Here is a 274,713-nt window from a genome sequence, read left to right as displayed (position 1 = left end):
GTGAGGGCAGCTGCTTCCCGTCGCACCCCTCTGGGCATCAGAACCTTGATAGCGAAGCTTAGCTTCAGCACTCTTCCCTAGCACAAGTTCCTTCTAAGGCCAGGGGAGAGGCCTTAGCAAAATGTTCATATGGACACATATTTAGGCAAAACCTACAAAAGTAAGATATTTTTGGTATTATTTTTCCAAAAGAGGGTCCCACAAACTTTTTAAGCTTTCAACCACACGAAGTCTATACATATCTGACCCTAATGGTTGCATAGGGGCCACTTGGTATAGAGCTCTCTGAATAGTTCTTCCACTCAAATGTCCAGTCCCCAATCCCACTTCACCCCCTGGAGGCCGCAAAGGACTTTGACAGAGCAGTCTGTGCAGGGGTCGAGAACATGGGTTTACAGGTCAGACAGATGTAGGTCTACCTCCCACTTCTGTCCCCAGGCATGCTACTTGATTGTGCCTCTCTTTCTTCATCTGAAAAACAGGGATAATAATTGTACAACCTCTTTGGGCCGCCGTGAGTACAGAATCAGAGAATGCACAGAAAGACTTCTGTTTGATGCCTGACCAGTAGGAGGCTCCAGGAATAGTGGTTACGGGAAGGTCCATAAATAGAGACCTACGCTGGGAATAAATATATATACCCCTAACTTCAATTCAACTCTCTATGTTAAATTGGACCAAGTAAAACTGCCAGTATTTCACTGTGTTTTGACCTACAAAAATGGCAGTTTCACGTGATTTCCCCTAATAGAACATATGATGACAATAATTACATAGGGTGGCCGGGGTGTGGCTATTGGTAGGGACCCCCAGTCCCTCATGGTGTATCTGTGCTTTGCCTGGAGAGGCTGAAAGAGGCATTTTGATTCCTTGCTCTCTTCTCCCTCCAGGAGCCCCGCTCTGTAGCCATAAAGACCTCTGATATAAAATAAGTCCTGAGGTGTAATGTACAGCATGGTGACTATAGTTAATAACACTGTCTTGTATATTTAAAAGTTGCTAAGAGAGTAGATCTTCAAAGTTCTCATCACAAGAAAACAGTTTTTGTAACTGTGTGGTGATGGATGTTAACTAAACTTATTCTGGTGATCATTTTGCAATACATACAGATATTGAATCATTATGTTGTACACCTGAAACTGATATAATTTTACATATCAATTATACTGCAATAAAAACACTTATTTAGAAAGTTCTCATCAGCCAGACCACAGAGGGTCCCCCTGCCCCCAGCACTCTATGAAACGCTGTCTCCTGCTGTCGGTCCCTCCGTGGCACCAGCTGCTCTCTGGACCACAGCTCCTGTTTGGGAGGTGCTGGGACTCTCCCGGCCTCTTCCTATCCCAGTCCTTGGCACCTAATCCAGAATCTCTCTTTCCTCACCCGACCCTCAGGAGAGCAGGGGAAAGTCTGGTGGGGAGGGAACCAGGCCCAGATGGAGTCCGCACTGCAGAGGCCCCACCTGGTGGCCAACCTCCTCTAGCCTAAAGCTGTCCCTGAGAATCACAATCTCACAAAAGTACCCTCTGGCTGTTCTTATTTAACTAGTTCCACCTCAAGTGGCCACTGTGCCATTGGAGTTCTCTGAGAAGCAGAGGCTGACCGAGCTGGGAGGAACCAAGGTCCACCAGGGTGAACGCAATGAAAGAAGGGGGAGGAAGAAGGATGGGGTGGACAGCCATGGCGACGCAGGCATGTCAGTTTCCACCAGCCCCACGGGAGCTCTGGAACAAAGATGTCCAAGGTTTCCTGTCCAGAGTCCCTCACTGGGCAGGAATAGCCAGGCCCTATGCCATGGTCACACTCACATTGGCTGGGCTCAGCTCAAAAACTGAAACTGACCTTGAATGTGGACCCAGGTGCCGAGGCTGTAAGCTCACCTCAATCCTCGAAGCTTCTCGAAGGAGAGAAGCGGGCAGTGCCGTTCTGTGCCTGCCACAGTGCATGCCTTGCGCTGCGTGGACCTGCTTTTCCACACACATGGGGCAGACTCTGGGGGCCTGTCTTCTTTCAGGAAACTCTACAAGAGGGAAGTTAGGGGGATGAAATAGAGACCCCATTCACTGCAGGTGGTCTTGGGGCCACAGCTTGTACCCATCGCCTCCCTCCTCTACCATGCATTCTAAATTCCTCTTGCCCTCAGCTACCACCTCTGCTGTCTCAGTGGTTTACCTGCGGTATGACCCAAGCCCTGGTTCTTGAGGAGTCTGAGCTTCTGGAAACAAGGAAATGCACCATTCAGATCCTCCTTCAAGAAAGATGTGCTGACCAGCTGGGAGGAGTGTGATTGCTGACCATCTCCAGCTGCTCATTTCATCGCGTGGGCCCCAGCCCATAACTGAGCAGGGGGGCGGCACAGGGCCTAGCTTTGGACCAGTCTTTGCTCTGGAGCTGCCCCACTGGGCGGCAGTTTATCATATTGCATTTCATCTGACGGCCCCCCCCCTGCTCAATACTGCCCTCTTTCCTGTCACAGCTGTTACCCTCCAATGAAACCCCTGCACCTAACTCTGCATGCCTAACTCTGTCTCAACAACTGCTTCCTGGAGAGCCCAACCTGTAACACTTGGTACCAGGACTGGTCCAAGAAAGCATCCACCATGGAAGGGGCACCATGCAAACAAAATGACTCAGGCAGCTTTTATCGGTGGCAACCCCATTGCCAGCACGATGGACACATGAACAACAGTAACATGATGGCAGAGACAGAGGCTATGCAAGGGCCCAACAGCACAGATTCACGCTTAACAAGGACAATCTAGCTGCTGCTTGCTTCTGAATGTCCAGTTGGCCAGCACACAGACCAGTGCTAAGCCCCGTGTGTGCTCTTCCATGAAGAGGACCAACCAGCCACATGGTAGCACGTTGACTACCTCGGGTCCCTTCTATCCTCAAAGGTCACAGTTCATTTTCACAGGGATAGGACATCTAGTCTAGGTGTAGGTTTGCCTTTCATGCCCATAAGGTCTCAGCCAGCACTAGTGGTTATGGAATGCCTGATTCACAGATGCTGAATCCTGTACAACACGCATCTGTTCTAAAACTGGTACCCAAGATTTATTTTCGTCGTGTATGGTGAGACATGCAGACGTGAAAATGATTGTCCATGAAGGAAGAAATTATACTGACAGATTTCTAGAAACAGGGGCCTTCCATGCCGTGCCACACAGGACCACCTAGGGAAGGACCAGTGTTGTTCAGGATGCAGAAGAGGGGCAGAGCGTAGCTTGAGCCTTTATCAGGGTTCTTGTGAGAAGGAATGGGCAAGGCAGGGCGGTACTCTGAGTCAGTTTAGGATTGGATAGTTTGAATGGCTTCCTTGGGCTCTGGGCTATAGAGTTGGACCCTAGTTAATAATTGGTACCTCACCCTGGGGTGATTTGGAACAAGGTATGTGAAAGTTTGATAAAAGAGCTAGTTGGAGATGAGCTCTGGGTTGGTCGGTTTGTATATCAAAAGCGCACTTGCTAGGAAGTTGTTTGCTATCTCTAGGAATTTGTGAGCCCTGGGAGGGGCAGTCTCTCCAACATCAAGGCCCCAAATGCCAGAGGATCAAGAATACAGGAAACGAGAAAATATAGTCAATACAACATCCAACCAGGGAATTCCCTTACAGCAATGGAAGCAAGGCATGATCACAGGATTCACTGGTGATATCACCTGCCACACCACTCAGAGGCAGAAGTTCAGGGATTCGGTGTCTTCCAGGGTATCCAACCAATGTGTCATGGTCCCACAGACCTGCCTTGAGTCAGGATTCAACCATCTTTGGAGCTATATTATACCACTCAGCCTCTCTGTCTATTAAATCCTGACCTTCAACTCCAGCTCTTTTTTCTTCACCCACTGTGTGAGATGAAGGATTCTTTGTAAGATACCAAAGAAACCCTCAGGCTCTCGCACTTGTTTTCAGTTGTTTGTTAATTGCCCTCAGCTTTTCATCATGTGTCTGTGGGTTATCGACCCAACTATTCATTCCCATCTATCCACGCATGTGTGTGCAGGCATGTGTGTACAATTACATACACACACATACCTTTTAAATGCCTGATCATCACACAGGCTAGTTCGTTATTCTCTACCTGCACATTTTCCCAAGTCACCACCAGTGAAATGTTTAACAGTGGGAATACCAGCCCGAGCTGGGGGCTGTCCTGGGATGTGGTCCTCATTGCCAGCTGGGTGATGGTGTGATCAGTCCCCAAACTCCATCTTACTGACTAATCTTTTGGACCACTCCTGAAAACAGATGCTGAGATGGAGTTAGGAGTCCAAAAGTTTTATTGGCGAGTAGGACTTGGGAAAAGAAAAAGGCAAAAGCTGGAGTGAGCAGGGAGAATTCTCCAGCTATGATGCAGACCTGCTGAGGTCTCTGCCTGCCCACCAGGGAGCTCCGGAGCACATGTCACCCGTTAGAGAATCCAGCGCTGGCGGAAAATGGCCGGGCCCTTATGACACCACCTTGTCGGGTTGCTAGTTGGAGGCCACCCTGAAAGGATGTGCCCTCAGCTGGAAAACTGAGGTTGACCCTGAAGGAGACTACAACTGAAGTTGTTAGCTCACCAAATGCTTGGCGGCTGGGCAGCGAGTCCTTTCTGGAAGAGGTATCTGAGAGGAGCATCTCCCAGCGCAGCAGAGATGATGACAAGACAGCCTGAGAACTGTTTTCGTGTGAGCCTGTGCAGAGTACAGTCAAGACATAGAGTTGCTTCTCTGGTTAATAAAGTGGTGTTGGGTAGAGGTGTACCACGAAGATAAGGTGGGAGGGGATATTGCAGAGAGAGGGAACCAAATGGTTAAAGACCAAGGCAATGCAGAGCGTGGGCATGTTCTAGAAAAATACAGAGAATCCAGAGAAGCTGAAGCATAATGTCGGCAGGTGGGGGAATGCAGGCACGAGCGATCGAAGGGGACAGGTCACACAGGACCTCGTTTGCCTGGCCACAGAACTCCAGCCTACAGCCGGCACAAGACACCTGAAGAATGTTCATCAGGAAAGTGACACGATCAGGTGTGAATACTCGTATTCTGGCAGCCGTGTGGAAAAGAGAAACCAGGAGGTAGAGAGGACATGGGCCAGCAGAGAGCCGAGGCAGGGTGGTCAGAGGAAAAGGAAAGTCTACCTCTGCAGGAGGAGGAACTGGCTGGACGTGGTAAGGGACTGACTGTGGGGCTGGATGAAGGGAGGAGACCAGGACGATGCCTTGGTTTCTGGCTTGGGCATCCAGTTGGCTGTTCCCCTACCCCCAAAAGAGACCGATCCACGTGCTTTTTCTTTCTCCCGCAATCTCCTCTTTCCCTTGACCTCTGGTCTCTTCTCCCCAGCCCAGGCCCCTCACAGCACTGGACATCACTTATCCTCTTGTCTACCTGATGCACATGTACAGGAGACAATACCAGCAGAGGCTACCAGGCATTTCCCAGTGGGCAGCTCACAGCCCCTGCCCAGGTCACCTCTCAGTCCCAAGCTCTGGGACTCTTTGTCCCATAGAAATGGGTGGTCCAATAGTTAAGCCCCCCCAACCCCCCACCCACCCCTGGCTGCCCAGACCTGCCGGTCTATTCTCCCCTTCTGCCCTGCCCCCCATCTCCCTGCTTCAGCCCCTGAGCCTACCCTTTCCTCTTGTATTTCCAACTCCAGGGCCCTCCACTTGCAATGTCTAAACCATCAAGACACGATTCAAATGCCACCTCCTCCTTGATTCCCCCATTTGCCCCAATCTCTACTGGCCTCGGTGTTGTCCTCTCCACCCCTATTGTGAGGTTCTACACACTTGTAGTTCTCCTTTGCTACATGTCAAGAACCCAAAGAAGTGTCTGTTCCAGGCAGGGCCTTACTCAGAGCAGGGGTAGGGGAGTGTCCAGGGAAGAAGCAACAAGGCAGAGCCAATACCCAGTGGCCAGGACAGAGGGCAGGGGATGGTGCAGAAAGACAGGCCGTGGCGTCTCAGGGCAGGAGGAACTGAGTGTCAGCGGCTCTGTCACCACCACTGTGCCTTGGCAGGGCAGCCCAGCCAGAGCTGTCAGGGCCCGCAGCTGCAGAATCAAGGCTCAGAAGCAGCGCCAGTGCAGGTGGTGCAGCAGAAAGCAACACGCAGAACCTCAGCCACAGCTCTTCCCTTATAGCCACTGAAAGACCTGGGGAAGGGCAAGCGCACAGGGGCTCCGGTAAGAGTGGAGAACTCGGCCATTGATGGTAGTGAGCCTGGGTTTGTATTCACTGGCTGGTGAAACCTGGGGTGTTCCACTTGGACTAATAATAACTGACAATAAGTATCATCTACTGTACTTCCAGGGCACCAAGTACTTCATTTGTATTCTTCTAACGGTGGGACAAAGGCTCAGAGCTTAGGAAGGGAGCAGAGTGCTGTGTTGTAGTGGTACCGCCCTGTCCTGGAGCCCTGCCATCAGGGAGGAGCCCGGCCACCTCTCAGCTACCTGAAAATGACGTGGGCCCACGTGGGGTCTGTGCCCTCCCCCTGTGTGGGTAACAGAGGAGGGGCCAGCAGGGCCTGTTCTGACAGTCGAGAGGTTGGGAGAGTCCCTCACGTGCCCCAGGCCCCCCCTCCTGAGCGGGCTGCTGGCCGAGGCCTGGGCACGTCCTCGGGACACCTGGCTCTGGCGCTGCTCTTCTATCGCAGTGGGCTCTACTGTACGGTGATGGTGTCCCGGGCCCTCTCGCGGAGCCAGGAGCTCCTCTTCCCCCCGCTCGCCGCCACGGACAAGCAAGGCCAGAGGTGGTGGCCGCGGGTATGTGCAGAGGGAACGGTGAAGATGGGCACCGGCGAGACGCTGATCTTGGGACAGTTCTTCTTCCCACCTGGAACCAGCTGTTTTCCCCTGATAGACTGGGAGGATCCTCGGCGGCCTTTCCAGCATCACAGTGCGTGGCAGCGTGCCACCATCTTCGGGTTCTTCCTGTCAGTGACCTGGTGGAGCTCACAAGCCAGGCGTGGCTGGCTCAGCAGAGCAGGAAGCTGGAGCGGGCGGCCACAGCCTTGGCCCTGGTTGTGAAGCTGCTGGAAACGGTGGCCCACATCGAGCACAGGAACGCCCTGGAGACCCGAGTGCACACCATGCTGACGCTGCCTGCCTTCCTGCTGGCCCTGGTGCTCATCGTCGAGGTCTGGGTCCCACTCTGGGTGCTCAAGGCCTGACTATGCTGGTGTCTGGCTCCTGGCTGCTGCAGGTGACCTCGATACTGTATGCCCCACTTTCTGGGTAGCCCTAGTGGGCAGACAGCCCCGCGGACCTCGCCTTTCTCACTACTTTGTTCTTCTGGCAGCTGGGCTTAGGGGCTGCTGTGCTGGCTGCTGTCTATGGCCTCTGCAGCCTCTGGCACTGTTGCTACTCCTCCTGGGTGGGACTTCCAGGGGCCAGATACCAGCCGTGCCCCACAGGTGACAGAAACAGAGAGCTTGAGACGCTCAGGGCAGGGGCTGTGCTACAGGATGGAGACATCTAATCTAAAGACCGTCCTCTCTCCCCAGCTGTGCTTTGTCTTGTTCCCATAAATAGCTCTGTGAGGATGCCCGCTAGGGGAGTGACACTGCAGTGTCCTGGGATCCACAGTGTAATTCCTATCTCAGGAGCCATGTTCCTTGTCCCCAGATAAACCTGCCAGCTATTACTGGGATGGTTTTTCTATGCTGTCAATCTATCAGCCTTCCTGTCTGTCTAGCTTACGCTGTGAGTATGGTTTCTAGGCCTCTCTGAGGGGATTAGAGGGCTTCTCCTCTGGCTGCTTCTGGAATGCAGGAGGAGGTATGGGAAGGGGAAACGGGAGGAGAAGAACATGAGTTGAATGGATAACCCAGTCTTCCCAGCCCCATTGCATTACTGATATCTGGCAGGAAAATCTCCCTTTTTTAAAAAACAATTTATTTATTTGGTTGTGCCGAGTCTTAGTTGAGGCTCACCGGCTCCTTAGTTGCGGCACCTGGGCTCCTTAGTTGTGGCATGTGAACGCTTATTTGCAGCATGCATGTGGGATCTAGTTCCCTGACCAGGGATCAAACCCAGGCCCCCTGCATTGGGAGCGCAGAGTCTTAACCACTGAGCCACCAGGGAAGTCTTGAGTCTCCCTTTCTTATTGTTCTTCTGAAAAATTAGATTGTCTATCCTTGACCTTTCCCAAAGTTGGGACACAGCTACTTTAAAAGTATGATAATAATAGGGACTTCCCTGGTGGTCCAGTGGTTAAAACTTCACCTTCCAATGCAGGGCATCCCACATGCCTCACAGCCAAAAAAAAAAAGACCAAAACATAAAGAGAAGCAAAAAAAAAATGGTCCACATCAAAAAAAAAATCTTAAAATAAATAAATAAAAATATGGTAATAATAAACACACAATTCAAGAAGATGAACCCCACAGGGGTGGGGGAGTGAAGGGGGCAACAGAATAAAATATGGTGGGAACACAGGGGTAGATGTAGGTTACTGAAAATGTTTTAGTTCTGAAAACTAGTAGCAGGTTCATGGGCATATCAATAAGTAAATAAAATGAAAGACCAATCATGGACCAACAATGAGAGTTTGTCATGATCCAAGGTCATAATTAATCCAGCCTGCACACCCAAGATCCATTTAAAGCTGTGGATGGGAGTAGGAACAGAGTTGGGTCTCTTGCGGGAGGTGGGGGGGAAGGCTGTGTGCATTTGTGCCTGAGGCTGGAGAGTTGAATGTAAGAGAAAGAGAGAAAGAAAGAGTCCATCATAGTGGCTCTCCTCCACATTTGTATATTGTGAGGATTTCAGATGCCTTCATTTTCGGTTCTTTTTGTTTCTGTTTTTCTATGTTAATTATAGGAGGATGGAGAACTTGTTTAAAAACAAAAGTGACTCTATTCCCTTCGGCCCTGAGGGGAAAGGGGGCAGGGCTGGCATAACCGGCAGCAGATTCTGGAGAGAGGAAGGGGGACCAAGGCATTTAGTGGAGGCCTGAGCTTAGAGAGAAAGGGATCTGTGAGGAGTTCAGCAGTAAGGCCGCTAAAGAAAAGTGGAAGATGGTGGGAACACCGAGGGAGAGGTAGGTTACTGAGACTGTTTCAGTTCTTAAAACTGGTGGTAGGCAGGGAAGAAGAACAAGAAGGGGCTTCCCTGGTGGTGCATGTGGTTAAGAATCCGCCTGCCAATGCAGGGGACACGGGTTCGAGCCCTGATCCGGAAGATCCACATGCCGCAGAGCAACTAAGGCCAAAAGGCTGCGCACCACAACTACTGAGCCTGCACGCCTAGGGCCCATGCTCCGCAACAAGGGAAGCCACCACAATGAGAAGCCCACGCACCACAACGAAGAGTAGCCCCTGCTACTCGCCACAACTAGAGAAAGCCTGCGCACAGCAACGAAGACCCAAGGCAGCCAAAAATAAGTAAATAGATTTAAAAAGAAGAAGAAACCATGTTCCTGAGCATAGAAAACAGGTTCTGGGAGCTGCGTGGCAAATGGTTAAGATAGAGAGAGAAGGGGAGCAAGGGAAGGAACGGGGAGAAGAAAGGGGCTGGCAGACCCATCCTGAAGGGGCAGCCTCCAGATGTTGGAGGACAAAAGATGCCTCATTCTTCCCCAGAAGCTTCAAGAGCTGGAACCAGACGAGCCCCATCTTATCTTCCCAGGGGAGCAGGGACCCCACTGAGGAGAGGGCAAGTGCCTAATTCAGGAGATCTAATTCAGGTGGACTAGATCTAATTTCAGGAACCCTGTTGGCAAATGTGCCTCTGCACCTGCTGACCAAAGATCCAAAGGTGAGCAGGTGGGGAAAGAGGGAAAGACACACAGAGCACAGGCTTCCAGCTAGCCTTGTGGGGAGCAAATTCGCACAGTTAGCCCTGTGTACCTTTGGTGGCCTTGCAGACAAGGAGCAGCTTTATCTACACATCTGTGCTCTCATCCAGCTCAGCAGGGATCTGCCCAGGCAGACATATGACTCACACCAGCGGATTTCAAATGTGTTTTTGAGGCTTAAAAGAATGCCAGCTTCGTTATAAAAGAAGCTCACTCCCAAATATCATAATTGAGATGTCACTCCATTGTGCTATTTCCATGGAGGAAAAAATAATATTGATTCCTTTTTCTTCTGCTCACAAAAGTAATAAAAGTTCATTGGAAAACAGCCGAAATCTCAGAAATGTATGAAGAAGAAAATTAAAATCGCTCACAGGCTGATCATTTGTTCAGTCAACAAACACGTACGGGGCTCAGACCTTTTTAATGCCAGGTCTGCTCTGGGCTGCGGAGATGAACAGAACTGACAGAGCCCTTGTTCTTGTGTCGCTTCCATGCTAGCGGGGAAGGCAGAAAAGAGACAATTCAATAGGCATAAGATATATCAGGTCGTAATAAACAGCATGAAGAAGAATAAACAGGGCAAGGGGAACAGGGAGACTGGGGGCGGGGGCGGGTGCAGACTTCATATTTGGAGAGTCAGGTGACATTCTACCCACAATGAAGCAAAGTGAACTTGGAGGGGTTTTTTCCTTCCCGTCTTTTAAATATATGTTAACATTTTTATTATTGTTTGCAAGTTTTCAGATGAACATTTTCTAAAATCAAACATTTTTTTCCTTAAAAAGTAATATTTGTTCACTGTAGAAAACCTGGAACATATGGAAAAGTAGAGAGAAGACAAATCTCCCACAATAGTACTACCCAGGATAATCCTTCTGGGTGTGTCGGTGCATTTCTCTCCTTCTGTGTCGATTGCTAAACTCACAATAGTATTCACATTATTGAATCCTGCTTTTCTTCTCTTAATTCTCTCTCTCGTAAACATTACCCCATGGTGGTCAGAGTTTTGAGAGAGAAAGCACCTCTGTGCAGGAAAAGGCCTTCATAGAAACCCAGGTTCCCGGCACCCCTAGCTGGCTGCCAGGTGCCGCCCTGTCTCGGTCACCCTGGGCCCTCCATCCAACATATCACTGAGAGAGCTGGACCCAAGTAATACATCCCAGACACCCAGAAGTCAAGTCTCAGGAAGTTGGGCCACCTTGTGTAAGACTCAAGGGGAGCTGAGTTGCCAGCAGGGCTGAGGAAGTATTTGTTTCAGAGCTAGAGGTGAGGGAGGGTACAAATCCCCAGGGGGGTCAGGCAGGAGCCAGAGAGAGACAGCAATGTCTGTCCCCAGAGCCAGAGTTGATAGTCCCTCTACCCCAGAGACTGGGCAGCCCCAGACTTCTCTCTAAGGCTCCTATGGGAGAGACGCCTTTGTCTTAGGAAGAAATGGGGATGTTATCGGCTGTTGTGGTTCCCTCCCTCTCCGGCCGTCTCCACCCCTACCGCTTCCCTCTGGGTCTGAGCTTCCTCCCTCCTGCTTCTTTGCCTTAGGAGACCATCATTCTGGACCTATGACCCTTCACCCTACCCAATTGGGTCATTAGAAGGTTTTATAAGCAACGTTGCTCTTCAAAAACCTTCGAGCATGTCTACTAAACCCTAAGAAGGGTTTGCTTACCTGTGAAGGGTGGAAGTGGCTGGTCAAAGGTGCTAGGACGGGCTTCCCTGGTGGCGCAGTGGTTGGGAGTCCGCCTGCCGATGCGGGGGACACGGGTTCGTGCCCCGGTCCCGGAGGATCCCACATGCCGTGGAGCGGCTGGGCCCATGAGCCATGGCCGCTGAGCCTGAGCATCCGGAGCCTGTGCTCCGCAACGGGAGAGGCCACAGCGGTGAGAGGCCTGTGTACTGCAAAAAAACCAAAAAAACAAAGGTGCTGGGACCTTCTCAGGATCTATGCTCATGTCCTGCCTATTTCACCACCATCCAAATGGTCCAGTACTTTGAGCAGTCTTTGCTCATTCTCCTACAAAGCTACTTTCTAGCTGTGTGTCAATAAAAAAATCACTTGCCCTTTCTGAGCCACTGGGGACTGGTAGGAATTGGTCCTAGCATTCCACAGTTTCACAGTTGCTTAAGGTCAGAGCCCAGGGTCATCAACAAAGAGCTTGGGAGCCCCAAAGAGGTGACACGGAAATCCTGCTTTGTGGAGAAGAGGCTGGGTGCAGGCGACAGGGATGGTTCCGTGTAGAAGGTGTTATGGGAGCTGGGCCTCAGAGTCCCTCTAGCATAGTTTTTAAGATCATGAAGTTGAATCTGGGCTCTGCCACTTACTGTCTGGGTGCAACCTAACCACTTCTCGGCTTCAGTTTCATCTTACAGCTTCAGTAATTATGCCTATCTCACAGGCTTGTCATGAGCATTTACAGGTTAAGGACAGAGAGGTCAGCATCAGATCTAGACTCAAGGTAAGGGCTCAAAAAAGTGGTTCTGAGGGACTTCCCTGGTGGTCCAGTGGTAAAGAATCCGCCTTCCAATGCAGGGGATGCGGGTTCGATCCCTGGTCGGGGAACTAAGGTCCCACATGCTGCCGGGCAACTAAGCCCGTGTGCCACAACTACTGAGCTCGCGAGCCTAGAGCCCGCCTGCTGCAAACTACAGAGCCCATGCACTCTGGAGCCTGTGTGACACAACTAGAGAGAGAAAACCCTCACACTGCAACTAGAGAGAAGACTGTGCCACAATGACCCGATGCAGCCCCCCCCAAAAAAAAAGTGGTTCTAATTACTTTTATATTATGAACCATGATTATTATTGACCAGGTGAAGAAGGGTGAGCAGTGAGGGCGTGTCAGGCAGAAAGAACACCATTAGCAAAGGCTTGACAAGGCAAGGTGTGTTTAGAGACAGAAGACCCGTCTGCAGGGCTGGGAAGGTACGTTGGGTGGGATCGGGGACCTGGGAGTAGGACGGAGGATGAGGCTCCAGCAAGCTGCCCCACTCTGCTCCCTAGCTCACATTTCTGACCCCATCACCTGACCAGGAATTCTGTACAGAAACGCCAGCCACACCCCCTTGTCCCCCACCAGCCTTCACCTGCCAGAGTGGGAAACGTCTCTCTAGCTCCCCCACTGCTGACAGAGCCTATGCCCTTGTCACCACTTGTGTGGAAAGCACAAGTCTCCTAAATGGTCCCCCTGGGCCGCCACAGTGTTCCCTCCCGCACGAGTCCCACACAGGCCCCGGAGCCAGCTCTGCAGAATGTCGGTGTGGTCAGCTTACAGCCATTCCACCTGCCCGCTGCTTGAGCAGAGAGTGCCTGTACAAAGCACTTCACAGGCTGCCTTTCCCCTCCATGTCACCCGCTCCTTCTCCAGAGTCTAGGTGACAAAACCACCTGCCTTTACCCAAACATACCACAAACTTGTTTCTGGGCCTTTGCACGTGCTAGTCCCCCTGTCCAGAATGCCCTCCCCCAATTCTTCTCCTGAAGACATTTTTTGGATCATTTTGTACCCAGTCCACTCTCCCTTCTTAGGGCCGTGTGGCTCCTGAACAACTCTTGATGCTGGAACTATTGTACCATGTGCTTCAAGGATGCCCCAGTGCCCCACTGCCAGGCTGCGAGCTATCTGCTCATCTTTACACCTCCAACACAGTGCCTAGCTCTTAACAGAGGCTCCAAAGAAATGTGTGATTTCTTTGGAGGAGTGATTGAGATTGGAAAAATAGGGCCAGAGCATGGAGAGAGGGTTAGGTTATGGGGAAACACCAAAGATTTGGAGGCCAAGAAATGGCATCCTGATGTGTTTTAGGGAGATGATCATGGGCAAGGAGAGGGCGGACTGCATGTGCCCAGGGCACTGGGACTTCCCCACCTCCAGAGAGAAGCAGGAGGAGAGCAGTGGACATCGGCTAGGAGAGTCAAACAGCCATGACTAGAGAGCAGGGTTGGTCCTCCACCACCCCTTTAGCAACGACCCACTTAGAGGGTTCGCTCCTGTACTGCAAAATGAGAGCCACACTTGCAGAGTCATCCTGTCAAACCGGAAAAGAAGCTGGAGTATCTCCATGCGCTGGGACATGGCTGCCTGGGAGGAGCAGCCGTGAGCCCTCTCCAGCTGCTCTCATTCCTCGGAAGGTCCTGCAGCTGCCTGTTCCAACAGAGAGCCTGCATCCTCAGGATGGAGGGGCTTCACTGCGGGGTGAGAGGGTAGGACAGGGCTCTCTGGGGGAGGGGCAGGAGGGTGGCGTCCAACCTTCTCCTGACCTCCAGGCCCCACACCCACAGTGTCCTTCACTCCTGCATGCACTGCTGGGACCTGAGGCCCTTCCCCATCAATGCCCTCCTTATCTTCCAAAAATCTCCCCAGCCCTTCCTGTGGCTCTCTCAGGGGAAGGAAGCCCACTCTGCTCTGTGACACCCCTCGTACCCTTTAGGGTGATTTCAGCTGCTGGTTACAAAGCTCAAATCACACTGCTTCAAACGACAGGATTTACTGGCTCCCCTAACAAAAAGTGTAGGGCAGGGAGCACTTCCAAAGGGCTTTGATCCGCAGGCCTCTACTCTGTTTTCTAGCATCTCCAGGCAGCATGTGGCAGCCCCTGCCACTCACATTTCGAGTAGAACAACTGAACGGAAAAAAATCCCTCTCTGTATTCCTGCATTGCACACCTCTGTCCCATAGCATTTGCCAGAGTTGGACCTGTGCATCCCTCTTTTGTATGTATACCTATCCTTCCCCCCTCCTGATATATTTGTCTGATTCTCAGAAGAATCCGTGACCCAAAAGAGATTACAAACCATTACCTAGCAGAAAAAAAATTAGTCCATGATAATTAATTCTAAATGTTGAGCAAACGTTCAAGTTCTGTTTGTAATTTTAAGCACCTGGTTGTGGCATAGGGTTCATTCTGACCCCCAGGGGGGCTGGAGAAATTCTCAGAGCATGGAAGAGGCAAGACAGAGGGCACTATGGCAGGAAAAAGACAGAAAAGCTAGAGCTGAACACATGACCAAGTAGATTTATTTCTCTTTGGCCTCATCTAGCTTCACATGTGACTAAAAGAGGAAAGATTGAAAGTAAATATCAAAGTTCATTTATTATTTGTGCTATATAATATACATAAGTCCATATATAAAACAGTATACCTAGTTATTTTTACCTGTTTGTTCTCAGGGCAGCTGTATGGACAGAACCATTCTCAATTCATCTTTCTTGTTGTTTTTACGAAACCCTAAATTAAAAGAACTCCACCCTGGACTTCCCTGGTGGTGCAGTGGTTGAGAATCCACCTGCCAATGCAGGAGACACAGGTTCCATCCCTGGTCTGGGAAGATCCCACATGCTGCAGAGCAACTAAGCCCGTGCGCCACAACTACTGAGTCTGTGCTCTAGAGCCCGCGAGCTACAACTACTGAGCCCGCGTGCCACAACTACTGAAGCCCACGCTCCTAAAGCCCGTGCTCCACAACAAGAAAAGCCACCTCAATAAGAAGCCCATGCACCACAACAAAGAGTAGCCCCAGCTCGATGCAATTAGAGAAAGCCTACATGCAGCAACAAAGACCCAACGCAGCCAAAAATAAATAAATTCAATTCAATTCAATTCAATTAAAAAAAGAACTCCACCTGAGAAAAAGGAACCCTCCTACACCGTTGGTGGGAATGTAAATTGGTGCAGCCACTATGGAGAACGGTATGGAGGTTCCTCAAAAAACTAAAAATAGAGTTGTGATATGATCCAGCAATCCCACTCCTAGGCATATATTCAGACAAAACTATAATTTGAAAAGATACATACACCCTTATGTTCATAGCAGCAATATTTACAATAGTTAAGACATGGAAACACCTAAACGTCCATCAACAGATGAATGGTTAAAGATGTGGCACACATATACAATAGAATACTACTCAGCCATAGAAAAGAATGAAATAATGCCATTTGCAGCTACCTGGATGGACCTAGAGATTATTATGCTAAGCAAAGTAAGTCAGAAAGAGACAGACAAATACCATATGATATTGCTTATATGTGGAATCTACAGTATGACACAAATGAACTTATCTACAAAACAGAAACAGACTCACAGACATAGAGAACAGACTTCTGATTGCCAAGGGGGAAGGTTGGATTGGGAGTTTGGGACTAGCAGATGCAAGCTATTACATAGAGAATGGATAAACAACAAGGTCCTATTGTATAGCCCAGGAACTATATTCAATATGCTATAATAAACCATAACAGAAAAGAAAATGAAAAAGAATAAAAATAAATAAGTAAAGAAAACAACTCCACCTAAAATTAAAATCAGGAGGACCTAGGTATAAAATAAATAAGATACAAAGATATGTTGTATAGCAGAGAGAATATAGCCAATATTTTAAAATAATTATAAATTGTAAATAATTACTATAAATGGAGTATAATCTAAAAATTGTGAATCACTATGTTATATACCTGAAAATTATATAATATTGTAAATCAACTATACCTCAGTAAAAAAGAAAACACAAGGAGACACCCCTATACAGCTATTAGAATATCTAAAAGTAAAGAGATCGACTATACCAAGTGTTATTGAGGATGTGGAGCAATTGGAATGCTCTACAATGCTGGTGGGGAAGCAAAATGAAACAACCACTTTGGAAAACAGCTTGGTAGTTCTTCTAAGAGTTAAACATATACCTACTATATGATCCAGCCATTCCACTCCGAGGTAGCTACCCAACAGAAATGAAAGCACATGCCATACAAAGACTTATACACAAATATTCATAGCAGCTTTATTTGTGATAGCTAAAAACTGGAAGTAAGTCAAATGCCTATCAACAGATGAAAGGATAAACAAATTGTGGTATGTCAATACGATAGAATACTATTCTACAATGAAAAGAAAAGAACTATTGGTGCATACAACACCATGAATGAATCTCAAACCAATAATGTTGAGTGAAATGTCAGAAAAAGAGTATATACGTATGATTTCATGTATATAAAATTTTAGAAAATTCAAGCTTCTCTATAGTGACAGAAAGCACATCCATTATTGTCTAGACAGGGGAGAGGAGGCAGAATTACAAGGAGACACAAGGACACTTTGGGGGGTAATGGATACATTCATTATCTTGATAGTAGTAACAGTATCACAAGTGTATACATATGTCAAAGTTTATTGAATATCAACTACACATCAATAAAGCCACTTAGAAAAAAGAACCCCAAATGTTCACTACACCTTTCTCCTTTTCTTCCTGGAAACTTGTGCTTAGGGCGTTATTTTAAATTCCCCCCTTTCTTCCCTGTCTCTCCTTCAATTTCATAATCTGCCTAAATTACGCAGGATTCTCCACTCCGGACTGGGGAGTAATGTCATTCTTTCATGACAGTGAGATTGATACTGGGAAAGCTTTATCCAAAGTCCAGGCTCTTATTCAACTCATCCAAAAGAATCTGGGCACGGAACACAAAACACAAAGGAATTTAAAACACACACACACACACACCACACACAGAGGCTGAGGAACAAAGAACAAAGAAGCAGTTTATTGAGGCAAAAGCAAAGGACACAGTCAGAGAAGAGTGCGGTGTCCTCGAGAGTGAGGGGTGCACCACAGGGTTTTTTCCTCCCCCATCTTATTTTCAGCCCTTTGAATGGGGGGTGGTCTTTTTGATTAGGGATGGAATGCTCTTTGAGGGTGGCCTGGATTGCACCAGGTTGCATCAGCTTCTGGTCCTGTGCATTTGTCTCCTGAAGCCACCATTCGTGGGCTCCAAGAGCTATTTTCCCTTAAATTTTCCCTTTCTAGTCGAGCACCACACGTGGGAGGTCATACTGGGTCATCAGCAACCTGTGCATTTTTATTTGCACACGCTCCACTGTTTTCATGGTGAGAGTTTCTTGCTCAGATGCTACAAAGTTTCTGTTTTAGATGCCATTTCTCCAGGTGTCATGACCTCATTAAGTGCAAAACAAGGAGGTGGTTTGCCTTCTGCCTAATGCCTATACATGAGGAGGCTGTCCTTGGACCTGGCCCTGTCTTTCCTGCCTCAAGATGAAAGTATCAGGGCTCAACTAATCAGAGTCCATTCACAGCATTAACCTACCCCATATTTCCTCTCACGGTGCCAATCAATTCCCAGAAGTTAACCCCACTGATCTGGCCCTATGCCAGAGGTCCGAGTTCTTTGCTAGTCTAGGCAGCTGTGGATCTCAGAGCTGGGATGGCTCTCCTGGAAGCAGAGTAAACAGAGAGGAGTCTTTTCTGAATGGCATGGCCAAGCTCAGAGCAACAGCCACTTACCTGTTCCAAGGGCAGAAACTGTTACTACACCTTTTATTACTTTCCCCAGGGTAAAAAGTTTGACACCTAATGCTACATATCTTGCATCAATGACAAAATGGAAAAATGTTCATGAAAAGAAAGCTGAAAAGCAAACAAAGATGGCTTCTAAACAGAGATGGATTTATAACAGTATATTACAAGTCTTTCTAAAATACCTCTTGCTGTGTACATTACACACAGAAATAATAATCAAAGCTGTTAATTCCATCTGCTTTCTATACCAAGGAAAACTTCCTTACGTGTGGGAGTCAGGAGGCCTCAGATCAGTGGAGGGGGTTTCCCGAGGGTCTCCCAGAACACCCTCCTGGCTGGCTTTTTGCCTTCAAGGTCCCCTCCACTTTCCCACTGCTATCATAGAATGACACCCTCTGCCTCAGCTTTCTTCTCATCACCTGGCCCTTAACTCATTGCTGTTTGGCTTTGGCCCCAGCCCTCCAGTGAGGCAGCTCTCGAAGGCCCCCAGCATCCTCAGTGTTGCTCTCACGACCTTTTCTTGGGGCTGATGCTGTCATCTCTCTGTAGTGCATACCCCTCCTCTCTCTCCTGCCCTTCCACAAGTCTCCTGCTACCTCTCCCACCACTCCTGCCCACTGTTCCTCGTTTTATCCCAACCTCTTAAGCATGGGTAATTTCCTAAATTCTATCCTAGGTTGGCTTTTTTCCTCTCTCTCTGCACAGGCTCTCTCTCGGTATCTTTTACCCTTCCATGCTTCAAGTTTTATTTTATTCAAATGACTCCCAAATCTACATGGCTAGCCCTATGCTCTCTCTCCAAGCTTGAGATTAACAGATGGTGGCCTATAAATAAGACATATTCCTAACAAATGAAAGAAAAGATATTTTTTAAATCTGCAACTCAAAATTATGGAAGGGTCCCTTGGTGGATTAGAAACTGTGGAGATTTTCTAAAGATAAAATGCTGATGAAATGATGATGGGATTGGATTGAAGAAAGAAAACACAGTCCAAAATGTGGATGGGAGAGCACCATGCCCTGAGGAAGGAGTGCCTGGGAGCTGGACAGGACCAGGGCAGCTCAAACAGAGAACCACCAAGAGGAGCAGTGTTTAGTCTCTAGAAACCAAGCCCTGCCCACATTCACACAAACACCCGCCAGTCAGAGGTGACTGGGACATCTCCCTCCTGGCAACACAGTGGATGTGGGCTGGAGTCAGAGAGAGAAGGCAGGGTCCCATGCACACCAGAGACTGGAGCACCCATGCCACAAGACCAACCTAGGCCATCCCCTGTTCCCAGCTACCCAACCCTCCCCTTCCCCACTCACTCACATCCCACTCCTTCCCCAAGGAAGTAGCACTAACAGATACTAGAGAGCCCAACTCAGCTCCAACGAAGACAAGCCCAGTCAACAGTCAGCAAACTCTTGGGTAAGGCCAACACCATGAAAGAAGAGGAGCAGGCAACAAAAAGGAACTTACAGAGGCAAACTGTATTCACAGCAAGACCTAAACGTAATCCAAATCCTCGGAGGAATAAGCGAGGGTCTGGCATCCAAGAAACAAGAACAGGCAGGCTGTGCTGAAAGAGAACCAATACAAACGCTTGAAAATAAAAAATACCATAAAAGAAATAAAAAAATAAGCAGATGAGCTGATAACAAAATAATGGCAGTTTATAAGAATTATTGAGCTGGAAAACTGACCTGAGGGCTTCTTCTGGAATGCAGCACAAGAGGAAGAAAATATGAATTGATTTATTTAAGAGATGTGGAAAGTAAATTCTGAAGTTCCAGTATCCCTCTAATAGGTGTTCCAGAAAAAGAAAGTAGAATAGAGAGGGAATTTTTTTAAAGAAATATTAAAACTAAAAAATAGAATAGAAAATAATATAATGTTGTGTTCCCACCAATCAGAACTGACAATTTATAATGTTTTACCGGGTGTGCATCGAGTAATATTTTTAGAGAACAAAACTACGGATAAAGCTGATGGTCCTTCTGACCCCCAATCCTCCTTCCCCACCTTTTTCCTTCAGGCAGTAACCACCATCATGAATTGGTGGATCTCTTTCCAGTCCATTATTTATATATATATGCGTATATATATATATATATATATATATATATATGTATACACACATATATATATATGATGTGTAAAGTTTACTTAAATAATAGTATACTGTACATAGGGTGCTACAACCCAGGATTTTCACTCAGTAGTGTAAGTGTTAGCTTTCTCCACATTTATGGAGAGAAGACCAGTTAATTTCTCTGGACTGCTGTAGAATGTTTCATTGTATTCCAGACTATACCACATTTTTTATATAGTACTTTATTTAATAGATGGATTTATGCAATAGTTCCAAATTTTTACCACCATGAAACAATGTAATAATATGTACCTTATGCACTTGGGTGAAGGTGTTTCCAAGTGTATATCTAGAAGTAGAATTGCAGGGTGATAGGCTATGCACTAGATTCTGGCAAACTGCTCTTCAGTTTGTACTCCAACAAGTAGTGTATGGCTGTCCCCATTTTTCCTCAACCTCACCAATACTTAATATGTTCATACTTTTTAATTTTGCCAGTCTGATGGATGAGAAGTGATACCTCATTATAACTTTTATTTGTATGACCTTGATTTCTAGTCAGCTTGACCATCCTTTCATAGTCTACTGGCCATTTGGGATTCCTTTCCTATGAATTGTCTCTTTGCCTTTTTTCTCAATTGAGATATAGTTGACATATGACATTATACTAGCTTCAGGTTGTATAATATAATGATTCAATATACTGCAAAATGATCACCACAATAAGTCTAGTTAATGTTCATCACCACACATAGTTATATATATTTCTCTTTTGTTGGGTACTTTCAAGATCTACTCTCTCGGCAACCTTCAAATATACAATACAGTATTACTAACCATAGTTATCATGCTGTACATTACATCCCCAGGAATTATTTTTCTTACAACTGGAAGTTTATACTTTTTCACACTTCACCCATTTCACCCACCCACCCCCTCCCTAAATCCTTTTTCAGTTGCATTTATAGTGTTTTTTCATACAAAAGTTTTAAAATTTTACATAGTCAAATGTATTCGTCTGATGGGAGATACTTTTTTTTAAAGAACGGGTGTTTCTTGAACCTAAAAAAACCGAGTCCTCAGAATGGAGAGAACACACAGGGTACTAAGTAGACTGAATCTAATAAATGCCCATTTAGACCCACAGTAGTGAAAGTTCAGCTGTTTGGGGTCGGGGGGGAATTGTTGTCTGTGCTACTGTTTGCAACGGGAGAAGAGAGAGGGGGAACTCTGGGTACTGGGAGAAACTGGCAAAGAACTGAGGTCTCACACATTCACTGGTTTCAGGCTGTCCTTCGTAGCCGCTTCGCAAGTCTCCAGTTCCTTGAGACATTAAACAGAATTCTGGAGACTCATTAGGGAGCATGGATGGAAGAATTTTGTTGCTACTGTTATTTTATTTTGTTTTGTTTTGTTTAAACACAAAAACTAACAATTCAGAGTTCACAAAGCATTGTTTACACATTAGGCTGAACCATCTGAGATTGCCATTTCTGTAGAGTGAAAGAGCATTGAATGTTGGCAGTGTCCTAGAGTTCAACCTAACACATGACTTCATTTCATACTGAACTCTGTGAGATTTGCACTATTATTATCAACATTTTTTTTTAGAGATGAGCAGCCAGTAGGGCAGGGAGCTTAAGTCGGCCGACGGGGGCTTTATGGCAGAGGTGAGCCTGCCTGGCTCCAAAGCTCTTTGGGCAGGGCTTCCTCTGTCTGAGAAATGAGAAACACACTTCATGTTCCTCTCTCCCGCAGGAAGATTGTGCCTGTCACGGATGTCACCTGCCTTCTGGGGAGATTAAGCTCAAGATAATCAGTGGCAAGAAATGGCCTTTGCCCACAGCACTTGACCTCGACCTTCAGACAGACAACATGCTTCAGGCACGACATATGAGCTGGAGGAAAGTGTGTCAGGGGGAGAGTGGACTGCAAACCAGAGACAATCCGGTGAGCAGGGGAGACAGAATGATTGTTGTGAGCGTCCCAGCTGCTAAATGCTACGTTCAGAACCCTAAGTGACTGGCGTGCAGTTTCCTTGCACCAACAGTATTCCAGGAGAAAAACCTCCAGGGCCTGGGTGACATCTTCAGCAGGCCCGAGATTTTCTGCTCATTTTTAGAACAGGGTCTGCCATCACTTTGGGTCGCAAACACAGTCTCAATTCAGTAATTGGAATGCTAATGCAAGGTATTCATCAAAACCCTCAACTTATTTTTACCTTAAATCCTCTCTCTTCCCCCAGCCTGGGCCTGCCCAGCTGGACCCCGCAGTGGGGACGGTAGAGAGGAGTTGGCTTCTGCCATCGTTTTCCACTGGGCCTCCCCAGCCAGTTGCCATGGCTACAGCTCTGCTGCTCCATGGGCGCAGGCGGGGAAGGGGCAGAAACAGCTGGCGGTTGACTTCAGGCTTCCTCGCCAGGCAGATGTTAAATTCTGCCTCTCTCTCATGGAGTGCTTTAATGCCCTCTCCACGAGGCTACCCACTCAGCCTCTTTCTCCCGAAGTTCCCTCCAACCTGTGAACGTATCTCAAGTCCAATCTCATTTCTGGTGGTCACCTGGGGCCCCTTCCTCGGCACCAACCTTTAGCTAGTGGGGTCCCTCCACACAGGACCCAAGACATGGAGCCCTCACAGGCTCGCTGCTGTGAGGCCCACCTCTGTCTAGCAGCAATTCCTATTCTTCCTGTACCCCCCAAAAAACTCTGGGAGTGCAGTGGGTCCTAGGGTGGTGGCAGTGCAGCTAGTGAGCCCTCCTCTCACTTTCCAGATTCCCCAGGGGGGACCAGAGCCCAGGCCACCACGCCCCAGCTCTAGGGGTCACATGTTAAGCTCTTGGAATAGCGTCCCCACAGGCCATCATCCTCAGTAGGTTTGAGTTGAGGAAGCAGGCACTCACCCTGCCCCCAAGATGGGACTCACAGCCCAGCTTTCTTCAAGGAAATCCTCCTCAGAAAATCCTTCTGCCTCCTCTGTTTCTACTTTTTCAGAGTCTCAGTGGAGCCAAGGGGTTTCAAAAGTCTTGGAACAGATGTTGGCATTTCCTTAGAAAATCTCATAAGGTGACTTGGCATCACGCTTTGGATTTTCACATCTATGATACGTATTAGTACCTCGTGGAAAATTTAGTCTTAAGGCCCTGTTACATTTATATGCATTGACTCTTTACGTTCATAGGTACAAATAACATTTTTTTCATTTTAAAGATGAGGAAAACTTGCAACTTGCCTGGCGGTCCAATGGTTGAGACTCCATGCTTCCACGGCAGGGGGCGCAGGTTCTATCCTTAGTCAGGGAAATAAGATTCCCACATGCTGCGTGGCACAACTGGAAAAAAAAACAAAAGGTAGGAAAAAAAATGGTGAGGAAAACTCATCTCCGCGGACTTAAAGAGGTAAGGCCAAGGTCACCCAACCAGTCAGTGATGGAGCTGGGATTCCAATCAGGTCTGTCTGGGGTCATCTGGGAGGTACATGCCCACTGGCCTTGAGCCCAAGGAAAGAATCTGAAGACCCAGAGGGAAGTGCTTCCTTCATTTAACACCCAGGCTCCAAGAGGCTCTGGGCTACTATAGAGCTGATATAGGTCAGCTCCTGTGGCTTGGTCCAGCCTACACCCTCACAGGACACATTCTGGGACCTAGTTGCAGAGAGAGGGGTGGGAGGACCGGGGTGTGGGAAGGACCGATAATTCTACTGATCTGGCAACAACCCCATCTAAATGTGACTTTCGACTCAGAGGAGGGTGACAGGAGGGCGCCAGGAGGGCTGACTCACCTAGTCCATCATCCAAGCCAAACACTGTGAGGAAAGGGCTCAGCTCAGCCAAGACTGTAACTGCAGGAGGATGGGGATTCTGTGCTGGGATCCCAGCCATGCCTTTGCCTCAGCGTTTTCTCGGTGTGTTTGGGCCTCCTTTTCTCCATGACTTCCGTGAGCTTGGGAACAAGGCATGCTGGGAGTTCAACAGGTGGTCCAGAACCATCACAGGAAGGTGCTGAGAGGTGAGAGATGGAGGAACTGACTAAGCTGGTCCTTATAGGAGGGGGAAGATACGGCACTGGCCAGATCCCAAGATGGGCTTAGTTTGGTCTCCAGTGAGGTCCAGTCTGGTGGGCGTTTCCAGCACAGCAGCTAAGAAACCATGTTCTATCCACGATGGAATGACTATTGAACACCATGGCACAGAACGCTTAATTGTACGGAGAGATATTTACAATATGTTATTAAGTGAAGACTATGTAGAACAGGATCCTATCTTTATAAAAGCAGCGTTGTTGCTTGAACAAGTGTTTCTGGAGGACAAGCCTAAAAGGTGCAGTCTGAGTTCTTGGCTCTGTTGATCACTGTGGGTCCCGAGATTACACCCCTTCAAACAAGTTTCTTATTTATCCTCAGGCCGACACAAAGGCTTGAGGTCAGTACAGGGTCCAGCCCCTTCCACTTCCTATGGTCAGAGCCACTCACCTCCCTCTCTCCTACAGCCCCTTTCAAGGATCTGCTGGCCAGTCCTCTGTACCCTCCAAATACGAAGGGAGCTGTCATACCCCCATGTCATTTCCGCAGACAACTGGGCCACTCATTGGGCACCCATCTGTTGAATGATCCCTTCAGGGATTCCAGGAAGCCCCTCCCAATCCTACCCCCAATTTCTGATGGGGGCTGCTTCCCTGAGGCCAGAATGTGTTTGGGGCACTTTCTCAATGAAGAATACATATGTGTGTGTGCGCACACACACGTTTAATCTAGGACAATCTACCTTGAAACAAAAACACAAACACACATATAAATGTTTTGTTTTTTCTATGCAACAGGCTCATAATAGGTATATTGTCCTGCCTCTAGGATTGAGCTAAATTCATACATAGGTCTGAAACATTTCTCCAAGGAAACAGTCTGCAGAGATGCAAATCTGCTGCCCCACTACAAAGATGATCTTTCAATACGTTGTGCAAGACAGCCTGGCTGCTCCAGGTCACAGTGTCTCAAACCTCTGCGTGACAGAAGAGGGTCTTTGAATGACTTGCACAACTAAAGACCCATAGGGAGATTGCTCAGGACAAGGGGGTGAGGTCACACAGCTATCTCCCTACACTGAGAACTGTTTTTCTTGCAGCTCCAAAATTGCAAGGTGTAGATTCTATTGGGTTGGTTTGTTCGTATTCTTTCAATCAGAAGGAAGGACTGGCTTCCTCTGTTATGTATTTATGCCTATATATGTATGCTTAGAGAAAACTCTAGAAGGAAATACAACAAAATATTAAAAGTGGTTATGGCAAGGGCTTGGAATTGTTCTCATTTTCTTTTATTGTTTCCTGTGTTTTCCATAATAAATGTTCTTTCTCTACTTTGCCAAAGAAGTCAAAGCCATTTTCTTGAACTGCCTCAAAGTTCTGTTGCCTTCTCTCTACCCCTCCCTTATGTCTATACCCATCTCTGTGTTCACATTCGTCCTTCTCTCCTTCTCTTGAAAACCAGAGACCAAGGCAGACTTTCCTTCTGTGTCCTTACTGCCTCTCATTATGTTCTTACTATGCCTAATATGTAAGACTGATCTATTAATACATTACAGACGTGTTGTCAGTAGTCATACCCCTAATAAATAAGAGCTCAATAAAAAATAATGATGATCATTGTCTTGACTCTTGGTATCTCAGTTTACCTTATCTGTAAAATGGGGTACAGTACCTACCTCATAGGTTTGTTGTAAGGATTAAATGAATTAAATATATGTTAAGCACTTAGAAGAGCACCTGTACATAGTAGGTGCTCTGTAAGTGTTTGCTAGTCTTAGTGTTACTAGTACTAATTAGCATTGTTTATTAGTATTAGTGCATTCATCCATTTCTGCCAAAACCTTGACTCATTAGTTATCTCCCTCTCTCTCCCATATTTAAGCCTCTTTCTGTCTTAAAATTCCTTCCCTTAGTTTCTTCAGAGTCAACTATGTCCCACCCCCCAAATTCATCCCGTGATATTACTGACCTATCTCTGTCCACCCTTCAAGTCCAGGTATCTGGGAAAAGAGCGTTTGGAGATTCACTCTTCCACTTGTGCTCACATTCAGCTCACCATCGCTCATGACGCAATGCAATCTGCTTCCCCCTCACCTCTCCAGTGAAACTCCTCCAGCGAAGACCACAAGTACTCTTCCTTTGCCAAACTCAAAGGACACTATTCAGTTTTTATCTTTCTGGACCTTTCTTCCTTGTCTGACCTCACCGAACTACACTCTTTCCTGAAACTGTTTTTCTTGGCGCCCCTGGTCTCCTCCTTCTCTGGACTCGGCCTCCTTGCCTGGGTTCTTTCTCTTCCCTCAGTCCTTAAATGCTCATCCTCTCCAGGGTCCATCTGCAGCCACCCGCCTCCCCAGGGAAGCTTATCACTGCCTCACTACTCATCTCCTTCTCCTGGAATAACCAACTCTGCACTTCTAGCTCTGGTGTCTCCCCTAAGCTGTAGACCCATATATCCTAGTACACGCTGGATACTTACACCTGGAGGTCTCACATCACTGTCTGAAATTATACTCATCATCTCCTTAAACCTATGTGCCCTTCAGGGTTCCTATCTAAACAGATAAAATGTCAGGTGGTGACTCCACCACCACTATCCCCCAGTGAGAGGCTCAGGAAACCTGCTAGCCTTCCCTCTAACCATGCGTCCACCAGCACAGCTCATTTCTCTAGCTTTTCTCAAGCCTGTCTACATCTCTCCATAGTCCACGTCAGAGAGCGGCAGTGAAAGCCTCAGTCTCTCTCCATCCTCCTCCTAACCTTCCTCTTTCCGCATTCCCCTCTTTCTCTATTTACTCATTCAGTCAGTCGTCAGTCAGTCAGTCAGTCAACAAGCACGGGTTGAACATCTACACTATGCCAGGCTCTAGGAATATGGAAAGGAAAAAGACCACACCCCTGAGGGGGCTCAGGATTTAGTGGGAGAGGCCACCATCAACCCCAGTGTCACGAAATATGGACACACAGGGAGCTTAGGAGTCCTTCTGTCTGAACTGACAGTTATACAGATCTGGATTATGATGATTTTTACTACAATCTTTCAAAGAAGTAAAGACACTTACGTCTAAGTATCCAACACCCAGCTCTATGGGATTCTGATATTTATCTTTCCTCTGTGTGTTTATACTGTATACTATATATATGTAACTATATATAATATCCATGTTTTCAAATTTCATGCAAAATGTATCACACTCTATATGTCATTTCACAAAGTGATTTTTTTCTCAACATTATGTTTTTGAGATTTATCCATATTTATATATGTATATTTTCACTGCTTTGTAGTATTCCATTTATTTATTCATTCTCTCATTGGTGGATATGTAGATGATTTCCAGTTTTTACCTATTATGAGCAATGTTATAGTGGATTCTTATACATGTACTGTTTCCTAGTGCATGTGTGAGGATTTCTCTAGAAGTCAATTGCAGAGTTGAAGGACATGCACATCTGAAGTTTATCAGACGTTGCCAAATCGCTCTTCAAAGTGGTTGTACCAATTTATTTTCCCACTAGTTGCCTATGAGAGTTTCTGTTTATCTACTCTACATCTTTGTAAATACTTGGTAGTATCCCTTTTTAATTACTTTACCAGTCTGATGGGTGTGAAATGTTATCTCATGTAGTTTAAATTTTTATTTCCTTGATTATTAATGAAGTAGCCCATTCAGATTTCTTTTTCTCTTAATTGCCCTTTCATACTTTATGCATATTTTTCTATTCTATTTTTTATCTCTTTCCTATTTCATTTGTAGAATTTTTTTACAAATTGTAGATACTAATCTTTTGTCAGTTCTCTGAGTAGCAAATACCCTCCCCTAGTCTGAGTCTTATCTTCAAGTTTCTTTAAGAAGTCTTTTTTGAACAGAAGTAGTTCATTTAAAACAGATAAGACATCATTCATTCCTTTTGTGATCTATTTTTGTGTCCTGTTTAAGAAATCATTACCTGCCCAAAAGTCATCCCTCCATATTTATTCTAAAAGCTTTAAAGATTAGTTTTTTAGTTCTTTATTTTGGAGTATGGAACTAGGAGCCTAATTTGATATTCTTCCATGTGGATAACCAATTTTCCAAGCATCATTTATTTTTAAAAGTAATTTCTTTCCCCTACTGATTTGAAATATCAGCTGTTGTGTATCTTTTCCATATGTGTGTGGGTCTCTTCCTGGGCTCTCTGTTCTGCCTCACCACCCCACTCTCTAATTACTATTCCTTTACGATACCACTAAGTCTTCTTATCTTGTAGGTTAATTCTTGCTTCCATCCCACCTCCTCGTGTTCTTTTCCAAAATTATCTAGCTCTTGCTCTTCCATGTGAATTTTAAGATCACTTAGTCAAATTCCATCAAAAAAACACTTCATTGAAATTTTGATTGAAATTTAATTAAATTTATAGATTGTTTGAGAGAAATTGGCATGAACATTGAGTCTTCTGATCCATGAACATATGTCTCTTCATTTATTTTCAGATCATTTTTGGCTTCTTCCCACAATATTTTGTCATTCTTTTCCATAAAAACTTTCCTATCTTCTGTTAGATTAATCACTGAGCACTTCACAACTTCATCTTGTCATTATGAATGAGATCTTTGTTTTTTCTATTACATTTTCTAACTGGTCATGATTGATGAGTAGGAAGACTAGTAATTTGGGGGGAATTCCCTAGCGGTCCAGTGGTTAGGACTTGGCACTTTCAATTCCTGGTTGGGGAACTAAGATTCCACAAGCCATGCGGCATGGCTGAGGGGTGGAAAAAGAAAGTCAAGACTAGTAATTTTTCTATGTTGACCTTGTGTCAAGCAATATAGCTGAATTAATTTAATACTTTAATAGTTTATCTGTAAATTCTTTTGAATTATCTATGTAGACAATTGTATTCTGCAAAAGAGAATACTTGCATTTCTTCCTTTCCAATTCTTCTACCTCTTCTTTTTTCCCTTCAGTTGTTGCATGGGCAAGGTTCTCCAATGTGAAAAAGAAATGACGATAGTAGGCATCCTTGTCTTACTCCCGAGTTTAAAAGAAATGCTTCTGAAATTGTGCTATGTGAGTATGCTTGCTGTTGATTATTGATGGATAACTTTGCTATGTCCAAAAAGCTTCCTTCTAAGCCCAGTCTGGTAAGTTTTATCCTGAATGGATTTAAAATTTCATCAAATGCTTTCTCTGCATCTGTTAAGATGAACATATATTTTCTCCTTTAATTTTTTGATATAGTGAATCACATTAATAAATTTTCCTAAGTTAAACATTCTTGAATTCTGGGATAAACTCTAATTATACACCACTTAATTCATTTTGCTAGTATTTAATTTCTAACTTTTGCATCTAGGTGCTCAAGTGAGTGTATCAGTTCTCCATTGCAATAATAACAATTGTCCCAAACTCACTGATTAAAACAACAATAAACATTTATTCCATCTCGGTTCCGTGTGTCAGGAATACGGGAACAATGTAGCTGGGTGGTTCTGTCTTGTGGTCTCTCATGAGTTGCAGTTAAGACATTGGCCAATGCTACAGCCATCTGTAGCCTTGACTATGGCTGAAAGAAACACTTCTAAGATGACCCACTCACATGACTGGCAAACTGGTATTGGCTACTGGCAGAAGTCTCAGTTCCTCATCACGTGGCTCTCCTCAGGGATGCTTGAGTGTGTCTATGATATGGCAGCTGGCTTCCTCTAGAGCAACCCATCCAAAGAGTAAGGCAGAGAAGCTCTAGTGACTTTTATGGATTAGCCTCCAAAGTCATATGCTGTCACTCCTGCAGCACTCTAGTGGACACACAGACAAGCCACGGTTCAATGTGGAAATCTACACAAGGATTCAGTGTGGGAATCTACACAAGGATGTGAATATCAGGAGATGAGGGTCCTTGGGGGCCATCTTAGAGGATGGCTACCAGTGAGATTGGTTTATAATTTTCTTTTCTTGAATTGACCTTGTTTAGTTTGTATCAAAAATATACCAGCCTCAAAAATTAATTTCCCTGGTTCAATTCTCTGAAGCAGTTCTTTGAAGGTTCAATAAAACTCATGTCTTTTGAAGAGAGAGATGTTTGATAAGTTGTACGATTATTATTGGTTAATTCAAACTTTCTATATATTCTTGGGTCAAGTCTGATTATTCATATTTTTTAGAAAAGTAGCCATTTTCTCTGTTTTCAATTTCATTGACTTGAGTTGTTCTATCATCCTCTTACTATTTTTTAAAATTTCTGGGACTTCCCTGGTGACACAGTGGTTAAGAATCCGCCTGCCAATGCAGGGGACACAGGTTCGAGCCCTGGTCTGGGAAGATCCCACATGCCGTAGAGCAACTAAGCCCGTGAGCCACAACTACAGAGCCTGCATGCCACAACTACTGAAGCCCACACGCTTAGAGCCCGTGCTCCGCAACAAAAGAAGCCACCACAACGAAGAGTAGTCCCGCTTGCCGCAACTAGAGAAAGCTCATGTGCAGCAGTGAAGACACAACTCAGCCTAAATAAATAAATAATTAATTAAAAATAAATAAAATGTCTACTTCATTTCTAGGTATGCCTATTTTTTGTTTCTAATATTGTTCATTTATCACTTTTTCCTTTTTTTTCTTGATGAGTCTTGCTAAAAGTTTGTGTGTTTTGTTTTTTCATGGAACTGCTTTTGTGTTTTGTTTCTTTGTGTTCTACTTTGTTAACTTCCATTATTTTTACTATTCTCCTCCCCTACTTTCCTTGGGTACTCTGTTATACTTTTTCTAGCTCCTTGTACTGAGTGCTTAATTTTAAATCTGTCTTGTTTGTAATAAATGCCTGAAAAATTAGAATTGTTTTGGCTTCATCCTACAAGTTTTAATCTGTAGTATTTTTGTTATTATTCAGTTCTAAATACTTGGTAATTTCCATTGTGATTTCTTCTTTAACTTGCTTTAGAAGTGACTCCTTACAGTTCTAAACAAGTGGGAGATTTAATGTTATTTTTATTGTTAATTTACAATTTATGTTTTGTAGTTGGAGAACACAATTTTCATGATGTTGACTGACATCCTTTTTCACCTGGTATGCAGTTAATATTTCACAATTGTTCCATGTGTTTACATTCTTTTGTTCATTCTAAGTCTCAGAAATCCAATTCGTGGGCCCATGAGAAAATGGTCCAGCCAGACAGTCCTACAGTGAAACCCACCTTGGACAGACCTCACCCGTGTACACAGAGCTCACAGTCAGCTTTTTATGCTCTATCGTAAATATTAACAAGCAAATATCATCAAACATTTGAATTTCCTGTGTGAAGAAACAAAAATAAACAAGTAAATAAAAAGGAATTTTGAGGAAATAAAGACAATTTGAGAACAGGAACAAAGCTGCTTTAGAAATCTATAATTAATATCCTCAGAGAGATAAGCAGAAACATGTGGATAATAAAAATATGAGAAAAGAAATGAAAATTTTAGAAGGAGGTTTAGAAATAAAGCTAAGGAATCTGAAGGTGAGAAAGTGAGAGAGCAAGAGAGATTAAATATAGAAGAGAAAAAGTAAGACCTTTAAATGATCAATCCAGAAGGTCCAACACCCAAATAATAAAAAATCTACAAAGAGAAAATAGAGAAAAGATCAAAAAAATAATTTAAGAGGATCATTTGTAGAGATGTGGATGGACCTGAAGACTGTCACTCAGAGTGAAGTAAGTCAGAAAGAGAAAAGCAAATATTGTATATTAACGCATATATGTGGAATCTAGAAAAATGGTATAGATGATCTTATTTGCAAAGCAGAAATAGAGACACAGACGTAGAGAGCAAAGGTATGGATACCACAGGGGAAAGGGGGGCGGGAACTCGGAGATTGGGATTGACATAAATACACTATTGATACTATGTATAAAATAGACAACTAATGAGAAGCTACTGTATAGCACAGGGAAGTCCACTCAGTGCTCTGTGGTGACCTAAATGGGAAGGAAATCCAAAAAAGCTATATGTACACATATAGCTGATTCACTTTGCTGTACGGCAGAAACTAACACAACGTTGTAAAGCAGCTATACTCCAATGAAAATTAATTTTTAAAAAATAATAATTTAAGAAAAACTTCTAAGAAGAAAGGACATGAGTTTCTAGAGTAAGAGAGTCTCCACATTCTCAGGACAATTAATTTTGAAAAGATCCCACCAAACATATAATCATTAAATAGCAGAACAATAAGGATAAAAGAAAGGGTCCAAAATTTTTCCAGGAGAAGAAAGAGTCCTTATATAGGATCTGGAATCAAAATATCAATGAACTTCTAAACAGTAACACCGGAAGCTAAAAGGTAATAGAGCAGTGTCTTCAAATTCTGAGAGAAAATTATTTCTGACCCAGAATTACATGTTCAGCCTAACCATCACTCAAATGTGATGGTGGAAGAGACATTTTCAGAGATGAAAGTGCTCAAAAAAATGTGCCTAAGTCTTACACACTCTTGTATAGGAAGCCACTGAAGAATATACTCCATAAAAATGAGGGAATACATCAAGAAAGAGGAAGACACAAGACACAAGGCGTAGGCAAAGGGAATCCCCATGGTGACAGAGAAGGGATGTCCCAGGAAGACAGCTGGACAACAGGCCTAGGCACAGCCACCTGCAACAGAAGCAGGAGGACAGACGGTTCTAGGAGGAAATGTCCCCAAGGAAAACATGAAATTAATAGACTACCTAAAATGTTAAAAAAAAAAAAATAGATTACCTAACATGTTCAGACATATTGAGAGATGAGTCACTCATAGGAATCGAAATCTAATCAAATAAAACAGATCGTTATTATCACCAGGGAAAAGAAAAAGTGATAAAAGAAAGGAAATGTAATCATATCACAATACAAAGTTTAGCTGTGAATAGTACTGATATAGTAATACTAATATGAGCATTGAATAACTAGAAAATATGATGTAATTACTTTGAAAGGGAAGGGGTGGAAAATTGGGGAAGGAGAAAAATAATATCTTTCATAATAGAAAATCAATATATAATACCTAATGAAAACTAAGAAAAATATAAACAAGGTATATAGAAACATAGATGCAAAAAACAACAAAATACTAGCTAAAGGGAGTTGAAAGTGTTTGCCTTTAGGGGTTGGGAACTGGGGTGGGGTAAGAGGGACAAGGGGCTGCAATTTTTCGTTAGAAGTTATCCACGTGTACCTTGGAGATATTGTGGGTTTGACTCCAGGCTACCATAGTAATCCGAATATTGCAATAAAGCAATAAATATTGCTTTAAATTTTGCAATAAAATATTGTAATAAATTTTGCAATAAATAAGTAAACATTGCAATATTGCAATGAATTTTTTGGTTTCCCAGTACATATAAAAGTTATGCACGGGGGCTTCCCTGGTGGCGCAGTGGTTGAGAGTCTGCCTGCTGATGCAGGGGACGCGGGTTCGTGCCCCGGCCTGGGAAGATCCCACATGCCGCAGAGCGGCTAGGCCCATGAGCCGTGGCCACTGAGCCTGCGCGTGCAGAGCCTGTGATCCGCAACGGGAGAGGCCACAACAGTGAAAGGCCTGCGTACCGCCAAAAAAAAAAAAAAAAAAGTTATGCTTACAGGGACTCGCCTGGCAGTCCAGTGGTAGAGACTTCGCCTTCCAATGCAGGACGTGCGGGTTCGATCCATGGTCAGGGAGCTAAGATCCCACATGCCTCGTGGCCAAAAAACCAGAACATAAAACAAGCAATATTGTAACAAATTCAGTAACGACTTTAAAAATGGTCCACATCAAAAAATCTTTTAAAAAAATTCTTCTGGGCTTCCCTGGTGGCACAGTGGTTGAGAGTCTGCCTGCCGATGCAGGGGACACGGGTTCGTGCCCCGGTTCAGGAAGATCCCACATGCCGCGGAGCGGCTGGGCCCGTGAGCCATGGCCGCTGAGCCTGCGCGTCCGGAGCCTGTGCTCCGCAATGGGAGAGGCCACAACAGGCAGAGGCCCGCATAACGCAAAAAAAAAAAGAAAAAAAAAAAAAAATTCTTCTTACACTATACTGTAGTCTATTAAATACACAGTAGCATTATGGCTAAAAAACAATGTACATAACATAATTTAAAAATACTTTATTGCTAAAAAATTCTAATTATCATCTGAGCCTTCAATGAGTTGTAAATTTTTGAAACAGTAACATCAAAGATCACTGATCACAGATCACCATAATAAACATAATAATAATGAAAAAAAATACTGCTAGAATAAACAAAATGTGACACAGAGACATGAAATGAGCAAATACTGTTGGGAAAATGGTGCTGATAGACTTGCTCAATGCGGGATTGCCATAAATCTGCGATTTGTAAAAAACACATCTGCGAGGCACGATAAGGCAAAATGCAATAAAATGAGGAACGCCTGTATTAATTATCTATTGTTGTATAACAAATCACCCAAAACTAATCAGCTTAAAATAACAATAAACATTTGTTATCTCATTTAGTATCTGTGGGTCAGAAATTCAGGAGTGTAGCTGGGTAGTTCTGGCTGAGAACCTCTCATAAGATCACGGTCAAGGTCCCAGCCAGGGCCATAATCATCTGAAAGCTTGACTGAGGCTGGATGACCCCTTTCCAAAGTGGTCCACTGACATTCCTGGCATTTAGTGCTGGTTGTCAGCATGAGGCCTCAGTTCCTTGCCACACAGACCTTTCCTTGGGGCTGCTTGAGTGTCCTTCCCACATGGCAGTTTCCTTCCCCCAGAGCAAGTGAGCTTAGAGAAAACCCAGTGGAAGGTGCAATGTCTTTCATCACTTAAACTGAGATATCACACACCATTATGTTCTGCAATATCCTTCTGGTTACACAAGTCAGCTCTAGTCAGTGTGGGAGGGTAGAACACAAGGGCATGGCTAGGAGGCATGGATCATTGGGGACCATCCTTAGAATCTTTGAGAATTTTTAAATTTTTAAATATGTACATTTAAAAATAAGTATATGTATATCTTTAACAAAAATAAGAATTTTTAAAATTTTGTTTATAGTCAATGCTCATTTAGATTTATCAGCATATCTTTATCACTTTCTGTGGTTAACATTGTTTCTTGTACCCTTCCCTTTCTTTCTAGGGAGCCATGGCCACTGAGCCTGCACGGTTCATCTTTTCTTCTTGAAGTACATCCTATAATAATTCTTTCAATGTGGGTATGTATGGTAATGTCCCTTTTTCCTTTCATTTTAACTATAAGTTAGCTGGGCATAAAAGTCCAGTTGGCACTTTGAAGCTACTACTGCAACATCTCTGGCCTTGGTTTTTGCTGAGGCCAGAAGTTCCTTTATAAGTAATCTTTTTTTCGGGTCTACTGTAAGGTCTTTTTCTCTTTGCATTTGTTTGTCTGCAATTTCCCCCCAAACATTCTCTGCTACTACTTCCTCATGTGTTACTTCACTGTGGTTCCATTCACTTTCTTCTTCCAAAACTCCTATTGGACATACACTGTCCTTCATACAATCTATCCATCATGTCTCATAACTGCTCTTACATTTTTTAATCTTTGTCTGCGTGTACTGTATTGGTGTTAATTCCTAAGTAATGTCTTCTAACTCACTAACTCTCTCTTCATATCTAGTCTACATTTATTCTGTCTACTATGTTTTTTAATGATCAATGTTTTCATTTCCAAGATCTCTAATTCATTCTTTTTGTATCTCCTTGTTCTCATTTCATTTCTATGTGCCTCCATTCATTTCTTGTTAATGTTAAGCTTTCATTTGTCTTTTTAGGCATCCTAAACGCTAGTTTTAATTCTTTATAAGATTTTCACAAAATTAAATTAATCTGGAATGAATTCAAATTCCAAATGTTGATTCTGTTGACTGTTTTTCTTACCATTAAGTTTTTTTCCTTGTATTTTGGTTTGAATCTCAGTGAGTTGGAGAATTTTTGAATTTTGTTTTTACATCTATTTTTCACTCTGTCTCTGTCCTGAGCTGGGACTCCAGGCCCAGCTGAAAACCAGGTCCTAGAATAGCACTTTAGGGCTCCCACTCTGCTGTGGTATGAGGACATCACACACCCAGGCATGTAGCCAGAGGGTGGCTTGGCTCAGCTCCTAGTCAAGAGTCTGTCTTCATCTTCCCACATTTCAAGCCCCAGGCTGTACATGGACAGCTGGCTTTTTTTTTTCCCTTGCCTCTTTTCACAAGCAGAGAGAGTCTAACCTCACCCCTGGCTTCAAGGAGCCTGGCTGTTGTCCCCTGTCTCACACAGAACTTGTAACCAGGAGCTAAACCTCTGGCAGCCACTGCTTCTTCTAGACCCCGAGGCTACCAGGCCCTCAGCCCCACTCATCACACTGCATTTCTGATCTGCTTCTCGTACACAAAGATATCTATCTTGGTTTAGGGCCCAACTATGTCCTTTTGTTTATCATTTTTTCTATCTTATTTATTATTGCTCTCTATTTGGAACAGAGGGCGTAGGCCACAGAATGAACTCACTACGCCATCTTGGCTGGAAGTTGGGAACAGAATTGTGTGGTTGCCATACCTATAGAGAAGTCCTGTGTTTCCTTTTATTAAATGTAAAAGAGGAAAGATCATTTTATAAAAATTCAGTAGGCTTTTATACATGGGCTTTGCTATGAGTGTTATCTGTGGTTCTGACAGAACATACTTCTTCCTCAGGATAAAGGAGGTAGAGTTCGCATGTCCCCAAGTTACTTACAAGCCCACTTACTCCACACACACTCTGTGAGTTGTTCCTTGACAGTGGAGGCCACAGGACACAGACAAGGCCTCAGCAGCATCTATTCCTCTCTCCTCAGAGCAGAACAGGGACTGCTTGAGCATAAAAGCAGGGAGTGGCCCTGGGACCCCAGTGGCCACAAGAAGAAGCTGCGGCGCCCACAGCCAAGGAAATGCCCACCGGATTAAGGTTTTCCATGCACGTCCAATCCCAGCTGACCTGGGGCCTGTGGAGATGGCACAGGCAGCCTGAAGGTCTCACTTACACAGGCCCCAAGGTGGAATTCTCTCTACTGTCTCTCCTGCTCTACCAGAACCTAGCCCACCCAACTTGGGCCAGTTCTGTGAAGGCAGCTACTTTCTGCCTGGTGCTTCTGAGCATCAGAACCTTGATTCTAGGGACCACTTGGTCCAGAAAGCTATTCAAATGGGTTCCTTAACACACAAATGTCCAGAGGATCCCCACCCCCATCGAGGCCACCCAGAGGATTGTGGAAAGGCAGTCTGTGCACGGGTCCAACATGGGTTTGGGGATTAGATAGACCTGAGTCTGAATCCCACCTCTGTCACTCACTAGCTGTGTGTCTCTGGGCAAGTTACTTAACCTCTCTGTGCCTCTGCTTCTTCATCTATGAATAAGGGTAATACTTTCTTATTTTAATGGGTTGCTGTGAGGATAGAACCAGATAATCAGATAACTCCAGCTCCCATATACGTGACCCCTATTTCGGATGTGCCTAGGCTCTTATAGCCCCTTCCTATCCTATTCCTGGGACCTATAGGCTTCAATCAGCCTCTTCTTGGCCTTGGGTAGCTGTGATGGGGGGAGTTTTTTGAGGAGGAACCAGGCCCAGATGGAGTCCGTACAGCAGAGGCCCTACATGAGGGCCAAAGTCCTCCAGACTAAGCTGTCCCTGAGAATCGCAAATTCACAAACACCCTCTGACTGCTGGTGCCTGGGCGGCTCCTGGTTAACTATTTCCCACCCAGAGGCCTGCAGACCGTACTCTCAGGACACACGCCTGCCAGAGGTATGATTCAAGTGCAGCCAAGCTGGGCTTTCAGCTGGTCGGTCAGTGAATTATTAGGCTCTGTGCTCACACCGGGGTTCTAAGGGAAAGGTGATCTCTGCCCTCAAGGCGTTCACAGCAGGGTGGGGAGGCTGACTGCAGACCCTCTCTGCAGGACTCTTTCACGACTACTGTAAAGAGAGGTGCACCGCACAGGAGAAGCACAGATCAGGGTCAGCCTGGGATTATCAAGAACGCTTCCCAGAGGAGAGGTTGATGGCTGGGCACTTGAACGCGGAGTTAGAATGTGTCGAGGACAAACTTCATCAATTCGTTGAACACTTTTTTTTTCAACATCTGCCGCCCTCTCCTCCAGCATCTATCCTGTGCACTGGGGATTCCATAATGCTAAAGAGAACAGCAGTCGCGGCTGTCCAGGTCTTGGCCTGGCACTCACAGCTAGGCTGTGGTGCTCTCCTGTGGAATATAAACAATTCCACAGAACATCAACCTCAGACAAGGCCACTCTGTGACCGTGATGGATCTAGATAGAAACAAGCCCAAACCCCATAAGTCCTTTCTGACACCCCACACTGAGACCTCGCAGCTCCCCATGGTATGCGTTCTCCTCCACTGCAACGAGCAATAAACCCAACTGGTTCCACTGCAGGTGAGTTCCTGGTGGTCTCTGGGTGGAGAGTGTTACAGTGATGACCAAGAGGTAGGACTTGAGTGGAGCCATTTAAATGATGGGCAAGCCACGTTGGAGACATGGGGGAGGAACGTTCCAGGCAGATAGAACAGCCAGTGCAAAGCCTCTGAGGCGAGATGCCAGGCATGTCTGAAAACTAGCAAGTAGGCCAACCTAGCTGGAGTAGAAAAGTCAGAGTAGGTATTCCAGGCAGAGGGAATAAACTGTACAAAATTTCACGTAAAAGAAAGTAGGCCCTTGCCTGGCAAGCGTGGGTAGTTCTCTGTGATTGAACAGGAAAATCAATGTGTCTTTGGTGGGCTGCACCCTCAGGCCTACAAGCCCAGTGCTTACCCAGCTTCGAGACCGAAGAAAGAGCCCAGAATCAGAGACAGAGACATCAATGGTCTAATGGATGGGGGAGCTTACACGTCTGAAGCAAGGTCCTGGAGAGATACCCCACCGTGTGCAGCAGACAGCAGGCAGGACATTTTCAGGTATTTTTTTTCAGTTTCTAAATAGCCAATTCAGTTTAAACAAATAACAGGAATAGACAATAATCATTCACTCACATGCACATGCCTCACTTTCAGAGGAACATGAGTCAGCATTCAAGTTAACCTTCGCCTCCGCTGTTAGCTCAGCCTCTGTGGCCTTTCTTAATATAAAAAACAATGGCCAGGGACTACCCTGGTGGCGCAGTGGTTGAGAATCCACCTGCCAATGCAGGGGACACGGGTTTGATCCCTGGTCTGGGAAGATCCCACATGCCGCGGAGCAAAAAAGTCCATGCACCACAACTGCTGAGCCTGCGCTCTAGAGCCCGTGAACCACAGCTACTTAGCCTGCATGGCTAGAGCCTGTGCTCCACAGCAAGAGAAGCCATCTCAATGAGAAGCCCGCACACTGCACCAAAGACCCGTGCAGCCAAAAAATAAGTTAAAAAAAAAAAAACAACAGATAAAACAATGGCCAGGCACAACTGGGGCCACCACAATATTGTCTAACTTCTTTTTCCCACGGTAATGACAGCCAATATCTCTGCAACAGCCTTAGGGATGTCTATGAGTTCTGCATACTCTCTAGGCGGCCTCCATTCATCAAGGACAGCCACCACAGGGATTACCACATACCAGTGGACAGCCACCCAAGGATTACCCCTGCAACTTTCAGGATCACCCCAGGAACTTTTGAAACCGAGACCCCCTAAACCCAAGTTCCTCTGACGAGTTTATGATTAACCTCTGTATCCAAAACGATATTCTCTGTCTTGTCCAACACCAGTTCTCATCAGGATTAAGGAGTATCAAAGTAAAGGGGGGATTGAAACCAAGCAGGACCCTGTGGGGCCCTCCTGGGCACGAAAGCCTTTCCAAGTCCTCTGTTTCTTATTTGCAGGGAAGGGGGATGGGAGACTTCAGCCTCCTAGACCTTCCTGAATACCAAAGAGCAGATTCAAACAGTTGCTAATCAGGGAAGTAAGGAATGCAGAAACAAAGGTGGAGCAATCAAGAAACTCTAGGGCAGGACTTCCCTGGTGGCGCAGTGGTTAAGAATCCACCTGCCAATGCAGGGGACATAGGTTCAAGCCCTGGTCCGGGAAGATCCCACATGCCGTGGAGAAACTAAGCCCGTGCACCACAACTACTGAGCCTGCGCTCTAGAGCCTGTGAGCCACAACTACTGAGCCCATGTGCCACAACTACTGAAGCCCACGTGCCTAGAGCCCATGCTCTGCAACAAGAGAAGCCACCATAATGAGAAGCCCACGCACCGCAATGAGGAGTAGCCCCCACTCATGACAACTAGAGAAAGCCCGCACGCAGCAACAAAGATCCAGCGCAGCCAAAAAAAATAAAATAAGTTAAAAAAAAAAAAAAGAAACTCTAGGGCAGTGATTAATTCAGGGTCCTTGTTATTCCTCAAGGAATATACAGAACAATATCTTTGAATGCTTCTGCTGAAACTAAGGCCCCCACTCAAGTGGAGGATGGTAACTTCAGGCTGAACACAAGATTCCTGGAACATGGCCCTGTTACCTCACCACCAGCCAATCAGAAGAAAGTCACACACCCTGCAGCCCTCACCCGAAATTTTGCCTATAAAAACTTCTCCCTGAGAACCATCGGAGAGTTTGGGGTTTATGAGTATGAGCCACCCATTCTCCTTGCTCGGCCCTGCAGTAAACCTTTCTCTGCTGCAAACTCCAACGTTTCGATCTGTTTGGCCTCAGTGTGCATGGGGCACGTGAACTTGTGTTCTCTAACACTTTGGGGCTCCACACGTTAGTGGATGGCCACCTGAGGATTACCCCTGAAACATCCGGGCCCCACATTAGTGGCCAGGCCTCCCCACAACTTTCCATTCCCCGTCCCTATGTCCCAACATCTCGGCGCTCACAGAAGTGTTCTACGTCTCCTGGCTGCTCTGCCAATTGTTGGGCTGCACTCGGCAGGCCTAATAAACCACATGCTTGCCCAGCTTCAACACCAAAGAAAGAGACTGGAGTCAGTGACAGAGACACCAATGATTTAATGGATGCGGGAGCTTACACATCTGAAGCAGCGTCTTGGAGCGACAGACACCTCACTGGGTGCGGCAGACGGAAGGCAGGACATGGCAGCAGGCTACGCTCCTGGGGGCAGGGAGAGATTACCAGTCTTGGGGGAATTGACGTCAGGTTGGCTCATCGGTTACCAGGAAAACTAGCAGAAGGGCACGCCCCTCACTGCCCCTTTGATAAGCTATCAAGTGGAGATGTTCTGATCTAAAGTTAGAACAACCATTAGCTGAGGTGAGGGTAAGAATGTAGGAAGGTCAGTCATGGACAGCGTGTGGATGAAACAGGCACTGGTCGAGCAGGGATGTATAGAGAGCAAGAGAACAACCATCTCGCGTGGCCGGATCATACAGTCTTGTTTTGAGGAAGAGGGACAAGAGCCTTTATTGCCTTCTTAAAGAGAATTTTAGCAAAGTCACCACGGGTCCTAGCGCTCTGCCGGAGCCTCTCATGGTGGCATCCTTCTTTGATATGGTAACAGAGTAAATAAATCAGTACTTTCTATCTTTGAGCACCATCTACCAAAGGGAGACCCCCACCTTTTGGATGGTCCTGCCAGCTCACCCTGTGGATGTATGTCTCTCTAGCCATCTGGGGAAAAGCCTGTCCCTTTGGTATAGGTCTAATGGGATAACATAGGCCAAGCATTTGTGTGGTCCAATGTGATATGAGAGTGAGGTGGACTGAGCAAATTTTATCACCAGCTGCAATTTATGCCCCGGAAAAAATACAAAAAAAGAGTCTGCCTTCTCGTTGCTGGCAACATAAACCGGAAATTCCCTGCACCAACTCAGGGCTGCAGGCCGCAGGTGTGAATACACACACACACACACACACACACACACACACACACACACTATACCATCATTGAGCCCCAAGCACAGCCAGCTCAGGACTCAGTACCACTCAGCAGTTAAATTTTCCCAGAGAAAAAGTTATGCAGGTGACAGCCAAGTACTCTTTTAGCATTGGCATTTAACAGAGAACAAAAGTGAACTTTTAACTCTTCCTTTCTCTAGGTGTCCTAAAATTTCTGTTTCATTAAAATTAATGGAATCAAGTACAGTCTGGTCCATGAAAGGAGTAAACTCTGACTTGAGGCAGAGCCTTAAAAACACCATGCACTAGGGACTTCCCTGGCGGTCCAGTGGTTAAGAGTTCACCTTCCAATGCAGGGGGTGTGGGTTCAATCCCTGGTCGTGGGCCTGGGATCCCACATGCCTCACGGCCAAAAAACCAGAACATAAAACAGAAGCAACATTGTAACAAATTCAATGAAGAGTTTGAAAATGGTCCACATCAAAAACAAAAAGTCTTTAAAAAAACAAAAAACACCATGCACCAGATTTCTATTTCTTATCCTGCTGTCAGTCAGGAGCCATGGAAGTGTTTTTGAACAGAAGGGAGATATCGTCACATTTAAACTTTTGAAAGATCACTCTGGTAGCTTAATGATGGTGCACTGGGCCGATGCCTTCATCTCCACTGCTTTCTGAAATCCTTTTTTTTTTTTTTAATGTTTTTAATATTAAAATCCATAAGGAAAGAGAGAAGGGGAGATATGTCAAAAGCAACATTTTGGAAGCTGGAAAACAACTAGACAGACAGTAACCAATGTACCAGAACCAAGAAAGTTCAATCCTGAGCTGTGGAGCAGTAAAGAAAAAGATCCTATTTATACCCAGAAATGCCAAATGGTTCAGGAATCGGTGGCACCAGGTACCTCTGAAAGTGGGGAGGGAGGACAAATGCTGGTGAAGCTGGAGCCAAAAACAGGAGAACTGAGGACCGATCCCTGCCCCCACCCCACCCCATCGTTTCCCCCATTCCAACAGACACTGGAGTTGTTTTTTTCTGAAAGGGTAAAATTGAGGGTCTCTGGACTGGCACACCAGGCAGAGTGAGGGCAGGGGCCCACACTGAAAGCGGGATCATATGCGGGGTTACATGCTGAATACTGAGATGCGCCCCATCCATAGCGTCCTCACCCATCTGTTCCCCAAAACTGGCAGCCCCGTTCCTAAGCCCCAGCCGCGACACTGGATGAGCCATCTGCAGGAATCTGAGCAGCCCAAGAAGAAAACCCCAAAGATCCTGATGGCCACACTCCCTGGGAAGCAGCCCCACCAGCCCAGCCCATCCTGCAGCACAGCTTATAGCAAACTGGCTGGACCTGGTGACCCCCGCTAGGGGGTGAGGGATGGAGGAGTCCACATGATGCCTGGCTTCTGTTCACCTGGTTCCAAAAGAGACTGACCCATGTGCCTTCCCTCACCAATCTCCTCCTCCTGGCCTGTGACCTTTTCCTCCCCCACTCCAGGTCTCTTATGCCATCACACATCTCTTGTCCCCTGTGTCCACCCAGTACATTGGGCCAGGCAGGCACTCAGGCCCAGGATGCAGGCCTTTGGTCCCAAGGGACCATTCCCTCAAGACCAGGATAGATGCAGCTGCCCACAGGGGTGAGGGGTCAGGGCCTGCAGTCTCTCAAGTACTGCCCACGGCAGGCCCTCCCCTAGGGAATGCAGGTCCCGGGCAAAAAATTCTTTGTGGCGCTGTCAACATAAACAATTTGATTTGATAATGTATTACCAAAATTCATGGGCTCACATGAGCCACGCTGGTGGATTGAAGAGGTACTTAATTATTTGTTTACTGTCCAGTCAGAGCACTAAAGACTCTCTGTAATATACAGGCCCCATCTCTTCCTGTCTAGTCCAGGAACCATCTCTTCATGTTGTTTATGGCCAAGGTTGTCATTCTCAGCAAACTTCATAAATCTCACCTCAAGGAAAAGGTAGCAAGGCTGTTATTACTCACGGTGCTGTGGCTCTTCGGAACCTGTTTATATTGAAACAACATAGACCTCCCTGCCTCTGTGGTTCTCTAATACTATTTATTTAATGTCCATCCCATCGCTACATCATCCTTTTCTTTTTTAATTAATTAATTAATTTTGGCTGCGTTGGGTCTTCGTCGCTGCGTGTGGGCTTTCTCTAGTTGCAGCGAGCGGAGGCTACTCTTCGTTGCGATGCGTGGGCCTCTCACTGTGCTGGCTTCTCTTGTTGCAGAGCACGGGCTCTAGGCATGCGGGCTTCAGTAGTTGTGGCTCACAGGCTCTAGAGCACAGGCTCAGTAGCTATGTCGCACGGGCTAGGTTGCTCCGCAGCATGTGGGATCTTCCCGGACCAGGGCTCGAACCCATGTCCCCTGCATTAGCAGGTGGATTCTTAACCCCTGGGCCACCAGGGAAGTCCCACTGCATCATCCTTGGTGCGGCTTCGGTGATTCTCTCAAAGGTTGTAGCAGTGCTTCCTTGATAATGATCACAAGTGCAAGTCTTACCCAAAGTATGAAAAAAAAAAGAAAAAGTACTTATTTATTTTCAGATTATGTTCAATTTACCATTGGGGATTTTACAGTGTGAACATAGAAGAGCACATCTTCCAACCGTGACCCCTCAGGAACGCTTTAGGTCACAGTCATGGAATTTTTAGAATGTGACCTCTTTCCCTGTTGACCACACCTCCGTCCTCCACACACCATGGAAGGAGAGGCGAGGGAGATCATGGCCAGAGTGAAAGGAACAGTGTCGTTCACGCTCCCCATCACCTCCCAGCAAGTGCAGACACCCGTGGGAAAGGCCCCTTGCTGCCGAGCTGGTCTGAAAGTCCTTGGAAGAGATGGGAGTCCCCAGAGCACAGCCGGACAGGGTGTGGAGGCCCCCGGCAGGGTGGGGAGGGCACACAGGAACCACTCGCTGCCACCCCTGCCCTTCTAGGGTGCTGTGGCCCCAGGGCAGCGCTGTGGTTAGAGCACCGCCGGGCCAGAGCTGAAATGTGGACACACACATGCAGGCTCCAGAGCTGACAGCAGCCCAGAGCCTTGAATTTGTCCTGAGTCCTGCGTGACTCAAACTCATGTGATCCCACACAAAAATACTGTGCCGGCCAGCAGGAGCAAATCCACTCACCAGGCTGCCCTCCGGGAAGCGGGGCCCAGCCCCGAACCCCAGGACGACACCACTGGTATGAGTTCCAGAACTCCTCAGGGCATGAGGCTCACCCCAGCAGAGAGTTGGAGATAACACAGAGGCGACTGACAGGACCCCGGGCCCACGTGGGTCCTGATCCTGGCTTGGGGGCTCTGCCAGGAGGGGAGCTCTGGCTGCTCTAGGTCATCCGAGTGGGACTTGGAAAATTTTGAGGAACAGGCTTCTGGAGACCATCACCCTCACAGGCCCAGTTCAGGCTCTGGGCACCCGGCCCAGCTGGTGCTGCCAGCCCAGCCCAGCCCAGATATCCAAGTGGGTTTAGAATATTCTAAGGAGGTCACTCAAAAGCACTGGGCCCTCTGAGGCCCGGCCCAGGGCAGAGACCTGCTTGCCCACATCTGAGGACTATACTGGCCCAGGGAGTCAGTTTACCTCCAAGCTATCGTCTCAGCCCTGAGCTTTGGGGGCCCTTGGTTCTTCTGGCAAAGATAGGACATCCAAGGCCCTCCCCAGGCTGTCCCAGCCTGTCTGTCCAACCTCATGCCCCCACCTCATATTCCTTCTCTCCCCCCACCGAACCCACACTCTCCCCTTGAAATCTCCCACCCCAGGGCCCAGGGTCTTCCCTCCACTGGCAATGCCTACAGCTTAGGGATCCTCCATGCCTTGGCTCAAATGCCACCTCCTCTGTGAGGTCTGCTCTGTTGCCCCAGCTGGGAGTGTGTCTGTCCCCAGATCTCTGCTGGCCTCAGGCGTCATCCTCATCACTCCCTGCTCAGTGTCACAGGACTTTATGCATGTCAGGTCTCTCATACCAGACGGTAAGAACCCGGAAAGCAAGGTCTCTACTGAGAGATTGATTAGTTGATTAATTAGAGCAGAGAGTGGGGAGGAGGACCCAGGAAAGGAACACAAGGGCCCAGAGGAGGAGACGGGAGGGAGGGGCCCATAGTGAAAGGCAGATCCTGGCATCTGCAGAGCAAGAGAAACCAAGTTATTGGTAGCACCAGTACCACTGCAGCCCACGCAAAAATGTACCTATCGCGGGCTCCCCTGGTGGCGCAGTAGTTGAGAGTCCGCCTGCCGATGCAGGGGACACGGGTTCATGCCCTGGTTCGGGAAGATCCCACATGCCGCGGAGCAGCTGGGCCCGTGAGCCATGGCCGCTGAGCCTGCGTGTCTGGAGCCTGTGCTCCACAACGGGAGAGGCCACAACAGTGAGAGGCCCGCGTACCGCAAAAAAAAAAAAAAAAAAAAAAAAAAGAAGAAAAAAAATGGACCCATCGCATAAGGATACTTTGGCCCCTAGGAAATGCCTCAGGGTACCTGCCTAGCTCACAATGGTTCTCTGTGTCTGTGAATTCTTCTGCCCTCCTACTTACCCACACCTCCACACAGGTGGGACCAGGCGGCCACTGTTCTGTGTGACTCCATTCTCTGGCCAAATTCCCTCTCCAGGGATTTGGGGGTTGATCACAGCCAGGGAATCTCTGAACACAGCTGGGACTGAGTATCTATAACCCACCCCTCACCCCGCCACTCTGGGTAGACCACCCTATACTTGGAAAGGCAGCGAAGACCTGTGTCCAAAAGAGGGAACTACAGCGGATGAGCCACGATCAGGGGTATTGGCCAGGTCTCGTTCAGAAACAAGGGACAGAAGCCCAGATCAAACTAATCTGAGCAGAAGGGACAGCTGTGATCAGCAGCGGCCAAGCACAAGGGTGCCGTGTCCATGTGCCAGAGCTTTGCCCTTCTGTCCACCTCTTGACTCTACTTGGATCTAGTTCTTTCCCATCGTAGGTCTAAAAGCCTGTAGAAATGCCAGGAAAGAAATTAATACAACACTGTAAATCAACTCTACTTCGATCAAATAAATTTTAAAAAAAAAAAAGGAAATGCCAGGGAAATGAGAATTTCTCCCCTCATGTTCACAGCTCTGCCCACTGGAGACTCTAACTGACCTTGGACCACATGCTAGCTCTGAGAGAAGAGGAGGGCCAAAGAAGGTGATGGACGCCCTCCCCTGCATGTCTGCGCGAACCAGGGGTGGAGGGGTGGGAGAGGAGACCCCAAAGGCACTAGAAGATGGACAAGCACGGTGAGACGTCCAGAAGTCCATTGACCTCAGTGCCGTTCAGAGCAGAGAGAAGTGCCCGGCTCCAGCCTCAGAAGGCCGAGCACCCGTGTTTGGGTGAAATCCCCTCCATCTTCCAAACACATTTTTCTCTTTTTGGTTAATCTTACTGAGGATGATTTCTGTTATTTGTGACCAGAAGAGCAAGACAGCCCCAATCACGTGTATCTATAATAGCACAGGAAAAAGTCTAGGTGGTGTACCAGAACCTTAACAGTAGTTATTTCTAGGTATTGAGGTGGTAGATTATTTTAGTTTTCTTCTTTACATGCTTTTAAATTTTTTTCGCAGATTACATTAATTTTACTTTTATTTTACAAGTACTAAATACCTGATGTAGCAAAAATTGTAAAGAAAAGTAACAGTCTTCTTTTTCAGCAAGAATCCTGACACTCAAGGATTGAGATTATTGACATTTTGACTTCTTACCTTAGACACACACACACACACACACACTGTGGCCTATGGAGTTGAGTGACATCACCCTGTAGGTACCCGTGTGCCAATGAAGTTGTCACACAATGTTTGGCAACATTAAAGTAGTGTTTGGTACCCCATGGAAAAATAACTTGAACTCTAATCACATTTGACCTTCACAGATATATAGGCAGAGGTAATGCACAGTTGGGTGGATGGTGAAGAGATCAAATGGAAGCCCATAACACGAGCAGCACCTGGAACCCCAGGAAAGTAATCAGCGTGAGGGAGGAAGTGGGCCAGACTCACCACCACGGTGTGAAGGTCGGGGGCAGTAGCGAGATCAAGGTGTCTGGGAAACAGCTCCTGAATATTCCAAACTCACCTCCTCCTGGAATGCAAAGATCTAAGGTTAAAGGGATAAGGAGAGGCATATCATGAGGAACTCGCCCAGCTACGTTACTTTGGAAAACTACTTCTATGTACCTTGTTTTCCTTATCTGCACAATGGAGATGGGATGATAATGCCAAGGCCCTCACTTGGTTGTTTGGAGGCCCACATGTACGTTTAGCTCTTATCATAGTGCCCCTAGCTTCACGGTAAATATTCAGTAAATGGTCATGATGGTGATGATGAAGGAGGCGTGCCTCATCCCAGAGGGCTACAGAGTCAAACCAGTGCCAGGGCGGTGTGGGGAGGAACCACCATTAGGAACTCAAGCATGGGACACAGACATACATGCCCCCCCCCAACTAAAAAGCTAAACTGAGGGCTTCCCCGGTGGCGCAGTGGTTGAGAGTCCGCCTGCCGATGCAGGGGACAAGGGTTCGTGCCCCGGTCCGGGAGGATCCCACATGCCATGGAGCTGTTGGCTCGTGCGCCACGGCCTCTGGGCCTGCGCGTCCGGATCCTGTGCTCTGCAACGGGAGAGGCCACAGCAGTGAGAGGCCCTCGTACCACAAAAAAAAAAAAAAAAATGCTAAACTGAAATAGGAGGACTGTGAGATCTGGGGACAGGTGGCAAGGCACACCTAGGTGTAGGAGGAAGAGTGAGCAGTGCCCCATGACTCAAGGACAGAGGATGAGGGTGGCCATCATCTCCGCGTGGGCAGCCGGCACGAAGGGGCAGGTGCGCAAGGAGGCAGAGATCAGTAGTCCCAGCCAACAGCAGGGACAGAGGCCCATGGCAGGGAGATGGGAGGCAAGGGACAATGGAGCAGAGAGATGGTGAGAACAGCAGCTGAGAAGAGGGAGCCCAAGCTTCAGGAAGCTGACCTCATTTAAGTGAGACTCCCCATCCCCCATCTCTGTCTCCATTCCCATCCTTGGTCCCAGGATACCTAGAGAAACACGATACCAGGAAAGGCATTGGCCCGACATTTTGGTAGGTGACAGCAACTGACCCAGCACACTGAGGGGGAATCCAGTGACTTTACCCAGAACCCACAAGTGTGGGGGCTTAGGAGCCTCCAATGGGAGATCTCTGAGCCCTCTGGCACCAGCTTAGAACAGTCTTCTCAGGGGCACATATAACATTACGACCACGGCTCTTGGCCACGGACGCATCCCAAAGTTGCTGCACCCTTCCATGGCTGGCTGCTCTGCAGGAGAGCTCTGTGCTGAGGAAGGGCCAGTCACACCTCCGGCCCGTGCCTCTGAGGCCTGTCTTTGTCCTCATCCCTCTCCTGCATCAAAATCTCCTGGGGCTTTAAAAATCTGTTGCTACCAGGACCCCAACCCCCGAAACTCTGGTTTAGGGGCTGGGCATGGGTGTTTGTAAAAGCCCCCAGGTCAGAAATACTGCTCTACATAATCTGTACCTTGCAGACCTGTTGTTTTCTTTTTTTCACTTTTTTTTGGAATTTTATTTTATTTATTCTTTTATACAGAATGTTCTTATTAGTTATCCATTTTATACATATTAGTGTATATGTGTCAATCCCAATCTCTCAATTCATCCCACCACCACCCCCCCGGCCACTTTCCCCGCTTGGTGTCCATACGTTTGTTCTCTACATCTGTGTCTCTATTTCTGCCCTTGCAGACCTCTTAAAGACCTATGGTGAAACAGGCACGACTTGCTAGAGAATGCTGTAAATCAGATGAGGCCCCGTGAAGCCTTCCTCAAGGGCACCTGGATTCTGGGCACCGAGTCTGTGGACACTTGGACAGCCTGTCCCCTCACTTAAAACTGAAATGACCCATTGAATCCATGGTCCATGAGTCAAACCTGCATTTGAATCCTCGCTCAGCCACTTATGTGTGTCTTTGTATGCCTTGCCCAATCTCTCTAAGCCTCAGTTTACTCTTCTATAAAGTGGGGATAATTGTACCTACCCCAGGACATTGTGGATGAAATTAAGAGTGCATGGCACATGGCAGGCACCTAATAAATGACAGCCGTTATTACTCACCGTATCATTGCCCCAGACCAGGAAGGACAGAATGAGCACGTTAACACACCTGCCATGACAAACCCCCAAGCACACCACCAACTCCACAAAACACAGTGGCGGAGGGGCCAGGTAACACTGCCTGCAATGGAGCAGCATCAGGACCAAATTAGACACCCTCCCTTTGTACCGGTGACCGGCCTCCCTAATGCAGGCTTGTCCTGGATTCATTCCTCAGCTTTGAACACCTGCCTCTACTTACCTTTCTTTTCTCATTCCTCCTTCCCATCTTTACTTCTGTTTTCTCCAGTCTCCTCATTTCCATCTGTTCTTACCTTATTTGTATCATCGAGTTTCGTGAGGGGCAAACAACAGAAACTAACTCTTGCCATTGTAAGCAAAATAGGAATGGGTAGGTTAAGGAGGAGGAAGCAGGGAAGTTCTCCAGAGCAGTAAGAGGAATGCCAAGGTCTCAGCACAGGACCACCTGTCCACACACCACTGATATTGACACAACAGAATTCACCCGCCACCATCCTCAAACCTTTGGTCATGAATTCTCGAGATTCACAATCCCAGGAGAGGGTATCTGATTGGTTGACCACTCAGCCACCCACTCACTGCTGTCCCAGAGAGAGAGACAAGCTGTCCCTTTGGTTTACACAATGGGCCATGAGCCAGCCTCTTTTCAAGACCCCTCAGAGTGGAGGATTCAGACATAGTGGGTGGTCTCTGAACTGGATGGTCACCAGCTAATTTAGGAGCTAACAGGACTGGAAGATTTGATTGGCAGCCACAAAATGGCAAGTGATCACGACACTGCCGTCTTTCCCCCAATTTGTATTAAGGTACAATTTACATACAATGAAATTCACCCTTTTTAGTATTTAGTTCTGAGAGTTTTTGCCAAATGCATATAGTCATGTAAACACCACAACAACCAAAATATAGAATTGTTCCATCACCCATAAAAACTTCCCTGTGCTCCTGTGTAGTCAACCTCTCCCCCAGCCCCAGTCTCTGAGAACCACTGATCTCTTTTCTGTCCATGCAGTTTTGTCATGAGTGGAATCATACAGTATGTAGCCTTTGGGGACTGCCTTCTTTCGCTGAGCATAATGAATCTGAGATTCATCCATGTTGTGGCGCGTATTCATAGCTCATTACTTTTTATTGCCGTGTAGTGTTGTTTCGTCGATGATGTAGCTCAGTTTGTTCACCTTGTTCACCTGTTGAAAACATTTGGGTTGTTCTCAGTTGCTGACAAGTTTTAATAAAGTTTCCATAAACATTCACCTACAAAGGTTTTGTGTGAACGTGGTTTTCATCTCACTAGGTAAATACCTAAGGGTGGAACTGCTCGATTGTATGATAAACATGTGTTTAACTTTACAAGAAACTACCAGACTGTTTTCCAAAGTGGCGGTACTGTTTTGCATTCCCACCAGCAATGTATGAGAGTTCTAGTTGCTCCACATCCTCACCAGCATGTGTCTGAAATATCTTTTTCCCTCTTTCCTCACTTCATCCATAGACCATCATCACTATAGACAAATATTCCCTGGGCATCAGCTGACTACAAAGCCCAAAGATAGGCATGGGGCCCTCTCTTCTCAGCCCTTACTTTCCCCTTCTGTCCATGGTGCAGATATCCCCCCTCCAGTGCAACCAGCTAAGCTACAAAAGCTTCATTTCAGAGTCCTGGGCCAGGCCAGGTCCTGAAGGACGCTTGGGTGGGAGAGGGGACACTCTTTCCAGGGAAGCTGAAGAAGGAGCACTGCAGCTGCTGACGGTTACATCCTAACCCCACTCCTTTCCCATGAAATGCAGCTCCAAGAGCTCTAATCCTCATAAGCCATGTACCTGGGTTGTTCCTTCTCAGAGTAGATTTATATTGAAGAAGTAGAATTTGTGCCTCCTGATATGATCCAGTGGGAAACGTAAAGAACCCCTATGAAACGTTCCTGTGGAAAATGAACCAGAACCAGAATCTAATCAAGACTCTATATTTAACTTTCAGTTTGCAGGAAATATAGGGGATGGAGGAGCAAATTAAATGGCACCACGAGGAGACGATACATAAATCTAGAAGGTGGATCATTCTCTAGAGACAAATAATCCAGTTTCTCCAACAAATCAGTGTTACGAAAGAAAGAGGGGGAGGGACTATAACCGAAAGAGAGGATTTGAGAAACATAGTAAGAACGAAAGATGCACAGCCAAAGGCACTTACAGAGGTATTCCAAAGTTAAACATTAGATTCATCATATAACTACTAAATCCAGCAATTCCACTTCTAGACAGATGCCCAAAGAATTGAAAGCAGGGACTCAGCCAGATGCTTGTACACCAATGTTGATAGCAGCATTATCCACGATAGCCAGAAAGTGGAAACAATCCAAATACCCATCATCAGGTAAACGAATAAACAAAATGTAGAATATACATACAATGGAATATTATTCAGTCTTAAAAAGGAATGAAGTTCTGATTCATGCTACTACATGGATGAACCTTGAAAACATTATGCTAAGTGAAATAAGACTGAAACAGAAGGCAAATATTGTATGATTCCACTTCTATAAGGTACCTAGAATAGAAAAATTCATAGAGACAGAAAGCAAAGTGAAGGTTTACCAGGGGCTGGGGGGAACGGAGAGTTATTGTTCAATGGGTACAAAGGTTTTGCTTGGGGTGATGAGAAGTTCTGGAGATGGATGGTGGTGATGGTTGTACAACATTGTGAATATACTTAATGCCACTGAATTGTACACCTAAAAATGGTTAAAATGGTAAAATTTATGTTATATATATTTTACCACAGAAAAAGAAATTCCATCTCTATTCATATCTTGACAAACATTAAGGGAAACCCATAGTGTTTCCCAGAGCCCACAGCAACATTTTAGAATCTCTTTGCTCTGGTGCCCTCTTCCCTCTCACCCCGCGTACACGGCTGCACTCTCTCCTCCACATTCACCTTACCACCTGCCCCCGACTCTCTCACCACTTGATTAGGTAGATTGGCTTAGCCTCACTCCCAGCAAGAAAGAATGCTTCCTTTGGGCTGGGAAAGGAGAGGGAGAATGAGGCTGGCTATGAATGACTCTTCGACAGTGGAAGGGCTGTGGTCACATCCACAGTAGTCATTTTCTTTCCTTCCATCACACAGTGGAGACCTGAGCACTCAGTTTCCTCTACCCCGGAATAACCTCACCCTTTCATGGTCACGCCTAGCACTTTCCACCCCCCTAATGATTCTCACACCCGTCAGATCCAAGTACAGTGAAGTCACTGAGCACCAGCTATATGCCATGCACGTTACAGACCTTTTCTATAGTCCTTATAACAATCATGCAGCTAAGCAGTATTATCACCATTTTTCAGGAGACTGAGGCTCAGATATGTCAAATGACTTGCCCAAGGTCACATAATCAAAAAGCGTCAGCCCTTGGATTCAAACCACTATACTAAGTTGCTGCTAGTTCAAGACTGGCCATATTTCTGGGAAGTTTTCCAAAGCAAGGAAACTGAGGTGATGGAGGTCAAGCGACCAGAAGGGTTACTAGCAAAGCAGGCTTTTCTGGTTCCCCAGGTCCCTCCTCTTCCACTCAAACCCATCAACTGCCTCCCTTCTCCTCACAAAATGTCATCTACTGAGCCCCAAACGCTCAGCTGAGTCTTCTTGGCAACTAAAATGAATACACACGTTGCAGACTATTAAGGTGACCACAGCTATGCGGGGAGAGCTCAGTCCAGCTTTGGAGCCGCTTTTGACTGACCCCGGGGAAGCGGCCCCTCCCCACCAGTGGCGCATCCCTGCCTCCCTCTGACTGCCACTTCCCAGCACCTTCATGGCTCCCGCTGGCCCCGACTGTGCGCCACCATAGGTGTCCAAACTCACTCCTTCTTCATCCGAGGCGCCAAGTAGCTGCCCTGCAGTTCTCTCTCTGGACCCGGACCGAGGGCCGAGTTTATCGCATGGACGAGGCTCTCAGGCTGCGAGATTTTCAGCTCGTCCCTTGGCCTCCGTGTCTGGCTGCACCCAGATGTGGCAAAAACAGGCACTGTCTCTCTTCAAACTCCGACAATCCATGGCCAAAGCTCATGAGATGTGTGACAATAGGGCCAAGTGAAGAAAAGAGGCATCTAAAACTATAAACACAGGGTAAACTCAACAAAACCCACAGAGGGAAGAAAATACTTCAAAAAACTTTGTATTCTCTGCAAAGAATTTTTCCTGGGTTTTTTCTTTAACCAAATTTTCTACTTCAAGCAAACATTATTTTTATAATTAAAAAAAATGGTTCACTAGAAATACCATTAGAAATGTTCAGGGAAGTCATGGTCTATTCATGTGCAGAAGAAAAGATAAGGGGAAAAATCAGAGATAAACGAGGATTACTTCTGAGTTGGCATTTTAATTTTATTAAGTAATTAACATTGAATTTCCTTCATTTTATACTGTTCTGTTTGCCAAAACAGAACATTACATTTATAAAGAATGTGTACTCATTCTTGAAGAGTCATCACATTTATGATCAGACAAAAATAAAACCCTACTTCTCTTATTCCTGTCAGGAAGTCCTCTCATTCATCTCTCTCTGGAGGAGGGGAGGGAGAATTTAAAAGCGACTTCTGAAGGTCTTCCCTGGTGCCATTTCCAGTGGTACCTCGGTCGGAGCCTATGAGAAAAAGTTCCTTCATAATGACGTCAACCTTGCTTTTTAAAAAAAGCCTCTAAAACTTATGAAAAACACAGTTGATGTGAATCATATGTCTGAGTGGCCGAGTTCCCGCTAAGCTGGGAGAGCACACAGATGTGCAGGACAGAAATTCCGCACAGCAACTATTCCTCCCCGAAGCTGTTGAAGGTAAATAACCCGGCCCTTGTCAATGTCTCTGCCTGAAGTGTGGGCTGCAAAATCCCCGTCTCCCTCCAACCTCCCGCTTCAGTCTACCTTTTTTCTAACCCACCCCCTTGTCAAAAAGGAACAGGATATGACGCTAATTATTTACATTTGTTGACTAGTAGTTCTACTTTAGCATGTGACCTAATATCTTAACCACTTGTTTGCATTTTAAAACTCCCATCTTCCAGTTGTGTTAGGAATTTCAGGCATCAGCCAGCAGGTGCAGTAATATTTGTGTTGGGGGATAGGGGGATGAGTCCTGGAAGTAAATGTGATTTAGACCTCCTGGGACCTGGTGGGTTGGTCGGAAGGAGAGGTGCTGGGCCTCTCACCGGGTAGGCTCCCCACTCCTCTGGAAGACAAGCTGAAGCTGGTGTGGTTCCAGCTGCTTGGGGAGAATGAGGCATCTTTTGTCCAACATCTGGAGCCCACCCTTCCAGGATGAGTCCACCAGGTACCACTCCCACCACCTTCCCTCTGCTCCCTTTCTCCCACATTAACCCCTTTCCTCAGAGTCTCCCAGCATGGTGCTTCTTTAGGTGGCATTCAGTGAGATGTCAAACTACAGCCTGACTTGTCTGCCAACCTGAAAACCTCTTCATGTTTCATGTGGCATTTTGGCCTCTAACGTTTCCAACCACAAGATACGTACTTAAATTGCAGCCTCTTCCTTGGTAGAGATTTTGCCATAGGGTTCCTTCCCCGTTGTGAATAGAACCTCTTCCCTTATTCCTTTTCCAGACTCAAAAGTGCCTGAATGGGTTGTATCTTGTAAGCAAACACTTGCAGGCAGAACTGACACGTTAAGGTATGTAACCTAATTGTACCAGCTGGTAGATAGTTCTTTTACACTTACTCTAGTCATACTTCATCTTTATATAGTACATAATTCAAGTGTTAGAGGAAGAGATTTCATACGATTGAATCAAGACCTCATCCTCTGTTCTTGTGGAGGTCCACTTCTCTCCCTAATATTCCAAGGAGCTCCTTTTCTCAGAATCTGCTCTCGGAGTTTAGATATCTACTGACATATTGATTTCACATGTATCTCACAATTATGGCAGGTTTCTTCCCTTCTCTCCTAATAAGGAACTTAGGCCCACTCACAACTTTTTAAAAAAATCATTGCATATCCCTATGGTTCATTCTCTCCCCTCATTCCTAGTCCTTAATCAAATGTCTCCTCACCAGAGCATTCTGTGGTCATCCTTGTTAAAACTACACTCAGATCCTCCTCCCCCAGAACTCCCAGTTCCCCTGTTCCTGCTTTATTTTTTCCATAGCTCCATCTGTTTCTGGCACACTATATACTTATTATATGTATTGTCTGTCTTCCCTCACTAGATTATAAACTCGACACGGGCAGGACTTTTAGCCAGCTTAACTGACTACTGAGTCCCCATCACCAAGAACAGGGCCTGGCACCAGAAAAATGCTCAATAAATATTAGTTGAGTGACTAAACTTACAGTAGCATGGCACATTGGCTGAAAATGTGGAGTGATTACTACTCACAATGTGTTTCTGGACCAACAGTATATCACCTGGGAACTTGTCAGCAATGCAGAATCTCAGGCCCACCCTAGACCTTCTGAATCAGAGTCTGCATTGAAACAAGACTCCCAGGTAACGCATATGCACATCAAAGTCTGAAAAGCACTGATCTGTATCACAACAATGCAAACAACTTAAACTTGGATCTTGGACAACCCTGTTCTTAAGAGACATTCTTATACACAAGAAATAAGTAACAGGGAGTCTCTGGGGAGGGGACCTGGTTGGCCAATGGGATAGGGATGGAAGGAAGAAACTATTCCCTAATTGCCTTTTGCATGCAATTAGTAGCTATTGATAAGTGATTAAATTGATTGCTTGTGAGATAAATAGTACATAATAAAAGGCCCTCTGCTGTTTCTCCACGGGATGTTTCTCCCCGGCCTTCCTTCTCTGTAGCCTCGTGTCTTGCTGCTTACTATCATCTGCCACCCCAACTCTCCCTCCAGACCAGTATAAAGAATATGTCTCCGGCTTCCCTGGTGGCGCAGTGGTTTAGAGTCCGCCGGCCGATGCAGGGGACACGGGTTCGTGCTTCAGTCTGGGAAGATCCCACATGCCGCGGAGCGGCTAGGCCCGTAAGCCATAGCTGCTGAGCCTGCGCATCCGGAGCCTGTGCTCCGCAACGGGAGAGGCCACAACAGTGAGAGGCCCAAGTACTGCAAAAAACGAATATGTCTCTGCTGCTACCCACTTAGAAGGCAGAAAGGACTACAGAAGGTTGAGTTTTAAAGAAGAAGTTCATTGCTTTTTTTTAAGATTCACATAAGGGAGAATAAAACAGAAATGAAGGAAGCTGAAAACTTCACATTCTAACAAACATGGATAAAAATAACAGATGCGGTGTGGATGCTCTGCTCTCTCTCACATAACACACTTCAGACGTGTGTGCGCGCACGCATGTATACAAACACCAATGCTCCCAAAAAGCACCCAAAAAAGACACGAACTTTCCTCTGCTTTCCTGTCATCTTCCCTCATCTCCCCTCAGAGTGGGGGCTGGTCAGGACCCCAGGACTCCATGGTAAGCACCAGGGCCACCAGGGCCACCAGGAAGAGTGGCAGCAACAACAGGCAGGTTTATGAGGTCCACCAGCTACTTGGCAGTTGTCACCCCAGTACCCGAACAGCAGCCTCACTGCCCCCTGCATGGAGAAGGACTCAGTGAGATCCCTGTTGCAACTCTCCTCCCACTGGCACCTGCTACCACTGCCTGTCCCCCATCTTGTCTCACTGCACAAATGGAGAGTGAGGACCCTCTGTCCCCACAGTAGGGCCAGGGACTCAGCCAGGCATGGGGGACTCCAAAAGGGGAGGAAAAGGTGTGGCGTCTCACAAGAAGGCTGTGTCTCAGCCCAGGATCCAGCCCAGCCAAGGTGGACAAGAAGAGACGTGAATGACTCCTCCCAAGGGACAGCTGGGGCCCTGGCCCACCAGGAGACAGCCCCACCAGACGACGTCTACTGCCCCCAGACGATGGGACAACTCGCAGCCCTGCCCAACACCCACCAGCTGAGGAGCTCAGCCCCCACTGGTGGGCTCCGGTCAATTCGCTGAAAATCAAATCACTGAATATCAACTTGCCAAGTTCCCTGATTTGGTGAGGATTTTTTCAGATTTTCTGGGGGTTTGCCTCCCCTGCCACTTTATTTTATTTATTTATTTATTTATTTTGCTGTACATGGGCCTCTCACTGCTGTGGCCTCTCCCGTTGCGGAGCACAGGTTCCGGACGCGCAGGCTCAGCGGCCATGGCTCACGGGCCCAGCCACTCTGCGGCACATGGGATCTTCCCAGACCAGGGCATGAACCTGTGTCCCCTGCATCAGCAGGCGGACTCTCAACCACTGCGCCACCAGGGAAGCCCTCCCCTGCCACTTTAAATGCAAAGGATCAGATTTCCCTTAAATGCAATCTCCTGCTTTCCTTATTTGTGCAGATTTACATGTGTTCCTGCTCCTGAGTTGATCATACAAATACCCTCAACTGGGTCAAGGAAGGCATCACAGCCCCTTCACAAGCGGGAACAGAGGCGCTACAGGGGCAGGACCCAGAGTGGGCTCCAGCCGGGCAAAGGAAAACTCAGAAAAATACTCAATGATTTCTTAATAGTGGTTATCTAGGGGTTAGAATTTCTTCTTTCTAACAGGTGAGTTTTTCTTTCTTTCTCACACATTTGTGTATTACCATAATTATTCACAGTGATTTACTTTTATGATGAGCAGAAATAATTCTGGCAGCTCCCTTTGTTCATGAGATCATATATCAAGGCCAAAACAATGTTATAAGGGCGACTCTATTCTCAGACCACCATGATCATTTCACGATCCCTAAGAATTTTTCCACTTTTATCATCTGCAACCATGTCTCTCCAGTATTCCAGAATTTGCTCTATGTTTTTTCCTTCACTCATCCTCTTTGACTACCTAAAATCTGATGAGCTAAAATGTGTCCCTTCCAGCATGCCTGGTGAACACCCTCCTTGTCCCAATTGTGTTACTTTATGAAATTACCCCCTCCTGTCCCTTTTGTTGTGTCAGAGGTGTCACACTTTTGTTTCTCTATCTCCCAATATTTTCATAAAAGACTAAGGGTGAAATGCAATGAAACAGTTGTTCGGAAACTTTTTTGAAAGCAACAAACTCTTGTTTAGAATGCAAACTCTTATTTAGGCTTTCCCACAAGTTGAGAAGCTGACGTGCGTTTTAGAGTGGCGGACTCTGGACTCCCCACTCCCAGTAAGCACCTGGGCTGCCTCTCTCCAGCCCCAGTTTCTCCCTCAGCCCCGAGGAGGCATCTTCTGCAGTCTGTAGTCATAAATTACTCAAATACCCGCATGGACACTGACTTGGCCCAAAGTGAACTGGCAGCTGCCAGCAGCGCCACCATGCGATGGCTCCGAGTGGCTGTTCATCGTGTGACATACCCAAAATCCGATGTGGCACATAAGAGATGGCCAAGGGAAGTCACTGGAGAATGCTGAAAGGTGACTCTCAAGTAAAAAGTGGCAAAGCGGAGGCCTGTACGTGAGGGAGTTTTCTCTTCAAAACCCAGGTGTATCAGAACCACCCCCATTTCTCCTCTGACCAGAGCCCCTGTTTTACCTTCCGTCTCTTTCTGCCGGAGAAGCTCGGAAGCCCAGTCAAACTCTCTGCAGAGCAGAAGGCCTGACTGACCCCAGGGTAACAGATCAAATTTTAAATCCTACCAGCAACAGTTCTGAGACACTATAATGCTTGGCAGAAATGCCAGCCCGGGCAGGTCACTGGAAACGAGTGTCCAAATCCTGCTTCAGTTTGCCTATTCCATCTCAAAGATGGCCCAAGCCCCTCTGCGGAATCCGGGCATGCCAGCCCACTGCTGTGCCATCCTGTCCCCTTCCCCAGGTCTCTTCCCGCTCCCCGAAGGTCAGAGGGAAGCCCCAGGAGCCGGTGGCCCTCTCTCTCCCTGCCTAACCTCAGACCCTTCTCCACTGGGGCTCACTCAGGCCCCTGGTCACAAAGAAACAACCACTAGCCCAAAGACTGGAAAAAAACGTTTTAATAAATACAAAAATCTCCAATAATGACTCTGCTCAGCTCAGGGGCAGCAGGAGTGAAGTGGGGGGGACCCTTGGTGCTGAGTGAGGATAAATTAAAAATCCCAACAAGCCAGTGACATTATGTACAGAAGGAAAGGGGGTGGGCTTCCAAGGCAGAGGCGAGAGGGCGACAAGGCCGAAGTTGGAGTGGACATGGCATTGGTCGGCCCTGGCTACCCCTCCCCCTTGTGAAGTTGTGGTTCCCAGAGGTAGTGGGGGAGGGAGAAGAGGCAGAAAAGAGGGGCCGAAGGCACTGGGTTTCCCGCAGGAGAATGCGGGGTCCCCGGCGCCCCTCCTCCCCCAGCCCAGGCCCCATCCTCTTGGTCACGCGGCCTTCCGGCTGCTCCCTAGGAGCCTTCAGCTTCTTTCTCCAGCTCTGGAACTGTCCTGGTGTCTGCAACTGCTGGAGACAGAGCGAGTGAGCTTTAGAAGAGGAGTGAGGGAGTGGGGTGGCAGGGAGGGCACAGCAGAGCTCCTCTGTTCTGGTCCCAGAAAGATCAGAATTTTTTCAGCACGTCAGCACACACCAGTTGCATGACTTTAGCCTAGCTGCCTGATTCCTCTGGGCGTCAGAAATCTCATTCCTAAAGAAAAGGCAATCACGAACAAGTCCACAAGTCTGCTGTGACGGGGCGGGGGACGGGGTGGCACTTGTGCAGCAGTGGGCGCTATTCCCGCCACACGGCAGGGGCTCCCTTCCCTCCCCAGGCGTCCCACAGGCAGCCCGGAGCTGCTGCCCCAGGCCCCTCACTTACACCGCCGCCGGGCTGTGCAGTGGGAACAGCAACGGCTCTCCTTCCCTGGGCCGCAGGACAGTGGCAGTGAACAGTCATCCCGCTCACAGTGGGGCACCCCTGCCTGGTGCAGGACAGACCAGATCCTGAGGGTCCCTGAGGTGCTGGGGCACAGCGGCCTTCAGCCTCTTGGGGGAAGCCCACCCCCAGGAGCCTGCCCTCCCTGGGAAGTTCCCCTCCCCCAGGCCAGGCCCCCAATGCCCGCCTCACACAAGCCCTCACTTACCCCACATCTGCAGGTGATACAGCTCATCTCCCCAAAGGGGGGCACCGAAGGGTGCCAGCTCTGGCTCTCCGGGAACCACTGCCCTGCAAAACGGCAGCCCCGGGGCCCATCAGCCTGCATGGGGTCCCCCAGTTGGGGGTGGGCCCCTGACCCCACTGTTGGCAGGGAGAGAAGGAGGGAAGGAGGGAGAGGTCAGTAGATGTGAGCTCTGTGAGGGCCACCCAGGTTTTATTTGTCACCAGCAGTTTCTGGCACTTAGTAGGTGATAAGTTTGGATGGATGGATGGATGGATGGATGGATGGATGGATGGATGGATGGATGGAAGGATGGATGGATGGATGGATGGATGGATGGATGGATGGAAGGATGGATGGATGGATGGGTGGATGGGTGGGTGGATGGGTGGGTGGATGGGTGGGTGGATAGATGGATGGAAGGGTGGATGGAAGGGTGGATGGATGGATGGAAGGGTGGGTGGGTGGGTGGATGGATGGGTGGATGGGTGGATGGGTGGGTGGGTGGATGGATGGATGGATGGATGGATGGATGGATGGATGGAAGGATGGATGGGTGAATGGATCGATGGATGGATGGGTGGATGGGTGGATGGGTGGATGGATGAGTGGATGGGTGGATGGATGGGTGGATGGATGGATGACTGGATGGGTGGATGGATGGGTGGATGGGTAGATGGATGGGACAGGAACTGGATCCCATCACAGCCCACTAACACATGCACATTCTTTCCAGTGCGTGTAGATCCCTGGCTCCAGGCTAGGCACAGAGCAATGCTGGGTAAATACTGATTTAGCTGAGACATCCCTTCCATCCACCCTCACTAGGCATCCCCTCACCATGCATCCCCCCACCCCGACCCAGGACAAGGACAAAAAGCCTTATCTGCCCCAAGAAGCCTCAGTGCCCACCCCCCTCACCTGGACACTGTTTGCAGCAGTCAGTGGGGTTGGCACGGACAGGCTGGGCACAGGCCAGCCGGGGACACTGCACCTTCTCACAGTGCACCTCTCCAGTGCCCCCCTGTAGGGATCCATTGAGTGAGGGGTATCAGGAAAAAGGAGGAGCACATAAGCCTCCTGCTTCCTCCCTCTCCTTTCCCATACCTCCAAAGTAATACATCCCTGGCCTTTTACTCAGAGGCCCTGGGCTGGGGCTTTTTATGTACCTGAACTCAAATCCTCATTGTGGCCCTGCAAGGTAGGTGCTACCACATCTGCTTATGGGAGAGGAAAGTGAGACTCAGGGACGCACAGAAAGTGCCCAGGGTTACATGGAGCTAGTCAGCTGGCAGAGCCAGAGTTCACACCCAAATCAGTCCGTGCCCTTTTCCTTTATAGGAAGCCAGCTCTCAGAGCTCAGGGAACTCTTCTCATGTTATTTTGATCCTTGAGCCCTCCTCACCAAGACTGGGCTTTCCTCTCCTACCAGCCCCCTCCCCAGCTCTGCAGACCCGCTGGGTTCCAGCACCACAGAAGACTGGGTGGCCATACCTTGCAGGTGCAGACAGCACACTTAATTAAGCCAAATGGGGGCACGACAGGGTGCCACCGGGTGCCCGCTGCCCGCCAGCTCCGGTCGCCATCAAAATAGCAGCCTGGTGGGGGACAGTGCCCAGCTGCCATTAGCACTGAGTTCATTGGCTGGGCCCACAACCCAGGACTGAGCCTCAGGCCAACCCCACAGTAGTCTAACCGCAGGGCCCACTTGTGGGCCAGTGAATCTGATGAAGTCTATCAGGTGTCACTTGTAACCTGTGCCCCTCAGCCTCCCTCCACCCCCATAAACACTCTCCCCCTCCCATCCCCCACCCCGTCCCACCCAACAGCTCCTCTGGATTCCCTACCCCTCCACGCCCACTCCTGCTCACCCTCTCCAGGGTCCCTGTTCTTCGGCAGCCCCGGCAGGTCTCCGACATCTTGCTTCTCTGTGGATCCAAAGTAGTGAAAGCAGACGGTGGCCCCCTCCTTCCCTCCGCAGAGGCCTCACGCCCACACGGTGGACCCTCCATTACCCTCTCCACTCCTGCAGGGCACTCACCCGGGCACACAGGGCAGCACTGATCCGGCGCCTGCACCGGGCTTGGGCAGCTGGTTGGTGGGCACACCATGGGGTCACAGATCACCGTGCGTCTCTACGGGGAGAGGTTGGTGGTTGACTGCGATCCTGACCCAGAACCCAGGCCCCAGTGTGCCCTTCCAGGGCCTCCTACCTGGCAGGTGCAGAGCGAGCAGAGCGGGTCATAGTTAGGAGCCCAGCGAGCCCCATGGGGGCGCTGCTGCCCCTCGAAGAAGCAGGTGTTGGGGTCTCGGAGCCGCCCAGGGCCACCAGGTTTGGCTGGCGCTGGGGCATCTGGGCCTAGCACAGCGGGCAGCGCGGCCACCTCGGCCACCACTGCATCCAGAGCCCCGGGCACCCGTATTTCTTCGGCCCCTGCTGCCGCCAGGCGCAGGCCGCCCGCCTCGCACTGGTTGGCGATGTGCACCTGAGAGGAGAGGCAGGTTGAGGCAGCGCCCGGGCTCCCCCTTGCGTCTCCACCAGCAGCAGCCAGTCAGCCCAAGACACCCTGAGCGCCCCTGAGCCCCAGGAGGATGCTATTATCCACGGCAATCATCCCAGCTGCCAAGGACAGATGGTCAGCTACCAGCCTCATTAAGTACCTCGTCTGGCTTCAGCCTCCCGACCAGTGAGGAGGGAGTGTGTGTGATTCTACCAGCCCCGGGGTTCAGAGAAAGCAAGGGACTGACTAAGGCACACAGTGATAGCCCAACACTGGACCATCCCCACCGGCCCGCACTGCCTGCCTACCTGCCCTCGCAGCTCCCCTTGGGGGCTACCCTTGGTGGTGATCAGCAAGGAGGCGGAGCCCTGTGCCAGGTGCCGCAGCAGCTCAGGCTCCAGATCCTTGACCACGCCCTGCGCCTGTGAGTAGACAGAATCAGGGACGGGAACAAGGCACCCTAGGGCTGAGCCTACCACGCCCAGTTCGCGGGTAAGGACACTGAGGCCCAGGGAGATTAAGTAAGGCCTCCAGGATAGCAAAGCCCAGCGGCGATGGTGTAGAGCTCAGAAGCCAGGTCTCTCTAGCCCCGATTCCATGGCAACCCACCCCACGTCGGGGGCCTGGTCCATCCCACATACCCCTCTGGAGGTTCAGGATATTACATACTATCCAAGAGATCCCACCAGAGTAGGACGCAGGAGAGAGGATGGATAATAAAAGGCTGAGTCAGATGCATACCCGGGTCTGTCTGACTCCTGAGGCTGCCTGCTCTCTGCTTCTCCTGCCAAAGGCCCACACAGCCTTTCATGCGAGAAAGTAGATCTTTTCCAAACTGCCTCCCACCATCACGTCCTCACCTCTGGGCCATAGAATCCCTTCAGCAGCCGCCGGGGCCCTGGCATCCCAGGAGGCCCAAGGAGGTGGGCAGTGATGGTGCCCTGTTCTGAGCCACCAAGCCCAGCCAGCAGCACTTCATAGTGCAGGTGACAGTGGGTATCCAGGGAGAGCCAGGCATGCCCTGCTGCCTGGCTCTGCACGGGGGGCAACACCAGGGCTCCTGCCAGGGGCACAGGTAGTGCTGGATCCAGACAGAGGAGAGGTGACAGATGAGAAGGTGGCCTAGAGCAGCGACTCAATCCCGGCATTCCCCGTCTCCCCCAACACGGACTCCACGAGCTGCCAGGCACTGTCCACAGGCCCAGGGCTGGGGCAGCAGCAAGTGAGAGCCCTGCACCGTGTGTGGTAACAGGGAGGGTCTCCCGGCAGGGCCACCCTACACATCCCCACCTTCTCCAGATGCCAACTGGAGCTCAGGCACAGAGAAAGACACCACGCCAGACTCTGGCCCTCTGGCACCTTCCCTCACATGCTTGAGTCACAGGTTAGAGGACACCAAAGGGCAGGCAGACCCCTGGAGCACTCACTATCATGGCGGGCGCTGTGCCCACTGTAGGGCAGGGCAGCCACGTGCCCCCGCAGCTCTCCATCTGGGAAGTCCTTGGTGCCCACGTTCAGGAACAGCTCATTCTGCAGCAGCATATGAGCCCCCCGGGCACCCAGCCCAGGGCAGACACCCACAGCCTGGGGGGCAGGGAAGGGTGAGCCCCAGCTGTAGCCTGCCGGGTCCCAGATGAACCCCTCCTCAGCTTTCACACAAGCCCAAGACTCTGAACCCTTTCCATGTTTTGTGCTCCCACTAAACCCATACACACTTCCTCACACCAGTAACACTGGATAAGAACCTGGCGGGCCCAGGTTCAAGTCCCTTGCCTGCCACTTCCTACCTATGCAACCATCTCGAGGAGTTATTTAATCTCTCTGATCCTTCACTTCGCCATCTATAAATGAGTACTGTGAGGGCCAAAAATAACAGAAGCAAGACAACCAGTACAGTTTGTGACACATAGAAAGGCTCGATAAATGGCAGCCACTGCGATCACGTTTGCTATTACGTGATCTGCTGCACTGATCTCCCTGTATAACCCCTTCCACTTGACATGAGCTTCCTGAAGACGGGCCACATCTGATTTTCTCTGTACTGCAGGCTTTAGCCTGAGACTCACTAAAAAATGTGTCCAGTGAATCAATGCATCAGTGAGAGAGCCTGTGAGTGAGTGAATGATGCGGAACATCCCTGCTCATCCAACATGGCTTCCCACAGCCCCCGGCACTGTCAGCTCTGGTGCCTGGGACCTGCAGCTCTGCCCTGCCTGAAGCACTCACCATGTATCCTCCCGGCTGGAGTCCAGCCATGTGGCACAGGACAGTGTGCTGGTTCCTCCGCTGAGGCTTGGTCTCCAGCGTCATGGCCACCACCTCGCTGCCTGTACCTACCACCTGTACCTGGAGGGCAGGGTCAGGGAGGGCAAACTGGAGTAGCAGAGAAGGCCTGGGCCCTGAACCGTTGCAGGCCAAAGCCCCGCCCTGCTCTGCTGCCCTCCCACCTCCTCCATCCCCCAGCTCTTACTTGGTAGATCAGGGAGCCATTTCCTAGCAGTGTAAGGCTGGCCGAGCCGGCTGCACCTGTCTGAACGGGGATCAGGGCATCGGCCCCACAAAGGACACTTTGCAGAACTGCAGAGGGTCAAGACAGGTGGAGGCAAGCTTGCTGCATGGCCATTCACATCCCCAGCCCCCAGGATCCCTCCTATACCCCCCCAGCCCCTCCTCTGGCACTTCTCCGTGCCTCTCAGTTGTGTGTGCCCCGGGGTGCCAGGCTTCGCCCTGCCTCACCATCACAGCTCTGCCTGGCAGCAATGTGTCCACTGATGCGCAGCCCTGACCCACTTGCCCTCTCCAGGGCCATCTGCAGCTCCCCCAGCACCAGCCAGTCCATCTCCTGGGCTGTCAGGTTGGGCAGCACTTCAGCAAAGCCCGGCTCCTGGGGGCAGAGCAGGGTATGGTGGGCACAGCAAGAGGCCAGAACCGGTGGCAGTAAGAGCCAGATCCTTGCTCACCTGGGCCGAGGCATTGGCCTGGAGCTCTCGCAGTAGCTTCCCCTGGTGTAGAATCTGGAGCCGCAAGGGAACCTGGGCTGGTCCTGCAACAGCCACACATGTGGATACCTCTGAAACATAGGTGATCTCCCTACCCTCCTCCTATGTGCTGCCCCCATTCCACTTACCCCCACTCCTGGCTTCCAGCAGCCCACGGAAGAGCAGCAAAAAATGCAAGGAGTCCTCTGTGTCACTGAGCGTGAGGAGGGCAATGCCCCCTATGCCCTGCTGTGGGGGGCCTTCCAGGGTCAGGATGGCACTGAAGGTCTCTGGGGGAGAAAGGACCATGAGAGCCCACCAGAAAGTCCCCACCTCAGCCCACTCCATTCCTGGGGGTAGAGAAGACTCCAAACTTCACGTCCAGGGGCTGTTTGCTCCCCTCACCTGCGGCCAGGGCCCGATGCCGGATGAGAGGCCCCCAGACCTCCCCTGAAGGGTGACTGGGTGTCACGAGTGCCACATGCAGCTGTTCTGCCCTAAGGAGCCGCAGAGACAACCGAGGCACTGCTCGCCACACCCCACAGACCTGGAACAGAGAGATAAGAAGACTCTACTCAGAATGCAGGACAGGCCTGCTGAGAGGCCCATGTCTGGTGAGGAAGGAATATGGGAAGCTGCCCCCAGGCCCTCCTAGGAAGTTTGAGAAGGGGCCCTGGAGCCAGATGCCAGGGTCCAAATCCTGGCTCCACCACTTACTAGCTGTGTGACCTTGAGCAAGTCACATTCTGCTACTGAGCCTCAGTTCCCTCATCTGTAAAATGGGCATCATAATGTCAGTGCCTTTCTCCCACTGGGCTGTTGTGAGGACCCAAGCAGGTAATGCAGAACATGCTCTCAGCACAGCGCCCAGACTGGATAAGCACTCATAAACGGCATCATCTCACCAGGCCATCTTGGGTAGGGGCTGCAGGGTGTTCAAACAGGATGCTGCCAGTGGAGTCTGAGAAGCGGATTCGGGTAAGGCGGTCCAGCCTGGTAATGAGAGTACCCTGAGCACGGACTCCGAGCCTGAGCCAGAAGCAGCCCCTCCAGCCTCCCCAATTCTCCCTCCCTGGCCTCCAGCTGACCCCTCCTCCCTCCTTCCCCTTTCTCACCGCCGGTAGGAGATGGAGAACCGCAGACTAGAGCGCAGCAGTGACACTCGGGCCCGTGCCACCGCTTGAGACCTTGGCCCTGTCAGCAGCGCCACGAAGTCTGTGAGGGAAGGAAGATATCCCTAGTACCGTCACCCGCTGCTGCAGCCCGGCCCCAACCATGACCCCGGTCCTCACTTGCGCAGCCCCTGCCTACCCGTGTGGCCATCTCCACGCCCCCGATCCTCAGCTCCGGGCTCCCCGCGGTCGCTGTAGCTTCGGTGCTCTGGGTCCCGCGGATACTCGAAGGCCAGGCCCATTGGCTGCTTTTCCGGACCGCTGCGCTCTGAACCGGGGGTGGGGGATGCAGGTTTCAGCTGGGCACGAGGAGGGCCAGTTGGCCGCTCCATTCGCTCCATCCGCGTGGCCCAGGACCAAGCATCGCGGCCCTGCTGCCCTCCTCTCACCGCGGAGCGGGCCTTACCCTGGGGGCAGGTCTGGCAGCAGTGTCCGGGCAGCTGGCGCGGCTGCCCGCAGGCCAGGGTTGGGCACTCAGGTTTGATGTTCTTGCAGCTGACCCTGCCCGCGCCCCTTGCGCGGCGACCCCACTGAGGCTGCTCGCAGAGAAGACGGGAAAACCGAATGAGGGCAATACGCTGTTGGTGGGACTCAAAGGTGAGCCGAGAGGAGGCACGGGACCAGGGCAAGGTCCTCCCACGGGGTGAGACTGCTCTGCTACATACAAGCTGCATAACTCTAGACAAGTTACTTAACCTCGATGGGCCGTAGGGTCCCTATCTGAAAAATGAGAGTCATGATAGTATCTATCTAGCATGGTTGTACTAGGAGTTAAGAGAGAGACAGACGAAATGGAGTTGGCAAAGAGCCTGACACACAGTGGGTGATCAATAATAGGCAACACCTGAGACTTGAAGGGGGCTCTTCCTCCCCGCTTCCTCCGTCAGAAAAATATCCCAAGTATCTGCAGACTGACTTCTCTTTCTTCAGCAACTCCGAGTCCCTCCGGCGTCCCAAGACCCCATAGGTCCCCGACCCGCGAGGGCCCCGGCCACGGCCATTGGGTCCACTCACCGCCTCGCAGGCACACAACACGCAGCGCATCACCCCGAAGGGCTCCCCCAGGTCCGGGTGCCACGTCTCGTCCAAGGCATAGACCTTCCCGCCGAAGGAGCAGCCTACGGGGACGGACTTGGCTGGCGGCAGCTGTCCCGCTCCTACCGTGTACCCGCCCCGGGCGCTGCCGGCCGGGCCCCCGGTCCCCGGGCGCGACGCGCCTCGTGGCCCCCGCCCACCCCTCCGGGCCGTCCGCCGCACCGAGCCACCTGCACCCGGCGCCCCCTCCGGGCGGGCGCAGACTTGCCCCGAGCAGGACTCCCCGCCCGCGCCTCCCCCGGGACGTCCACCTACCTGCTGCTCCCCGAATGGGCAGCGGCTCCTTCTCGGGCCGGATGGGAAGCGCTGGGTGCTCGGGGCCGGCGCCGCGGGCCGGCCGGGAGCAGAGCAGCAGCAGCCCGAGGAGCAGCAGCGGGGCCGGCGGGGCCGGGAGGCTCGGCATGACGCGAACGGGACAGCTGGGGAGGCGGGAGGGAGGAGGGAGCTGGAGAGGGAGGAGGGAGGTGGGAGGAGGGCCGGGCCGGGGGCGGTACGGCGGGAGGGGGCCGGGGCCAGGGCCCGAGCTGTGCGGCTAGGGGCTCGTCGGGCGGCCGCGGAGTCGGCGCCGGGGCGGGCGGGGCGGGAGGAGCGGCCGGGAGGAGCGCGGGCGGGCTGGCGGCCGCTGACCCGGGCCGTACGCGGCTCTAGTGCCCCGGGCGACGGCTCTGGCCCGTTTTATGCCCCGCGCCCGGCGCCCCGGCCGGGGGCCTCCTCCTCAGCAAACGGGGCGGCGGCGGCGGCTCGGCGAGGGGCCGGGCTGAGCCCGGGGGGTCCGGCCCAGCAGCAGCGGCCCGGATCGCGAAAGGGGGAGGGGAGGGAGGGGCTGGAACCGGGCAGGGGAGGAGGGAGGGGCTGTAGGAGAAGGGGGAGGGGAGGGAGGGGAGGGGAGGGACCAGGGGGCGCAAAGACGGGAGGAGAGGCGGGTCTGGAGCCCCCCCACTCCAAGCTGGACCAGGAGGTGCGTGTCCGGCCCAGGATGGGAGCCCCAGACCAGGGAGGGGCAGAGACTGCCCGAGGCCTGGGCCAGCCACTGGGCTAGGACTGGGTTCCTGCAGGAAGGATGAAGAATTGTCTTTAAGGATGACTATGTGCAGAAAAGGCCCGTCAACTCATCTTCGCCTGACGCTGGGCCCACAGCACCTCTCAAACCCCACACCACTCTCACTGCCTAGCCTGTGTCCTACCTCTTCTCTGAGCTCTCTCCTCATTCTACTGTTCCCCAGGATAGGAACTTGGCCAGAAACAGACAGTATCCCCTTTCTGTCTGGTGACAGTGTTTCTCTCCCTACTGTTACCTGCGCTCAGGCCCATCCAACCATCATCATCCCCAGCCTGACGCACTTTCCCACCCTCTTCCTTCACCCTGGGGACCCTGTGCCTCTCCACCCTACCCACAACCTCTTTTGTCTTGGTTTCCTGGTCATGACGGGCTCCCTGCCCCCTCCCACCCCCACTCTCCCACCATCCTCCCAACCATCCCGGCACCCTCCTTCCTAATCTTGGGAGGCATCTCGTCTGGCTGAACTGGAGAATTCTGGGATCTAGGCCATACTCTTTAGCAGACAGCCCCATCCTGGGGAGGAGGAGCAGGACACAGCCTGAGGAAGAACTGGGGGGGAGGGGGTGATGGGAACAAGGTCAGGCCAGGAGGCCCCTGAGGACGGACTGTGGGGAGAGTGGGACTGAGGGGAAAGCAAAGGAACTAGAGCCAGGGCCAAAGGAAGAGGGGGGCCAGCGGGAGGTATTTGCGGGGGAGGTTCAGCAGCTGTCTTTCCTAAGACAGGGACACATGGGGCTGGTTATTCCTCTTGTCACATGTGGAGTGGTAGGAGATGGAAGAGGGAGAAAGACCAGGCAGGCAAAGAGGGCACTGGCACAGAGATAAGTGGGCTTAGCCATCGGAGCCACTGGGCCCCAACAGAGTGGTACCCGAGCACAGCTTAATCCAGTACAGGCACCCTCTCAGCTTGAAGGCCTCTCAAACTGTCCAAACTGCTTCCTGGTAACACTGACCCCTGACAGGGTCTTCTGTAATACAGGCGACACCCACATTCCCATTTGCAAAGGGGGCATAAGACATGACCCCCAGAGGGTTATTGGCGAGAAAAGCAGGAAAGCAAGAGTCCTAGTAGATTTTAGCAGCAGGTGTGGTGTCCAGGGAAAAGAAATTTGGACAGCCAGGAATTGAGAGACCCACCATTCTAAAGCCAGACCTCCGTGCCTCTTCCTCAGGGACAAAAGTGTCCTGCCAGAATCCTCCTGGAAAAAACCTGTTTCCCTCCCATCTTCTCCCCCAACCAGGTCCCAGATTTCCCATCTCCTAGGGAAAGACAGATCCCCCTGTTCAAATCCTCTGTGTGGTGTGCGTGGGTGGAGGATCTGGGGCTCCGCTAGTGAACCATGGTCCAGGCAGGGGCTCCAGGTCCTGCGCGGGTGGGAGGAGAAGGCGTCACTTCCGGGGGCCATTGCCAGTGTCTAGTGGCTCCCTGCTCTCTGATTGGGCAGAAGTGGCCTGGGCAGGCGTGTGACCCCACTGCCCTGGAGGGGCTATGCCCCAACGCCACCTGTTTTCCTACCCATCTGCTCCCCAGAGTGCCGCCTGCTCCGCACCTGGGTCCTGGAGCCCTTCTCCACCCGGTGAGTGGCAAGCAAGGTTTGGAGTTAAGTGAGGGTCGGAAGGACAGGAAAGAGGAATTGGGCTCTCTGCTGGGGGAGGGGCAGGCAAACTGGAACCTGCAGGCACTGACCTTTGTCGAGAAGAGTGTAGCCTTCCCAGAATGGGAGGAGCAGGACAGAGCAGGGGTAGGGGGTGGGGTGCTGGGTTCTGAGGGACTGATCACAGACTTGGTGGAATACAGCACAGTCGCGGCTGGCCCTAAGGAAAGGGGACATGGTCCCAGGGAGAAAATAAGAAAGGACGTGTTTTATTGGACTTAGGGAACATAGCACCAAGCTGGACGCAGCCCCAGTCCCCATTCTTACCCAGTCATTCCTAGTTAGCTCACGAGGTTCTGAATCCTGGGGCTGGGGAAGCCGGGCCAGGCAAGCCAAGGCACAAGGAGAGGGTAATGGGAGGAGGGCTCATGCATGTTGACAGACCTACAGGAAATCCCAATATTGAATCAGGTGCAGGCCTCTTTGCACAACTTGTGAAAGAAGGAGGAAGCCATGTGTGGGGTCCTGCAAAGGAACCGGAAGGGGTCTGCAGAGGGGGCAGGGAGGAAGGTGCAAGCTAGGAGACATATATGGTGGGTGTCTAAGGCAAGGTAAGCCCTGCAAGGTGTGCATCATCTCACCCAGCCTGTGCTCATTCCTGGGCAACTTGCTTCAGGAAGGAAGTTCCAGGACTGTTAGCCCATCTCTTCACCTTGGATAACCCAGTATTTCAGAACTTAGAATGCAAAGAAAAACTCCAAGAGGCTTTGTATGTTGGGGTAAATAGAAAAAGAATGAGAGGTTAATTTCTCCTACACCACCTTCTCAAGCTTTTAATCACCGACCTTTAGTAGTTAAGTTTCATTTTTGCCCAATTTCCCTCCTCAACCCCACTCCCCAAGCTACCCCTGAGCACATTGTACATGTTTGCTAGCTCCTTGTCCTGGCCCTGTATCCCATTTCCAATCTCTTCTCAAGACTTGTGCCACAATACTTCCTTTCTCTATCCCCATCCCAGACTTTCTCCAACCGAACAGGGTTGCTCAGACTTTGAGGCCAATTAGATGTGTGTGTATATATCCTGTCCTGCAGCTCTCGGCAGGGGGCAGGGGCACCAGAGCCACCTCAGACGTCCTGAGGAGCCCTGACAAAGGGGAGATGCCATACGCTACCTTCACAAGATGATGTGGGAGCAGTCCGAGCTTTAGCAGTTCTAGGCTGGTCAGCATCTCACACCCTCCCAGCATCTGTTCCACCAGCCAGGCAGAGTGTTTTCCTTGAAACTCAATAATGTTCATTATTCCTGTCACTTGCAGGATAGATTCTAGACCCTCCTCCTTGGCCCACCTGTGCCCCACCCCACTCTGCCCAGAAGTGCAAGAGCCCAAGCCGCCTCCATGGCCCCAGGACGGATTCAGGGGAGAGGCCCCATACAGGGAGCCACTCCAACCAGACAGCCTGGCCAGAATGGAGCTGACTGGTAAGAAAACCCTTGAGAGACCTAGGGCCAAATCAGATCTTGGTAGAGGGGAAAGAGAAAGGAGATGTGCTGTGGTGCGGGGGCAGGGGGGACCTCAATCTCCCAGGAATAAGGCCTCTGAGAGGCAGATTCCGTGGATTTCAGGTCTGGGTCCTAAGTGGGAATTCCTGGACCACCACCCAACAACGATTTCTTCCTTATCCGCCCCTTTCCACCTCACCTCTCCTCATCTAAGAATTGCTCCTCGTGGTCATGCCTCTCCTAACTGCAAGACTAACTCTGTCCAGCCCGGCTCCTCCTGCCTGTGACCCCCGACTCCTAAATAAACTGCTTCGTGACTCCCATGTCCTTCACAGCAGACTGGTGAGAATCCCCAAGCACTCTCCCCACTATCCAGCTAACTGGTGAGATACCCTGACTCCTATCACTTCCTCTCATTCCCTCCGATCACTACTCTTCTAATATTGTCTTCGGTAAGACCACCCCCCGCCTAATTACCACCCCTTTACAAGGATTATGGTTTACAATCAAACCCTCTCTTAAAAGCTCTAGTCTGGTTATATTTCATGGAAGCCTGTCCTGGTAATTGGGCCACCATAACCCCCTCTATTTCAGTGCCCTCTCCACCATCCCCCCACCAATCTTTTTCAACAGAGCCAGTGCCCAGACGTTAACCCTTTGTCCACACCCGTCCTGCTGCCTGCTGTGGACTTCAGCTTGGGAGAATGGAAAACCCAGACAGTAAGAAAGCCATCCTTTCCCTTGGTTTCCCGAATCCTGTCTTCATGTGTTTCCTACTGATTCCCATGGATTTTTCAAAATTCCTGAGCTCCCTAAAAAGATCTCACCTTCAGCTTGGCCACCCTAACCCAACATACATTCTACTATGGGGATATCCTCTGGACAAGATGATGGTTTGTGGTCCACTACGTAAAATAGAGTCAAAGTTGACCACCATGAAGAGCTGGATAGAAGTCTCTCATGGCCATGCTTTTGACCTATTTCTGTTCAGCCTTCTTAAGTTGGTGTGAAGAAGCAAGACTGATCTGTCATCCTCAGATGACACAAAACTGGGATGCACAGCTAAAATAACAAAAAACAGAATTAAGGTTCAAACTGCTAAAAGGCTAGGTCAAAAACAAGGTGAAATTTAACAGAGATGTATATAAAATTGTAGATGTGAAAAGTAATTGAATAAAATCCTATTCCAGCTTTCAGGCCACAGTGTCCCTACATACCTCATATAAACTTCTAGCCCTAGTACTCACTATGAAAAGGACCTGGGAGGGTTGGATTGACCCCAAACTTAGCATTGTAACAACATTATTGAAATAGCTACTTAAAAAGGTAGGGATCATAGGTGGCTTTAGATGTTTAACGTCCACATTGTAGAAATATTCCTAAAAAACTCTATTCTGAGTGGACTGCACTTAAACTACTGCACCGAGTACTAGCCATCCTCTTTTAGAAACATGCTAATTTACTCAGAGGGACCATATTAAACTAGCATGTTTCCAAAAGGAGGAAAGCAACCTGAACAGTGAGAGGTTAGAAAATATGTTATGCAAGGAATGGTTTAAAAAAATAATAAAGCTTGTGTGATTAGCTTGGAGAAGAGTGTCAGTCTTGTGGTAGAGCATGAAGTGCTTCAGTCTGAGACTCACTCAGGAAACCTACCAGGAGGGAGCGCTGCTTAGAAGGTCAGCTCCTCTACCCTCAAGATCCCTAGAATTCCCTTGCTTCCCTCAGGTCTTCTGGGGGATTGGAACAGGGAGGAAGTGTAATTGCTAGTGATCCCTTGTAGCTCTAGCTCTGCCATTTATCAGCAAGCCCCTTTCCTTCATCTTTATAATCTTTATGATGGTCTTATATCTACATTAATTTTTTTTTAAATCATATGATCCTGGTTTTATAGCAGAAAGAGTAGATTTGCAGCACTAGAACCAAGAGGTAAAAGCTATAATAGGGCAGATTTCAGCATAATGTAAGAAAAAAAAAAAAAGAGCTTTTCTCACAGAAATTACATGTGAGACCAGGCTGCGTTACTGGACACTGGCGTTATTCAAGCAGAGGCTGATGACCAATTGTCGGGAGACTGAAGGAATTCCTGTACTGGGTGGGACCTAGGTCCTGTCCAATTCTCAGCTCCTATGATTCATTCTGCTGGCAACTCTTACAGGCTCCCCACCCGCTATTAGCATACCCTTTGAAGCTGTCCGTTTCTCTCTTCCATCTCTTTCCCAGGAACAGACCAAGGCACAGGACGTTCTGGGAGCCTCGACCCTTCTGCTGGAGGCAGTGATGGCAGCACGGGGACAACTGGGACCCACTTGCCTCTCATCCCTACTGGTGCAGCTTTCTGGACAGGTCCGCTTCCTCCTTGGGGCCCTGCAGGGCCTCCTAGGAACCCAGGTAAGTCCCCAGTCAAGGGAACTATAGAAGCTGTCTTTCTTTTCTGACTCGGTCCCCTCAGAAGACCTGAGGGAAGAAAGGGGAATTTTAGAAATCTTGAGGGTGGAAGAGCTGACCTGCTAAGGAGTGCTCCCTCCAGCCACAAAGCCTGGGTTCTGGTACCATATCTTTCCCACATAGACAGGGAGGCATGATATCTGGCCCAGGTCTCTGGCCTCAGGCCCATCCTCTGCCCTCAGCTTTCTGCGCAGGGCAGGACCACAGCTCACAAGGATCCCAGTGCCATCTTCCTGAGCTTCCAACGACTGCTCCGAGGAAAGGTGCGTTTCCTGCTGCTTGTAGTGGGACCCACCCTCTGTGCCAAGCGGGCCCCACCTACCACAGCTATCCCGGGGAACACCTCTCCATTTCTCATACTGAACAAGCTCCCAAACAGGACTTCTGGATTGTTGGAGACAAACTCCAGTGTCTCAGCCAGAACTACTGGCTCTGGACTTCTGAACAGGCTGCAGGGATTCAGAGCCAAGATTCCTGGTCTGCTGAACCAAACCTCCAGGTCCCTAGACCAAATCCCTGGACACCTGAACAGGACACATGGACCCCTGAGTGGAATTCACGGACTCTTTCCTGGACCCACACCCAGGACCCTAAGAGCCCCGGATATTCCTCCGGAAACTTCAGACATGGACTCCCTGCCACCCTACCTCCAGCCTGGAGAGTCTCCTTCCCCAGCCCATCCTCCTCCTGGACAGTACACACTCTTCTCTCCTTCACCCACCTTGCCCATCCCCACGGTCCAGCTCCAACCCATGCTTCCTGACCCCTCTGCTATCACACCCAACTCTACCAGTCGTCTTCTAGTTGCAGCCCACTCTCACTTCCGGAATCTGTCTCAGGAAGAGTAAGGTACTCAGGCACTGCCGACATCAGCATCGCCTCCCAAGTACAATCCCCTTACTCGGAGGAGAGGCCCTGGGAGACAACTGCAGCTATACAGGCATACCTCATTTTATTGCGCTTCATTTTATTATGCTTTACAGATACTGCATTTTTTACAAATTGAAGGTTTGTGGCAACCCTGTGTTGTTGGATGATGGTTAGCATTTTTTAGCAATAAAGTATTTTTGAATGAAGGTATGTACATTGCTTTTTTTTTTTTAGACATAATACTATTACAGTTAATAGACTATAGTACCATGTAAACATAACTGGGAAACAAAAAAAAACCCAAAAAATTTGTGTGACTCGCTCTATTGTGATATTCACTTTATTGTGGTGGTCTGGAACTGAACCTGCAATATCTCCGAGGTATGCCTTTACCAGATTTTCTGCTTTCACCTGAAACCCAAAGCCCTGGTGAAGGGAGACCTGCAGGACAGAAAAAGTATAATTTGTTTACTACATGCCATAAAACTACAAAAGCTATTTTTTTTAACTATTAATAATGTTCACCAGAGCAGTTAGTTATCTCTGGTCTATTTTCTGCACAAATTTATAACTATTTCTCTGTATACTCTTTTTCATATGATAATTCTGCAAAGGCCTGGCCTGGCCTGGCCTATCTTCTGAACAGAGGTAGGGCTTATGACAGAAAAAAGCTTTGGTTTTCTGCTCAGAGCTAAGGTTAGTCTCTTTACCCCCTTTATTATCATTCTTAATGGGGCTCTGATATCCTTTTCTTATGAGATCCTTACTCTTGAGAAATGAATGAGAAGTCTCTCAGAAAAGCAGTTCCTAAGCAATAGACGAAACTGAGACTGTATAAAGACAGAATAAAGGAGAGGACCCCAAAGCTACCTGCAAAGCGAGGGGAAGATGTTCTTCTCATGGGCAACAGATCCCCCCTCCCTGAGAAAAAGCTAACAGGAAGCTTTGGAGAGCCTTACACCCCAGGTAAGGCTGTGCAGACGGGTCAGTCAGACAAGATGAGACCTGGATGTGACAGCTGAGCAAACAGCCAGCACTTCAGCAGCTCAGCAGGAAGCTTCACCAGGCGTGGGTTCCTGCCTCCCTCCTGTGGAGGTCAGGGGGAAATGCAGGAAGTAGCTTGAGTCAGTCTCCTAGAGCTCACACAGCAGGAGGGACAAGCACAAGTCAAGTGCAAGTTGAAGGCTCATTTCCCAATTCCCAGACGTGTATAGTATCTAAAAAGCAACCCTGTGTGACACCATAAACTCTGCCAGGGGATCTCTAGAAAAGAAGCCCAGGCTTATGGGGCTTTCTGAATAAATGCCACCATGGTGCTTGGGAAGCAGAGGTTTATATTGCCCCAAGCACTCCACTGCAAGGTCAACACTACCTCCAGAGGTGTCTGTAGGAAAACTAATGGAAGCTTTTTCCTCTCCCACCTCAACTCCCCAAAGGACAGGAAAAGTTAGCATGTAGGTAGAGGAACCAGAAACCTAGGGTTGCAAACACTACCACAAAACCCCAGGGTCATTAAAGGCATTCCAAAACAGTAGAATGAAAGCCAGTATGTCAGGAACCTTATGCACATTATCTTTTTTAACACTCACACATCTCTATAAGGTAGGTATTATCATCTCTGCTTTACGGATGAGGAAACAGGCTCAGAGAAGCCCGGCAAGTTCCCAATCGTTTCACAGCCTGTGAACAGGAAAAGAAACACCCTAGGATGACTTAGTCTGGAGCCCATACATTCCCCAGTGTGGTGCACTGTCCAGTATATCAGTCAGTGACTCTATTTATTGGAAAAAATTTCCAAGTCCTTAGGGAGTACACATCAACGGTTAAAGAGTTCTGAGTAGAAAACCAAAGCTCTTGGTGGGGTGACCAATTTAGGCATCTCCAGGTGTCTCCCCCTACCACCCCATGGACAGAACAGTTGCCATGGAGAAAAAGTCAACAAATGCACCAAGCTCAGAAGTGCCGTCCAAATCTCGGATGGTGTCAGTTTCTGCATGGGAGAAAATCAGTTCATCCACACTACAAATTCCAGCATGGAGTCAAGAGAATAGTAAGTGGAAATTTTAACTTACTGAAATATTAAAAGTAGGTTAAATTTAATGATCAAATGAAACATTTTATGGCACATGAAAGCCAGCACCCAGTACAAGAGATGCCAAAGGGACCAGAGACAAAGAATTAAGGGTTTTCAGATAGTCAGCTGAGAGACAAAGATGGCAAAACTGCAAGAAGTATGTAGCCAGAAAGTTCCAGGCATCCAGTACTGGCATTTGACTTACCCTAGGGCAAACGTAAATAACCCATGGGCTTCTCCAGTGGGAACTAACTTGCCTCTACTGAGCATCTAACCCATTCCCAAATCATTCTATTGGGCTGATTCAGTCCCTTCTTCCCTTTACAGAAAAGACAAAAACCTGTTACGAGGACGCTCTTATCTCTATTCAACTGTACACCAGTTCTCTTTCTTCTGCCACCCCACGGCAGCTAGGACAGTCTGCTACACTACCCCTCAAACTATTAGCTACCCTGCAAACTGTTATCGGTAATTAGGTTCTCCCTTCTCCAACCCCTACAAAAAAATTTGACTGCACGGAAGAGGTTCTAGGATTCTATAAAAATTCATCCCAACTCCCACTTCATCTCCTACTTCCCTCTCCCCTCACCCCCACCCCACAGTAAAGCAAAAGAAATACCTTTACCTCCCCCCTACAGAGGCCATTCATTTTCAACCCATTTCCCTAAATACTATTTCTAACACCTCCTGTGAAGACCTGAAAATGATGGGGAAGGAAATACCCCAGGCATCCCAGCAGGAGGACCAACTCTCATGGCAAAAAAGGGAGATCAAAAGAGACAACTACTGGGCTTCCCTGGTGGTGCAGTGGTTGAGAGTCCACCTGCCGATGCAGGGGACGCGGGTTCGTGCCCCGGTCCAGGAAGATCCCACATGCCGCGGAGCAGCTAGGCCCGTGAGCCATGGCCGCTGAGCCTGTGCATCCGGAGCCTGTGCTCCGCAACGGGAGAGGCCACAACAGTGAGAGGCCCGCGTACCGCAAAAACAAAAAGAGACAACTACTTAATACACACTTATGATCTTTCTGGATTGTTACCCTGAACTTCCCAGGGGAAATCAGAGTCCCATGTACCGTCTGAGACCTCAAATGCCAGGCTGAAGACGCAGCTCCGATGCTGGAGTCCTTGTAAGCATCACCATTTCCTCAACTTTGTTCTTCCCCCACTGATAAATTGGTGACTGCAGTCAGACTGCTGTATTGTCCCAGGCACTGGCACTGAACTGCCAAACCTCATTGGTATTGCTGCCCTGTCTACTTCACTGGTCTGTGAGGCAGCTCCCTGTTCAGTGTCACTGGTAAAAACCACCACCAGTTACCCTCCCTCCAGGTCACCACTAGAATGTAAAGCAGAGAGCTAACTCCTCCATCCGCTTCCACAACCACCAAATCGTTCTTCCTCTCCTCTTCAGAGTTGTGTCCCATGCATGTGTCGAAAAGCCTCATCTCAAAGCTGGATGAAATGACGAACATTTCCAGGCTATGCAAGCAACTCATTCAGATCAACGTGATCTGACTTCCTGAGAAACTGAAAGTGTTAGAAGAACACGAGCAGAGCTCCTTGCCTATTCAGGATTCTATGCCAAATGGGTGGTGCCCTCAGGAGCCAAAAGCACAACACTCTCTCTCCCAGACAGAAAATCACATTGGAGGATAAATATTGGGGGTAGTCAGCCAGGAGACAGAGATAACCCTGAACCCCGATACCAAAAGGTTGGGACAGATCCTACATTGACATGTGGCCATCTGGCTGTGGGCCAGAAACATAATATACCGTAGGCAAAGTGGAAAAAATGATTTTAAAATAAATGGAAAAAACTTTGCTAAAAAAGAGGGGAAAAGAGTCTGAAAAAGTAAACTTTAATTTAAAAAATCATATACATAAAACAACTTCTGATTCATTTTAAGCTCTCCCACTGGGTCTTTCGCAGGCAAGTCTGTTTCCCATTGAGTCCAGACCTCCTAAAGATGCACCCACAGTGGACAGAGAGCCAGCCCCTCCTGAACAGGTGAACAACAGCAACTGCTACTCGGGCTTGAACGAACGTCCATGACGTGCGTGACTAAGCAACAAGGCTGGCTCCCTGGGTGGTTCAGAAGGCCAGTTTCTTCATCAGCAGATAAACTCTGGAATCCACTTCAAATCCATGCAGATTGTTGGCATCACCCTGCAGCCTCATGAGCAGGCCCCCATAGGACACGTAGGCAGAGCTGAAACAGAAGACCCAGTCCCATGAGTCTGAGCTCCATAGCAACTGTTACTCAGCAGCTCTCCAACCCAACCTAAGAAAAAAAAGGCATCCTTCTAGAGTATTGTCATCAGGAACCAAATTGTTCTTTATATCAGCAAAGGTGGAAAATACTCCATGCCCAGAATAAACGAAATGGTCAAATCAATTAAGATACATCCATTTACTGGAATGTTACATAGCTATTAAAATGTTTAGGAATAGCTTAAAATTGACATGGGGAAACATGTTTTACATAACATTAAGCAAAAAGAACAGAACAAAACATTGTAATAAACAACATGAGCTCAAAGAAAAAAGTACAGAGGAAAAAAAAACCCTAGAACATTCAAGAATGTTTATGTAAAAGATCCCCTCTGGTTATAGAATTATAGGTGACTTTTTTCCTTCTTCACGTTACTTCTCTGCTTTTCAAATTTCTTACAAAGGGCACATGTTGTTTTAATAAGATTTTAAAGAAAAGAAAAAAATAGTTGGGCAGAGAAACCAAAGAACTAGGGATTGGATTGCAAAACATACACATACACACACACACACACACACACACATACACACACACAAACAAAAAGGCCTAGCAGTTTAATCACTTATGCTGCATTTAGTTCTTGGAGAAGTAACCTTCTTTGGCATTTCACACAGCTAGATTACCAGTTTCTCATTTGGACCACCAGGCCCTGAGGTCCTGACAGAGGGCAAAGTGAGCAATCTACATTTCAGACTGAAAATTGTTCCCAAAACAGTTTCTTTCCGGGTCCCACCTAGGTCTGAGGTGCTTGGGGAAAGAAACCCAGGAAGCCTGAGCATGGTCCAAATTTTCAGAGCATAGTCCAAATTCTCACAAAAGGGAGGGGGCGAGGGCTCTCACAAGGCCACGGAACTTACAGGCGTGTTGCTGCTTCAGTAGAAGTTTCATCTCCCTCAATCCTGTACACTTTCCCATACATTACATACTCAAATTGGTCAGCCCTGTGGAACAATAGTGGCAGTTATTCTTAAATGTAGTTAACAACAATAAGAGGCCCTTTAAAAATGGTAACTGGTAACTAAGTGCCAGCATCATAACAACAGGCACTTTCCAAACATAATGTCATTTAGTCCTCAGAGTAACCCTGTGAGCTGGGTATGACCATCGATATTTTACTGATGAGAAAACTAAGGTTGAAAGAGGTTAAGGTTGGACTTCCCTGGTGGCGCAGTGGTTAAGGATCCCCCGCCAATGCAAGGGACACGGGTTCGATCCCTGGTCCAGGAAGATCCCACATGCTGCGGAGCAACAAAGCCCCATGCGCCACAACTACTGAGCCTGCGCTCTAGGGCCCACATGATGCAACTACTGAGCCCCCGCTCCCTGCAACTAGAGAAAGCCCAGGCGCAGCAACAAAGACCCAACGCAGCCAAATGAGAAAAAAGAAAAAAAGAAAGAGGTTAAGGTTATTCAACAAATAAGCGGTAGAGCTGAGATGTGAACTGAGTGGGGCTCGAAAGCCTCTGCATCACACCAAACTCCCTCCCAAGACACAAGGCCCACAAAGCCTAGGTCATTCAGTGGTCATTTCCTCTGCCATCAAAAAGCTGCAACTCACACTGTAATCACTGCTTTGGATAAACACCTGAATGTCTGAATTCTTAAGTGCAGCAATTTCCTTAAGGTTACACAGATTCTGCTGATAATTATTTATTTTATGAATTAAGTAAGGGTCTTTCTATACCACTTATCAACTTAGTCCTCAGGCATATTTCAAGTACTCCCTGCTCCACTCCCTCACCTGGAAGGCCTATCATCTGTAGGGTTGTATTCACCATCATCCAGAGTACCATCTTCATACAAAGTACTGGCTATGACCAACCGGAACTTGTCACCTGAAAAATAACAGCAGCATCAGAGGGTGAAGAACAGCGGAAATGGCAAAAAGCCTCCTGCTGTTGTTTATGTTCAATACTCACCCAAGTCTACAGGGTAAATTTGAATGTTTACATCTAATATGAGGTCCATCTTGAAAGATTCACTCTCACAATGCAGTCGAGACACTGGAGGGAAACAGGGAAAGAGTGGCAGAGGTCATTGCCTGGCCCAGGGCAGACCCTACAGCGCAGGGCAGACTCCTACTTCGTGGGGGCTGGATGCAAAAGAATACTCAATCTAACCCAACCTGTATCCACTGGCCTCTCGTAGACGTGCAGGCTCAATCAGACCCACGTATGCAGGGACTTCCCTGGTGGCGCAGTGGTTAAGAATCCACCTGCCAATGCAGGGCACACGGGTTCGAGCCCTGGTCTGGGAAGATCCCACATGCCACAGAGCAACTAAGCCCGTGTACCACAACTACCGAGCCTGTGCTCTAGAGCCCATGAGCTACAACTACTGAGCCCACATGCCACAACTACTGAGCCCTCGCGCCTAGAGCCCGTGCTCCGCAACAAGAGAAGCCACCACAATGAGAAGCCTGCGTGCAGCAACGAAGACCCAACGCAGCCAAAAATAAATTAAAAAAAGAACCACATATGCAAGAAGGAAAGGGGACACAACCTATGGCAAGCGGATAGAATTCCCATTTGAAAAAAATCAAAGATCCTCTGGCAACAAATAATATCCAGGTCCTAGGCCTACCTAGGTGGTTAAGAAACAACCTGATTTGGGGCAAGTTATTCATTCATCCAAAGGTTTTATCTTTCTGTGCCAGGTGCTCTGCTAAGGGGATTATCAACTTGTGTAAGAACTGGGTTTTGTCCCAAAAAACATCCCAGTCTCTAGGCAAAATAAGAGACACCAAAGACAATTATTGATCAATGACAGAATAAAGAGCTGTACACCAACCAGTCAACTCTAACTCCGAGAGGATTTCACAAAGAGCTAAAGACTCTGAGGGCGAAGGGCTCTGAGGTCGGATTATTCGCTGTACAGCCTTGGGTGGGTTGCTTTGTCTCTCAGAGCAAAATGGGTAAGACACCACCTACCTCATGAAGGCTCTTGAAAGGAATACGTAATATAAAGTGTGTGTAAGGTGCACAGTACAGCGCCTAGCACAGAGTGGGTAGCGATTAGAAAGATGCCCGGAGAAAAGGCCATCCAGGCACTGGGCACAGCTTGTGTGAAGCCAGGGAGAGCCCGGAGTCTCCGTTTCCTCATCTGTAAAATGTTTCCTGAGAAAGGTCCCTACACCAAGACCTGCCGGTAGGGGTAGGCTACGTGAAATGGGTGGACGAGAGGCCCAGGGGCGTGTCCCCGAGGAGATTAGCCCCTTCCCCCAAACAGCCCCTCCAAATCTTACCTCGGTCAAACTTTTTGCCCTCCGGGTCAATGTCTTTTACATCAAAAATATCCTCAAACAGGATGCCTGCCATGGTGAGGGGGCCACGAAAATAGAGGAGGGGCTGAGCGCCAGACCACGACGACTAGGGGTACGCGCAGCCCCTCGCGTGGAGGTAAAGAGGAGAAAGGAAAAGGCAGCGCTTCAAGAGCGGCGGCTAAGAAATAGAATAACGCATGCGCACGGACAAGCAGGAACGCGGCCACTTCCGCCACCTAGCTCTCGGGGCTTCTTAACTTCCGCCCCGAACGATTCTTTCCGAGAGGCTGCAGTATTAAGGGCGGGTCTCAGGTCCAAATAACTCCGCCCCGGGCGGCAACACGATAGATCCCACCTCCGGCCGAGGCGGCGTCTTGTCCGGCTCTCTCCAGTGGCTCTACTGCGCCCTCTTCAGAAGCCAGGTCAGGAAGACTGGAATGCTTGGGGGCCTACCCAAGCCAGGGGCCTTGATCCTTGGCCCAGAGAAGCCCGGCCCGTACCCTACCGTGCCCGTCCGCCTGCCCGCCGAGGGCACAGTCCGTGCGAAGGGCGAGCGGAGAAGAACCCCGCCCCCAGGGCGCTGGCCCGGCAGGGCTCAGGACCCAGCCTCTCCAGCTGGCAACCAGGCCGGCCCGGGCCGGCTCGGCCCATATGGCTGTCACCTGAGCCGGGTCCGTCCAGTTTGGGAATTTGCCATGATGTCACCATGGGAAAGAGGAAAGCCTGCATCGTCCCCACCCCTACTCTCTTCCCTCACACCGCCCCTTCAGCAGGCATTAACACCCACCCACTGCCCTCCTTGAGCACTGCCCCTTAAGCTCGGTTCTGCCCTTCCCCCCCCTTCCTCTAGGGTGCCGGCTCTCACACTTCCCCCTTCCTGGACACTGCTCCCTCCTCCTGGGAACACCCGCTGCTCCCACGTGCCCCTTCACCCTGGTGCTGCCTCCTCCGGCACACTGCCTGTTTCCTGGACACTGGCCCTTCCCCCTCACACTATCTCTGACACTGCCCATCCACCTGTGCTCACCCCACCCACTGCTCTATCCTTCTTCGGACCCTTACAGAGAACGCAGAGCGCAGAGCGCCAGCAGGCCGTCCCCCCTTGGCGGCTAGACGTGAGCAGCTACTCGGATTTCTCCTTGGGCCCTGCCAGGGAGAAGCGACCTCTGTCCTCTCACGCCCGACTCCCAGGCACCTAGACCTCCCTTCCCTCTGGCCTCACCCCTTCCCGTTCCCTCTCCACCTCCACCCCCGCACAAGCCGAAGGCCAAGTTGCTCCAAGTGCACCTACCCTCGGGGAGCCGCGAAGAAGCAAAGAGAAAGGAAGGGGATGAGAGAGACCGAGGGTCCCAGTTCCAAGCACTCCCCTTCTGGGCCTAGCGTCCCCCTCCGAGTCCCCCCAGCTTTGTTTCTCACCCCCGACGGAGTGGAGGGGCCCTGCCAGGCCGGTCTGAGCCCTTGGCCCCAGCGAAGAAGCAAGAGAGGACGCCGCTCCTGAGGGATTGGGCCTGAAAGTCTGACTTAGACGGCTCGGCAGCCCCCGGCCCTACAGAGCCCCGGCGAGTCCCGCCCCTCCCGGCCGGGCGCGGAGAGCCACAGACCCCGCCCGGCCCCTCCACGTGCCAGTGGACCCGCCTCCGCCCTGGCCCGGGCGCCGCTCTCAACCACCCGCCTCGGCAGAGACTGGGTCCGGGCTCACGCGTTCCAGGCGCCCCCTGCCGCCCCTCCCGAGCCAGGGAGGCGGCCCCAACGCGGACCCCGGCCGCGTTGGGCCGACTCCCTTAGATGGGCCGGCGGGCGGAGCAGCACGGTGGGCACCGCCCTCGGCCCGCCCGCCGAGGAGGGGACGAGAGCGGGAGGCTGCGCCAGCGGCGCCCGCCTGGGGCCCGCCGCACTCTGCACTCGGCCGCCCAGGCTACGGGGACAGGACGGGTGTGGGCGCGGGCTCTGCGGGCCGGGAGGCGAGTCCGGGCCAAAGCCCGAGCCGCGGCGGGAGGCCAGAGGGCTGTGAGCGGAGATGGCGGCGGCGGCGGGGGCGACGGCGGCGGAGGAAGGGATGGAGCCACGGGCGCTGCAGTATGAGCAGACCCTGGTAAGTGAAGCCAGCGGAGCCCTGAGGAGTGTGCTCCCGGACCGCTGCTCCTGGTTACCCGTGGAAGCGCGAGGACGGGGACGGGGGCGGGGGGGGGCTACCCTAACCCCGCCCCAGCCCTCTGAGCTGGGGAAACTGAGGCTCGAGGGCCTGAGAGCCTGGAGTGCTAAAGGGTGGAACGCTGCATGCAGGTTTCTGGCTGAGGCTGGGGGCCTGCAGACGACAAGGACTTCAGGTGCCTGTTCCAGGTGTCCTTCCCTTTACTCCCCCCACCAACGTTTTCTTTGCTCCTCCCCACTGCCACTTGGGTCCAAGTCTCAGCACCCTACCACCCCTTCCCAGCACCACTCACATGCTTGAACTTTCTCTTTCTGCACTGAGTCTCCACCATCTGAGACATTCCTTCTGTCTCCACTATGTGCATGGCACTGCTAGGAAGATGATCAGACCCAAACCCAGCTCCGGCCCTTACCCCTGGGAGCTGGCAATCCAGCACTAGCCGAAACCCCTCAGTGGATTCTCTGGAAAAATGTGGCCTGCCACCCTGGGGCACAGGAGCCTTACGGGAGGATGGGTCAAGCAGGAGTTGGGACCTTTGCTCATCTGACCCTGGGTGTCCAGCCCCACCCCCACCCCAGGGCTGTCCCTCAGTGTCATTAGAAGCAGGGGTCCTGGGGAATCTGCGCCGACTCACAACCACCACTGCAACTTAGTGTTTGAGAAACCTTTTGCTTCTGCTTGTGTCACTGGGGTGGGGGACCCAAACTCTAGGGAAGGGAGTGGGTCTTGTAACTCTTTTTTATCAGCATGGGCCAGAATTTGCCCAGGAAGGAGGCAGGGAAGGAACTTCTCCAGGAGAAGGGGGCCCGGGCTGTATCTGAGGCTAGGAGGTGCCCAGTTACAAGAAAGAGTGACTGGATGAAACACGATGACAGGGAGAGGTGGCAAAGGTGAGGGTGGAGCAAGGGTAGGGGGTAAGCCTCTGCACAGGGTGGGATGTGTCTGTCAATCTGCGTGGGACGCTGGTCTAGCAAGCCAGGCACCAGCTACCTCTCCATCTCCTTCGCCCGGTCTCTATCTCTGGAATGAGTTCTCAGGGTCAAGCTCTCTCCCTGGCACTCTGTGCTCCAGCCTCTCCCTCTTGTCCTTCCGATCCCTTTGTCTTTCTGTCACTCACTCACCTCCCCCTCCTGCGCTGTCTGCCTCTTTATTACTCTACTCTCTCTCTTTTCCTCCTCCCTTCTTCCCCTCTGGTTTCCTTCTCTCTCTTCTCTGCCCTTTCCCCTAGACTCTCTTTTCCCCCTCTTTCTTCTCCCGCTGGTTCACTCTCGTCCCTTTCCTGCGCTCGAGCTCTCTTTCTCCCTCTCTCCCTCTCTCTCTCTCTTTCCCTTCCTCCACCCACCCCCCCCCCAGCCCCAACAGGAGCCCTTTGTGTCCCGAAGCTCTGCGGGTGGCAGCCGGAATCTACTCCTCCCTGCCCCCCAACACACACCCAGCTTGGCAGGTCTAGCCACTGCTCAGCCACTCTCGGATCCCATCACCCCAGCATTCACGGTCACACTCTAGCCATCTGCTTCTGCTATCCCCCAACCCACCACTGGTCTCAGGGCAGCTCCAGAATGGGGCTGAGGCCACCAAGCACTCTCTCCCCATCCAGAGAGGCTTTCCACTCCCAGCTGGGCTGGCAGGCTGGTGGGGGGTGGGTGTGGAGAATGGGGACAAGGGGATTAGGGTGGGTGGGAGGGTGCAGCTGAGTCGGTTCCAAGCCAGAGGCCCAGCAGGAACGTGATAAGGATTGGGGCCCCGCCTGTTCCTAGGCCCAACGCAGCTGCCCCCGGTTCCATGAGGCCCTTATTGTTACCCATATGCCCTTGACCATCCCCTATTCTCTGACCTTCCCTCCTCCCACTTGCAGACTGCCGTAGGTTTTTCCGTCTTTTCCTCCTCTGGGGCCTTCCCTCCCACTCCTCCTTAGTGCTCCGTGCCTCCCCAGGCTTGTGAGAAGGGGACCAATTATTCTGCCACCCCCAGAGCTGTGTCCCTGTACCGTGGCTGTCCCCATCACTCCAGCCAGGACAGCCCCCACGATCTGCAGTGTGCATTGTTCCCATACCCCAAGCCCAAGTGGGAAATATGGGTTCAAGAAGGGGTATATAATGTGGGGACTGGGAGAAGGGGAGTTGAGGCCCCAGGAGCCCTCCCTCCATCCCCACTCGGCCCATGTCTGCTGACCCCCATCTTCCCTGTTTCTCAGATGTATGGCCGGTATACTCAGGACCTTGGGGCCTTTGCCAAAGAGGAAGCTGCTCGGATCCGTCTGGGAGGGCCCGAGCCCTGGAGGGGTCCACCTTCCCCTCGGGCTGCCCCAGAGCTTCTGGAATACGGACAGAGCCGTTGCACCCGATGCCGTAGTGAGACCTGGGTTGGGACAGGGGACTTGGCTGTGCTGTGCTGAGGGGGTCCGAGACCATTAGAGCTGCCTGTGGGGGGCGGGGCGGGGGGACAGGGGTAGGAGCACTTTGGTGCCAGCCTCCCCTTCTTCCCTTCCCTGCTCCCAGTCTGTACTGTACACTGCCATAAGTTCCTAGTGTCCAGGGTTGGTGAAGACTGGATCTTCCTGGTCCTGCTGGGGCTCCTCATGGCACTGGTCAGCTGGGCCATGGACTATGCCATCGCTGCCTGCCTGCAGGGTGAGGACAAGGGCTGGTGGGGAAGGGCTAGGGAGAACCAACCTGCCTCCTTTATGCCACACTTGTCCATTGACCACTTCCCCCGGCCAGCCTGACTGCCCCATCTTCAGGCATAATCACTGCCACTCCCATAGGCCACAACTTGTTGCCATGCCTGTCCAACTGACCCTCTTACCTATAGTGATCTTTGTCTCCGTGCATGCCCTCTAGCCCCCTCCCTACCCCTTGTGCCTGTGCTCTGTGTGATATTCCCTGGGACACCTTGTCACACCAGTATGTCCAGTGGCCAGGCGGGGACTGGGTGTGCGCTTCGGAGCTCCAATGGCACATCCTCTCCCCACAGCTCAGCAGTGGATGTCCCGGGGCTTGAACACTAACCTCTTACTCCAGTATCTGGCCTGGGTCACCTACCCCGTCGTCCTCATCACTTTCTCTGCTGGATTCACACAGATCCTGGCTCCTCAGGCTGTCGGTACAATAGAAGAGAAAGAGAGGGCAGAGATGGGACCTCCTGAAACCGGCACATCAAATGACTGTCCTGGGATTGTGCCTTTCCAGGGTCCGGCATCCCCGAGATGAAGACCATCTTGCGGGGAGTGGTGCTCAAGGAATACCTCACCCTCAAGACCTTCGTAGCTAAGGTTATCGGGCTGACCTGTGCCCTCGGCAGTGGGATGCCCCTCGGCAAAGAGGTAAGTGCAGGTTAGGGAATAAAGGAGTCCATCAAGTGGAGGAAGAAGCCAGGCCAAGGTCAGGGTGTGCCCCTTCCCCACTCACCACCTGCCCCCACCTCCCAGGGCCCTTTTGTGCATATCGCAAGCATGTGTGCTGCTCTCCTCAGCAAGTTCCTCTCCCTGTTCGGGGGCATCTATGAGGTAAGGGGGACCTTGGGAGAAGGCAGAGGGGAGGGATGGGCTGCTGAGCCCACACTAACGCCGACTCCCCTTTCCACCGCTCTCGCCAGAACGAATCCCGGAACACAGAGATGCTGGCCGCCGCCTGTGCCGTGGGAGTGGGCTGCTGCTTTGCGGCACCCATTGGAGGTGGGCAGTCAGGTCAGCCCCAGCCCTGCCCTTGGGTCTGAGACGATAGGCCAGGCCCAGGCCTCAAGGGGCGCTCTCCTTGCCCACACCCCGCCCCCGCAGGTGTGCTCTTCAGCATCGAGGTCACCTCTACCTTCTTCGCTGTGCGGAACTACTGGCGGGGCTTCTTTGCCGCCACCTTCAGTGCCTTCATCTTCCGGGTCTTGGCAGTCTGGAACCGTGATGAAGGTGGGGGGACCTGGGGCATGAGAGGAGCCCTGAAATGGCTCAGGTGGGGACCTCCGAGGCTACAGCCACCTCCCTCTGCTACTCTGCTTCCCTTCAGAGACCATTACCGCTCTCTTCAAAACCCGGTTCCGGCTTGACTTCCCCTTCGACCTCCAGGAGCTGCCAGCCTTTGCTGTCATTGGGTGAGGAGCCGAGGGAGCTGAGGTGGGTCAGAGAGGAGGAGGTAAGAGAGGGGAGACCTCCTTTCACCCAGGTGCTTGTTCCCTCTCCAGTATTGCAAGTGGCTTCGGGGGAGCGCTCTTTGTCTACCTGAACCGGAAGATTGTCCAGGTGATGAGGAAGCAGAAGACCATCAACCGTTTCCTCATGAAGAAGTGAGTTGACTCTGGGGCACTTAGGGTTGTGTGAGGGTCGTGGCCTGGGGGAAGGGGGGTGACAGGTGAGATGGTAGATAGTGGCCCAGTCAAAAACAGGCACTCAGTGGTGTTTTCCAGACTGAACGTTTTGACTTTTATTTGAATTACCTGAAAATTGTCTCTTTTGGATTTTTAGTCAGTGGCAGAGGGCATTTTGGATCAAAGGCTAAGGCTTCCTGTAGGCTCTTGGCCTGGCCCAGATAGCAATGCTCCCTGGAGAATGTTTGAGTCTTAGTTCTTCCCTCGTGGAGCACAGCTCTCTCAGTTGTGACCCTGAGGATTGGGAGTGGGGAGACCTGAGACATGACTTCTGTTGGGACTGACGTCCTTCAGGGAAGGGGCAACCAACTGAACCTGCTCCCTTTGGCACCTTCGGTCAACTTCATGAGTGACCCCGGCTTCCCCCAACACTGACCTTCACTCTTTTTTTTTTTTCTTAACCTCTTTATTGGAGTATATGTTGTGTGACCTTCCCTGTTAAGTCACCTCAGAGAAACAGACAGAGGCAGAAGAAACTTGAGCGTGAGGGGAGGCGTCACGGCTTAGAGGTGTCCAAAGAGGGCTGGGGGGATGAATTTTCTGCTGGTGCTACCCACTTAGGGAGTCAGGAGCCAACAGAAAGGCATTTGGGTTCATTATAACCCTGGATGGCCATCACCCTCAGAGACGTGGTATCATGGATGGCAAAGGGGGCCTTCTTTCAGAACTGTGTGCTTTTATGTAAGAGCCAAGGCCCTGCTGTGACCTCAGCCCTGAGGTATGTGAGGGCACCCAAGCCTATCATCAGTCTGTAGTAAGTATTTGATGCTATGAAATCTACATCTCTAGACGCCTGCTCTTCCCGGCTCTGGTGACCCTGCTCATCTCTACTCTGACCTTCCCCCCTGGCTTTGGACAGTTCATGGCCGGACAGGTAACCCCAGGCAGAACAGGAACTTGTACTTTCTCTTGGGATGCATCCCTTCTAAAGCCAACAGTCCCTGCTCTCCTGTGGGCCCCTTTCCTTCATCCTGTCTGTGCCCCAGCCTGAGGCACCCTGTTCACGTACAGCTCTCACAGAAAGAGACACTGGTCACCCTGTTTGACAACCGGACGTGGGTCCGCCAGGGCCTGATGGAGGAGCTTGAGCCACCCGGAACCTCACAGGCCTGGAACCCACCACGCGCCAACGTCTTCCTTACCCTGGTCATCTTCATTCTCATGAAGGTGGGGCTCCTTACATATGTATAGCCAACATAAACTTACTAGGTGTGGGGCACTGTTCTAAGCGCTTTCCGTATGTTAACTCCTTTAAGCCTCACCACAATGCTGTGAGAAAGGTACTATTAGTACCCCTGTTTTAAAGATGGGAAGTCGAGGCACAAAGAGGTTAAGTAACTGGCCCAAAGTCACACAGCTAGATGGCAGGGTGAGGATTTGAACCCAAGCCACCTGGTGCCTGAGTCCTCCTTTCCTTCACCTCTGGGGGATTCCAAGATAGCTGGGAAGTTTGTGCCTGACTGATAAGCAAGGTAGGCTTCTGGGGTGGAGCTGGCAGCTGCCTGGGGCCTGGAGGTGTCTCTACCTGTTTGAACGACCTCCTGCCTGCAGTTCTGGATGTCTGCACTGGCCACCACCATCCCAGTGCCCTGCGGGGCCTTCATGCCTGTCTTTGTTATTGGTGAGTCCTCAGCTGCGGTTCTCCCAGCCTGCACCCTCTGGCTGCCCCCTGGCTGTCCCCTGTCTGCCTGGGAGCGGGGTTTTGGTCCAGTACCTGCCCCCGCCCCCGCCCCCGCCCCCGCAGGGCAGTCCCCTGCACTGAATGACCCACCGGCCCCCTCCCCTACCCTCTGACCCTCTCTCTTCCTAGTGTCCCTGCCCACCCCCTCCACTACCTGTTTCAATTCCCACCCCCCTCCCTGAAGGAGCAGCATTTGGGCGTCTGGTGGGCGAAAGCATGGCTGCCTGGTTCCCAGACGGGATTCACACAGACGGCAGCACTTACCGGATCGTGCCTGGAGGCTATGCAGTGGTGGGTGAGTGCTGCAGGTCCCCGTCTGTCTTGGAAAACCCCTGGCTGGGCCACAGGGCCAGAGGCTCTGGCGCCCCCTGCTGGCAGAAACCAGGCTTCTCTCGGCGGCAGAAGCCCACTCCCCAGGATTGTACTGGGCAGCCCAGAGGGTCCCTACAGGACTGGCGGGTGGGGTCATCTGGGGCCTGGGCACCCTGAGGAGACTGAGGGTGGCTGTCCCCAGGGGCGGCTGCGCTGGCAGGAGCAGTGACACACACAGTGTCCACGGCCGTGATCGTGTTCGAGCTCACAGGCCAGATCGCCCACATCCTGCCTGTTATGATTGCCGTCATCCTGGCCAACGCCGTTGCCCAGAGCCTACAGCCCTCGCTCTATGACAGCATCATCCGAATCAAGAAACTGCCCTATTTGCCTGAGCTTGGCTGGGGCCGCCACCAGTATGGAGGACTGGGTGACAAGGGGGGAGCGGTTGAGGGGCAGAAGCCACCCTAGGACTCCCTCCCACCCACCTCCAGCAAGGTCTTCAGCCAGTGAGGCTGGGAGACCAGCCACCCTGCTCCCTCCTGGCCAGAGCTGCCCTTGTCCACTCCCTGGGGGAGCTGTGGCTGACCCACCCCATCAGAACGAAGGCAGTAGGTACACCTTGGCCCTTAGCCCTTGTCCCCATAGGCTCTGGGGCCTTCCTCACAGCCCTGGGATAGTAGTGCTCCGGGCTACCCTCCCCATGCTGATGGCAAGCCACGTGCCTCTCTCTGCTCTCAGGCAGTACCGGGTGCGAGTGGAGGACATCATGGTGCGGGATGTTCCCCACGTGGCCCTCAGCTGCACCTTCCGGGACCTGCGGTTGGCACTGCACAGGACCAAGGGCCGCGTGCTGGCCCTAGTAGAGTCCCCTGGTGAGACCAGGAGAGGGCCCAGGTGTTAGGGTCATCTGCCCGGGTCGCTGCTCAGGAAGGGGGAGGGGCAGGAGCTCAGGACCAGTCTCCTTGGTTCCAAAGGCAGTAAGCTAGCAAACCCAGCCAGGGTTTCCCTCGGGAGTGTGGTTTGTGTCCAAGGCCCCACACTGGGTGTGAGAGAAGGTCAGGGGGGTAGGAGGGCCTCACCCCCAGCTCCTGAGTCCTCCCACCTGCTCTCTCCAGAGTCTATGATCCTCCTGGGCTCCATCGAGTGCTCACAGGTGGTGGCATTGCTGGGGGCTCAGCTGAGCCCAGCCCGCCGGCGGCAGTACATGCAGGAGCATCGAGCTGCCCGGACCTCTTCCCCCTCCGATCAGGAGAGTCCCCCCAGCCCTGAGACCTCCCTCCTCTTCCAGGTGAGGGGAAAAGCCCCATGGCAGGGGCACCCAGACTTCCTAAATGTCATTGTGTAGACTGTTTGGGAGGGTGACTTAGAGGTGGTCCAAGGCCACGGGCTCCCCAACCCCTTCCTCCCTGTGCAGGTGAACACAGAAGACTCGGGCTTCCCTACAGCCCGGGGGGAGACTCACAAGCCCCTGAAGCCTGCTCTCAAGAGGGGGCCCAGCAACACCATGAACCTCAAGGAGAGTCCCACAGGTGAGCCCATCTGCTAGCACGACGGAGCCAGAGACCAGCCCCGGAGATGCATTAGGGTCCCTGCCCAACCTTTTTACTGGAGCACATCCCAGCTAAGAGGCTGCCCAGATGGGCCAGGAGCAGAACCAGGACACCTCTCCCCTTGCCCTCCTCACCTCTCCTGATCCTCTCCAGCAAAGATGACATTGCCCTCAGGGCCTTGTGTTTGGGAACACAGGGAACATGGAGCAGGCAGGCATCACCCTCAGAAGCCTCTTCTGTGGCAGTCCGCCCCCCGAGCCTGCTTCAGAGGTGAGTGGTTAGAGCCTCTCCATCTGGCTCTTTCTCTCCAGCTCTCTCTCTGACGCTGAGACCACCTGTCCGTTAACCCTGCAGTGCCTGCCTCCACTCTCCCTGCCCTTCTTCCCTCCTGGATATCAGCTGTCCCTGCATTGTGCCCTTCCTCCCAGCCCCACCACTTTCCCTCACCTCCCTCCTCCCTATAACATCAACTCCTCTTCTCTCTGGTTTGGCGCTAACAAAGTTGGAGAAGTCGGAAAAATGTGACAAACGCAAGCCGAAGAGGGTCCGAATTTCCTTGGCGGTAAGTGCTCCCTCTCTTCCTGCAGCTCAGGAGCACTAGACAGGGAGGGCCGGGCTCTAGGCAGGGTAAGCTTCCCCTGAGCTGGTGAGATACACCACCTCCCCCAAGCCCCTAGCTGCCAACCTTCCTTCCTCTCTCCTAGAGTGACTCGGACCTGGAAGGCGAGATGACCCCTGAAGAGGTAAGGTGTGACTGGACTCTGGACTCTTCTTCCTGAGTGTGTTCGGTCATCATGTTGGCTGCTGTCCCCATGGGAGGGACCATGGGGTAGGAAGAAGGGCAGGCCAACTTTCTAGGAGGTGAGAGCAGCTTTTGGTACTTTCTCCCTAACCCTCCTAGTCTTGTCCCCTCAGATTCTAGAGTGGGAGGAGCAGCAACTAGATGAACCTGTCAACTTCAGCGACTGCAAAATTGACCCTGCCCCCTTCCAGCTGGTGGAGCGGACCTCTTTGCACAAGGTAGGGCCAGAGGCCCAGGGCCACCTGGGCTCTCAGGAGCACAGGGTGGGGAGCTAAGTCCTCCCACAAGTTTGGACTCAAGCCAGTGGGGAAAAAAGAGACAGGAGAGAGTGGGCTCTGTGCTAAGATGTTTTTCAAACACATTGCTTCAAACGATGGGAGGCCAGGAGCAGGGCCCCTTAGCCTCTTCCTGCCTATGGTGAAGCCAAGCATCATTTTTCTTCTGCTCAGCCTTGCCCCCAGGGAACTCTGGACCAAAGCGGCAACAAAGACAGGGCTGGAGCTGGGTGGAAGCCAGAAGCCCTCTGACCTTCTAGAGTCAGAGCTAGGCAGGAGGCTGCCAGCGCCTGACAAGGCTGATACACCCACGCTGAAAAAAATGGGTGAGAAATAGGCAGGATAAGAAAATCTAATAAACAAGCGAACAAACATCCAAGTAGGATTGGGGACACTGCAGAGAAGAGATAAACAAAGATGAGAAGTGCCTAGTGGGGGGCTTGGAATGTCAGACCCCAGAAAGTCTGACTCAGTGTAGGCCAAAGGAAAACTGGTAGAGACACAGGAAGATAGCTCAGCAGAAGGGCACAATGGCCTGCATAAATGCAGAGAAAACTGGAGTGCAGACAGGTTGGCGGTGGGTGAGGCTGATGCTAACAGAGAGCGGGGGCTGTCTTTGCAGGACTGCCTCGGGCCCCCCAAGAATGGCGCAGCCGGCATCATTGGGCACCTTCAGGCCTCTGAGCGAAGGCAGGGAGTACAGGCACACCCAGCAGGCTGCTTGGGCAAAAACCAGGGGGGCTTAGCTAAACTGTTGACAGATTTAACGTGCAAGCCTCTGAGCACATTAGACGGGGAAAGGGGAGGAATTTTCCCAAGGTCTGCAGCTAGGGCAGCTAGCTTAGACACAAACTGTGCCCAAGAGCCAGCCTAGTGCAGACAAGCAGGGCAGGAAGAACAGGGGACGAAAACAAAAAAGCAAAAGGTAATAAAGGAACGTATAAGCCTTTGGGTAAAGACCTCGGATCAAGATGAGTGGGGAACTGCAGTGCAATTGCAAGAAAAAAAGAAGATAGGCCTGTGAATAATACATTTGGCTTTTATTTAAAGCCTTTCTTCCTAAGACCTCTAAAGCGTTTCTATCACCTTACTTAATCCTCAGACGTCACACGATGATCATGATAATGCTGACGTGTTTTTTCTTAGTGCCTGCTACCTGCCAGGCAGTGGGCTAAGCTCTTCACATGTTTAATTTAATCCTCACAACCACCCTATAAGATGGGTATTGTGATATTCTAGTTTTTCTATTCTAGTTTTTTTGTTTTTTTGTTTTGTTTTTTTTTTTGTCTTTTTGGCGGTACGCGGGCCTCTCACTGTTGTGGCCTCTCCCGTTGCGGAGCACAGGCTCCGGACGCGCAGGCTCAGCGGCCATGGCTCACGGGCCCAGCCGCTCCGCGGCACGTGGGATCTTCCCGGACCGGGGCATGAACCCGCGTCCCCTGCATTGGCAGGCGGACTCCCAACCACTGCGCCACCAGGGAAGCCCCTCTATTCTAGTTTTTATGAGGACATTGAGATTCTGAGAGGTTAAGCAGGTTGGCCAAGGTTACACAGCTAGTAAGTAGCAGAACCAGGGCTGGAATCCAAGATGGTCTGACCCAAAAGCCTGTGGATTTAACCATGTTAATACACAGGGAAGCTGAGGCAGTGAGGAGGTTACTTGCCCGAGTCAATATAGCAGAGTCAGGCCCAGAGGCCAGATTTCCTGGCCCCAATCCCAGGATTCTTTCAGAAGGCAAAACTGACCCTCTTTCTGTCAATGCACTGTTTCCAAGCCCAAGAAGTATGGGCCCTCCAGTGGGCTCCCTGGTGTCTAATTAAATGAAAATGAAAAAGAACAAAGTAGGTGTTTGTTGCAAACTTAAAAATCAGAGGAAGAAATGAAGCCTTTGAGGAACCAACTAACAAAAGTATAAAGAACTGAAAGTGATAAGAACATACAAGATGAGAATTCAAAATGTCCTTGTAGGCCTGAGGAGTCAGTAAGTAGTAGCCCAGTGAAGTCCAGGAAAGGAACATGCAGAGGGAAGAGGAATACACTGGAGACTATTTAGGAACCTGTGCCACTGGACGTCCCCGTACCATCAGAGTGCCTCATTCATTCAGGGCCGCCTGCAGAGCAGCAGTGGGTGGAGGGGGGAAGCTAGAGTGCCAGCGGGCTGAACCCGAAACCTTGTCACATTTCTTAGCCTCTGTGCCTCACTTTCCTTCTCTGTAAAATGGGATCGTTGTGCCAACATAGGTTTTTCTGAGGATTAAAGTTGATAACATGTGAAGCACTTAGAACAGTGCCCAGCACATAGTAAGTATTCGATACATGTTAGGAGTTACTGCTACTACTTATACTGAGAGGTGAACAACAGGAGACTTTAAAAGATGGTGTCGTGAGGGAAGGGCTGAAGCGTGGAAGAAATGGATGTTCTCAGAAAAGGATGAGTGATTATCTGAGGCTGGAAGCTGGGGTGGCTGGCGGCATCTGAGGCTGGAAAGACAGGCTGAGGCGAGTTTGGGAAGGGTCTTAATGGGCCATTCTGGGGAGTCTGGGGTCTAACTCAAGTTTGAGAAAGCTCTTAGGATGGCAGAGCCAAGTTGGAGGGAAGGGAGGCAGAAAGCAGAACCCATTAGGATGTTGCAGCCCTGTCTGGCGAGGATGGTGAGGAGGTTGGGGGAAAAGTCAGAAAGTCAATCCGTAAGGCTTAGTGGAACAAGTGGTTTGGAACTCTAAAAAGCATATAGTCTGCCAGAAGCTCACTCTGATTAGGTTGGTGGAGAACAGAAAATCAATGGGAACTATTTAATAGGATCCTTGGGAGAAGCTGAGAGGGATTATTAAATGATAAGGCAAGGCTAAGGGATTATTGAAACAGGAAATATAACGATATGTTTCCCTCTGAAGTCTTACGAAGAAATTAAAGATAACTTGTAGCACATAGGATTCAAGTTAGATATGAGGAGGAACTTGCTAACCACATGACAGTTATGACATAGGCATGGAAGGAGCACAAAAAAGTGTATTCTAAAACTGAACTTCTATCTCTTTTTATAATTACTGTCATGTCTTAGATGGAGAATTTAGCACTGTATAATAAAACATTTTTAAAGTGTTAAGATGATAACAGTGAGTTCTGAGTAAGTGGTACTCAGGAAGCTGGGTTATTAATGCCCATTTTGATTCAAATAGTAAGCCAAAACACTTAAAAGTAAACTCAAAACAGTGCGATAAATGATGGGCCAAAAATTCCAGGAACTGCTGAGTCAGTAGTGTTTTTCAAGACATCTGGCCCAAGAAAATCCACTTAGAGCACAAGGGGAACTGCCTGACAATTTCTGAACCCTTGGTGATTACATTGGAAAGCCTGGGGGGAGGGCCCGAAGCAAGAAAAACATGGGGGGATGGGCGTGACTGTTGTCCTCCTGGACTGCAAGCTACATCTCAAAAGGACCCGGGATGCTACTTGGGCCCCAGAAAAGGCAAACTGTTTGAGAGATGTAGAGTGCTACAGGCCAAGATTGGAGGGGTACCAAAACTGGCCAGCCAACTGAGAGCCAATGGGAAGCATGTATCAGACGCAGAGGTGAGTTAGGGGCAGAGGATTCAGGGCCAATACCCCTAAGGGGGAGTGGGGTGCGTGTGGAACTCCGGTCCATGACTAATTGGACAGCTGCATGGGATGACTGGGGCTGTGCTTCCTCCTTCTGTAATGTGATGAAAAGTGAGCTGGGGCTGCAAGGCCACTTCTTCCTGGTGACCTTGAGCGAGTCACTTCAGCTCTGACCTTCATGTTGCCTCTCCTGTAGAATGGGTATCGTACTTACTTCTCAGGACACTACTGAAATTAAATGTTAATGTAGGAAAGACCTAGCCCGGTGCCTGGCCAATCATCTGATGTCGTATTTCAACAGTTGTTCTCTCCTCTGTCCTCCTTTCTAACGTGGGACAAAGAAGCCTTCCTCTGTCCCTTGCTCCATCAATGTAAGCAACATAAAGATTCCCACTATCAAGCTTCTGAGGCCTGGTTACAGAAACATTCTGTTGTTCTTCTTTTTCCTCCAGTGGTTCTGTCCCCTTCCTCACCATCCATCCTCACCCCTTCTACTGCCCCCCACCACCTTGTTCTGGGTCCCTCTGGCCTATAATCTAGAGCTGTCCCCTCACACATCAAGTCCAATGTGTTTTCTCCCCACCCCGCAGACTCACACCATCTTCTCACTGCTGGGAGTGGACCATGCTTACGTCACCAGTATTGGCAGACTCATTGGAATTGTCACCCTAAAGGAGGTGAGATGATAGTGACCACTTCCACTTCCAAAAAGGCTCAGAGGCTTATGTCCAGCCACCTGGGGAAGTGCTGGGGAGGAGTCTGAGCAGGGAGCTTCGAGTTCACACATCTGATCCTCTCACCTTTCCAGCTCCGGAAGGCTATCGAGGGCTCTGTCACATCACAGGGTGTGAAAGTCCGGCCGCCCCTTGCCAGCTTCCGAGACAGTGCCACCAGCAGCAGTGACACAGAGACCACTGAGGTGCATGCACTCTGGGGGCCCCGCTCCCGCCACGGCCTCCCCCAGGAGGGCAGTCCTTCTGACAGCGACGACAAGTGCCAGTGATCCCCTCAAGGGGTGGCCTGGGATGGCAGTGGCCATGGCTGTCGGCCCAGATCCTGCAGCTCTCCTGTTCCTTCTGCCTTGGGAAAACAGGAGCTCCAGCCCCGCTTCCAGGCCTGGGGTGCTAGCGTCTCCTGGCTCATCCTACCTGAAATCTGACCCAGTGCCCACCTGCAGCAAATGTTCCAAGGGCAGGAAGGTCGGCACTGCCCTGACATGACCCCTGCTCCCCCTTTGAGGGAAGGGGTAGAACTAATATGGGTTTATACTGGAACCTCCCGTGACCAGATGTATATAGAGATTTACAAAGATTTTTATATTAATTTAATAAAACAAATCCTTAAATAGAACAAAATAAACACCTAATGAGCCACTTCTATGTAGAATGCTTGTGCCCACCGGCTCTTGTTCTTACCTCGGGCCCCCTCACCTGCCAAAGCCTACAAGGCTCCAGATCCAGCAGCCGCCCACCCCCCGGCAGCCATAAAACTCCAGAGCCTGCTGCGCGTGGAGCGCAGGGTCTGCGGAGGCCACCACCACCACTTGCTCATCAACACCCTGGTTGGGGCGCAGTCCCCCAGTAAGGTAGCTTTGGCCTTTTGTTCAGCCAAGAAAGGCACTACCCTCTTTCCTCCCCAAGGAGAGACGCTCCCTCATGACTGTCACGCGTTGGCACCGTTCCTGCTGACAGCTGCCCAGCCACCTGTGTGGCCCCCTCGTGGCCCTCTCTGGAAGAACATCCAAATCACGGCTCCGTGGCAACCAGAGCCATCCCCTCTTCCAGCTCCACCCTAAAGAGAACTCTCGAGTGAATGGGGCAGCCCCCGGGCTGAGAGCCACCAGGACCCTGCCCACATGTCCTACAAGTAGCTGGGAAAGGGCCCAGACCCCGCCAGGGGGGCCAGGGAAAGGGCCGAGAGTACAGGCCTTCATCATTCCAGTGCCTCCCAGAGAAGATCCGACTGAAAGAACAGACCAAGACCCCTCTTTAGGAAAAAGAAGATTTAGAGATGATGGACAGGTGAAGCACAGCACGAGCCCAGCTGGGCGAGGGGCCCTTGGGGGGACAGCTCAATCCAGAGGCTCCAGGAGGGTCAGAGCCACCCCCCACCCCGGGCGGGGGCAATTCTGTCAAGCACTACACATGGACTCGGAGGTGAGGAGAGAAGCAGAGGAGAGGCAGGGGGAGGGGGTGGGGAGGCAGGGCTCCCTCCCACTCCACCCCACACAGCCCAGTCACAGCTGCCCCCATAGGGGTTCACATCACCCAAGGGGGAAATGTGCACGTGGTGGTATTGATTTAAGAACATGAACATCACTGTCTGCCACAGCTGTAGCCATGCCCCAGGGGCCCCGGGCAACCCCCGGCAAACCCCAGGAGTGGGGGCAGGACATGCGCCCCCAGCCTGGCCCCTGCCTCCTCTGAACACTTTCATGCAAACACACAATGGAGGAGTGAGTGCTCCCAGGAGCCCTCCAGGCTTTGGAGCTCTGCTGGAAGCCTCGCCCGTGCTTGGGCACAGAGGCTCTGCCCCCAGCAGCGGCCAGGGGACACATGCCACCACCGGGCATGATTTGGGTCACTGTTCCTCTGGCTCCACCTCATCCTCGTCTAAGGACACCACCCCAGAAGAAGCTACGTCAGAGGCTTGCCGCTGCCGTTCCCAGCTGCTCGCTGGCGGCAGGCAGAGCGGCTGGCAGTCCTTGCAGGGGGCTGGCTCCTCCTCAGCGGGAGAAAGGCAGGACTCTGTGAGGGGCGAGTTGTAGAGCGAGTCCTGGGCCTCCAATGGGCCCAGGCTGCGGAAGGCACTTTCCCGGCTGTGGGGCAGTTTGGCGAGGAGCAGCTCATCGCCCAGCAGCTGGGAAGCCAGGCGGGCCGGGGAGCCCAACAACCCGTCCTCCAGGCTGCACAGACTAGAGCACAGGGTCTCTGGGGACACGGTCTGCGAGCAGTCGCTCTCGGGTTCCACGGAGCCCTGGCGCATAGGCCGGGAGAATCGGTGGCCGGTGAAGAGGTCCTGGAGGTGGGGCCCCAGGGGCAGCTGCCCAGCCATGTCTGCAGGGGGAGAGAAAGAAGACAGCCCTGCTAGCCCCACTTCAATTGGCCAACCTGGAATGGAAGCCACATCCTCTCAGCTCCACCCTCACAGGAGCTGAGTAACTTGGAGCAAGTCACTTAACCTCTCAGTGCTTCGATTCCCTTAATGGTGAATTGGGGGTTATAAATTTACAGGGTTCTTGAGAGAACAGACTCTGGTACACCATATGAAACAAAATACACAGGGATACCATACATGGTGCAGGTTGTTCACTGCACAAGGGGAGCCTGTCAAAGGCAGTGAGTGAGGGCTGAAATTCAGCACTCACTCTACCCACCAAGCAACATGCTCTAGCATGGGTCTGTGCCCACCAGATAAAGACATGCCTTTTTCTAATTTGCACAAAGATTCCACATAGGCTAGTAGTGGCCTTGGATAAATGTTAGTTATCATCATTATAGCAGGAGTCAAAGCAAGCCTGGAACTCAATTAAACAAAAACGCTTGTGGTTCAGGCGTCCAAATCAGTCCCCTCTAGACCACAGCAGCAGTCTCCAATCTGCTCTAATGTATCGCCCACCTTGGAGAACTTGTTAATTAGCTGGAGGGGTCGGGGCGGGTAGAGGCAATGATCTTCAAAGGCAAAGGCGGGGGGGGGGGGGGGGGGGGAAGGTGGCCTGTGAGGTTTGAGCCCAGAAGCTACAGAGAAAGTCAGCCATGTGGTTCAGAGAATGGAAGATGAAAGGAGGGCCTCTGCACAGCTGCACGGCCCCCCGCAGGGTCCCCTCTGCATGCCCTGGCCCAGAGAAAGGTCCACAGGCAGGCCTTGGCTGGAAGGCAAGGATGCTGAGCTGGAGCCAGCGGCCCTGTGGGCAGTCCAGGCCCAGCAAGCCTTCCTGTTTGCCTGGGGCCCCAGCCCTGTGAGGAGCTGTGCTGCTGCACTGCGGCTCCTCTGCGCTGCCACAGCCAGCCAGAAGCGGACCCTCTCAGAGAGCAGCTGCTGAGAATGAATCAGTGAGGTCTCTGGGACTTTTTTTTTTTTTTTTTTTTTTGTGGTACGCGGGCCTCTCACTGTTGTGGCCTCTTCCCATTGCGGAGCACAGGCTCCGGATGCGCAGGCTCAGCGGCCATGGCTCACGAGCCTAGCCACTCCGCGGCATGTGGGATCTTCCCAGACCGGGCACGAACCCATGTCCCCTGCATCGGCAGGCGGACTCTCAACCACTGCGCCGCCAGGGAAGCCCTGGGCCTTTTTTTTTTTCAGGACTGCAAAGCCCAACTGCACAGACAGGCAGAGAAGGCTCAGCACCTGTGGAAGAGGAACCACTCCATTTCCAACTGCTGACTGCCCACCCACAAGCGTAGATAGCCCACCTACCCCTTGAATGTCAAGGACCGCCTGGACAGAGTCTGTCCCTCTCCTCTCCCCTTCCACAGATTGAGGACATTCTGGATCTCCCCTTCCAAAACAAAGGCCAAGCTCTGAATCACAAGGCCTATCAGGCAGTTCCAGCCCAGCTGGCAGCACTAGCAATGGGATGTCCCCTCACCTGAGTCAGTTCCCCCAGCAAAGTCCTCATCATAGGATTCATCGGTGGAGTCCTCCCCATCCACTGATGACCATGCCCGGAGCTTGGCTTCTGCAATGGCAAATTGCTCGGCCACTCCTGAGAGGAAGGACACAGAATTCGTTTAGCAGAGAGAATGAACTAAGACTAGGGCTCAGCTTGGACACAGGAGAGGGTAGACACAGGGGTGTAGAAAGACTCCAACCCCCACATCAGGCCCAAGGAGAGGCACACGAGCATCCCTGATAAACCCACCTGCTGCAAAGCGAGCCTCTTGTTCACCCTCACTGAGGTCTGAGTAGGAGGAAAAGGCTGATTCTAGGGCAGCGGGCGAGTCACTTGGCTTGCTCCAGCCCTTCCACTCAATGAGGTGAGCCACTCGGCCCTGGGCCATGGCAGTGGGCTTGGTCACGTGGTCCTTCACTACCTGGGAAATACCTGAAGGTGGGCCAGAGTGAGGAAAGCTGGTAAGGGGAAAGACCAGGGAGCATCTGGGAGGGAAGTGGTAGGGTCCACATGTGCCCTTGGGTGGGAGGAGGAGGCTGGGATTCATCTGAGAAAGAGAGGAAAAGGGAGATCCCAGCAAGAGCTCACAGGATACAGTCCCCAAGGGCATGTGCAAAAGGGCAAAGAAAGGACCAAATGGCCAGAGGCACGGGAGAGGGTGCATACCATGCAGGGAGGATCTGGCCAGCGCAGCAATCTCCTGGATAGTTAGGGCTCTTCGGGACTTGGGCAGCATCGCGACTGTGTCTCCAACATTCACCTTGGGTGACAGCATGAGAGGGTGAGTGCCCCTCTGACAGCAGTGTCCCCCAGATGCCCGTACTCCACCCAAGGCATCAAGCGGATATGGGAGCCGAGAAGAGATGCCAGAGCATCTCAGATGTCCCAGTGGCTGCTGGGATATGTAAGAGGGTAAGAAGCCAGGATCAGCAAACTGTGTCCTCCCAGGGAGCAACAGAGACTCCGTCAGGCCCAAAGAAGCAGAACTGCAGCTAACCCTCCACCGTCCCAGCTTGCAGAGGGGAGGGAAGCAGGTTGGCAAGTAAACGGAGTGGGGCCTTTGAGAAGAGCAAAGAGGAGGGGACAAGGGTATGGGAAGAGGGACTTCCCTTCAGGTCCTCTCTCCCTTGCCCCTCTCCTCCTCTCAGTCTTCTGACCCCCATTCTAGCTGTTTCTAGAGCCTACAGCATGACCAAAACCAAGCCCAACACCTTCTCCCCATATCTGGCCCTGCTTCCAGATTTCCTGACTTTGCATCACCCCACCATTCGCCCATTCAGCCTGGCTCCAAACCTCAGCTCTCCCCTATCCTGCTTACCCGTATCTGTTGTTAAGACCTAATGATTCCATCGCCAAACTGTCTCTCATACTACCCTCAACCATTCCACTCCCACTGCCACTGCCCTTCCTCAAGGGCAAGCCCTCAGTGCCCCTTGCCCAGATTAGCACAAGTGGTGGTCCCCCAAGTTCCAACTCACGCTGAGACTTGGAACACACTGTTTTCTCAGCCCAGAATGTTGTGTATGTAAGTGTTCCCCTCCCCCCTTCCCATGACTGTCTGGCTCTTTCTCATCTTTGAGGTCTTGGCTGAAATATTACTCTCTCAGAGGGCCTTCCTGGCCACCCTACCAGTAGTCCATCCTCCCTCTGCAGTCTGTAACAAGTCACCATCCTCAATCAACGTACCCCATGTGTGTCATTATGGTCTATTTCCTGTGTTTCCTTATTTCTTGTTGATCTTTAGCTCTTTGAGGAATTTGGTCTCTCTTGGTCACTGCTGTACCCTTGTGTTTAACATAGCACCTGGTACACAGTAATCTCTCAAAATACATAGGCTGAATGAATGAGGCAAAGTATAAATGTAAACAAATAATTTTCCTGGAGTGCAACTGCTCACAATATGTCCCTATTTAAAATCTTTCCTGGACTCCTCCAAGGCCCAGTGAAGCGCAAGCTTCACAGTCAGGCACTGAAGGAACCCACTACGTGAGGCCCCGGCCTCCTTCCAGGCCTGCTTGGAATCCACCACTGATCTCCTCTGCCCAGTAAAAGTCCACTTCCCCACCTTCCCTCCAGGCAAAGGAACGCAGCTTTCCCCTGGGCGAAGAATGCCATCCTTGCCTGACAAAATGCTCCCTACCATTTAAGGCCTGACCCTCAAGTGCCACCTCCCATTACGTTTTCAGTCCAGTTTCTCTCTCTGTCCTCTTGGATGCCTGCAGCCCCACCTTAGCGATGCCCTTGCATCTCTCCTGAGGGATCTTGGGATGGCAAAGCCTGAGTCTGATTCACCTGGGTTCCTACCTCCACCCTACCCCTGGCTCAGCACTCCTTGGCAGCCCGGGGAAACGTTTCCCTCAATGAATGAATGAAGTCAGAGGCACACGCCCCCTCCTCGGCATTGCCTAGCTCTCCTCCGTTACGTTCCCACCCCTCAGAAGAGGGACTCCACCTGCCCCTTGACCTCAGGCCCACCCTGTCCCTCCCCTTCAGTACCTGGCTGACAGCGCCCCCAGGGTGGTGCCGGCAGCTTCTGGCCAGGCCTGGGGGGAGGAGCACCTGGTGGGTGTTTCCTGGCTCGCCCCCCTCCCACCCATCAGTCCCCCCAGCCACCGCCATCCTTGCCTGCGCTCACGCAGCTGCGGCCCAGGCCCAGAGAAAAGGTGTATGTCTCCCTGGCAACCCATCACCATGCAACAGGGTCTCCAGGGATACGGCCCGGGATGCGCTGACGTCAGGGCCCAAGGCGCAAGAAAGCCCGCCCGCTGGCACAGCGCCAAGCAGAGCAGACCGGCATGGGGGCGGCCTTGGGGCCCCGCCGGCCGGATAGCGCCTCCGCTCGCTCGCAGGAGAAGGGAGCCAGGAGTAGGCTGGCGAAGCGGGGTGCGGCACACCCTCCCCACTACCAAAACCAGGGGCCCAGCACCTCTGGCAAGTCCTGGCTGTCCACTGAGGAAGGGCGGGAGGACCGGCTCCAGCCTCGGAGGGTCCGAGCAGATCCCAAGGAAGATAGAGAGAGGCCCCGAGGAAGTTCGATCCACTCCACAGCCCACGCCGGATCCGAGGCCACTGAGGGGTGGGGGGAAGGCTTTTCAGCGGGGCTCCCACTTCTGCCGAGATCCCCATTTTCATCCGGGGTTGCCGTTCCATTTCTCCATACCACCTCCCCCACCTCCCAGAATATAAGCATCCACCTGGAGCGCTCCGCAAGTCTGAAAGCCCCCATCCCACAGCCCTGAACTTCAGGCCTCCGGTTGCCCTTTTGTGGCAGCCACTCCTCACCATCCTCCTCAAGATATATCGTGTCATCAAAGCCCTAGGTATGAAACCTAAACTTTGATAAATTCGGAATTTTCTCAGGTTTCTCAGCCTACCCATTCCTCTTGGAAAGCACACCACAGTCTTCCACCACCATCACCACCACCAACTTGGACCCTTTACAGGCTTGCTCTGGTTCCCTCCTCTCGCCAGCCACAGCTTGTGCGCAGCCCTTTACTCTTCTTTTCTGACAAACCCGTGATTTTTTCTGACTTTCGCCCCAGTCCCCTAAGGCTTTTTCTTAATGCCCTGTTCGGCCCCAACTTGGTTGCTCCTATTTCAGCCTGGTTCCCAAAATCTAAGCCAGAGTAATTTTCCTCTTGCCACATAAGCATCCTACTCCTCAGCTTCCCATCACCTCCCAAATCACATCTGCGTCCCTGATCTCACCTCTGCGACTTGTCTGACAAGTCCATCGTCCTCCAGGCCCTTCACGCTGCCACAGAAACATTTTGCCCAGCACAGAAATCATAGGCATGCTGGCTGTGTTGATGCAGAGAACCAAAAGCCCAGAACTGCTCCAGGCTCAGCTCCCAGTTCTGTTCCTATTTTGGCTCCGGATGCTGAGCCAGTCCCCTCCCCACTTGGAACCTGTGCCTAGTCACATAAGGAGAACACTTCTGCCTCATGGCTTTGAGGAGGTGGGAGTGCCAGGGCCCAGCTGAGCTCTCTGGAGCTCAGGGAGATGAGGCTCATCCCCTAGACAGTGCCAACAGGCAATGTTGTGCCAACTGACCTTTAGCTGGAGCAGCCGTCTCTGTCCCTGAGCCTCAGCCAGCTGGTGGTCCCCAGAAATGCTACCAACCAGAAGGAAGACACAAGGTTACAGGCCATCCCTGGCTGCCAGCTGGTACCTAATCAGGGCTCTTGAGGCTAGTCATGAGGTCAGCCAAACTCTCCTGACTAAAGGAGGGATGGCTTCCTGAACTCTAAGCCTTAGCAGGGCCAGAGGAATCAGAGCAGCCTGCTGCTTCTCAGCTTCAAAAGTCATGAGATTAATTTAGAACTACAAATCCCAGAATTCCTCATGTGAACCCAAGTAAAGTACAAATCTCAGCTAGAGTCTCAGCTCCAAAGAACCTCAAGTACCACACATACTAAGGCCTGTGTGACTGACCGCCTGCCCTGAAAGCCCAGGACCCATTCCAAAGCCAGCCCTCAATGTCACAAGCTCCCGCCTGGCCTAAGGCGTGGAGAAATCCATGACACTGGAGTTAAGTAGGCTGGCCCACCTCAGACACTAGAACTACGGCCAGGCCCCAGCGTGCACCACCATCTGTGGGAACCAAGGCCCCAAGCAGGGATCAGCAGTTGTGGGAAGGATGCCTTGATAGCCTCCCTTGGGCTCCTGTTTCCCTCCACAGGGTAGGGTGATTTTGTTTCCATTGGGAGTGGGGTAAGGGAACTAAAACAGTTTTAAGAGGTGAGAGGTGATCAGGTGCTCACAGGTGCCCCCAAATGGGGCCGCGGTCCACTTCATCAACCTGCAGACTCTAAAGCAGGTGACAAGTTTAGTCAAAAACTCCGTGGTAGGGAGCATGGCCAGCGTTTCCAGACTACCTCCTGAAGGGGGTTGGGACACAGCTCGGAGAGGCAGGTTCCCAGCACAGGGCCACTCCCAGGACAGTGAGAGGAGAGATGTAGGCAGAGGGGGGTGATCGTGAGTGGGCGTGCAAGGCCAGTCGCCACGGGCTGGAGAGGGTTGACCAGCCCCTCTCTAGGCTGTGCGCTTCCTGCCACCCTCAGCGGTGGGGAGTCAGGCGGAAAGACCACGAGTCCACCCCGCAAAGCCCAGAGGCAGGCAGCAGGCCTTTAGGAGCGAGCCCGAGTCGGCTAAGCCCCCTCCCGGCTCGGCCCGCTCCCTCCTCTTGCCGGGCCCGCCTCCCCAGTGCAGGCTCCTCCCTCTCCCAACACCAGCCCCCTCCTCAAGGCCCCCCCCCCACCCCCGCGGCCCGCGCACCGGGCAGCCGCAGCCAGACTCCCCAACACCGGCCCGGCCTCCGCCTCTTACCCTGACCCGCCGGGCTCCGAGAGCCGATACAGCCCATGGCCGGGCACCCAGGCACGCTAGCCCGCGCTCGGGGCCCGGGCCATCGCCTTGCAGAGGGTCGGGCCGCGGCCGCCACCGGGGAGGGGAGAGCCCGTGAGAGGGGAGGGGGTGGGAGCCGCGCGTCCGCCAACGCTCCCGGGAGAGGGAACCGGGCTGGTGACGTAAGCGCGGGGGCGTGTCCACCCCCGCGTCACCACCCAAAGCGGGCGGGGCGAAGCGGACGTCACAGCCACACAGATGGGGTCTGGGGCCGAGTCCGGCGAGAAAAGCTCGTCCTCTGCTCCCAGACCCGACTGCGGAGTGACCTGAAGGCAGGAGGGGTGGGAACCGAAGGGACGGGGCACGGACAAAGACTCACTGGGCCCGTGCTACCGGTCATACTGCATGGGGACAGAAAACCTCATTGTGTCCAGGGTTCTCCTCTTTTCAAGATGAGACCTTCAAGCCATAGGTTTCAGCTATAGACGGCCTGAAACCCAGGGCCTTCACACACGAGTCTTCATCACATTCTGGTAGGAGCCGAGACAGGCAAGTGTGTTCTATGAAGTACCCCACAGCTGTCTCCCCCTTCTCCCCTCCTAATCAACAGTGAGCCTTACCATGTCCACTTTGAGGGCCAACCCTCCAGGAAAGACTCCCTAGCCCTCCCGATCATGGACAGGGGAAGAGGCAAGAGGGGTGCCAAGTTACAGAGAACAGTGCTACAGTGCCAGCTCTGGAAAGGAGGTTGCCCACCTACCCAGACCCCTTCTCCAGAGGGAGCAGGCCATAAAGCAGAGAGGCAGTGAGCTTAATTGAATTCATGTTTAATAATTACAGGCACCGTGCCCCCCCTTCCCCCTGCCCAGGCAGCAGCAGGGGTGGTGCAGGGGCTGGGGCGTATGCCCCCAGCAGCGAGGACGGCAGTCCCAAGAGTGATTTTTTCAGAAAATAAAAAAGGACCAGGGGCAGGCAGTGGTGCCCCCCCCCCCAAGACACACCAAATCTCAAGACTTTATATATATCTCTGTGCCCCAGGGGGAGGAGAGGGACACCTGGCAGCATCCCGGAGGGGAGCCCCAAGCAGCCCCAAGCCATCCTGCCTCTTCAGCCACTTTATTAACTCAGACATCGCACTACAGGCACCCACTGCCACTGCCACTGCCGCTGCCGCTGCTGCCACCCCCCCTTGCAGTCCGGGCGGCTGGCTTGGCCATCCGAGTGTCCATGGGGCTCCAAGTCCCCGGCCCCACCCACCCTCAGTTGTGGTCAGACTCCTCCTCCTCGGCCTCACGAAGCCACTTGAAGAAAGCTGTGACAGATTTAAGGGCCACACCCTTGCCCTGCTGTTCAGCGGGGTCCTTGCTACTCTCCCAACTATAGAAGGCGTCCTCCTTCACCACGTCCTCATCGTACAGCGCATCAAAGAACATCCGAAGCAGGTCTGCAAGCAGGCAGGACAGCAGTTACAGGCACGCTGCCCACAACCACTCCATCCCCCCTCCCAGGGATCCCTCCCCTAAGCTCCACTGCTGAGACAAGGCCCTGACCCACCGTGCTGACATTTGTGTGTCTGGCCATTCCAGAGTAACTATGTCTCTGACAGGATGCTTATCTCATGATCTAAGAGACTGATGTGCAAGAGTGAGTCACTTGGCCAAAACTCAGAAACCTACATGCACACCCTCAGATCCACAACCGCTGCCTATGGACAGCCTCCCACCCCCATCCCACAGCAATGGCAGCAACAGGTTATTTATCCCAAGCTTGTTCTCCAAATCCCATGCACACCCATCCCGGGGACCCTATACAATCAATTATCCACTCTGCCCTGTATTTTCAAGCCCAAGTTTCTCCCATCTAAACACAAAAGGCCTCCTTTACAACTGCTATCTCTTTACAGCCAAAAAGATCTGTCTTTTGACAAGAGATTAGTTGAATTCAAAGATTTTTGTCTATACTTGCTGTTTTCTTTTCCTCCTGATTCAGGTATTACTCTGTCCTTTCCAATCCAGATCCTGCCCCTTGCTGTACCAAATACTGTTTCTGCCAGGGTGGCCTCCGTGTTTTCACACTCCAGAGGCCCTAACTTTCAGATCTGCTCCTATGGAATCCGGGCACATCTAGCATTACAGACCACTTCCCTCTCCTAAAATCACTCTGTCCTTTGTTCATAGGGTCCTATCCTCCTTTGGTCCCTACCTGTGGAACCTCTACCTCCTCAAGGCTGTATCCCTTGGGCAATCCTATACCCTCTTGTGACTTGCACACGTGTTGCCCTGTGCCAGCAGTTCAAGAGATGGGCCTCCAGCCCTCACCTCTTCCTCTCCAAATGAAATCAGATACCCAGCTGTCTACCTGACTGACATCTCTGATCACCCCGACCAGGACCACAAACTCAACATGACCAAATCCAACTTGACCCAGTGTTCCCTACCGCCCAGTGAATGGCACCCCCCACTAACACCTCACCTGCTGAAACTATCCTGGGAGTCATATATGTCTTCCAATCTCTTACCACCCGCCCCCCAGGCCAGTGTGTGTCTTGAGTCTGCCCACCCCTCTCCCATCTCCATTGCCACCAGTGAGGCTGAGTCACCACCAACACACCCCTGATCTGCTGATCCGGCCACATTCACATTCACCCCACTCCAAAACACTCTTCCCACTAATGGCCAGGATGATCTAAAAACTAAAAAAGAATGTTTAAAATCCTTGCTTAAAATCCCATAAAGGCCCTCTCCTATCCTTAGATCAAAGCCCAAAACTCATCCCGTGGCTTACACAGCCCTGCATGACCTGGCCACATCCATCTCTCCACCCAACTTGCCTCACATACAACTGGTTGCTGTGCTCTCCCACCCACACTGGTATTCCTTCAACAGTTTTTACCTTGCATCATGTTTTCTACCTCAGAGCTTCCCTTAACACACAGTTCCTTCTTGTCAAGTCTCCCCCTCCCACTTGTCATTTAGCTCCCATGTGTCAATTCCCACTCATTCTCTGACTAGGTAAATTCTCCCAGAGAGTACCCTTGCAAGATCCATTTTCCAACATTCATCTTGACTCCATGCCAACATGGGAACTATGCTTGATTTAATCACTGCTAATTATCCCAATGTCCTGGCACATACCTGTTTGCTAAATGCATTAACCTCAGGCATGTTAACCTAAGCCTCAGTCTCCCAATATGGAAAAGGGGGGAACACCATCTACCCTAAACAATAGTTGTGAGGATTAACTGAGGCAAAGAAAAGCAGCTCAGCCCTGTACCAGGCAGAGGGAGCACAGGATACTTGGGAAACGTTACCATTTATCACCTCTGCACTCCTGGCATCTAACAGTTGGCTAGGCACAAAACAGGTAGTCAATTAACCTTCAAGGCCGAGTCTTGCACTTGTAGGTAAGGAAACAAACAAATGTTTGTTGCAGGGGAAAGGACTCAACCATCAGGATATTTTGCTCTCCAGTGACCACCCACTTCTCCTGGATTGAGACCCTTTCCACAACTGCCCCTACTATCTGGTAGTTCCTCCAGCCCACCCCATCCCTGTGGCCTGGCTCTTACTGGGGGGCTGTTCTAAGGTCACTACAAGGGCCTGGAGGGCATAGAGCGCCTGCAGCTCCTTCTGCTCGTCACATAGGTACTTCTGTAGCAGTTTCGCTCGCGCTTTCAGCACCGCAACATCCACTCGGAGAGGAGTCTCAACTACAGGGAGGGAGACAGGGATAAGTGGAATAATGCACCCTCAGCCTGGTTCAGAACTGGAGACAAAGACGAAAACCTCCCTCCCTCCATATCTGTTGGGCCCACCCTTGCCCCACCAACTCCCTGGCTCCTCTTACAGATAATTGCAGAATAGCAGACAGTTGTCATGAGAGCTCGAACTAGTGTGTTGGATGCTACCTGCTGCTCATTCACGTTGGCCTGTGCAGAAGAAAGACAAATGGCCCATAAGTTCTGAATTATGCCTGGAAGGCTCCATTCTTGCTGCCCTCACTTGCACTACCTTCTCCTTTATCTCTCTTCCCCAATATCCAGGAGAAATATACCTCTATCCAGTCAAACACCCGCTGGTTACTGCTGCCCTCCTTCAGCAGCTTCTCCAGCTGCTTGCTCAGCTCCTCAGAGGACAGCAACCTCTGGCCAGGGGCTTCTGACTCCTCTCCCAAGGTATACTCCACCTTCTGCAAGGAAAAAGGCCCACAGTTGGGAGGTAAGTGTGTCACGTGAGATGAGGGAAGAGGAAAAGGACTGGCTGACCCCAACTGCTAGAGTTAACTTAAGTCCAGCTGCAAACCTGCGCAGTGACAAAGGCACCGACATCCTGGCCTTCAGGTAAAAATTCCTTCCAGCTGAGTCCAGCCTCTCGCCACAGCATCCCCACCTTCTTGGGACCCTGGAAAACATAAGACCAACTTAGCAACTCTCTTTCTCTCCAAGAAGCTAACAGCTCCACAAATATCATCCAACAAATGCCTACTGAAAGCCCACTAGGTGCCTGCTAGCAGCTCAGAATGCTACAGAGGTACTGAATGGGAACAGTACGCCTACGGTCTAGTAACGGACACAAACGTCAGTCAAACAACCACCCCAAGTCACAAGAACTCACCCACCACCATGCTATGAGACCTGGGGGATGGCCTGAGACCTCTAGGAAAATGTCAATTAGCTGTCACAGGATTCTCAAAGAATTACTGGACCACAAAATGTAAACAACCAAATCCAAATATCTCATCCTAGCCTTCCACACTCATCTACATTTTTTTCTAAAATAGCTTAGTTTTTCATTATTGCAAGTAATAAATGCTTATGGAAGAGAAAAACATCTAACAAGTATGCTTATTTGGTTCCCAAGTCCAGAAAATTTTACAAGCAGATGTTAAGTCCCCACCCCAACCCAACACAAATCAGAAATCTTCATGTAAATGGCAGTTTGAGTTCATTTTCTGTAAAGGGCAAGAGATTCTGAAGCCATCACTGTTTTACAATAACAGACATTCAGGATGACGCCATCAACCCTTGACAAAATTACTGTACTTCATGGATTTTAAAAATGCCCATTTTAACACCACTAAAACTGAGTTGTCTCACAGTTGGCATATTACCACATTTTAAAAATATGACCATGTCTTTTCTTTCTCAGCAGTGCATACATAAGATGTTGTAGAATCTATGGCACCTTAGTCAATGAAATACATAAATAGTCCCATATGCTTTTTCTTTTAAATTATTATTTTAAATTTCTCAGAAACTATCCTGGTACATATTTCTACCTAAAACAAGTAATATGCTGCTGAAAGAACAATTCCTCTCGATTCAAAGACTTACTCCTCTAAGTTCCAGACAGCTGAACTCTTTTAAAAAACTGCACTTCCCAACAACTCACCACTACTAAGTACCACACCCGACTTGCCTTTCCCATCATTTCACCCTTCTCCTTGCTAATCAAAATTAATTTTAACAAAGCAGTTTCTGTTGTGAACGTTACCAAATAGACACCCTTTTGCAACTTCACAGTACTTAAGGCACTCCATTTCAGCTATTTTATTTCACACTTTACTTCACACTGTTGTTTTCATTAAGCTGTCGTTTCTTTTCCAACCTGTTTCCTAACTGTGTTTTTATTCACTGCTATGCTCCCAGTACCTAGTATACGGTAAATGTTCTAAAAGATGCTAGTTGAATGAATGAGTGAATCAATCAAGGGCCTAGAGCCTTAGATTCTCATTCTCCTCCAGCCTTGGCCAGAACCTACAACAGGCACTAGTCTGAGGGAGAGTGCCAGCCTCGACATTTCCTCTCCCAGGTACCCACACAGCACTACCATCCCACCAAAGGACCACGAGGCTTCAGGGTCACTGCCAGCACCCAAAACCACATGGTGGGAAGAGAAGTTCTCAACACACTACCTCTGAAAGGCTCTCTCACTCACCATGCTTTTGCATAGGAGCCCCAGGATCTCCAGCAACAGGGAAGCTGCTTTGCCCAGGGGTCTCAGAGGTTTTGTAATCTCCCTACAAGAGAAAAATCCAGTGTTGATAGCCTTCCACGCCCTCTCAACACACTATCCCATCCCTCCCTAAAGCCGGGGGTCTAAGTTGCCACACCTCCCCTCCCTCTCCTTCCTGTTTTTACCTCCCCTGAATTCCACCAAAGGGGACTAACCTGAACAGCTCCCCCATGGGCACCCCACCTTCATGCAGAATGGGCGTTACCAGTTCTGCTAGGTAGAGCCACACATGAGGGATGTCAATTTCCATGTCTTCAGCCAATTCCAGGATTTCATAGAGCCTGCAAAGAGAATTCAAAGTCAGCTAGGAGAGACAAGCTGCACTCCTACCCTCCTGCTGGGGCAAAGGCACGGCTAAAGGATCAACCGTGGAGCACTTCAGCAACACTTCCTAAACATGGGGCAATTATCTCAAACTAAGGCCGTCGTCTTCTCCTTAGATGGCTCACCCCCAACCCTGCCAAAAGTTATGTTGACCAGGATGGCTGAGGAGCCTACATTCTTACCTAAGGTTCCACGGGTCCTACAAAGGAGGGAAATTTGTGTGTATGTAAAAGTGGGAGGCCCACCAAGTCATACCCTTGGTAGTACTGAGCAGTAGAGAGGTGCCTGGCACAGAGCAGCTGGTGCAGCAGTCGCCCCATGTGCTCACGGGCAATGGCGCTGCGCTCCAGTGTGGACTCGATGCCGTGCCTCACAAAGATGAAGAGCAGCGAGGGAGAGGCCAGCTCCTGCACACACTGAACCGCCTCCTGCAGGGGCGCAGCGCACAGAAGAGAGACCAGTCACTGTCTGGCCCAGACCCTACACCCATGCCTGTCGGCACAGGCCCCTTCCCGCCCACCCTGCTGTCACTCAGACCACTCCCACTGCTTACCTTCATGTCATTGAGATGGAGGTATTCCTCAATGATGGCCCTGGATTTCTTCTCCAGCTCCTCTTCAGAGAGCGCAGCCTTCGGGGGACTCACAGGGGGCAGGGCGGCTTCTCGCTTCACTGAGCATAGAAAAACAGATCAGAGATTCTTCAATTCCAGTCTTCCTAGCAAGCAGGGTCTGGAGCCCTGAAGACACTGTCTGGGTACTAGCTAGTCCCAAACCAGCCCACACCCTTCCCTTCCCCACCCCCCAGCCCCTTACCAGCATCCCGCCCGCGGTCCCGATCCTCCGTGAGGCTAGCTGCCTTGCGCAGTCCCTCAGGCTGAGAGGGCCGCTCTCTACTCCGCTCCTCCACTTCCTTGCTGAAGCTCCGCTTGGTGGCGGGTGTCCGTGCGCGATCAAGCCGGTCACCACGGTCACCTCCCCGCTCACTCCGCTCTAGGCGGTCTCCCCGGTCCCCAGCTTTCTCACCTCGTTCCCGGCTCAAGCTACTCCTGGAAGAAAGACAGGCACATCGTCTCTCACCTGTACTGCCCACATGCACTCCTGTTTAACTATCCAACATGCTGAGCAACTGTCAGGCCTTGTTCTTGTCATCAGGTATATGCCCCAATCTCAGCCGGAAGCTCTGAGCATTACAGGTGTAAGGATTCCTATGGCAGCAGTCAAAACCCAATCAGTACTCCCAGTGTGAAAACAAAGACACCGAGGAAACCTCACCTCTGTACCACACGTCTGTTATCTGTGCTTTCTGTAGGTACTGCTTGTTGAAGGGCTGAGAAGCGATTCAAGGTACTAGTAGCTGGACGAGCAGCTTCTGATGCTGGGGAGGGAGAAAACCCAGATTAAAACCTATTTCCGTACATCCTATCTCCTACTCGCCAATTTAGGACGCTCGGTCCTAGTCCTGACACTAGAGTAGTTCAGTCCCTAGTGCCAAGTACGCACTGCCTGTATTACCTAACTAACCACTCTGTAATGAAAGCCCCTGGTACAGACAGAGAAGACGCTGCCCTCAGGAGAGCTGATTCCTAACCACCCAGCTCTTTACAGTGGCCTCCATACCTGCATCGGAGGGCTTGGCTCCTGAGCCTCCACTGCTACCCTTGCCCCAGCTCAATCGTCCTCCAGGTGCAAAGAGCTGGTTGTTAGAATCAATGGAGCCAGGCTGAGGAAGGAAAGGGAGTGAGAGTCACGGGTCTGATCCAGCCAAAGCCCCCGCCAGCCCTCACCACACACAGCCGTAAGGGGCCCAGACCAGGGGCCAGGAAAACTTTCCCTGTAAAGGGCCAGACAGTAAATATTCACTACAGACCAGGCAGTTTGAACTACTCAACTCTGCCGCTGTAGCACAAGAGCAGTCACAGACAATACTTAAAAGGGATGAGTGTGGTTATGTTCCAATAAAACTATGCACACTGAGGGCTTCCCTGGTGGCGCAGTGGTTGAGAGTCTGCCTGCCGATGCAGGGGACACGGGTTCGTGCCTCGGTCTGGGAAGATCCCACATGCCGCGGAGCGCTGAGCCTGCACTCCGCAACGGGAGAGGCCACAACAGTGAGAGACCCGCGTACCACCAAAAAAAAAAAAAAAAAAAAAAAAAAAAAAAAAATGCACACTGAAATTTAAACTTTATATAATTCCTTAACACAAAGTATCGTTCACTTTTTGATTCTTTTCAACCATTAAACAATGTAGAAAACTCTCATTCTTAGCTTGCGGGCTGTAGAGAAGGAGGGAATGGCTGGATTTGGTGTGCATGTCAGGGTGCTGACCAGTGGTCCAGACCAATGTGAATACATCCCCTAGAGCTGGCAGTCCCGTCTCTAGCAATCTAACCAGCTAAGTCTAAGGGGGAAAACTGAGCTGTCACCTTCCCAACCTCAGACAAGTGAGGGGATTAAGATCCAAACCTGTGCTTAAGGCCCATCTGACCCCTCTTTATCCTCCCATCACTGACATCAGCCCTTCCAACACACACACCCCTACCTTCGTGATCTTAGTGAGCCGTGAGGTGTCAATAGGGCGGCTGCCCTTGCTGATGGGCACTGTGTTCCAGCCACCATCATCCACAAGCGGAAGGCCACGGCCTGGGACAAAAAGGAAAGCATACTGGAATGATGGGTAAGTCCCAAGAACCCTGTTCGCGAGGGCTGCCCCCAGCCTCCCTTCCTCAGATCCTCAGTTCCATCATGGGGTCTCAGTGGCCCAGACACGTGGCACTAACAAGAAGTCATCAGTGGAAAGCACAACCCCTCACACTGTCCCTCCTCAGTCCCAGCCTCAAACTCACTGATGGGTGGGCCTGGAGGGCCACCCCGACGCTTGTCGCCGCCCTTGGCCATTAACTGCTGCACTTTTATGTGCTCCCGATGCTCCTCCATCTCAGCTTCCTTGTGGATTTGGTCAATCGTCTTGGGACCCTGGTCCCCTCGACGCGGCACCCAATTGCTCTGTGGCGACAGGCCAGTCACAAGGTAATTACATCAGACAGGGCCAGACAAAAGTGTCAGGAACTGGGACTGTGGGGTCAGAGGCAGCAAACAGTGGGAAAGAGGGGACACACACCCGTCGCAGATCCAGCACGTCTTGCAGCATAAAGCGGATTCGGGATGAAGTCTTCTTTTCCTTAATGATTTTTTCCATCTGGTTGAAATACTGATCCATCCGGGGCTAACAAGAAGCAAAGGGATCAAGTTCAGGAACTTCTAAAACTTCACCTCCAACTACAGGCCATGCCCCTCCTCAGGCCTTCAGCTCCGCCACTGTAGCTCAGTGGCACACAGTGCCACTCAGACACAACAACTGGGAAGGGTGTCTGCCAGTGGACCGCAGACCCCACGCGCTTCAGCCTGTCCTCTCCGATACCCCAGGAGCCCCTACCTTGGCCTTTTCAAAGTCCAGGTCTTTGCCAATGGTGGTGAGCAGACGGCAAAGGCATTCGAGGGACTCTTCATCATGGTTCTTAAGTAGTTTAACGACACAGTCGTGCATGATTGCCTCTGTTAACATCTTCAGCTTGAACAACTCCCCGATAAACTTGATATTCCCTAAAGAGCGCCGCCGGGCTATGTCTCGAGCCTCTTCCAGCTCTTCCTTCAGGCGTCCCCGTTCCTCTGCCTGCCGGTCATGGGACAGGGACCACATCAAAAAGACAGCCAGCCACTCAGCTAAAACTGTTCTCTCTTCCACTATCTAGATTCCTAAACCTAGCAGCAAGCACTCACGTCCTAAGGCAGAGAAACCCCCAAAACACCAATATCCCCACCCCCACTTCTGCAGCTGAGTAGCATCTGGGTGAGCAGTGGAACTGGGAATGGAGTTTCTCTCACCGTAGCAGCTTCATCCATCTCTTTTTGCTTCTTCTCAAAAACCTCATCATCATCTTTGTCTTTTTCAAACTCTTTCTGACATCGATTTAACAACAGTTTTCGGAAGTTCACAGTCACTGTTGGCTTTTCTGTAGTGGGCACTTTCAGCTGTATGTCAAAGAGAACGCCACATTCAGACTAGTCCAGGGCAGGGAAAACCCTCCAAAAGTCTTCAACTACCTGACCCAGGAAGACCTCTGGCCCTGGCTCTGCCACCAACAGCACAGGATAGAGAACCAAGAAACTGGACTCAAGAGTCTTAGGAAGAGAAGTGGGAAGCTAAACCACAAGGTTTATAAAACAGTGGAAACTAACCGCCATGAGGCAGCGGCACATGTTGGCATAGGCCACGGAGAAGTTGGGTTCTGAAATGGCCTTCTCGAAGATGAGGTCAATGACCCCTTTGAGGCGTTCCTCGGTGTCGATGGCTAGCTGCGTCACCTGCTTCATCAGCTGCTGGAACATCTGGGGTGTCAGCTTATTCAGGATGGAGCGCACCCTGCGGAACAGGTCCTGGAGAGAAGAGGAGACAGAGAAAGCATAGAATCCAGTGAGGTTTTCAGAAGAACAGGGGCTGCTGGGAGGGATGGACAAAGTAGATACCAGTGATGAGAATGGACAGAGGCAAAGAGGGCAAGGCTGGCTCAGAGGGCAGACCTTGCAAAGAAGGAATGGAGACCAAACCACGACTTGCAGGTACCTGGGTTTTGCTGCCATCAGTGTCCTCCTCCCCTCGGTCCTTATCAGTCACTGTCCGCTTGCTACTGGGTTTCCAGGCCTTCTCTGCTTTGTTCAGCTTTATATCTTCAGTCATTGACACCGTGGCAATGATCTTGCGTGGTTCCTTTCGGGGGCCCTGCTGAGATCGCCGGGGTCCCAGACCAGCCTGCTAAGCAAGGAGCGGGGACAAGAGAAGCCACGGAACTAGTCAGCACGACCTACTACCACTACCACACATCTCCAGGGCAGACTTCTCCCCACCCCCACAATGAGATACAGGAAGCCAACACCCCCAACTCCCCTTGCCAGTCCCACTCACCGGCCCTCGGGGCAGCTCCCCACCTGGCCCACCCCTCGGGGGCCCACGGCTGCTAAGGGCTGGTCGGCCAAGGTTGGCAAAGGACGGAGTGAAGTCTGGGCCACAATTTATGCCTGGAAGTCTGGCGGGATCCAGTGGCCGCAATGGTGTTTTATTGGCCTGCGAAAAGGATAGGGAAGGTATGAGAAACAGGCTAGGGCTAGCTACTGACCACTCTTTGAAGACCTCTGGCTCCTCCCCAGCCAGCCAACCTGCCCAAACTTACCCTCTCCCTTAAGCCCACCAACCTTATCCAACACCACATCACTGATATGGGGCAATCCCTCTGGCTTCTGCATACTGGCAAAGATGAACTGAAAGCCAAGCAGGAACTCACGGTCATAACGCTTTTTCTCCTCAAGGTTTAGAGGCTTCCACTGATCTGCAAGGAAAACAGGATGAACCAATCACACTGCTTTCTCCTGGGGCCCTGGTAAGCATACTCAACCCTTCTCAACCCTTCCTTCTGCATACCTGACTTATATTCATACTTCTGTTCCCCCGGCTGGATGTTCTCAGCATTTTGAATCTTGTCTTCCTTTGAGTCCCAGGTCTCGTCTGCTTCCTCTGGTCGCGGGGGCACACTGCTGCCCTCAGGCTCTGGGCTGGGATTGCTGCCTACAGGAGGCTGATTTTCTACCTCTGGTACTCCTGGGTTCACCTGTAGCCATTGGACATTTTGGTTGCAGTGTGACCGCTGTTCCATACCCAAACTTTGCCCTTCTCCCTCCGCTTTCTGATCCCTTACCTCCTTGAAGGCATCTAGAAGGTCTCCTACAGCCTCCTTCTTATTAAGCTCCTTAATTTTCCGTCTCCTCTTTGGCACAGATACTGCCACTATTTGGGGGGGAGGAGTGAGAATAACTTAAGGAGTACCCCAAACCCCTCAGAAAAATAAAAAGCAGCCACTGTACAATATTCCCTTTTTTCATCACACCTTCTCTTGACTTAGAATTCCTTAATCTAACCCTTCGGTTAGATGGAATCTAACCCTTCCATTACAGGGCTTCTATGACCCAGATACAATGTCACAAGAAGTCATCAATGAAAAAAAAGAACCACACCCAGCGTGCCCCACCTCTACCATCCAGCCACACCTTACCTTGGGTGGCTGATGCCACCTCCAAATTCTGGGACAGGTGGGCTGGGACAGGGGTGCTCTCTAGAGGGAGCGGTTCCTCTCCTCCCTTCTCACCCTCAGCTTCTCCTTCCTCTTCCTCTTCTTCCTCTTCCTCCATGTCCTCCTCCTGAGCAGGGGAAGCAGCTGGAGGAGCCACAGCTGGAGTGGCAGAAAGGATGGTGGGGGGAGCCACCGATGCTGTAGCCTCCTTGGCCTGCTCCTCTGGTTCACTGACGGGGCTTAAGTCCACAGCTGGTGGCGAGGGGGCTCCGTTGAGCAGCTCCTCAGGTTGGGCAGTTGGAGCAATGGGCATGGGGGATTCAAAGGGACAAGCCGGGGTAGTGAGAGGGGCAAGCTCCGGGCTCGACTCCAACTCTGGTTCCAAATTCTCAGATAGGACTGTGCCATTAGGCTCAGGAAGAATTTCCACCTTGTGAGATGCCAGGGGGGTGGGAACCTGGAGAGGACTGGAAGAGAACTCAGATTCTGGAACTGGTTTGCTAAGTGTCACTTCTACTTCCAGTATGGGTTCAGCGAGGGGAGTGGGTTCTGGAGAGAGGCAATATGGCTCCCCAGTTTCAGGGGGCATGGGGGTTGATTCTTCTACAGATGTTTGTATCATCCCCGTTGTCATAGTGTCCCCAGGAATAGGGAGTACTGTGAGATTAGGCTCAGACCCCGGTTCCAAGACTGGGGGTGGTGATGGGGTTGGAGAAGGTGATGAAGGCTGGGATTCTGAAGGGCTGTGCTCTGGGCCAGGCAGTCCTGGCCGCTCCCCAATGATTGCTCCCTGCGACCGGTCATCTGCACCATAGGAAGAACGAGTAATTAGAGGCAAGTCCTTCACTGCTACTGCTCTTCCTCCTCCCAGCCAAGCATTCCCAACCTAACAGCCCCCTACACACACACCAGTCTTCTCCCACCTAGGTCTTTTCCATTCTCACTCAAAATCCAATCTACCCTAAAATCTGACTACCTGACACCTAGTTCTTCTCTGAAAAGAAAACAGGATGAACCAATCACACTGCTTTCTCTGGCACCCAGTTCAAGTCACTCCACTTCCTTGGTTTTTTAAATGTTCACACTCCTTTTCCCCATAAAGGCTCTGCCCCACCTGCTTACTTACCTGGCCGGACAACAACAGCAACCTGGGGTGTCTCCCCATTAGCCTGAGGCTCCAGACCACCTCCCGTCTGCAGGACACAAAGGGTTACCAAGTTTGCCCTGAAGAGTCCCACAACCCTTCTTTACTAGAGCCATTTCTACTTTAGCCGCCTAGAAATCCAGGAAAGCAGGGAAATAAATCCCTTATTTATTGAAGAAATAAGTAAGTTGAAGAAAAAGATCCAGGGACCTAGGAGTCCAGGGCAGAACAGCCATCCCAGCCAGGGCATCACTCAAAGAACAGTACCTGGGGAGGGGTGGGTGTGGAGGCAGTGCGGGCCCCAGACATGATCTCCTCCGTGATATCCTTCCCTCCTTGGTTTGGGTCTCGAATTCGGATCTGGGGGAAAAGAAAGCTACAGGATGAGTGGGAAGCAGGAGGAACCCACCTCTCCACCCTGCCCCACTCCTAGGACTCCCCACCCCTCACTGAGAAGCAGGCAGGTGGGTGCCAGAAACTCCATGAGTTCTACTGTCAACCCATCCAGCTGCTCTTATAGTCTCCTCTTGGCCGCTACCCCTAAGACACCCTTGACCTCACAGCAGCCACGTACATCACAATGCTCCTCCCTCCCTCATCCCTGCCCAACCAGAAGTCCCCAAGAAGTGGCTGCATGCCCTGGGGCCCAGGACCCCCATATAGCACCCATCCGGCTCACTTGTGTCTAGTCTGCTTGATCTCTGGGGGCAGAGACCAGATCCAGTGGGTGGAGCGAGGGTGACTCAGCGGCTTCCCCAGCCCTGGCACCCTATTCTGGGCACCACGCCCAGGGCTTGAGGACCGAGCAGAGGCGGAGGCCTCAAGAGCTTCCAGGACTGGGGGGTGGGGCCACAGAAAGCAAACCATTTCCAAGGCAAGCCACCAGAAACCCAAAACCAAACTTAGATGTTACGGACCCAGGACCCAGGTCTCTAAGGAATTTCCCCACCAGACACTCCAATCTTCCAGTAAGCTTCTTCTACACGGAAATCTTAGCACCTTACAAAGAACCTAAGCACTTCACAGATCCCCATTCTCTGCCTACTCTCAGCTGAAGATCTCCCTCAATTTCCTGCTCCCTGACCCACAATGTGCCTGACCTTGATTCTCCCTTTCCCAGATATCCTAGAGCCCCCTGCTGCTACTCACCGTCTTCCGCTCCCTCTTGGGAGCAATCTGGGGTGGCTGGTTCATCAAAACCGGCGGGGGAGCCACACCAGTGGGAAATTGCTGCACACCCTGGGCTGGGTAGTAGGCGCCAGCTTCAGGGGCGGGAGGGACACGGAAAGGAAGAACAGTGGCAGGGTCAGAGCCCAACCACATACAAATGCCTGCTTGAACACCTCCCACCCCCTGGAGAACCTCTCATCACCCACAGCTGGCCCCTCGCCCTGCCCCACCCTCCTCCCCAAGGGAATGAGGTGTCTATCAAAGCTGGGAAACCAGTCTGAACTGCGTTTACAAGAATTCCTAACACTGACACACACACCCCTTGTAGGCAGGCACTTCTTCCCCACCACACACCAGCTACCAGGACTATGTCTGCTCCTCTTCTACCCCGTAAGGTAACACGTATGCACCCCACCCCCAGCAAAACACACACATATACTCTGAGAGAGCAGCAACTACTTAACCTGAAACAGAATCAGGTCTTTGGCTGGGAATGATAAAAACAGATTTGCCAACCCTGTTCCATTCAACCTGAGTCCAATTCCAGTCTCCAGCCCTTTGCTAAGGGGCAAGGAAACAAAAAGTAACATTATGAACCAGGCCCAGGATGAGAAAAATTCCTTAAAGCAATGGTCTCCAAAATGGGATACATTCTTTAATATCATCCATAACCTCCACTTGTTTGTTTCTGACAAGCAACATTAAGTGCTATTTGTCTAAATTATGCATACGTATAACAAACAAAAACATACATTAAAAGTACATACTCAAAATTTTTCCTGATGGTCAAAAAATTTTGGAAACCACTGCCATAAAGAACAGACTAATCCTTTCCTAGAATATAAACGAAAAACAGCTACAGAAACCTCTCAGATCCACGTTACATGGGCTCCCCCCAACCATGGAACGAGTGTCACAGGGAATATTTACTAATACGCCTTCAAACTAGTGCTTGAACTGTATTCCTTGACATGGGGAGGACTCCAACTCTCAGCAACAGTATAAAATCCTCTCCGTACCACCCCCCAACACCAGTTACATATTAAGCACCAATCCCTGCTACCCCTGTCATTTTTAGACCAAGAAACAAGGCTGGGAAGGGTCTTAGCAATTAATAGGTGAGTTTAGATGCTCCCTGGGACTCACTCACACCTGACTCCCTCCCCTGCTTACCGTAGGTCCCAAACTCTGTAGGGCTTGCACCCGGATAGAAGCTTGGGGCTCCCGGCTGCACGGGATACTGCTGTGTCGGGACAACATATGTGGAACGCCCCTGGTGGAGGGGAAGGGGGAGAAGGAGGGGAGAGGAGTTGACGGAGCTACGAATACCATATCAGACTACAAAGAGAATATAAGGCAAGACAGGACAAGCCAACTCTAGGCAATGACCAGAAGAAAGTTCCACCTCTGGAGAAGAGATGGGACTGGGGGGTCAGGGTAAGGAAAGTGGGAGTTGGGGTACAAGGTTGTGTGGCCTCCAGCCCCCAAGCCTCCAGCCTCACCTGTCCAGGGATGTAGTAGGCCCCCTGGGAGGCTGGGTAGGAGATCTGGGAAGGGATCATCATTACTTGGGATCCAGCAGGGTAGACATGGGCAGCTGGGCCAGGGCGGGCGGGGGCTGCACTCTGCACTCGGGAAGCTGCACTGCTCGGGGGCTGGGCCCGGCTAGGGTAGAAGTGCTGTCAGGAGGGAGGAAGGCAGTTGGCACTGGGAAGGGGAGGAAGTGGACAGCAAAATGGCCATTCTGCTATATCTCTAGTCTGGACAGAAGTGCCAGGGGCTTTGGAGCATGGGGACCAACACTTCCAAGATTCACCTGACCAACTGATGTTTAAGTGGCCTCTTGTACTCACAATGTGCCCTCCAAACTCAGATACACACTTTGCACTCTGCATATTTACTCCCTCCTTGCCATGCATACTCATGTCACCTCCTCCAGTCCATCCTTCAGCAGAGGCTTCCTAACACCCAGATGCATCATGCCTAAGTAAAGCCTTTTTCAGCAACATACTCCCCAGCATGCACTGCTCCACCCTAAGGTACTGAGGAGCTAACTGCTAACATGCAAGTCTCCCAGTTCCCAGATACGCGCTATGCAAGATTTAGCCCCTAACATGCATTGGTCAGCCTCAGAATGACAACCTGGACAGCAAACAAGTCCCCACCCTGAGGAACCCCAGTCCCTGTCTCTAGCCCCTGACTAGGGTGGAGGGTAATGGTGAGACCAGGAGAGAGTCCAGGATTAGCAAAGGGGTATTACCTGCAGAGACCTGAATCCTCCCTGAGAGCACATGGGGACAGGAAAGAAGAGAATTATCCCCAAGGTGAGGGGAAAAGATGAAGGAAAATATGAAGGACGCAGGACAAGAATCCTCTCCCACTTAATGAGGAAGAATTTAGGGAACAGAGAAAGGCAAGAACCAGCTGGAGTGTTTATCTTCCCACAGTCCAAAGAGAAAGAAGGGATGGGGAATGGAGCAATGGCAACCTCCCAGTAAAAGGAGGAAATAGGAAAGCAGGGCCCAAAGAGCTGGCAGCAGGGCCCAACACTGCCCCCAATTCTTAAGGCACCAGGACCACTAGTAATGCCATCCCCACCGACCACATACTAACCGAGGAGCCAGCCACCGTAAGTAATCAACAGTGCGAAGTGCAGAGCCCCATGAAAGAACACATAGCAACTGTCAGGAAACTGGGGCAGGTACAGGGCCTCCGTAGTTTCCATCCTAGGCCCAAACTGGCCTAAGCTTTACGTGGCTCCCACCCATGTCCCCTACTCCCCTCCCCACAGCCCCTCACCTGGCGGGGCTGAGAAGGCGTGTTCATTTGTGTCGCTTGAGGCGTACTGAACACCACCGGTGCTGTCTGCCCCGGGGGAAACGCTGGCTGAAGGGGGGAGACCAGATTTCAGCAAGAGGGGAAACCCAGGTGGGGCAGAAACTCAAGCTGGTGAAGGGGGCAGATCTGTGGCAAGAGCCTCAACAGTCCACATATACCCTCCCCATGACAGCCCCTGGGAACAGCCCAGGGGCCATGTCTCAATTTGGCAGCAGGAAGCTGCACTTTGCCCTGACACAGAAAGGGGTGGGAAAATCCAGAGGCTGGAACCTGTTCCTGACCCGGCTGCCTGGTCTCCCCAACCTGCACCCCAGTCACTGCTAATTCCTCCCTAATTACCTGTGGGAGTCCAGGGGATGGGGCAGGTGGGGGGCCTGTGGGCTGTGGAGCTTTGTTCATTTCATTTGGTGCCACATCAGGGTCCCCCCAGCACCTGTTGGGAAAGAGAGGAGCTCAGAAAGGGGAAGGGACCCAAGCTGAAGGCAAATGGAGTGGGGGAAGGGCTGAAGCAAGGGCTGGGGCCCGCAGTGAGCCCCGGAGGCGCCAAGCGGGTGAAGGAACATTAAAGACCCAGCTTACGCCCCCACCAACACCCTGTCAAACCCACACCGCCTCCAACCACCCCCCTGGCCTGCTGAAACAGCCCCTGACTCACCCCCTCGGTTAAGAATAAATCCACGGTGCGGCCTACAGGTTCTGGGCATCCGAGGGCCTGGGGTTGGGAGGTGAGGGGTATCAACCTGGCTCCGCGGGGCCCAAGACCAACCAGACCGGAAATTCCAGGTCTCGCTGGCACCAGGCTCCCGGATCACAAACGGAGCTAGCAGCTTCGGCCGTGGTGTCCCCACCCCCCACCCGGGGACACCGGGTTCGGGGCCTGGCCCGGGGGCACACGAGGCACGCCTGCCGCGGGTGACCGCGGGGGCACCCGCGCGGGGCCAGAGACGAGGCCTGCCGCTGCCCAAGAGTGGAGGCCAGGAAGGGCGGTAGTCGGGCCGTAAAAGGCCAGGCGGGCGGCGGCCGAAGAGGAGCCGGTTTGAAGCAAGTGAGGGTCGGCCCGGAGGGCGGGCGGGGCCGGGGGCTCCTCCCTGCCCGCCGCCGCCGCCTCCTTCCCCTGCGCCCTCCCTGCGCAGCGCCGGCCAGTGCCAAAGAACAACGTGTCACTTCCCGGCGGCCGGGCCGCAAAGGGGGGAGGGGGCGGCGGGCCGGGAGCCGCGGTGCCTGCGCCCGCGGGGCCTCCTCGGGTCGGACCGAGGTGGCACTTAGCGGCCGGGGAACCCGGCGCCCTCCCAGCCCGCGGGGACCGCATATTCCGGCCCCGCGCTCCCCCACCCCCACCCAGCAGCCAGGCCGGGCCAGGCCGGGCACACGTGGGCCGGGGATCAGGCCCTGGCGGGCCGGGGCCCGGGCTTGGGCCACGGGGCCAGGGCGCCGGGGCGGCGGCGCAGGGTAGCCGGTCCGGGCCCGGATGGCGGCGGATGCGGGGGGAGGGGGTGGGGGGGCCGGGTCGGGCCCGGACATGGCGGCTTTACCTTCAGTCTCCTTCAGTCCGCGCGGCCGAGCCCCACGCAGCCGCACAGACGTAGTCCACAACCATTTCCGGCTCCCCGCACGGATCCCGCTCGGCGGCCACCGCTTCTCCGCAGGCGCAGCCGGCGCCCCCACGTGACCGGCGCAGAGGGCGGGGCTTCGCCCAGCGCCGTGGAGCACATGGGATTTGCCCCGCCTCGTCATGTGACAGCCACTGCCCGCCCCGTGTCCCCTCCCGAACTTTGGAACTCCCCAGACCGAATCCCCTCTGCGTCTCTGTTCCGCGGTTCATTCATACTTCGAGCAAGTATTTATTGACTGCATACTGTGTGCTAGGCGAAGTGCTGGCTGAGGGCTGAGAACACTGAAATTAAAGACTCAGTCCTGCGGAAGTAAATCTTGGACAAATACGGAAAGAAATACGAATTAGGCAGCTTTGAAATAATGTAACTTTGATCACTGAAAGACCTATTAAACTGAATGTTACACTAAAAGGATTGAAACATTCTAAGTAGGGAATTAGTAGATTTGTCTTTTATAGAGATCGGCCACTCCCAGGGAGGGACTAAAACCAATCACGGAAAGTTCAAATAGTGATGGAAAAAGTAATCCAAGACCTCTCCTTGCCCGATAGCCAAGATTTTGAACCGCCTGAAGGGACACACTAGAGCCACATCTAGTTACTCAGAGTCAGCCTGGATTTTAATCCAAACTCTGCCACTTACTCCCCTGGCGATGTACCTACTATCTACCTACTTAATACCTGTTGTAAAATGGGGATATTTGAAACGAGGCAGTCTGGCTCAGTTCTGGGCTTTTACCCATCGTGCTTTCACGCCATTGGATTGTGAGGATTAAAGGAATTAATTTTTGTGAAAGTGCTTAAAACTGTGCCTAGGTATCTAGCTCTGTTTTCTCTCTCTCCTCCCCACCCCCGTCTCTGTATACAAACACATATAATCTCAAAAGAAAACATTTTCTTTGCACCAATGATGAACTGGTCACTCAATATATGACCTTTGTGATCTCACTTAATCCTCACAATTTCTTACAAAATGGGTTGTATTATTATTCCCATTATATCTGAGTAACTGAAACTCCAAAGAAAGGAGAGCAAAATAGACACACAGAGGAGGAACCATAAGGAGAATGAAAATGCAGATCTAGAGTGTTCTCTGTTACACTCTTCACTTGACTTCTGTGACTTTATCATGTATGGCTGGCTCCCTTCTCTACTCTTCTCATTTCTCTTTCTCCCTAAGCAAACTAATAAATAAAAATCAGTTACTGCCTGCATGCCAATTCGTTCCTAGCTCAGAAATCATTCTCGAATTCCAGTCAGAACAAGGTACTACCTAAAAGACATCTTCAGGGCTTCCCTGGTGGCGCAGTGGTTGAGAGTCTGCCTGCCGATGCAGGGGACACGGGTCCACGCCCCAGTCCAGGAAGATCCCACATGCCGCGGAGCGGCTGGGCCCGTGAGCCATGGCCGCTGAGCCTGCGCGTCCGGAGCCTGTGCTCCACAAGGCGAGAGGCCACAACAGTGAGAGGCCTGCGTACCACAAAAAAAAAAAAAAAAAAAGACATCTTCACCTAGTCACCTCACAGGCATCTTAAATTGTGTATGCCCAGGTAGAAATGCATCATCTCTCCCCACTGGATAGAGTCCTCCTTTTGCTCCCAAACATGTTTTGCTCATGTATTCTTTTTTATGAATAAGTGCCTAACCAGAAAATTTGGGATTCATCCTACATTCCTTCCCATACACATCTCATCAGACATCAGGTCCTATTGGTGTTTGCATCAAAATCAAGTCCTGTTGATTTTGTCTTTAAAAGCACTTCTGCCCTTCCCCCCTCCCCATTTCTACTGCCATAATTCAGTTCATTTCCCTTGCCTGGTCTCCAAGCCTCCATGGTGAGCTTTCTCACCCAGATAGCTAGCTGACCATGTCATTTTCCTGCTCTCATTCATTGGTCCCCATTGAGAGACACTGTCAATTTCTTAGCACAACAAAGCTCTTCTAAACCTCATCAGCCTGTGTCTCTTATCTCCTACCACAGTTTCCCATAGCTCTATACACAGCCAAACCAAACTATCCATGGTTTCTGAAAACAAATAGCTTGTCTGCCTTTTGCTTTTCCTACTCCTTTAGCTATATCCTGCCTTCTTTTCCTCTGGATAAACTCATTTTTCTCCAAGAATCAGTTTCCTCAAAAATCTCCCCTCACTTACCTGGGCACTTAGGCCCTATTTCAGTGATCCTAGAATAACTTGTTCACACTCCAGTACAACATAATTATTTTCTTTTTCATTATATAAGCTTTGTGAGGATTTGCTTTTCTATATTTGCATATCCACAAACTAAAATAATGTCCAATGCAGAATAAGTAAGTCTCCATTGATATCTATTGCTGAATGACATTAAATGTGAAAGGTTAAGAGCCACTGTGAAAATTTCTTACTCTAAAGTACAATCACTGACTTGGATAGAGAATTATCCTTTTATTTATGTTTTCCAGTTTGCAATCACTTTCTAATTTTGTTTCATGTTTTAAAACTTTATTTAGGTATGTTATAAACTGCACATGTTTAAAATGTACAGGGAATTCCCTGGCAGTCCAGTGGTTAGGACTCTGTGCTCTCCCTGCTGAGGGCCTGGGTTCAATCCCTGGCTGGGGAACTAAGATCCCACAAGCCATGCAGCCAAAAAAAAAAGAAAAAGTACAAGTTGATGAGTTTTGACAGATATGTTGAATATCATCACCACCACTACCACAATCAAGATACTGACCAATTCCATCACTCTCAAAAGTCTTCTTCCTTTGGAATCATCTTTCTCTTCACTCCAATCCACAGATAACCACTGATCTGCTGTCATTAGAATTGTATATAAATGAACTGATAGAGTATGTACTCTTTTCTTTTTTTATTCTTGTACTTTTTAAAAATCTGGATTCTTTCATGCAAAATAATAAATTTGACATTCATTCATGTTGTTATTTGTGTCACTGTTTTTTTGGCTGCCCTGTGCGGCTTGTGGGATTTTAGTTCCCCCGACCAGGGACTGAACCTGGGCCTCCGGCAGTGAGAGCGCAGAGTCCTAACCACTGGACCGCCAGGGAATTTCCCTTGTGTCACTTTTTATTGTTGAGGAATGTTCCACTGGATGGAAATCACTTTCTAATTTCTTAACATCACCACCATTAGAAATCAGGTAAGACAATTACTATATCCCCAATGTAGAGATAATAGAGGCTTATCACACTGATTTGCTTAAGACAGTTCCCATTAAAGGGGCTTTACAGGTCTGCTGACTCCCAAGTCCAGCATTTCCACCTTTTATACAGGTTTTACACAGGCTGCTAAGTGAGACTAGAGGGAAGACTATGGAGATACTCCATCCAAAGCTGCTGCTTCTCCAGCCTAGCCAAGAGCTTGGACTACTATAGGGTCCACAAGTCTCCAAGGCTACAGAGACTGATTAACTGTGAGAAGGGCATGGGCCTTGGAGTCAGATGGACTTAGATTCCAATCCTGGCTCTACTACTTACTATGTGGTCCTGAACAAGTTACTGAACCTCTCTGAACTTTACATTCCTCACCAAAACACAGGGATAATACCTACCTCTCAAAGTTGTTGTGAGGTATGTACAGCAATTATTCTTTCAACATTTATTGATGACCTATTAGGTACTGGTCACTATTTGGAGCTTAAACCCACAGTAAGTGTTTTCACAATAAGTGCTGGATAAATGCTAGCAATTATCTGACAGGGCCACATGTTCTCCTCCACTGCATCCACAGGGGTCTAGGCCCCCACCGGCAGTGTAGCTATACTCATACCAGTCCCACCAGGAAGGAGCACTGCAGGTCAAGAGTGATTACATTCCAGGAAGGAGGCCATTTCTTTCCCATTGCTCTACTAAGAGGAAGGTCAGGATCAAGCTTTCTTGCACCGTTCCCGCAAGGACAGCCTCGAGGTAGATGTTAACATGATCACATCTCTCAAATAGCAGCCTCCCCAAAAGGACAAGCGGGTCATACGAGGTAAAGATGTTCATTTCATTCAGTAGCACAGAAGTCAAGTTGGGAAGAGTGGAACTAACTCTGCTGCCTCTTAAGAGAAGGGATTCTTAGTCCAAAGCCAGGGAATGATGGGCTTGAGGTGGGTGTGTGTTGGCAGGTGGGAATAGGGGGGATGTTTGGGATCTACAAGCCCCTTGGAAAGTTATTTGTAAAAGTTTAAGTAAAAATTTGTGTACATACATCTCGTAGAAAGAAGATCCAGTACATTTATCAGCTTCTCAACGGTTCATGCCTCTAAAGATGAACCACTGTTCTAAGATGATTAGGAAGGAGGGGAGAAGGAAAAGGGGCTTAGTTTTTTCCATTCTTGGCAGCCTCCCTGCTAGCCCAGGCTCAGAGTTGCTACAAACAATACCCTCTCACATCCACTCCCCACCCTAGTCTGGCCTCCAGCCACAATACCCCAGAAAACAGACACAGAGGGACCTTGCGGATAAAGGTCTTTATTCAACAAAGTTATCTCACTCAGTAACAAAAGAACAGGAGGTAACAATTCTCCCAAAGGTTTGGAGCAGTGTCCACCCCTGATGGAAGGAAGCATGACCCACTGACACAGCTGCAGCTCAGAGCCTCTTGTGGCCACTTAGAGATCATAGTTTGGGTTCTTCCGAAGGATAACAAAACCTTCTAGAATAGGGGTGACGGGAAGGAACTCCTCAGTGGCCAATTCTGCTCGCTCCCCGTGAGCCAGCAATACTGGGGTTGTGTGTGTCTGGAACCCTGTGATGGTCTTGGGCTTGCCGGCCTGGCCCACCACATCCACTGCCTGTGGGGTGAGAAGACTGAGATGAAGAGACTCTGGATAGGAGTACAGCAGCAACCCAGTGCCAATTCAAGTTTCAGAGAAATGGTACCTCTGCATTCTACAAGCTCTAGAATACAGCCTGAGCCCTCCCCTCTGCTCAGCCTCTCACCTGGCCCACACGGACAGACACTGGTAATGGCCGCAGCTCCTCATCGAATGTGACCAGCATTCGGGGCTGCATGGCAGCCACCAGCCCATATAATACATAGTGCGACTTGCCTAAGATGACTAAGAGCACAAGACAAATATAGTTAGAGGCATGCCTGAACCTTGGGACCCCACTCCAGCCCTGACTCTTTAATCCCTCAGTTATATAGCTGAACCCACAACCCTCCCCTCATACACCCTACTACAAGCTGGAGATGCCACCCCCATATTCTGACTACAGGTTGAGGACTTGATCATCACTTTCCCCCAGTCACTCAGAGGCAAAAACTGGGCTCAGTTCTTCATCTTCAAAAGAAAATCTTTTTGGGTCAGATCAAAAGTGTGGGGGATGAAAGTCTCAATGAGGCCCAATGAACCTCAGGAATCCAGAGCAGCAGAGTTAACTCAGAGTCTTGCTCCTAAATTACCAAGGAGGCCCTGGTAGGGGTGTGGAGAGGGCGCCATGTGCCACCATGTAAGATTTCTGACAGGGACTCACTGTTGCGGACATCCAGGAAAGAGACAAGCACGGTGAGCAGCCCAGCCACGGCCACTTGACTCATAAGCTGCCGGTCACTGTGGTAGGGGCAGAGGGTGAGTGTGCCCTTCCCTAAATGGGTCAGGCCCTGGGGAAAAGAAAACAAAACAAAATGGAGAGAAGTGGACGTGGGGAGTCACAAGTCACATCTAAGGAGAAATCACCTAACCCGGCCACACAGAAACCTCACAGCTCATTCACACCCTCCTTTCCAGGCCAAACTCAAGGTCCCCTTCACGAAGCGTCAGATCTCCCTTCCATCACACAGACACTTCCTTTGGCACATTCACTCTAAGGAGAAAAGTTCTATTCTCTACCTGTGCCAAGCGCACCATGAAGAGGTTGTTGGGGTCCTTGGCATGATACTGGGCTAACTGGCGCAGCATCGCAGCCAGACGGGCATTATTGGTACCTGGAAATGTTAAGCATTACAAAGGCTTGAAAAAAGGGCCTCAACAACCCTTCTCCCAAGATGCTTATGATCTCTTTCTGACCAATACTCACCACTGCCCACCATGCCCATGGCAAAGATGGAGTTATAGGAAACTTCTGGGTCAGCATCATGAGAGAATTTGCTTAGGGTATCCAAGATGTTGAGTCGTGGATTGGAAACGGAGATTAAGGCCAGTGCTAAAGGCACAGCCCTTCGGAGTGTAGGCTCCCCATATCTCAGCTGGTGATAAAAGAAAATAACAAGGGTATCACAGAAAGCAGAAAGAATAAGCTCGGTTACAGGAACAGATGGATAGACGGGGTCTTAATTTTTGTAGAAAGGGTACAGCAAAAAGACCATTTCTCCACCGACAAAATCCATCAGGGAAATTCCTGGGGAAACTCCAGGCATCAAAACTAATATACTTCAATCTTCTCCATGGGATACTCACCAGGTGGCCAAAGGTTCGTAGTGCCATCTCTGCACCAATCTCCTCACCCATAGCAATAAGGGCAATCCCCAGCACAGCTACTCCCTGCAATTGAAGAGGCAGCAGAGCCCAATAAGCTCAGGGAACAAAAAACTCGCCCCTGACTCAAGTCCCATGTAAGAAGAAAAAGCCATCCTGTGGGGCACACCCTGACTCCTCATGTATGGAACCCAGTCTCATGCTATTTCAATACACAGTGATACCCAGAGACTCTAATAAAACAAACAAACCCACAGTTATCTTTTCTCAGAGCTTCCCTCGGAGTATGCCCAGCTGCCCACAGAACCTGATGTGCTCCCATGTCGGCAGGGGCTTCCTTCTTGTCCTTGTCCTTCTTTTCCTTTTTGTCTTTGTCTTCCTCCTTTTCCTTGGAGTCAAAGTGTTCACTGCAAATGTGGAGCAGCTGCTGCACCTTCAGTACATTCCCAGAGCCTGGGGCAGGGTGGTAAGGGAGAGAAAAGGTAGAAATGACAAGGCACCAAGGAAAAGCTTGCTCTAGGAACAGAAGCTAAAGAATCTAAGGCAATTCAGAATGACTTAAGAAAGGAGGTCCAAGAGAGAAGTGAAGAGTCACTGAGGAAGAACAAAGACACAGACCTGCATAGGCACACACATCCACCAGTGTGTTGGCAAAACTGCGGAATGGCTCTGACACAACCTCCAGTGCGGCCAGGATGGCCTCAATGGCCTCTCCCTTCCCTAAAGGAGAGATTCGAGGGGTCAGAGGACATGTACTCCCTTCCAGCACAGCCTGACTCATAAACTCTCCCTGTTGTATCCAGTTACTACCAGTCTTTTGCCCAAATAGAGAGACATCCCCTAACCTAGGTGGTTGAGGCCCAGTCCAAGAGGAAGCCAACGGGCATATGTGTCCTTGAGCTCAGTCTCTGACTTCTCCATGATGGTCTGAAGGATAGTGGAAGTGACATCGCCATTGCAGGATCCCACCGCTATCATTCCACAGGCTAGAGCTGTCACACCTGCCACCTAACAATAGGAAAATCGACATCAAGTTATTAAAATAAGTTGTTAAATAGTTGTTTACCTATCTTGATTCAAGATAGCCAATTCCTACAGTCCACTGAAACCACATGAGGTAATAACCCCTTTCTGATGGTAGGTCAAAATAACAGTAGCATCAACCATTCACTGAATACTACAGGTCAGTCACTAAGTCAACTCGCTTGCATACTATTAACATTTAATCCTCACAACCCCATGAAACAGGTCCTACTGTTATTCCTCTTTTAATGATGAGAAAAATGATGCCTAAGGAGACTGAGTTACGTGTCCAAGATCACATTGTTTGTAAGCAGAGGTGGCAGGATCTGAACTGAAGCCTATCTGACTAAAACCTATGCTTTTAGCCACCATACTATATTTATCCATCACTAAAATGATTCTGCACAAGTAAGAAAATTTAAAGTTGGCTCATGACTAAAACAGTGCACCCACCCCAAACTGGGTTAAGTTACTCCCCACTCTAGTCTGGTACTTCCTCATGGATCCCAAGGGCTGGAACTCAATACTAAAATGTTAACTCTTTAGCCTCAATATCTCCTGAGACTTAGAAGCCCAATTCCAAGCAGTTTCACTGAAATAATACATCTCTCTCTCTCTGTGTCTCTCTGTCTCTGTCTCTGTCTCTCTCTCTCTCTCTCTCTCTCACACACACACACACACACACGCACACACGCACACACATATTTTTTCACCATTTATCAGAGACCGGCAAGACTCAGAGCACCTTCCCTACTATCTCCCCTAAGTGATCAACAAACTCTACTCACCTCCATACTGGACTTGGAATCTCCCATCACAGGTAGCAGCAGTGTTAGAACATCTTCGCGATTGGAGCCAGCATAGGCCAAGCCAAGCCTGCAAAAGCCAGGGAGAGGCAGTCCCCGAGACACACCCGATGATAGGACAAGGAAGAAACAAAAAGAGGATTGGTCATTTCAACAAATAGTCACCAAGAGCCAAATACTCAACAGGCACAGTGGTACTCTTTGGCAATACAAAGGTGAAAGGGCCTGATTCTGTTTTCACAGAGCTTACAGGCTAAGCACTACCAAAAGGAGAAGCAAGAAGCCTTACCCAAAGATGGAACCAAGTCTCATTGTGTTACTGTTGTGGAGGACATAGTCTGAGAGGAGTGCCAGAGCAGGGTCACACTCATTTCGGACACCAGAGTTCACGATGCCACAGGCCAGGAGGGCTCCTGACTGCAAAATGCAAATAGATTCTTCACTCGGGCTACTCTACCTTCCTCACCACAAAGGATGCAACATGGGCCTTATTATAGCACCCGCCTTAACTGGAGTTAAAAACAGGGTAGACCTTACCAGTGAAAGGGAGGTCCTGAGAGGGCCCTAGAACATGGGAGGGGATGTCTGCATTAGTGGGTTGTACCCAGACCAACCTTGATATAGTCCTCAGAAGAGTACAGGTACTTGTCAATCTGAGTAAGGCCACCATCCACATCCCACAGCAGAATCATGCCAAGGGATGCAGCTGCACTCAACATTCCTATACCAAGGAAAAATCTATCAGTCTTAAAATGGCCCTGCCCTGAGAAAACTGTTATAAAGAGCTCTCCAAAGAACTGCCTTGGGGATCTACCATTATAACACATGAACCTAGGAGGACAACAAGATTGACCAAAATTATACAAAGAGAGAGTAGGAACAGAATTATACCATGATCCTTATTCTTGTAAAGCCATTTGTTGCCATCATCAGTCAGCAGCTTGTCCTGGCCAAAGGCTGCATTCACAAAGCCGTTCACAAAAGAGGAGGCCAGGTTCATGCGGGCAGAGTCCACCTGAGAGCCACTGCCCCCAAACCCTGCAAAGGAGGGAAGGAGGAAATGAAGGTCTACAGTAGGACAAGAAAAGAACACAGTATGGCAGCTGATCTCTGATTCTGAGCTGGCCCCTTGGAATCCTCTATCTATAACCCCAACAGTGACCTAGGGAAAAAGTATGTGGGAATTCTGAGCTCTATAGGATTCCTAAGTATGTTGGGCCCAGCCATCACTCTCGATACAAGGGGCATAATTAACAATCCTCCAATCCCCAAACATGGAGATGTTTACTCACTGTTGTTCTCTAGGTGGGTTTTATAGATGTCATCAGGCACCTTGGGTTCCATGATGTCCAGCTGAAGAGAAGTCACAGGATCACAACTGCTCCCCCAGTCCTCCCCTAGCTGTCCCTTCTGTTACCCCATTGAATGGCAATTCTAACCAAGGAGAGTCTAGTCAGAGGCATAATCAGGGAGGTGAAATGCCAGGTATCATCACAACCAAAAAACCTTGTTGGAAAAGGGCAAAGACTCTCACCTCCCGAGCTAAAGCCAAGAAGTTGCTGTTGAGCTGCACATTGGACATGATCTCTGTCAGGTCCTCATACTCCTCCACATCTTCACTCAGCTCCAAAAACACCCCATGTCGGCCTAGCATGAATGCCATTTGCTTCTGTACAACCCTGTGGGAGAGAGCCATCACATTTGCTCAGCCCCCATCCACTAAGGGCACAGAAAAGCCCTTCAAATCCTAACCAGAAACTACATGTCCCAGCACTTCATGCAAATGTCCCACTCATGAGCTTATCGCTTTGCCAACTTTTTCCTTTACATACACGTCCTTGCAGGAGGTGAAAATATCTTCTACCAGCTCCATGTCATTGAGCATCAATGCCAATCTCAGTGCTTCAGGGAAGCGACTGAACTTTCGGAACACACCCAGGGCACAACGCAGTAGGGCAGAGTTCTCAGGCTCAGGCACGTAATTCACACAACTAAAAAGGTAAAAATAATAAAGCTATCAGGCATTCATTTACCCCGTTTAATTCACTTACCCAATACTGAATGCCTACTACATACCACGAAGTATACTAGTTATTGGGACTACTAAGGAGACATGCCGTCTCTGACCTCAAGAAGTTCACAGATGTTAACAAATTCACTACAGCTTGATTGCGACCTTTGAAGCAGATACTCTTGGAGAATAAAGGAGTCACAGTTGAGAAGAAGTGCTGGGGAGGGCAGGCCTGCCACCATTCCCCACCCTGCTCACTCACCTGGTGAGATAGAGGCAGACCTTTGCATATGCATTCTCATCAATGTCTTTCTCCAGCATATCCACCTGCTCAATTTCCATAAGCAGGTCGCAGGCCTCATGCTCTGCATTGTGGGCCATGTTGTAGGGGACAATCTCCTTCACCAGGGTCAGCAGTGGCTCCCGCTGCGTCTTCTCTGCATCATCCAGCTCCTGCCACTCCTTAGCCACTTCTCCTGCCAGATGCCTACGGACAGGCCCAGATTATTAGAGGAGCAGTGCTTCATGGGAAGCACCTCCCTGTGGGTCAAGGAATTCACTATCTGGTAAACTCAATACACTGGTACTCCAAGACAGAACTCAGAACTATATCTCAGAACCCCTTCAGATTCCCAAGAAGAAAAGGTCTTACCTGACGTACTCATGACCCCATGATGCCAATTCCTCCTGGGAGCCCACTAGACGATATTTGAGGCACTCACGCTCCCCGCTCATGGTCATGGCCAAAACAGAGATGATGTCAGCGGCAAAACGCTATAAAGAAACCAGTCCTTTGACGTCAAATCCAGGGTAAGGGGAATGTTACATTATGGAATCAAGATCACTGTCACTACCCCCAAAATTAAATGCTAATTATATCACCAGCCTCCATACTAAAAACTTAAAACATGTTATATCAGCTAAGCCTCATAATAATCCTAAGGTTAGTGTTGCAATCTCTCTTTTGAACCAACATGACTGAAGGGTGATAACAAGTGGAGAGTGGAGAAAAATGGAGACTCTGAATTTTATTCCAATCGTAATAATAAACTATTAAAAGGTTTTAAGCAGAAAAGATTCACACTCTAGAAAAGATCACTATGGCTGCTGCATGAAAGACAAACTGTGTAGGAGGTCACAGACAAATGGAAGAGGGTCAGTTAGGAGGCTGCTGCAGTAGTTCCGGTGAGAACTGAAAACTTGGATTAGGGTTGTGCCAATACGCAGGAAAGTTACTGAACTGGGACTATATTTTAGAGGTAAAACAAATGAAGGTGCATGTGATACAGAGAAAAGAAAAATATTAAGGTTAAAAGTAAGTTAATAATAAATCATGATAATAAAATCCCAAAGTCCAACATAAATGACGGAAACACGGTCGTTTCTGAAGACAATCTTCCTGTCAGCTCTTATGTGACCATGTTGATTACGACGAGCACTATTTTGTTGTTTTAATTTTTAAATTTAATTTTATTTATTTATTCTTGGTTGCGTTGGGTCTCTGTTGCTGCGCATGGGCTTTCTCTAGTTGTGGCGAGCGGGGGCTACTCTTTGTTGTGGTGCGTGGGTTTCTCATTGCGGTGGCTTCTCTTGTCGTGGAGCATGGGCTCTAGGTGTGCAGGCTTCAGTAGTTGTGGCGCACGGGCTTAGTTGCTCTGTGGCATGTGAGATCTTCCCGGACCAGGGCTCAAACCCCTGTCCCCTGCATTGGCAGGTGGATTCTTAACCACTGCGCCACCAGGGAAGTCCCGGGCACTGTTCAACTAGCTCAGATCTCAGGTCTATCAGGCTTCCTGAGATTCACCATGAGCCCCATGGTCTAGACAAAAAGGAATTCCTAAACTAGGCCTCCACCAGCTTCTGCAATAGTTTTACCTTATTCTCCCCAGGGGCCATGTTCTCATAGATCTCCTTCAGTTTGCCATAGTGTGGACGCAGAAATTTGAGAGGCTTGGGCACTGAAGTCATGGAAGTTGTAGAAGAACGAATCTGCCTCCTCAGTTCCTCCAGGGCTGGTCGGTACAGGGACGTGTCCTTCTCCTGATCAGGAGATGTTAGGGCTCAGACAAAAAGAGTCTCATACCTTAAGTCATAATACAGAAGTGTTCAACAACCTCCTAGGAAAGTAACTAACTGTGTCTTATCCATCTGTGATTGCCCAACGCCCTGCACACACACTGCCTGACACAAAAACAAATGTCCTAGGTTAAGAGTTCAAGAACTGCTTCTCCCACAAAACAAAGCTACAAAATCTTTCAATTATCTTTTTTTACTCCCCTCCCTCACAACATGGTTGTAATATGACTCCAAAATACAGTCTCTCTTTCCGTATCTCATATAGGAGTTGTTGCCCCAAGTGAAATAAAGCAAACAAGTGGGAAAGATCCATATATGCACCGGCTTTTGTTAACAGCGTGACTCACCCCCAGTCGTTCCACGAGCATCTCCAGTTCATCCTGAAGTTGTTTGTCCTCCTCAGACTGGAGGGTTGAGGGAAGAAGCTCATCAAGACAAGGAATCTCAAACACATCCTCCTCCCATTCACCCTGGGGCAGGTGGAGAGTGAGCCTGCCTCCTTAGGAAGGACCAGGTGAGACAAGGAAAGAGAGAGGGAATGGGAAGCCCTGATGGGAAGGCAGCCTGGCTCCTGGGCCAGGCTCTGCTTGAACGCCGTTCTGAAAAACGAGGGTGACAATGACCCGCCCGGGCCCACCTCACGAGTCGATGGTGAGGACTGGAAGGGGCGGCGGCGGTGACAGCGCGGAATGGAGGATGAGGGGCAGAGAGGCGGGTGCCGGGAGCCCCGAGGGTCGCCCTATCCGCCCTCTCCCAGGCGCGGCGGGGCCGCTGGGAGTCGGGCCCGAGGCCTGCGGAGCCGCCGTGACTCAGCCCGCGGCCTCTTCCGCCGGCTCCCGGGGCCGCGCCTCACCAGCTCCTGCTCTTTGTCCTTGTCTCCGGCATCCCGCCGCTCCTTGCCGCTCGGCTTCTCATCCCCGCCACCGGGGGACGTCGCTGGGGGCTGCTGGGGCTGCAGGGGTGCCTTCTCCCGGCCACCCTCCTCCATCGCCGCCGCCACTGCCGTCCCACTGCGCGCGCACCGCCCCGTTTCCCAGATGTCCTCGCGCGCGTGGCCCACGGCGCCCCTCCTTCTCCAGAGCCCGCCTGCGACCGGAAACACTGCGGCAACCCACCCACCCCCGCGGCCTGGGAGTTCCAGCCCTCGGACCTCGCCCTCCGAAACCTCACGAAAACTCCAATTCCCAGCTTCCCGCGTGCCATAGGCACCTCCCCGGTTCGAACCTGGAGTTTCCTGAACGCCGTCTGGGGTTTGGGGGCGCCAGATGCAGTAGGAGTTGAGCTGGCTGCGAGCCGAGACCGCCCCTCGATTCCGCCAAAGCAGTGTGAATAGTACACCCCAGTGATACCCCCGTTAGCCGCGTGGTGGGACAAACGGAAGAGATTCTTGAAATCCTGGACGCTTGATTGCCGTCTTTGTGAAGTCTGTGTAATCTATGTTTAGTCCCACACTACTGTGGCATATTCACCTCCCCAGCTGAAGAATAGTTCTCTACTATTACCATAAGGATGTGGATACCATCTTAAATCCACCTGCGGAGCCAGATGGAGTAGAAATGAATACATCAAGCCCTATACCCTAATGCGAAGTTCTGGAGCTAAAAACTGGACAAGATAAGGTCTTTGTCCTCAGTGTGTCTTTTGGTCTTCCTCTCCCTCTTATGACTTAGAGGGGATGTGACCGACACTTTATGTCAGGACTTATTTTAAATGATATATATTGTTCGCACAACTTTTAGAGTTTGGTAGGATTGTGTCCATTTTACAGCGGAAATCGTATAGTAAGTAGTAGAATCAGGATATGAATCTCGATCTTTGAGTCTCCCAAGTTCTTGAGTGTTTCAGGCAAACCTCAAAGTTTTGATCGGCCTATGTGTATATATCTAGAAGGTGAGAAAAGAGGAAGTAATTCTCCCTTTCATCCGGTGGGAACACTCACCATTTGGCCTGGAATCTTATTTTATGGGTCCTGAGGCATTAAAGAATGCAGAAAATGTTTGTTTAAAAAAACAAACCACCTGTCACAGCGCAGTTAGCATTGAATGAATGTTGGCTAAACATTTGTATAGGTATTGATGTAAGGGTCTGATGCCCATTTTAAAACTTGTTGCTCTTTTCCACTCAGTGTTTGGATTCTGGGGATGACCTTCCACTTGCATCACTGGTGATGGCCCCAGCCCTAGTCTACTGACAGAAATTGGATGGTCCATAGCTGGTGTGCCTACTTTGTTTTCTGGCTTCGAGATGTCCATACTTTGTCATGCTTTCTTCAGTCATCAGTAGAGGTATTTCTCCTAAATCTTTCCTATTTCCATGACTTCTTTCTATCCGATCTCAGATTTTGTCTTTTATACCAGTCACATCCCCACCAGTACCTTAGAGGAGACGGGGTGATGTTGTGGCATAAAGCACAGGCTATTAACAGCTGGTGACTCCAGGTGAAGAGTAAACGAATGTCTGTGTACTATGTTTCAACTTTTTTGTAGCTTTAAAATACAAAGTTGGCAAAGTTTGTAAAATAAAAAGTTTGTAAAATAAAAAGTTGGGGGTGGGTGGGAGAACATAAGCTTTAGAGAGGACAGACCCGGTATTTAAAACTAAATTCTGCCCTTCACCAGGTGTGATATTTGGGCAAGCTTCCTAACCTCTCTCAGCTTGGTTTCTTCTTCTATGAAATGAGAGTAATAAAGTATCTCCCTCGGAAGTTTTTATGAGAATAAAGTAAGACAGTGTATATAAAGTGCTTAGCTAAGTGCCTGGCAACTGGAGAGGAGGCAGTTAGCATTTTCCAGCTTCCTCAAATTTGCAGGGCTGCCCCTTGCTCCCCACCTCCAAACACTCAAGCCCCAAACCTCTCTGGCCAAATGCAGATGTCTGGCAATTATTCTCAAGGCCTTATGATAACATTGATTTCCTGCCTCAAGCTTCATTTCAGTCAAATTGCTCTCCCAGAAGCACTCCTTCCTACCATTTGGCCAGACTCCCAGCCTTGTGACCAAATTGCTCTCCAATCAGGGGACAGCCCATCACCTGTCCCTTCCTACCACCTTCTTTCACATTGCACCCACTGGCCAGCCATGCTTCCCCCAAACGTATGGCCTGAGCTATAGAGCTACACATTTTATGGATGGCTCTACTCATCTGAGAATCATTCGACCCAAAGCGTCACTTATGTAATGCCAGAAATGCTTCAGGCCAGACGCAGCATTGCACTGTTTCCACTGGGTTGCTACTTTCTTTGTGTGATATTTTTCAAAATCAGATTGCATTGTGGCCCTTTTACTGTTAATTGCCAGGACTGAAAGCAGTTGTTACACTCCCCTTTTTTATAACTACTGTTACAACTTCCCTTCTTCAGGCTCTCACCTCTCATTATGCCCCTTTCATTTACCTCCTTCTGATCTCCCTGAACATTTCACCTCTTTTGAACATGCCCTGCCCCTTCAAGCTGGATTAGTCTTTTGTTGTTGCTGTTATTTCTGTATGGAATGCCCTTCACTGTTTTTGGCTAGCAAATTCTCCCATCCTCTGTACTCCAGCTCAGTAACACCTGTGTAGGAAGCCTTTCCTGTTCTGTCTTTCAAGTTATTAATTTCTTCCCTGTGCTCCTACAATGCTTGATACATACCTCTCCCTCCCTCCACTCTGAGCTCTTAGAGGACAGGAACTGTGTCTTATTCAACTTTGTGCCCCTAGCACCCAACCTAATACCTGGCTTGTGGTGGGCCTTGACAAATATTTGTTGAATAAATGAATGAATGAATGGCTTTGCATTCAAGTTCAGGTCATCTTTGTTTATAATAATAGCCCATTGGGAGCTCTCTTTGGAGCCCAGAGCTCAGCACTGGGAAACTGTCAGGAGTCTCCATTTGTGACTCGTGATAGGTCTACTGAAACTGTGCTTATTTTATGGAGATTCTCTTCCAACTTGACATTTCGAGAGCACTTGCGAGTATGAAATCATACTGTTTGGCATATGTTTCTGTATTGTGCATGGGAATTAGTCAAACTTCCAATGGGATAGTGTCGGGCACGGCCCAGCCCCTTACTGATAACTGTGCTCACGTGTCCACCCAGGAGCCCCATCCATTATTCCCCCTTCTGCCTTAACACATCAGAGCACATTGCAGATGCATACTTATCAGTTTGGCAGGCTACTAAGGGGGAAGGTTACACCTGTCACTTGATGTTCACCTTGCCTTGCCCATGGAACCAAGCACCTGCAGAGTGCTCAACAAACAGTGCCACCTGGCTTAATTTCAGGTCAACATGTGCTTAGGTTTCCTGCAGCTGCATGGTTGTCACATGTACCTGGCCCGGATGAGATGGGGGCCGTGAGAGTGCACCTGCTGGTAATGGCCTCACTTGGAAGCATGATAAAATTGCCCAGAAGGCAGATGTATATGCTTGAGTCTAAATTCTGCCATGACTTAGCAGACTAAGTGGTGGTGATTAAGAACATCTGAATCCCAAATCTGAAGCTCTGAGTTCCAAATTTGACTTTAATGCAGTCTGTCTTAGCTGACACTGGAAGTTACGTCATCTTTCTCCTTAATTTCGCCACTTGTAAGATAGAGACAATGATAGGACCTCCTTACAAGTTGTTGTGGGAATTTAATGAGGTGATGTTTTTAAAGTGCTTAGCACAGGCTTAAGCAAAAAAAAAAAAACGGACTTAGTAAATGAGGGCTGCTCATTATCATCATCATCATCATCATTATTTGACACTTCGACCTTTGCAAATATGGAGTTTTTTTTTTTTTTTTTAACCGGTACGCGGGCCTCTCACTGTTGTGGCCTTTCCTGTTGAGGAGCACAGGCTCCGGACACGCAGGCTCAGCGGCCATGGCTCACGGGTGTAGCCGCTCCACGGCATGTGAGATCTTCCCGGACCAGGACACGAATCCATGTCCCCTGCATCGGCAGGCGGACTCTCAACCACTGTGCCACCAGAGAAGCCCGCAAATATGGTGTTTTAATGCCACAATGGCCAGCTGGTCAGTATCCCTAGCTGGCCTCTGAAATCAGGTGTCAAGGGAAGGGCAAAGCTTTGTGAAACCAACCCTATCTCCTCTATCATTACACTGACATTATAAATCTCATACTCTGTGCAACACCCAAACTTCACAAGCCATTTCTTAATATTTCTTTGGGTTCTGGAACCTGCTAAGCCCATGAATTCACTTCTTAAAACATTAAAGCTGATCTAGTCCTCAGAGATCATCTCATCCAACCCACTTATTTTACAGACTGCTAAGGTTACTGGGATCTGAAGAGGGGATAAGCCATGCCTGGTGTCAGGGGAGTGGCAGAACTGGAGCCAGAACCAGATTTCCAGACGTGATGGCCTTCTTCTTTCCAATACACTTTGCCACCCCTCCTAGAGTTTTGCTCTCAGAGCAGAGACTCAAGCCATGCTTTCTCTTGGTCTTAGAGTTCCCAAGGCCACTTTTCCTTTTTCTTAGTAGCCAGCAATTTCCTTCCCTTGGTGAGCAGCCACAGTTCCAAGTAACTTGACAGAGACCCACATACAGCTCTTTATGGGGACAGTCTGATGCTGGGACAGGATACAGACTGTGGGACATGTGCTGGTGCCATCACCCAGGAACCAGTGACCCCAGCAGCAATCACTGACAAAGCTTCACTCTTACCCCTGCAAACTTAATAAATCCACACCAACTTACACCTTGGAGAACACTGCATTTTAAAGAGAACTGAGACTGGACTCTTTCCACTGCTTTGCTCTGGTTCTCATTTTACAGATAAAGAAACTGAGGCTTGTAGAGGTTAGGGAACCGGCTCAAGCTCACACAGCTGTCAGAGCTTCAGTTTCAATCCAGGTCTCTTACTGCAGTGAAGTGTTTACAGTTAGACCTGTAAAATGGAAACTGGAGCACTTAGAAAATATGTTGCTGCGAGGATCGGGCAAGCTTATGAAGGTGAAAGTGCCAACAGAAGAAGAGTCACCTGAGGGAGGGAATCATCGTATTCCTCTTTCCGTCACCAGTGCCTGGCACATTATTGGTAATCAATATACTTATAAAAATAAATCTATGAATATATAAATTTATAACTAAATGAATGAAGAAAGAAATGAGCCACCTAGCAGAAGTGCCTGGAACACAGAGGTATCAATAAATGCTCCGTTTCCCTCGCTTGTTCTGGAGGGTGGCAGCCAAACCCACAGTCTCTGTGCCTGGAACTTGGTAGGCCTCAATGAGCGTGTGTAGGTGGGATGAGCGGCTCTCAGGAGTGCTAAGCCTTTGAGAACATGGAGAAATGCATGTCTTCTCAGCCACAAGCAGAGGCTGGTGCTCCAAGCTCCAGGGAATGAAATGCTACCTTGGCCAGGACCACCCTCCACTGCAGGGTAAGGGCCACCCATCTTCCAAGCCGACTATGGTAGTTACCCAGACTCAGTGTCAGACCCAGCTGCATGCACCAGCGGAGGGCCGTGGCAAACGCTTCCAGCTATAGAACAGCCAGTGATGGAACATGGCCACCAGTGAGCGGAGGATGTACTCCACTTGCCGGACTCAATTTCATGCCATTCCTCCATCCTGCCTCTTTCTTTGTCTTCTTGGGACTTCAAATTTCAGTCCCCTGTGTCTGGTGCATGAGTAAATGAGTGCCTATAAGAGTACCTGGCATACAGCAGGTACTCAATAAATACTGGTGGAATGAGTAAATGAAAACAGGACTGAAGGAAGAGACAGGCTGACTGATGCGTGTCTGTTTATTGGCACAGGGTCCTACAGGGCCAAGACCATTCCTTCCCCACCCTCTTTCCTGTAAAAATAAACTCTATCCTTCCCTCTCCCTGCTCTGTCTGCTTTCCTGCTTGGTCCAGGGAGAATCAGTCATCCCCTAAGACTTGTATGCCGAGACACAGGGACTAGCATCCCCTACATGTACACTCTTCCCCTCTGAGCCCAGGGACCTGGGAGGTGGCAGGAGGGTTCGTAAAGGCTTCCACTAAGCACTGAGCACAGGTGGTTTGTCAGCGAGGGCTGGCAGCAGTATTAGGAGCAGCAGCAGGAGGAACACGGGGTGGGGGCCACCCCGAGGGTGGGGCTGAAAGGAGCTCCGTCTACTCCCGAGGGAGCACTGAGTGAGCCTTGGGGAGAAGTGTGGGGGGCACACCAGCCGGGCCCTGCGTGGTCAGCATGTGGCAGTCACAGCAGGCCCCGTGGCCACCAAGCCCAGGGAGCTTGGGACCTGAAGAGGTGGACTCCTTCCTGTGGGAACTGGTGCCCTCTGCCCAGGCATCCTCCAGGCAGGGTGACGCGGAAGAATGTCACAGTGAATGGTGGGGGCTCTGCTGGAGGCAGGGACACCCCCGAAGCCTTGGCACGATGTGGTGGTCGAGGAGGGACTAGGACTCACGTCATCCGTGGTGTGGAGGAGCCGGGCCCAGCCCAGCTGGCATTTGCCTTCTCCAAACCGCAGAGCAGACAGCCTCGCTGGGCGAGCTGCCCCAGGCCCTGGCAACAGCTGGCCACCTCTCCCCAACCCAAGCCTACCACACCTCACAAAGCAGTCCTGAGTTCATGGGGGAGCCGACAGGGCAGCCGAAGTGCCGCAGGAAGTCACGGGAGTTGGCGAGCGTGCCCAGCACGCGGAAGCGGGCAGGGCTGTGGGGGTCCGTCACCAGCCCCTCGTGAGAGCTCTCGGGTGTGCGGACCGAGCACCACACCTGCAGGCCAGGACAGACATGGGGACACAGGGTGTCTAGTGCGGGCAAGGCCACTGCCCCAGTTGCAGCAGAGCCGTCCTGGGGCACACGGCACCACCGCCCCAGGCCCTGGGCTCCGGGAGCCTCAGGGATGTAGGAGAGGCCTTAGCCGGGCTGTCTCAGCCCCAACCCCTTGCCATCGGCACCAAGGGAGGAGAAAGTGCCCTCCCTCCCAAGTTCCTTAAGGGCCTTTCAAAGCTGCCTGGACAATGGGTTGCCTAGATGGATGTGTCAGAGGGGAAGAAACCCAGCCCCCAGAGGCTGCCTGCTGTAGTGCAAAGTACCTGGAGGAGACCCTGCTGAGTTTGCCACTTACTTTATTCCTGGGTAGCCCTGGAGAGCCACTTGGCCCCATGCTTCCTCCACCACAGCCACCTCACGGGAGCATCATGGAGATCAGTCCCGCTCCCCACCCCTTGCCCCATCAGGCAGGGCAGCCCTGACCTTCGAGATCTGCAAAAGCCTCCTGAAGCCTTCTCCCTCCTCAGCCCTCCTCACGTGCTTTTGTGGACCCTGCCAAAAGGCTTCACGAGGCCTTCCCAAACCACTTTCCACACTCCAACTTCGGCCCCATTTCCCAGTCCCTTCTGCGTGCCCCAGACTTCTAATGACGTGCCCAGGAGGTTGTAGGAGAAGGGCAGACCCCCGGCCTCCCAGGAGGGCAATACCTGGGCAAATCCCACAAAGAAGAGCTGGTGGTTGGTGAGCCCCAAGGCTGGTAGCTGCTGCTCCTCCCCATGCTTTCTTAGCCATGCTTTGTAAGCCTGGGGTTGGGAACGGACGGCAAGTCTGTTGGGGCCTGCCCACCAGCTCCACCCAGTGCCCTGCCCCCCCAGGGCAGGTGAGCCTCAGCCACAAGGGGGCCACTCACGTTGTAGGCAGCCTTAAGCCCTCCGTTGTCAGCGATGTTCTCCCCCAGCGTCTGGCGGCCGTTGAGCTTCTCCCCGTTGACCTGGTACTGGCTATACTGCTCCTCCATGCAGGCCGTGTGATTCTGGAAGGCTGCCAGCGACTCATTCTGCCACCATGGCCGCAGGTTCCCTTCCTTGTCATACTCGCGCCCTGAGGAGAACTAACCTTTGTACCCCACCGAGAGCAGAACTCAACCCTTCGGGGCACAAGTGCCCCCACCAGCCCTAGTCCACAGACCCCGGGGTCCACGGGGCCTGCTTCCAACATCCCAAGGTTTTGCAGGAGCCACTAGGAATTCTAGGCTGGAGGAGACAACTACATGGACCTCTACCTTGGTCATCAAAGGCATGTGTCAACTCGTGGCCCATCACCACGCCGATGCCACCAAAGTTCAGGGCCCTGGTAGGTGAGGAATGTTGAGTGAGGACATGGTGGGGGGACTTCTAGATCCCACCTCCAGCCCTGCTCCCAGCTCGCCCGCAGGCCCAGGCCCCAGCACCCAGCCCCTCCTGCCTCAGACACACTTGGGGTGGTTGCGGGCGTAGAAGGGGGCCTGCAGGATGCCGGCGGGGAAGACGATTTCATTCTTGGTTGGAAGGTAGTAGGCATTCACTGTCTGGGGGGTCATGCTCCACCTGGGGGAGGGAGAAGCTGAGGCGGAGCCTGACTCTCTCGATGCCCAGCAGCCCTGACCTACATTCTAGAAGAACCTCGTGCCTCATTTGGGATCCATCTTGCCATCCCCTTCCCTCAGCCCTGGAAATCTCCCCTACATCTCCTGCTGCCCCAGGTGTCTGCAGCCCCCATTCTTACTGGTCCCGGCTGGGAGGCTTGCGGAGCTGGTCAGCCATCACCTTAGCAGAGAAGTTGTACAAATTCAACATGTTCTGGAAGAAGGAATCTTCAGACACTTCATACTGTGGGAATGGTGGGAAGTAGAAAGCCAGTGAGAGAACACGTTGGAGAAGATAATAGTCCCAGTTTGGCTACTAATTAGCACCCTTCTGAGCCTCAGTTTCTTCAACTGTAAAATGGGTGTAAAACAGCTAATAAATAATAATTGCCAATATTATGTTGCAGCTGCTTTATTTTTTTTTAATACTATCTCCTTTTATTCTCACAACAATCCTATCAGGTAAGTGCTAATAGGACTCCCTTTTACAGATGAAGAAACTGAGGCCCAGAGAGGTTATACAACTTGTCCAAGGTTACAGTTAGGTAAAAACAGGTTTGACTACAAATCCCTGCTTGTGAACACTGCATTCTACTGCTGTCTGGCCTGCAGCCTGGCACACAGCCAGCACTTGAGCAATGCTGGCTGCCTGCACTTGCCTCTGAAAGGCACCAACAAGTATCTCCTTCCCTCTCAGTGCTTGAGCTCCCATTCCTGAGCCCTGTGCCCCCCACAGGGCTAAGGTTCAGTACTGATGGGCAAGGTACTCACCCCATCATAAACATCATCCAGCTCTTTGGGCTCCAGGATGAAGTCTGGGAAACCAATCATATCATAGATGGCATCTGCCTAAAGAGACCAGGTTAAGGGTTTCCCTCCCCAGGCTCCCCCCCCCCCCCCCCCCCCCCCCCCGGCCCCGACCCGGCACCAAAACTGTATTCTCTATCCTCACCTCAAGATGGCACCCCAACCCTGGCCACTGCTCACTTTCTCCTTGGCTGCCTGGCGGGTCTTCTCATCCATCCAAACCAACTGTCCCAGGGCCTCCTCAAAGGCAGTCCGGATCTCGCTGATCATCCCATCTGCCTGGGAGGGAGGGTGCACAAGTCTGCCTCCCACTCGCATTAAAGCATCCTTTCTCCCCATCTACCCTAGTGCCCCATCCCCCCTAGTGCCCCATCCCTGTCCTTCCAGGGGAGCACATGGGAGTACCCAGACTCTTGAAATAAGGCTGAGCATCTGGGCAGGATGAGAAGGAAACATGATTTGTGAAGGTACTGGGACTGTGGTGGCTTTTTTTCTAATTAATCAAAAAACTGACAATAAGTTAACTGAATTAACATTATAATTTAATGTAGTGCATTGATTTTTATCCGATTATGAAAAGAAGGCATTAATAGCAGAAAATGTGGAAAATTGAGAAATGTTGAAGAAGAAAATAGACCATTTAAAATCTTATCCCTCACAGATAACTCCTTTCAACATTTTGACTACCTATGTCTAGTGTCTTCCCCCTGCTGGGATATTCATATATATATATATATATATATATATATATATATATATATATATACATATACATATATTTACACACATATACATGTAATATGGAATTATGTTGTGCAACATATATACATTTCACAACCTACTTTCTTTTCACTTAACAATCATCAGTTTTAAGGCTGCCTCATAATCCAGCCTAATCACAATTTGTTTTTCCAGTCCCCTATGCTGGACATTTAAGCTGTTGTCATTTTCACCTATTATAAACAACACTGCCATTTACATCCTTACAGGTAATATTTTAAGTACAAACATCATTTCCTAAAAAATAAACATTATTTTTCTAATTATATAGGTAACATAAACTCATTGTAGAAAACTTGGAAAACACAGAAAACTTTAAAAGAAAAAAAAAAAACAAATTCATAATCCCAACCACCCAAAGTAATCACTGTTAATTTGTCGATGAATTTCCTCCACATTTTTTCCCTGTAGGTACATACAAATATGAATGGTGAATTTTAACTAAAACAAGGGGCAGTGTTGGAAGGACCTTGAAGACTCACAATTTCCTTACTCTGCCGGTCAAACGTGGCCTTCACAAAGAGGGAGCCCAGAGCGAAGCCAAGGGCGTCGTCCGTGTTGGAGATGCAGGTCTGCCACCTTGGCGTGCAGGACTGGAAGGGGTAAAGAGCCAGGCCTCCTGGAGATCGCTCTGCCCTCCAGTCTGAGGGCCTTTCTCTGTCTCTAGGGCCAACCCCTCTCGCTCTGCACATAGGAGGCCTGGATTTGGGGTGCCATCTCTCCTTCAGACTCCAGGGAAAATGAAGGGCAATATCGCAAAGCATGCCAACCCCAGCAGCGTAACCTCAGGAGGGACATGTGTGCTGCCCACTCTATTTGCAGAACTCTTCTCCTCTTATGTTTCTCCTCCTCTGGACCCCACTGGGGTCCAGACGTTTCTTTGCTCAGCTGCACATCTCAGTCTTATATCCAGTCAGTCCCCCATGCCAGAAACCTGGGAGTCACCAGCTTCCTCCATCTCCCTACCCTCACGTTCAATCTATCACCAGATTCTAATACTAACTCTGCTTCTTAATCGTCTCCTCCGTCGACGCCGTTGTCACTTCCCTGTCCTGTAACACTGTTATCTCTTGCCTGAAGATTGCAGCGGCCTCCTAACTAGACACTCGACTCCATTCTCATCCCCCTCCCGTCACCCCCTCCATCCATCTTCCATTTAGCTGCAGAAAGATGATCTAATACATAAATCCAACCGGGTTACACCTCTGCTTAAAACCATCCCAGGTTCTCTATCCCTGAATCAAGGCCAGGCTTCCTAGGCACAGCGTTCAGGTCCCTCCAAGGATTGCCCCAGGCCCGCCTCACCACCCTCGGCCTCTCCGGTGCCCTGTCCTCAAAGCCATGCCAGAACACATGCAAAACTACCACGCTCCTTCTGGCCTCTGGGAATTTACACATCGTATTCCTTCAGCCTGGAATCCCTTTTCCCTGGCTTTCTTGATGAACTCATTCTTCAAGTCACCTCTTCAGAGAAGACTTTCCTAACGCCCCCCATCCCCCAGGTAAAATGTGCTGTCTCCACCTCTGTCCTACAACACAAAGAAGGTTTGTCACTCAGTGTGAGCACTTATCACCCCAAAATATAATGTTTGTTTACACATCTCCTTCCCCCACTTAACAGGGCTTCTTGAAACTAAGAACTGCATTTATTCATTCTCTCCTTCACCCTCATCATCAAAGTTGAGTGCCTACACATAGCATGCGCTGGGTAGGTGCTTCACTTACGTGAACTCAGTCCTCATAACAACCCCACAAGAAATTCCTGTTTTACAGACCAAGAAATGGAGAGTCAGAGAGGTGGGGGCGATATGCTCAAGGTCCCATAGGCCAAGAAATAGAGGAGTTAGGAATGGAACCCAAGTCAGCCTGATTCCTAATCCTGTGCAAATGGTGCCTACACACAGTGGGTGTGAAGTGTCAGCTTGACTGGATTGGAAGGTGGGAGCAGAGTCAGAAAGCCCACCTTCTTGGTGCCATAGAGGGTCTCCAGCAGCTTCTCTTGTGCAGACTCAAAGCGGCGGTCCAGGCTTGATGTTGTCTTCTGTACCAGGTTCCAGATCAGGTAATTGTTCAGGACACTGGCATTCAGGTAGCCAGAACATAAGGTAAAGGCAGGTAACATTTCCACCGCAAACCAGCTCTACCAGCATGCAGACAGCAGGAGTCCCAAGAGGCACATGTGGGAGCTGTCCCATAATCCCTCTCTCTTACCCTGGGACCACACACCTGCCTGTAAAAGTCAGGTTGGAGCTAGGTGTGGAAATAGAGACCACAAGTGGGTCCCCCGAAGCCCCGGCCTAGGGGAAGAGCCTGCACAGAGCCCTGAGCCCCACCCCTGACACCTTGGGCTCCACCCCCCACCTTGGCTCTGTGCGGTTGATGAGCTCTGACACCTGCTGCAAATAATCCATCCCATACACCACCACAGGCTCAGAATCACCCAGCTCCAGCGGCGACAGCAAGAAGGACAGGAACTCCAGCCAGTCCATGGAGGGCGCCAGGGCCTGTGAGCAAAAAATCTCAAGCATCCCTGCCCCCTTGGCTTTCAGCAGACCACTCCCCCATTGATACACTGGAGCTGGGAGCCCTTTCCATTGTCATAGCAACAGCTACTAGCTGCTTGGAGGCCCCTTCCTATCATAAACCCGTTTTCAGGCCTAAGTGCTCTTCAATCAGGGAACCCAATCACATATCGTACAAGGAAAACCACCATGTGTGATATTTAGTTGGACTGCAGATATTCAAATATCTTTCAGACAGTTAACAAACTCCCCAGATACCACCCAGGGTCCCTACATACCTGGCCTCTCCTCCAGAACCCCCCCTTACCCAACTTTTCCATAATCCAACGACTAAGAGGCTGATGCCTGGCACAGTAAGGGCCCTCCAGGAGATGCTTCCATTTCTCTTCTGATTCTTTTGTGGACATCTTGTACAAGTTGTCATGGATTTTTAACATAATCCCTCTATGCATCCCCAGGCAATGCGAAAGGGACCAAGGGATGGCCCAGTGGGGGTGCCCTAAAATGGACACCACTTTTCCTTCCAGGATAGCAACAGTTCAGCTGGGAAGCTCAGAGAAAACAAGGAAATGAGGAGAGGCTTGGCTGCCTCAGACAGATGGCATGAAGGGAAGCTGCGTGGCCTGTGCTGGGGCTGCCCCCCACCCCAGCTGTCTCTATTCCCTGCCTGCCCCACCTGCAGCTCTGCGATGCTCATCTTGTGGTAGATCTTCTCCTCATCCCGCCGCTGGTCCTGGGGCACCGTGATGTTGGCCAGTTGTATCTCCAGCTCCAGCACCTGCTGCATCTGCTCCCGCGTGGAGGCTGGATGTCCTCCTAGCAGCATCCCCAGCTCCTCCATGTAGTCCAGGTAGGCGGTAAGCACCTGTCAAGGCCCCAAGTCATCCTCAGAGCCCAGCAACAAGTCCTGCCCAAGGCTAAGACGACTATTCTGGCTGCTACCCCTGCTCACCATCTCTTCTGCAGACCTCCTCACTGTCTCGTCTGCAGACCCTCCTCGTAGAAGCATTCCTGGATGACCCTCATCATTTCTGTCATACTGCTTATCACCATCTGCTAGGGTCTTTTTTTATTTATTTGTGCAACTGTTCATCATCTGTTTCCCCAAGGAGAAGGTAAGTTCCAGGAGAGCACTGTTCCAAGTTACAGCGGCTTATTCACCACTGTATCCCAAGGGTCTGGAATAGGGCCTAGCACAGGAGCCCTGTAAATATTTTTCCAGTGGATGGATCCGCTTCCCATACTGCTCTACCTTCTCATTTCCTAAAGCCCTTCTACTTTTCCCAGCCCATCAGTGACCATGTGCCCTCATTAACAGCTGAGTGGACCCCAGTGGGGAATTTGGTCCACAGTGGCTTCAATTTCCTTCTACCTCCCATCCTGCCAGGCCTCAAACTTGCTGCCTTCCCCTCTGGTCTCCAAGGGGGAGAAAAGCACAGAAAAGAAATATTTAGTGACTACATGTATATACACGTATCAAATTCTCTGCTTGCGTTTTACATGTAATATATCTGCCCCCTGACCCGGCGCCCACCACAGCAACTCCATATAGTTCCACCTTACAGATGAAGCTTGGCAAGATTACATGATTTGACTCATACTACAAACTAGCAGATGGCAGAGTTGAAATGTGGCCTAGGCCTGATGACTCCAGGGCCACAATCCCAGCACTGCCTGGGCTCAGAACAAACCCATGTCGCCTCAGAGCCTGCTGGCACTTTAGCTGCATGGGGGCAGGGGCTGTTTGTTCTGTTCTGCACTGTAGTCTCAGGCTCTAGCACAGCATCTGGCACATAGTAGGTGCTCAATAAATATTTGTTGACTGATGGATGAAAACCCATGCACAGACCCTCAGCCCTGCTCAGCACTGACTTCCTGTGGCCCTCTTCCCAGGGACCACTCTCACTCTTGCCCTGAAGCCCCACCCAGGGCTCCTTTCATTGCCAAAGGCCATCTCCTCTTCCACTTTACTGAGAAGTTTTAGATCCCTTAATATCCATTCTCTGCAAAATATTCAAATATCAAGATATTCAAAATAACTCCTTTTTCCCACCTCCCCTCTTTCTTGCTGCTGCTGTCAGAAGAAGAGGTTTGCATACCAGTTCCAGTCAACCCAGCTCCTAAAGTGGATGGTTGGTTCAACCAGTGATCTTGCCCCACCCCCCAGCTCACTTACCCCTCTCTCCCTACTTCCTTACTTTCAGCTTAAGACTTGCCTTTTTTTTTAATGTGTTTTTTTTTGTTGTTGTTGTTGTTTTTGGCCGTGACACTCGGCTTGCGGGATCTTAGTTTCCTGACCAGGGATCGAACCCAGGCCCCTGGCATTGGAAGTGCAGAGTCCTAACCACTGGACCACCAGAGAATTCCCAAGACTTCCTTTGGCACTACAGCTTCCCCTAGATGCTGGCACAGGAGACTTCCTACCCAAGACAACTGGTGACATACTGAGAGGTAAATCGAGGCTTCTCCTGCCCTTTCCTGGGGGTCAGACCATGTGGTTCTCTCCTGAATTCTCAAAATTCCTCCCCTGACTCAGGTGATATCAAAACCACACATCTGTTCATAACATTCTCCACTTTTGAGTTTCCTATTCCATTTCTTTTGGGATAAATGCTCAACTTGACCCATAGTGTTTATGTATACCATGACTCCACCTACCTGTCCAGAAGGACTTGGCCCACTCTCCCCTCCCACTCCCCTCTCTGATCTGTCAACAAGTCACACCCCTTCCCACCTCAGAGCCTTTGCATCAGCTGTTCCCTTTGCCTAGAACCCTCTCCCTTCCCACAGCCTACCCTCACCCTAGGACCAGGCTGGCTCCCTGTTACTGCACTCTCGGAATGCCATGCTCCTCCTCTTACAACAGTCCCAGCAACTGTACAAAGGATAACTGCACTTGGCCATTTCATGCCTTCTCTCCCACTGAGTGGCAGTGTCTTGTTCACCACATGGTAGCAGAGGGTCTGGCTGAGGGATGGTTGGTAAGTGTTTGGGAGCAAATGGGAGAAGGACAAACCCCCCCTCTTGGTTGTCCTTCCCCACAGAAGTCTCTCTTTCTCCCGCTGCCGTTGAAATACAAGGATCTCCTCCTTCCTTTTTTTTAAAAAAGTATTTATTTATTCATTTGGTTGCGCCGGGTCTTACTTGCAGCACACGGGCTCCTTAGTTGTGGCATGCAAACTCTTAGTTGCGGCATGCATGTGGGATCCAGTTCCCGGACCAGGGATCAAACCTGGGCCCCCTGCGTTGGGAGCACAGAGTCTTATCCACTGCGCCACCAGGGAAGTCTCAAGGGTCTCCTTGTTTTCCTTCTCTAGTCTTGCCCTTTCTCTCACTTCTCCTAAGCCTTTGTCTAGGCTTTTAAGGAGATGCCCCTCAAGCCTTCAGCTCCCTCTAGGCCCGTGCTCTCTCCAGGACCCCACCCAGCTTTCACAGCTGTATGCTGACCTCTGTACAGAGATGGTACCCAGTTCCCTCACACTCACACGTCTGAAACGAGCAGCTCCCACTCCCTAAGGGTCTGCCACGTGCAGAAGCGTAAACTTGCATCCTCCTCCTGCCTCCAAGCACTATATGAGGTAGATGCTGTGATCCCCATTTTTCAGATGAAGAAACAGCCTCAGAGAGCTTAATCAACTTGCACCAAGCTGCCAAGCTGGGATTACAATCAAGGTCTGACTTCGAAGTCTGCCTTTTTCCTGTGATATCACCACCTCCCCAATGTGCTTGAAGCTGGTTCTCCCTGTAGGCATCCCGAATTCTCTAAGGACCCCTCCACTCCACCATCACTCAGGTGCACAGCCTGAACTGTCTTTACCTGTTCCTCCTTCTACTCCTCTCTTCTAACATCCAGGCATCAACAATTCACGATTTGGCCTTGATTATGTCTCTTGCCTCCTCCGCTTCCTGACTTTCCTTCTGCCACTTCCGCCATTTGGGTCCTCACAGACTCAGAGCCTGGAGTACTGCAGACACTCTTAACTGATCTCCAGGCTCCCTCTCTTGCATCTACTTTTCACACCCAGCCATACTGCCTTCCCAAACTAGTTCCTACCCACCTTTCCACCCTCTCATCTGCTTTGAGCTCTACACTTTGCCAAACTGGACCCCTTCCTGTGGTCCAAACACGCCTTAGCTTTTCCTTCTTCGACACTTTTGTTTAAAATCTGAGCATGCCCTCACCCAGTCCTAGATATTCTACAGGGCCTGGCTCAAATGCAACCTTCTTAGGAAAACTTCTCTGGCTGCCAGGTCTCTCCCGAGTCCCAGAGGCCCTCTTTTGAGCCGTGTTCTCAGCTGTCTAGGTCTGTGAACCCATCTACACTGAAAGCTTCCTATGACAGTGGCTCTGAAATGTACGTCTCACAGCAGGTGCCTGTAAAATGTTTTACTGGAAGAGTAAGAGAAAGGAAGGAAGGAAAGAAGGGAAGAGAAAGGGAGAAAGGAAAAGGAAGGGAAGAAAGGAGGGAGGGAAGAATGCAGGGAGGGGAGAACGAAGAGAGAAAGAAGGAATGGTAGTCGGCTCACTAGGTGACAGGATAGGCTCACCTTCGCCACTCTGACCCTGGGTAAAGGGAAAAGTAAACAGGGATCAGCCCAGCTCAACAGGGGGGTCAGGGTGGATATTCTGAGGATGCTCCTTACTTTCTCATTGGCAGTCCTGTTTAGGTAGTAATCTCGAGAGGGCAGAAAGAGCCCAGACTGGTCCACCTGCAATAGCAAGGTGAGGAGTGAGTCCTCCCCACATGAAATCCGGACTCTTGTGCGGGGGGAGCCGCCCCAGCCAGCCCAGCACAGGGGAGGGGAGTCTGATCTCAGCAAATAGTTCGTAAGTCCCTCCCCACCCTTCCCCAGCCCAGTACCTGGATAACATTGCTGTTGGAACTCTTAGAGTCGGCACTGATGTAGACAGTGAAGAAGGGGGTGGCCCTGTAGGTCCCTGCTACTGCCTTCAGCACCTCCATGAAGTTGTCCTGGTCCCAGGGCCCCGTAACATTCCAACCACCAATCTGAGTAGAGACCATGGTGGCACCTCTGGAACAGGGGCCTCTAAAGCTTTCTGGGGCCACATCCTCTCCCAAGGCCTGTGCTGCTCCCCTACCTGCAGCCCATCCCCGGGGCCTACCTTGTCAATGAGGTCTCGCAGCGGCTGGGCTCCCAGCTCTTCAATGCGCTCCACCTGTAGGCAGGAGAGGTAGAAGCGCTGTGTCTTCCGCTCAGCTTCACTGCTGGAGTTGAAGGTGGTGTTTTCTGTTGAATAGAACACAGGTCCGGGTGGCAACCATGCTAACTGCTAAGAGGGGTCCTGGACCCTTGCTTGATCCCTCTCCTTGCCTTCTCAAGAGGGTAGTCCTCCTAATGTAGACCCAGGAAGACTGTCTGCCACAGCAAAGAGTAGCTTCCTCTCCCCTGTCCAGGGACACTCTCAAAGATCTCTAAGCACTACAGACTCCCTGGTGCCTACCACACCTCAGCAGTGTTCCAGAGTGCAGGGAGGAGTCCCTTCATTAACCTCAGAGGTCTGCCCCCTCAAACTCATCTCCACCCCTCAGGAGCCCCCTGCTCTCTGCATCCCCTACGCCAGGAGTGGTGGCAGTCATCCACTTATTCATTCATTCATGGACATTTCTTGAGTACCTACTAAGTCCCGAGCCCTGTGCTGGGAACAAGGCATATACTTGGCTCAGTGCCTCCCGGACAGGCCCATTTACCGAGCAGGTGCTTCAGTATGGCCTGGTTCTGGTCCCAGAGGCTGTTGAAGGTGTTCCAGCGAGAACGCCCATCAGGCAGAGGGTTTCTCCGAATCCAGCCTCCACAGGAGAACTGGTAAAAGTCTTCACAGGGGCTCACCCCACGGTCCAGGGACTCCAAGATTTTTCCAGCCACTCGAATGCAGGCCTCCGTGAGGCAAGTGCTGTGGGTTGGGTCTGTGGCAGGGGACACGGCGGGGTAGGGGGGTGGGGGACTGTCTGTCAGTCTGGGAGAGGCAAATGCTTTGGGAGGGGCCGTGACAGCAGAAAGGCTGGGAGGAGGGAGAACAGCTGGGGGAAGGCTGGCCCCACCCAGGGAGAACCTTAGCAGCCCCTTCTGCCTCCAGAACCCCCAAGCTAAGAGGGCTGATGACAGGAGTGGGCCCACCTACCTCTGTGGTACTGGACCCACAGGGCCACCAAGCAACCCAGAAGCAGTGCAGCCAGCAGTAGAGAGACACCAGCCAAGACCAGCTCCAGCTGGGTGTGCGAGCCCAAGAGGTGTCTTGTCCTCTTCCGGAATCCCACCTGGGGAACAGAGGAGGACCTGGAGCTAGCAAGCTGCAGGTGGGCGACCCAATCACAGAAGTCCTCCCAGAGGGTGAAGGCTCAGGCAGTTTCCAGAGCCATGAAGCAAAGACGCTAACGGGGTTAACTTGGGGCACAGGGGCAATGAAGCAAGCTGAGATGATCCCTCAGCCTGTTTTGTGCAACGTCATGACTTCGAATCGCCTCACCATAGTCCTAGCGCAGAGGCCAGAGATGGATCGGAGGTGGGGGCAGGTGACCCTCCAGGGCAACCCAGAGCTCCCGGGTGTGCCGGCCGTCATGCCAGGGCGGGGGCCTGGTGAGACAGGGATGACCCCCTTGCCCACCTCCACGGCGTCCGGGGAGGCCCCGCCCTCTACGGGGGTCTCGGGTGCGTCTTCATCCCGCAGCGTGGCGCGTTTGTACTCCACCATCTGCCAGACAGTCGGGGCGCCAACCCAGGTCAGGCAGAGAGAGCTGCGCGCCCACTGCCCTGCCCCGGCGCCCCTTGCCCGGCCGGGCCCCTCCTGCATGAAGTGCGGGCTCCTTCCCTCCGGCCCACCGGGGTCTCCGGCCTGGGTCCCTCCGACCCCCGCCCGTCAAGTTCGCAGCCCCTTCTCCGCGAGCCGGAGCCCTTTCCCGACGCCGCCTGCCCCTCTGCCTGCCCCCAACCCCGGTCCTTTCCCCCGGGGCCCCCACTCACGTTGCCGCCGCCGCTCATCTCCTGCAGCGCGACGCTCATGGTGGAGTCGGGGCCGGCGGCACCTTAGGGCTCCCGGCGGCTGGCCCTCGCCGGGGCCGTGGCCTCGGCCCCCGGCCCGGCCGCGCCACCGCCCTTCATCGCAGCAGTCGCCGTAGCCTCTTGCTCCGCTGCCGCCGCCGCCCCCGCCTGCCTGCGCCCCCCTCCCCCCGCGGCGCCGCGCCAGGGGTGGGGGAGACGTGGGGCAGGGGGAGGAGCGCGCCTGCCGCGCCCCGCCGTCCGCCCGGCGCCCGGTCCTCTTTCCGGGTGCCCGCGGCCCGCCCCGCAGAGCTGCACCCAGCCTGCTGCCCTAGCCGGAGCGAGCCGCCCTGCAGAAACGCCGGAGACTCCCTCTCCGCTTCGTGGTCAGCACCCATCCCAGCAACACCCTCTTGCAAGACTCCCGGAATTTACATTCCTTTGACCCAGGCCCAAACCCTGCTGATATTTTTTGGCCCAACTCCCCAGATTGCAGGCCCTCCCCATTCCCTTTAACACCTTTGAGAAATTGTGCTCTCATGGAGAACGTCTTCCTCCAGCTGTCCGCACTGCCCCTCTTCAGCCAGCACATACAGAGCAGCACGGAGGAGGTGACCCACATTCAGGATGTCAGCACGATATCTATACAGGGAGCGCATAGACCCAAAGTACACAGGCAGGCACTCAGCCCAACACACGGTCCACACACACACACACTCACCACTCACAGAATGCACACACTGCATATTCACACAAAATGTATACATGCACCAGGCACCCAGAGCCAACATATGTTCTATACTGAGGTTCTGGACACACACACACACCACACATACAACACACACAAAGTGCTCGGGCATCATGTACATACAGCCCACACTCTGAGTCCACCCTTACATGTTGTTTCAAGACTGCACTTTTACTCTCCAAGATAATTGTTGTCATCAGATCATCTCACAAAGGAAGGGTTACAGATGGTAACAAATCGGCAGGGAAAAAAACAGCTATGCACAGATATTTAAAGGAAAGACGAGCTAACACTTCTAACTTGAGGAAAGCAAATCACTTTATTTGGGAGGTTTACAAGAAAAAAAAAAAACCCACATACCAAGCAATATTTAACTGAAAGGCAATAGTGTGGCATCTATGCATCTGCCATCTGCCTTCCATATTGTCATTCCTTAATCAAGCCTGGTGGTGTTACAGTCTGCTTCACTGAAGAGTGCCTAGTTTTTTGTTTTGTTTGTTTTTTTTACCACAAAAATTTTTAAAGTGCCTCATCCTCATCCCACCTCTCTTTTGCAAAAGAGTATACGGATTTGACCTGAGAAGGCTTGGAATGGTAGCAAATCCACCACCCATTTCTTGACTCTCACCTCAGTTCTCAAACCTCTTGCTGTGAGCATTTCTAACGTGGAATGCTCTTGTGGCTGAGAGAGGGTAGGTGATGAATGGATCAGGCTGAGAAATGTTGGATTGCTGTCTTTTGGCATTTTCCACCCCAAAATTGCATGTTCTCAAACAAGAGACAGTACAGTGTCATAGTTAGGATGAAAGATTCTGGATTCGGACTCAATTTCCTCTCTTGTAAAATGGAAATAAGAATAGTACCTATTTCAAAGGATGGTTGTGAGAATTAAATGGAACAATACTTGTAAAATGCTTAGGACAATGTGTGGCGTGTAATGAGTACTCTAGCTGCTATTATTATTGTTGTTGTTGTTATTATTAAAATCCTATAGGTAGAAATGAGAATTGTACGGCTGGAGGAAGCCTGTTCTGTTTCCCAGATGGTAGAGTAGGCACATGGGTTCTAGGTTAGTCAGGGGTTCCCTGAGCAAGGAAATTGCACATCCAGCCACACTGTGGTCTGCAGCAGCACGACCTCGGGATATCCACATAGGACAAGTCTCTGGAGTTGTTCATGTTCAGTGTGATGGCAATGTGGCATCACATCACTCACCTCTTTCCCCTCTCCCCCAAGCCTGGATGAAGCGAAACATGGCAGCAGGGTCAGTCCTGCCACATGGAAAATTCCACCATGACATGGCCATGTGAGTATAAGCAAAGCCACTTTGTAAGGACTTTCTGGCAACAGGTTCATTAGAATAGTCTCATGGCTGCTGCAATGACGTGCTGTAAGTAGCCAGCTTATACAGCACTGTACCATGGCCAGCCACTGCACTAGGTGCTTTACCTCGATGTACTCATTTATCCTCGTGGCACTTATGAAGCCATTTTACAGATGAGGAAACTGAGGCATAGAGAGGCTGAGTCACACAGCTAGTAAGCAGTAGAGCTGGAATTCAAACCCAGGCAATCTAACAGCCCTCTGAAGAGCAGGTTGGCGATATGAGTCAAAAGGAGGATATACTTCCTCCCAGCATTAGTTGATAGTCTTCTCCACATCTCTGGAAGAGTAAGGGGAAGCACATAGTTTTCAAGCCAGACAAACCTGGACTCAAATCTGACTCAACTCTTTATCAGGTGTATAATCTATATTAATTTATTTGAAAGCTCTGACCTTTCACTTTTCTTCATCTGTAAGGTGGGAACAATCATCCCTATCTCAGAGTATTGTTGTAAGAATTAAATGCAACCACATAAGAAAGAGGCCAGTACCTGCTTTTACAGTGTTCCCAGTTTCACTAGGTTTGGCCTAAATGGACATTTCCTTTCCATGCCTCTTTGATGACCCAAATCATTTATTAGGTTCACAGCTATTCCTGAATGCATGTTAAGTACCCTATGTATAAAAAGGCTTGGAGGTTGCTCTATTCTTTTTTTTTCTTTTGGCTGTGCTGGGTCTTTATGGCAGCAGCACGTGGGCTTAGCTGCCCCGAGGCATGTAGGATCTTAATTCCCCCGACCAGGGATCAAACCCACGTCCCCTGCATTGGAAGGCAGATTCTTAACCATTGGACCACCAGGGAAGTCCCTGCTGCATTCTATATTTCTATTATTTTCCTCTGTGTTTATAACCTTTGACTCTGTTTTATTCTCTCACTATAATTTTCTCTCTCTTTTCTACTCTTCATATAAGAGTAAGTTTTTGGGGTCTATTTTTCTCTAAATTGACTGTGAATTGAGAGGGAATGGAAAATGTTTATGTGTTAACTTACAAGAACAGTATAGTTATGAAGATAACAACACACATTAATGTCCAGTGTTGACAAAGTTGGGGAATGTGGGCACTGTCATATACTGTCATATACTGCTTATAAAACTGATACAGTCTTTGTGGCAATATGAATCAAAACGTATGTGTACATATTTTCTGACCCAGAAAGTTGAATTCTAGGAAATTGTTCTAGGAAATAATCATTATCTACAGCATGTTTGTATCAATTAGCTTTGGCTGCATAACAAACCTCCCCAAACTTCATGGATTAAAATAGCAAACATTTATTACTTTTCATGTTCAGTAGATTGATTGGGTGGTTCTTGAGGTCTGGGTTAGCTCACCAGGAGCTGAATGGTGTAGCTGAATGACCTCATTTACATGCTTGGGCCTCAGCTGGGATGGTTGGGCCCAGTCTCTATGTGGTCTCTCCTTCCCCAGGAGGCTAGCCCAGGCTTCTTCATATGGTGGTCTCAGGATTCCCAGCAACAAAAAACAAGGCAAGCCCTAGTACATAAACACTTTTCAGGCCTCTGCTTGCATCACATTTGCTAATGTCCCTATTGAGCAAAGCAAGTCAGGTGGTCAAGCCCAGATTCAATGATGGAGAAATAGATTCTACTTTTTTTTTTTTAATATTTATTTATTTGGCTTGCAGGGTCTTAGCTGCGGCACGCGGGATCTTCACTGTGGCATGAGGGATCTAGTTCCCTGACCAGGGATTGAACCCAGGCCCCCTACATTGGGAGTGCAGAGTCTTAACCACTGGACCACCAGGGAAGTCCCAGATTCTACTTCTTTTTTTCTTTTTTTTAATTTTATTTTACCATCTTTATTGGAGTATAATTGCTTTACAATTGTATGTTAGTTTCAGCTTCACAACAAAATGAATCAGTTACACATATACATATGTTCCCCTATCTCTTCCCGCTTGCGTCTCCCTCCCTCCCACCCTCCCTATCCCACCCCTCCAGGCGGTCACAAAGCACGGAGCTGATCTCCCGGTGCTATGCGACTGCTTCCCACTAGCTCTCTACCTTACGTTTTGTAGTGTATATGTGTCCATGCCTCTCTCTCACTTTGTCACAGCTTACCCTTCACGCTCCCCATATCCTCAAGTCCATTTTCTAGTAAGTCTGTGTCTTTATTCCTGTTTCACCCTAGGTTCTTCACGACATTTTTTTTTCTTAAATTCCATATATATGTGTTAGCATATGGTATTTGTCTCTCTCTTTCTGACTTACTTCACTCTGTATGACAGACTCTAGGTCTATCCACCTCATTACAAATAGCTCAATTTCGTTTCTTTTTATGGCTGAGTAATATTCCATTGTATATATGTGCCACATCTTCTTTATCCATTCATCCGATGATGGACACTTAGGTTGTTTCCATCTCCAGGCTATTGTAAATAGAGCTGCAATGAACATTTTGGTACATGACTCTTTTTGAATTATGGTTTTCTCAGGGTATATGCCCAGTAGTGGGATTGCTGGTTCATATGGTAGTTCTATTTGTAGTTTTTTAAGGAACCTCCATACTGTTCTCCACAGTGGCTGTATCAATTTACATTCCCACCAACAATGTAAGAGGGTTCCCTTTTCTCCACACCCTCTCCAGCATTTATTGTTTCTAGATTTTTTGATGATGGCCATTCTGACTGGTGTGAGATGATATCTCATTGTAGTTTTGATTTACATTTCTCTAATAATTAGTGATGTTGAGCAACTTTTCATGTGCTTCTTGGCCATCTGTGTGTCTTCTTTGGAGAAATGTCTATTTAGGTCTTCTGCCCATTTTTAGATTGGGTTGTTTGTTTTTTTAATATTGACCTGAAAGAGCTGTTTATATATTTTGGAGATTAATCCTTTGTCCATTGATTCGTTTGCAAATATTTTCTCCCATTCTGAGGGTTGTCTTTTCATCTTGTTTGTAGTTTCCTTTGCTGTGCAAAAGCTTTTAAGTTTCATTAGGTCCCATTTGTTTATTTTTGTTTTTATTTCCATTTCTCTAGGAGGTGGGTCAAAAAGGACCTTGCTGTGATTTATGTCATAGAGTGTCCTGTCTATGTTTTCCTCTAAGAGTTTTATGGTGTCTGGCCTTACATTTAGGTCTTTAATCCATTTTGAGCTTATTTTTGTGTATGGTGTTAGGGAGTGATCTAATCTCATACTTTTACATGTAGCTGTCCAGTTTTCCCAGCACCACTTATTGAAGAGGCTGTCCTTCCTCCACTGTACATTCCTGCCTCCTTTATCAAAGATAAGGTGACCATATGTGCATGGGTTTATCTCTGGGCTTTCTATCCTGTTCCATTGATCTATATTTCTGTTTTTGTGCCAGTACCATACTGTCTTGATTACTGTAGCTTTGTAGTATAGTCTTAAGTCAGGACGCTCCATTTTTCGTTCAGATTGCTTTGGCTATTCGGGGTCTTTTGTGTTTCCATACAAATTGTGAAATTTTTTGTTCTAGTTCTGTGAAAAATGCCAGTGGTAGTCTGATAGGGATTGCATTGAATCTGTAGATTGCTTTGGGTAGTAGAGTCATTTTCACAATATTGATTCTTCCAATCCAAGAACATGGTATATCTCTCCATCTATTTGTATCATCTTTAATTTCTTTCATCAGTGTCTTATAATTTTCTGCATACAGGTCTTTTGTCTCCTTGGGTAGGTTTATTCCTAGATATTTTACTCTTTTTGTTGCAATGGTAAATGGGAGTGTTTTCTTGATTTCACTTTCAGATTTTTCATCCTTAGTGTATAGGAATGCCAGAGATTTCTGTGCATTAATTTTGTACCCTGTTACTTTACCATAATTTTGTATCCTGCTACTTTACCAAATTCGTTTATTAGCTCTAGTAGTTTTCTGGTAGCATCTTTAGGATTCTCTATGCATAGTATCATGTCATCTGCAAATAGTGACAGCTTTACTTCTTCTTTTCCAATTTGGATTCCTTTTATTTCCTTTTCTTCTCTGATTGCTGTGGCTAAAACTTCCAAAACTATGTTGAATAAGAGTGGTGAGAGTGGGCAACTTTGTCTTGTTCCTGATCTTAGTGGAAATGCTTTTAGTTTTTCACTATTAAGGATGATGTTGGCTGTGGGTTTGTCATATATGGCCTTTATTATGTTGAGGAAAGTTCCCTCTATGCCTACTTTCTGCAGGGTTTTTATCATAAATGGGTGTTGAATTTTGTCAAAAGCTTTCTCTGCATCTATTGAGATGATCATATGGTTTTTCTCCTTCAATTTGTTAATATGGTGTATCACGTTGATTGATTTGCATATATTGAAGAATCCTTGCATTCCTGGAATAAACCCCACTTGATCATGGTGTATGATCCGTTTAATGTGCTGTTGGATTCTGTTTGCTAGTATTTTGTCGAGGATTTTTGCATCTATGTTCATCAGTGATATTGGCCTGTAGTTTTCTTTCTTTGTGACATCCTTGTCTGGTTTTAGTATCAAGGTGATGGTGTCCTCGTAGAAGGAATTTGGGAGTGTTCCTCCCTCTGCTATATTTTGGAAGAGTTTGAGAAGGATAGGTGTTAGCTCTTCTCTAAACGTTTGATAGAATTCACCTGTGAAGCCATCTGGTCCTGGGCTTTTGTTTGTTGGAAGATTTTTAATCACAGTTTCAATTTCAGTGCTTGTGATTGGTCTGTCCAGGTTCTACTTCTTCATTGGAAGAGCTATTAAATATTTGGGCCATTTTTCTCCTACAACAAATGTTCATCTCAGCACTGTCTATAATAACAAAAAAAAATGGGAGGGGATTCAATGTCTGAGAGTAGAGGACTTGTTAAATAAATCAAACATCCATACAATGGGATACAATGCAACATTTACAAATGATAGAAAAGAAGAGTTAATACTATCGGGAAATGTTCTCCATATAGAGTTAAGTGGAGGAGAAAAAGAATTACAAAATCTCATTTTATTGAAGCAAAAACGTAAAAAAGCATAGGTTAAAAAAAGAGATTGGAAGGACATGCAACAAAATGTGAATCTGAATGTATCTAATGATGAGGTTACTTTTAACTTCTTCTTTATGCTTTTCTGTATAATAGCTAACAATTCTATTGTCTAGCACTTACCTAAGCACTTTATGTATGTTAACTTATTTAATCCTCACAATGACCCAATGAAATAGAGTCTACCAATATCACTGTCCAGATGAGGAACCTACAACACAGGGAAGCTTAATGACATACCTAAAAGTCACACATCAGCGAGAAGGCAGATCCTTGATTTGAATCTAAACTCCATGCTGTTAACTACTAATCTCCTTTCTAAGTCAACTGATTTGTCTAGGGTCAGAGTGTGATGTTTGATAAATGGACTATATCATCGGTTTTAAACCTTTCTTTAAAAAAATCACTAAAACCTTTTTATTGCAAATGTAATATACTCCAGAGGTAAACAGAATAAAAGATGAACTTCATTCTGCCAGGATCCCAGTACCATCCTCAGAGATAAACATTATTAGCAGTTGGGTATGTATCCTTCCTGCTCTTTCTCTTATATTCATTTACATACCTAAATACACTGTTGTGTGTGTGTGTGTAAGTTTGCAAATGTATATATACACACATATGAAATCATACTCTACACTTGTTATTTGGTGATATTTTGGCAGGCCTTGGAGATCTTACTATGTCAATCCACACAGATGCGCTTCATTCTTTTTTGTGATTTATCAGCTTCTGCTAAATAGAAGAGTCCCAGAAATAACCTCATGGTGTAGGCTTCCCTTGAGTGGACAGGGTGGGAGCAAAGCGTCCAGGGAGAGCTTAAGAAAGGAGAAACATGATCATGAGAGATGTGAAAAGATGACCCCCAAATACTTGTAACTGATTGTATTTGTTTCCTAGGACTGCTGTAACAAAGTACCATGAACTGGATGGCTTAAAACAGAAACTTATAATGAATTCCCTGGCAGTCCAGTGGTTAGGGTGATGGACTTCCACTGCAGGGGCCATGGGTTTGATCCCTGGTTGGGGAACTAATGTCGTGTGGTGCAGCCAAAAACAAACAAACAAACAAACAAACCCAGAAACTTATTCTCTTACAGTTCCAGAAGTGAGAAGTCCAAAATCTAGGCAGGGCCATGCTCTCTCAGAAGGCCCTAGGGAAGAATCCTTCCTTGCCTCTTCCATCTTCTTGGGGCCCTCCAGCAACACTATGTGTTCCTTGGCTCGCAGCCACATCACTCCTATCTCTGCTTCTTCACGAGGCCTTCTCATGTGTGTATATGTCTTGTTCACTTGTCCTCTTCTTACAAAGACACCAGTGATTGAATATAGGGCTAATCCAGTATGACCTTAGCTTAATTTGGCTAATTAACATCTGCAAAGACCCTATTTCCAAATAAGATCTATTCTGAGGTTCCAGGTAGACATGAATTTTAGGGGGGGACCCTGTTCAACCCACTACACAGGCCTACAGTTCCCACTTGAATAAAAGTGTCATTAATACTCAATTGTCAAAAGGCATATTATTCTTCTGAGAATGTATGGATTAATTTCACTAGGTTTTGAGGGGCTTTCAAAAGAAATTCAATGCATTTTCACAAAAATCCAAGCAAACTTTACTTCATTTTAGCTGTGAAAATGAATTTTCATCTCATGGTCAGGGATGCAGAACATCAGAATTTAAGTAAAGGAGCATAATTTAAAGAACTCCCTCCAGGTCTTCCCTGGTGGTGCAGTGGTTAAGAATCTGCCTGCCAATGCAGGGGACACGGGTTCGAGCCCTGCTCCGGGAAGATCCCACATGCTGTGGAGCAACTAAGCCCGTGTTCCACAACTACTGAGCCTGTGCTCTAGAGCCCACGAGCCACAACTACTGAAGCCCGCGCTCTAGAGCCTGTGCTCCACAACGAGAAGCCCGCTCACCGCAATGAAGAGTAGCCCCTGATTGCCGCAACTAGAGAAAGCCTGCACACAGCAATGAAGACCAAAAGCAGCCAAAAATAATAAATAAATAAAAATAAGTAACTTTATATATAAAAAAACTCCCTCCAAATTTTCACAACATAGTTGAAACATATATTACTATATCTTTACAATTATGCACGTATGTCTTTTGCTTTAATCACAATCCAGCATGTACCTTACAGGACTAAGATTATTTAAGAAGGATCTCCAAGTTAAATTGTTGTTCGTCCAGTCTCCCTCATTCTGAGGGGAGAAACGAGAAATGTTTCAGTTCCTCACCCAGTGCTCTCATCCTATTCTTGGCAAGAACCTGGATGGCCCCTTTAGCATTTTTGGTAGGGGCAGCTCATTACCTCCTGAGACAAACCACTTCACCTCATGACAAGTTCATCTACAAAACTGTCATTATGTACGTTCTATCATCTCTAGGCTTCACACTAGAACATGCAGGCTCAGAGAGGTATGCATATTACGCAAATGCATGAGAAAAAGATGGGAAGGATATATATGAAAGGTTCTGTGTGATTTTCCAAATTTCCCTAAAAGGTTACAGGTACAAATGAACTAATTTTTAAAAACTAATTGTGGGGCCATCAGTTCAAGGCCACACAGAAAGTGGCAGAGGCTGGATTGGAACCCATTGCTGGACAACCCCCTGCGGGGGTGGAATTTTCTGGACTCTCTCCTAGTGACCCTGAGCTCCAGCTTCTCCTGTCCTTCCAGGTCTGGAGGCTCCTCTCACTCCAGATGGGCCTCCACCTCCAGCTTCAGCCCTCATCCCAGAGACTAGGACACAGCAGAGCAGGGTTTGATAGGGTTAGGATTATGGTCTTGAGTGAGGCCGGTACAGAGGCAACTCTGGCACTTCCCAACCTCGTCCTGAGGGCAGCCACCATGGCATTCGCCTTTGTGTCCCCAGGACTAACACGTGGTGAGGAGTTGCTGGAGGAAGGAGACCCAGCGCCAGGAGCTAAGTGATTTAGAGGGCGGGAGGAAAAGCGCTTCAGGGACAGTGGAGAACTCTCCGCCTCTAGTATGGACTGAACGTCCGGATGATAATTACCCTTATTAGCGCTGTCGTCACTGTCACCGAATGTGAGACGCCCCCCTCCCCCAAGGCCAGAGATTGCGCCAGAGCCCCAGCGCGCTAGCGAGCAGGTGACGAAGCCGCTGACGGCCAGAGGGGGAGGGGGGGAGAGAAGAGAGTGCGTTACAGTCCTTGAGGCGAGAGCTGTTACGCGATGCACCGCACCCAGGGCGGAGGCGTCCTCTATCCCTGCCCCTCTACCTCCGGACACAAACTCGCGCGCGCGACGCATCCTCAGGCGCTCCGGGCTTCCCCGCGTCACCTGCAGCCAGGGCGCCCCCCGCGACGCCTTCATTCATTCCTCCTACACTGCAAGCGCAGCGCGGGCCTCGGGGTCTGGGAGAACCGCAGGGCGCGGCGGGCGCTTTGAGCCCGAGTTTCGGCGGCTGCAACAGCGCTGGGGGTGGAGGGCTGCCCTGGTGAGCGCGCGTCGGCCCAGTTACCGAGAATCCTCCAAGAAGAGACCGAGACCCCCAGCCCTGTTGCTGGCGCCGAAACTCGTGCTCAAAGCGCCCGTCGCGCCCTGCGGTTCTCCCAGACCCTGAGGCCCCCATGTGTCACTACGGCACACAGAGGCCAAGAATGGAGACAGATACAGAAGAGCAGAGACACTTAAGAGACAGACGTAGACAGAGACCATGACACAAAGAGATATGGGGCACTGAGACAGAGACACAGACACATGGAGATAGACTGACATATAAATAGGCACAGACAGAAACAGAGGACAGTCAGAGAAACACAGGCTCCAGATGAACAGTTTAAGACCCGAAGAGCAACCCTGTACAAGACGGCGCCAGCCCCGAAGAGCAACCCTATACAAGAGCGCGCCAACGGCGGGGGCACCACCTATTGGCCTGAGCTATTCCCGCGTCCTGCGGGTTCCAGCACCTCTCCGCCGTATCCGACCCCCCCCTCCTCGCAGCGCTTCCGGTGTCCGCCTCCTGCACCCGTTGGCCGGTACCATTCGCCCAGCAGCCAGTCCCGCCAATGGCAGGACCCTCCCATTTTCGCTCCTTTGCCTCCGCAGAGAGCTGGGCCCGTTCCTGTCCGCACACCACCCCACCCCCGCGGCCGGCCTCCCTCCCTGCCCTGGCCGGTGTCCTCCCCACCTCCACTGCGCCCCGCCCGCCGCGCTCTGCGGCAGTCGGGCGCTCATCGTCATTCCGCTCCCGCCGCCGCCGCCACCCCCGCCTCCCCGCGCACCGCCTCCGCCCGGTCCCCGCCGCCGCCGCCGCCGCCGCCGCCGCCTGCCCAGCGGCCCGGGAGGCGGAGGCGCGGGGGAGGAGGCCCCGCTTGGCTCCGCAGCCCCGGATGCTGCATGACTTCATCTTTCCGCCGGCTCCCCTGCTGAGCTAGGGCCGGTCCGGCAGCTAGCCCGCCGCCCGCGCCCCGCCGCAGTCCCGCGCCCACCCCGCACCCGCCATGTCCGAGATCCTGCCCTACAGTGAGGACAAGATGGGCCGCTTCGGCGCCGACCCCGAGGGCTCTGACCTCTCCTTCAGCTGCCGCCTGCAGGACACCAACTCCTTCTTCGCGGGCAACCAAGCCAAGCGACCCCCCAAGCTGGGCCAGATCGGCCGAGCCAAGAGAGGTACGCGGCCGGGGCCCGGAGTCGTCGCTTGACCCAGAAACCCTCCGCCGGGCGCCCCCCGGCTGCAGTTCCCCGCCAAGCGCCAGCAGCTCTTGCCGCAGACCAACGCAGCCAGCCGCTCGCCGGCCGGGGTTGGAGGGGGGGTCCCTGCTGCAGTGTTGTGTCCCCCTCTTCCCCTCTCCTGGGAAAGCAGTGCCCGGGATTCGATGCTCGCCACCTCTGGAAGTAGAGCCTTGGCACCCGGGCGAAGGGGAGGGGCCGGCCGGGGCATTTGGGGCTGCCTGAAGTGGGAACATGGGGCGACGGGCCGCTTCTTCGGGAGCAAACGCTGAGTCGGTGTATGCTACGGAAGAACCTTCGGGTGGGGAGGGATGTCTGACTGGAGAATGGGCAGGGGGCCGGAGGTTCGCTTGTCCTGGTTGTTTGCATGGGGAAGGGGCTCTGTTAGTGCCAGGATCGGAAGAGGGGTTCTAGCCGCAAGAAGGTTAGGTTGGGTAGAGGGCTGGAATAGATGGAGATTCGGTGTGAGGAGGGAATTCTGTTGAAGTGAGGGTGGAAGAGGGGGATCCCATGAGCAAAAGCTTTCCGATCAGCTCGGATGGAGGAGAGCTCAGGCGGCGGGAGGGTTTGGACTGGAAGGTTGAACGGCTGGAGTCTTTGGAAGAGGGGCGTTCCTCCACAAGGAGAGGAGTGGGTCTGTGGGAGCTGGGGTCAGCAGTGGGTTGAGTCGGCAGGAGAGTTCGGACGGGGAGGTCACTGTAGCACGGAGGTCCGAGGGGCGTCTCTGGGCCACGGGCAGTAGCTGAGCGGGACGCGGGGACCAGGGCCCCATTCTCGCCGCCGCCCCCCGAGACCGCGCGGCTGACGCGCTTTCTCCCTGCGCAGTGGTGATCGAGGATGACCGGATAGACGACGTGCTGAAAGGGATGGGGGAGAAGCCGCCGTCCGGAGTGTAGACGCGCCGGCTCAGGCGGCGGGCTCCGGGCCCAGCCCCGCGGCGGCCAGGACCGCGGGCCGGCGATGCGGCTGCCGGCCCCCCCCCCGCCCCGGCCCAGGCGCTCGCGGGCGGGGGCTGCAGGGCCGCGCCGCTTTCGGGTCATAGTCGCTGCCGCCGCCGCCGCCAGGCACTCCGGAGCTGTCCGCTTCAGCACCACGGCGGCGGCGGTAGCGGCGGCGCGGACCGGCCCGGAGCCCGCCGCCGCGCTCATGCACTTTAGAACCTCGGGCCGCAGCCCCACCCCGCACACCGGAACGGACAGAGACCCGCGGCCCTCAGCCCCGGCCCGTCCCCTCCCGCACGGCTCCCCTGCCCCGCCCCTCTCAGGCAGGTCTGGTCCGCAGACCGGCTGCCTGCCGGTGTCGGACCTCGCACGCGGCCAGGGATGTTTGGCTGCACATTTGCATGAGCTTCCCACCCACCTGAGCCCAGCCCTCCAGGCCGCTCCTCACCCTCCACCCCTGTCTGGCGTGACCCCAGCCTCAGCCTCTTTCTAAGGGACTTCCTCAGCACATTTGTATTTTTATATCCGACTCTTTGTTTACTGATTCCCCTCGTGGTTCATGCCCTCCCCGCCCACGGTCTCGGCCACGCTCTTCTGCGCCTGGCAGATAGGATGGGTGTTGAGGCTGGGATGGGACAAGCCCCTAACATGGTAACCAACCATATGACCAGTCTGCCCATGGCTGACCCCAGGCGGCTCTCTGGCAGACCCCTCCCCTCAAGGTATCACCTTCCAAGGGCCCAGATCTGATTTTACCTTGGACCCCTGCGTCCTGCCCCTGGGAATCCAAATGGGGGCTGCATTGCATCTTTGGATGACACCTGTAGCCCTAGCCCTGGAGATATTCTCAACCCCAGGGATGTCCTTTGTAAATGTTCCTCCATCCTCACTGTACCAGGAGTGTGTGAATAAACACAGACCCCCCTGTGTGTGCGTGTGTGTGTAGCTGCTGCTTTGGTTTGCTATAGGAGCCAGCCCAAAATGGCTCCAATTCTTTTTGGGGAGGGGAGCAAATACTTGGGAATCTCAGGTGCATGTAACTGACAGAGAAGCGTTGCCAAGTAAACACAGGCAGGTCAGCCTGGCCTGGGAACATCATTACAGCGTGGCCTCCTTGGGTAAATAATACAGCCTGAACAGGATAGGTCACCGGAGTTGGGGCTGGAGCTGGGGTCAGAAGCAATCTAGATTCAAAGTCTGCAGCCTCCTATGAATAAATCCAGGTTGAATGGGGGTCAGTAACAGGCCCCAGGGATACAAGTCTCCAAGTCTGGCTGGCATGCACAGGGGTTGTGCTGAGATTTGCCCCTGGGGATGAATCACTGATGGTTCAGTATGGTGGGGGAGGAAGTTGGGGAATCCAGGAGAGATCTGAGGAGCCTAAGAAGGAAGTCAGAAACCTGAGATTTGGGATCTAGTTTGACCCAGCCTGTATTTTTCTCATGTGGGGTTGCTCCCATCAGCTCTGTCTTAGTTAGGCATGAGGCCCCTGGGATGTGGGCACTTTGGACCTGACCTTAAGCCCTGAGTCAGGAATTCCGAATACTTGAGCCTGGGGCAGAAAGGCAGGAGAACCATGCTTCTGGCCTCACAGCTGAATGGCACTGAGGAAGTCCTCATGATCTGAGTTCTGGAGGAAGCAGGGTGGGGTGGGAGGTCTAGGAGGTGAGAGGATCTGGGCCCCAAGGGCCAGCTGGGCCACACTGAGCTCTTTGCCCTTCTGCATGAGGTAGAAATGGAAGTGGAAACCATTGCCATAGGTTGCATGCCTCAAGGACCAGCCGTAACGAGCTTGGGCATAGTGTCTTGTCCGAAAGTGGGGGGCAGCAGGGGTCATTGAGATGAACTGGCCCCCAGGGACCAGTACTCGGCTCACCTGAAAGGCAGATAGAGAAGCCATTGGTGAGAAGCCCATCTCCAGGTTCTCAAAGGTCAGTATGCCCCAGATGCCCTCCCAGCGAAATCTCAGGTACTACCCTCCATCCGGTAGCTCAGGGCTCAGGGCTTTCCATGGCAAAAGAGTGAGGCTTCCTCTCTGCCCCTGGTTGTTCCACGGAGGTAGGGCTATATTTTAAACAGGTAGGAGCATAGGAGTGATGTCAGGTGCAGGGGGCACTGGCTTCCTGTCAGCTGCTTACCTTCCCTACTTGGAACCTGGCCGCTACCTCATCTCTATGGCAACACAGTATTCAATCCTCAGCCTCTGTGAGCCTGGCCACTCCAGCCCCCTTCAATCTCGATCCAGCTTAACACCCGCTTCCTTCAGGTAACTATAGTCCCGAAGGGACCCACTACTTGTTCCAAACCATGCCTCCTTCTGGCTTCTGAGTTCTTCTAGTCTCCTAGAAACTTAACCCCTCATCCCCACCTCTTGATCAGCCATCTTTCCCTTGGTGCTCCCTCACCTCACTCAGCACCTGGTCCACAGTGTGGATACCTTCAGAGGACACGTTCCAGGGATCCTGTTCTCCAGTCAACAGGGCATCCAGCGTGCCCTTCTCGAGCACCACGTCAAAGGAGCCACTGGGGAAGCCCAGTGCCCGCACGTCCATGGTCTCCCAGCGCAGCTCGGGCACGTGGGCATATCGAGCCCGCATGGCAGCCACCACTACTGATGAGTAGTCCACACTGGTCACATCAGGGAAGCCCCCAAGGAATAGTTCGTAGCTCAGGGCACTGTTTCCACAGCCTGGGGTGAGAAGGGGTGGATGACAAAAGGTCTAGGTTAGCTTTGGTTCTCACCTCCCCAATTATCCATCCACTCTTGGCCTGTTTTCTCTCAGCTCAAACCCTCCCGTACTGAGGGAGAAGCAGCATGGTATAAGAGCATGAGCCTTAGAGTCATACAGATCTGGGCACGTATCCTGGCTCTATCATTCCTGGCTGTGTGGACTAAAGCAAGTTGTTTACATACTAGGAACTTGGATTTCCTAGTCACCAAAATGAAGATAACAATACCTAGCCTACATGTAGGATGTGATGTTCTAAATTTAAAAACTAAACAGCTGAAGAGTAGGAGCTTTGAACTTAGGAGTTCAAAGATTTGGGTTCTGATATCTCTAGTCATACAGTCATGGCAAGTCATTCAACTCAGCCTCAGTTTCCTCAGACTCAGAATGGGGATAATATTGGCATCATAATATTATTAATAGGATAATGCTAGTATTATCCTAATTCCTGACCTCTCAGAGATCCTCTGATGGTATCAGCCCTGGGAAGACTTCACGTTAGGGGTTTTTATCTTACTTTGCTTTCCAAGGCAGAATTAACAAGTGAAGGGGAAACTAAGTGGGGACACACAGTGGAGACGATTCCTTGTAATTTCTTCATGTATGACTGAGCGCCACATATTGGGTTCTGCTGATGAATAAAGAGCTTCTGCCCTCAAGGAGCTGATGCTCTGGTGAGAGGAACAGATGTGTCGTCAGAAAACTGCCACATAATGCAATGAGAGTTTCAATAGGGACAGGCTGCAGGAGCACATAGGAGAGTCCCTGTCCCCACCTTAGATGGGTGGGCCAACAGAATCGGGGGAACTGACAACCAGTCAGAGTCTTGAAGAATCATAACACTCTGGTGGGAAGTGCCCAGAAAGCAGTCCCAAAGTGGTGGAGGGTGGACATTAGAGGAGTGGATGTGGACCTACTGCCCAGTGGGCATGGCTTCCTTCAAAGATCTGTTGGCCTCTTCCAGGCCCTCTTGTGGTCAGTATCAGCCCAAGAACAGGTCTGGATGACAGTTCTTGGTGGCCTCACATGGGGATCCCCAGCTCTTGGGATTAGATTGCCTTTAATCCCCATTTGCCTCCCTAAGAGGATCACAGAATCAGCTGTTGGGATAGCCCTAATCCAGCAGGCAGAGCTTGGTACCTGGACAGGTGCCAGAGACTGCTGGCTGGTCCCCGGCTGCCCCTGCTTGTGTTCCTCCTCAGGCTCTGGGGCTCAGGAAGAGTACAATCTTACCTGGGAAAACCCAATGTGTGCGTCCCAACACTGGAACCACAACAGGCTCTGGGACGGGAGGTGAGGGTGGCTGAATAGGAGACTCTAACCCAGTTCAGCCTGAAATCCCACTGGGTTCTCTAACCACAATGCCTTCATCACCCAACACCTGACCTCATATGCCTGCAGAGTTCTGCCTAACTGTGGACAAACCCAAATGTCCTTCCTTCGTTTCCTTTGGTACAGGAATGGTATCTCCCAAAACAACTTTATTAAAGATGAATGGAAAATAAAACTTGACCACAGGGCCAGTTATGCCTACAAAGCAGTGATTTGGGGCTGACAACTAAGATGAGGCTTGGAACCGCCACCGCTTCCCTAGGTGGGGCCTTAGGGAAGCAGAGCTCTGGAGAACTGAGCCAGATCCAAGAACCCATCATATGGGAGCCCAGAGCTATGTGGATGCTATCCCAACACCAAGAGACTGAAGTGTAAACCAGAATATCAATTCGCTTATTTATAATAGGAAAAAATAGCCATCATGGGGTCTGGACAGTCAATCCTCTGGTCAGTCCCTTATGTCTCTATAGGAAATGCAAATTGAAGCCAAATTATAATCAGAAGATTCTACAGAGCATGGAGTCAAGCAAGAAGAGATAATCAGAGAAGTATAATGACAGCAAAACTGGGACGGCCACATGAACTCATCTGTAATGAGGAATCTAGCCATAGGGACCAGACACACAAGTCTTCAGGCAAGGTACTCTTTCTCCGAGCAATCCTGGAGAAAGTGCCTCTCTGACTCCCATTTTCAATAATAATAATGATAGCTAACAGTTTTTGAACACTAGGTCCCATGCTAAGTACTTTATAAGGATTATCTCAGTTTATTTTCCCAGTAGCTCCATACTGAAGATTCTATTATAAAAACCATCGCCATTTTCTAGTTGTGACACCAACTGTATAGCCTGAAAGACCTAAAATATTTACTATTTGGCCATTTTTCAGAAAAAGTTTACTGAACCCTCACCTAAAGTAGTTCTCATTATATTTATCACTAACCTCTAGGGGTTGCCATGAGGATTAAATAAGTTAGAAAGGGCTCACCACATTCCCTAGCACCTACCAGGTGTTCAATTTGTTTGTTTAGGTGGAATGTAACATAGGGTAGCCCCCAAGCTGTGGGTCCTGTTCTTAGATCTTGGGAATCTTGTCTGGAAAGTTTTTCTTTTTGATTTTTAGACTTTTCCCTCCTCTATCCAGAAAAGGATATCTCCCAATCGGGCAGAACTTAAGGCAGTGTTACTATGCCAATTACCAGCATGAGAATCAGTCTGTGGGCTTGTTGAAAATACAGACCCCGGGACCCGCCTTAGACCATCCCTGGAATTATATACTCAGAGTGGGGTCCAGTTTTCCAGGTTATTACAGTAAAGCTTGAAAAACATAGATCTATGGTAAATCTATAAATAAATGCAATGGTTTAAAGCCACAAAACTCAAGAGAGGTTTTACCTCTGGGGGGAAGAGGTTTGGGGGAGCACACAGAAAACCTTGGATATACAAGGCTTTTTATTTTGTCAGGCTTTTTTCTAGTTATCTTTCATACTCACTCAATCATCTTAAAAACCTGATAAATAAGTATGTACTCCTACTTTTTTTTTTTAAGGCTGAGAAAATGGAGGCACAGAAATTTAAGTATTTTGCCCATGATTCCACAGCTAAGATGACATGTGCTGAGATCCCTACATAATTAGCTGCCTCCAGGGTTCAAGTTCTTAAGCACTTTCTAGTCCTAGAAATGCTGTATTTCTCAAACCGAGTAGGGTATACACACACATTCGAGTTATTATTTATACCTTACATATATACTGTATTATAAATGTCTCATATATGTGAAATATTTCACTTAATACATGGTTTTAAAAATAGCAAAATAAAAACTATAATTGGAAGGAAATCCGTTGTTTAATCAAACTTCACTGGAGCCCCCAAGGCTGGCAGTGGAAGAGAACCCCAAGGGGGGCAGGTGGACCTCTCAGAGCCCCACCTGAAACCCCAGTACTTATTCCTTTTGGGGAGTCACACCAATCTCGGCTGCAATCTCCCCTCAGAGGGAGCTGTCCTCATCCTCACTGCACACGGTGGGATGGGGGTGGGGTGGGGGGGTGGGGACGACGACGACACAGGACCAAGTTTCAGTTAGAGCTTGGAGAGTCAAGAGATAACTCTCTAGGCGACAGTGGCTCATGGTGCCCAGTGGCGCACACAGAAAAGCGCTAGGCATTGCGCTCGAGGTGCCTGCACGTGCCTTATCCGACTTGATTTCGCAGTCCCATTTCTAGAAGTGAATCCGGGGCTCAGAACAGGCTCATGATTTGTCCTAAGTCCTACAGTCAACTAGCGCTGGGACTTGAACTAGTTACTGTGAACTCTCCAGTGCTCGAGGCTGCCTCCCTAGGGTCCGGAAAGGGGTCATGGGTCACCTACCACACTCAGACTCAGAGAGACTGTCTTTCTCCTGGGGGTCCCCGGACTAAGAATCTCTTGGCTCCTGTTTGCCCTGGCTAAATACTGCCGAGATTCTAAAGGTACTGGATCCTGACTTCTGACTGGGGAGTCCTCTGAGAGGGGCAGGCAGGAGCGAGGGGCGGGGCTAGTCCAACCAGCTCCACCTGGGCTGGGCAGCCCCGGCACTACCCACCTAGCACGAGGATACGGTCCTCCGGCCTCAGCTCCGGCTCTAGGAGGTCACGGAAGGAAGAGAAGTCTCCGAACCACTCGTAGGGAGCAGAGTCGGCAGCGTCCCGGTAGCGCTGGTCCCAGTACTGGACCTCGCGGTACCCACAGTTCTTCTCTGGTAACTCCGGCAGCGGCGCCCAGGCCCCAGGACAGGCCATGATTGCGGCTGCCGGGCCTTGAAGGCAACTGGCCCCCACGTCTGGGCGGGGCTTGGCCCCTTATGTAGCCAATTGGAATGGCTGCATATAGGAGGCGGGGCCCTTGTGTCTCCGCCCAGCACCAGCAGTTGCTCAACATAAACACGTGGAACTTCCGTCCTCTGCTAAGCGCTCTTGGAAGAATCCTCCGGGTAGGAAAATAATATCGTCCAGACCCTGAATCCTCTGGATGCGCTGCTCACTAACTTCTGAGAGCCACACTCGTGGTGTCAGACTCACTCCGGCTCGTCATTGCCCCTCTCATATCTTCAGTTTGGCTCCTTCCATTAAGAAGTCTGAAAATTAATGAAACATTCATTTCTTCCTAGTTTTGAGCACCCGAAAGGCTCTGGGGGGTGGCGGGAGTAGCGCGGACAGAGGTCTTGCTCTCCAGGAAAGACTGGCATGAACGCAGATATTACCAACATAGGCGAAGTGTTATGCTAGGCGGGGGAGGTGCGGAGGAGGTGGGGGGCGACATGGCGTGGGCAGGAATGTTACTTTTCTGGGCAAACGTTCGATCCACATTAGCTCTTGTGTGTACTGAGGAGTAAGACTATTCCTGCTCGTATGGAGCATGCAGTCCATCAGGGGAGACATGTGGAAGAAGTAGATTTTAGTGGAGTAAATAAGGACTCCGGCAACTCCAGTCAGCCCTCGGTCCGTTGGGGCACGCGGCGCGGGAAGCGGAACCTAAGTACCAAAGGGTCGGGCTTCCGGGATAGCGGGCCCGCGAGTGCGGCGCACCTTCAAGATGGCGGCAGGCCTGAGGAAACGTGGCCGGGCAGGTCCCGCAGCTCGGGCGGTGGGACTGTGCGGGCAGTGGCTGCGGCGCGCCTGGCAAGAGCGGCGCCTACTGCTGCTGGAACCGCGCTACACGCTGAAGGTGGCCGCCTGCCTCTGCCTGGCGGAGGTGGGCATCACCTTCTGGGTCATTCACAGGGTGGCATGTGAGTGCGCCGAGGGGGAGAGGAGGGTGGGAAGGGGGACCGAACCCCCGACCAAAACTGGGACCCACATTCGGAGCTCAGACTTAGACCCCTGATCCACTCAGTCATCAGTTGCAGACTCGTATCTTTTACCCAAATCCTGCTCCGCGGAGAGCCAAACCCGATCTTAATCCCTCCCAGAAAACCTGGGTCCAAGTTAATGGCTGCTGCTGCTATTTGTCTCTGTGGCTTTGGACACGTCACTTCCCTTGCTGGGTCTCAATCTTCTCATCTGTTCATTTCAGAGGTCTGGAAGTCTCTTCTCAGTGATGGCATTTTCTGACGGTTTGAGTCTTTTGGCATTATTGGTGACTCCTCTCCAGGCTGAAAACACTGGACTTAAGGCTTACTTGCTAAAGACCATTAATTCAGTACATATTTATTGAGTGCTTATTATATGGCTTACACTATGCTAGGTACCAAGGGTATAGTGGTGAAAAAGATAGACACATTTCCTACTTACGTGTGTGGGTCTGGACAAAGATAACAGAAAATTACAACACATCATATTCATCATGATGGTGGTAGACAGGGTGCTATAAAGGACATAGGAGGGCACTTAATGCAGACTTGAGGAGTCAGAGAAGGCTTCCGAGAGAGTCCTCCTCGAAAGATAAGAGCTAGTTCCTTGAGGAAAGAGACAAAAGGGGTGTGTGTGGGGGGGAAGAGTACTCTAGGCAGAGAGAATCCTGTATCAAAGAGCTCCTGTCAAAAGAGAAAGTCTATTTCCTTTGAGGAACTGAAAGAATTTTTTCAGAGCTGGAACACAGAAATCAAGTGAGGGTAGTACTAAGAGATGAGATTGCAGAAGTCGAGACAAGATCATGAAGGAATCTGTAAGCTGTGTTAAGGAGGTAGTTAGCATGGTGGTTAAGAATTTAGAGCTCCATGTGTTCCAATCTCAACTCTACCCTTCCTAGCTCAGTGTTCTTGAGCTAGTCACTTAACCTTATTAATTCATAATTTCATCTTCTAAAAATGGGAAGAATAGAATTTGGTCTTTATCTTAAGAGCCTTGGGGAATCATTGAAGAGTTTTAAGCAGAGAAATGTGATATGATTTCTATTATAGGATGAGCTCTCCGGTTGCAGGGTGGAAAATATATTGTAGTGGGGTGAAAGTGGAAGCTGGGAGCCTAGTTAGGGAGCTCTTGCACCATTGTGGCTAGAGATTATGTTAGGCCCAAATTTGAGTGCATGATAGCAGAGAAGGATGAGATAGTAGAGATATTAAGGATAAAGAATAGGCAGGGGACTTCCCTGATGGCACAGTGGTTGAGAGTCCACCTGCCGATGCAGGGGACACGGGTTCATGCCCCAGTCCGGGAAGATCCCACATGCTGCAGAGAGGCTAGGCCCGTGAGCCATGGCCACTGAGCCTGTGCATCCGGAGCCTGTGCTCCGCAACGGGAGAGGCCACAACAGTGAGAGGCCCGCGTACCGCAAAAAAAAAAAAAAAAAAGAATAGGCAGGACTTGGTGACTGGGGGTTGGAAATGAAAGAAAAGGAAGTATCAAAGGTGTTTCCCAGGTTTGTGACTTGAGCAGCTGAGAGGTTAATGGAACCCAGGAAGGGGAGCAGATTTGGAGTGGAAGGTTATGAGTTCCATTACAGACATGTTTGAGTTTGAGATACCTGGGTTCACCCAGAGAATGTCAGATAGGCCTTTAGAGAAGGGGTTATGATAGAAGTCCCGAGGATGAGCTCGAACTCTGTGCTTTGATGGGCTGAGGCAGAGAAATTCTGAACCTGGAAGTAACCACACCATCCTGTCGTTTTCCAGATACAGAGATTGATTGGAAAGCCTACATGGCTGAGGTGGAGGGCGTCATCAATGGCACCTATGACTATACTCAACTGCGGGGTGACACTGGACCTCTTGTGTGAGTGGGGATCGGCTGTTCAGTGAGGATGGGAGGGGCTGACTGGATGCAAGGCCGGATAGCTTGACCCAGACTCACGTTCTTTCTCCTCTTCCAGGTACCCAGCCGGCTTTGTGTACATCTTCATGGGGCTATACTATGCCACTGGCCGGGGCACTGACATCCGCATGGCCCAGCACATCTTCGCTGTGCTCTACCTGGCCACTTTGCTGCTTGTCTTCTTGATTTACCACCAGACCTGCAAGGTGAGTCCTCACTACCAGGAACAGGGGGCCCCAAACTGGGAGGGCTGGGGAGTGGGGATGGTTCAGGGTTGGTGAGCTGACCTTTTTCCCCACTGTGCCCACCTCTCAGGTACCTCCCTTCGTCTTTTTCTTCATGTGCTGCGCCTCTTACCGTGTCCACTCTATCTTTGTGCTGCGGCTCTTCAACGATCCAGTGGCCATGGTGCTGCTCTTCCTCAGTATCAACCTCCTGCTGGCCCAGCGCTGGAGCTGGGGCTGCTGCTGTTTCAGGTCAACACCCCTCCCTTCTGGCCCCCTCTTTCATTTTCTGTATTCCATCACTTTCTCCCCAATTTTCTGCAGCAGAGGAAGTAAGGGAGTGGCCAGACAGTGTAGGTCAGTTAGGGCCATACTAGGTGAGTCCAGGATGTGTAGAAAGTCTTCACCCCCAGGCCCCCTACACACACACCCTCTTCCCATCCTCTGTTTCCTCCAGACAGCATCTGCTGTTGGAGTTGGTCATTGCACTTTCTAAATACTCAATATATATTTGCTCACTCAGTCTGAGTGTAGAGACAAGGTATGAGCACCCTACTCCCAGCCTTCTCCCAGGCTTCCGTATCCTCCCTCCAGCAGTTCTGAGTATGAGTGCTCACCCTCTGCCTGGAGCTTGCTGGCAGGGGAGGGGAGGAGTTGCTGTGGTGATGGTGGGCTGTACATCTTTGGGTGGAGTGCATGGCCCTGGAGCTGATCTCCACTCTCCTCTCCCCTATCCACTGCAGCCTGGCAGTCTCTGTGAAGATGAATGTGCTGCTCTTCGCCCCTGGGTTACTATTCCTTCTCCTCAGGCAATTTGGCCTCCGTGGGGCCCTCCCCAAGCTGGGCATCTGTGCTGTCCTTCAGGTATTCCCTCCTTACCCTTTCCCCTTTCTAATGAAGTGGAGGCCACTCTGTCTGGCCTCCTTTCATCCTTGAGACTTCCTCAAAGACAAGAGACAGAGTTTTGGAGTTTATTCTGATCTGGGCAGCCACCACCTCTAGGCTTTGGTTTCTTTAGCTGTCAAACAAGGGTGTTGAACTACATGGTCTCTGAGAGTCTTTCTAACTCTGCGCATTTATGACTTGGTGAATCCAAACTTAAAGCACTGTTATTACCTGCTTCTTTGGCCCAAAGCTCTTGTCTGGGTGGGTGAGCCGGCTTTCTTGCTATTCCTAGTAGGAGTTAGGGATCCTCTGAGACCTATACCCTGTTCCCCCTCCTCTCAGTGATTAGCATGAGGCTGAGGGTGAGCCTGGGCAGCTCTGTTGACATCACACCCATCCTCAGGTGGTGCTGGGGCTACCCTTCCTGCTGGAGAACCCCGTCGGCTATGTATCCCGCTCCTTTGACCTTGGCCGCCAGTTTCTCTTCCGCTGGACAGTGAACTGGCGCTTCCTCCCCGAGGCCCTCTTCCTGCATCGTGCCTTCCACCTGGCACTTTTGACTGCCCACCTCACCCTGCTCTTGCTCTTTGCCCTCTGCAGGTGGCACAGGTGAGAAAGGGGAGCAATTTCATGAGCAGACATGGGGGAAGGAGTGAAGGGCCTAGGCCTTAGGGGCTGCATGGGGAGATGTTGAGCTCCGCTTGGCCCACATTGGGGGCTTGATAAATATCTCAATGGCTTCTCCCCAGGACAGGGGAAAGTATCCTGTCACTGCTGAAGGATCCCTCCAAAAGGAAGGTTCCACTCCAGCCCCTCACACCCAACCATATCCTTTAAATCATGGGAAGGTAAGTCTTGCCCTCTCCAGCTGAAGTTGGGGTCCTTGTCAACTAGCCCTGCATGGCTGGTGACCTGGGAGAGGGAAAAGGAGTTAGCAGTAATAGCTACAGGGCCCATTCATAGAGCTCTTACCAATACTGTGCTGAGCACTTTACATATTTAAGCATTTTTTATTCTTTATTCTAAATATTATTGAGTTACCATTATGAGTGCTCACTCTCTGCCTGGTGCTGCCCTAAGAGGTTTACATACATTCTAACATTTAAAGCTCACAAGAGACTCTGTTTTATCCTCACTTTACAGATTTTAAAGATGGGAAAATTAGGGCTTTAAGAAGTTAAGTAATTTGCCAAGGTCACATAGCTAGTAAGTGATGCCTCGTTAGGCGTTAGGGCTCTAGATATTACTGCCTCCACATCAGACTGAGGAATAGGTCCAGAGAGGTTAAGAAACTTGCCCAAAGGTATGCATCTAGGAACAGCAGAGCCAAGGGGCTATCTGACCCCAAAACTTTTGTCCCTCTGCTTTGAAACCTCCCTACCCCTTCTGCTCCTGCCCTTGGCCTTGACCACTGTATACAGATTGTTTCTGCCCTCTTCACCTCCAACTTCATTGGCATCTGCTTCAGCCGCTCCCTTCACTACCAGTTCTACGTCTGGTATTTCCACACACTGCCCTACCTCCTGTGGGCCACGCCTGCACGCTGGCTCACACACCTGCTCAGGTACCAGCTGGGACAACCTGGGGGCGTGGGAAGGGGTAGGGAGCTCCTCATCCCAAGACTGTGACCACGGAGGGGCAGGGGGTGAGCTGAAGTGCTGCAGGCCTAGAACCTGGACGGACCTGGAGCTTATTTCTCATCTCCAGGTTGCTGGTGCTGGGGCTCATTGAGCTCTCCTGGAACACATACCCATCCACGTCCTGCAGCTCTGGTGCCCTGCACATGTGCCATGCTGTCATCCTGCTGCAGCTCTGGCTGGGCCCCCAGCCTTTCCCCAAGACCATCCAGCACAGCAAGAAAGCCCACTGAGATCCATCTCTTCCCCTCCAGTCTATTCTCAGGACCCTGGATGGGGATGGACTGTGTGCCCTTCCCAATAAACTTTATGAAGTCCACTTCTGTGCAGCCTACATGGAGGTACCTGGACCAAGCTGTGAGGGACAGGCACGCAGCAGATAAAGAACTCATTCAGACAGTCCTAAGAGGCACTTTATTGTGTAGGATTTAGGGACTGTGGCTCTCTCCCCTTCTACTGCACTGCACAGAGCTCAGAGGGGAAGGGGCATGGGGCGGAAGGAGCAGGAGAGAGCACAGGCAGGCACTTTCTGTGGGGCAAGAGGATTTGTGAAGGGAATGAGCAGCAGTAGGGGCGGACTGTCACCAGCCCACCCCTTCCCAGCACCAAGAGGCCGGCTCTGGGTGGCAGTGACTTGAGTTTGTTGGGGGGTGCCAGCCAGAGCAACCGGTGACCCTCACATGTTTGCTGGGCTGTAGCACAGCAGGTGCAGCTGCAGGTTCTGGTCCCAGTGGCGCAGCAGCAGGAAGAGACCCCGGGCTGCGGCCTTGAGGTTGGCCAGGTCGAGGCCGTCGGGCAGGTGCTGGGCCCGCAGCCAACAGTCAGCCTTAGCTGCCGCCAGTTCCCACTCACCGAAGGCCGCGGCACAGCGGTGCTCCAACCACGCAAGCGCCACAGCAGTGGCCCAAGTCCGGCCCCGCAGGTCGGCACCACCAGGCCCTTCCGCCCCCTCCGAGGCCTCGGTGTCTGAGCCCCGGCCACTGTCCACCTGGCCTGGACCCTCGGAGCCCGAGCTGGGGGATGGGCTGCAAGAGGCCGTGGCACTGTCACCCTGGCCAGCACCATGGCCTAGAAGTGCCCAGGGAGAGGAGGCCGAGGTGGGGCTAAGGCTGGTGCGATGCGCAGCGAAGGGCGAGGCGCGGCACAGGCGCTCCCGCGGGATGCGCACTGCTGCGCAGAAGGGCGCGTCTAGGCGGAAGGAGCCAGGTGCCTCCTGCAGGCGCACCTGAGGAGAGAGGAGGTGGGGGGAGAATCGAGCTGAGACAGCGCCCTGGCCCTGGCAGCGCCACCCTCCACCTCCCGAGTCCTCACCAAGGGCAGGTAGTCATGGTTGCTGCCTTCACTGTTGCTGTCACTGGCTTGGCCCGTGTTGGGGCTGCAGAGTCTATTGCTGTCTGGGCCTCTGGCCTTCTGACGGCCCAGGCTGAGCCGAGAGGGAGGCTCGGGGGGCAGACGATGAGGACCTCTGATGGGGGCTGCGCGGTCCCCCAAAGCAGAACTGGAGTTGCCAATTTGGTCCGGCTCCCAGCCGCCTGCCAGAGAGCCTCCCTTAAGTCCTGAACTGGAGCCATTCAGTGGTGGTCCCTAAGCCTGGTTGGTCCCTACCATTTACCCAAATTTGAGTGTTACCTTTAGAGTGGACGGCTGTGGGCAGAGGAGCTGCATCTAGATGACCTTGAGAGGCAGGAGGGGTGCCTGGGGGTTCGGCTGGCTCTGCAGGGGCACAGAAGACAGGGGTGGGGTATGTCTCAGAGGGTGGCCAGTGAGATGGGAACCCGCACCTGGGAGGTCACCTGGAAGGGACCTTACCTACCTGAACTGTGCACCTGCAGGGCTGAAGGTAGGACCTCTCTGGTGGTAGCATCCACAGCTACAGGGCAGGTGAAGCAGGAAGGGGCAGAGCTGACCTTGCTTGTCTGAAGGGCTCGGAGCCAGGGCCTCCGGGCATGACCTGCAAAACCAAGGGGCCGGGCTTCCCTGGTGGCGCAGTGGTTTAAAATCTGCCTGCCAATGCAGGGGACATGGGTTTGAGCCCTGGTCCGGGGAGATCCCACATGCCGCTGAGCAACTAGGTCCGTGAGCCACAATTACTGAGCCTGCGCATCTGGAGCCTGTGCTCTGCAGCAAGAGAGGCCGCGATAGTGAAAGGCCCGCGCACCGCGATGAAGAGTGGCCCCCACTTGCCGCAACTAGGGAAAGCCCTCGCACAGAAACGAAGACCCAACACAGCCATAAATAAATAAAATTTAAAAAAACAAAAAACAAACCAAGGGGCCACATGTTGACTGGGAGGGGGGGTGTGCTCCCAGCACCCACTCTCTACAAAGGGCTTCACAGAAAAAATCTCAGTGCTCCCATAGCTTCTCCCTCTGTACACATTTTTGGGTTTTTTTGGCCGTGCCTCCAGGCTTGCGGGATCTTAGTAGTTCCCCGACCAAGGATTGGACCTGGGCCCCAGCAGTGAAAGCACCGAGTCCTAACCACTGGACCACCAGGGAATTCCCAGCCTTCTGTCCACTTTTGAACAGAGTGGAGTTCCTTCTTGGGGTCAGCTCAGATTCCTCAGCTTTGACAAGAAGTGGTTAGGCTGAACACTCAACCACATTGTACCAGGACTAGGCCCCCGGCCACCTACAAATTCAACATTCTGGATACAGCCCAGAGGAGGCATTGACTGTGGTACCTTTTCCATCTGCTCATTTCAGCACTGCCCAACAGAACTTCCTGCAATGATGGAAATGTTCTACATCTGCATGATCCAGTATAGTAGCCACTAGTCCCATGTGCCTATTAAGCATTTGAAGTGTGGCTAGTGCAACTGAAGAACTGACATTTTAACTTTATTTAATTTTAATAATCTTCCTAAATGACAGATTTGTTTTTATGTTATGGGCACTGTGAATCATTACAAGATGAAATTCCCTCTCTGTTGGCTGCTAGGAAGCTTGCCAGTTTGGGGTCCCATGCTTGCAAGGGCACAAAACCTCATGGTGTGCATCTTTGATATAATCTCATTCTCTGCTTCCTTTTATTATCCCTTTTTTCCCCATTGCCCTGCTAATTTTTTTTTCTTAACAATGTGGGTGAGCCGCCTCAAATCACTTGTGAGCAAGGTGAGGTATAGCGAGTGACCCCACAGACCTATGCCTCTGCCACTCTCTGTCCCATAAAGGCTCCTTGAGCCCTGACTGGGGCCACCAGCAACTCACCCCGGTCAGCCCTGGTCTCGCCCCGTCCTCGGAGAGCCAGCTGCTCGTTGTCCCGGACCACAGAAGCCGCTGTCAGTCGATGGAGTGCTTGGTCCCAAGCATTTCCGCTTTCAGGGGGTGACGGAGGCAGTGAGCCAGCATCCCTAGGCCCCCACAGCATCTCCAGCCCAACGCCCACCTCCCAGCTCATAGGCTGCTCCCCGCACAGGGCCCGGATCACCACATGGCAGCGCGGAGGCTGGGGATGCAGTGGTATTGCTGGAGGGGCCAACTCCCCACTGGGGGGAACAGCCGTGAACAAGAAGGATGGTTCCATCAACATGTCCCAGTCCATGGGGGCTGGGGAGAGCAGGTTTCCTGGGGAGAGACGATGGTAGGAGCAGGGGCAGTGGGGTGCCCTGGGCTCCACCTCCCCAAGGTCTACTTGGTGTCAGAACCCGGCTCCCCATAACCCTTACCTGAGTCATCCAGGCCCTGTCCCAGCAGCTGCCCTGGCTCAGGGCCTGGCCCATCTGGTGCTACACCCAGAGAGGGAGATGGCCGGAGATGGCCAGGGACTGAGTTCACCCGGCCTGGGGGTGATGAGAGGCTTCGGCCAGTTAGAGCTGCTCTGCGTCGACGGCCCAGCACCTCAGCACTGAAGGCCCCAGTCTGCATGTGTGAAGGTGGTGGGGGGGTCCAGTGGTCAAGGAATGCAGAGCTCCTGGCCATCAGACATACATACACAGCTGGCCACATGCCCCTTTGTCTGGAACCCTGGATGGCTGCTTACCACCCTTAGGGGTGAGGCCAGACTCCTGGCGCCTGACCCGCTTCCCATCGTCATCTCACTCCATGCCTATGTCTCAGTTGAGGTTATTGCTTGTCTGTTTTTATTCATGTCTTCTCCCGTTCTGCCTAGCTAACTTCTTATTCTTCCAGAGGTGCCTCTTGCTTTCCTGACTCCCTCAGACAGGGTTAGTCACCTTGACTCTGAACCCCCATAAAGCCACATCCCTGTGCTCATCAATGTATGTTGCATGGTATCATCACTATACATTATACCATCATTACCCATCTATTTCCTCAGGTAGACTTAAGAGTAACCACTGCACAATTTATGGCATACAGCCAATGGTCAATAGATATTTGCTGGATACATGGTAGATGGATGTGGATTGAATCTCACCTTGACTGGAGCCAGTGGGGGTGGAGGCAGAGGGCAGGAGTGGGAGCCAGCAGATTCTCCCCAGGCCAGGCTGCGGCAGCCCTGCTGAGAAGGGGGATCCAGGGGAGCACTGCCTTCGGGGGACCCAGGGCCCTGGGAGACAGGGGACTCGCTGCTGCCTATGGAGCCTGGGCCTGGCTCTGGGCTGGCAGAGCAGTGGGTAAGCACATACTGCTCCCGGATGTACGAGGACTGGAAGATGCGGCGCCATATGGCTGTGTCAGAAGAGGGGTTAGGTCCAGGGTCCGTGACTGGGTCTGTCAGAGCATCAGTACCTATTGGGAGGCAGGAGAATAGATCCCAGCCCTGGCCCCTCCCACTGCCCACTCCTCCTCCAACACACATACACTCAGGCACTCACTCCGATCTGAGTCCCCAGCAGCCCACGGGCTGGACAGCTCTGCTGACACAGTGCCTGTTCCCAGTGGCTCTGAGGTGCCAGTGGGCTCAGTGCCAGGGCTGGTGGCAGATGGTGCTTCCTCTGGGGATGGGAACACGGAGCTGCCCAAGCTCTGCCAGCCAGGCTCTTGGCCCTGGAGAGGGATAGACATTGGGGGAAAAAAAACAACAACTGATTATAGTTATACACTACCTCTTTCCAAACAGGATTTAAGATGACTCACTGCAAGAGGCGATAAAGATAATAAACCAGAAGTGAAAGCCCAGTACTAAGGAAAGAGGAAGCATACATGCTGACCATCGGGTTACTAGAGATGCTGTGGCTGAGCTTCAGGTTTGGCCCTGAGCTTCCTGGCAGCCAGGGAAAAAGACAAACAGTCCATTATACAGCTCTCCTGATCAAAAAGTAGGAAGCATGCTTGGTTCTAGAGAGATAAAGCTTTTCATAATAAAAATAACAATCATTTATCCAACTCCTCCTATGTGTCAAGTATCCTATCAAGAGCACACATGTTATGACTTCTAATTACAACCTTATGAAAAAAATCAGTACAAGGAAATGGGCTCAGAGAGGTTAAGTGACTTGTCCAAAATCAAATAGTTAGTACATGGCAGAGTTGGGATTTGAGATTTCATTTAGACAATCTCTGTCTGTCCCTGAATGTTACAGGAAATAACCCAGATGGTGCTTTTTGCAGGCACTGTGTGAAGTAATGAGCAAGTTTCAACAAAAACCTTGAAACTAATGCTGGCGCTGTTCCCTGTAACTGGGTGCTTTAGTGACCAAGGGTAGCACTTTACAGGACAGCCTGTCCTGAGGGAGGCAGGCTGCAGTCACCTTGAGGGACCCAGTATCGTCTCTAAGGAGGTCTAGTGGGTAGCAGTAGGAGCGTTTGGCAGAGAGAGGCACAGGGAATAGGAAATGGGTTTTGAAGAGATGCAGGGGCTTCAGCCATCCCAGGCCCACCTCCCACACCCCAGCCCAGGCTTACCCCTAGGGGGCGGGACCGGAAGCCATCCACCCTGAAGAGTGAGCAGTAACCGAGCAGCTGGTCCCCAGGATAGAGCGCTGGGATCTCCCGGGGCGTCAGCAGTGCCTCCACCGCATCGGGCACAAACCAGTCCACAGAGATGTCGCTCAACGCGGGCTCCAGTGCTTTCCGCAGGGCTTGCACCAGCTGTGAGGAGTGACCAGAGGGAGGCCATGGGAGAGAAAGAGGTGCCACACAGCCAACAGAGTGGGAAGGCTGCCCTTCTGCTGATGCCATCTACCCAGCCCCTGGCTGAGGGGAGCAGGGTCCGGCTGGGGTTGGGGGAAGGAATGGAGGTAGGAACAAGCAAGGGGACTGAGTGTTCAGTGCTCAGGGCTCGGTGCTTCTCCTGGCCTGAACTGTGCCACGTGGATAAGGCAAGACTTTTCAAAGATATGGCTTAGTACCCGGACAAAACTGAGAGCAAGATTTGGGGAGCAGTCAGAGGCCATGTCCCCCACACTTCCAGCCTCCTGCAGCACCCCACAGCAGGGTGCCTGGAGACCCCACGACCTGACCAGGTTCTGTTTCAGACTCAGTGCAACTTGGGAGGAGGACTTAGACGACTAGGGAACAGGGCCCAGGCTCAAGCTCACCATGGGCTGCAGCCTTTCCCCAGGCCTCAGGAAGTAGGCCTGGCCCCTGCTGAGGGCAGACAGACCCTGCAGCAGCTGGCGGCAGGCAGGCCCCAGCCCAAAGGAGAAGCACCTGACAAGAGAAGGGGAGCAGCCGTGACCTTCCGGAGCCTCTTTGGGAGGCCAATCTCAGGATCCTGCCTCTGCCCACTCCATCCTACCTGGCTGCCCCCCTGTGCCACCTCATGAGCTCCAGGGTTTGGTGGGTCGCAGCAGCCATGGGCGAGGCAGCAGTGAGCAGGAACAGCTGCCGAGGGTAGGCCCTGTGCTGGGGCTGCCCAAGGGCCCAGTCCAGCGCAGACCTCACGTCCGGCGGGCCGCCCGCAGCCTGCAGCATCTCAATGCTCTCGCAGATCAGCTTCACAGCTTCCTGGAGGAAAAGGACATGGGCTGGGCCACACTGGCTGAGACGCCTCTGGCTAGGCCACCAAAGCTCCGGGCCACACTCACGTCACTGCAAGGCCGGCTCTCTGGGAAGAGGGGCTGCACCAATGTGCCAAACGTGGCCAGGTTGATGAGCGTCTGGGGCGGGAGCGACTTCACAGCCAAAACGAGGGCATCCTGGGGAGAGCCAGGGAGGGCAGGGTGAGGTAGGCCCCACTGGCACCGGTAGAGAACAAGGGATGCCAGATTGCTTGCTTTCTCCAGGCCGTGTGTAAAATGAGGGGTAATCTGGGTGAGGCCCTGTGTGTGTGAGATTGTGAGTGAGACCCTGGCATGTGAGGGAGACTCTGTATGAGAGATGATTGTGTATGTGACCCTGGAGGTGTATGTGAATCCTTGGGTTTGAGATTTGGTGTGACTGAATGTAACTTTACATATGAAAGAGGCTCTTGGAATCTGGGAGAAATGCATGTATGTATGAGCATGAGAAGGAGAGAGAGGTGTGTGTGTGTGTGTGTGTGTGTGTGTCTTCGGGAGGCTGCCCCCCAGCCCACCTCAGACCCACTGCTGCACCTAACCCCAGGCCTGCCCACACCGTGCTCCCACAGGCCTTGTGTGCCATGCTGCTGCCATCCAACAGGAAGAGGAGCTCCCGAGTAGCTGTGCCCAGGTGTCCAGGCTTGGAGCTCAGGTCCGGGCAGAAGCTGAGCACCAGCACGGGGTTCAGCAGGATGTCCTTGTGGAAGCGTCGCTGCAGGAACCACACCTGAGCACGGGAGCCGCAAGTCATCCTGGGCCAGGCTGAGTGCAGCTCCGACCTAGGCTGGCAGCAGGACCTAGCCCCGGAGACTTTTTCAATCCAGTCCACCCAGAGGGGGCACCCTTTTGTAGTCATCTGAATAAAAGCAAGGGCAGAGACAAGTGGCTGTCCTCTGCCTAGGTCAGTCCTACCCCCAATCCTCCGAGACACGTTCCAGGGACACTTGAGTGGGCCCTCCTGTGAAAATACTCATCAGTCCTCTGGGAGGGTAGTGGCAGCTACTGAGAGCTCCTGCTGAGAGCAGAAGCCCCCTGCCCATCCCAACGTAAGCCTGCTCGCCTTCTCCTCCTGCACTAACACAGCCAGAAGTGGGACCAGGGGCCAGGCCAGGACCCCAGGCAGCCATACCTGCCGGTCCCCCTCACTGTCCCTTCGCTGCAGCCTCTGGAAATCCCGGCGGGCCCTCACCTGGGCCTCATATTCTGCTGAGCTCAGGCTGCCGGCCTCCAGCATCAGGTGTGGCTGGTGGGGCTCTGGGGAGAAGGGGACACAGCTCTGTCAGGGAAGTCCCTGTCTCTAGACCCCAACTGCTCAGGCCCACTGTCCTGGGAGAACTTTGCCGGTCCGGCCTCCCTGTACCACCAGGCCCACCCTCACAAATGAGGTGGTCCTGAAGCAGGTCAGAGCTGGCCTACTGTGTGTCCCAGTCTCTCACCACTGGGGTGCAGCAGGATCTCCAAGGCCCGGTCGCAGTGGTGGCCCTCTGCCAGTGTGACACAGATGGTGGCTGCAGAGCTGGCATGAGGGGGAGCATCTGCCCGCAGAGCATGAGAGGGGCTCTCCAGGCCTGAGGGATGTAGAGGCAGGGAGAGGTGATAATTGCCCCACCCCAAGCCAGTACTAAGAGCACAACTATCACCTTCCTAGGCAAGAGTGCTGGGGGCCGGGATCATGGCTGATTGAGCTCAGCTCTCAGAGTCCAAGCTATGGAGTGGGCAAGCGGGGATTTACCTGCTTTCATGGACTGGGAGCAGAATTCCCAGGTGCATCCTGCCTGGCCAAACAGTTCTATATCAACCAACTGCTGATTTAATGTCCTGGTCCACCTCGTGCACAAGAAAACTCAAATTCATCACTTGGACTGGTCTCATTGTAAGCATCCCTCTTCTCATTGGCGAGTGGAGTGGGATATAAATAAATGACACCGACAAACCTAGGGGTGTGTTTGTTGTGTGGAAGTGGCCAGGGGGTGATCCCACTGTGAGACTAGAGGTTCCTAAGGCTTAGGTCCCTGTCTTCTTTTTGTCCTGTGTTCCTCCCATCCCTGAGCCTTCAGTTATTTCCCAGTCACCTATGCTGGGAGGGGCACCCACCTGCGAGCAGGCATGGCCCAGTCACCAGCATCTCGAAGGAGAAGGTGTATGGGGCCGGGCAACGGGCAGGGCCTGAGAACACGTCCAGAGGGGCAGCTGGCTCCTCCCAGGCCAGCCCATCCCCCTCAGGGCTGCCCATTCCGAAGCAGCTGGTGGGGCTGGAAAGGAACACAAGGAGGGTCACTACCAGGGCCCCTAGCCCCTCTGGCTGACTGGCCTCAGCCCTTCCCCACCCTGCCCATCCCCCGGGGCACCCTGCCAAAGCCCCCTCACCCGCACTAGACCCAGAGAAGCCGAGGGAGGGACGAAGAGAATCACCATAGGCCCAACCTGTCGTCACAGAGCCCCGGAGGCCTGGGGGGCCCCAGCGGGCCTGGCGGGGCCAGAGGGGTGAGCACGGAGGGCAGGGCCACGCACAGCACCCCGTCAGGCCTGGAGGGCAGCTCCCGGCTGCTGCGCAGGGTCACTGTCATGGTGCCGGCTGCGGCGATGAGGCCTGTGGGCAGCACCAGTGTGGACCGGGCCTGGGCCAGATCCAAGACAAGATGACCTATGATGAGTGAGGAAAGGGGTCAGAGGGGGCTGGAAGCAGACGAGATGGGAGAATCTGGGGGTGGGAGCAGGCACTGAATCAGGGGAGCTTGGGCAAGGAGGATTTTGTGAGGTTGGAGGGATGCTGGGCTAATGCACTGGTGATGCAGGATGGAGGCATGAGATGAACGATGGTTGAAGGAGAGGGAGGTTGATGGTAGAAGGAGCTGGCTGTCATTAGGAAAGGCAGCAGTGACATCACTGCTAATAGAGGGCTGAGGAGAAGGGGGCATGTCCACACCACCCCTAAGGTCCTGGGGGACTCATACCCTCCACCTCTCTTTCTTTACCTGCTCCAGCGTGTTCAACCCTTGGGCCTCATCTTCCTAAAGAACCCTCGCTGACATCTCCCATAGCCTGGTACCCACCTGCTCACAAATTCCCCACTCATGAACAGTCACGGACTCCCCACTGCCCACTAGGTGTGGCTCCAGAATTTTCTACCCAAGAGGAATTCAGGAACTGTAATCTATTTGGAAGCTAGCTAGAGGACACTTACATACCAAGCACATCATTTTACTTAGATCTCGGTTTGTTTGGGCACGGGTGGAGCCATGGGCATCACCACTGCTGCTAAAGGGAAAATGGCCAGGTGTATACAGTGATGGTCAAGGCCCTACATGGTCTGGCCCCAGACTACCTTTACAGCCCTACTTCACCTCATTTCTCCACAATAATCATTTACCCATTCTTTTGAAAAATACTTGCTGAATAAATGAAGGGAAGAAAAAATTGGAAGGAAAAAAAGGAAGGTAAGAAGGAAGAAAGGGGCTTCCATCCCAGGCAGCTGAGGCTTGGGACAGTCTGATACAGTGAAGAGAGCACAGTGTCAGGTTTTGAGTCTCCACTCTGTGATTTCTAATTCTATCCTTTGGTAACTCTCTTGTTTAGAGGAGCCTTGGTTTCCTCATTTATAAAATGGGGGTCATAATTATATGTCAAGGACTGCGGTGAGGAATGAATGAGATGATATACATGAAGCATCCAATGTTTAAGAGACTGCTGCTGTTACTTTTGTCACCTATAAAAGGGGGAAGGAGAACAACACTTGCATTACATACCTCTCTGGATTCATATGAGGTGACATCAGTGACTGGGCTTTGTCAACTGTGAATCACTATAAACATGAGGTATTTTATTACCATCACCCAGTATAACTTACTTCGAAACCTTTGCTTACACGATTGCCCCTGCCTGGGGTGCCTTTCCTCTCCTCTCCATATCACTACATCCAACCCTTCCTTTCAGTCAAATGCTGGCTCCACTTCCTTCTGGAATTTTCCTGAGGCCTCAGCCTAGAGCTCACTCTGGCCTCTACCTGCTGGGCTTGTGCCAACTCTCAACACCACTGAATTCTGTTCCTCTTCTCACCCAGATGGTAAATCCCATGTGCAGGAATCAAGTGAATGTACAGATAAATAAAGGAATGAAGTGCAAGCCAGAAAACCTAGCAGAGGGGTGGGCGTCCATCCCCTCACCCAGCACTCACTGATCCTCTTTGTGCTACATTTTGTGCCAGATGCTGGGATTCTGGGACTCCGAGATGACCAAAACCCCGTCCCAGGCTCAGGAGCTAAAGCTCCAGGGGGAGAGAGAGACGTGTGGACTGCCTGCCTTGTCTATCTACCTGGCTGCAAACCTCGGGTCAGGCCTGGTTCACATTCCCCCAGCACCTGGCCCACGTCAGGGGCCCAGTCCTCGACTGTGGAATAAAGGGATGAATCAATGAATGAAAAAAACAGTGGCTGGAGGGGGGACAGAGAGGGGCGGGATGCAGAGCGGGTGCAGGAACTAAAGTGCGGCTGCTTTCAGGGAGATGGGGCGGGAAGCGCCCTGGACTCACCCTGCGCACAGCGGCGGGGTGTTGAGGCCCCCAGTGCGGGGCCCACCGCGCGGCAGCAGGCGTCCTGCGAGCGGCGCCGGCTCTGCAGCTGGAAGGAGACGCGCCGTCCGGCGGCCTCCGCCTCGAAGCCCGAAACCACTTCGGCCTCGGCCAGCGGGTACACAAACACGCCTGGGGCGGGAGGGGGGCACAGGCGATGTCGGACCTTGCTAGGCTTGCGCTGGCCACCACCCTGTGCCCCCGCCCGGGCCTCACCGTCCACAGGCTGCGGCTGTGGGTTGTGGTAGGTGAGCCGGGCCCGCAGGCTGAGGCAGGGTCCATTGGCGCAGGCCCGAACCCAGGAGTCCGTGAGCGGCAGCGGCGTCCAGCTGGAGGGGCAGTACAGGCCGGGCATGGTGCCTCTGGTGGAGGGGGTGCTCGATGAGGGGCGCGCGGCGTGAGTTCAGGGCGTTCCGCCCCACCCTCCTGAAAGCAGGCGGGGAGGCTCTAACTCCGGCGCTGGGACGCGGACCTGCAGGGGGCGCGAGGCTGAGCCCGGCCCGGCGGACAGGTGGCGAGGGGAGGGAGGCAGCGGGGGTGGCGGGATGGGCATCTTCGCCGGTTACCTGGGAAGCCGGGGCGGAGCGCAGCTCCAGGCAGCACGGGGACCCGGGGAGCGGAGGGTTAATGTTTAACTGGAGCTACGGGCGCCCAGCAGTCCCGCCGCCGGCTCCTCTAGGGGCGGGGGGGGGGGGGGGAGGTAGTGTCGCAGCTGTTCCATCACACCCTCCCGGGCCTCACCGCCACCCCAGTACCTGCCGGCCCCCCGGGGCTCCCCGCGGCTGCCAGCTGTTGGAAGTGGCGCGGGTGGAGAGATGGAAGATGCTCTGGGTGGGGAGCAAGGGTTTAAAGGGCCAGCATCCTTCTGTGTGTCCCCAGCCCAGCAAGGGATAGAAGGGGCGGGGTGGGACGGGGAGCCGAAGGGCCGCAGTCCCTCTCTCTCTCTCTCTCTCTCTCTCTCTCTCTCTCTCTCTCTCTCTCTCTCGGGCTCCTCAACTGACAGGGGCGCTGAGACGGGCTGCAGGCCGGAGTGGAGGGGATTGGGTTGGGAAGAACGAGATGGGAAGCGAAAGGAGGGGGTCTTACGGAGGTAAGACCCGGAGAGGTGTTGGGTAGAGGGATTAGTTGGCATCCGTCCAGGGCACCTCTCCCCATCCTGGCAGAAGTGATCTGGGATTGGGAAGGGGGGCTGAAGTCGCCGCCGCCCGCACAGCCGAACTGTCTATGGATGCTGCGGGCTGGGTCTGGGGATCGTCCCCCTCCCCTCAGGCAGCCCCAGCCTCACCGTCGCGTCCGCTGCGGAGTTCTGGGCGCCACGACGGGACCAGGATAGGTGGTGCCGCCTCTGCGACCCGGTCCACATTCAGTCCGGACACCTGCCGGGCGCCCGCCGCGACCGCTCTGAGTCCGCCCAGGGGCGTCGGCCCGGTGGGTGCTGGTCCCGCCCCCGCTCGGAAGGCGGCCCCTCCAGCTGGCCTTGGCCCCGCCTGTCGCTGCGGCGGGGCTGCTGCTCCCCGCCGCCTTCGGGCGCGGTACCGCCTCCGCGCCAGCGCCGGCAGCTCCAGCCAGACCAGGCGCCGCAGTGCAGGAACCGCGTCCTCGCCCCGCGCAGCCCCCACCAGTGCGGGGCGGAGGCCTTCGAGGCCCCACCCTTTCCGTCCTTCAGGAAGTGAGGGGCTCTGCAAGTGCAGCAGAGGGGCTCAATTTTCAGTCCCCCCACCCCCGCACTGCAGCAACCCCAGGTATCCCGATATTACCCCACCCCTGCCCCCTCACCCCCACAATGGCTCAGCTTTTCATCACTGCAGTGACCCTCATCACTGCAGCGAACCCCAGGGCCCCATCACCGTAGGAACCCCGAGCCCCCAAGAAGCCCGACCCTTTCCTGTGCAAAGCGCTACTTCACTGCAGAAACCTCCCCCTCCCCCATCCCTGCGGGTGTCTTCAGCTAGTGTGATCACTTCCGTGACCACTCACTCCAAGCAGGGAATCCCCATCACTGAAGGAGTTCTCCCCCCTCCAACAGCCAACCTTCCCACCACTGCTGTGCCATCTCCCCACTTTTTCTGGGGATGGGGAGGGTAGGCAGGATTGCCCTCTCAAGCTATAACTTCTGGGTACCTTCAGTTGCCCACCACCTTGAAGTCAGGCCTATCGGCCTGCAGAGCCTTCTGGCGGCTGCAGACTGCCCCCATTGTAGCAGTGACCCCCTCACCCCATCACTGAAGCACCTGTAGCAGAAAACATCCCTGCCTGTTATCAGGTTCCTTTGTTACTGGCTGAAATTTCGTGCACTTGACAGTGTTATGCTGCAAAAGATTAGGGAAGTCTGTAAAATCTTCCCCAGGATCCCTGAGGGAGAGTCTGGGAGCCCTGGGAAAGTGACCGTGTTGGGGGTCACCCATGCAAGCTTTCTTGGAAAGGCCACACTCAGATTCTGCCAAGAGAGCTTGAGGAGAGCTGGGAGTGGGGGGCAGCCAGTAGGGAGTGGGCTTCACGTCAGGCTCAGGGTTCTCACCCCTCCCCATTTACTGTATCCTGATTCCAGTCACTAGCTCCATGCTGGTCCCAGGGGGGAATCCCCTGCCTCCTTGAGCACCTGAACCCTCCACTCCAGCCCTTTCCCTTGCTTGAACCACTTAGCGTGGTGGAGATAGCTTGGCCTTTTCCCAGGGAACTTCATGGGTGGAAATGCACAGGGATGATACAGGAGGCATAGCTACCATCACAATGATCCAGCTCACGGGGGGCTCCAGCTAAGTCCTAGCCTGTTCTTTTTTTTTTCCTAATTAAAAAAATTTTTTTTAATTTTTTTGGCTGTGTTGGGTCTTCATTGCTGCATGTGGGCTTTCTCTAGTTGTGGCGACCAGGGTCTACTCCGTTATGGCGCACCAGCTTCGCATTGCGATGGCTCTTCTTGTTGTGGAGTTCAGGCTCTAGGCTCACGGGCTTCAGTAGTTGTGGCTCACGGGCTTAGTTGCTCTGCGGCATGTGGGATCTTCCTGGAGCAGGGATCAAACCCCGTGTTCCCTGCATTGGCAGGCAGATTCTTAACCACTGCGCCACCAGGGAAGTCCCCAGCCCTGTTCTTTTCACACTATCTGAGCCCTGGTTCCATTGACCCCCTCTCCTCCCTTCTCTGCTGAGCCCTCCCCCAGCCTCGTTCAGAGTGAACATTCCTCTAACAGGCTTGGGGAGAAAGAGTAGATGGTGGGTGGGTGGATGGGCCCTCCAGGTGCTCCAGGTCTCCGGACAGGACCAGCCCTGGCCCACGAAAGTCCAGGCAGCGACCACCTCCCCATGGGTGTTTTGTGCTCTGCCCCTTATGCAAATGAGCCAAGAGCTGCCTGTACAAATACGAAGCTGCAAGGAGCAGTCATTAAAGGGCCTCAAACACACGGAAATGGAAAAAGAGGTCCTTGTCTTGGGTCCTGAGGAGGGCTTGGATGTAAAACAGTGTCCCAGGAAGATGGTTTCTTGGTTAGAGACTAGACAACACATTGGTAGAAGCCAAGCTTTCCTGGGAAGCTGGACCAGCCCTGAGATCCTGCTGGGAAGGCTGTCTAAGATAGGTCAGCAGCTTGGCCGGAGGTGTAAAGCATTCTGCAGGATGGGGCAGGGCAGTGCAGGCTGCCTGGCTCTGGGGAGGAGGGGGGTTCTGTGGAGGGGCTCTGAGGCCCAGCTGGGAGGCACTTTGGTGGTGGGGCTGCAGCATGGCAGGCAGCTGAGGGCTGTAAGGGGCAGCACAGACCCAGAGGGTCCCAGAACCAGATTTCAGGAGGTAGAGGCGATCCTAGGCAGGGCTAAGGAATGGCCTGGAGGCTGAGTGCTCTGCTGTGTGCCAGGCATAGGGGAGGGCATGAGGAATATAGAGCTACAAAGGCATAGCCTCTGTCCTGAAAGGCTCATACTCTGATGAAGAAGGCAAACACACAGTTACAGTAGGCTAGGATGACGGCTGCATTACAGGGATATCATGGATATTATAAAAGCTTTTAACTGAGACCTTTTAGGAGGGGTACCTAACCTGGTGGTTGAAGGGTGGTGCCGTTTAAGTGGAGTCCTAAATGGGAGTTAAGCAGTAAAGAGGAAGATGTTTCAAGCAGAGGGATCAGCTCGTCAAAAAATGAAGAGCTAGAGGGACTCAGGAAAGGCTAAGTAGGTGTGCATTTGTTTTTTTCTCTTAGTTAATATTTGCCAGGCACTTACTATTGGCCAGGCACTGCACTAAGCATGCATCACCTCCTTTAATGATTAAAATAGCCCAAGAGAAGCACTATTATTATCTTACAGGTGAGGAAATCAAAGCCCAGACAAGGTAAGTTGCTCATGATAAGCTAGTAAAGTGGTAGAGCCAGGATGCTGAACTCAGATGACCTACCCTCAGAACACTTGAACCTTTGTTTTTAAACTACTACCATAGACAATAAAAGTTCCCTAATGTTTATTTCCTGGTTTATTTCTCTTTGATTTTCCCTAAATCTCTTTTTTTTTTCTGAATCTTTTTAAAAATTGAGGGGCTTTCCTGGTGGTCCAGTGGTTAAGATTCCACGCTTCCACTGCAGGGGGCACAGGTTCGATCCCTTGTTGGGGAGCTTAGATCCTGCCAGCTGCACAGCACGGCCATAAAAAAAAAAAAAATTATAAATAAATAAATAAATAGAGATATAATTGACGTATACCAATATATTAGTTTTAGGTGTACAATATAATGATTTGATATACGTATATATTGTGAAATGATTACCACAGTAAGTTTAGCTAATATCCAATTAAATTTCCTAAATCTCTTAATATACCTCCTTTTGAAAATTCCCATCAGTCTTGGCTGACCTCAAAAGAAAGGGACAGGTGGAGAAACAGGTGTAGAATGGGAGACCTAGTGCCAAGCCAGCGGGCAAAGGTGGGAGCTGGTGGGGCCCAGGCAGGGAATGGGACAGGACAGGTGGTTGAGTCTAGAGCCCACATTTACCTCTTGAGCCAGTGAGAGCCCCTGGGAGTGACTCTCTTTCTATCACAGGCCCTGGCACACAGTAGGTGCCCAATAAATGTTGGCTGACTCAGTTACAGGGATGATGTGAGAAAACTCACTGGCTCTGTTAGTGGAATAGACCCTATTTTCTAATCTCTGTGTGGAGCAGGCCGCTGGGCCACTGAGGTCCCTGTCCAGGACACCTCTCACCTTGGCCACCACCAACCTAGCCTGTAGGTTGCTTCTCCTCTGATCTGGCCCAGGACGGAGGATTGAACTTGTCCCCCACAGGTCAGGAGAACACTATCCAGGTCAGGGCCAAAAATGTCAACAATCTTTATCAAGGGTGGTGGTATAGGAGTGGGGACAGGGTAAATCTAAAGGGAAAGGGCCTCAGAAAATGACATTCAGCTGTGTCACTTGTTGCAAAACACAACTCAGTTGTCTTCTGCTTGTGGGCTGCCTCCCTGCCTTCGGGACCAGTGGTTGTGTTTCCCCAAGCCTCAGAAGCATCTACACGCTCATATTTGAGCTCCAGGAGAATTAGGCCTAGAGAAAGAGTTTTACCTCCTGCCTGTCTCAAGCTCAGTATCCAAAATTCCCAGCCCCATGTGAAGCCCAAATTGGAAGATGGCTTAGTTCATTAGTATTCGGTCAATAAATATTTCTTGTTGTATGTGCTGGGTGGAAGCCACAGCAGGAAACAAGACAGTGGCAGATCCTTCCCCTCATGAAAGACATCAAACATACATTAACATACAATTAATTTGTAAACTTCTGAATCAGAAATAATTTCAAAATGTGTACAAAAATTGGAAGATTAGCATTTTTTAAAACTAATTTGTTGTTCTGAACCATAGATTGTTCACATCGTGCCTCTTTACCTGTAAATACTTCAATGTATGTTTCTTAAGAACAGGGACATGGGACTTCCCTGGTGGCACAGTGGATAAGACTCCATGCTCCCAGTGCAGGGGGCCTGGGTTTGATCCCTAGTCAGGGAACTAGATCCCACATGCATGCCGCAACTCAGAGTTCACATGCCACAACTAAGGAGCCCACGTGCTGCAACTCAGGAGCCCGCCAGCACCAACTAAGACCTGGTGCAACCAAATAAATAAATAAATATTTTTTTAAAAAAACAAACAAAAAAGAACAAGGACACACTCTTACATAAACACAGAATAGTTGTCAAATTCTGGAAACTTAACATTGAAACAATCCCATTATCTAAACCACAGTCAGTATTCCAATTTCTCTGTTGCAAAAATGTTCTTCATAAATACTCCCCTCCCCCATCCAATCCAGTATCACACATTGCATTTAGTTGATAGTTCATATCATGTGTCATCTTGAAGGGTGGGTTTGGATGAGATTAACATTTAAGTTAGTTAACTGTTAGTAAGCAGACTGCTCTCTATAATGTGGGTGGGCCTCACCCAATCAGTTGAAGGCCTGAACAGAGTAAAAAGACTGGTCTCTCCAGCAAGAGGGGATTCTCTAACAGACTGCCTTCAGATTTTGCCTGAACTATCACAGATAATGTTGCCAGATTTGTTCATTGTAATGCTACTATTTTTCTTTTTGTAATTAAATAAGTAAGTACTTTTGTAGAGCTTGTTTGATTCTATGTAACTATCCTAATCTTCATCAAAATCTTACCTACAAGTTTTAGCCTCCATTAATGTCCCAGTTAATATTTTATGTCAGTTTTATTGAGGTATAATTTACATCACCATTTTTATTGTGGTAAAATACGCATACATAAAATTTACCATTGAAACTAGTGAGAGAATTCAGCAAGGTAGCCAGATATAAGATCAACCTTCAAAAATCAATAGCCTATCTCTACACCAGCTGTAACCAAGTAGAAAATGCAATTAAAAAGATGCTTTCACAATGATGACGAAAACTATAAAGTATCTAAGAATCTACTTAATCAAGATCACATGAGACCTCTATGAGGAAAACTTTAAAGCTCAGAGGACACAGAAAACGATCAAAATAACTAGAAAGATACTCCATTGTCGTAGATGGAATGGCTAACAATGTTAACAATGTCGTAGATGGAATGGCTAACAATGTTAATTTTTCACAGTTAATCTGTACATTCAGTGCAATCCCAATTAAAATCCATGAAGATTTTCTAAAGTGTAATAAACTTACTCCACTATATATACAGAGACAGTTTCAAAATTAGCAAAGTCAAAATTCAAAGTTTCAAAATTAGCAAAATATATAAAAAGAAGGAAGAGTGGGGCTTACCTTATCAGATATCAAGACATGCTACAAGACTACAGTAATCAAAAGAGTATGGTAGGGCTTCCCTGGTGGCACAGTGGTTGAGAGTCCGCCTGCCGATGCAGGGGACACGGGTTCGTGCCCCAGTCCGGGAAGATCCCACATGCCACGGAGCGGCTAGGCCCATGAGCCATGGCCGCTGAGCCTGCGCGTCCGGAGCCTGTGCTCCGCAACGGGAGAGCCCACAACAGTGAGAGGCCCGCGTACAAAAAAAAAAAAGAAAGAAAAAGAGTATGGTAGTGTTACAAGAACAAGTTGGGAACTCCCTGGTGGTCCAGTGGTTAGGACCTCTGCACGGGTTCCAACCCTCGTTGGGGAACTAAGATCCCGCAAGCCTTGCAGCATGGCCAAAACAAAACAACAAACAAAAAGAACAAGTAGGTCAATAGAGAACCTGACTCATGTATGATATGATATAAATGAGAACATAACATGCAACAAATGTGGCACCACCATCACTGAGAAAAGGGTAGCTTGTTTGGTAGATAGTGTTAGAAAAACTGCTTCATTATGTAGAGAAAGGTGAAAAAACATATTCTTATACAACAACACATACACAGTGAATTCTACAGGATTCAACCTAAATAAGAAAAACAAAACTATTCAATGAATAGAGAAAACAATGTTGCAAAAAATCTCTGTTACCTAAGGGTGATGGGGAAGGACTTAAACATTTTAAAAGAACAAATCACTTGCAAAACACTGATGACTTTGATATTATAAAAATTAAGTATTTCTTCTCCACAAGTCTTATTAATCACAAAGGGAAAAATAGCAATTTAAAGCATAGAAACCTGGCAGACACCACCTTAACCAAGTAATCAAAGTTAACATCACCAGTAATGGGACAAATTGACATCACATGCCTCCTGATAAGACGTACTGAGAAGGTACAGTCTCACTTCTGTGATATTCCTGCCCAAAATGCACAGCCTGAATCTAATCATGAGGAAACACCAGACTAACCCAAATTGAGGGACATTCTCAAAATGAATGTCCTGTACCCTTCCAAAATGATAAGGTCATGAAGATAAAGAAAGGTTGAAGAACTGCTCCAGATTAAAGAAGGCTAAAGAGACAGGACAGCTAAATGCAATGTGTGATCCTGAATCAAACATATTGTTTTCTTTTTATATAAAGGAAATTGCTGATACAATTGGCAAAATTTGGATAAACTCTATAGATTAGATAATATTACTGTATCAAGGTTTATTTCCCAATTTTGATAATTATACTGTGGCTACATAAGTTAAGTCCTTGGTTTTAGAAAACAGCATATTGGGTACTTAGAAATAAACATTATGTCTGCAACTTACTCTCAAATGGCTTAGGAAAAAATATACACACACACATACACATAACACAGAGAAGGATAAAGCAAATGTGGCAAAATGTTAACATTTAGGAATCTGGCTGAAGGAAAGAGCAGAATTCTTTGTAATATTTTGCAATATTTCTCCAAGTCTGAAGTTATTCTAAAATAAAATGTTACAAAAATTAAGGACTTCTGATTAATGAAAGATACTAAGGAGAGAGTTAATGGCTGCCATGGTGAGAGAAGGTGTTTCCCTACATATAAATTTATAGGTTTACGTGTTCATATGAGTATAAAGTTTGGAAAGATATCTATGAAACTGGTAGCAATAGTTTCTTTAGGGAAGAGGGAACTAGAATTAGGAGGGAGAGGAGTATATTAACTATTTGAATATACCACTGCATTTTTCAACTTGTTACAATTCATATATTATTTTTATATTTTAAAAATATATTTTTTAAAAATTTGAAACAATCTCAAGCATACAGAAAATTTTAAGTACAGAACAAAGAACTTCCCACCATGAACCATTTACAAGTAAGTAGCCAATTTATGTCCCATCACTCTTGATATAGTGTGTAGTTTCTACAAACAAGGACATTCTCCTAAATAACTATGGCACAACTGTCAAAATCAGGGAATTAACATTGATACGTCTCTACCATCTAACCCTCAAACCCCGCTTCAGTTTTGCCTAGTGTCCTAATAATGTCCTTTATGATAATAATTTTAAAAATCCATCTCAGATCACGTGTTGCATTTTGTCATCTCTCTGGAGTCTCTTCTTCACTCTGGAACAGTTCCTCAGTCTTTTCTTGACTTTCATGACCTTGATATTTTGAAAGAGTACAGGATATTTATTTTGCAGAATGTCCTTTAATTTGCGTTTATCTGATACTTTCCTATGATTAGATTCAGGTTACACATCTTTGGAGAGAAAATCACAGAAACTATGCTGTGTTCTTTTTTAAAAAAATTTTAGGGACTTCCCTGGTGGTCCAATGGTAAAGAATCCGCCTTCCAATGCAGGGGACACGGGTTCGATCGCTGGTTGGGGAACTAAGATCCCACATGCTGCGGGACAACTAAGCCCACATGCCTCAAAGAGAGAGCCCACGTGCTGCAAACTACAGAGCCCACATGCCCTGGAGCCTGCACACGCCACAACTAGAGAGAAGCCCGCGTGCTGGCAACGAAAGATCCCACGTGCTTAACAAAGATCCTGTGTGCCGCAACTACGACCCCACGCAGCCAAAAAAAAAAAAAAGAAAAAAAGGAAAATAAATAAATATTAAAAAAATTTTAAACCATTTTAATTGAAGTATAGTTAATTTACAATGTTGTGTTAGTTTCAAGTGTACAGCAAAGTAATCCGAATATATATATACATATTCTTTTTCAGATTCTTTTCCTTTATAGGTTATTACCTAATACTATATCCAAGATATTGAATATAGTTCTCTGTGCTGTACAGTAGGTCCCCCTTTAGTAACCATAAGTTTGTTTCTTATGTCTGTGAGTCTATTTCTGTTTTGTAAATAAGTTCATTTGTATCATTTTTTAAGATTCCACATGTAATTGATATCATATATTTGTCTTTGTTGGACTTCACTTGATATGATAATCTCTAGGTCCATCCATGTTGCTGCAAATGGCATTATTTCAGTGTTTTTTATGGCAGAGTGATATTCCATTGTATATATATACCACACTTTCTTTATCCATTCATCTCTTGATGGACATTTAGGTTGCTTCCATGTCTTGGCTATTGTAAATAGTGCTGCTATGAACATTGAGGTGCATGTATCTTTTTGAATTAGAGTTTCCTCCAGATATATGCCCAGGAGTGGGATTGCAGGATCATATGGCAACTCTATTTTTCGTTTTTTAAGGAACCTCCAGATTGTTTTCTGTAGTGGTTGCACCAATTTATATTCCCACCAAGAGTGTAGGAGAGTTCCTTTTTCTCCACACCCTTTCCAGCATTTATTATTTGTAGACATTTTAATGATGGCCATTCTGACTGGTGTGAGGTGATACCTCGTTGTAGTTTTGGTTTGCATTTCTCTAATAATTAGTGACATTGAGCATCTTTTCATGTGCCTGTTGGCCATTTGTATGCCTTCTTTGGAGAAATGTCTACTTAGGTTTTCTGCCCATTTTTTTTTTTTTTGCCCATTTTTCAAATTAGGTTGTTTGGTTTTTTGCTTTTCTTTTTTTTAATAGTAAGCTGTATGAGCTGTTTGCATATTTTGGAAATTAATCCCTTGTTGGTAGCATTGTTTGCAAATATTTTCTCCCAGTCTGTAGGATCACACGTTGTTTTTGTTTTGTTTGTGGTTTCCTTTATTGTGAAAAAGCTTTTAAGTTTGTCTCACTTGTTAATTTTTGTTTTTATTTCCAATACTCTAGGAGACAGAACCAAAAATATATTGCTGTGATTTATGTCAAAGAGTGTTCTGTGTTAGGAATTCCCTCTAGGAATTTTATAGTATTTGGTCTTACATTTAAATCTTTAATCCATTTTGAGTTTATTTTTGTATATGTTGTTAGGGAATGTTCTAATTTCATTCTTTTGCAGGTAGCTGTCCAGTTTTCCCAGCACCACTTATTGAAGAGACTGTCTTTTCCCTATTGTATATTCTTGCCTCCTTTGTTGTAGATTAATTGATCATTAGGTGGGTGGGTTTATATCTGGGTTTTCTATCCTGTTCCATTGATCTCATGTCTGGTTTTTTTGTGCCAGTATCATACTATTTTGATTACTGTAGCTTTGTAGTATAGTCTGAAATCAGGGAGCATGATTCCTCCAGCTCTGTTCTTCTTTCTCAAAATTGTTTTTGCTGTTTGGGGTCTTTTGTGTTTCCATACAAATTAAAAAAATTTTTTTGTTCTAGTTCTGTGAAAAATGCCTTTGGTAGTTTGGTAGGGATCGCATTTAATCTGTGGATTGCCTTGGGTAGTATGGTAATTTTAACAATATTGATTCTTCCAATCCAAGGACACAATGTATCTTTCCATCTGTTTGTGTCCTCCTCAATTTCTTTCATCAGCATCTTGTAGTTTTCAGAGTACAGGTTTTTTGCCTCCTTAGGTAGGTTTATTCCTAGATATTTTATTCTTTTTGATGTGATCGTAAATGGGATTGTTTCCTTAATTTCTCTTTCTGATATTTTGTTGTTAGTGTATAGAAATGCAACAGATTTCTGACGCTGTGTTCTTCTGATTGCATCCTATTGGGTGGCACAAGATTTTGATTTTATATTACTGATGATGTTTCCTGTGATTACTTGATTAAAAGTGGTGTCTCTTAGGCTTCTCTACTGTAAAATCACTGCTTTTCCCTTTATAATGAATAAATGTTTTGAGTGGAAACATTTTGAAAATATGTATCTCATTCCTCATCCAACTTTTAATTTATTCATGTATACCAGTATGGATTCATGGTTTTCTATTTTATTCAGGGGTTACAGTCTTTACCTATCATTATTTATATTGAGCTCAAACTCTCCCTAATTCATCCAGTGGGAGCACTTCAAGCTGACTTTTGTGTCTTTTCCTCATGTCCCAATCATTCTTTCAGTACTTCTTTGCTTTCAAGTACAAGATTTCCAGGCTCATCTTGCATCTTTTCTCCTGCAGTCCTAGAATCAGCTATTTCACTAGGGAGCCCTTGTACCTTATAGTGAAGAATGATATTTAGATGCTAGGATTTGGGCCCTGGGTGTGCTTATTGACATTGGGGTAGAAGTGTCACTTCCCTAAGGCCCTATCAGTAGCCAGAGGGACTTCCCTGGCTGTCCAGTGGTTAAGACTCCGTGCTCCCAATGCAGGGGACATGGGCTCAATCCCTGGTCAGGGAACTAAGATCCAGCATGCTGCGTGGCATGGCCAAAAAATAAAGAAAGAAAGAAAATAAAAAATAAAGACAAACTATTCTTAGTTTTAAAAAAATAGGGACTTCTCTGGTGATCCAGTGGTAAAGAATCCGCCTTGCAATGCAGGGGACACAGATTCGATCCCTGGTCAGGGAACTAAGATCCGACATGCCACAGGACAACCAAGCCCACGCACCACAGCTACTGAGCTCGCACGTCTCAACTAGAGCCCACGTGCTGCAAACCACAGAGTCCACGCGCTCTGGAACCCACGTGCCACAACTATAGTGCCCATGCGCCCTGAAGCCAGTGTGCCACAGCTAGACAGAAGCCTGCACATTGCAATGAAAGATCCTGCGTGCCTCAGTGAAGATCCCACGTGCCGTAACTAAGACCCCATGCAGCCCAAAATAAATAAAAATATATAAATAAATAATCATAAAAATAAATAGCCAGAGCTGGGACAGAGCTACACACACACTTAATTCTGTACTTATTTCTGTTGTCCATCTCTTTGTTTTGAAAACCATGAGTTCACACTAATATCTCCAGTTTTAATCCAGCATCTCAATGTTCATTTGTTTTCTCCCTTCCTATATTTTTTTAAAGGATTTATTTATTTATTTAGGCTGCTTCGGCTCTTAGTTGCTGCACGCAGAATCTTACTGAGGCACGTGGGATCTTTCATCGCACGGGCTCTTGGTTGTGGCATGCGGGCTTCTCACTAGTTGTGGTGTATGGGTTTTCTCTTCTCTAGTTGTGGCGTGCGAGCTCCAGAGTGCGTACGCTCTGTACTTTGCAACACAGGGGCTCTATGAGGTGCTCGAGCTCAGTAGTTGTGGCACGTGGGCTTAGTTGCCCTGTGGCATGTGGAATCTTACTTCCCTGACTAGGGATCGAACCCGCGTCCCCTGCATTGTAAGGTGGATTCTTTACCACTGGACCACCAGGGAAGTCCCTCCCTTCCTATATTTGTAATTTCCTTCTCCAGCTGTGAGAAAGAAACCTGGCTCCCATTTACCCGAATATATTTATTCACATGATCAGTCCCCCATTGCCACTGCCCTCTTACACATTCAGATACCCTTCTCACTCTACTTTGTCTCCAACACACTGTGTTGGGTTGCTGCCCCCTTCCACGTCAGTGAGTGCTCTCCTCACCCCAACCTTGCCCGACACCCTGTCCTGGTCATCCCTTCCTCAGGAATGCCCCCCTCCCCCTGCTTGGGCTCTGAGTCTCCACACCAGGCTGCACTCCCATCCCCATTGTTGCAGGTACACCATCGTCACTCTGTTGGGTCTCTGGTACCTGCAGCAGGCCATTCCCATGCATGGATGTCCTCACTTCACTTGGGCTCTGACACCTCACGCTGGGCAACCTTCCTACACAGATGCCCTCCTCACCCTGATCAGGTCCTGACATCCTGCTCTGGGTCTCTGAGGGGGATTCCACCTTATTGTGGACAAGTACCTTGCTCTACCCCATCTAATGGCTTCAGGACTGAATTGTTCAGGGAGGGAAGGGAAGGAAAGAAGAAGACTTTTTTAAGTTTTAGAAGTTTAAGAGCCCTCTTAGGGCGATGAAACTACTCTGTATGATACTATACTGATGAATACATGTCATTATACATTGTACAGAATGTACAACACCTAATGTAAACTGTGGACTTTGGGTGGTAATGATGTATCAGTATAGGTTCATCAGTTGTAAGCTCCCACTCTAGCGGGGGATACTGACAATAGGGGAGGCTATGCAAGTGGGGGGCAGGGGAATGTGGGAAATCTGTGTACCTTCCCCTCAGTTTTGCTGTGAACCTAAAACTGATCTAAAAAGTACAGTTTCTTTTAAAATGAGAGAAGATTTTTACTTCTTGTAAGAAAATTGCATCTCTATGTTGTGTTGATTTATGTAGTATAATAATGATTACTTAAAAATGACTGTATGAGTAACTTGACATTTTACACTACTAATTATATAAGAAAACCTTTTATAAACTGCAAACAAAGTGAAGGGAAACCAAAAGCCGAACCTTATCCTGTCATAAATGTTAAAATGATCACAAAAAGCGATCAAACATTATATTCCATATAATTCCATTATGTTAGTATGTAACACTTATAAGTATTATCCTGGGGTAGGGATGGGGGGTGGGGAGTTCAGAGTGAGGAAGCAGGATTCACAGTGCAGGCAGAATATGGAGATGTAGAGCAAATAAGGTAAGCCAACATGACATGAAGGATAATTGCTGAAGCTGGGTAATGCATTCATAGGGGTTCATTATTGTGTTTCTCTACTCTTGTACGTTTGCAAATTTCCATAATAAATAGTTTAAAATACATATGCAATATAAAGAGAATATATATCATCATTTTAAAAATTTGAGATCAAAGCTTTACAGTAGCAGAAGAAATGTACAATTAATATCTTCACCAGCAACCTGGTGACAGGGATGTCCAAACAAGTGCTCCACCATATTCTTTCTCCCAAAGGAGCTGCACCAGCTGTTCCAACCAAAAGACCAACACATGTCATCAAATTGTACAAATATTCCTGTGGACTTACTGGGATACAGGCCCATAGGCCAATGGAGTGTAGTTATGGAGAAAAGAATATTCCTTTTCACAAAACTTTGAGTTTCACTATTGTTTACCTGGCTCATTGCTGGCGCCTTGAAGGATTCCAAGATAAACCCCCTTTCCTGCAACTTGGATACAACAGATGCAAGGTGGAATGAGGCCAGCATTCCAAGGGGTTGGAAGCAAAGTGCTGTGGGAACCCAGAAGGAGAAAGGGGAGATGATTTCAGAAGGAAAGGGTTTTAAGAAAGAAAGAAAGAGAGAGAGAGAGAGAAAGAAAGAAAGGAGGGAGGGAGGGAGAGAAGGAGAGAGGGAGGGAGGAAGGGAGGAAGGAAAGAACAAAGGAAGGAAGGGAGGGAGAAAGAGAAAGAGAGAGAGAGAAAGAGAAAGAAAGGAGGGAGGAAGGGAGGGAGGGAAGAAGGAAGGAAGGAAGTTAACGTTGAGACAAACTATGCTGCTTCCCTTCTTCCTTTATCAGGAATTGCCCTAATTTCTGTTTACTTTCCTGACACTGTCTACCTTGATTTGTCACTGAAGGGTGTCCAAGCTAAATGAAACAGAGTGTTTTTTTCTTGGGGCTGGAATGAAATAACTTGGGTTGGCAAGTGTGATTATTTAAGGCTGATCAGAAACTGTGATTAGTACCATATTACATCTTTTTTTAAAAAAAATAATTTATTTATTTAGGCTGTGTTGGGTGTTTGTTGCTGCTCGCGGGCTTTCTCTAGTTGCGGCAAGCAGGAGCTACTCTTCATTGTGGTGCGCAGGCTTCTCATTGCGGTGGCTTCTCTTGTTGTGGAGCACGGGCTCCAGGCACGCAGGCTTCAGTAGTTGTGGCACTCGGGCTCACTAGTTGTGGCACTCGGGCTCACTATTTGTGGCACACGGGCTCTAGAGCGCAGGCTCAGTAGTTGTGGCACATGGGCTTAGTTGCTCCGCGGCATGTGGGATCTTCCCGGACCAGGGCTCGAACCCGTGTCCCCTGCATTGGCGGGCGATTCTTAACCATTGCGCCACCAGGGAAGCCCCCGTATTATGTCTTTGATTATATTTTAATGGGAAAATAATTATTTAATAAATTAGGTTTGTTTCGTAGATAAAATCTTTCAAAACACAATGGTATGCTCCAGGTGGGCTGGTAGGCTGCTCAGACACGGACCCCCTGGGCCCCAGTACCCACTGAGGTCACCCCAGCACAGAGGTGCTCCTCATCAGCTTAGATCCCAAACGTCAGCTTGGTCGGGTGTCTTGCTGTGCTAGGCTGGGCAAGCTGAAGCTTTGGGCCCATCCTGACCTCAGGGCAAACCCCAGCGCAGAGACTCATGAGTTGGGTAGACCTAGGCAAGATCAGTTTAGTTTAGTTTTTTAAAACATTTCTGAGTTTCCATTTACTCATAAAGTGCCGATTTAAAAAAATATATATTGGAGTATAGTTGATTTACAATGTTGTGTTAGTTTCAGGTGTACAGCAAAGTGATTCAGTTATACATACACATATATCCACTCTTTTTTAGATTCTTTTCCCACATAGGCCATTACAGAGTATTGAGTAGAGTTCTCTGTGCTATACAGTAGGTCCTTATTAGTTATTTGTATTATATATAGTAGTGTGTATAGGTCAATCTCAATCTTCCAGTATATCCCTACCTGCCCCACACACAAGGGATGTTAGATGAATGTGTGGTCATCATGGTTGGTACAGTCCATCTGCTTTTTTTTTTTTGAATTTTATTTATTTTTTTTATACAGCAGGTTCTTATTAGTTATCCATTCTATACATATTAGTGTATATATGTCAATCCCAATCTCCGAATTCATCCTACCACCACCACTCCCGCCGCTTTCTCCCCTTGGTGTCCATACATTTGTTCTCTACATCTGTGTCTCTATTTCTGCCCTGCAAACCGGTTCATCTGTACCGTTTTTCTGGGTTCCACATATATGCGTTAACATACGATATTCGTTTTTCTCTTTCTGACTTACTTCACTCTGTATGACAGTCTCTAGATCCACACACACCTCTACAAATGATCCAATTTCATTCCTTTTTATGGCTGAGTAATATTCCATTGTATATAATCCATACCACATTATTTTGTTGTGAGGATGAAACAAGTTAACTCATATAAAATGATTAGAATAATGCTTGGAACATAGTGCCCAGTAAATTATTATCATTGCTGGATCAAGCCAAGTGTTTTTGTCTCCCACTATTGAAACTTAGAAGAGACTGATGTATAAACCAGATGTCAGTTTATTATCATTAGAAACACAGCCAACAGGGGGCCTAAAAATCCACTTTTACTGGTTAGTACATCCACTCTAGATGAGAAAGGTCACACAAACCAAGTCACAAGCCAAAGAAATCAGATGAGGGTGGAATGGAGTGGGGGAGTTAGTGGATGAAGCTCAGGGGCCTGTGGTGTCAAGCTCTGATGGACGAAGGCATCCAGTGCCTCTGAAGGGCAAGACCTGCTAAAGGGACAAGCCACAAAATAGAGTCTGCTTCCTCTCAAGCAGGTCTGGGGACCCACTGACCAATTCTTGGTCCGTCCATTGCACGATTCTGGCATTCTTGATTTGGATCACATTTCATGTGCTCTTCACATCACTTGTGTTCTTCTTTGGCTAAATAATATACACTCATCAACCTGATGGTTGTTAAATGTCCCCTCCCGACCCTGAAACACACATACACCAGCAAACTACAATTTACAAACTCTTGAATGACTTCTACATTTCAACCATTGTTTTTTTTTTTTTTTTCGGTACACGGGCCTCTCACTGTTGTGGCCTCTCCCATTGCGGAGCACAGGCTCCAGACACGCAAGCCCAGCAGCCATGGCTCACGGGCCCAGCCGCTCCGCGGCATGTGGGATCTTCCCGGACCGGGGCACAAACCCGAGTCCCCCACATTGGCAGGCGGAATCTCAACCACTGCGCCACCAGGGAAGCCCTCAACCATTGTTTGTTGATTCTTACTAGTTTTACTCTAAGATAACTCTGCTCCCAACTTCTGGGTGTGCCATACCTGGGTGTGTTCTGACTGTAGAGTTCATGCAGGAGGTACAGTAAGAAACCTTTGGTGGTGAGAAGGTTCAGAATGACTATGCTTAAAGGTCTCTAGCAGTAAAGAAAAACCTAGATTTCTACAATGATGGAGAGTCACCAACCTAGAACAAAGTATTGAGTGATGGAACAAACTGAGTATAGAACATTCAGAAAGAACTAGAGGGGCATGTGTGTGTGTGTGTGTGTGTGTGTGTGTGTAGAAAAATCAAAAGAAAAGGTCTCTGCAGTGGGAGAAGAATCCAAGAAAGGGTCCCTTCTAGGCCCAAGGACACAAAATAGAAGGTGTGGGTACATGTCTTGTTGCTTGAGGCACCATGACTAAACACAGTGGATTTCAGCCACAGGGCATTGTAAGCGATATCTCACTAAAAATCAATAAAGGTCACAACAAATACTAATCATCGTCATAATGGCTACCAATTATGGAACTACAGGAACCACATGAGAGTTTTGCTTATATTATCTGATTTAATATTCACCATAACCCTACAGTGTAAGGACCATTATTCTTCCCATTTTATAGATAAGGAAACTGAGGCACTGAGAAGCTAATTTGCTGAGGTCACACGTTATTAGATAACAGAATCCAGAATCAAATGCAATTCTGATTCCAGAGATGGCTCTCTAATTTACAAGTTTAAAACAAATTAAAATAGGTTCATAGTCCCCCTCATTCTGGGTTCAAAATAGTTCCCTACAAGGATAGAAGGGCACATGACCCTGGGCATACTCACTGGCATGTGTGATATGAGAATGTCACCCATTGTATGAATAGCTGTGGAACAAAGTTCAGAATAGCCGATCCAGAAAGATGTGAGAAGGCTGGGGACGCAGATACTTTGGTTATTGCCCCATCTCTGCATGCACAGAGGTATCTGAACCTAAGCAAGACACTTAACATCTTTTTTAAAAATTCCATTCTTTTTTTAATTTATTTTTTATACAGCAGGTTATTTTTTTCCCATAAATCTATTTATTTATTTTTGGCTGTGTTGGGTTTTCGTTGCTGTGCGTGGGCTTTCTCTAGTTGCAGAGAGCGGGGGCCACTCATTGTTGCAGTGCGCGGGCTTCTCATCGTTGCAGCTTCTCGTTGCAGAGCATGGGCTCTAGGTGCGCATGCTTCTGTACTTGTGGTACACGGGCTCAGTAGTTGTGGCTTGTGGGCTCTAGAGCTCAGGTTCAGTCGTTGTGGCACACAGGCTTAGTTGCTCTGCGGCATGTGGGATCTTCCCGGGCCAGGGCTCAAACCCACATCCCCTGCATTGACAGGCGGATTCTTAACCACTGTGCCACCAGGAAAGCCCTATACAGCAGGTTCTTATTAGTTATCTATTTTATACATATTAGTGTATATATGTCAATCCGAATCTCCCAATTCATCCCACCACCACCACCCCTTCCCCCTTGATGTCCATACGTTTGTTCTCTACATCCGTGTCTCTACTTTTTTTTTTTTTAAATATTTATTTATTTATTTTTGGCAGCATCGGATCTCTGTTGCTGCACGCGGGCTTTCTCTAGCTGTGAGGAGCGGGGGGCTACTCTTCGTTGCAGTGCACAGTCTTCTCACTGCGGTGGCTTCTCTTGTTGCGGAGCATGGGCTCTAGGCATGTGGGCTTCAGTACTTGTGGCACGTGGGCTCAGTAGATGTGGTGCACGGGCTTATGTTGCTCCGCATCGGCAGCAACCTGTGTCCCCTGCATCGGCAGGCGGACTCTTAACCACTGCACCACCAGGGAAGTCCTGTGTCTCTATTTTGGCCTTGCAAACCAGTTCATCTGTACCAGTTTTCTAGGTATGTGTTAATATACGATATTTTTCTCCTTCTGACTTGCTTCACTCCGTACAACAGTCTCTAGGTCCGTCCACGTCTCTACATATGACCCAATTTTGTTCCTTTTTATGGCTAATATTCCATTGTATATATGTACCACATCTTCTTTACCTATTCGTCTGTTGATGGGCATTTAGGTTGCTTTCATGACCTGGTTATTCTAAATAGTGCTGCAATGAACATTGGGGTGCATGTGTCTTTTTGAATTATGGTTTTCTCTGGGTATATGCCCAGTAGTGGGATTGCTGGGTCATATGGTAATTCTAGTTTTAGTTTTTTAAGGAACCTCCATACTGTTCTCCATAGTGGTTGTATCAATTTACATTCCCACCAACAGTGCAAGAGGGTTCCCTTTTCTCCACACCCTCTCCAGCATTTGTTGTTCGTAGATTTTCTGACAATGCCCATTCTAACCAGTGTGAGGTGATACCTCGTTGTAGTTTTTTTTTGTTGTTGTTGTAGTTTTGATTTGCATTTCTCTAATAATTACTGATATTGAGGTTTTCATGTGTCTCTTGGCCATCTGTATGTCTTCTTTGGAGAAATGTCTATTTAGGTCTTCTGCCCATGTTTTGATTGGGTTGTTTGTTTTTTTAATATTGAGCTGCCTGAGCTGTTTATATAATTTGGAGGTTAATCCCTTGTCTGTTGATTCATTTGCAAATATTTTCTCCCATTCTGTGGGTTGTCTTTTCGTCTTGTTTATAGTTTCCTTTGCCGTGCAAAAGCTTTTAAGTTTCATTAGGTGCCATTTATTTTTGTTTTTATTTCCATTACTCTAGGAGGTGGGTCAAAAAAGATCTTGCTGTGATTTGTCGGAGTGTTCTTCCTATGTTTTCCTCTAAAAGTTTTACAGAAGACACTTAACATCTTTCTGCTTCAAGCTTCTGTTCTATAAAATGAGGATAACTCAGCAGGGGCCACGTAACACGAGATTATTGAGGAGACAAGACTGAAAGAGAACATTTGTGGAAGCATTTCTCAATGTTAAAAATGCTATAGCAAAAAAAAAATGCTATAGCATGGGTTGATAAATATTTATTCTAATTTAGGATTTCAAAGGTCTCTCTATATACAGTACAGCAGAAATCCCTTCCAAACCATGCAGTTATTTAACATAAAGAGAAACCTAGAATTACCAACAGGGCATGGCCTATACATGTTATTAGAATGGGCTTTAATTGCAGTGATTTCTAACTCAGCGGGTGCCAGGCAGAGTCTCACGCTGCATTCCTGCATTCTGATGCTTGGGTTAGCAGATGAGGGCTATGGGGTGGCCCTCCTGGGGCCATCATCTTGATGGTGGCCTGGAGTGCTTGTGTGTGTTTGTGCGAGTCTGCGTGTCTCCACAGGAGACTCCAGGCTGCTCTCCTATCATTCCTCCCATGAAATGACACCCTTTGGATCCACAGCACTTTACAGTGTACAAAAAATTTTATTCGGTTTACACAGGACCTTGTCTTATTTAATCCTTCCTCCTACCCAAGAAGCGGGCAACACAAACTGCGTTATGCCCATTTTATGGATGGTAATTTATTCAGGAGAGATTGATTTGCCTAAGATGCCATCAGTGGTAGAGCTGGCTAATCCCAGTGCATGACTTTTCCACTATACCACAGGTATCGAATCATTTAATGAACTATTCACGGAGCACCTAGCGTGTGTCAGCCACTGTGCCAGGACCTACTCATCAGCTTGTTCTCCCGAGAGAAACTTCTTCAAGTCCCCCACCTCCCATCCCCCACCCCATGCAATTAATGATGAGTTTTAAGTGACTGAATTAACAAACTCTCACTATTTAGCACATGGTGCTAGGAACTGAGTGATAGGGCAGTGTGGCTACTCAGAGCTGTGCTCTAGAGCCAGACTGTCCTGAACCCCTCCCACTATGTCAACTCCATTTCCTCATCTATAAAATGGGGATAACAACTGTGCCAGTTCATAGGGTTGTGAGGGTTGACTTAGTGCAGGTAAAGCACTTACTACGGTGCCTACTACGTAACAAGAGCGCAATAACTATTAACTGTCATTATTTCCTTAACATTGTCATAAAAGAAAACAAGGAGACGTTTGAAAAAACAAAAAAAAACCAAAAGAACCTGGCCCCTTTAATCTGTCTCTTATGTCCCAAAGCTTTGCACCTCCACCTCCGCTGCTCTGACCCCATATCCTTAGGGCTGGGTTTCGGTCATAGCCTGCTTGTCTCCTGGCCTCTGTGCTTTCCTTCTCCAATGTCATTCCCTACTTTTTCTCAAATAATTTCCCCCAAATATTCACTTCTCAAGCATTCTGATTGAGCACGTCTTCATGTGCTAGGCACAGTAGTGGTTGCTATAGTGGTTGCTGCGATGAGCTTTCGGGAATGAAGGACTTGCCGCACTAGCTGCTGAGCACTGACTGATGGCAGCAAGTCCTCAGCTGTCACCACTTAGGGGAAACTGCCTCAGCTGAAGGAAACTTCCTCTCCCAATGTCCTCACAGCTCCTTCTGGTGGCAGCCAGCATCCAGAGACTGTTCAACTCAGTGGAATAAGGCCGGACCCACTGCCTCAACTCAGAAGATCCCTGCCAGCTCCAGAATGTGGGGTTGATTGAGGCCTTCACTGGGCTTGCGTCAATACCCAACTTCTCCCTCTGCTCAATCTGGAGCACCTCCTCCCAGTAAACATACCAATCTCCTCTTCAAGCTGCTTCCCAGGAAACCCAACCTGCGACAGGGACAGAAGATGAAAAGATGAGCAAGCCATGGTCTGGCCTTCAAGGATATCAAGGCAAAGTGGGAACTACAACCCTAATAATGGCAAGCAGCTTATAGTGAGGGACACACAAAGTGCACTGAAGCCCACCTGGAGGGGGGCAGGGTTGAGGGGAGTCCATCACTCCAGGTGGACCCTGTGGGATTTCCCAGACTCTGACATCCAGGCTGCACACCCAGGCTGGTGCCGAGCAGTGGTGCGCTGATGTTGACATTGTTTGGTTTGCATCTGTGGGTGAGCCAGGCCCAGGCCTGGGGAGTGGCTCTTAGTAGAATGTTATGTTCTAAATGACGAACTAGACTGGGGCATGACCAGTGAGGGTAAATAGCCCTTTCTCTACTCGGCTAAAATTTGCCTGGAAACCAGTGAGAACTTACCTAAATGTTGTCTACATCCGACGAATCTCAAGATGGCAATTCCACATTGAAATAAACAGTTCTCTGACAGGCACCTTCAAGTGCCTTGTAGACTTGTATGGAGGAACCCATGACCCTTCTGCACCCCTGCACTCTGCCTCCCACAGGGGACCAGTCAGGTTGCCTGAGAAGGTGCTGGTGAGTGTGGTAAGGCCCGCAGAAGCAGGGACAGCAGGATTTCAATGAAGACCCTGCAGACAGGTCTTTTAACCGGGCCAGCTCCTGACTGGCTTTAAGCCTCCAGTAGAAGAAACAGCTTCCCAATGGCTGGGGTTGGACAGGCTCTCCATAGTGTGGAAAGGGTAGCTTCACCCACTGTGTGCCAGATTCCTCCCTTCTCTCTGCCCTGTGTTTTCTGGAGTGGACATGGCTGACACTGCCTTCATTTTCTACCCATCAGGACAACCAACTTCTCCCAACTCCCCACCTCTAATCCCCCAAACTTCACCTTACACACTTACTGTAGGGTCTTTCTCAACTGCTGCAATTCATTCACCCCAACTTTCTAAGGCCTGCAGTAGGCCTGTGTTGTCATATATACAGGCTCTTACATAATGCAATCATAAAATTGGGAGCCAGCTTAGAGGCCATAAGAGCCCTTCTCTAGAGAGCGGTGGGGCTGAACAGTCCTAGAGGCCAGGAACTATCAGAAGGCAGCCTGAACTATTAAGAAAGTTTTTCCTTCTTTTGAGCCCAAACTTGCCTACCTCTGGAGTCATTCAGAAAAAATTCACTACTTTTTCATATGATGGTCCTCCAAATCATAGACTGGTCACAGGAATCCATTTGAGTGCTTCTGTAGGGGCCAAGGAGAAGGTGTTCAAAAAGGCCAACTTGCTGTGGCTACCCCGCTAACATAGGTGACCCCTTCTACTACCAGTAATAGAGTTGGGATTTGATCATAGATTCAACTCCAGTGCTCTTCATACACAAAGCCACCTCCAAAGAAGCAGATTCTGCCACAGAACCTTCAGCAGCACTTCCAGGGACTCTAAAAGAATTGGGAGAACTCAGACAGGGACCACAAGCTGGTAAGGGGTGAAAGTGCTGAGAGTCTGGCAAACAGGCAGGCACAGACCCTACACCAGCTAGCCCCAACTGGCCCATCTGCAAATCTGAGGTTGGAAGAGAGTGATGGGGCCTGTGAGAAGGCTCTCAGATCAGAGGTCCAGATCAGAGAAGAAGGGTGAGCCTGGGCCAGAGACCACTGGAGAAAGCAGTTGGCAAACCATGCTTGAGGCCAGGTTACAGAATCAGTTTACTCTCTCAAGCAGTGGGGCTGAGACGGCAGAACCCAGACCCCTTCAGCTGAGGCTGAGCCCAGGCCAGAGGGAACAGCACCGCAGTGATGTAACATGCCTCCCTTCATCACTAGCTTGGTCCACTGCAAGGCCGACGCCCAGCGGCTTCAATGACATCTCTGCCCAGGGGCAACACTGATACTGCCATGGCCTCCTCCACATGACCGACACAAATGCCACAGGAAAATGCCATATCAGAGAGCCTACACTCCTCAACTGTGGGCAAACAGTGTAGCCCCGCGCCAGGGAGCAGCAGAGGCGAGGCGAGGAAGATGCAGGGAGATTTAATTTACATGTGGCCACTCAGAGCCCAGTCGCAGCTGGGGCAGTGGGGGAGAACCTAAAATCCCAGAGGGCACCCCCATTCCCTTCCTCTTGGAAGACCAGTCCTTAAAGACCCTTAGGTGGGGCTCCCTGGGTTGCGCAAGAGGACGCTCCAATCAAAAGGAGAGATTTAGGAATAAGGCTGTCCCCAAAGTCGGGGTAAGTCCATGGCCGGAGATGGTTGCCTACGTGGTGGCCCAGGGGTCTGAGAGACCAGTCCATGTCCTGGGCACAGTCCTCAGCTTGGTGGCCCTAGAGGAAGCCCTCACGGCGGAACTGTTCCTGGAGAAGAGCTCGGTACTGGTCAAATCCCCCCTCGACCCGGGTGACGCCGCCTCCTTCACACACCCACAGCTCTTGGCACACCAGCCGGATGAAGCGTTCATCGTGGGACACCAGAATCACACCACCCTGAAAGACAGGAGACCAGGGAGCACTCAGGGGGCCCCTAAGGGGTGCTGAGGCCTGGGAAGGAGTGGGCAGTGTGAAGGTACACTCACCCTGAAATTGTTGAGAGCGCGGCCCAGAGCCTCAATGGTCTCCATATCCAGGTGGTTTGTGGGTTCATCCAGAATGTAGAAGTTGGGGCTGGAAGGCAGAACCCAGGAAGGTGGGAAGTTACGGGGGCTGGGAGAAAAGGAACTCTGATACGAAGGCAAGACAATCATTTTCCATTAGGAAAGAGTGGGAAAGGGGAGAGCAAAGCTCTTGAAAAGGACGCCTCACCAGGGCATGGTCATCTGAGCAAAGGCCACCCGGCTCTTCTGGCCCCCAGACAAGCTGGCAACAGGGCGCACGGCCAGTTCTCCAGAGATGCCATACCGGCCCAGCTGGTGACGGTATTCCTCCTCAGGCCGTCCTGGAACAGGCCCCACCCCACCGTGTGGGTTCTCGGCCCAACTCCCTCCCTTCACATTCCCCCCAGCTCCACCCCCAATGCATATGTCCTCACACCCAGCGTCGGGGGGCTGCTCAGCAACCCCAGGTAGGCCTAGCTGTAGGCGTCAGGCCCGGCCCTCCTTCCCCAACTCAAATCCCTGACGCACCGGGGAACTTGCGTGCCAGCAGTTCCACAGCACTGACATTCAGGTCCAGCTGCTCCACGTGGTGCTGGCTGAAATAGCCAATCTTCAGATTCCTGCAGGCAGACGGAAAGGTGGAGAGAGGGCATGGAGGGCAATGGCCATAAAAGAGTGCAGCTACAGCACAGGAGGATTTGGAGCACGGCGATGTGGGCCCTACCTGTGAGCATGTCTGATGCCCCGAACAGGTGCCAGATCCCCCATAAGGAGCTTCAACATGGTAGACTTCCCAGCCCCATTCTCCCCAACCTGTAAGAAGTAACAAGAGAATGTAAAGAGCATCCTTGTGCGGGATACAGAAGTGGAGGAGATGAGAATGGGTCTCAGCTAGTCCCAGGGACTCCAACAACTAAAAAAATATTCTTAAGGAACTATAGAAAAAAATGAAGGAAGATGTAAAAGGGACCAATACCTAAGTACCCACTAAGTGCAAGGGAATTAATTCTCCCAATAACCAAGTGAGTTAGACATTATCTCCATTTTAAGGATGAGGAGACTGCTTAGTAACCAAGCTAGGAAATGGCAGAGTTAGGAATCGAAGTCTGACCCTGAAGCCCATGCTCTCTCCTCTATGTTCCACAGTTTGAGGAAACTCAGAGCTGAGACCAGTAAGACAAAGTACTGCTCTAAGTATTTATAAAATACCACATGCCAGGCTCTCCATCTATGCTGCAGAGCGGCCCTGTGAGGCTGGAGGAGGGGCCAGTACAAGTATAGCAAAGTCCTCCCCCGGGAGGAGGGGCCAAGTATAGCAAAGTCCTCAGCCCAAGCGCTGACTCCTACTCCTGGGGACCTTCTCCCCCATGTGGCCAATCCACACCACATACAGGGGTGGGAGAGTCCAGTCCCAGCTCACGCAACAGCAACCATACCACACAGATGCGGGATTCAAGATCAGCAGAGACGGAGAGACAGCTGAAGATGACATGCTTTGGGTCGTAGTAGAAATCCACCTCATCTAGCTGCAGAATTGGTGGTGAGAATTTCTCAAACCCGTCGGGGAACCTGCAAGGAGTGGGGGTGAGGAGCACGAGGGCAGCCAGAAACAAGAGCTTCCCCACCTGCCCCTCTGGCCCAGCACTCACTTCATCACTACCTCCAACTCCTTGTCCACGGGTTTCAGCTCCGGTCTGAGGAGAGAGGAGACAGACTAGGTTTACAACTTTAAAAAATAAATCTGTTTTTATCACACAAGTAATATACATGCCGGAAAAACAGGATTCTTTTTTTGGTAGTTCTTTTGTCCTCCCTGTTAATATACTGTGACGTATGTTTCAAGGTCACAAAACCCCTACCACCAGCACATCCAGAAATATTGCTTCAAGATTAAACCTCCAATGCTCTCCTGGGTATGTATCCGAAAAAAATGAAAACACTAATTCGAAAAGATACATGCACCCCAATGTTCACAGCAGTATTGTTTACAACTACCAAGATACATAAGCAACCTAAGTGTCTGCACATCCACAGATGAATGAATACACACACACACACACACACACACAATGGAAAACGACTCAGCCACAAAAAAAGAATAAAATTTTGCCATCTGTAACAACATGGATGGACTTGAAGAATATTATGCTAAGTGAAATAAGACAGAGAAGAAAAATACTGTATGATATCACTTATAGGTGGAATCTAAAAAATAAAGCTAGTGAATATAACAAAAAAGAAACAGACTCACAGATACAGAGAACAAACTAGTGGTTACCAGTGGGGAGAGGAAAGGGGTGGAGAGGCAAGATTGGGGTAGAGGATTAAAAGATACAAACTACTATGTATAAAATAAATAAGTTACAAGAATATATTACACAACACAGGGAATACCGCCGATATTTTACAATAACTATAAATGAAATGTAACCTTTAAATATTGTGAATCACTATGCTATACAAGTGAAACTTATATAATACTGCATATCAACTGTACCTCAATTAAAAAAACCTCCGCGGCTTCCCTAGTGGTGCAGTGGTTGAGAATCTGCCTGCCAACGCAGGGGACACGGGTTCGAGCCCTGGTCTGGGAGGATCCCACATGCCGCAGAGCAAGTGAGCCCATGTGCCACAACTACTGAGCCTGCGTGTCTGGAGCCTGTGCTCCGCAACAAGAGAGGCCACGATAGTGAGAGGCCCGTGCACCGCGATGAAGAGTGGCCCCTGCTTGCCCCAACTAGGGAAAGCCCTCGCACAGAAACGAAGACCCAACACAGCCAAAAATAAATTAAATAAATAAAATTTAAAAACAAACAAAAAAACCCTCCAATGCTCAACACCATTAGTCATTAAGGAAATACAAATCAAGATCACAATGAGATATCACTTCACACCCACTAGGATGGCTAAAATTCGAAAGACAGATAATAAGTGTTGGCGAGAAGGCAGAGAAATTGGAACCCTCATACATTGCTGGTAGGAATGTAAAATGGTGCAGCTGCTTTTAAAAACAGTTTGGAGGGCTTCCCTGGTGGCACAGTGGTTAAGAATCTGCCTGCCAATGCAGGCGACACAGGTTTGAGCCCTGGTCCAGGAAGATCCCATATGCTGTGGAGCAACTAAGCCCATGCGCCAACTACTGAGCCTGCGCTCTAGAGCCCGCGAGTCACAACTACTGAGCCCACGTGCCACAACTACTGAGCCCACGTGCCACAACTACTGCAGCCTGTGCACCTAGAGCCCATGCTCTGCAACGAGAAGCCACCGCAATAAGAAGCCTGTGCACCGCAACAAAGAGTAGCCCCCACTCGCCACAACTAGAGAAAGCCCACATGCAGCAACGAAGGCCCAACAGAGCCAAAAATAAATAAATATATAAAATAAAATAAAAACAGTTTGGCAGTTCCTCAAAAATTTAAACATAGAATTACCATGTAACCCAGCAATTCCATTCCTAGGTATGTACCCAAGAGAACAGAAAACACATGTCTACACAAAAGCTTGTACACAAATGTCCATAGCAGCATTATTCATAAGAACCAAAAAGGGGAAATAATCCAAATGTCTACCACCTGATGAGTCAACAAACAAAATGTGGACTATCCATACAACAGAATATTATCTGGTCATAAAGAGGAGTAAAGCACTAATCCATGCTCCGACACAGTGAACCTCGAAAACATTATGTTAAGCGAAAAAAGCCAGACACAAAAGATTACGTGTACAATTCCATTTATACGAAATGTCCAGAATTAGCAAATATATACAGACAGAAAGTAGACTGATAGTTGCCTAGGCCTGGGGGCAAGATTAACTCTCCAAGAGCAGTAACAGAATATCCTGCCTTCCTGCAGGGGAGGAAAGTAAAGTTGGTTTGTAGAAAAGGGGAGATCTAAAATGGGAGGGCAAGGGGTGGCCTACAAAATGAGGGAAGAAAATAAAGAGACATGAGTCAAAGCCTGGTCAGAGACACCGTACTCACAGCTTCTCCAGCATCTTGAGTTTGCTCTGCACTTGAGAGGCTCTGTTGGCGTTGTAGCGAAAGCGGTCAATGAAAACCTGCAGGTGGATGAGTTCAGGTACTGTTCCGCTCCCTCACTCCCCACAACTCCAATACCCACGGGATGGGGCAGGTCCCCAGCGCCGCCTGCTCCCACACCTGGATATGCTGGCGATACTGCTGCTGGGCCTCATATTCACGCTGCTGACTGAGCAGCCGCTCCTGCTTGCTCTTGATGAAGGTCTCAAAGTCTCCCCGGTAACCATCCAGCCGCTGGCTGTGCAGGTGGATGATGTCTGTGGCTATGGCATTCAGGAAGTTGCGGTCGTGGGAGACGACCAGGATTGTGGAGGGCCACGTCTGAGGGGGGGGGGGGGGTCACAGGATGGCAGGCCCAGTTTGGGAAGGCAGTCAGCTCCCAGACCCCAATGGTCTTGGAGGCAGACCTTTCCCAGACTTACTCTGGCATCTGTAGGCACTCACCTGCAGGTAATTCTCCAGCCACAGGATGGCCCTTACATCCAGCATGTTTGTGGGTTCTGGAAAAGTGGAGAAGGACACGTTTGGGATAGAAGGGCTAGAGAACTGGGAACTTGGATGATGGCATGCTTTTGCACCCCAAAGTCAGGGTGCCCCATTTCAAACTCACCATCTAACAGCAGCAGATCTGGCCTGTGGAAAAGAAGAACACAAGGCTTGAGGTTTTAGGCCAGCGACTTGTTGCCACCCCCCAAGAGCCAAGCCCATTCTCCACAGTATCCATACACAGGCCCAGGAGACTCACCTAGCAAACAGAGCCCGGGCGAGGGCCAGTCTCATCCTCCAGCCACCTGAGAACTCCCTAAAGAGAGACAGAGCTGCATCACAAGGGCGAGTGTTCACGAGAACAGGCAGAGGCAGAGCCAACAGTGTTCAGAGCCAAGAATGGTAAGGGCCACTCACCGCGTGGGCTGCTGCTGCATTTTGGGGGTAAAGCCAAGCCCGGCAAGAATGACTGATGCTCTAGGAGTGAAGAAATTAAAGAACCTGGTTGGAACAGGTAACAGAAGGGAAAGATGAAATCTGAAGAAAGGAAGGGAATTTTAAATACCTGGCAGGTGCTTTGTCAGCCTCAATCTCCTCCAACTTGGCATAGATTTCTGCCAGCTGTGCAGCTTCTGAGCCCTCGGCCCTAGGAATGGGGGAATGGCAATCAGCCTGAGTAGGCGCAGTCTACTAGTGTATCCTGCACCCCAGGACAGTTGCAAAGCAGGCCACTGGCTGCCTTGTTGCCGGGACAGGAACAGAGCACAGGAAGGACTTGCTCATGGCGGTGAGGGCAATGGGCACTGTGCCAGGAACAAGGGATTTACAGCCCCACAGCGCCAAGTTCTAAGATCTGCTGCCTACTAGGACGGGCACACGAATTGTGGATTGTGCCAGCACGGCAGGTACTCTGTGAAGCACAGCTGCTGCTGGTCAATCCCTCGCCAGGAGCCCTCACCTGCCAGCAGCAATCTGGGCGCTGAGCTCCCGCTCCCGATGCAGGAGATCTTCTCGCACAGTATCACTCTCCAGCACACTCTGCAGGGCAGGGGTGTCGTCTCCAGCAACCTCCTGCTCCACGTGCAGCAGGGAAATGTGGGCTGGAACCCGCAGGCTCCGGGTTGCCAGCATCTTCAGCAGCGTCGTCTTCCCTAGTCCATTCCGACCCACCAGCCCATAGCGGCGGCCCCATGCCAGGTTCACATCTGCTCCAGCCAGCAATACCCTGCAGAGGTGGTAGGAAGGAGACAAAGGGTACTCTAGAGGTAGTTGCACAGCAAGTTTAACAACAGAAACCTAACTATTTTTAGCCCCATTTCACCTCTCCTAATTCTCCTTTAACTGGAAAAAGAAAAATATCACCCCCACTCCCCCACTGCCACTCCCTCACCTATCGCCAAAAGACACATCAAAGTTCTCAATTCGCACATCGTAGGATTTGTTCTTGCCAGATGATTCCAACCGACTCTCCTTTCTGCTGCCTGCCTGGCTGGCTGATGCCTCTTCCAAAACTCTTTTAAAGGGAGAAACGGATGGCTTTTAGCACTCCCAAGCACCCTTCCATCCCAATAGAGACTGCTCTGCTCTCTTCTCAACCCTTCTCACTAAACTCACAGAGGGCTGCTGGTCTTGAGTGTGTCCTTCTCTGAGCGCTTCTCCTGCTTTGCCTTCAGTCGAGCCTCAGCTTTCTCTAGCTTCTTTGCATTCACTGTCTAAGGGTCCAAACACAACCATTTCATCCTAGGGTGTAGGCTTGGAGACTCAGGAAAAAACAATCAGAAATCCCCCAGAAAGATACTCCAATATTTAGAGACAATCAACTCCCACTCCCCCCGATAGATACAGCCCTCTCCTTTTCTTCCTCCTCCCCCTCCTCACCGAGGACTGTTCCCTCTTTAGCAGGCCTGGAAGTTTGGTGCCACAGTCTGTAAGCGATAAGAAAAGCTGTCACCTTCTCCCTAAGGGAAGGGAAACTAACATTTTGAGTAACTAACACAAACTAAACACAGACACATACATTTAAAGGAAAGCCTTACAAATTCTGGAGATAGGTATCATCCTCCCAACACTTAAAAACAAAACAAAAACTCAAGTCGCAGATTAAGGATACAGAGACTGGGAGCAGACAGGCAACTCTTACAAGATCATGCAGTTGGTTAGTAAGTCGCAAAATTGGGGAGTGAACCCAAGACTGTCCAGCTGCAAGGCCCATATGCTTCCTACCACATCCAAGAGCTTAGAGAACTCTCCAATCCTAATCCCTTTATTAATGGGCTCATCTGCCCTCTGTAAAGACATCAACTAGTTCCTACAACCTTGTTCTGTGGAACAGAGGTACCACAAGAGTCCTGAGCTCCAGGGGGCAGGTGGCTAGGGGGTGGAGGCCAAGAAAAGGACACAGGGCAGCTAGTTCAATCTTCCCTCACTCTCACCGTAGCTCTCTGTTATCTTTGACAACTGGATGGGGGCGTCTAGTAGCACCTGGCTGTTTCCCTGGGTCTGTGGCTCAGTCCTTGAGGGTAGGGATAGAAAGCAAAGAGTTAGAAGTGGAGGAGAAAGCTCTGTGGCCGTCAGACCTTCCTCCCTCACGTCTCCTCTCCTGACCGTCCGCCCTCCCATCTCCCCCACGAATATCCCTGCCCTGGCACGTACAGGCGCAGAGTGTTGTACATGCGCTGGCACACGGCCCTGATGCCCGCGTCATCCTTGCTGTCCCCGGACACCTCTTGCAACAGTTCCCCCACAGCTTCCACCAGGTCATCCACAGACTCGAAGTCCGCACTGCCGCTGCGCAAGACGCCTAGGGCGGGCGTGGCAAGACGAGGAAAATACCAGGTAGGGTGGACATACAAGCAGTTTTAATCCCCGTACCGCGGCCCCAGTCCGGGCTCCAGAACCAACTGGCCCTCGGGACAAGAGGTCACGCAGAGGAGAGGCCTAGCAGCGGTCCCCAGCACTGCCCTCCCTTAGTACTCCCCCCCTGACTACCACTTCGGCATCCCCAGCGCGTTGATTCGGTTCGGCTCACCCGTCACGTAGTCGAAGACCTGTCCGTCAATTTCGGGGAACTCGCTCCGTAGGATTTCAGCGCAAGTCGCCATGTTCCAGTTGGGATCCAGTCCGCGCAGTCGCCGTGAGACCTCGGCCAAGGCCCGCCCCCTGCCCGTCCCCGAAATCTCGCCCTTCCTTCCAAAGCGCATGCGAAACGGTAACGTAAGAAATGCGCAGAGTGCGCAGAACCCGGTGGGCGGGGTGAACGGAGCTGGAGGAACGGTGCGCAAGCGCCGCTCAGAGTCTACGCTGAGCCACACTTTCTGCGCTTGCGTAATCCTTTCCACTAAAAAATTAACCACACGTGCGGTGCTCGCTGCCTTCTGGGAGGTGGAGATCCTGCCGGCGGCGGGGGCGGGGTGCAGAGAACCTCGCGGTTTATCTGGGATCCTCCCAAGGAGGGCGGTTGATAAAGCACTTCGGCCGTGCTAGATTCTGTACGCTCACTTGAGGCGCGTCAGCCGCTGCGCACCTGTCCGGGTCCATTTTGGAGCTCGCCGAGAGCTTTGCTGACTCAACGCTGGTCCCTGAGCTTTTAGAAGACCCTGGCGCCGTTCTGTGCAGCCGCGCGTTTTGTTCCGGTTCTCTGGCCCTACGGGCTGCTTGTCTTGGTCAGGTAGCCAGCCCGCCCGCGACCTGCACTCAGTCCTCTCACACTTGACAGCTCAGCTGACTTCAGCGAATTACGTCCTCCCACCACCCCCGGGGCACTGCCTCACTGACCGCCACGGGGCAAGAAAACCAGATCGACAAGGTCTGTGTAAATGCACTATTTATTCCCTACCTACACCCAAAGCAAAGAGACGTCTTCGTACCCTGATGCTGCTACTGCTTCACATTTAATGTGAATATTCTTCCAACTGGGCTCTAAAATTGTCACCTAAAGTCACAACGTTATCCATCCTTTTGGCATTGTGAGGAATCGATCCTGTTATTTCCATTTTATATGAAAAACAGGGAAAGTAATTCTGACGGGGAAACTACAGAACTATTTGGTTTCTTCAACATTGCAAGAGCTAAGGGAGAACCTGTGATTTTTAAGATTTAAGAAGCATTCACCAATCACAATGGACCTTGTTTGGATCCAGATGTAAATTGTGAAAATTTTTGTAGGACACTTGGATTAAGCACGAACACAGATTGGATGTGATATTAAGGAGATGACAAGTTAAACCACCATGATGCGACATGAGGGTTCATTATATATTTTCTCTTAATAGATGTTTTAGGTTTAAAAAGGTTGAGACCAAGCGAGGGAAAACCAGTGATGGCAAATCTTTATCTGCTCCAACACATCAGCAGATGAAGCACTCCCCTCACGGACTCACCACACAATTCTATGGAGAGGGGGAGGCACAGAGGGAAGAATTTTCTAAGAGGCCTGGGAAGAGTCATTTTTCCTTTTTACAACCCACCCACTGAGGCCTGTGAAGCCTGAGTAACTGCCAGGAGGATGGAATTAAGAGGTCAGTTTCTAAGGAGGGCTGGAAAGACCAAATGTAAACCTTGCTTAATCTCCGCTAATTAGAAAAATACCTGCCTAAAGCTGAGAATGATTTTAAGGAAAGAATCTCTACCCTCAGGGAACCGGGGCCAGGTGGGGCTGCTTGTCCTTGAGGCTATTTTCTCAGAGGAGATGGGAGACCTGGGGCTAACACCTGTCAGGGGCTTAGATGGCCCTGAGGGACGTAACAATTGAGACAAAAGAGAGTTTGGAATAGAAAATTCTACTCCTGGCAGGCCAAGTAAGACAGGGGAGGACAGTCCCACCAGACCCCCTCCCCATGTACCTTCCACTTCAACATTTAGCCAGCAACACCATTCTACAGAGTTTATTAGGTTTATAACTGGACAAAGTTACACATTGTACAAAATGAAGCTCACACTATCCCAAAGCAGAGTAGGAATCGAGGGCTGGGGATCTGTTACTGGCCTTTGGGGGAGCTCCGAGGTGAGGGGCAGCCGACCCTCCCACTCCAGAGAGATGTGGCCACAGGGCAGGGGAGGAGATGGGGCCCACCTGGCTTTGGTCGCAGAACTCAGAGCCTGGCACGGGGCTGGGGCAGGCAGATGGATGGAGGAGCAGGAACCTCAGAAACCACCCTGCCCCAGGGAGCCCAGGGACTGCTCCAACAGTCCCGCTCACAACGTGGTTGGTCCAGACCTAGACGAAGGGGCTGGTGCAAAGGGAAGGCAGCAAAGCAGGAGGGAGACACTGACGTGTGGTGACCAAGGGCACCCAGACTAGTGGAAGAGGGTGGGTGGGGAGGCGGGCTAGCTGCCACTAGGCAGCTAGCAGCGGGTCTCATAAATGCCGCTGCGGCCAATGTAGCGCACCCATTTGATGACGTCGTGGTCGCTGTAGTTCAGCTTCGGTTCAAACACCTTCAAGTAGCGCACCTTGAGACCGGAAGGCGCGAATGGCACCTGGGCAAGGGACAGCTCCAGTTAGGAATGTGACCTTCCTTTCACTGCCGCTCTCCTCCGGGAAGTTCCATAGCCTTGCCCTACCTCATCTCTCTACTACAGGTGTCTGAATGATTGGGACCCTGAAAGAAGCTGAAGGAAGCTGGGGTGGTGAGGGGTCCTCTAAGAGGTTACTAAGGAAGAAAGCATATCCAGGAGTAACTAGCAATCACTTGGGTTTGAAGTCAGGCCCTGCCTGTGATGACCTGAATCAATTCCTTTAATGAGCAGGTAGCAGCAACCAAAGACCTGCCTTAGAACATACTATCCTGCTTAATACTAGGGACTTAAACAATGAGGTGGAAAAATTACACGTCTAATGTGCACAGAGCAGTCAGCCCATTTTCCTGTCTGTAAACTTTGTGTCTTACCTGACATGCAAGCTATTTCAGTTTTCCCTAAGAACTGTTTTATGACAAGCCAAAGGAAGTCAAGGATTTTTGTCGGTGTGAATAGCAATTTCTAGTAGGAGGCCTAAGGCGGGAAGGAATGGGTCTGTGAATGGAAATCACTTCTCTCTGGGCCTGTTTCCTCGTCTGCAAGGTGGTAGGCGCAGAGGTTGATCTGAATGATCTCTAAAGCACACCCTGCCGTGGCTCTAGGCCCCTTCTCTGCCATACCTCAAAGTTCATTGAAATGGGGGGTCGAGCCCATTTCTTCTTGTCGTTGGTGGGCAGAAGCTCAATCTCAGCGCTGATCTGCGATTCCTTCATGCCTGCCATGCGCTTGATCCTGGGAACACAGGGGCCCTGGTAGCCTGGAGGAGCTTCAAGGGGGGTTGCCCCTTTGGGGAGGTTGCGGGGTGGCAGGGAAGAGAACCCAGGAGCTTGTGGGAGGTGCTAGGGCAAGGAAATGTGGTGAGGACTCTGATAACCTCTTGCTATGAAACCTTGGGTCTGTTATTCCTTTAGCACTGTGGGCTGCACGCAGTTTCTACTTAGATACATGGCCATGCTATCCCTTGCTCTCTACTTCACAGAGGTATTGCAAGGGCAAATAGGGAAATGTTGAAGAATCTTGATAAATGCATGCATGCATACATGCACCCCAGTGCAGGCATGTGCACACTTACACAGAGGTATAAGGGGTGAGAACACAGCAAAGGCTCCTAGAGAAGCAGTCACCCCCGTTCCCCCCCCACACTCACTCACTCACTCACTCACAGGACGAAAGGTGAAACTTAACAAGAGGGTACACCAAGGCATCTTGAGCCCTGCTGTGGCCTCATGAAGGAAAGACTCACTTCCACACGATGGCGTTCTCGCTGGCCTTGTACTTGGCCTTCCCCTTCATGCAGATCACCTGCACCCCACTGGTGTTCAGTGGGGTTGGGATCCTCACCTAGAAGTGACACACCTGTCAGGGAGCTCTGTCAACCCCTGACATCAGCTCCCTTTATTCCTGGAGACAAGTGCTTCCTCCTCCCCAAGTCCCTTATCCTCACCTCAATCTTCTGAGCCAGTAGTGAGGGCTTGAAGTTGGACTTAATGACCACCTTGACCTCCAGCTTGGTGCGTCCCACTTCCCGAACTAGCGGGATCACTCGGAAAGGAAGGATGATGTCCTTGGTCGTGCGATACCTTTAGGGGTGTGAGACCTTCAGGCTGGCACAGCAGAGCCTGTTCTCCTCCCTCTCCCTCCATCTCTGCCAACAGCAACCCCTGCTCCTCACACCCCAATGGCACCTCATGAGCTCAAATTCTCCGTCTGGTGGGATGAAGCTGATGCTGCGCTCCGAGTCAAACTTGCTGAGTCGCACACACTGGTGGAAGGTACAGTCGTCAATGGCAATTGATTGCTTCCCGCTGCAAGCAGGGACAGAAGGTCTCCTCATTGGTACAAGAGACTAGCACGAGAGAGTCGGGCTGGGAGATCAGCCCACCCCCAAAGGCTGCCAGAGCCTGGACAGGCGTGCACTATAATCTATGGAAAGCTGTCAGAATGCAGCTTTCTGACTTGCGGGTCCCTGTCCCAGAGTTATGGATGAGTGGGAGCTTTGCAAACTCATCATCTTTTGAGAGCTCTGCTGCTTGGAACCCAAAAGTTTCAGGCACACTGGGCAGGGGCCATCAGTATGTACAGAAGAATCTTGGTCCTTGGGATCAAACAAAAGGGCTTACTCCGAGTAGGATGAGGACAATCCCCTCATCTCTCTTAACACAGATACCAAGAGCAACCAAGCCAAGCACACCCTTAGGAAAAGGGAGTTTGCATTACTACAAAAATGAAATCCAGAAGGAACCTGTGATTCACCAGGTTCTGCTCAGCCCTCCAAGGTCCACCCTCTCCCACCAGCTCCCCTGCCTCAGGCACCTCTTGCTTGTTTCATCAGCTGTGCCTTTGCCCTGCTTCTCAATGACAATCTTGTCATTCATCCCAAACTTGCACTCGGGCATGCCACTCAGGTAGCTCTTCATCACCACCCGGCCTGACACATGGGCGCTCAGCACCTGCCCTGGTGATGGACAGATAAACAGGAGCAGCTGAGTCAGGACCAATATCCTGCCCTGGCCCCCATCCCGCTTCATCACCAGAGGGCCCTCACCCTGTGGGGACATGAGGAGGTTCACACTCTCCAGCACATCCAGGAAGAGCTCGTTCCGGCGATACTTGATGCCCTCCCGCCGCCAGCCAATCTGCCCGGTCACCTGGCTGGTGATCTGAGACTGCTCTTCTTTTGTCTACATGGGGAATAGAGACAAACAGCAAGGCCTCACTCCTCTCCCCCTTCAATCCACTTGTCTCCATCCCCACTCCACCCTCATCCCCTCTCCCTTCTAGTCCCCACCCTGTGACCCATCTTCCCCCATGGGGCAGCGCCTGGAGAAAACTGAGCAAAGCTGCAAGGGTGGAAGCTGAGGGAAGAGCTTACCTGATGCTGGAGAACACAGGGCCAACATGGTGCCCACAGGAAGCAGCAGAGGAGCGCAGATGGGAAGAGGCAGGCAGAAAAGAAGGAGAAGGCTATGAGGCCTGGATCCTAGAAGAGGGCCCAAGCTTTCTCCTCCTGAGGAATACCAAGCCTCCAGAGCAGTCCACACCCACCCTTCCCACAGTGTAGAAGGAAACTGCTTGAGCTGTATCCCCAGTAACAGAGATGCTGAGTTGGCAAGCTCCAGGGGTGGGAGAGGGCTACACAGAGCAAAAGAGGCCTGCGGTCATGGCAGGAGGCTCAGGCCAGCACTTCCTGTCTGGGGCAGGCTCATGAGTCAGCTCAGACAACGCTTGGGGGCCAGCGGGGATGAAGGGAGGTTGGGCTCCACCCTGACTACAGCCTATACAATTTGAATACCTGGCTCTTGATGCCCTGCTGGGTGATGAAGGTTTTCAGCGCGCCTGTCTCTGAGTTCTGTGGGTAGCCAAAATCTAGGATCTCTGCAAAAGGAAGGGAGCCATCAGCTCCTAGAAAAAGCGGAAGGCTCCTTTGATCCAGTCCCTCCCCTGGCCTGGATATATCTGGCCAGCGTGGCTCCAGAAGACATTTAGGCACCATCTGCAGCAAAGTTTTAGCATTTACTCTAGGATTTGTGCTTTATAACAATGAAAACATCACTTTTTTTTCAAATAGAAAAAATCAGCAGAAGAGCTGCATGGCCAGTGAGTGAGAGGTCAAGAAGCCCTTAGCCCTGAAAAGACAGAGATGTTGGGAAGATGAAAGGACTCTGTTCACTTAAATCATACCCTACAGAGGAAGAGAGGTAACGACGTGCCTGGAGGGGCCTATATCATCTCACCCTTGTCTAGGCTCTGAGGCAGCTGTTGCGATGGAAAGCTGGGAGGAGAGTCAGTGTGGTAAGGCCCAAACCACAAAGATAAGAGGATGAAATGTGCTTAACTGAACTGCAGGAGGACCAGCCACCAAAAGACCTTTTGGTCTTCCCCTACCTCCATTCGCTAGCCTATTTTTGTATTCACTTCAGATCAGCCTTTAGTTCTGGATTTGGACTGTCCTCCTCAGAGCTCAAAATACCAGATAGTCAGGAAAGGAAGTTCAGAGGGCACTGGAGCCTCAGACCTGCTCCCACCTCCAGGCCAGGCCCCAGCAGGTGCATCCCCACCCTAGACCCACTGCCCTGCCAGCCTCACCATCCAGCAGCTCATATATGAGCACAAAATTGTTCTTGATGTTCTCTTCGCTGATCTTGCCAAAGTAGGCAGCCATTACGTCACACATCTTATAGAGGAATTCGAAGACCATGGCAGCATTGACATTCTGCTTGGTGACAGCTGCCAGCCAGATGTTGGACCGCTTAACATGGAAGAAACTGGTGCGAGCAATGTTGGTGACGGGGCTGCGCACCTGCTGCCGGGCATGGATAACATTGACCCGAAAGGCGTCCACTGCGTTCCTCCTGAGAGAAAAGGGTGCAGAGGCTGCTCAGTACATGGGCAAACCTCACTCTGCAGGGATCAACCACAGCTAACAAACAGCCACCCCGCTCTCTGCTGAAGTCTGACACGCACTCTAAAGCCAATGCCTAAACCGATGGGGTGGTTCCCTAGGGCTCCTCCCAGTTAGGGCACGGGGGCGGGGGGCAGCGGGGAGGGCCAGTGCTAGGCTGATATCTGAAGGCCACGAGAGGCAGGGAAGTCAAGTGGCAATGACAGGACGGCAGATATAACCACAATAAAGTGAGGTCCATCAGGTTTAGAGAAGTACGTTCCTGACTTCCAGGCCTGGCCCCAGTTTTCCTGCTGCCACCTCTACAGCTTCTCAGTAAGCTCCAGGCCCAGATGAGAAAGAGACGCTGCTGCTTCTCTAGTCTTTCCACTAGTGATCCCACCAGTGGGGAAGGCTGGCTCCTCCAGAAGTTAGACAAAGCCAGCGTGACTTCAGGGAAGGCTCTAATCTACTGAGGGAAAAGCCGAGGGGCCATGGAGCTGGGCCACCCCATTCTTGTCCAGGATCCAATTCCAGGGCAAGTTCAGGGATGAAAAAAGATGAACAAAACAACGATGTGGGGACCGGGGTGGGGGGGGGCAGGATCCCCCACCCACCTGTGCCTGGGCAGCAGCTTAACAGGCCGCTTACCTATTGCTATGGCAGCCAATGAGATGGGATGAGAGAAATGATGCCAGCAAGAAGAGGGGAGTGACAGCAACGAGAGAGAGGATTAGACACCAACACACTGGGGTGGGCAGCACACACCGTGAGGTGGAAGCAGACGGGCAACAGGCAAGGGGTGGAGAGCACAGCAAGGCATGCAAGATGGTGTATGCCCTGGCCTTGGCTTAACCAGGCCCATCCAGGGTGCGAGTGGGGTGTGGGTGGGTATATGCAAGCCAGGCACTGCCACAACCCTAGCCCATGCCCCACCACCAGCCAACGGACAAACAGCCACAAAGACCAGGCTAGCCCATTAGCCAAGAAACCGGGAGCCACTGCAGCAGGCCCATCTCTGACTGTCTATTCTAAGCAATTCCAGGAAGAAAAACAGGGCAGCATGAACCAAAGGAGCCTAATCTCGTTAGAGCCGCTGAGGCTGGGGTAAGTCCCCTCTGTCAGGGAACAGCAGTGGCATTCAGGGTGGGGCAGAACGAGAAGTGAGGCTGTGCCTCCTTATAGAGGTCTGAGGCACACAGGACAAGGAGCTGTTCCCAGGCTACTCTGATAGGCCAGAAAGGCAGCACAGCCTCCCTGCTCATCCCTCAGTGACCCGGAGAGTGTCTCAGGCTTGCTCACCACCTCTCCTCCAGGAATGGCCCAGAGGAACTGAAAACAGCTGAGTCAGCAGCCTGACTCCTGAGAAAGGGAGAGGCTTTCAAGAGTCCAGTGACGACTCTCACCATGAGAAGGGCTTGTGAGAGCAAGACTTAGGTGGATTAGTACCACCAGCCTGACCACTGACTCCACCCGCTGGAGACAGATCTCCCTTCTCCTCAAAGGAGGGATCAATCTGCCCGGCCAAAAGCACTCAGCTCCAGCAACCAGGTCTGTCACTGCAGCAAACAGGAGGCAGGAAGGGCAGGGGTTCCTAAGACTGTGGGGGGCCTGCCTTTTCACAGGTCCCACCAAGCAGCCAACAACTGGCTGCCTGGCCAACACCACCAGACCTAATGGGAACCAGGCTGTATTAGCTGAGCTTCCAGGATGAAGCAAGGGGTGGGGGCGATCCCAATCAAGCCTCTGGGAGAAAGAGACCTGGTCCTGCATGCTGGGGAGGTGGGTGGGGGTGGGGGCACAGCTGGCTCAGCCAGGGGACTCACCCGATATCATCTCGGTAGACTCGGGAGATGAGCACCTCCCCCTTGTGATTATAGATGAATAAGCCTCCAATCATGGCGGCAGCTCAGTCTCCGCGGCCCATCGCTCTGAGAACAGACCTAGGAAGTGGGGGTCAGGGTAAGGGAAGGTCTCAGAACCCCTGCCAATGTCCCCTGTGGGGCTGTATAGGTCACTGGCTGGGCTTTTTTTCTGACTTGATCCTCCAGCAAGTGACCCTGCAGCCCTCCCAGGCATGCCCCTCCCCTTAGCCAGGCTCCAGTTCCTGTTTATCCCATACTGGAAGGGAGAAAAGGGAGAGGGACTGAGGCCCAGGATTCTAAGGCCATTTTGACCCCCCGCCCCTTTTCTGGGGCTAAGCCCAGAGTAGCCCCTCCCCCATCTCACAGTGCTGAGCTCAGCAAGGCCCCTTCCTGTGCAGACTCTCACTCAGGCTCTAGCTGGTGAGTCATGGTGAAGGCCTGCCTGTGGCTGCAGGAATGGTGGTAGGAATTACTCCAGTTGGTTCAGGCCTGGGGCCCCCAGGCAAAGCTTTAGGAGCACCCAGTCCCTCAGGCTCCACTACCCTTCTGAGAAGGCACCAGGGCCCGAACCTCCAGCTCTCTAATTCACAGAAGTCTAAACATTCCAGGAAAGGGTGTGCAGGGTGTGGGGAGGAAGAGAGAAGGAAGGTCTTAGGCCCTGACATGGACCCAGGCAGTCAGATAAACAGGCAAAAGAGCAGAGTAGAAAAGGCCCCAGCTCTGACAGACTACACTTCAGTGACCCAAGCTGCTTATTAGTTATTTTTGACCACCTCTCTTTTAAAAAGAGAGGCTCCCTCTCAGCTCCCAAGTGCAATGAAAATACAGGGGTGTGGGGGAATGGGGTGGGTGCAGGTTCATAAAAATCAAGAGATCCTTCCAGCTGAAATTCTGTGATTCCAGACCCACAGCATAATTCGCTTCTGACCCGAGTGCCTATAAACGAGGGGCAGAATCCCTGAATTATCCAAATTATTTGGGTCAAACTAATTTAGACTGCAGTGAGAAAAAGGGTTAATTTAGTTCTAGATTTCCTGGATTAGCCCTGGTGTTACTTTCACAGGGGGCAGTTTAGCAGACTTTTCTAAACTGGAAAATAAAGCCTATTACTGTGGCAGTCAAGGTCTCCCAGACTGCGTGAGAAGTCTCTCAAGGTGGTGAACACATCCCATTTCTCAGTCCCAAGGAAACTGGGAGAGGAAGCGCAAAATGGAGGTAGAGCCCTGGGCAAAGAACCAAGTTCACAGGTATCAAATGGTAGGGAGCTCAGGGCATCAGAGAAGCAGAGGTGGGGCCCAGGAAAGGAATGGCATATTTAGTTAGGGGACAGACTGGCAGCAACAGCCAGGAAGTATACTCAGGTGAGCCCACAGCGGCAACAGGTATGGTGGGGGCACCTGGAGAAGAGAGTTTCCAGTATGTCAAAAGTCAAGGCTTTAAAGAGGAAAAAACGGCAGGGAGAGACTAGTAGTGGTGAATAAGGGAAAGCTGGGTAGACGTAGCTTGCTGTGGCTGTGGCGTGCAGGTGTAGAAGCAGGCGGGGGTGGTGGGCTTTTCGCCCTGGGGAGGAGGACGTCGCGGGTAAAGATGGTTCCAGGGAGTGCGGGGGCTGTCACTCAACTGCGAGGAGGGGTGCCGCAGGGTGGGAAGCTTGTCCTTGCGCCGAGAGGAGGAGGCGCCGCGGGGTAGGGGGTTGTCACGATCCTAGGGAGGGGGCCGTCGCGGGGCATCCCTGCTCTGGGAGGATTCCAGTAGGGTCCCCTTCTCACGGGAAGCTCCGGGCGGGTCAGGTGGAGGGCGCCGCTCAGCGCCCGTCCTGCAACCGCGCCCGGGGCGCCCCCGCCCCGCCGTCAGCTCCCTCCCGGATCTGAAGACTGAGGCCACTCCCGGGTGTGGACTGCTTTCCGCGTAGCGCAGTGCAGGGAAGAGCAAAGCTGGGCAGCCAGGCAGGCGTCTTCCTTCACCCCGTACGGCCAGATCCCTAACTCACCTGGTGTCCGCAGGCCCCTGCTCAGCCAGCCTGGCCACTCTCCGGATCCCAAGATGTCCGCCCGCCCCCTGCTCGCCTGCCCGCTGCCTCGGCTTTCACTGCAGTGCCGCGGCACCGCCCCGGCCTCTGCTGCGCGTGCGCATCCGCCGAGGCCGCAGACTACAAATCCCGTCAGGCCTCTCGGCCTTCTCGCTGACAATTATAAGCCCCTTAAGTTTGGCAAAACTACAACTACCGCGGCCTTTGAGAACCTTCGAAGGATGGGGTAGGCGTGCCTTGGGGGAGGGGTAGGAGTGGCCTTATTCAGCCCTACCCGAAATACACAATCCAGAATACGCTGCTACACTCCTCACTTCATTTTCCCCATTGAGCATCCTGGGAATTGTAGTCTCTGCAATCCCTCCTGTTCCTATTTCTGTGTTTCCGAGAGCCTCAGAGGATTAGTGCTGGTTGTTGAGGCCCGGCTGTTAAGCCTTGAATTGCTGTAGGCCTTTTCAGTCTCCAGAGTCCGAGGACTGGTTGTCCTCACTTTACACACACGCGCCGCGCGCGCACACACACACACACACGACTTGGCAGTAGAAGAGTTTGTACTGAGTTTACTGCTTTATAACACCACCTCTGATTTTCCCAAGCTTTTTTGCATGATATATTTGTTCTAGACATGAGCCTTTTCCCAGGGATCAAGACCCAAGGTAGGGGGCAGGGTGTGAGGCGGCAAATATTTGGAATTAACTAGCTAAAGCTTTTCAAAAATATGTCTGTTCTACCTCAGCTACACCTATGTGACTGTGAGCTCCTCAAGGCCAGGAGGACCTGTGCGCCTTCTAGCGACAGGCATATATATATTGCTTAAAAAACCGTTGGCAAGTTGAATTTAATTTGACATGGGATTTGAAATCCGTTCTCTGATGGACAGTTAATCTTCACATCCAAGCTGAGAAGAGACAGAGCCAATCCTGGCACATGAAAGGCCTTCCTGGCTCTTGCAGGACCTGAAGAACATCTGTTGGCTCTTCTCTTTCTGTAGGAAAAGATACCCTGCTGCCTTCCCTAGGCAGGGCTGAGCCCATCATGAGAGGAACGAAGGGCACCAAACGGTAAACCTAGTCGCAAACCTTACTGTTCCTAGCATCCTCCTGCTAGAAGCCAGAATATGGCAGGATGATCTGACTTCCTGAAAATCGGGGTCACAGCTTTAAGCCATTAAATGACTGAATACAGGCACTTCTAATTCTTGAATCAGCACTCAAGGTTTACTTCTACCTTTCCAAAAGCTTCGTCCTCAGTACATATCCTAAACCCCTACCAATTTAGAATAAATAATAATAATAATAACAATAGCTAACATTTATTGAGCACCTATTCTACTGTGTGCCAGGCACTGTGCTAGGCACTTTTCGTACAATATCTAACTTAAATCCTCACAACAACCCTGTGAGGTAGGTATTATTATCATCATTTTACATATGAGGAAACTGAGGCTCAGAGAGACTGAATAACTCTCTTATCACGCAACCAAAAAGTAGTAGAGCTGGGATTCAAACCCAGAATAACCTGACTCCAAATCCCATGCTCCTGTGAACTAGAGTAGAGGCAGAGGGGAGAGGAAGGGCCAAATTCAAGAAAGATTGTTGTTGGAGTGGAATGGATATGATATACTGACTAGTAAAATATGAGAAGGAATTTAAGCCCATAAATGTTTCTAGCTGGTGAGCCTATGAAGAGTGTGATGAAGGTAACCATGATTGGAATTCAGAAGGAACACACTTCGGAGGGGGGGGGAAGGAAATGAGTTGAGTCCACGTGGACACGTCCATGGAGAGGTCCAGCGGGTGATAAAAATACAGATCTAAAGATAAAGGGAAGTTAGGGCTGGAGATACATATTTGGGAATCACCAGCATATTAATGGCAGTTGAGGATGTCAGGATGATGATACCGTTTCGGGAGTAAATACAGAGGAAAGAGAAGTGGAACAGAGATAAAATACAGGGACCCTGAAGGCATGAGCAATAGTGGAGGAATCCTCAAGAGAGTCAGAGACGGAAGAATCAGAGGAGGAAGAGAAGTACAGGAGGCAGCCCTATAGTGGTGGCTAGAGGAAACCATGTTCTGGGTTGGGAGCAAACCTAGAGCTCCCAGAAGAAACGCAAGACTGAGTCACACTTCTAACACAGCCCTCATGCACCCCAAATCCCAGGGAATATTTGTTAAATGAATGAATGCCAAAATACCCCTACCCTGGGTTGCTCCAAGACCTGGAGCTTAGGACTTCATCTTATGCTTGACATGCCAGACCTAAAAATATGGAAGCCTAGGTGAGCCAGAATTTATAGAAGAGGCTCACAGAGAAAGTTGTGATTTGCTTAAATGGGAGAATAAGGTAAAAACTAAAGCTTGGCACTCTGTCTGGAAGTCCCAGAAGTCACCCTGCCTAACCTTGCTCTGGGTTATCATGGTGATGGTAAAAACACAGGAGGGTGTGTGGGGCGCGGGGCAGGGTGAGAACAGCCTGTCAGTTGCCTGGGGGGGTCCTGCGCTGAGCCCAATCAGAGACCCAGATTATGGGCTTTAACCAGATAGAAATATTATGGGGACATGTGTGGGAGGTTTGAGGGCTATGAAGAAAGGGAGAGAGAAATCAGGGGACCAGCCCCATGACCTAGGAGTGGACTGGGAGAGAGGGTCCAGCCCTCTGGTCAGGGACCAGCCCTGAGGCTTAAGTGAACTTGCATAGGCACGTGTGTGTTGGGGCAGGGGGTGGGGGAGGTGTGTGTGAGAAAGAGGGAGAGAGGGAAAGAAAGAGAGTCTCTCACACATGGGCGAGAGGCTGGGTGCTCCTCAGAAGCCTAGTGACTCAACAGGTTAAAGTGTGGGTACTGGGGCTGAAATATCCTTGGGAAGCCCTGAGGGGCTGCTGAAGCAGGGCTCCTGGTCTCCTCGGAGGCTGGGCCTCCCCTCGCTGGGGGCTCACAGAAAGTCAAACAGCCCGAAATTCTTGGCTGCTCCAGGCCCAGGAAAAATTGGGGGAGGAAAAAAGAAAGAAAAGAAATGTTTCAGGCCCCGAGGTGAGATGAGCCTGCTGGTTAGTAGGGTTAGGGTCTGAAGGAACTAGCACACCGGGCAGGCATGGGGCAGCGGTGGGGCTGGGTATAGAGCACAGATGCTCCTTGGAATCCACTAGCAGCTCAGGCAACTGAGGGGGCCCGCTGGGCTTCTGCTAAGGTTGAGCGCAGGTGGAGTTAGTGTGGATGGTTACTGGAGGTGACTACAGCTCTAGGGTGCGGGGCTGAGGCAGTAGCAAGGGCAGTTAGGAGGAGGGGCAGAGGAAGCAAGTCTTTTTTTTTTTTTTGTATCAGTATTAAGGGGAAAAACCAAGAAATCGGCACGCATGCTTGAGGGAATGGGTTAATAGAGGGATGATGCAGCTGAATGAATGGTGAAAAAGAACTGAGGGAGGGAAAGTGGGGATGAGGGGTATGCAGGCCCTCAAGGGCACCGCTGGGTCAGCTCCTGAAGTCTGTGTGGTGGTGATGGCGGGTGGTAAGGAGCAGCACCAGCAGTTCGGGTCCCAGGGACACGAAGGATCCCGGGAAGTCCTGTGCAGCGGTTAGTGGGCAGAGGAACAAGCCGGGGCTGGTGGCAGGTTAGGGGCTGCAGTGGCCATCAGGTGCACCCTGCCCTCGCTGCACCCAGCGAGCGGTTAGCGGGCCTGGATTTAGTTCCATTTATTTCCCTTTCAGGTACCAAAGTAAAAATGACGGACGGACGGAGAAAGGGACGCGGCCTGCCCGGGGCGGGGTGGGATGGAAGTGGGGAAGGGGCCCTGCTCACATCACATCCACAAAGAACTCACTGGGGTTTCCCATGGCCATGCGGAAGGACTGTCTGCTGGCGGTCAGTTCAGGGGGCACGGAGGCCAGGTCGCGGCCCGGAGGGGCTCCCGGGGGCCCCATGGCCGCAGGCGGTGGGGGCATCATCAGCATGGGGGGGCCGTAGAGAGGGGGCACCCCGGGGGGGCCGTAGCTCGGGTGCGTGTGATGGCTGCGCAGGCTGCTGGCCAGCGAGTGGTGGCTGCGGTGGCTGTGCTCGCTAGCGGCAGGACCCGAGCGCTCACTGGGCGCCCGCTCCCGCGCCCCCCGCAGGCTGCTGCGGGTCGTGTGGTCCGATTCGCTGCCGCTGCCGCCCGACTTCGAGTCCCCGGTCTTCGGGTCCTTCTCCTTCCGCCGGTCGCTGCCGCTACGGTTGGAGCCACTGCTCCGGCTGCCTGCAGGGGACAGGCAGGGACGGGGTGGGGGACACTCAGAACTTGCAGAGGAAGCCTGGGGCTCGCCTGGGGCTCCCTCCACGACCCCCGCCGCCTTACCTTCACTGTGCTGACTGCTGGCGCTGCCCCCGCCATAGCTGTACCCCAGCTCGGGGAAGCCTGGGTGCGGGTTGTAGGGGTGCGGGGGCGGCGGGTACTGGTAAGGGAAAGCCATGGGCCAAGGGGCAGCCCCTGGGTGCGGCAGAGGGGCCAGCGTGTCCTGGTCGGAGGCGCCGCTGGAGCCATCATGATCGTGGAGGGAGAGGTTGGCCATGTCTGTGGAGGGGAGGGGAGGGCATCTGAGCTGGGTCTATCCCATGCCTTCGCACCCGCAGTCAGCAGAGAGATGCCCAGCCTCGGCCCGGTGGGTGCGTTTGGGAAGACAGTGACAGCAGTGGCAGTGTCCCACCAGAACGGGAGGAGGGACAGGCCAGAGATCTCTCACTCCTTCAGACCCCCTCTGTCACTCTCCAGAGGTGGTGGGGAGGGAGATCCTGCAGAGCCAGCCCCCGAGAAAACCGTCCCCAGGAAGGCCCTGAGTCACCACTTCAGATGCTCAGTGCCAAATCCCAGTTTCTCCTCCTTCCTCCGTGGGCTGGAGGAAGGGGCAAAACTCTTGCTTGGCAATCGCCCTCCCCACTCTGTTCCCTTACGGGAAGGGTAGGGTGGGGAATATGGGAGGCCGAAATACTAGACAGCCGCCAGCTACTGCATACCTGCACTTCCTCAGGTACAGTGCAAGCACTTCATCTCACGCAAACGTTACCACCCCATGAGGAAGGTATTAAGTCACACTTTTTCCAGATGAGGAAAGTGAAGTCCAGAGAGGTTAAATGACCAGCCTGAGGTCAACCCAAACTGCAGCCAGAGCAGAAGCTAAGAGGTGCTTACTTTCTCTTTACCTTTCCAGATGAGGGTATTAGTAAGGAGGAGGGGGCAGTTTGGGGAAATTTAGGTGAAATTTTGCCCTCCTTACTCACTTAGGACTAAAAAAACACCCATTAAAAGCCAGAATGAACACAGGGCCTTTCAGAGCCTCCCCACACAGAAGGCCCTTGGCCCAGATCAATTTTCTGGTGCTTCTGGGAAGGGTGGGAGTGGGGTGGAAGGGTCCAGAAACAGAACAACTTAGATGCCTCCTCTGTGCTCTCCACCCCATTCCCAGCCAGGCCTAGTTCTTCACAGCACTTGAGTCACTGCACTAACATCACTTCTTTCATGACTCTGACTCCCCAGTAAACTGTGCACAGGCAAGGCTGCTCCCACCAATGCTGGAACCATCTGGAAGGGAGTATAAGGGGCCACTAGACCTGCCTGCCTGGGACACCCCTTGTTCACAGGTCCCTGGGGTGAACAGGTCCCTGGTTCTCTGGGACCACCCGTACCAGGTCCCAGAGCTCTGAGAGAGCTGCAATTGCCCAGGAGCCAGCTGCTGGATACAGACTGAGCCCTTTGTTGCAAGCCCTTAAGGGAGCTGAGCCAACCTTACAGGGGAGAAGAGGTCAGGAGAGGGGGCTGAGGCAGCCTATGGAATCTACCAGCCAAACCATCAGTCAAGGCCGGCAGCTAGCATGAGAGTTGGTGGCGGTGGGAAGCAGGGGCGTGCCTCGGTGACCACTTCAGCTGCCAGGCTGTCATCCCATGGGGTGTGACTGTGTGCTCCAGGGGTTACCCAGGTCCCCAGCTATTCCCTTTGAACCTGCTGTACTCCCAACTGAGGAGACCTCACCAGTGAGAAGGAAAAGACCTGTCCTGTCAGCATCTCCCTGAGCTCGGCTTCTGCTGGACTTGGTCCATGGGTAGGAGACCCAGAATGCCCCTGGGATGGAACAATGTCTCTCTGAGCAAAAGCCACAGCTATCCTGAGAAGCTTTATGTACCCATGAAGGTTTGGGGCCAGGGCTCACTTCTACTAATGATGATAATAATAGCCGTATTTGACTGAGTCTAAGAAGCCATTGATTATAAGATGCACCCCAATTTCAGAGATACTGAAATGTGAAAAAAATGTTCATCTTAGAATTAAATATATGATAAATGGACAACTTTTTTAGAGCAATTACTGTGGGCCAAGCATAGTGCTAAAAGCATTACATACATTATCTTATATCATTCTCAAAACAGACCTATAAGTTTTACTGTTATCTCCATCTTACAGATCAAGAAATCAAGGCACTGAGAGGCTGTGTCACTTACTCATGTTCACACAGTGAGGGTGGAGCTAAAATCTGAACTCAAAACTAACTCCAGGGCTTCCCTGGTGGTGCAGTGGTTGAGAGTCCGCTTGCCGATGCAGGGGACACAGGTTCGTGCCCCGGTCCGGGAAGATCCCACAGGCTGCGGAGCAGCTGGGCCCGTGAGCCATGGCCGCTGAGCCTGCGCGTCTGGAGCCTGTGCTCCGCAACGGGAGAGGCCACAACAGTGAGAGGCCCGCGTACCGCAAAAAAAAACAAAAACAAAAACTAACTCCAAAACCTTATGCATCTATTACTACTCCATGGGGCCATGCCAGAGCTGCTGAGGGACAGGGACCCCACCCAGCCTACACCAGGGACTTATGCTCCACAAGAACAACCTTTCTAGCCCCTAGAACCTAATCTGAAGCATTTTAAGGGCTAGCTTTTGGACTCCAGCCAGCACCACTGGGCTGAGAGAAGCCTCCCTCAGACAGGGGTGGCTGCTGGGGCCGTGCTTCAGCTCCCAATCCTGAGCTCTGCTGCCCTGTTTTGAGGACTCCTCTTCCTGAGAGCTGTCCACAGGCTCCGGAGAATGGGGGTTCCCTACATACTTCTCCTGCTTAATAACCCTCATTGGCTTTGTACTTTCTCAGGATCAAGTCCAAATTCCTTGGTACAGCTTACAGAGTCCTCTACAGCCTGGCCCTGACAGCTTTTCCAGCTTCACTGAGAGGCACAGCCCCACCCTGAGAGGTCTGAGGAGGCTGTGGACTTGAGGCCTCAGGCCAGCTCCAGGACGTCCTGCCTTAGTGGAAGCTGCTTGGTGCTGTGAGGGTGAGCAGGGGCCAAGGCTAGGAACTCTGTTTGGCCTTTTGCTGGGACAATGTTTCTGCAGCACCACACACCTAGGACAACCCTGATGGTGGGAAGAACAAAGGATCTGGAGCCAGAAAGACCTAGATCCAAGGCCTAGCTCCTCTGCTTCTAGCTGTGAAACGTGGGAGGGACTGCTTAACTTCTGTAAGTCTCAGTTTCCTCATCTGAAAACAGGGATAGTAATCCGTCTCCCCAAGGGTTGTGGGGAGGTTGTGAGGCTTGAAGGGAGAGTGAGATGATGCTTTAGAAACAATCAGCACGGTGCCGGGCACAGAGCAGGCACTTAGAAAATGCCAGCCCCCAGAGGGGGATGTAGGGCAGGTAAAGAGGCTGGACTGGGCTCTGCCTCTACGACAGAACTGTCCGGTCTTGAGATTCCCCCAGCTCTGCTACCCCCTCATCTGGGTTCCCTAGAGTCTGCTGCCACATCCCCGGGCAACTCTCCACTTCCAAGCAGGAGACAGGGCAAGGAGGTGGGGGAGGCACGTACTGCCACAGAGGTCGCCGAAGATGTAGTAGCACTGCTCAGAGAAGGTGATCTTGTTGACAGTGTGGCGGATGAAGCCGGCCTTCAGCAGGTTGCTGGCGTATTTGCGGGCCTCTCGCCGGTCAGTGAAGCCTTCCACGTTGTGGTACAGCCAGTCCACCACATCCGAGCCTGAGGGCAAGGCTGCCACTTGACTGGGAGGCCCACCTGACCTGGGCTCTTCTGGCCTCGCAGAAGCCATGAGGCTAGTGCTGATTCCAGCTCAAAGGAGTGGCCCAAGGGAGTTCTTGGCCTCCCCGCCCCCCGGCCTGCCCTGCCCCACTGCTCTCCACCCTGTCCTTCATCCCACCATGGGGCCCTCTCACCGATGAAAGCATTGGGGATGGTAATCTTGAGCCACATCCTGTCACGGACCTCCAGCCCGGATTCAGGGGAGGCCATGGCTTTTACGATGGCGGCCATGTCACTGTGGATGGACAGGTGGAAGTCGTCTAGGCCTGGGGGTAGGAGGCAGAATGGTGAGGCAGAAAGGGGCTATGGAGCTAGGTACACAGAAGTTTGCATTCCAGCTCTACCACCTAATAGCATGGACCAATGTCGAGCAAATCACCGATTTGTTGGACACTCAGTTTCCTCTTCCATAAAAATAGGGACTTTAGTATCTATTTCACAGGATATTTAAAGAGAGAATTAAATAGTGTAAATGAAGGGGCTTAGCCCAGTGTATAATGCGTGCTATGATAATAAAAAGGCAGTCAGTTACTGAGTGCTTACTTTATGCCACACTGTGACTGATGCTTTACTTGTATCCTCTCATTAAACCCCCAGGAACCTGGTAAAGTGCATATCATTAGTCCCATTTCACGAGAGGAAACTGAGGCTTACTGAGTGCTCAGTACAGGTTCAGAAGCAAACTCTGTTTGGTGAGGGTCAGCATCCACTGAGGAAAACTGCAGAGTAAGGTAGCTGGAATGAACCGAGTCTCCTCCTCTCCAGCCCCCTCTGACGCTCAAGCAAGAGGATCCAGGTGGGCCTTCGGCAGTCCCTCCCAGCTGGCCCTGTCTGCTGGGCCCAGGGGTCAGGGTTGGACACTCACGCTCTGTGTCAGGGATGGAGCTGGTGATGGAGGAGCTGGTGGAGGTGATGGTGCTCAGGGAGGGGCTCATGCCGTAGGCAGGGAAGGTGCCGGTCATGGCTGCAGTGTGGGAGACCCAGGCCGCGGGGTCAATGGGCCGGATGGGCTCGCCTGCGGGGAGGATGAGGAGTCAGGGGCTGCCTGCCCTGCCTACTGCTTGGCCCAACAGGGTAGGTATGAGGGTTCAGGGTAACACGGAAGGAAGGAGAGATAGGGCTCACATAGGTCAAGCACCAGCTTTAGGGCCAACTGCCCCATCCACTTACTCCTGGGCAGTGTGAAGCACCCACGTGGACTTGGGTCCCAGCACTTGGCTACAGTCAAGGTGATGGGCCTGAAAGCAAGGGTGTCCCTAGTAAGGGCAGGATGTGCGGAGGCCAAACCAAGCCCCTTGCCTGATAGCCAGAAATACCTGCCCCCTCCTCCCCAATGCCATCCATACCCTGGTTTGTGCACGATCTCCCGCAGTACCCGGACCGCGTCGTCATTACTCATGTTCTCAAAGTTGATCTCGTTTACCTGGGAAAGAGGACCAGGAGTGGGATAAGCAGCTGTGCTGGGGAGGTGGGTAGGGAAGCTGAGTTTGGTGGGCCAGGGGGTCTTCCCCTTACCAAGAAGCAGGGTACAGACGGCATGGACATCTCCCCATCCCTATCCATACCACCACCCACGGTGGGCAATGGTACCTGTAACAGCATATCTCCTGGCTCGATGCGTCCATCAGCAGCCACGGCCCCCCCCTTCATGATAGAGCCAATGTAGATGCCTCCGTCACCACGCTCGTTGCTTTGGCCCACAATGGAGATACCCAAGAAGTTATACTTTTCTACAGGGAGTAACAAGACCTTGAGAGAGGAACCAAGTTCCTACCCAACTTCCAAGCCCCATATTAGAAAAGGGTAGAAAGGGACAAGAACTAACTTATTGGACCTGAGTCAGGCACTGTATTCCACATGCTCAAGCATGCTTTCACTTGATCCTCATTGGCTATGAGGTAGGGACTCAGTCCTGTTTTACAGAGCAGACAACTGAGGTTCAGAGAATTTAAGTGATTTTTCTAAGCCATGAAGTGGCAGAGTCAGGATTCAAACTCAGATTTAAATTCCAAAGTTGGGGCTCTTTTCCCTACATCCAGCTATCTCCTAAAGAAGAGCACCTAGGGTAGAAATCAGAGAGCAAGAATGCAGTGCCTGAAAAATGGGAAGCGGGGAGGAATCAGAAATCACTTCCTCTAGGAAGTCTTCCCGGATGCCATTCTCTGCGTCCATAGCTCTCTGTGCTTATCTCTGTCATAGCCCTGATCATGAGCTACTGAAGTGATCAGTGTATGTACCAATTTATGCTTATGAAAGAGAACTTCTTGAGGGCAGGGAACGTAGCCTGTGCCTCTCTGAACTCCTCGAGTCTGCCCAGCGTCTGGCATGTAGCAGGTGCTCACGAGAGTTGTTTCACCAGACTCACCCATGTTGAGAGTGACCGTGATGATGTTGAGTGACATGGTGGAGTCCGTGATGCTGCTGAAGGATGAGGACTGGAACAGACAGAGGCCCTGAGTAGCAGGCAGTGCTGGCAGGAACTCACTGCTCCCACCTGGCTCCGCCTCAAGGTGAGCCCTCAGCACCACCTCCCCTCTCAGGTTCTAAACCCTGACCCAAGGGGAGGGGTCTAAGGAAGCACAGACTCTGGCCCTGCCTGGGCAGGCGGGCTTGGTCTGCTCCCACCCACCCTAACATCTCAGCTCCATACCCTCTCAATCCGCGAAACCTTCTGCTTCCGCCGCCGCCGCTTGTGTCTTCTCATCAGGCGTGAAGCGCTGCTCTGCTCTGTGGAGCTGCTGAACCTGTGGGGCCCACAGTCATTCCCCACCGAGTTGGCCCAGCCCTGCCCCATAAGAGGCACCGCAGGGCCCAGGTCCCGCCCAGGGGCCCAGCATCCTCAGGGTTCAGGGCTCCTCTGGGGTCACCTGTCCCACAGTACCCATGAAACCAAAGCCCCACCTGCTGGTGGAGTCATCCTCATCTGAATCAAAGAAGCTGGTGGTTTCCAACTCGCTGCTCATAAGGGTGGATGAGCTGTCATACCCCCCTGGCTCTCGCCGCCGCTCCCCCTTTGCAGTTCCATTTAGCCGGGTTGCTGCAGGAGATGGAGGCAGCTGGGTTCACAGATGCAGGAGAGAAAGAGGAGCGAGGAAGGAGCAGGGGCTGCACTGGGGCCAGGCGTACCCAGAACTCAGGAAGTAGGGCAGAGAGGTGGGTAGCTGAGTGGAAGCTGCGGGGCGGGGGTGGGGGGGGGGCGGGGGGGGTGGGGAAGGTGTCTGTTCAGGGAAGACGCACTGTGCTCTGGGCCATCCCTCCGTCGTGGCCGCTCTCGCTGGGCAGACACCAAGGAGTCAGTCTCTGTGTCATTGTCCAGGTTCTCCTGGCTGCCCCCACAAGCATGAGGGCTGCAGGGAAGAGAGGACTTGGTGGGGGAGGGGGCAGGCTGGGGGCTCCCTCCCCCAGCCCTGAGCTGAGTTGACGCAGACCTCCCCCATGGGCCCTCCCCACCCTCAGGTCACACTCACTGGAAGGATGGGGGCCGGGAGTCCCCAATGCCTCCTGTGCGCTCCATGGGCGGTGGCAGTTCCGATGGGTTGTCAGCACAGAAGGGAGCTGGCTCTGGGTGTGAGCCCTCAGCCGACACCAGCTGATGGGGAGAAAATGCATGGATAGTAGGGCGCAGGGGCCCCAGGGAAAAGGGGATAGTTGGCTTCTGGCAGGGCATGAGACTTGGGGAGAATGAAGCAAGGGACATGCAGGGAGAAGAAACAGGACTGTGTTAGGTCAGCTGAGATGAGGAATGGACCCACTGCTGGGTTGATGAGGAGGCTGGGAGGCATGGGTTGGTGAAGTGGGATGGGGGCAGAGAACAAGAGTCAGAGGTCCAAGGTAGAGGTCAGCAAGTGACAGAAGGGAACCTGAGGCACAGTACCTCAGAGGACATAGGAGACGTTTTTGTCTCCAACGTGTATTTCTGTCTCTCTTTTCCCCCTTCTCACCACTCCCTCACTTTTCACCAAAGCTATAGAATCTGGGGTGAGAGTCAGTTCAGTTAGAAAACTCAAGGAATATTCAGATACTGAAGCATAAAACCACAGTCTCAGCAATGCCTTTCCTCCATCCAGCCCACTGCAGGAATGCAGGTGGAGAGGGCTGAGGGGGGCTCCTTACCCAGGACACCACCCGGCCATTGAAGCAGGGCAGCTTGGCATTGTCGTCCGAGATCTCCTCCTTCACCACTCTGCAGGGAAAGGTGGGTGTCAGAGCGAGCTTTCTGAGGTGGAATCGGAGGCATCCTCACAACCCCAACTCTCAGGGGCTCCTCTACCCTAAACTGGGAATCAAACCACCAGCATAAGCCTGTTCAAATGGGAGCAGGGATGGGCTGACCAGGGACAGCTCTTTGTCACCACCAGGAAGACACCAGCCATGCCCAGGCCATCTGCCTTCCTGGGGCATCCTCTTGGTCATCAGGTGATTGCAAATTACACGACAAATCACTGTCCCCAGTGAGTGCAGTCGCCCCCTAGAATCTCGAGAGCTGTACCCATCCTAACAATGGCTCTCCTGGGCTGGACTTTATCTTTCCCTCTGACCCTAAACTAGGAAAAAGCACACCCGTATCACTGTTCTTCCCTTCTCATTTGGGAATCCTAATATTCTTCTGGGAGATGTGGATGAGGAATTTAAGGAAATTAGGAAAGAGAAGGGGAGAAGGCATTTACCAAACATCCTCTACTGCCACTATGACATTAGTAACAACTGCTCTCATATATTGAGCATGTATTGGGTTGGCCAAAAAGTGCGTTCGGATTTTTCTGTAACATCTTATGGAAAAACCCCAAGGAACTTTTTGGCCAACCCAATATTATAGGCCAAGCACAAAGCTAAGTACTTTACTTGTATCATTTCGTTTAACATTCATAGTAATGTTATAAAATAGATACAGATGGGGAAACCAAGGCTCAGTAGGTTCAGAAATTTACCTACAGTCACACGATTAATAAGTGAAGAGATGGAATTTGAATCCTGGTCAGCCTGATTCCAAAGCCTTTATTCTTACCTATTATACCATCTTATCTCCCTATAGTTAGAATGTATAATCTTCACATCAGCCTCATTGTATAGACCATATGATCCTGATTTTATGAATAAGGAAACTGAGAAACAATCAGTAACTTGTTCAAGGTCATAGAGCTAGATGTCAGAGCTGGAATTCCACCCCAAGCTCGTCTGACTCCAAACCCCATATTCTTTCCATGGTATTTCACATTCTTTCCCGTACAGTGAGAGAGGTGATGTGGGTCTGTGTGGAGGGTGACGGTGTGGGAGACAGTGATGTGGGACATGGGGTGGCGGATGGGGGAAGGGTAGGATGTAGTCTCAGGCATGTAGTTTGGCCTGGGGCATGCAGTGAGGCAAGAAGTCAGACCACAACTACAATATGGGGCCAGGAAAGGAGATAGAAAAGCTTGAGGCCTGCACCCCCAGACTGATCAAATACCCCAGGAGCACAGAGCTAGAAAGCTGTGATCAGGGGCAAGAGGAAGACACATGCCTGGAGTTATGAGCAGAGAGGGAAGACAGCAAGGAAGGAGGCTGGGAAGCCCAGTCCTCCCTTTTTCTTAAAGCAGCTCCTGCCCAGAGCTTGGGACGTGCTTGGCTTCTTGTGATGCTCACATTCTTGGACTCACAGCCAAGTTCGAAGGCTGAGTCTGCCCTCCTCCCTCCCCTTCAGCTTTGGCTCCTCCACTGTTTCCAACCCCACAGCAACCCCAGGAAAGCAGCTCAAATCATCCTGCTCAGGCCCACCATGGCAGAAAGCCTGGAGACAGAACAAGCTAGAAAACAGGGACACAGAGATAGCTCAGACCCACCAGCCAGTCTGACCACAGGGCACCCCAAGCTCGCAGCCCCCATGGGAACTGGGGCTCAAATTAAAAGGAGGTATGTGGGTCACGTGGCAGGGACTGTGATCTGCTTTGGAGAGGGTCTCAGCAGCCCTGTGGTGGGAAACTGCTGCTGAGGCCCCACCACACAGCTCAGCACTACAGATGTTTCCTCTCTTTCTGGGGGTCACCGACAGGTCACCAAGGCTCTGCTGACTCACAATGATCAGCTGACCTTCGGGAGCCTTGGGGGACCTCAGACAGGCCTCCCCTTCCCTCTGTGGAGCTGAATGGCTCAGGGTTCTGCAGCATTTATGCACTCACATACACACACACACCCCAAGTGGAGTCGGACAAATCTGGGTTCAAATTCCAATTCTGCTACTTATCAGCCCTCCTATCTTAGAGAGATTTCTTGACTTTTCCAAGCCTTTGTCTCATCCTGGTAAGTGAGATTTGTAAGTGCCTGGCATGGTCCAGGCATACACTAAAAACTAGTTACTAACTTTGTCAATGTTTTGCGGGATCCATACCCTCTTTCTAACTAGGTGTAAGTTTCGAAGGGCAGGGGCCAAATAAATCTGCTTATCATACACTCCTTGTTCATTCAATTAAAAAGCCTTTGCCAAGAGCCCAGTGGGCTTTAAGTTTTGTGCTTGCCATTGCATGGATCTCAAGAAGCATTAGACCTGGAGCCTGTCTTGTCCTTGGAGGTTACTGTCCAATGCATAGTTCACATGAGTATATTGCAAGTGGGAAGTGATCAGAGCTGTAAGAGCAGCAGATGTGTTCACTGGACAGACATCTACTGAGTATTATTTAGTGTTAGGTCCTGGCTAGGAGCTGGGTAGGTATAAGGATAAATAGGAATAAGTGCCATAGCTTTAAAAGTGCAACCCAGAGGAAAGGAGAATTTGGACCTGGAGAAGACAAGGGAAAAGAAGTACTCCAGGTAGAAGGCCCAGAGACAGGCTAGTGTGTGACATGGAGCGGGGAGCAAAACAGTTAGTGGCCTGACTTCCCATGTTATTCCTCCCATGGCTCAAGGCCCCTCAAATGGTGGTACCTTGTTCTTCCACCCACTATCCCCTCAGTGCTGAAAATGTTTAATTCTTCTTCTATATCCCAAATAATTTAAGAGGGCTGGACCTACCCTGAGCTTGACAAATACTTCTGGAGACCAGATGGGAGTTGGGAATCCTCAAGTCTTACACACCAGAACCCCAGAGGGAGAGCCTGGAAAGCTGGAGGAGATGGCAGCCTTCCTCCTCTGACCCACTTTCCCATCTGTCAGCAGAGGTTGCTGGCCCCTGCCAGACCTCCGTCTCATGGGGCTGGGATAAGGGGCAGCCCTATCACCTATACAGTTTGCCAAGGCTCAGCATCTCCCTCAGAGAGGATGCACCTGTTAAATGATGATGATAATACCTACAATTGTGTGATTAATGCCTTAGACTTTGGAACCAGGTTCCTAATAAGCTCTGCCACTTATTAGCTGTGTGACCTTGGCTAAGTAAGTTACTTAAGTTTTCTGTGCTCTAGTTTCCTCATCTATAAACTGGAGATATTACTACCTATTCCACAGGACTGTAAAGAGCATTGAATGACTAAAGATTTGAAAGTCATTTAGATCAGTGTCTGCACACTGTAAGCACCATAAAAAGAGTTTGATAAATAAATGAAATACATATATAAATATATATTCCTCAGTTGTTCGTCCTCTGTGACAAGACAGCCCTACCAGGTCTCCTGATCATTAATCCTTCTAGAAATAAAAACAAAATCAATCTCCTCCACTTCATTTTTACCATAGTTCGCAACCCCGCTAAAATGGCCTACTCTAATATTTTGCAAAAGATGGTTCAAGTTCCAGTACCACTGATGAATGCAAGATGGCTTCAGGTGTATCTGAATGAATGTTTAATTCGAGAGTTAAACATTTATTTTTAACATATTTTAGAAAGAAATATAAATAGAATGTCAGACCTGTAGTTTCATATTATTGACTAGGTCAAACTAAGAAAGCGTGAGTGGGCTGACAGTGGATTTAAAGAACAATATTAAGTCAACAGTGAGCGGATATAATGGGGGTTAGGCCTGGCTTGACAGCAGCCTGGGGAGAGTGGGAGGCAGCCCACAGAGATCTAGGTTTAGGAGGTGGGGGCTAGGCCCAGTAGACTCTGGGATGAGTGGGCGGTGGAGACACAGGTCTAACCCAGTCCCTCAAGGCACCTGACCCCAGGGTGGCCCCAGCGTACTGAAATGCAGCTGATTTTCCCCTATCCCATACGCTGAGGCAGTATCTTGGTCTCTTCTAACTCCATTCTTCCTTTATCAGACCAAGGCATCTGCCCACCTCACTCCCACCCCTTGCAGATGGATCCCTCTTCAGCATCTTCCAATCAGGGGTCTCTGTCTCTGGACTGAAGCCAGACAATCATTACTACACTAGGAGTACCCAACCCCAAGGCAGGAACAACAACAGAAACAAGAATAGAAGCCGCATAGCACTTCCCACTGTACAAAGCACTTTCACACATATGAGCTCTTGGGCTCAACAAACCCTGAGTTCCAAGGGGAAATGTGACAGCAAAACATGCAGAAGACAGAAAAGGTGCTAGCGTCCCAGAGCCAGGAGCGCCGGGGTCCTTGGAGAGAAGCCAGGCTGATGAACACGGGGGAGAAGAATTTCTCCCCTCACTCAGCTCTGGGCCTCTGCTCTAAAGAGCAGCGTAGGCCTCAGGCTAGGCTGGAGAGGCGGCCTTTAGGCCGGGAGGGCCCGGGAAGGCCTTCCCCGCAGGCCTCCAGGCCCAGTGCCCAGTTAGTGAGGGGCAGGCTAGTGTGGGGGGCCTCCCCCTCCCCCAGTCCCCTGGGAGTTGGGGGGGGCGGTGAGGGGATCCACCAGGCTCCCCCTCCCAGGCCAGCTGCTACAGAACCTTCCGGCTCCAACATTCCATCCCCTCTTAAAGGGGAAGTCACTGCTTCCAAAACTCCGCCCGTCCAAAGCCCTGCAGCTGGGTGGATAAGACCCCTCCAGGGAGGGGAGGAGGAACACCAAGAGACCCTTCCTGGCCCTCCCATTAAGAGGCCCCAGTTCTGTGAGGGACTCTGCACCTGGGCTAGTGGGGAATCCTCCTCAGGGGTGAGGTGCTCTGCTCCCTGACAACATCCCCAACAGCCCACAAGGGACAGGGGAGACAGCTAAGTAAACATCAGAGCTGCAGGCCTTAGCTTACAGCCTGAGCACCCCCCAGCCAGTGCAAAGTCCCACAGCAGAGCCCTTAGATGCTCCATATTCCAAATATGGCTCTGAGTTGTGGAGCTGAAAAGATGGAGAAGGCGAAGGCCGAGTGCCGAACACCCGAAGTCTCTGCTAGAAAGGTGGCTCTGTTGGCAGGAGGAGGGTTGGGAACTGTGCTCTGGAAAGGGTGGAGGGGGGGAAGGTGTGTCTGTGTGGGCCGCTGGTCTCTGAGGAGGTGAGGGGGCTTGACTGCGCTGGAACTGACTGCTCTTAGGGAGTTGGACGTCCCCTTAAACGAGGGGACCAAGGTCCCCCACAAGAGGGGAAAGGAGAGTCCCTAGAGGGGCTGGAACTCCAGCCTCTGAAAAAGCCAGTGGGGACCAAATGGCCGAGTCGCCCCTAGAATCCAGAGTAGGGGTAGAAGCCAGTGTAGCAAGGGGAGTCCGAACTGGCCGAGTGGGCCCCTAGAAGCCGGAGGGGCCGGGGTCCCCCGGAGGCGAGGCGGGGCCATCCTCACCCGAAATCGTCGTCCATAGACTTGAAGAAGAACTTATAGCTGGGTCGCTGCAGAACGCCCTTAAAGTCCGCCAAGGTGACGCGCTCGGCGGGCAGGGGCAGCTTCACCAGGTACGGCGTCTCCTGCCCGTCCAGGTGGTAGATGATCTTGGTCTCGCCCATGGCTCCGGCCTCGGGCCCGGCGGCCCGCGCGCTGCCTGCTCGGGCGGCGGGGCCGGGCCTCTCCGGCGGCGGCGGCGGCGGCGGCGGCGGCGGCGGTCGGCGCGGCCCAGCGGCTCAGCCCAGCTCCGCGGCCGGCCGCGGCGCCAGCTCCCTTGTTCTCCGGCCGCTCCCGGGTCCCAGCGCCGCCTGCCGCCGTCGCGGCCGCCGCTTCCGCTCCCCACTCTCCCGGCTCTGCTGGCGACGGCGACTCTTCCGGTGGCCGCGGCCCTCCCGGCTCTTGGCTGCAGCCCGGTCCACTCCCCGCCCCCGACCCAGGCGCGGCTCCGCCCCGGCGCGGGCCCACCCCCGGCTGCAGCCGAGCCGCGCTAGCCGCGCGGCAGATGGCCTGGCCCTCGGCCGTACCCCGCAGACACCCCGCCCAGCCACCCTGCGGTGCTCAGCTCCTGCGCGCTGGTCCCAGGCCCAGAGGGGAGCGTGGCGGCGGTCGCCTACGCTCCCAAGGATGGAAGGGCAGATCTCTCCAGCCCACGTTCCCGGACTCTTCAAGGCCCTGGCTCTGGACCCAAGGGGGATCGGCTGCTTCTCTACAGCTGGGGAGGGATGTAATGTAGGGGTCGCTTTGCTTTCTGAGAAGGGACGGGGGGCGCGGTTTTGACCATGTATCGCTGGAGAAAAGGGACCTCGACATGGCCTTTTAGGGTCTGTTGAGAAGCACAGCTGCTATCACTGAGTCTACCAAACAACTCCTTAAGGTCAGAACAAGATCGAGTTGATTCCTTCTTATAACTTCAGTACCTAGGTGTAAAGCAGTGGTTTAATAAATGGGTTGAATGCAGAATGAGTACCGGAATGAAGATGCGTGTGAGACTGGGACATGAAGTCTCAAGCCAGAACTATAACAGGGGAAAGAGTAATATGGGTGGTCAGAGAAGGCCTCTTCCATTTGAGTTAAGACCTAGAACTAATGAGGAAGCAGCTATAAGAAGGTCTGGTCTGGGGGAAGAGCATTCTAGGCAGAGGGCACAGCGAAGTATAAAGGCCCAAGGCAAGAATAAACTTGCCAAATTTGAGGAACAAAAAGAAGGCCATTGTGACTACAATGATAGTGGTAGATGAGGCTGTAAAGGTAGACTGGGACCAGACCACATAGGTCCTTTTAGGCCACAGTAACAAATACGGGCTTCTCCCACTCCATTTTGTATACTGTTGCCAAATTAGCATTTCAAGATGAAGGACCTCTTTCAGACACCTCTTCAACTCAGAAACCTCTCCACATTCCGCAATGCCTTCCAAATATCCTTAGCATGATATTCAAAGCTCTCCATAATCTAACCTCTACCTACCTTTACAGCCTTTTTTTCATTATATCCTGACTAGTTTTGACTTAAGCAATTCAACCTACTTGCCAGGCCCTGCACACACCTTGTATATTTTTATTTCATACCTTTCCCTCTACTTTAAAATTTCATCAAAGTAATATGTGTGCATAGACAAATATTAAGAAACCTTACAGCAGTCCTGTCTCATTTCCCTCCCCACCCCCACCCCAGTGTACCTTTTTTTAGCTCATATTATTTCTTGATATATGCATTCTAGACATTACTTATTGATTTCCAATTTTGATTGATGGATTTACCTTTCTTCCACCTCCCCCTAACCTCTTAAAATGATAAGATCACATTTTTTGGTTAAGATAATACAGTACTTATATTACTTATAATATAGTATTGACATTTAACTATGAATAAATGCTTCCTTTACAACTTTTCCTCCTGGCATAATCATTTTTTAAAAAAATTAATTTTTGGCTCCATTGGGTCTTCGTTGCCGCGTGCGGTCTTTCCCTAGTTGCTGCGAGTTGGGGCTACTCTTCCTTGCAGTGTGTGGGCTTCTCACTGCGGTGGCTTCTCGTTGCAGAGCACGGGCTCTAGGCGCGTGGGCTTCAGTAGTTGTGACTCGTGGGCTCTAGAGCGCAGGCTCAGTAGTTGCGGTGCACACGCTTAGTTGCTCTGTGGCATGTGGGATCTTCCTGGACCAGGGCTCAAACCCGTGTCCCTGCACTGGCAGGTGGATTCTTAACAACTGCGCCACCAGGAAGTCCCAGCATTAATCACTGCCTTGCTTTTTCATTTTTTTTTTCTATAGTGTACCTATCATTAAATCTTTCCACATACTCTAATAGGTTCTCAATTCATATTTTATTCATTCAGCCCAATGTATTAGATAATCCGTTTTCTTTTCTGGGGGCTTCCATTCCATTGCTCTGGTCTGCACTGCTGGCTGTCTCAGCCTGTGAACAGCTGTCATCCTGGGACTTCTCTGCATCATTCTCAGAACTCCCTTTACCTCTCATCTGTGTTGGATCCCAGTTTCTTGGATACTTTACTCCTTTGTTTAGTAAAGCACATCCTTTGGTAGTTCCCCTTGAAAGCATGGGAAATAAAAACTTGTGGTGGGGGGTAACTATAATGGAAAAGAATCTGAAAAAAGTATATATTGATATAAAACTGAATCACTTTGCTGTACACCTGAAACTAACACAGCATTGTAAATCCACTATACTTCAATAAAAAGTTTTGTTTTGAAAAAAATTTTTAAATTTGGGGAGAAACTTGAAAAGATGAAAGTATGATTCTGAGTTGACAGTAATTCTCCTTCAGAATTCTGAAAGCATCACTCCATTGTCTTCTAGCTTCCAGTGTTGCTATTTAGTGATCAGTTTGATCTCTTTCCTAGGCACTTGTTTTTAACTCTTTGTAAGTCTTTAGGAAGTTCTATTTATCCCTGAGGTTCTCAAATTTCTTGATGTGGCCTTGGTGCTCATTCACTGTGCTAAGGCATTGGGCGAGCCCTACCCATCTAGAAATTCAACAATATTTTCTTGAATTATATAATAACATCACTACCATTTTTCCTTTTTCTGCAACTCCTGTTAGATGTTGTACCTTCTGGATTGATCCTTTTATCTTTTTCTCCTTCATCATCCATTTCATTTTATTTTCAAATGATTTCACCTTTTTGTAAGATTTTAACATTACTTCCAAACTTTCCCCTATCCAACTGTATAGGTAAAATATTCACAATTAAAAATTCAGTAAGTATATAAGGATGGACATATAATTTCCCTATTTGGTTCTGTAGTCCTCCAGTTCTCAGTAGGAAAAGAAAATTCATATAGTTTTTTAATTTCTAAGAGCTCTTTTGTTCTCCAATTCTTTTCATAGCACTTTATTCATAGACACAATATTTTCCCTGAGTTTTGAGAATTATAGCCATTTCCTCCCCTAAAGTTTTCGAAAAGCTCCCTACTTTGTCAGTTTCCTTGGTTTAAATTTTCTGGTTGTTTTGGTCTCTGCCTTTCATAGGTTGGAAGTTTCTTCAAATGTTTGGTGGCCTTTAACAGTCTATTCATATGTAAGAGTGAGATACTAAAAATCTGTTTGGAAGTTCTGTCCATGTATGCAGGCTAACAGGCTTCAGTGTTCAGTGTACGGTGAGCAGAAGAAGATGGCTTTTTTTTGTTTTGAAACAAAATTCTAAGTATTTGTAGGCCTTTGGTCTGCAATTGTTTAGTTAGTTTTGGCCTGGAGGTATAAGCCAGTGTGTGCTGACATTCAGAGCCCTACCACTCATATACTTTCATTTAATCCCTCATTTTCAATCTAGCCCCTCAATCCCATCCCCACCACCTCTCCTACCGAATCCAGAGGTTCTAAAGATTTATTTTCCTTGAGGTTCTGAAATTTCGTGGTGTTACTTTGTTCATTATGCTGGGCACTCATGGGCTCTTGTCAGTGTAGAAACTCATGACCTTTGGGTTTAGGAAACCTTCACAGACATTTCTCTGAAAATTCCTCCCCACCATTTCTCCAGACTAAATCTCCCATTTCCTGCAGAGGAGAAGTAGGGGTAATCACTTGGTTGGATCAGATGAAGTGGGGACCTGGGGGAGCTTTTTCTCATACAGATCTTTGTCTGATTCTTCTCCATTCCACCCCCAGTTCTCAGGACCCAATCCTTAACCCCTCTGCTGAGCCTTCTCTGGGTTCAGAAGGGCACACTGGTTTGCTTCTTGTTAATAACCACCTCAGCAGGTAGAGCCCATCTCATTCTGCTCTGCTAGGTCAACTTTCACCCTTCCATTTATTTTTTTCCCCAAAATGTTGATGTCTCTCATTCATTGTTGTCACCTTCTGTTTTCCTTATCATTGAGTCACGTGCCTTTTTTGAAGAATTCCTTTGTTACCATTTGAAAGTGGTTTTGGAGTAAAAAGCTCATGAGTTTTTTCTTTTTTTTTTTTTGGCCGCTCCACAGCACAAGGGATCTTAGTTCCCCGACCAGGACCAGGGATCAAACTCATGCCCCCTGCAGTGGAAGCACGGTGTCTTAACCACTGGACCGCCAGAGAAGTCCCCAAAGCCCATGTGTTTAATCTGCCATATTTAAATGGAAACCCTTTGCTTTGCTCATAATGTTCCCTCTATCCTTTCTATTTTTTAGGCCACTCAAGTGTCACAATCCTGTAAGCCTTCCCTAATCACTGCAACTAGAAGGAATATTTTCCTCCTAAAAAGTTCTATAGGCCACTTCTGATCTCTGCCACCCATCAGGTATAAATCAGAGGTACCCTACAGTTGCTTGTATTTAACTGCCCCTATTAGGTCCATGCCATAACCTTCATATGCTCTCTAGTCACTAGGTCCTGTATTTGACAAAGAAGAAACTGAAATTTACTGAATAAGAAAAGTAAATTAAGTCAAACCCTGGCCAGCCTGTTTTTCCCTCTTTAGAAATACTGAGTAATGCCCCTTAATACCCCTTAGTACAGTTCAGTATCCCCTTCCTCATCTTACTCCTCTCCACCCAACTGAAATGAAGAAAAGGCAACCATTTTACCTGTGATGTCCAGGAGGGCCACTTGTTACCAAAGACATCTGCTACAGTTTAAGTGTTAACAGAGTAAGGTTTATAGGAAAGCAACAAAGAGCTCAAAAAGGTGAGATAGAAGGGCCTGTCTCATGTTTGAGGTTAAAGGAGACAATACAGGTGACAAATTCCAGCTCTAGAGTCCAATAACAAATCCTTGCTCTATCAATTACTAGTTACAGGACCTCTATGAACTTCAGCCTCTTCATCTGAAAATGGGGATAAGACCTACTTCATAGGGCTGATGTGAAGGTTAACTAAAATAACACATGAAAAGTATTTAGCAAAATGACTGGGGACTTTCCCTGGTGGTCCAGTGGTAAAGAATCTGCCTTCCGATGCAGGGGATGCAGGTTTGATCCCTGGTCAGGGAACTAAGATCCCACATGCCTCGGGGCAACTAAGCCTGTGTGCCACTACTGAGGAACTACTGAGCCCGTGTTCCTCAAGTAGAGAGCCCACGTGCTGTGGAGCCCGCACCACAACTAGAAAGAGAAGAAACCCACATGCCACAACTAGAGAGAAGCCCGCACGCCGCAATGAAAGATCCTGCATGCCGCAACTAAGACCCGATGCAGCCAAAAATAAATAAATAAATAAATGTATATAAAAAACAAATGTCTGTCATGCAGTAGATACTCTCTCAATATTAGGGGACAGCCCATTTCACAGGTTCTTCCTCTGTTCTTAGGATATCCATTGCTGGCTTGGGGTTGTATTTGCCTCTGGGGGCAATTTCCCTTCACTGAGACATTGAATATGCTGAAGGAAAAAGAATTCTGGATTATGAGGCTCAAGTCCTTAGCTTTACCCCTCAAGAGTCATGAGACCTTGAGCAAATTCCCTTATCTGTAAGATGAAAAGTAGCCCAGCTTCTCTGACAGTAGTACTGGATCAAATGGACCGAGCATGTGACAGACTGGCAGTGGTTAATGGACTTCACATATGCTTGGCATCATCACCCTCTGACAGAAAAGTGTTCGGACTAGGACTCTCTACAGAACTAGGTTCAGGCACACCACTCCAGGACCACAAATTGGCCCACAAAGTCTGGAAAAGAATCTAGACCCTCTACCACCACGGCCATGGCAATGGTCAACTAGCGAGGCACCACAGTCCCACCTAGTGGCCATAACACCCCTCTTCTCCCTCTCCACCAGGTGTTAAGAAAGGCTACCACATCAGAGGTTGAGAACTCTTTGTTGACCTACTTCAACTGCTGATCAGTCAGAGTTGGAGAGAAACCAAATATACCCCTCTCTCTGTTTTTTAATATTAACAAATACAAGCAACAGAGAGGGCCAACTGCTCTCTGCTGTTCCCTGAGGGGAAACCAGAGCACAAAGCTGTTCTTCTGGCCTTCCTCTAACTGCAGGGCCTGCCTAGCTCCTCCTTAGGCAGAATTGTTATCCAGCCCAACTTCCCTCATCTCAACTCCCCAGTCAGGATGGGAGGCACATGGCTGCTGGCGGTGGGAAGAATACTGTAGCTCCAGCCTCTGCTCCTTTAAGTCTCAGCTCAGATGGTGGTCACTCATCCTTCTGCAACTAGCCTCTCACTTGCCCTGGCCCAGAAACCAGGAGGGCAATCAACCACACCCACAGGAGCAGGTAGTGCGACTTCAGTCATCTTCAGATGACTCCTCTTCTGCCTCTTTTAGCCACTGGATGAACCTCTGCAGCTGTAAGGAAGCACAGCGGAGAGCTACTGAGGGAGGGGCACATAACCCTCCTTTTCTCCTTAGCAGATAAACAGCTCTAACAACCAGAGTCCCAGGGACCAACCACCTGGAGTCTAAGGCCAGGAGCCAGGGAGCCAGGCAACCACTGCAGTGACAGGAAGGCAGCCTGACTTACCTGCTGGTTCTTGCGCAACTGCCGGCCCTTGTCAGTTGTATCCCTTTGGCTGAACCAGCTCAGGATTGTTTCCTCAGCCAGGATCTCCAGCTGGTAGAAAGCCATCAGTACCTGCAGAAGGCCAGCAGAGGAGATGAGATCTCAAGGGCCTTGCAGGGTTCAGCGAGACATAATGGATAACAGAGGAAGAGGAGGCAAGATCTAGTGCCTCTCTACCAGGCCCTCAGCCTCCTTCTACACACGGAGCAGCCTCCTCCAAAACAGGTAAGAATGAGCTCTTCACTCTGATACTGGGACAGGTTTGACTTCTGGAACTATTGCTGGGTAGTGCTTTGCACATTCCCAGGGTAACCTCCAAATGGTTGCCTTACTAGTTTGGCTCCAAGCTGTACTATCCCAGCAATAAGCACAACACTAGGGGTGGATGAAGCTGTTAACCAAACTCCATACGGATTCATGTCAGTCTATTTTGTGTCTCCACGGAGGTCACCAAGGCCTGTTTCAAAGTAAAAGCAGGACTGTGGGGCTTGACGTGGTATTCACCTTGGCCATGGAAGTACTAAGGGCTTCATGCTCCAGGAAGAAGTCCTCAATGGCTGCCAGTGCTTCCAAATGATCAGCTGCACGCTTCATGTAGTTCCTAAAAACAGGGCTCCAGGTCTTGAGCAACTGTGGAAGAAAGGAGAAGTTGCAATATATTCCTGAGCATGCACGTACACCTGGACAGCAAAGAAAATCAATATTGATAACATGGGTCTTTCAAGACAAGATGGGGAGTTCCCTGGTAGTCTAGTGGTTAGATTTCGGCACTTTCACTGCCATGGCCCAGGTTCAATCCCTGGCTGGGGAACTGAGATCCTGCAAGTCACATGGCAAGGTCAAAAATTTAAAAATTAAAAAAAAAAAAAAAAAAAAAAAAAGACAAGAGGGAGATGATACAGGTCCTGTGGAATTATGTCAGAGGGACTTGGGAGTGCTGGCAGTCAGGACTGGGGAAAAAGAAATTTCCTAGGGAAGGTGAAGGGGGTCAGATGATGCAGGCTCCCTCAGAATACCTGTTTCCAGCCTAAAGGTTCACCTCATTCTGGGTCAAATCATTTTCAGTCAGACAATATGACAGTCCAGGTCTATTCTGGGTATACCTTTGGGGTCTAGTACTGTCTGAATACTGCAATCTCAAAGGCCACTCAGTATTGAACCTAACTTGACTCCCCTGGACCAGCCAAACCTGCTCTAGAACCTAATCTGTGTCCAGAGGCAAGGAGAAAAGAACCACAAGTAACATATATCTCACAAGACCCTCTACTCCTGACTTCCTTTAAAGTCAAGCCCAGTAAGGATGTATAGCTGTCTCCACCCAACCCCTTGTACCCAGCCCCAATCTTTGCTTACGGGAATCAGCAGGGCACAGTAGCGGTTTGGGTCGAGTGGGGAATCCGCGTGTTGCAGGGGGAACTCCAGGACCACATGGCTCAGCACCTGCATCACCTCCTTCAGGCTTATGTTGTAGGCGTACCTGTGGGGAGACTGGGGTGACACCAGGGCCTTCACTGGCCCTTTCAGCATACTGTAGGACTATGACTTTGGCAGGACACTGGGGGAGAGAAAGTCAGATGGAACAACATGGAAAGAGAGGGTTTTGGAAGGAGGAAGTCTATGCTGAGGCAAAAACATAATGTTCTCCTTGCTCCAAATGCTACCGGCCTTGTCCAGTTGGGATGTCGAGGGAACAGGTTCCTATTTGGAGAAGAAGTAGGAGAGAACCTACACCTGCCTGGGATTACCCCGAGGAGATGAGAATAAGGAGGAGCTGCTCTTACTTCAGAGAGTTGATCTCTAGGACTAGATTGTCACAAGAAATGTTCTCCTCCTTGCCCCGCTGTAGAGTTCCCAGGACTTCATTCTGGAACACTAAAATCAAAGCAAGAGTAAGTTCATGGGCCAATATCACTCCAGGATGCTTTAAGTCATCCAGTTCTGACTTTATGCCCAACCAAACTGGAGGCTTTCCTCTTTTGTCCCAGACACTGCTCCCCTGGCCACTTACCTTTGATGTCATCCATCTGTGGGGAGCCTGCCCGGCTATCTAGCTCTTCAGAATCCATACTTCGCTCACTTTCAGTTTCGCTCTCTTCTTCCATGTTGATTTTGAGTCCTGAGAATCCATAAAGGGTGAGAAAAGAGAAAAATACTGAAAGAGCCATTGACAGAGAGCAATATATCTGCTCAGTCTGCATAAATAAAGTAATGAACAAGTAGTCTGATTCTGAAGAGTTCAATTTCCCTCAAAATAATCTGATTTAGAGGGTGGGTGGCAGGAATAAGGCTTAGCTCACCCCACAGATTCTGCCGTAGTTCCTCCTCTTCCTCCATGTTCATGTCTGCTGTTTTCCAGAGGTAGCCCTGGCCTGCAACTCCGACTTCTGCTGGATTGTAACCTGGAAAAGGCACGGATCTTTAGCAAAGGCCCAGTAGAAGCACCAACCCCTTAGGGGGAACCTTGGTTTTTCTATGGGGCAGAGAGACACACAGATAGATGCCCCACACCTGCTGAGCCTCACACCTTTCAGCTTCACCTTCTCCTTTTCTTTGTCAGCCCCAGAATCATCACTGAACTGACCATCATCCTCATCATCTTCGGCATCGGGAGGGTGCAAAGAGATCACCGAGCCCTCAGGCAGCGTGATATCTGGGCCTACCACCACCTGGAGGAGAAAAAAGGAGTGGGTGGCACAGACTGATTAGTGTGTTGGGGAAAAGTACATCCTGAAAATCAGAGTGACTTTTATTTACCAAGCCAAGTAGAAGGTAAATGAAACCACTGGATTGGGACTCTCAATTCAGGGTGGACTGGGTGGACTTAGGCCCCTTTCTGGCTCAGCATAACCACCACTCAACTTGGGGCCTACGTGCAGTGTGGAACAGGTCTTACCTGGGAAGTGAGGACACAGCGTGGCTTCAGGATAACTTTTTCCTTGACCTCAGCACTGTCACAGAGCACAGACTGACGGATCTGTGCTCCAGCAGCCACTCGGACGCCCTGCCATAGGAAGGCCTCGTCCAGCACCACGTTATCACCTGGCTCAGGACAGGAAGGATTCCTGGTCACCCAGGGCCCTAATTCCAGACCAGGGCCGTGTGTGGAGAATGGGGCTGACTGACATCAGCACAGCTCCCACCCAGCTCTGCTACTCCATCCCCAATTCACCAGGAATACCCTCTCCCTAAGCTTGGGCCAGAGACGCCTGACTACCCTCCACGAGGTTTACAACAATTACAGACTATATACTGGACTTAAGAACCTGAGAACCCTTAAGATTTCTGGGGACTCCTTGAGCTCAAGAACCTTATTAGAATTAAATCCATGCCTAAAAGTAGAACCAAATTATTCCACCTCTTCTTGTACATTTTAGAATTAGAATCTTATTGTTGTTCTTTTAAAGGGGTGGTTCCATTACAAGCATCACTTTCTTATAACCAAAGCAAGTTACTAAGAGTAGAAAGGACACTGGACTTAAAAATCAGAACACTCAGATTCAAGTCCCAGCACTGCCTCTTATTAGCTATGACCTTGGGTGAGACAACCTTACAGCTTTTTTGTTTATCTATAAACTTATCTATAAATAATACCTAACTCACAAGGTTTTTAATAATGTATGCAGAAGCCCTTTGTAAACTGCAATGCACTAAACAGATGTTATTATTGCATGTTAATTATCCAGTTGGTCCTGAATGTGAATATAGGGTACCCTGAAATGTGAAGAGTCATCCAATAACAGGCTCACAGGCCACAAATTAAAGTATCACTGTTTTTACATCCCTATTTCTTCCTTTATTAAGGCAGCCACTCTAGTTCCTTATTCTCTGGGACTATCCCTCTGTATCGTTTTCTGGAGACATGGGTTCCCCCAGGTTCCTGCTCCTAGGATGGCCAGCTTGACCTCCCCACCTGTACTCACCAATGTGACAGCCGGGGCCAATGACACTGTTGGTGATGGAGCAATTGCTGCCAATGACAGTGCCAGAGCCCAGGAGCACATTTTCCTCCAGTATGCTGCCATGACCCAGGCTGACCTCAGGCCCTCGGTAGATGTTGTGTCGGGAGTGAGTGCAGCTTTGGGTTGTGCTGTCAGTGAAGTTCGCCTCTGGGGTGAGAGGGTAGACCCATCGGCGGATGACATCAGCGCAGATAGCAGCATACATGTGTAGGTTGGAGACCCGGGCACCATATTCCTTAGTTGTTACATGCATGTGGATCTGGTTTCCTAAGATCTGAATGAGGAGAAAAAAAGAGAGGTCACCCAAGCAAGCAAGAGAGAAAGAACATCCCAGGTATAATTCTATTCTAACTTTCTTAAGTTTCCTACTGCCTCTCAATGTCACAGCCAAGTGGCCTGAGACTTTTCTCTGTATACTGCTTCCCTCTCCTCTCCAGCTCTTTTCCTTTCTCCTAAGGTTTAATAAAACATAGAAGGGGACCAAAACTCCCCCAACCCTGCCCAAGGGAAAACAAACTTTCACATTATGTGTAATGGTGGATGTTCATGTTTTTAGCAATTAATCTGTTGATCTTGAGATGTTTTTAGCATGTCACTGGTGGTCAGATGGTATTGGGGATCTGCCAAAAACCACAAATGAATCTTTTGCTTTTGTGTGTCAGTAGGGTCTACTGTGCCCTAAAAATGGGCAGAATAAAAAAGCAAATGGAGAGAGAAAAAAAAGGGGGACCAAATTTATCAGCATTGAGATAAAATCACAGCCTTCTTCTAACGAGGCATTGGGAGCCTTTTCTTACCTCCTCATTTACTAACAGGCCTCGCACAAAGTCATCTCGAGTTTGGTAGTCGAAGTTGTCTGTAAAGAGTTGAGCCACCTGTGTGGGGAAGTCAGAGGGCGCCAAGGTTAAGCACTATTCTCTGGAAGCAAACACAAGCCCCCCAGAGACCTATCAGACACTATGACAGCAGGATATGGGCCAGAATCCCAAAAAAGTCTGCCAATAAGATACTGGGGTCAAGATGATAGCACCTATTTGCTGTAGATAAGAGAACGAAGGAGAAGAAATATACCCTGGCCTTTTAAGGGAGTGATACTAAACCCTCGGAGTTCTACTCTTTAGATGTGCAGCCTTGGCCCTGAGGAGCTCACCTGAGGAGAGCAGATGCTGATATGACAATCAAGTAAATCATAGCGAATCTCCACTCCATCTCCACTGCCCTGGAACAAGCTCTGTGGGAAGAAGTTACAAGGACTTTATTATTATTATTATTTTTTTAATAAATTTATCTATTTTCTTTTTGGCTGAGTTGGGTCTTCATTGCTGCGTGCGGGCTTTCTCTTGTGGCAAGCAGGGGCTACTCTTTGTTGCGGTGCGCGGGCTTCTCATTGTGGTGGCTTCTCTTGTTGTGGAGCACGGGCTCTAGGCGTGCGGGCTTCAGTAGTTGCAGCGGGTGGGCTCAGTAGTTGTGGCTCACGGGCTCTAGAGTGCAGGCTCAGTAGTTGTGGTGCACGGGCTTAGTTGCTCCATGACATGTGGGATCTTCCTGGACCAGGGCTCAAACCCGTGACCCCTGCATTGGCAGGTGGATTCTTAACCACTGTGCCACCAGGGAAGTCCCTACAAGGACTTTAACTCATCTCTCCTGCTGAAGCCTGTCACTTTCCCACCTCAAGGACCCCAGATACCCACACACCAGAGGAAAAGAAAAACGTTGGAGGCCTTGGGTCTTCTGGAAATGGAGCACCCGGTTTGTGGCACTATCCACAGCCACTACCACATTGTCCTCATGGCAACGAGTTGGGTGGCTGGGGGATGACTCCTTGAAGATCATCGTCATCACAGACACATTTTTTTCCAGCTTCCGCCTTAACCTGTAAACGATAGGAGGGAGAGAGTTGCAAAAAAGCAGTCTTAGGGCTCTGCTGGTCCCAAACCTCATCTCTACCGTTTTCCCATCCTGACCTGTGTTCTTCCAGGGCTCTGGTAATATTGATGTTTGAGATGACATCCCCATACACTAGAAGGAAGTCAGAGCGCACCAAGGCCTTAGCATCAACATCACGGAGAATATCCCCCAGTGATCTATATAGCTCTGATGTAATTATTCGAACCACGTTGAGGGATGTAGGGCGGCACCACTTGGATTTCCTAAAGGAAGGGAGGTGAGGGGGATGAGTAAACCAAGCATAAACATCATGCAGAGCTTCCCTATTTTTTCTCCCCACTCAACATTCACACTCCTTTGCTATGGCTTTTTCTGGGTTCCTGTCAGCATCCTTGAATTCAAAGAGGTTTATGAACTATAATTAATGGTTTCAGCATAGTCTGTCACTAGTCTTGTTTTAAGGGTTAGAGAAACATGGCTATTTCCTCTCCATACCCTGACCCCTGTCCCTAAACATGGATTTGAACTAAAAATCCCGCTGAGACTTAGGTTATACAAAGTATCCTGGGAACACACATTTCATGCCACTTTTCTCCTTCTACACCTCATACCAAATTTAGGAGCTGTTTGATGGAGACCATGCTAACATCCTAGTCTTTATTTCCTAAGCTTCCATAAATCCTGAGATTCACTCTTTTTCAAAAACACTTCGCTAAACATTTGTTAAGTGTTTACTATGTGCGTGGTACTAAGCTAGGCACCAGGAATACAAAAATGAGGAAGAGCTCAATATTTAGAAGCTCAGTGGAAAAACAAAGATATTACTCTTGTAACTTGCATATTGGAGCCACTAAATAAAAAGCAAAACCCATTGGGTACAAACTTTGTGAGATTCAGAAAAAATCCAAATGCTATTCTTTAATCTTTGTCATGGCTTCAGCTGCTCACCTCCTAAGTGAAGAGAATGCCCTTAGACCTTATAATGGGATCCAAACAGACAAATTTTTCTCCCTCATAATCTCCTCTTATTTAGTTATATCCATCCTAAGGAAACTGGGAAAAAATGGTGAAACATGGAAAGAAAAGTTGCAGAGCCTTACAATAAATGTTCCTTGATTTGGGCAGCCTTCCAGCAACAAAAGACAAAGGTTTCCTGTACACCTGTGGCAGTCAGAAATTCCAGAGTGTAGTCAATTAGCGCCACATTGGCCAGGGGCAAGAGGACCTGAGGGTAGGAGATGAAAAAAAGTCATGAGGGTCCTCTGAGTATCATTCTTTTCCCCATTTCAACCACAATTTTCACTCCTCTATCAGTATTTTCAAACACTAGTTTTTACTTTATCTTTCCTATTTAAAACTAATCAGGCTGCTGCCTTTGATGTTCATGGCATACTCTAAACATCAGAGTCTAATGGGTTGCAATTGGGATATAGTAGGCATGGAATCTACTTGCTTAGCATCAGACGCAGAGCCGGTATAGAACAGCAAACTATCCCTGACAAAGGATAATATAGAAATCAATTACATCTCCAGAAGCTTAAGTACCACTAATGCTTTTTTCCCCATAAAATTTCCTTCCTTGATCCCTTTCTAAGAGTCAGGGGCTAGCCATCCAAACCAACTGTACAAAATAAACAGCCATTAGACTATTTAGAGGGAGTGGTGAGTCAAAGAGGTTTTTCCTGAACTGAATGCAAGTCCTTTTCTTTGAACTGGGGACTGCTGAATGACCCAGCAATCCCTAGGACTAGCTCAGTCCAGTTCCCCAGTGTCTAGACAATACTGGGGACGCGGGCAACCAGCCACTGAACCTGTTCTGTTCTCCTTTTGACAGATAGCACTAGCTGTCACTAAAACCTGAAAAGAAAAAAAGCACACTATAAGAGATCCAAAACAGCTGTTACTATGGAATCAGACCAGCCTGCTCTTTTTTTAGGCACACGACCCCCCTTTTGGAGGCAAAAGGAGGTGACAGTCCCTTTCACCTAAGGATTTTTCTTTCCTCTACGTAAGTGCGGCGCAGCCTCCTCTTGAGGCACTGAATCCCCGTGTGAAGGCTTCTCACAAGCACTGCTTCTTCATTAGCCCCTGCAGGCCTCCCAAACCTGAGGTGGACAGCATTACGAGTGCCCAAATCTGCCTGCCACTCACTTGGTCAGGCAGTCGTCAGGGCTTTAGACGGTCTCTCCGCCTTCCTCCTAACCAGATAAACCCGATTTCTGGGAAAGACGGTGGACACAAGTCCTTCCAGAGCGCGCCTCACTAGGCAGCCGAAAAGATAACTTGGTCTAGCTCCGCCACCTCCGGACCCTCTGGCAGCTTTCGCGCGCGGCGCTCACCCGAGGCTGGTCCTTGGAGATGGGGAAGAAGCGGCGGTTGAAGCTGTCGGCCACCAGAACTGCTTGTAGGGGCGGCGGCTGTTCCTCCTCCGCCCCTCTGGCTGCTCCACCGCCGCTACCGCCGCCGCCGCTGCCACCGCCTGCCGGCCCGCTGCCGCTGCGCTTGTTGGGCCGACCGACCACCACACCAGGCGGCGCCACCACAGAGGCCGCCATCTTCTTCTCTCACAGTCACCACTTCCGCTCGGAAACTGACACGGCACGCAGTAGGGGACAAAAAGATCCAGCACTCGAAATGCGAAGCACTAGCGAAGGGAGGCCGGGAGGAGCTGAGGAGAAAGGAATGCGCACGCGTCTCCCCTAGCCCTGCCTGAAGGCTGAGCAGCAAGAAGCACGGCCTGGGGCCCTGCGGCGCTGGTGGCCGCACGTTGAGGCGCCCGGGGTTGGGGTCCTGTGGACTGCAGACTCCATCTGCAAGTATTATCGGCTGTCATTTGTTCGTGAGCAAGCTGAGATTCTTGGTGGATAATGAGACACGTGGTCTCTGCGAAGCGGCCAGATCCTTTCTGGATGTGTAATCTTCTCCGCTCCAAGCATGTTAAAAATTGTGGTCCTCCGTCTTCATTCTCATCACCTAATGTGACCCGGCACCCTGGGGAGCTCAGAACCGAGTCAGACATTCCTCCCCTCAGGGCACTCACAGTCTACATAAATACAGAACGTGGAATAGAAGGGAGAGTGGTAACTCTATTAAGCGCTGATCGTGGCGGGGAATGATACAAGCATTATCGCACTTAGTTCGTCACACGTCTCTGAGAGAACATTTTATCCATTCGTTCAACAAACATTTCTTTTTTAAAAAAAATTTATTTTATTTATGTATTTTTGGCTGCTGTGGGTCTTCGTTACTGCGCGCCGGCTTTCTGTAGTTGTGGA

General features: G+C 50.5%; 15 protein-coding genes and 1 non-coding gene across 51 annotated transcripts; 4 read left to right on the top strand and 12 right to left on the bottom strand.

The window, feature by feature from the left end:
- Nucleotides 1-60,065: 60,065 nt before the first annotated feature.
- On the bottom strand, nt 60,066-69,679 carry CHRD (chordin). Of its 4 annotated transcripts, none has more exons than XM_032631479.1 (23): nt 69,166-69,679; nt 68,830-68,933; nt 68,222-68,351; nt 67,955-68,083; nt 67,759-67,858; nt 67,549-67,636; nt 67,049-67,190; nt 66,793-66,933; nt 66,626-66,708; nt 66,402-66,549; nt 66,136-66,242; nt 65,892-66,011; nt 65,093-65,249; nt 64,526-64,746; nt 63,974-64,087; nt 63,378-63,650; nt 63,206-63,299; nt 63,036-63,092; nt 62,659-62,762; nt 62,086-62,188; nt 61,150-61,304; nt 60,885-60,987; nt 60,066-60,529 (listed from the first exon to the last, which is right to left on the bottom strand). In XM_032631479.1, exons 1-23 carry the CDS (start codon nt 69,311-69,313, stop codon nt 60,477-60,479), a joined length of 2,874 nt encoding a protein of 957 aa, XP_032487370.1. In that variant the 5' UTR covers nt 69,314-69,679; the 3' UTR covers nt 60,066-60,476. The 4 variants fall into 4 exon arrangements, with proteins under 4 accessions (XP_032487370.1, XP_032487369.1, XP_032487372.1 ...); XM_032631478.1 differs by having other exon boundaries at nt 60,066-60,532; nt 69,166-69,678; XM_032631480.1 differs by lacking the exon at nt 60,066-60,529 and adding an exon at nt 60,540-60,713 and having other exon boundaries at nt 69,166-69,370.
- Nucleotides 69,680-69,856: 177 nt separating this feature from the next.
- On the top strand, nt 69,857-76,593 carry THPO (thrombopoietin). 3 transcript variants are annotated; one of them, XM_032629303.1, is made up of 7 exons: nt 71,800-72,786; nt 72,882-73,045; nt 73,281-73,408; nt 73,700-73,786; nt 75,290-75,457; nt 75,697-75,777; nt 75,894-76,553. In XM_032629303.1, the coding sequence occupies exons 2-7, from the start codon at nt 73,033-73,035 to the stop codon at nt 76,275-76,277; spliced, it is 861 nt and encodes a 286-aa protein (XP_032485194.1). In that variant the 5' UTR covers nt 71,800-72,786; nt 72,882-73,032; the 3' UTR covers nt 76,278-76,553. The 3 variants fall into 3 exon arrangements, with proteins under 3 accessions (XP_032485193.1, XP_032485194.1, XP_032485192.1); XM_032629302.1 differs by lacking the exon at nt 71,800-72,786 and adding an exon at nt 69,857-71,547 and having other exon boundaries at nt 75,697-76,593; XM_032629301.1 differs by having other exon boundaries at nt 71,805-72,786; nt 75,697-76,593.
- A 3,702-nt stretch (nt 76,594-80,295) lies between these two features.
- Nucleotides 80,296-85,555, bottom strand: POLR2H (RNA polymerase II subunit H). Of its 3 annotated transcripts, none has more exons than XM_032631546.1 (5): nt 85,409-85,555; nt 82,650-82,733; nt 82,472-82,565; nt 81,588-81,671; nt 80,296-80,667 (listed from the first exon to the last, which is right to left on the bottom strand). In XM_032631546.1, exons 2-5 carry the CDS (start codon nt 82,696-82,698, stop codon nt 80,550-80,552), a joined length of 345 nt encoding a protein of 114 aa, XP_032487437.1. In that variant the 5' UTR covers nt 82,699-82,733; nt 85,409-85,555; the 3' UTR covers nt 80,296-80,549. The 3 variants fall into 3 exon arrangements, with proteins under 3 accessions (XP_032487437.1, XP_032487438.1, XP_032487436.1); XM_032631547.1 differs by lacking the exon at nt 85,409-85,555 and adding an exon at nt 84,348-84,723; XM_032631545.1 differs by lacking the exon at nt 85,409-85,555 and adding an exon at nt 83,975-84,333.
- A 263-nt stretch (nt 85,556-85,818) lies between these two features.
- Nucleotides 85,819-100,097, top strand: CLCN2 (chloride voltage-gated channel 2). Of its 4 annotated transcripts, none has more exons than XM_032631536.1 (24): nt 85,819-86,084; nt 88,339-88,495; nt 88,643-88,774; nt 89,118-89,246; nt 89,333-89,466; nt 89,572-89,649; nt 89,739-89,817; nt 89,920-90,045; nt 90,143-90,227; nt 90,318-90,419; nt 91,290-91,374; nt 91,512-91,667; nt 92,052-92,121; nt 92,366-92,476; nt 92,696-92,909; nt 93,235-93,368; nt 93,612-93,784; nt 93,911-94,025; nt 94,243-94,316; nt 94,549-94,608; nt 94,751-94,789; nt 94,962-95,066; nt 99,316-99,402; nt 99,534-100,091. In XM_032631536.1, the coding sequence occupies exons 1-24, from the start codon at nt 86,010-86,012 to the stop codon at nt 99,726-99,728; spliced, it is 2,715 nt and encodes a 904-aa protein (XP_032487427.1). In that variant the 5' UTR covers nt 85,819-86,009; the 3' UTR covers nt 99,729-100,091. The 4 variants fall into 4 exon arrangements, with proteins under 4 accessions (XP_032487427.1, XP_032487428.1, XP_032487429.1 ...); XM_032631537.1 differs by having other exon boundaries at nt 92,372-92,476; nt 99,534-99,907; XM_032631538.1 differs by lacking the exon at nt 89,118-89,246 and having other exon boundaries at nt 99,534-100,097.
- FAM131A (family with sequence similarity 131 member A) lies at nt 100,035-109,384 on the bottom strand. Of its 4 annotated transcripts, XM_032631542.1 has the most exons (7): nt 108,667-109,384; nt 107,392-107,452; nt 106,264-106,406; nt 104,004-104,097; nt 103,587-103,769; nt 103,314-103,430; nt 100,035-101,781 (listed from the first exon to the last, which is right to left on the bottom strand). In XM_032631542.1, the coding sequence occupies exons 4-7, from the start codon at nt 104,071-104,073 to the stop codon at nt 101,306-101,308; spliced, it is 846 nt and encodes a 281-aa protein (XP_032487433.1). In that variant the 5' UTR covers nt 104,074-104,097; nt 106,264-106,406; nt 107,392-107,452; nt 108,667-109,384; the 3' UTR covers nt 100,035-101,305. The 4 variants fall into 4 exon arrangements, with proteins under 4 accessions (XP_032487433.1, XP_032487432.1, XP_032487435.1 ...); XM_032631541.1 differs by lacking the exon at nt 107,392-107,452; XM_032631544.1 differs by lacking the exons at nt 107,392-107,452; nt 108,667-109,384 and adding an exon at nt 107,046-107,369.
- A 111-nt stretch (nt 109,385-109,495) lies between these two features.
- EIF4G1 (eukaryotic translation initiation factor 4 gamma 1) lies at nt 109,496-127,979 on the bottom strand. Of its 6 annotated transcripts, none has more exons than XM_032631531.1 (33): nt 127,829-127,979; nt 126,952-127,008; nt 126,636-126,729; nt 126,258-126,344; nt 124,961-125,137; nt 124,632-124,731; nt 123,438-123,550; nt 122,556-122,648; nt 122,271-122,337; nt 121,127-121,948; nt 120,773-120,861; nt 120,499-120,685; nt 120,273-120,406; nt 119,986-120,144; nt 119,647-119,832; nt 119,262-119,459; nt 118,908-119,054; nt 118,459-118,695; nt 118,144-118,248; nt 117,869-118,028; nt 117,565-117,665; nt 116,642-116,744; nt 116,297-116,399; nt 115,838-116,070; nt 115,576-115,694; nt 115,278-115,450; nt 114,854-114,979; nt 114,621-114,702; nt 112,986-113,084; nt 112,738-112,872; nt 112,531-112,612; nt 112,253-112,393; nt 109,496-110,128 (listed from the first exon to the last, which is right to left on the bottom strand). In XM_032631531.1, the coding sequence occupies exons 3-33, from the start codon at nt 126,693-126,695 to the stop codon at nt 109,944-109,946; spliced, it is 4,803 nt and encodes a 1,600-aa protein (XP_032487422.1). In that variant the 5' UTR covers nt 126,696-126,729; nt 126,952-127,008; nt 127,829-127,979; the 3' UTR covers nt 109,496-109,943. The 6 variants fall into 6 exon arrangements, with proteins under 6 accessions (XP_032487422.1, XP_032487420.1, XP_032487423.1 ...); XM_032631529.1 differs by having other exon boundaries at nt 119,647-119,835; nt 127,829-127,962; XM_032631532.1 differs by lacking the exon at nt 126,258-126,344 and having other exon boundaries at nt 109,500-110,128; nt 119,647-119,835; nt 127,829-127,972.
- LOC116753721 lies at nt 117,745-117,820 on the bottom strand. The gene has a single exon (XR_004349823.1). It is a non-coding gene; the product is annotated as a small nucleolar RNA SNORD66 (small nucleolar RNA).
- Nucleotides 127,980-132,338: 4,359 nt separating the features above from the next.
- On the bottom strand, nt 132,339-141,270 carry PSMD2 (proteasome 26S subunit, non-ATPase 2). 4 transcript variants are annotated; one of them, XM_032631042.1, is made up of 21 exons: nt 141,077-141,262; nt 140,571-140,627; nt 140,023-140,187; nt 138,800-138,921; nt 138,410-138,634; nt 137,969-138,127; nt 137,671-137,815; nt 137,429-137,489; nt 137,028-137,174; nt 136,751-136,857; nt 136,426-136,553; nt 136,119-136,206; nt 135,153-135,315; nt 134,926-135,027; nt 134,615-134,760; nt 134,290-134,373; nt 133,910-134,078; nt 133,723-133,817; nt 133,367-133,493; nt 132,830-132,948; nt 132,339-132,681 (listed from the first exon to the last, which is right to left on the bottom strand). In XM_032631042.1, the coding sequence occupies exons 1-21, from the start codon at nt 141,209-141,211 to the stop codon at nt 132,499-132,501; spliced, it is 2,727 nt and encodes a 908-aa protein (XP_032486933.1). In that variant the 5' UTR covers nt 141,212-141,262; the 3' UTR covers nt 132,339-132,498. The 4 variants fall into 4 exon arrangements, with proteins under 4 accessions (XP_032486933.1, XP_032486936.1, XP_032486935.1 ...); XM_032631045.1 differs by having other exon boundaries at nt 132,346-132,681; nt 140,023-140,230; nt 141,077-141,237; XM_032631044.1 differs by having other exon boundaries at nt 132,346-132,681; nt 140,861-141,227.
- Nucleotides 141,271-146,941: 5,671 nt separating this feature from the next.
- Nucleotides 146,942-180,260, bottom strand: LOC116753032 (endothelin-converting enzyme 2). Of its 5 annotated transcripts, XM_032630455.1 has the most exons (20): nt 180,040-180,253; nt 175,801-176,084; nt 160,278-160,364; nt 159,795-159,930; nt 159,364-159,579; nt 158,778-158,902; nt 158,515-158,661; nt 158,297-158,362; nt 154,329-154,517; nt 153,492-153,634; nt 153,094-153,208; nt 151,613-151,723; nt 150,531-150,629; nt 150,315-150,392; nt 149,684-149,787; nt 149,395-149,505; nt 149,202-149,269; nt 148,830-149,020; nt 148,627-148,722; nt 146,942-147,919 (listed from the first exon to the last, which is right to left on the bottom strand). In XM_032630455.1, exons 1-20 carry the CDS (start codon nt 180,233-180,235, stop codon nt 147,743-147,745), a joined length of 2,739 nt encoding a protein of 912 aa, XP_032486346.1. In that variant the 5' UTR covers nt 180,236-180,253; the 3' UTR covers nt 146,942-147,742. The 5 variants fall into 5 exon arrangements, with proteins under 5 accessions (XP_032486346.1, XP_032486342.1, XP_032486343.1 ...); XM_032630451.1 differs by lacking the exons at nt 175,801-176,084; nt 180,040-180,253 and adding an exon at nt 160,634-160,810 and having other exon boundaries at nt 160,140-160,364; XM_032630452.1 differs by lacking the exons at nt 175,801-176,084; nt 180,040-180,253 and adding an exon at nt 160,634-160,810.
- Nucleotides 171,964-174,326, top strand: CAMK2N2 (calcium/calmodulin dependent protein kinase II inhibitor 2). The gene is made up of 2 exons (XM_032630459.1): nt 171,964-172,394; nt 173,280-174,326. The coding sequence occupies exons 1-2, from the start codon at nt 172,226-172,228 to the stop codon at nt 173,348-173,350; spliced, it is 240 nt and encodes a 79-aa protein (XP_032486350.1). The 5' UTR covers nt 171,964-172,225; the 3' UTR covers nt 173,351-174,326.
- Nucleotides 180,261-181,017: 757 nt separating the features above from the next.
- Nucleotides 181,018-186,332, top strand: ALG3 (ALG3 alpha-1,3- mannosyltransferase). Of its 2 annotated transcripts, none has more exons than XM_032630456.1 (9): nt 181,018-181,224; nt 183,046-183,145; nt 183,243-183,390; nt 183,500-183,660; nt 184,152-184,272; nt 184,697-184,902; nt 185,043-185,119; nt 185,713-185,857; nt 186,001-186,332. In XM_032630456.1, the coding sequence occupies exons 1-9, from the start codon at nt 181,029-181,031 to the stop codon at nt 186,161-186,163; spliced, it is 1,317 nt and encodes a 438-aa protein (XP_032486347.1). In that variant the 5' UTR covers nt 181,018-181,028; the 3' UTR covers nt 186,164-186,332. The 2 variants fall into 2 exon arrangements, with proteins under 2 accessions (XP_032486347.1, XP_032486348.1); XM_032630457.1 differs by having other exon boundaries at nt 181,018-181,187; nt 186,001-186,331.
- Nucleotides 186,333-186,468: 136 nt separating this feature from the next.
- On the bottom strand, nt 186,469-198,783 carry VWA5B2 (von Willebrand factor A domain containing 5B2). Of its 3 annotated transcripts, none has more exons than XM_032630450.1 (21): nt 198,687-198,783; nt 197,968-198,076; nt 197,618-197,873; nt 197,363-197,533; nt 195,259-195,478; nt 194,929-195,086; nt 194,271-194,402; nt 193,964-194,088; nt 193,406-193,561; nt 192,862-192,972; nt 192,573-192,781; nt 192,373-192,484; nt 191,738-191,923; nt 190,708-190,879; nt 190,308-190,621; nt 189,598-189,790; nt 189,140-189,496; nt 187,744-187,881; nt 187,560-187,643; nt 187,242-187,486; nt 186,469-187,155 (listed from the first exon to the last, which is right to left on the bottom strand). In XM_032630450.1, the coding sequence occupies exons 3-21, from the start codon at nt 197,754-197,756 to the stop codon at nt 186,607-186,609; spliced, it is 3,771 nt and encodes a 1,256-aa protein (XP_032486341.1). In that variant the 5' UTR covers nt 197,757-197,873; nt 197,968-198,076; nt 198,687-198,783; the 3' UTR covers nt 186,469-186,606. The 3 variants fall into 3 exon arrangements, with proteins under 3 accessions (XP_032486341.1, XP_032486339.1, XP_032486340.1); XM_032630448.1 differs by having other exon boundaries at nt 187,242-187,462; XM_032630449.1 differs by having other exon boundaries at nt 187,242-187,462; nt 197,618-197,827.
- A 23,306-nt stretch (nt 198,784-222,089) lies between these two features.
- Nucleotides 222,090-230,421, bottom strand: ABCF3 (ATP binding cassette subfamily F member 3). Of its 3 annotated transcripts, none has more exons than XM_032631039.1 (21): nt 230,217-230,421; nt 229,841-229,988; nt 229,621-229,700; nt 229,067-229,146; nt 228,803-228,900; nt 228,579-228,701; nt 228,147-228,413; nt 227,754-227,834; nt 227,606-227,665; nt 227,448-227,504; nt 227,313-227,335; nt 227,147-227,202; nt 226,823-227,023; nt 226,646-226,722; nt 224,313-224,357; nt 224,100-224,232; nt 223,388-223,476; nt 223,192-223,283; nt 222,872-223,004; nt 222,646-222,733; nt 222,090-222,556 (listed from the first exon to the last, which is right to left on the bottom strand). In XM_032631039.1, the coding sequence occupies exons 7-21, from the start codon at nt 228,317-228,319 to the stop codon at nt 222,398-222,400; spliced, it is 1,467 nt and encodes a 488-aa protein (XP_032486930.1). In that variant the 5' UTR covers nt 228,320-228,413; nt 228,579-228,701; nt 228,803-228,900; nt 229,067-229,146; nt 229,621-229,700; nt 229,841-229,988; nt 230,217-230,421; the 3' UTR covers nt 222,090-222,397. The 3 variants fall into 3 exon arrangements, with proteins under 3 accessions (XP_032486930.1, XP_032486929.1, XP_032486931.1); XM_032631038.1 differs by having other exon boundaries at nt 229,067-229,113; nt 230,217-230,416; XM_032631040.1 differs by lacking the exons at nt 228,579-228,701; nt 228,803-228,900; nt 229,067-229,146; nt 229,841-229,988; nt 230,217-230,421 and having other exon boundaries at nt 229,621-229,638.
- Nucleotides 230,422-232,055: 1,634 nt separating this feature from the next.
- Nucleotides 232,056-241,104, bottom strand: AP2M1 (adaptor related protein complex 2 subunit mu 1). 5 transcript variants are annotated; one of them, XM_032629574.1, is made up of 12 exons: nt 240,942-241,104; nt 238,913-239,029; nt 236,792-237,057; nt 235,998-236,080; nt 235,578-235,583; nt 235,251-235,386; nt 235,019-235,160; nt 234,391-234,510; nt 234,150-234,285; nt 233,949-234,046; nt 233,326-233,437; nt 232,056-232,666 (listed from the first exon to the last, which is right to left on the bottom strand). In XM_032629574.1, the coding sequence occupies exons 2-12, from the start codon at nt 238,984-238,986 to the stop codon at nt 232,532-232,534; spliced, it is 1,308 nt and encodes a 435-aa protein (XP_032485465.1). In that variant the 5' UTR covers nt 238,987-239,029; nt 240,942-241,104; the 3' UTR covers nt 232,056-232,531. The 5 variants fall into 5 exon arrangements, with proteins under 5 accessions (XP_032485465.1, XP_032485463.1, XP_032485466.1 ...); XM_032629572.1 differs by having other exon boundaries at nt 235,019-235,386; nt 240,942-241,093; XM_032629575.1 differs by lacking the exon at nt 235,578-235,583 and having other exon boundaries at nt 240,942-241,092.
- A 1,572-nt stretch (nt 241,105-242,676) lies between these two features.
- Nucleotides 242,677-259,054, bottom strand: DVL3 (dishevelled segment polarity protein 3). 2 transcript variants are annotated; one of them, XM_032629569.1, is made up of 16 exons: nt 258,610-259,054; nt 253,134-253,203; nt 252,488-252,609; nt 252,258-252,367; nt 251,922-252,057; nt 251,671-251,764; nt 251,386-251,455; nt 250,611-250,750; nt 250,367-250,443; nt 250,191-250,258; nt 249,886-250,035; nt 249,155-249,286; nt 248,793-248,960; nt 245,310-245,525; nt 244,800-245,210; nt 242,677-243,945 (listed from the first exon to the last, which is right to left on the bottom strand). In XM_032629569.1, the coding sequence occupies exons 1-16, from the start codon at nt 258,768-258,770 to the stop codon at nt 243,914-243,916; spliced, it is 2,157 nt and encodes a 718-aa protein (XP_032485460.1). In that variant the 5' UTR covers nt 258,771-259,054; the 3' UTR covers nt 242,677-243,913. The 2 variants fall into 2 exon arrangements, with proteins under 2 accessions (XP_032485460.1, XP_032485461.1); XM_032629570.1 differs by lacking the exon at nt 253,134-253,203 and having other exon boundaries at nt 258,610-258,748.
- A 1,396-nt stretch (nt 259,055-260,450) lies between these two features.
- On the bottom strand, nt 260,451-274,023 carry EIF2B5 (eukaryotic translation initiation factor 2B subunit epsilon). The gene is made up of 16 exons (XM_032629568.1): nt 273,778-274,023; nt 272,539-272,663; nt 271,516-271,701; nt 271,247-271,424; nt 270,702-270,782; nt 270,349-270,426; nt 269,513-269,825; nt 268,486-268,631; nt 268,117-268,258; nt 267,890-267,991; nt 267,601-267,708; nt 267,374-267,464; nt 266,946-267,069; nt 266,097-266,222; nt 265,554-265,664; nt 260,451-265,378 (listed from the first exon to the last, which is right to left on the bottom strand). The coding sequence occupies exons 1-16, from the start codon at nt 273,991-273,993 to the stop codon at nt 265,319-265,321; spliced, it is 2,187 nt and encodes a 728-aa protein (XP_032485459.1). The 5' UTR covers nt 273,994-274,023; the 3' UTR covers nt 260,451-265,318.
- Between the last annotated feature and the right edge of the window lie 690 nt (nt 274,024-274,713).

This window comes from Phocoena sinus, chromosome 4 (genome assembly GCF_008692025.1).
Source record: "Phocoena sinus isolate mPhoSin1 chromosome 4, mPhoSin1.pri, whole genome shotgun sequence".
NCBI lineage: Eukaryota > Metazoa > Chordata > Mammalia > Artiodactyla > Phocoenidae > Phocoena > Phocoena sinus.
Note: the sequence above shows the minus strand (reverse complement) of the source record. Positions and strands in the feature narration are given on the sequence as shown.

What these genes read in the sequence shown, in the direction of transcription:
- EIF4G1 (XM_032631529.1), bottom strand. Translation starts at nt 126,695, where the DNA reads ATGAACAAAGCTCCACAGCCCACAGGCCCCCCACCTGCCCCATCCCCT. An exon ending in TCCATCTCAATGACATGAAG is followed by an intron (nt 115,451 to 115,575) that starts GTAAGCAGTGGG and finishes GCGCCCCTGCAG; the next exon opens with GAGGCGGTTCAGTGTGTGCA. An exon ending in ACTGCTCAGTACTACCAAGG is followed by an intron (nt 114,980 to 115,277) that starts GTATGACTTGGT and finishes TTCTCTTTGCAG; the next exon opens with GCTCTATGAAATCCTGGAAT.
- LOC116753032 (XM_032630455.1), bottom strand. Translation starts at nt 180,235, where the DNA reads ATGGCCTGTCCTGGGGCCTGGGCGCCGCTGCCGGAGTTACCAGAGAAG. An exon ending in ACAGGACTGCCAATGAGAAA is followed by an intron (nt 154,518 to 158,296) that starts GTAAGGAGCATC and finishes GGGCCTTGACAG; the next exon opens with GTGCTTACCGCCTACCTGGA. An exon ending in TACGCCCGCAACCACCCCAA is followed by an intron (nt 149,270 to 149,394) that starts GTGTGTCTGAGG and finishes CTCACCTACCAG; the next exon opens with GGCCCTGAACTTTGGTGGCA.
- CLCN2 (XM_032631536.1), top strand. Translation starts at nt 86,010, where the DNA reads ATGGCGGCGGCGGCGGGGGCGACGGCGGCGGAGGAAGGGATGGAGCCA. An exon ending in TGGAGGCTATGCAGTGGTGG is followed by an intron (nt 92,477 to 92,695) that starts GTGAGTGCTGCA and finishes GGCTGTCCCCAG; the next exon opens with GGGCGGCTGCGCTGGCAGGA. An exon ending in AGCGGACCTCTTTGCACAAG is followed by an intron (nt 95,067 to 99,315) that starts GTAGGGCCAGAG and finishes CCCACCCCGCAG; the next exon opens with ACTCACACCATCTTCTCACT.
- DVL3 (XM_032629569.1), bottom strand. Translation starts at nt 258,770, where the DNA reads ATGGGCGAGACCAAGATCATCTACCACCTGGACGGGCAGGAGACGCCG. An exon ending in ATGGCCGGGTGGTGTCCTGG is followed by an intron (nt 252,610 to 253,133) that starts GTAAGGAGCCCC and finishes TCTCCCCATCAG; the next exon opens with CTGGTGTCGGCTGAGGGCTC. An exon ending in CATGGCCATGGGAAACCCCA is followed by an intron (nt 243,946 to 244,799) that starts GTGAGTTCTTTG and finishes GGCCTGGAGCAG; the next exon opens with CCAAGAATTTCGGGCTGTTT.
- EIF2B5 (XM_032629568.1), bottom strand. Translation starts at nt 273,993, where the DNA reads ATGGCGGCCTCTGTGGTGGCGCCGCCTGGTGTGGTGGTCGGTCGGCCC. An exon ending in AGAGCCCTGGAAGAACACAG is followed by an intron (nt 271,425 to 271,515) that starts GTCAGGATGGGA and finishes TATCGTTTACAG; the next exon opens with GTTAAGGCGGAAGCTGGAAA. An exon ending in TCAGCATCTGCTCTCCTCAG is followed by an intron (nt 270,427 to 270,701) that starts GTGAGCTCCTCA and finishes TTCCCCACACAG; the next exon opens with GTGGCTCAACTCTTTACAGA.
- THPO (XM_032629302.1), top strand. An exon ending in ATGTCCTTCACAGCAGACTG is followed by an intron (nt 73,409 to 73,699) that starts GTGAGAATCCCC and finishes CTTTTTCAACAG; the next exon opens with AGCCAGTGCCCAGACGTTAA. An exon ending in AGGGCCTCCTAGGAACCCAG is followed by an intron (nt 75,458 to 75,696) that starts GTAAGTCCCCAG and finishes CTCTGCCCTCAG; the next exon opens with CTTTCTGCGCAGGGCAGGAC.
- ABCF3 (XM_032631038.1), bottom strand. Translation starts at nt 230,388, where the DNA reads ATGCGCTTTGGAAGGAAGGGCGAGATTTCGGGGACGGGCAGGGGGCGG. An exon ending in TAAAGAGGGAACAGTCCTCG is followed by an intron (nt 228,901 to 229,066) that starts GTGAGGAGGGGG and finishes TTGGACCCTTAG; the next exon opens with ACAGTGAATGCAAAGAAGCT. An exon ending in AGATCTGCTGCTGTTAGATG is followed by an intron (nt 227,203 to 227,312) that starts GTGAGTTTGAAA and finishes CCACTTTTCCAG; the next exon opens with AACCCACAAACATGCTGGAT.
- CHRD (XM_032631478.1), bottom strand. Translation starts at nt 69,313, where the DNA reads ATGCCGAGCCTCCCGGCCCCGCCGGCCCCGCTGCTGCTCCTCGGGCTG. An exon ending in TGTTGTGTGCCTGCGAGGCG is followed by an intron (nt 68,352 to 68,829) that starts GTGAGTGGACCC and finishes CTCTGCGAGCAG; the next exon opens with CCTCAGTGGGGTCGCCGCGC. An exon ending in AAGGGGAGCTGCGAGGGCAG is followed by an intron (nt 63,651 to 63,973) that starts GTAGGCAGGCAG and finishes CTCTCCTCTCAG; the next exon opens with GTGCACATCGCCAACCAGTG.
- FAM131A (XM_032631544.1), bottom strand. Translation starts at nt 107,133, where the DNA reads ATGCCTATGATTTCTGTGCTGGGCAAAATGTTTCTGTGGCAGCGTGAA. An exon ending in ACAGCCAGGACTTGCCAGAG is followed by an intron (nt 104,098 to 106,263) that starts GTGCTGGGCCCC and finishes CTGTCACCCAAG; the next exon opens with GTGAATGTTGGAGACACAGT. An exon ending in GGCCAGATCCTCCCTGCATG is followed by an intron (nt 103,770 to 104,003) that starts GTATGCACCCTC and finishes GCCCACCTTCAG; the next exon opens with GTATTTCCCAGGTAGTGAAG.
- VWA5B2 (XM_032630450.1), bottom strand. Translation starts at nt 197,756, where the DNA reads ATGCCCGGCCTGTACTGCCCCTCCAGCTGGACGCCGCTGCCGCTCACG. An exon ending in TGGCACAGGGGGGCAGCCAG is followed by an intron (nt 192,485 to 192,572) that starts GTAGGATGGAGT and finishes TTCTCTTGTCAG; the next exon opens with GTGCTTCTCCTTTGGGCTGG. An exon ending in ACCATGACTACCTGCCCTTG is followed by an intron (nt 187,156 to 187,241) that starts GTGAGGACTCGG and finishes CTCTCTCCTCAG; the next exon opens with GTGCGCCTGCAGGAGGCACC.
- CAMK2N2 (XM_032630459.1), top strand. Translation starts at nt 172,226, where the DNA reads ATGTCCGAGATCCTGCCCTACAGTGAGGACAAGATGGGCCGCTTCGGC. An exon ending in GATCGGCCGAGCCAAGAGAG is followed by an intron (nt 172,395 to 173,279) that starts GTACGCGGCCGG and finishes CTCCCTGCGCAG; the next exon opens with TGGTGATCGAGGATGACCGG.
- ALG3 (XM_032630456.1), top strand. Translation starts at nt 181,029, where the DNA reads ATGGCGGCAGGCCTGAGGAAACGTGGCCGGGCAGGTCCCGCAGCTCGG. An exon ending in GCATCTGTGCTGTCCTTCAG is followed by an intron (nt 184,273 to 184,696) that starts GTATTCCCTCCT and finishes ACCCATCCTCAG; the next exon opens with GTGGTGCTGGGGCTACCCTT. An exon ending in TGGCTCACACACCTGCTCAG is followed by an intron (nt 185,858 to 186,000) that starts GTACCAGCTGGG and finishes TCTCATCTCCAG; the next exon opens with GTTGCTGGTGCTGGGGCTCA.
- AP2M1 (XM_032629572.1), bottom strand. Translation starts at nt 238,986, where the DNA reads ATGATTGGAGGCTTATTCATCTATAATCACAAGGGGGAGGTGCTCATC. An exon ending in GGAGAATTTGAGCTCATGAG is followed by an intron (nt 234,286 to 234,390) that starts GTGCCATTGGGG and finishes ACACCCCTAAAG; the next exon opens with GTATCGCACGACCAAGGACA. An exon ending in GAGAACGCCATCGTGTGGAA is followed by an intron (nt 233,438 to 233,948) that starts GTGAGTCTTTCC and finishes CTGTGTTCCCAG; the next exon opens with GATCAAGCGCATGGCAGGCA.
- PSMD2 (XM_032631042.1), bottom strand. Translation starts at nt 141,211, where the DNA reads ATGGAGGAGGGTGGCCGGGAGAAGGCACCCCTGCAGCCCCAGCAGCCC. An exon ending in AACCCACCTAGAGAACAACA is followed by an intron (nt 137,175 to 137,428) that starts GTGAGTAAACAT and finishes CCTCCTTTGCAG; the next exon opens with GGTTTGGGGGCAGTGGCTCT. An exon ending in CCGACATGGGAGCACATCAG is followed by an intron (nt 134,374 to 134,614) that starts GTTCTGTGGGCA and finishes CTTCAATTGCAG; the next exon opens with GGAGTAGCTGTGCTGGGGAT.
- POLR2H (XM_032631545.1), bottom strand. Translation starts at nt 84,047, where the DNA reads ATGGCAGGCATCCTGTTTGAGGATATTTTTGATGTAAAAGACATTGAC. An exon ending in GGGCAAAAAGTTTGACCGAG is followed by an intron (nt 82,734 to 83,974) that starts GTAAGATTTGGA and finishes GTTTCCCTCCAG; the next exon opens with TGTCTCGACTGCATTGTGAG. An exon ending in ACAGATGATAGGCCTTCCAG is followed by an intron (nt 81,672 to 82,471) that starts GTGAGGGAGTGG and finishes ATTGTTCCACAG; the next exon opens with GGCTGACCAATTTGAGTATG.